Source organism: Salvelinus sp. IW2-2015, linkage group LG11 (genome assembly GCF_002910315.2).
Source record: "Salvelinus sp. IW2-2015 linkage group LG11, ASM291031v2, whole genome shotgun sequence".
NCBI classification, from domain to species: Eukaryota; Metazoa; Chordata; class Actinopteri; order Salmoniformes; family Salmonidae; genus Salvelinus; species Salvelinus sp. IW2-2015.
Window position 1 is genome coordinate 9663948 of NC_036851.1, and position 257337 is coordinate 9921284.

General features: G+C 42.7%; 3 protein-coding genes across 4 annotated transcripts; all 3 read left to right on the forward strand.

Annotated features, from left to right (window-relative positions):
- Window positions 1–13515: 13515 nt before the first annotated feature.
- Window positions 13516–73771, forward strand: slc38a3b (solute carrier family 38 member 3b). 2 transcript variants are annotated; one of them, XM_023996008.2, is made up of 17 exons: window positions 13540–13726; window positions 38490–38700; window positions 39470–39490; window positions 39697–39778; window positions 42142–42257; window positions 59212–59285; window positions 59757–59849; window positions 61263–61344; window positions 67570–67652; window positions 69659–69717; window positions 70729–70911; window positions 71172–71251; window positions 71544–71644; window positions 72321–72445; window positions 72758–72902; window positions 72991–73094; window positions 73233–73771. In XM_023996008.2, exons 2-17 carry the CDS (start codon window positions 38585–38587, stop codon window positions 73335–73337), a joined length of 1569 nt encoding a protein of 522 aa, XP_023851776.1. In that variant the 5' UTR covers window positions 13540–13726; window positions 38490–38584; the 3' UTR covers window positions 73338–73771. The 2 variants fall into 2 exon arrangements, with proteins under 2 accessions (XP_023851777.1, XP_023851776.1); XM_023996009.2 differs by lacking the exon at window positions 39470–39490 and having other exon boundaries at window positions 13516–13726.
- A 4193-nt stretch (window positions 73772–77964) lies between these two features.
- Window positions 77965–230742, forward strand: LOC111969763 (guanine nucleotide-binding protein G(i) subunit alpha-2). The gene is made up of 9 exons (XM_023996010.2): window positions 77965–78271; window positions 184875–184917; window positions 196815–196956; window positions 207767–207927; window positions 219621–219749; window positions 224695–224824; window positions 227509–227662; window positions 228066–228295; window positions 230148–230742. Exons 1-8 carry the CDS (start codon window positions 78154–78156, stop codon window positions 228254–228256), a joined length of 1068 nt encoding a protein of 355 aa, XP_023851778.1. The 5' UTR covers window positions 77965–78153; the 3' UTR covers window positions 228257–228295; window positions 230148–230742.
- Window positions 230743–232110: 1368 nt separating this feature from the next.
- On the forward strand, window positions 232111–237328 carry LOC111969765 (PAK4-inhibitor inka2-like). The gene is made up of 3 exons (XM_023996011.2): window positions 232111–232525; window positions 232620–232670; window positions 236283–237328. Exons 2-3 carry the CDS (start codon window positions 232668–232670, stop codon window positions 237228–237230), a joined length of 951 nt encoding a protein of 316 aa, XP_023851779.1. The 5' UTR covers window positions 232111–232525; window positions 232620–232667; the 3' UTR covers window positions 237231–237328.
- The last annotated feature ends 20009 nt before the right edge of the window (window positions 237329–257337 follow it).

Here is a 257337-nt window from a genome sequence, read left to right on the forward strand (position 1 = left end):
GACATCAATAAGAGATCATAGCTTTCACCTGGATTCACCTGGTCAGTCTATGTCACATGTACTTGATTGATGAATTAAGGTCACTAATTAGTAAGGAACTCCCCTCACCTGGTTGTCTAGGTCTTAATTGAAAGGAAAAAACTAAAACCTGCAGACACTCAGCCCTCCGTGGAATGAGTTTGACAACTCTGGGCTATGTCATGGAAAGAGCGGGTGTTCCTAATGTTTTGTACACTCAGTGTACATCAAAGTACTGTAAAAGAAGAACAAAACATCTGCATTCCATGTTCTCATAGAATATAAATACATGTCTCTATTTGTCGCAACCCGAAATTAACATCTGGATTTTAATTTTCTTTGCTGACCGTATTGGTGTGGTGTATCCAGAAGAAGGGCCTCTCATGGGGCATACAAGGGCCCTTGCTGTTCAGACATGTTGACTTTGGTGCGTTTCTGCGGTCTTTGGCAGGACAACCAGTCTCTCACAGTACAAGATGAAGCACTACTCCTGTGCCAATGAACAAGATCCAAGTGGAAGTGGTTCAAATAGATGTTCAGGATCATTGACCTCCACAGCTCCTTACCTTCCCATTTTGATTGATATTTCAGGGGTTTGTTAGCCCATAACCTATAACAAATACCACAGACACGTCTTCCATTCCTATTTTCATTGACACTTGTGTATCATTTGATCTGTCTTTCAGACATGTCAGTTAATATGGGTAAGACATCTTCCGTCTGACTGCTTGTCAATGTCCAAACCAGTGAAAAGTATCTGATTCAATGGATAGCTGTAGTTGATTTTGTCCTGTACAATCTCAATCCGTTACACTAACACACCAATGGCAATGATCGATAAACCGGGAATGGAAAACTGGATCCCACTGAAGGATGGAGACAGAGGCCAAACTCAGTGAGGAGGGAAGACAATGTTTTGGGAAAAACCCATCGTTTTTTAATGTACCAAACCCTCATACTGGATGATTATTTACTCCTTTCAAGCAGACAAAGTATTCATGGAATAAAGTGACAATAATGTGACTTTTTTTCCATTTCCTCATAATAGGAAGCGCTATCACATCAAGTATAATACTTTCCCCATAGTAAAATAGAGCTCAACAAGACAAACCATTCCAATCAAGAATTCTGAAACAAATACTCAGCGGTCATTATTTCATCTAATTAGAAAATCACACATTAAAACCACATCAACAGCACAGCAATGTCTAAGCTCTTTGTCTGGAGAGCTTTTGGCTCTGGGGTCTAAGTAGCCCCCCTACCAGACATTCTCAGCACACACACGCACGCACCACGCACGCACGCACGCACGCACGCACGCACGCACGCACGCACGCAACACACACACACACACACACACACACACACCACACACACACACCACACACAACACACACACACACACACACACTAGTATGTTTTAGTTTGTTAACCAAAAAACCTACAAGTGCAAGTTGGCAGCATAATCCAACCAAGCTGCTGCGGAACCAATCAATTAAATCCATTCATTAGTGAAGTGTCACAAGCCAGACATTCATCTGTCAGCCAAACGGTGACCTCTCCACCTCTGGCTCTCTAGCCTTATTGTTCTCTTCATATCTCACCATGAGGCATCTGCTCCACTTCCTGTTCAGAGACAACAGCATCCTCACATCAGAGACCTTGGTGTCAAAATCTCTCTATGGGTACTGTACGGGAACCAATTAGGCTGCTGATGTACTGGCAAAATATGGGAGTAGTCGGCGTGCTTCAGGTCCAAGTCCATGTGCCTTGCATGAAGAGTAAGAATAAAGTTTTGAAAGATATTGCTTCCACCCTATGGACCCTTTCCCGCCACCCCAACATTTTTCAAATGTTGATACTATTCTCAAAATGTCTAGATAACTATCTAAACATTTTGACATACTAAGTCAAATTGTTTGGGGGTTATGTCATGTTACTAACTCTACATTTTGAGATAGTAGACCATACTTATAAAATATTAAGCCAAATATATTTACTCAGTTTTTTACAATTCCTGACATTTAATCCAAGTAAAAATTCCACTGTCTTAGGTCAGTTAGGATCACCACTTTATTTTAAGAATGTGAAATGTCAGAATAATAGTAGAAGAGAATTATTTATTTCAGCTTTATTTTTTTCATCACATTCCCAGTGGGTCAGAAGTTACATACACTCAATTAGATTTGGATAGCATTACTTTAAACTGTTAACATGGTCAAACGTTTCGGGTAGCCTTCCACAAGCTTCCCACAATAAGTTGGGTGAATTTTGGCCCATTCCTCCTGACAGAGCTGGTGTAACTGAGTCAGGTTTGTAGGCCTCCTTGCTTGCACACACTTTTTCAGTTCTGCCACACAATGTTCCATAGGATGGAGGTAAGGGCTTTGTGATGGCCACTCCAATACCTTGACTTCGTTGTCCTTAAGCCATATTTGCCACATTTGAAGTATCGCTTGGTCATTGTCCATTTGGAAGACCCATTTGCGACCAAGCTTTAACTTCCTGACTGATGTCTTGAGATGTTGCTTCAATATATACACATAATTTTGCTTCCTCATGATGCCATCTATTTTGTGAAGTGCACCAGTCCCTCCTGTAGCAAACACCCCCACAACATGATGCTGCCACCCCYGTGCTTCACGGTTGGGATGGTGTTCTTCGGCTTGCAAGCCTCCCCCTTTTTCMTCCAAACATAACAATGATCATTTTGGCCAAACAGTTTTGTTTCATCAGATTAGAGGACATTTCTCCAAAAAGTGTGCAGTTGCAAACCGTTGTCTGGCTTTTTTATGGCGGTTTTGGAGCAATGGGCTGAGCGGCCTTTCAGGTTACGTCGATACAGGACTTGTTTTACTGTAGATATAGGGACTTTTTTACCTGGATGGATAGCTGGAAATAAATGGCCATATAACACTACAAATTAAGAAACATATCCTATATGCAGGGGTTAAAGCAAAAAGAAATCCCATGACTAAAACTTAAGTCGATCTCAGATTGAATGTCTGTGGCCAAGKTARCCTCCCCTTTTATGTAAGAAAGTCATGGCCATCATGATTTTAGGGAAAGAAGATCATTTTGTACATGTATTAGTTTGACCAATTCCAGTCCTCTTGCTTAGRGGTTCTGGATCTTCCCCGGGATACGTTTTATGTAGAAGGACTGAGAAGCTCAGTTCTGGTTACTTTTTAAAATGACATTATACTCCAAAATGAATGAAAATAAAATGATGCTGACACCATCTAAAATATTATTTCCACCTCCAGAAATGAATCCAATAACATACTGGTAAAAATGATGTTTTTAACATATCGGACCATGCTTATWGCCTATGCATGGTCTATACGATCAGATGTTCTATTAGCAATAAGCATTATCACCTGATGAACTGATGTAGCATAGTGGCTATAACATGTACATAGGCTGAAGCATTGGGTTTGTCCATCTGCATTTACCCAATTGTCGTCACATTTTGCGATTGGTTTGCGAGGCTACGTCAGCCGATGTAGGCTACGTCAGCCGATGTTCGGCTACTTCAATTGCAGCGGTGTATTTGATCTGTGCACGTGCCAGCACCAGCAGCGCAAGCCTCCCTTTACGCTTATGCTTGAGCAAAGTGAGTTTGGAAAAWCTGAAAGTATGCATCTTAATAGATTTCACATACAAACTTTGCATGTCTGAACTCAGAATCAAAAATGCTTCCCAAACATAACATGGCAGAATGTTGCCTGATTTCAAATGTGTCATGTAATGATTATTAGCCCTCTACTGCACACATTTAGTTTTTTCATAAAATAAATATTGGCACTGGCAGAACTTTGTCGGGACCTATGACCGGAAATAGTGGTACTTAATTGGCAGACCTAGACCTGTCACTCTGAATGAGCCAAGACATCTGACAATTGTTTACGCCCCAAGAACATTTTGTCTGGGATGGCAAAATCTTGGCATAAGTCGGCTAAAACCGGACAGTCTGTGCGGGCCTCAAATTCAAATTCAAAATCAAATGATGCGGGATGCAGAGTCTAAAAAATATAATAAAAATACAAATAGGGTAACACTTACCTTTAAGGGGTCCTAATTAAAGTGTAATTACACTGTAACACTTATTGTAGTTAACTGTAACAACTGATAACTACAGTGTAAAAATATGTAACTGGTAGTAATTGCGTCCTGTAATCCTGTGTAACAATGAATGCTTGTTACCATGCTTGTTACAAATGGGCGGAGTCACTGGCTGACTAGTGCTCTTCCATGCCGTCCCTAAGAGGGGTGCGTCACGTCGTGCCAGGATTTTTTTTACTATACTCGATTTGAGTGGGTTGAGTCACTGGCGTGATCTTCCTGTCCGGTTTTGCACCCCCTCGGACTTGTGTGATGGAGGAGATCTTTTGTGGGATATACTGAGCCTTGTCCCAGGGTAGTAAGTTGATAGTCTGTTGATATCCCTCTAGTGGTGTGGGGGCTGTGCTTTGGCAAAGTGGGTGGTGTTATATCCTGCCTGTTTGGCCAGAGTGTCCCCTGACCCTCCCTTCTCAGCCTCCAGTATATATGCTGCAATAGTCTAGGTGCCGGGGGTTAGGGTCAGTCTGTACTCTCTGGTGAAATTCTCCCAGACCTGCTGTTTTCGACCCTCCCTCTCCCTTCCTCTCCCTTCCTCTCCCTCTCTCTCTCACTCTCTCTACCGCACCCCCTGTCTTGACCTCTGAATGCTCGGTTATGAAAAGCCAACTGACATATACTCGTTAGGTGCTGACCTGTTGCACCCTCTACAACCACTGTGATTAATATTTGACCCTACCGGTCATCTATGAACGTTTGAACATCTTGAAGAACGATCTGGCCTTAATGGCCATGTACTCTTATAGTCTCCACCAGGCACAGCCAGAAGAGGACTGGCTACCCCTCAGAGCCTGGATCCTCTCTAGRGTTTTTCCTAGCCACCGTGCTTCTACATCTGTATTGATTGCTATTTGGGGTTTTAGGCTGGGTTTCTGTATAAGCACTTTGTGACATCGGCTGATGTAAAAAGGGCTTAATAAATCAATTAAATTTGATTTGTCAGGTTTCCACTACATTCTCCAACTTATTGTTTCGCTTCTTCTCAGCTGCATCCGATTCATTAACAACTGTGACAAAGGTTGGGTTCYCTTGTGGATGCATGTCTGAGAGATTATAGCCAATGGTCAATAGGCTCCAATTACTTAACCATGAATGTGCACTGCTCAAAATATATCTCCAGTCAACGTTGTTGCTAGCACTTGCTAGCAAAATATAGCGTATCGTCTGGGTTAACATGGTTGACTTTGCGAAAACAAATTTAATACGAGTGTAGTCCCAAATGAGGAATACGACACTATTTSAAAGCATAGTACATGTAATGTTTTCTTAAGTAGAATGTAATTACTAGTTGTTACACAGGAGTTAGCTAGTTAAACTGGAGTGTATCTTGAGTGGTACTTGTAATGAATGTGTAATTTGTTCTTAACTGACTTACCTAGTTAAATAAAGGTTATATAAAACATATTAATTAATACTTATGCAGTACATTACCCATCCTGACAACCTGGCCCTCATTTTTTAAGTCTCTGGAAATGCCATCCAAGTGGAAGAATACACACACAAGTACACAGTAGAGTACATGTAATATTTGCATAAGTATAATGTAATTACTATGTGTTACACAGGATTTAGCTAGTTAAAATAAAGTATATCTTGAGGGRTACTTACTTGTAATTCTAGTGTACATACAAAGTATGTTACCCCACCTGACAATCTAATCGTCAGCTTCTGAAAGCGAAATCCATGTGATAAATAAACACACTAGTACACCACAGAGTACATGCAATATCTGCATAAATACAATGTAGTTACTAGGTGTTACACAGGATTGATCAATTTCTATATAATTAGTTACAGTAGGCCTAGAAAACATTACAAAGTGAAAATGCCAACAAACAATAGATGAGCTTCTACTTTAGTAAACTTTATTGCAACATGTAAAAATACCTTACATTTCTTACAAAATATATTGTTAGATTAATAATGTGATTAATCAGATCAATAACACAAAAAATAACTATTCTAGTGGTGACTCAAATCTGTCGCCTATAGAATGGTGAGTAGCCTAGATAGCTAATTTAGAAACAAGGGATTGTCTTTTTCTCCCAATTTTAACATTACAAGTTACAATGGAAATCAACAACTCTGTCTTCATATGTTTCTTTCTTGTAAGCAATTTCCCATCCTGGAGTCTGAGACCTGGTGGAAATCTGTGGTAAAGAAGAAGAATGCTTGGCAATTTAGCATGAGACACTAAGTTACTCTATACTTGTTATCATCATCATGCTTTCTATAGTTTAGGCCTATAGCTAGCTCGGCCTAGCTAGTTACCTAGCTAGTTCTTGTGTTATTCAGYTAGCTATAAAAGTGCATGCTAACACCAAAGATTTTTTATAACTAAGTCAAGGTAAACCACACCCTTTTGTTTCCAATGGGAAGCTAGTGAGTCAAATGGGCAGAACAATCAAGGAGGTGGTCAGAGCCAAGCATGAGCTAGCAAGATCCTATTGACACATTCTAGCATGTATTTGCATATTTCCATTAGGGAATACCCAGTCTGTGAAGTGCACGTGTGCAATAACTAAATTTGCCCTTGCACTCCTTCTAAACATCGCAATTTTTAAAACTTTGGCAAAGGGAGTCCACTCTGTTCGTAAAATATTATCAGTTTGGGGACAGATAACTGTATTGAGATCAAATGTTTCATTGATGAGAAAATCATCAGAATGTCAGCCCAGTTTCATCTTGCTCCATACTCTCCCTATGCTTCTGAGCTTCCTCTCCTCACCATATTTGGCAGGAAAAGGAAACTCCAACCTATTGCTTCACATTTATATTTCCAGTGAAACATCTTGGCCATTGTTCTATCTGTGCTAACACTAATACATTATCTAGTGTTTAGCTACATTGAATAGGAACACGTAGATGTAACGTTAACATGCTAGGTGTGCTCCGTCTGAGTGACTTTCAATTAGAGGTCGATCGATTAACCGGAATGGCGATTAATTAGGGCCGATTTCAAGTTTCGGAAATCGGTATTTTTGGACACAGATTTGGCAAWTTTTTTTTTTACACCTTTATTTAATCTTTATTTAACTAGGCAAGTCAGTTAAGAACACATTCTTATTTTCAATGACGGCCTAGGAACGGTGGGTTAACTGCCTCGTTCAGGGGCAGAACGACAGATTTTTACCTTGTCAGCTCGGGGGATTCAATCTTGCAACCTTACAGTTAACTAGTCCAACGCTCTAACCACCTGAATACATTGCACTTCCACGAGGAGCCTGCAGTTACGCGAATGCAATAGAAGCCAAGGTAAGTTGCTAGCTAGCATTAAACTTATCTTATAAAAACAATCAATCAATCAATCATAATCACTAGTTAACTACACATGTTGATGATATTACTAGTTTATCTAGCGTGTCCTGCGTTGCATATAATCGATGCGGTGCGTATCGTTGCTCCAATGTGTACCTAACCATAAACATCAATGCCTTTCTTAAAATCAATACACAGAAGTATATATTTTTAAACCTACAGGCAATATTAACCAGGTGAAATTGTGTCACTTCTCTTGTGTTCATTGCACGCAGAGTAAGTGTATATGCAACAGTTTGGCCGCCTAATTTGCCAGAATTTTAGGTAATTATTACATAATATTGAAGGCTGTGCAATGTAACAGAAATATTTAGACTTATGGATGCCACCCGTTAGATAAAATAAAGAACGGTTCCGTATTTCACTGAAAGAGTAAACGTCTTGTTTTCGAGATGATAGTTTCCGGATTCGACCATATTAATGACCTAAGGTCGTATTTCTGTGTGTTATTATGTTATAACTAAGTCTATGATTTGATAGAGCAGTCTGACTGAGCGGTGGTAGGCAGCAGCAGGCTCGTAAGCATTCATTCAGACAGCACTTTTCTGCATTTTGCCAGAAGCTCTTCGCTGTGCTTCAAGCCTATCAACTCCCGAGATTAGGCTGGTGTAACCGATGTGAAATGGCTAGCTAGTTAGCGGGGTGCACGCTAATAGCGTTTCAAACGTCACTCGCTCTGAGACTTGGAGTAGTTATTCCCTTGCTCTGCATAGGTAACGCTGCTTCGGGTGGCTGTTGTCGTTGTGTTCCTGGTTCGAGCCCAGGTAGGAACGAGGAGAGGGATGGAAGCTATACTGTTACACTGGCAATACTAAAGTGCCTATAAGAACATCCAATAGTCAAAGGTTAATGAATACAAATGGTATAGAGAGAAATAGTCCTATAATTCCTATAATAACTACACCTAAACTTCTTAACTGGGAATATTGAAGACTCATGTTAAAAGGAACCACCAGCTTTCATATGTACTCATGTTCTGAGCAAAGAACTTAAAAGTTAGCTTTCTTACATGGCACATATTGCACTTTTACTGTCTTCTCCAACACTTTGTTTTTGCATTATTTAAACCAAATTGAACATGTTTCATTATTTATTTGAGGCTAAATTGATTTTATTGATGTATTATATTAAGTTAAAATAAGTGTTCATTCAGTATTGTTGTAATTGTCATTATTACAAAAAAAATAAAAAAAATTGGCCGATTAATCGGTATCGGCTTTTTTTGGTCCTCCAATAATCGGTATCGGTATCGGCGTTGAAAAATCATAATCGGTCAACCTCTACTTTCAATGGGGGACTTGGCTAGGTAGCTGGCAAATGCTAGCTAGATAGCTAACGTTTTATGCAAAATTGTCCAGCAGAAATCATGTTTTCCCCCCAAAAACTAAATAAATTGCATGTGGAAAACTTACTTTCTCTCTCCTGTCTTGACGTTTTTTGTTTCTTTCGCACCAATCTATCATGTCTGGATTTTACACACTGATGTTTTTCTCGACCCCGTTCTTTTACAAGGGGACACGTTTAAGGTAATTCCTTTTTTTCGAGCGTGTTGAGCAGATGGGCAGACATTAAGCATTAATTCCTTGAAATGCCTTAATTCCTGGGATAAATAAATAATAGCACCAATGCATCACATCCAAAAGTAAGAATGCTCTTCAACAGTACAATGTTACATAATGGAATAAGAGTTTGTTTTCTGACCATTTTAAGTGCATTTATAAACCATTATTCACCCAAGCTTACATTTTGGCAAACACAAATGACTATCTCACAATTTTAACTTTAACTGTTTACTAATGTGTCTAAAAATGTTTAACTGATTTTTAAGCAATTGACCCATTGTCAAATACACCATTCAATGATTCAATAATTGTAACTATTTTTTGATGTGAACCATTTGTGACCCCATTTTTGCCATTGCGCTCATAAGATTCCATGAATTTGAAACAAAAGCTTGACCTGGGCCTGGAAATCAGACTCCAGAGCCCTTTATAAGCTCTAAGCAGTCACCACTATTTCCGGCGGAGCCAGAAGTCGGCGCTCAGTGCTTGAAAATGGTTTTCTCTCAGTGCCTTCAGGAGTTGCCAAAGTTGATCGTAAACTATGTCCACAGAATTGCTTGCACTAGCACTATATCAGTGCTGAAAAGCAAATAGGAGGGCTTTAAATTCAATGTATCATCTATTTAACAGATTACAAAGGTATGTATACTTAACATTATTAACCAACTAGCTAGCGAGCTAGGCTAGGCTAGCTCAGTACTTGCTAGCAGCGACAGCATTGGCCAGCTAGTAAACAAAAGCCAGCTAGTCAACAAAACTACCAAACTAGTCAACAAAACTACCAAAGTTAACTTACAACCTGGAGGCTGGAGACTAGCATGAGGAAATTAAGGTAGCTGTTGTACGGCACACGGCACAGGCCGCGGCACAGGCCGCAGGGGCTAGCAGTCACAGAATCATAGCTCTCTGTGTGAGAGCGGGAGAGAGAGAGAGTGATCTAAGCAGAGGAGATCAGCTCTCAGTTGGCTAACACATATCACAGGGTTTGTGCAGGCTGAAATATGGTGTGTTGGGATGCTATCGGCAGTGGTGTAAACAAAAGTACTGAAACTTAAAGATGCACTCCAGGAACTTAAGCACAACAAATTTGTGACATATAGAACAGATTGGATTCGTAACTTATCTTACGAATTGCACACACAATTTTTTTTTTGCAGGATGTAACATATCATACAAAATGGATGACGTAGTACTTAATTTGACGACGTAGTAAGCAAAGAATGGGGAACACTTTTGGCTCATGAGCACCACTTCAAAACTACTGGCTGAAATAAAATAACAAATTGAGAGTGCATCTTCAACTAAAACAACTTAAGTTGTTTTTTTGAGTATCTGTACTTTACTACTTTAACATTTCCTCCACTACATTTCTAAAGAAAATAAATAACTTTTTACTCTCAATACATTTTCCCTGACACTCAAAAGTAGTCATTACATTTTGAATGCTTAGCAGGACAGGAAAATGGTCCAATTCTCTCACTTATCAAGAGAACATCCCTAGTCATCCCTACTGCCTCTGACCTGGCGGACTCAGTATATATTATAGTAGTATATATATATTATATTTGTTTATTGTTTTATTGTTCCGTCTGGTTTGCTTAATATAAGGAATGTGAAATTATTTCTAGTTTTACTTTTGATATTTAAGTACTGTATATTTCAAACAAAATACTTTTAGACTTTTACTCAGAGTTTTTTACTGGGTGACTCACTTTTACTTCAGGGATTTTCTATTAAGATATCTTTATTTTTACTCAAGTATGACAATTGGGTACTTTTTCCACTACTGGCTATCAGTACACTATAATTACAAGTAAGTACTCTTCAAGATAAACTTAATTAAAATTAGCTAAAACCTTTGTAACAACTAGTAATTGCATTGTACTTATGCAAATATTACATGTACTCTATGGTGTACTAGTGTGCTTTCCTTCCCCCCCTTGGATCGTACTTCCAGAAGCTTTAAAATGAGGGCCAGGTTGTCAGGATGGGTAATGTACTGCATAAGTATTCATATTTTTTTTTTAAATTGAACCTTTATTTAACTAGGTAAGTCAGTTAAGAACAAATTCTTATTTTACCTTTGATGGCCTACCCCGGCCAAACCCTGCCCTAACCCGGACGACACTGTGCCAATTGTGCGCCGCCGTATGGGACTATCGATCATGGCCGGTTGTGATACAGCCTTGGATCAAACCAGGGTCTGCAGTGATGCCTCTAGCACTGAGATGCAGTGCCTTAGACCGCTGCACCACTCGAGAGCCTAAGTGCACATTAGTTACAAGTAAGTACCCCTCAAGATGCACATCATTAACAAGCTAAATCCTGTGTAACAACTAGTAATTACATTGTACTTAGGCAAACATTACATGTGCTTTGAAATTGTGTTTTATTCCTCATCTGGGATTACATTCGTAATAAATCTGTGTTCGTAAACTCAACCAAATTTTATACAATGGGTGGGTCTAACCCTGAACGCTGCTTGGTTAAAACCGCATTCCAGCCGGTGTCTATTCCACAAGTTTCCACCAGCTAAATCTATAATGTTAAAAAGCCTATTTACTCTGTTCAATCTGACTGCGCAATCCACTGTCTCAGCCCAGCCAGGCAATTTATAAACTTGAACTCCACTATAAAAAGCATCTAGACATTATCTCACATTTATTTTAAACTAACATTTCTGAGATTTGTATAAACCTTGCTGTCTGTCTCTCTGACATTTGCAACATTGTTTCAATATTCAAATTTGATCTCCTGCTGTCCAAATAGTAATGAACGTGTCAGGAGTCGGGACGAGATAGATAGGCAGGCAGCATTTCTCCGCCAGTCGAAATCATGAATCAGCTGGAATTATTTTTATGGGTATATACAAATAAATATAAATTGAAAATCAATCAAATGTATTTATAAAGCCCTTCTTACATCAGCTGATGTCACAAAGTGCTGTACAGAAACTCAGCCTAAAACCCCAAACAGCAAGCAATGCAGGTGTAGAAGCACGGTGGCTAGGAAAAACTCCCTAGAAAGGCCAGAACCTAGGAAGAAACCTAGAGAGGAACCAGGCTATGAGGGGTGGCCAGTCCTCTTCTGGCTGTGCCGGGTGGACATTATAACAGAACATGGCCAAGATGTTCAAATGTTTATAGATGACCAGCAGGGTCAAATAATAATAATCACAGTGGTTGACGAGGGTGCAACAGGTCAGCACCTCAGGAGTAAATGTCAGTTGGCTTTTCATAGCCGATCATTCAGAGTATCTCTACCGCTCCTGCTGTCTCTAGAGAGTTAAAAACAGCAGGTCTGGGACAGGTAGCACGTCCGGTGAACAGGTCAGGGTTCCATAGCCGCAGGCAGAACAGTTGAAACTGGAGCAGCAGCACGGCCAGGTGGACTGGGGACAGCAAGGAGTCATCAGGCCAGGTAGTCCTGAGACATGGTCCTTGGGCTCTGGTCCTCCAAGAGAGAGAAAGAAAGAGAGAAAGAAAGAGAGAAAGAAAGAAAAAAAGAGAGAGAGAATTAGAGAGAGCATACTTAAATTCACACAGGACACCGGATAAGACAGGAGAAGTACTCCAGATATAACAGACTGACCCTAGCCCCCCGACACATAAACTACTGCAGCATTAATACTGGTGGCTGAGASAGGAGGAGTCGGGAGCAGCTTAAGAGGTCGAAAACAGCTTAAACAAATGCAAATGCAGCTACTTTGCTGTTATTTTTGGGTTTTGACGTGACTGTAAGTTAGCCGTAGTTGGCTAGCTAGCAAGCAAGGGATAAGAACATTGCCAGTCATAGATACAGAACAAAACGACTGAACGACTGGGTTGTGTCTCTAGCAACCCTAGATTTGTGTTGGGACTATATCTTGTGGAAGGATGAAATAGTATGAATAAATTAATCAAAATAAAGTTTTTWATTAAAATATGTCAATCATTATTTGAATATGTTGGTAACCCCTTGTTATTGTCTAACAACACCTGTGCCAATATATCCTCCAAACACCGGCTTCCCTGGCATTATCACTTAAGTATCTATGAGTTGTTACTGTTAACTACAATACTCGCTACCGTGTAATTATTACACATGTTACACATGTATTACACATGTAATTACACTGTAATAAGGATCCCTTAAAAGGAAGATCAATGTGCAGGGGTACGAGGTAATTGAGATATGTGGCCTACATGAAAGCAGGGTAAAGTGACTAGGCATGGGGATAGATAATAATAAGAGTACAATAAAGAACAGAGTAGCAGAAGCATACGGTGAGTGTAAAATTGTGTGTATGTTTTGTGTGCACGTGTGTGTATGTGTGTTCGTGTTACAGGCAGAACATGAAAGTGAAGTGATGAGCGAAATGAGAGCCAATTTTCCGTAGTCCACCGCCGGTATCATTTTCTCACCGCGCGCAGAGAGTGGGAAGCATGAACGAACAGGATCTAGGGAAGGAGGCGGAACTTAAACGAGGCCCACAGCTCAGCTATACAGTAGATCATGTACAAATGCCGTTAATATCTCAATAGACAATTTTCTGTTAGGCTACTACGAGAGATAATTGAGTGCGCGCGATTACCGGAGAGCTTATACAGAGAAGAGACCTAGGAGTCAAGAAACAGAAGAGGAAAGTATCGAGATAAGGTAGATGTGTAAAATGTCTCATTAATCGCGGAATTCATTCGAAACCAGCGTGGCACTCGACTCARCTGGTAAGATTTTAGCATATTCCAGTGTTTCATATTCCTGTGATTTGTGAAATGTTCGAAAGTTTTGATCGATTGTTCCACAATTTACTAGCCAACATAATTAATACAAACTTTTTTTTTTACATCTTCAAAACTATAGCGCGAGAATTGCATTCATGAAATAAACCCAAGTGAGCGTCAACACATTGTTAAAGACAGTAAAACATTTTTTAATAACCATTCCTTATTCACATGAATGAACAATGCCTTGATATCATATGTACGATTTAATTTGTCTATTTATCCTTATTGTATTTATTTTGATCATCTTCATTTGCCGTGACGCGTAAATTTCACCACCATCTGCTTTCTTCGAAGGAGTCAATTGTAAGTTCATTTCATTGTTTGTAATTGGAAGACTACATAACACTCCCATTTTCATTTGATATAGCCACCTTTCACAATATCTTTTGTGCACTCCGTGTGTGATGACTCAAGTTTAATTGTCGGATAGCAAATGCTATGGTCCCTGATATTAACAAAATAGCACACTGTGAAAATAGAAAGACCCAAAACACCATGATTGTGTAATGGAACCATGAACAGTAGTGCACCTCTCCTGATATTTGGTGTTTGGAGGGGTGTTTGAATCTAAACCCAATGTATGTGTTGTGATACACAGAAAGTAAAAAAAAAACTGAATAGAAGTACTCTGAAACATCCAAAATGGTTCTTCAATCTGAATATTGTTGTTTTTAAGCCTTGTGAAAGTGAGTGTAAAAGGCAGGATCAAAACACAATATATGTTKTTTTTTTTATGTCAGACTGTGTCGCTCCTACAATCAAATGATTAAGAGATGCAAATGGTTTTTCGTCTAAATATTGATTGGCGATATGGAGAATGGAGAATTCTCTATTCTCTATGAAATCTCTATTCTCTATGGAGAATATTTTTGGGTGGAATTCCACCTTTTTCTATGCTTTATAGATTACAGTGGTGTAAAGTACTTAAGTAAAAATACTTTCAAGTACTAATTAAGGAGTTTTTTTGGTATCTGTACTTTACTTTACTATTTTTTATTTTTGMCAACTTTTACTTTTACTTCACTACATTCCTAAATAACATAATGAACTTTATACTCCATACATTTTCCCTGACACCTAAAAGTACTCGTTACATTTTGAATGCTTAGCAGGACAAGAAAATGGTCCAATTCACGCACTTATAAAGTCATCCCTACTGCCTCTGATCTGGCGGTCATCCATACTGCATCTAATCTGGAGGACTCACTAAACACAAATGCTTTGTTTGTAAATTATGCCTGAGTGTTGGAGTGTGCCCCTGGCTATCCGTAAATAAATCAAAAACTAGAAAATGGGGCAGTCCGGTTTGCTTAATATAAGGAATTTGAAATGATTTATATTTTTACTTTTGATACTTAAGTACATTTTATCAATTACATTTACTTTTGATACTTAAGTATATTTATAACCAAATACTTTTGACTTTTACTCAAGTAGTATTTTACTGAGTAACTTTCACTTTTACTCAAGTATAACAATTTTCCAACTTTTTCCACCACTGATAGATTAGGAACAGGAGGAGATGGAGAAGGAGCAGTGGCGTGTATTCATGGATGCCAAAAACATATAAAATAATTTACAGTGGCTTCGGAAAGTATTCAGACCCCTTGACTTTTTCCACATTTTGTTATCTTACAACCTTATTCTAAAATGTATGATTTTTTTTCTCCTCATCAATCAAGAAATCTTTGCAAATTTAAATAAAAAATGGAAATATCACATTTACATAAGTATTCAGACTCTTTACTCAGTACTTTGTTGAAATACCTTTGGCAGTGATTACAACCTTGAGTCTTCTTGGGTATGACGCTACAAGCTTGGCACACTTGTATTTGGGGAGTTTCTCCCATTCTTCTCTGCAGATCCTCTCAAGCTCTGTCAGGTTGGATGGGGAGCATTGGTGCACAGCTATTTTCAGGCCTCTCTCGAGATGTTCGATCGGGTTCAAGTCCGGGCTCTGACTGGACCACTCAAGGACATTCAGAGACTTGTCCCGAAGCCATTCCTGTGTTGTCTTGGCTATGTGCTTAGCACACGTTGTCCTGTTGGAAGGTGAACCTTCGCCTGGGTCTGAGGTCTTGAGAGGACTGGAGCAGATTTTCATCAAGGATCTCTCTGTACTTTTCTCCGTTCATCTTTCCCTCGATCTTGACTAGTCTCCCAGTCTTGCCGTTGAAAAACATCCCCGACACCATGATGCTGCCACCACCATACTTCACCATAGGGATAGTTCCAGGTTTCCTCCTGACATGACGCTTGACATTTAGGCCAAAGAGTTGAATCTTGGTTTCATCAGACCAGAGAATCTTGTTTCTCATGGTCTGAGAGTTTTTAGGTGCCTTTTGGCAAACTCTGAATGTATCTCACTAGAGAAAGCATCCGAGCCAGCGAAACAGCGCCCCTCTGTCTCTATGTGTAGACCATCTGTCTAATTCTGTCTGGTCAAAAACAGTATGACATTGTTGCTGCCGGTAGCATTTGGCCTTCCTTGATACACYSCCCCCCCCCCCCCCCCAACATTAATATCCAATCAGCGTTGAGCTAAACTGAGTGTGCTCAGTGGCAATGGAAACAAGTTTGAATTTGGCTTCAAACCAATCCCAGTACATCAAGCCAAACGTCATTGACAGAAAAAAACTTGAATTGTTGCATCTCGTTGTGTTGTTGTCCTCTGGTGGCTAGCTAGCTAAAATGGACCCTTTCCCAAATTGGCCATGGATGGATTTGGACTTGTGGTTTTAATGAATTATCCATACTGGCCAATGATTATAACAGCAGTTGTGATCCAACCACAAATTCCTACATTGTGCCTCTGGCCTGAGAGGATGGAAGTAGCTAGATGTAGACTAATGTCAACCAGCTGGCCAATTGTTGCACATGAAAGGAAGTTAGGGTAGTGAGCAAGCATTTTAGCCAGGTAGCCCAGGACAACAAAAACCTAAAGCGTGTACTGTATGACAGTCATAGACTTTTTCGGCAACATGAAAGAGAGGGGAGGGCATTGGAGTTCCTCTACAAGTAGGGTGAGTCAACATGTTTTCTACGCATACACACACACACACACACACACACAGAAATCAGTACCATGGGAAGCCACATCATATTTACCTTACATTGATTGGACTAAATTGTTTTTGGAATCTTTTAGTTGTCACTGTATTAGGCTAAGCATAGGTGATGTAATGATGTTCAAATGTTGACGTTGAAATGGTGCTAGTGGTGACAGCTCCTGATTTCTTTGCGAGTTGCGGTAATTCTCCGCTGTTCCAAATCAATAGTTGTTTAGTAGTCCGAATATGTCGGAAACATTAACTTGATTGACCATGCACCTTAAAGACCTGCATAGGACACAGAGAGAAAGAACCAATAGTTACTGACTGGACATTTTGTCCTGCTTTGGTGGAATTCTCGCCTCTGTTGCCTACATTCCTCTCTTGCGTTCTGTTTCACATATTTATTGACATGGGCTATAGCAAATAGGAACAGGCAAATTACTCGGAATGTCATTTGTGTGCTGCCCTGCAGTGCGCTGCGATACTCCGTTCTTTACTGCGTAGCACCAGTCAATTTCAAATAGGCTAAACCATCGTCTGTCACATAATAATGTCGTTACCACGATCACTGTCAATCATCGTCAATGGACGATGCCATCATAATATTGCCCTACCCTAGCATCCCGTGGTATTGTCATGAAGAAGGCAACAAGTAACCTAGAGACCATAAAACAGTGCATGCTGGACATCAAGCACATATCCCGAAATGAATGTGGTAATTGACACTAATGGTACACTAATGCTCGCGCCACTTAGGTTAGTTTGAGCACAGTCTGCCACGTGTCAAGTCTTCCTAATTACTGCCACTGAGATGACCATTGAAAGGTATTTTTTTTTACATAATCTGTTGATATGACATTTCAGTACATCTCAGTTTGGACCAGTAGATTTCCGTTGAAACTGACAAGTGTTTCTGGCCAGCTGGGGCACATATTTCCTTTGGTGGAGTTTGACTCTAGACCTGCATGATTTCCYGGGATAGGAGCTGGGGTGTGATGCTTTCGACTTTGGCCTTTATCTAAACACTACTAACCAACACGAGGGGCAGGGCCAGGGTTCATGAGGCTGGAGAACAGGGCAGATAAGCAGGGCCACGGTCAATGATCCCCCAGCTAGGGCATGACGGATTGGATTAGATCAGTGGTCGCCAACCTTTTCTGAGTCAAGATCATTTTCTGAGTCCAAAAGCAGGCCGCTCAGATTACATTTTTTTAACAGATTAAATTCAAAGAACATAAGCCTATGCAACATTAACCTATTAAAAACAGTTCTGTAGCAATGAGGTTTGTGCAGTAGGCTCAACCAGGTCACCCATTATACAAGTCAGTATTAGAAGTCCATCCAATTCTGAGGATATCGGGAAATGACTTGGAAATTGGCCACTAGGGGCAACACTGTTACATTGTTACATGTTACATTCAAGTAGGTTTTGGTTTTGCTAGAGTGTTGTGGATGTGGATGGGTGTAAGCATCTGCCTCTGGTGCAAAAGGTTGCATGTGTTTGAATCCAGCAATAGAAAGTTGTTTTTGAGATTTTTGTTTTAGCCTATCCCAAACGTTAACCCTTGCCTTAAAACTTCTTATGGCTGTGATCCCGTTAACAGGATCGATATGACAACAGCCAGTGAAAGTGCAGGGCGCCAAATTCAAACAACAGAAATCTCATAATTACAAATATTCAAACATACAAGTATCTTATACCATTTTAAAGGTAATCTTGTTGTTAATCCCACCACAGTGTCCGATTTCAAAAAGGCTTTACAGCGAAAGCACCACAAACGATTATGTTAGGTCACCGCCAAATCACAGAAAAACACAGCCATTTTTCCAGCCAAAGACAGGAGTCACAAAAAGCAGAAATAGAGATAAAATGAATCACTAACCTTTGTTGATCTTCATCAGATGACACTGATAGGACTTCATGTTACACAATACATGTATGTTTTGTTCGTTAAAGTTCATATTTATATAACAAAAATCTCAGTATACATTGGCGCGTTATGTTCAGTAGTTCCAAAACATCCGGTGATTTTGCAGAGAGCCACATCAATTTACAGAAATACTCATAATAAATGTTGATGAAAATACAAGTGTTATGCATGGAACTTTASATRMACTTCTCCTTAATGCAACCGCTGTGTCAGATTTCAAAAAAGCTTTACGGAAAAAGCAAACCATGCAATAATCTGAGGTCGGCGCTCAGAGCCCAAWCAAGACAAAAAGATATCCGCCATATTGTGCAGTCAACAGAAGTCAGAAATAACATTATAAATAWTCACTTACCTTTGATGATCTTCATCAGAATGCACTCCCAGGGATCCCAGTTCCACAATACATGTTTGATTTGTTCGATAATGTCCATCATTCATGTCCAAATAGCAACTTTTGTTAGCGCGTTTGGTAAACAAATCAAAACTCACGAAGCGCGTTCACTAGTTGCAGACGAAATGTCAAAAAGTTCCGTTACAGTCCGTAGAAACATGTCAAACGATGTATAGAATCAATCTTTAGGATGTTTTTGACATAAATCTTCAATAATGTTCCAACCGGAGAATTAATTGGCTTCAGAAAAAGCAAATGGAACGGGAGCTACCTCTCATGTGAATGCGCGTGACTAGCTCCTGGCACTCTGCCAGACCTCTGACTCAATCCCCTCTCATTCAGCCCCCCTTTACAGTAGAAGCATCAAACAAGTTTCTAAAGACGGTAGACATCTAGTGGAAGCCTTAGGAAGTGCAACATGACCAATATCCCATTGTATCTTCAATAGGGGCTGAGTTGAAAATTGACCAACCTCAGATTTCTCACTTACTGGTTGGATTTTTTCTCAGGTTTTTGACTGCCATATGAGTTCTGTTATACTCACAGATATCATTCAAACAGTTTTAGAAACTTCAGAGTGTTTTCTATCCAAATATACTAATAATATGCATATATTAGCAACTGGGATTGAGGAGCAGGCAGTTTACTCTGGGCACCTCTGGGCACCTTATTCATCCAAGCTACTCAATACTGCCCCCAGCCATAAGAAGTAACCATTTAGAGTTAATGCCTAACCTTAAGATTTTGGAGTTAATGCCTAAACTCCCCTTAAACACTTCAAAATTTGACGTTTGGAACAACTTCAAAATGTGACGTTTAAGAAACATGGATGAACATCTAATTCTGACCTGAGACTGTGAGAGCTTGTTGGTAGGCTATAGGCCCAATTCATTATCACACCATTTTGGCTATGCTTGAATTGCCCTGCCAATGTTGTTCTTCTCAGATAATGTAGAAATTATTTCCAAATTCTAGGTATATGATCACAGTGGTAATAGATCATTTGTTGTATTACTTGTGAGGCACAACTGAGTGAGCGTTATAATTAGCTTTTATTTTATTTTACTGGACTGATGGCCTGCATCTGATGGTCAGTCTGAGGGGAGGGAGGAAGGGAGAGAGCAGCATTGAGTCTGCATCGGTGAGGCTGTCTAACCTTCCCTCCGCTGTCCCTCCCTCCGCTGTGGAAAGGGGACACAGTCTTCCAGCTGATGGCGAAACTCAAGTCGCACTGCATTATTTCTGCCTCATGCACCAATTCATGTTGTTATTCATATGACCAGAGAAAGTGAAATATTCCTTGATATTAATAACAACGCAAGCTTATCGGAACACTTTGCTGTACTCATTCAGTGCTGGTTGTAGTGTGAGTGGAAGTAGGGAGAACAAGCATTTTATGGCTTATAAAATTGTTGAACAAAGTGTTGACAGTGTTTAATAACAACTTAAACATGAACTTACTTATAAAAACAGCAGCTCTTTGTTGTATTCATTGAGTCTCTGTCAAGTCAAGGTTTTAAATGTTTTGAAATCTCACAGTATCAATTTTGCTGTGCGCTCAAGGCTTCTTTTTACAGCCTATGGCTCGGGAAAACTGTGCAGACACGGTGGTCTGAGCTATCTGATTGCCCAGCGGTAGGCCTATAGGTKCACTTGATTTGCTCTCTGGGCCTGCCGGGTTTGCAGAGTTATACCTTCAGACACATGAAATGGTTAAAAATGGAAACACTTTGTCATCCCGGTGCTAGGGTAGCTGAATCAAGTGCACCTACCGCCAACAGCACTAAAAGGAAAAAATAATAATACAGAATTGTTTGATGATCGACTAGGAATGCCTCGCGATCGACCGGTTGGTGACCACTGGAGTAGATGATTGGTTGACCTGGCTCAGTATTCAAGATGTGATTGGTGGGTGGCTGGGGACCAGACTGGATGGGAAAGGGGCCCAGCTGTGCTCTCCTGTCAGTCTTGAAGTGAAAAGCCCTGTGAATAGTTCTGTTTGAGCCAAGCATCCGGCTCCGTTAAAGTGGAGTTTATTCTTATCCCAATCCTTTCTCTATCTGGGCCAGACAGGCCCCCTTCAGATCTGACCTTGTCACATTCTGTATTAACATACACTTCCGTTCAAAAGTTTGGGGTCACTTAGAAATGTCCTTGTTTTTGAAAGAAAAGCACATGTTTTGTCCATTAAAATAACATCAAATTGATCAKAAATACAGTGTAGACATTGTTAATGTTGTAAATGACTATTGTAGCTGGAAACGGCTGATTTTTAATGGAATATCTACATAAGCGTACAGAGGCCCATTATCAGCAACCATCACTCCTGTGTTCCAATGGTACGTTGTGTTAGCTAATCCAAGTTTATAATTTTAAAAGGCTAATTGACCATTAGAAAACCCTTTTGCAATTAAGTTAGCATAGCTGAAAACTGTTGTTCTGGTTAAAGAAGCAATAAAACTGGCCTTCTTTAGACTAGTTGAGTATCTGGAACATCAGCATTTGTGGGTTCGATTACAGGCTCAAAATGGCTAGAAATAAAGAACTTTCTTCTGAAACTCGTCAGTCTATTCTTGTTCTGAGAAATTAAGGCTATTCCATGCGAGAAATTGCCAAGAAACTGAAGATCTTGTACAACGCTGTGTACTACTCCCTTCACAGAACAGCACAAACTGGCACTAACCAGAATAGAAAGAGGAGTGGGAGGCCCCGGTGCACAACTGAGCAAGAGGACAAGTACATTAGAGTGTCTAGTTTGAGAAACAGATGCCTAACAAGTCTTCAACTGGCAGCTTCATTAAAAGGTACCCGCAAAACACTAGTCTCAACGTCAACAGTGAAGAGGCGACTCCGGGATGCTGGCCTTCTAGGCAAAGTTGCAAAGAAAAAGCCATATCTCAGACTGGCCAATAAAAATAAAAGATTAAGATGGGTAAAAGAATACAGACACTGAACAGAGGAACATTGGAAAAAAGTGTTATGGACAGRCGAATCTAAGTTTGAGGTGTTCGGATCACAAAGAAGAACATTCGTGAGACGCAGAAAAAATGAAAAGATGCTGGAGGAGTGCTTGACGCCATCTGTCAAGCAWGGTGGAKGCAWTGTGATGGTCTGGGGGTGCTTTGGTGGTGGTAAAGTGGGAGCTTTGTACAGGGTAAAAGGGATCTTGAAGAAGGAAGGCTATCACTCCATTTTGCAACGCCATGCCATACCCTGTGAACGGCACTTAATTGAAGCCAATTTCTTCCTACAACAGGACAATGACCCAAAGCACAGCTCCGAACTATGCAATAACTATCTAGGGAAGAAGCTGTCAGCTGGTATTCTGTCTATAATGGAGTGGCCAGCACGGTCACTGGATCTCAACCCTATTGAGCTGTTGTGGGAGCAGCTTGACCGTATAATACTTAKAAGGGCCCATCAAGCCAATCCAACTTGTGGGAGGTGCTTCAGGAAGCATGGGGGAAATCTCTTCAGATTACCTCAACAAGTTGACAATTAAAATACCAAAGGTCAGCAAGGCTGTCATTGCTGCAAATGGAGGATTCTTTGACGAAGCAAAGTTTGAAGGACACAATTATTATAAAATTGTTATTTATAACCTTGTCAACGTCTTGACTATATTTCCTATTCATTTTGCAACTCATTTCATGTATGTTTTTGTGGAAAACAAGGACATTTCTAAGTGACCCCAAACTTTGAACGGTAATGTAGTTCAACTCACAGGACAGTCTTTGTTGATGTTTTTAATGTATTGTTCCAGCCACTTATAGGGTCACTATACAGTATTTTTTCTAGGTAGGCTAGATGAGAACAAGTTCTCATTTACAACTGCGACCTGGCCAAGATAAAGCAAAGCAGTGCGACACAAACAACAACACAGAGTTACACATGGAATAAACAAACATACAGTCAATAACAAAATAGAAAAAGTCTATATACAGTGTGTGCAAATGAGGTAAGATAAGGGAGGTAAGGAAATAAATAGGCCATAGTGGCGAAATAATTACAATATAGCTGTCACGTTCCTGACCTGTTTTCTCTTGTTTTGTATGTGTTTATTGGTCAGGGCGTGAGCGGGGTGGGCATTTCTATGTGTTGTGTTTCTATGTTGGGTTAAAGGGTTGCCTGGTATGGCTCTCAATTAGAGGCAGGTGTTTGGCATTTCCTCTGATTGAGAGTCATATTAAGGTAGGTTGTTCTCACTGTTTGTTGGTGGGTGATTGTCTCCTGTGTCTTTCGTGTCTGTGTACCACACGGGACTGTCTTGGCTGTTCGTTCGTTTGATGTAGTCTGTTCCTGTTCGTGAGTTCTGCGTGTAGTTATGTAAGTTCCATGTTCAGGTCTGTCTACGTCGTGTTTGTTATTTTGTAATTTCCAAGTGTTTTCGTATTTCGTCTTCGTGTTTCAATAAATATCATTTATGTCTAATTACCTCGCTGCGTATTGGTCCACCGATCCTTCTCTCCTCTCCTCGTCCGAGGAAGAGGAGGAAGACGACAGCCGTAACAATAACAATATTGAAATGGCTGCTGGTGTTTGACTGGAGTTGTACTGTAATGACCTGTTGAGGTTTCCATCCCAGAATATCACAAACGATACCATGGAATGCCATAGCCAAAGGAATGCCAAAGGAAGAAATGCTGATAGTTATGACTGTATAATTCTCGTTACAGGACTGTAGTACTGCTATTTTGCTATTTTGCTAAGATCATCATGATCTTCCATGGTGAAAAACKAACAAGATAACTGCTGATGTATCAAGCAGCTCTAAAGATCCTTACTGGAGACTCACAGAGACACTCACTTTCTTTTCCTGGCTGCTGCTGTACAATAAATTCTGATGTACAGGTAACTGCCAGAATAAAGAAAACACTTGAGTAAATGAGGTATACAAAGTATATTGAAAGCAGGTGCTTCCATACCGGTGTTGTTCCTGAGTTAATTAAGCAATTTAMACAGTGGCATGTATTCATTGATGCCAAGGGAAGCCAGGCTTCCCAAAATATTCCGTCAATTCTCAAGTGTCTGAATCTGACCGGAGAAATCATCCAAGCGAGGGAAACAGCGCCCCTCTCTCTCAGTATGTGTAGCCCATGTATCGGATTCTGTCTGGACCAATAGATTATAACATGTTGCCGCCGTAGCATTTGATTGATGCCAGCAAGCATTTGGTCTCCCTTGATAAAAAAATATATAAAAGAATTAGGCAACTGGGTTGCCCTGCTGTAGCAAATGCCTCCAAGGGAGGCCAGTTTGGATTTGGCTTCACACCAATCAAATAAATTCTTACGCAAAAAGTCATTTTCAGAGAAACGTGTCTGTTTCTGGTCTGCTTGTGTTGATGTCCTGCAGTAGCTAGCTTGCTAAATCTGCCCTTTTTTAAGCCATGGATGGAGATGGGGATTTGTACTTGTGGTTTTGACTTAATTCTCTTTACAGGCCAATGATTATGACGTCAATTAAGATCTAACCATAAATTAATGTATTGTGCCACTGGCCTGAGACGATTGAAGTTTAGTATGTAGCCTAGATGTAGCCTAGTACTCTCACGTTAACTAGCTAGCTAACTTAGCGGGTTCATTGTTACCCATGCAAGGAAGTTAGGCTAGCAAGCATTTTAGCTAGGTAGCCTATAATTTAACACAAAAAAAGTGTACTGAATGAGCCATTGACCGTTTTGCCAACATGAAAGAGAGGAGCATGGCATTGGCATTCAACTAGTCTACAAGTAGCGTGAGTTAATAAAAATATTTACTTGCGCATGCACACACATACAGACAGAAATCCTTGCCATGGACAGACACATAATATTTAGCGCAATTGATTGGACACATTTTTTGTATCTTTAAATTTGTTTTCAATATATTAAACAAAGCATATAGCCTTGTTTATTTGATGTTTAAAGGTTTAAGTTGAAATGTTGCTGGAATTGCTGGAATTGTTGTCTTTGTGTTGACTTGCGGTACCTCTGTGGTTCTAAATCAGCAGTTGTTTAGTAAACTGTCAAACGGTAACTTGCTTGACCATACTGCAGGTGATATAACTGTTTGTTACGTGCAATATTTGCTTTGTGGGCTTCACCGGACAGATGTTGCTCTCCGGTTTTGTGATGAAACAAACGTATGTGTAGTTGACTTTATCCCGCCACTGTGTCACTGTTGTCTTTTTGTTGTCACGGCCTTATTGTATATCACGGTGGCGTATGAACCAATGGGCTATAGAGCAAACAAATATCACAACATACTGTAGGTTGTAATATGGCTTTTTTACTGGCTTGGCTTCCTCAGTGATTTTACCCACACACCGCTACTGAATTTACATCCCATTAACATGCTTAGGGTAATGTATAAAAATGCTGGCCAGGCCATTGTTTTGTCTACCATGGCTCAAATCAAATGTTATTTGTCACATGCTTCATTATCAACAGGTGTAGACTAACAGTGAAGTGATTACTTACGGGTCCTTTTCCAACAATGCAGAGTAAAAGAAAATATACAAAAATGCAAATATAAAATAGAAATAGTGACACGGGGAATAAATAACAATAACAAATAAAAATACCATGGCTATATACAGAGAGTTCCAGTACCGAGTAACAGCTTCTACCCCAGTACCGGGGGTAGAAGCTGTTCAGGGTCCTGTTGGTTCAAGGTTTGGTGCACTGGTACCGCTTGCCGTGCGGTAGCAGAGAGAACAGTCTATGGCTTGGGTGGCTGAAGTGTGTCAATTCTTTGGATGACAATGCCCCGAGTGGTCACTGAATTGTTTGCTGAGCATGAAAACGATGTAAACCATCTGCCATGGCCGTCTCAGTCATCAGATCTTAACCCAATTGAACGCTTATGGGAGATTCTGGAGCGGCTGCCTGAGGCAGCGTTTTCCACCACCATCAACAAAACACCAAATGATGGAATTTCTCATTGAAGAATGGTGTTGCATCCTTCCAATAGAGTTCCAAACACTTGTAGAATCTATGCCAAGGTGCATTGAAGCTGTTCTGGCCCGTGGTGGCCCAATGCAATATTAAGACACTTTATGTTGGTGTTTCCCTTATTTTGTCAGTTACCGGTATCTGTTCATTAAAACACAACAACCACTGTAATGGATGCAGGTGTTTATTCTGACAGGGGCTTTGAATAAGGGGAGTAAATCAGAGTGTTGCGCAGTGAAAAGTCAATGTGAAATGTGAATTATTATGTGGGTTGATACATTTTTCGTAAGGGAAAAACAAGTCCAACATTTCAAATTACAAACTTCGGAAGCCATTTTAAATATACTACAAGTTTTAGATTTCCTGCAACAGGGTGATCAAATTAAGATCCTACATCTGTAGTTTGTAGTGATGGGAACTTCAGTTAAAATAAATAATATTTTGACTAATTTCATTCATTAGAGTCAGTAATGCCCAGAGCACTCAGGACCCCCCTACCGGTGAACGATGAACTAGCCTCTCGTTCACATGTCGTTCACCATATGGGACTTATTTAAGCTGTCATTTGTGATAGACTCGTAAACGTGTGCTTTAAACAATGTACAAGTGTTCATTGCTAGGCATACAAATACGATTATTTCTTAATAGATTTCAAACGACAGACCCTGGTTCGACCCCGGGCTGTATCACAACCGGCCGTGATCAGTCCGTAGGGTGGCGTACAATTGGCCCAGCGTCGTCCTGGTTAGGGTTTGGCTGGTGTAGGCCGTCATTGTAAATAAGAATTTGTTCTTAACTGATTTGTCTAGTTAAATAAAGGTTAAATAAAGAATGACAAAATAAACAAGGTCTAGTTGTGGCCACAATTGAACTAAATTGTGAGCGACTGTTGACGGAATACATTGCTTGACTGCCGCGAGGCTGATAAGCAAAGTTGTTCGCGAACTACAGCCCCCAAAACGATTTGTTCTCGACTTTGTTGAGCAGAGGCTGTGTATGTTTTGATTCTACAAAGCTGTGTCCATCATAACATTCAATTGGCAATTCATTTGATTTATTCTTGCAACATGTGATCAATTATCAGTTCTAAACATGTATTTTTCTTCTTTATGCTCATGATCTATTTCCCTGCACGCATATTACAGACAGTTGGCACTTGGTGGTTGGATCATGTCTCTGGATCCGCTGAGCCTGGAGGAGCATGATTAATCCTGCTGTAGGACTCATTGCGGCCAGCACTAGCAGGTCAAATGAACGACTAAATTCAACGAGTCCGTCAGAAAAATAAATCATAACTCTCCAGTCAGTAAGGAGTCTTTCATAAAGAATGAATCGTTCGCAAACTGCACATCACTAGTAGCTTGTGAAGTCACAAGTGTAAGCAGAGCCAATGGAGCCATCCTGACCTGGGCTCAGACCCAAAGTTGTGCCTCAAGTGTCAGGAGAAGCGAAGTAGCGCCTGGAGCCTAATTGCAAAGTGGCTCTGTGGCTAACACTCTGTTACCAGGCTGTTACCAGGCTGTTACTTAGAGCAATGTTCCCTCTATGTAACCTCTATAATGAAGTCAGCTCGGGAGGTTTATTTCCTTCATAAGAATTCTCAGCTGGGTATGTGTTTATTTCAGTGCCACTGACATTTTATTTTGCGTACCTGTCCTTTCATGTAGGTTGATTACTCACTTTGCAGTAAGTTGACATTTCGCCCCTGTTGCTTCCAAGAACAATGTTTCAATGTTTTCCTCACGACTCCCTCGGGCTGAGGGATTTTCTTGTGCCTGCGAAATTGGTTTTGGCTCTATGTCCAAACCAGACCATTGAGGAGAGGGGGAGTTTGCATCACTAAATGTTTTGCGTTGGCTTTGCTTCACCAGGTTTGGAAAGAAAGGGGTTAATTTGCGTAAAACCATTTTCACGTGTTTTGTTTTTACCGTGTTTGAAAATGCTTTGGTTGCTCTGTGTCTGCTTGGTTTCTGAGGTTGAATAAATTCAGTTGTGCAACTGACTAGGCATCCCTATTCTAGGGATAGTCTAGTCTTATGACGCTCTGCCTTTTCTAAACCTACTGCGGGTAGACTTCACGTTCTATACAGTGTGCTGTCACAGAGCTTTAGCCATTAGGGGGTGTGTCATTACACCATTCTATCTAATGGTCTATGGAAAGTATCATGGTTTTCCATTACAGTGGGACCACTGTGTTACATATCAAATATCACCGCGGCTTCAGTGCATTTCAATGGTTTCCAGCAAGCTATAACGATTGTCGCCTGACGTGGCTGAATTTGATGAGATGTGGTGTAACTGAGTGGAACAGCTGCACTTGAGATTATCAGCTCTATATCTCAACGTGGACTGACTGCTCATGGCACAGAGGCACCCCGTTCCCGCCGGCTCTGTCGCTAGATTCAGTCCACTTTGCCGTGCTCTCTGTGTATGTATCCCCATGCACACTTCTTTGGGTTCTCTCAGCCCCTGGTACTGTGAGAACGGGATGGAGGATCAAAGATGAAATGGTGGTCAAAACGTCCACGGCACTTTTATTTTGTGGGAAAACATTTCTGTTCCACTCTTTCTTAATTACAAGGTAACAAACTAGTGAACAACTATGAACAACAAGATTATATTGTGGCCAATAGTAATGAATGGTAACTAATGTATTGTCATTTTGGGGTCATTTTTAATATAATATGTAAACACTTTTACAAGCATATTCTATTCTTATTTACAATAAAAATGATTGAACATGTATTTCAATATGATTGAAATAGGCTTATAGCCTACTGCCCTTAAACTCAACACTGGACCTTGAAGCCAGTTCCACTGCATTTTTTCATTGTTCCCCTCTAATCAGAGACTGATTTAGACCTGGGACACCAGGTGTGCAATTAATTATCAGATAGAACAGAAAACCAGCAGGCTCTGGACCTCATAGGGTAAGAGTTGAGTACCCCTGGCCTACTGTTTATATTTTAATGCAGTCATCTCGGTTTTTATTTGAAGCATATTGTTATATGTCACTTGTTTCTATCAAGTGCAAAGACATTGGAAACTTATTTTGTACTGAAGTTATCGGCGGTCACAGAGAGATTCTATGTATAGCGGAGATCTTCTATTTTTGTTCAGTGTACATACAGTACCAGTTAAAAGTTTGGACACACCTACTCATTCAAGGGTTTTTCTTTATTTTTACTATTTTCTACATTGTAGGATAATAGTGAAGACATCAAAATTACGAAATAACACAAATGGAATCATGTAGTAACCAAAAAAAATCTTCAAAGTAGCCACCCGTTGCCTTGATGACAGCTTTGCACACTCTTGGCATTCTCTCAACCAGCTTCGTGAGGTAGTTACCTGGAATGCATTTCCATTAACAGGTGTGTACCTTGTTAAAAGTTAATGCATTTGAGCCAATCAGTTGTGTTGTGACAAGCGAGCACTTCCAGGCTGTCTGTGCTGGTATCTTGTGGTGGCAGCTCCTGACGTACCGACACACGGACTGGGCAGTGGGCATCTCTCCACGTGTGCCCACTGCCTGCTCCGGCTCTGTGCCCGCCCTGTTTCCCCCCCCCCCCCTGGCCAACAGATGGAGACTCTGAGTTCAAGAGAATGGAACTAAATTGGCAGCATGCTACACTGATGGGTTAAGATTAAGACATCAACCAAGTCATAGAATAAAGAATGTAAAAAGCTAACACGCTGAAGTGTTTTCCAGACAGATGTGGCTAGGGGACAAGGTGTTTATAGTAAGGTTAGTCACATTGAGGATGGCTATAGGATCCGCTGTACACTAATAGAGCTGACGGACAGTGAAAAATAGGTTGGCGAAAATGCTTCCTTCCACTCGGCCTGTTTTTACTCACCTCACACCTGGCAACACTTTTCAAGGGGGTTTATTTTGAGTCAGATTGAGACGGCAACAAGGAGCTCTCAGGTGTTTGTGTGGCTAATGGGTTACATAACAGCACCATGGAACCGTAGGTTAAAGGATGACCCTGCTGTGTAGCATGGTGTGACACGTGTGGTCATACCCTCTGTAGCTGGAGATACATACTGGGGTGAGGGCAGGCGTGTGTTATAGGAAAACACCCCACCCCCCCAACTGCCCTCCAACCACCCCCCAACGGGCCCCAACGGGCCCCAACCGTCCCCTGCCTGTAGAAGTGGATGAGGAGCATGGTGTGGAATGCACACCCCTCCTGAAGCGGATGTGGTACATGGTATAGTATGTCAGAAGGTATTGCTGGCTATTTAAGACATCTGGGACAGGAGCTTCAAAAACCTGAACACATGCAGTAATGCAGAGACAGCAGTTGATGCCTCTATCAATATAGTTAGGGTATCCTGAGTGGCGCAGCGGTCTAAGTCACTGCATCACAGGGTGTCACTATAGACCCGGGTTCGATATTGCGCTGTATCACAACCAGCCGTGATCGGGAGTAACATAGGGTGGCGCACAATTGGCCCAGCGTCGCCCGGGTTAGGAGAGTGTTTGGCCGGGGTAGGCCGTCATTGTAAAYAAGAATTTGTTCTTAACTGACTTGACTTCCCCCGGGCAAGTCTTACACTAAAGTATAATTCTAAACCTGCCTCATATGAAGATTACAGGCCGTTGATGGTGTGTCTTTGCTGCTTGACAGGACTAAGTCACCTAAACTTGGGCTTTCTATGGTTGTAGGCCTCAGCGGCCTGGCCCTGTCTTACTAATATGGCCTCCTCCTCTCACTCTGTTCCTCTCCCAGGGTCAGCAGCAGCTGTATGGCAGGGTGCTGCTGATGTTTGTTTGTTATGCCATGTGGCTCTGTGTGTCACCAGAGCCGGTGAAAGTGTTTTACAAGTCACCAGAGCAGGTCAATACTGTCTGATTAACTATGTTGACTTTGGTGTAAAAACAGAAGCTACCCACGGCCACTAATGGTCCCCACTCACCTTCATTCCCCCCTGCTTAACAGGAGTAAACTCAGGGATGCCATTGTAGAATACTAGTAAAACATCTTCCAACAGAAAACGTTTTGCAACTAAAACAAGCATGTCTGGGGCCTCCCAAGTGGCGCAGTGGTCTAAGGCACTGCTACGTAGTGCTAGAGGCATCACTACAGACTCGAGTTCGATCCCAGACTGTGTTGCAGCCGGCCGTGACCGGGAGACCCATAAGGCGACGCACAATTGGCCCAGCGTCGTCCGGGTTAGGGGAGGGTTTGGCCGGCCGGGATGTCCTTGTGCCACCGTGCTCTAGCAACTGACCGGCCGAGTGCATGCACGCTGACTCGTGTCGCCAGTTGTACGCTGTTTCCTCTGAAACTTTGGTGCGGCTGGCTTCCGGGTTAAGCGAGCAGTGTGTCAAGAAGCAGTGTGGCTTGGCAGGGTTGTGTTTCGGAGGATGCATGGCTCTCGACCTTCGCCTCTCCCGAGTCCGTATTGGAGTTGCAGCGATGGGACAAGACTGCAACTACCAATTGGATATCACGAAATTGGGGAGAAAAAGGGGTAAAAAGTACAACAACAAAAAATGGCTTATTAGACAAGTTTAAGTTAGTCCCTTCACGTTTCAGCTGTTTGCTTCGGTTTGGTTCCTAGTAAATACACTCCTGGTCTGTGTGTTGGATTGGGTTGGGTAGGGCGGGCACAGTGACACATACAGTACAGAGTAAATAAGGGGTTATAACAACCCAAGATAAATACACRAACATTGAAAGATGTGTGTGTGTCTGACTGTGTAAAGATGGAAGTGGACTCTTCTAACAAGTGGATTCTGTGAGACGTCTTACCGTTGGACCCATCTCAGTAACAAGAGGACTACAAGTAAAGGACATAGACAGGTTGTACAGCCAGCTGCTCTATAAATACACACACATAATGATTCCATGTGCGTTCATATTCTCCAGAGTGCAGAGCTTTCTGGGAACAATTCACCAAATCCAATGGGACAACGTGATTGAAATTGATTCAGAAAAGCCTATGGCAAACGTTTGTATGATTCAGAAAATCAATTACGATGTACTTACTAACAATGAGTCACAGAGAAAGGAACGTGTTGCTTTTATAAGCCATAGTCAATGATTACGGTTGTAAAGAGTGGACGCTACTCCATTAGTGCAACGGTAATAAATGCATGTACTGGGATCTTCCTGACGTAACACCCCTATCCAATCATATAATTTTCATTTAATACAGTGTTTACGTTGGGAAATAAACTCCATACGTATTCAAATATTTACATTGGGCCTGACAATGAGAACCGCATCTGTAGCCAGAGAGCATCGAGGAAGTGAATGAGAAGAGAAAATGAGCCAAATAAAGTATAGAGACAGGAAATGCACACAGTGGCCATACAGAGACTGGGGGCTAAAGGTGCAGAGCAAGAGAGACAGCAGTATGAGAGAGTCTACAGAAGCCTGAGATACCGTGAAACGTTCTGGAACAAATTCAGACAGTGACAGGTCGGATAATAAACATTGCTTTAATATTCCCATGCTCAAAATGAAAGATGAGGATACTTTGGTAATTAGAGTGTATTTGATGTAGTGGGATAATATATCTTGAACTTGAACTCAACTATAATGTTATTTCTGTCCCCAGGGACACTAAAGTGGCCTAGCAACTCAGCAGAAGCAATATGCTATTATTGAGGGAGATCTTAGCACTACACATTCCATAGACTACTTCTCACCCACAAGGGGATAGGTACAGTCCATGTGTATTCTCTGTGTGTCTCGCTCTTTGTCTGTGTTTATCTGTCTAGTGGAAATTGGGTGTCGTCTTTTCTTTGACCCTGAACTGACCATGTCACGTCTTCCAAAAAGTGTGGTCTGCCAGTGTCCTAGATCATCAGCCAAGGCCATGGATATAAAACGGGGCCTAAATAGACACAGGTATAACATATACAGCTGGCCTTCTGCTGACTCATCTGATCTTTAATAACCTTTGATAGAATAAATCCTGGATCTATCTCCTCACTGCTTGATCCAGCTCCTGCCAGGCAGCACTGCACCCCACCAAGGCAGAGAGGAAAGTTGAAAGATTGATCTTTTGCAACCTTTCAGATTCGAATTAATGAGTGATGTTACATTTGAACCTTTACTCGCATGTCCCTCATTTCGAAGCCGCTGAGAGACATTCAAGGTCTCCAATGAACCTCACTGTGGCTMGGTTTCCTTATGTTAATCACATATTGTAATGTTCACTTTAAAACTGGAGTGGTGGTGGGTGATCCATTACCAGCTGTGTGGAGAGCTGCGGCTAAAGATGCTCTGCCRGGCAGGGTGACACTTGTTGTGGTGACACAATGGGGCTGCTGTCTTCTCCCAGGAAGCAGCTAGATAACGACAACAGCCCATTGTCTGTGGAACGGACTCCTCCGGGGCCTCTGATCTCACAGAGGAAATTGGAAATGGGGTTAAATCGGTGTCACTGAGGTCATGCAACCCAGTGGGGAGTAACTACACCATCATCGTAGAAAAGTKAACTCCCGCACATAATTAAATAATTGTTATTGGTCACATGCGCCGAATACAACAGGTGCAGACATTACCATGAAATGCTTACTTAAGAGCCCATTCCCAACAATGCAGAGTTAAGTAAGACAAATATTTGCTGAATAAAAAAGGAAATAGTAGCACAATAAAATAACAATAACAAGGCTATATACAGGGAGTACTAGTACCGAGTCAATGTGCAGGGGTACGAGGTAGTTGAGGTGTAGGTAGGGGTAAAAGTGACTAAGCAATYAGGATATATACCACTGATCAAAAATATACACGCAACATGCAACCATTTGAAMGATTTTACTGAGTTACAGTTCATATTAGGAAATCAATCAATTGAAATAAATWAATTAGGCCCGAATCTATGGATTTCACATAACTGGGAATACAGATATGCATCTGTTGGTCACAGATAACTTTTTAAAAAGGTAGGGGTGTGGATCAGAAAACCAGTCAGTATCTGGTGTGATCACCATTTGCCTCATGGAGCGCGACACATCTCCTTCGCATCTAGTTGATCAGGCTGTTGATTGTGGCCTTTGGAATGTTGTCCCACTCTTCTTCAATGGCTGTGCAAAGTTGCTGGATATTGGAGGGACCTGGTACACGCTGTCGTACACGTCGATCCAGAATATCCCAAACATGCTCAATGGGTGACATGTCTGGTGATTGTGCAGGCCATAGAAAAACTGGGACATCTTCAGCTTCCAGGAATTGTGTACAGATCCTTGCAACATTGGGCCTTGCATTATCATGCTGAAACATGAGGTGATGGCGGCGGATGAATGGCACGACAATGGGCCTAAGGATCTCGTCACGGTATCTCTGTGCATTCAAATGGCCATCGATAAAATTCAGTGGTGTTCGTTGTCCGTAGCTTATGCCTGCCCATACCATAACCCCACCGCCACCATGGGGCTCTCTGTTCACAACATTGATATCAGCAAACCGCTCACCCACAGAACGGCATACACACTGTCTGCCATCTGCCTGGTACAGTTGAAACTGGGATTCATCTGTGAAGAGCACACTTCTCCAGCGTGCCAGTGGCCATCGAAGGTGAGGATTTGCCCACTGAAGTTGGTTACGACGCCAAACTGCAATCAGGTCAAGACCCTGGTGAGGACGACGAGCACGCAGATAAGCTTCCTTGAGATGGTTTGTGACAGTTTGTGCAGAAATACTTTGGWTGTGCAAACCCACAATTACATCAGCTGTCCGGGTGGCTCATCTCAGACCATCCCGCWGGTGAAGAAGCTGGATGTGGAGGTCCTGGGCTGGAGTGTTACATGTGACCTGCGGTTGTAAAGCCGGTTGGACATAATGCCAAATTCTCTAAAAAGAYGTTGGAGGTGGCTTATGGTAGAGAAATTAACATTAAATTATCTGGCAACAGCTCTGGTGGACATTCTTGCGGTCAGCATGCCAATTGCACACTTGCTCAAAACCCGAGACGTCTATGGCATTGTGTTATGTGACAAAACTGCACATTTTAGWGTGACCTTTTATTGTCTCCAGCGCAACGTGCACATGTATAATGATCATGCTGTTTAATCAGCTTCTTGATATGCCACACCTGCCAGGTGGATGGATTATCTTGGCAAAGGAGAAATGCTCACTAACAGAGATGTAAACAATTTTGTGCACAAAATGATTTGAGAGTAATAAGCTTTTTGTGCGTATGGAACATTTCTGGGGTCTTTTATTTCAGCTCATGAAACATGGGACCAACACTTTACATTCATATTTTTGTTCAGTATAATAAACATAGTAGCAGCAGTATATGTGAAGAGTGTGAAAGCGTTTATATGTGTGTGTGCATCAATAGCATCAATATGCATGTGTGTGTGTGTGTGTGTGTGTGTGTGTGTGTGTGTGTGTGTGTGTGTGTGTGTGTGTGTGTTGGAGTGTGCAGACAGTCAAACAATAAAGTAAAATAAATACATAAATAATAAAAGGGGTCAATGTAAATAGCCCGGGTTGTCATTTGATTAACTGTTCAACAGATGGTTTGGTTTGAACCTCGTGATCACCCTTACAAAAATGTACCTTGATAGTACAATGAAAAAAATACCATGGTTTTGTACTAGCAGCATGTAGTGAAACATGAAAGCATGGTAGGTGTTTCCAATGTATTATCATGATTGTCTGTGTCTCACAATTTTTCAGGTAAAGTGACCAAAAACATAGTATATGGTACTCACATAATGCAACATTGACTTCTCGCTCTGCAATGGCAAAGCGTAGGCAGTGGTGGGAAAAGTACACAATTGTCATACTTGAGTAAAAGTAAAGATACCTTAATAGAAAATGATTCAAGTAAAAGTGAAAGTCATCCAGTAAAATACTACTTGAGTAAAAGTCTAAAAGTATTTGGGTTTAAATATACTCAAATATCAAAAGTAAACAAATTGCTAAAATATACTTAAGTATCAAAAGTAATAGTAAAAGTATAAACCATTTCAAAGTCTTTATATTAAGCAAACCAGATGGCACCATATTTTTTTAATATATTTTTTTTCGGATAGCCAGGGTCATACTCCAACACTCATTTACAAACAAAGCATTTGTGTTGAGTGAAAGCATTTGTGTTGAGTAACGGACTCTTATAAATTAATTAAACTATCAAAACATCATTAAAAAAATTACAATAATATATTATCACTCTGCTTAACTTGGTGTTTCATATCCTATGCTTTATAACTCGCTCACTGTGAAGAAAAGGTTTAAAATAATCGTTTTATCTGGTGCTTCTCTCTTCAGTTTTCAGTTGTCTCTCTCGTTCAAATGACTCCTTAGGNGGTGCTTCTCTCTTCAGTTTTCAGTTGTCTCTCTCGTTCAAATGACTCCTTAGGTGTGTTCACACTGCACATTAGTCCAGGGCTAAGAGCCTCCTAAACGAGTGTGTCACGCCCTGGCCTTAATATTCTTTGTTTTCTTTATTATTTTAGTTAGGTCAGGGTGTGACATGGGGAATGTTTGTGTTTTATCGGTTTTGGGTGGTTATATGGTAAAGGGGGTGTTGGGTGTAGTGTATGGGTTTGTGTTGAGTGTATGTGTCTAGCTGTGTCTATGTTGGGTGTAAGTTGTCTAGGAGAGTCTATGGTTGCCTGAATGGGTTCCCAATTAGAGACAGCTGATTTCTGTTGTCTCTGATTGGGAGCCCTATTTAAGGTAGCCATAGGCTTTCGTTTGATGTGGGTAATTGTCTATGTTATACGTTTGTAGCCTGTATGTGCACTACGTTCATAGCTTCACGGTCGTTCATTGTTTTGGTTAGTTTGTAAGTGTGCTTTGTTTCATTTTTCCTTCTTCAAAATAAAAGGAAGATGGCTTATTTTCCAAATGCTGCGTTTTGGTCCGTCAATCCCCCACACGATCGTGACAGAGTGTTCATACTTACACATTCTAAAGTAAGCTAGCACCATCCTTAGCCCAGGGCTAGCTGGCTCTGCTCCAGAGCAGGGTTAGCACTGACTTTTCAGGGTTAGTCCCATAAACACAGTGCCAAAATAGCCAGTGTGAAACGGGGTCAAGAACGATTATGTAATGTCTGTAATGTGTTCTGCACATTATTTTGATAAGAAAATTCATACTATTTATTCCTTCCATCTGAGGACAAAAACCAAAATACTTTAATCTGTGGAAAAGCATAGGCTTGCAAAGGTTAGGCTACCATACTGTATATTTCACATTCTCACACACTTCTGGTTGGCAATTCAGGGAACCCAAACATGAGCAAAATACAATACTATTAATACAGTATTACCCCTTTTTTGACAGCTTTTTCATTGATGTTACAGACAAACTAGTGGTAGCCTAATGCCTCTTATCAGAAACGTGCCTATACTGGTATATAAATGCATCAGTATAATACCAACCAACCTCTTTTGACCTTGGTGGGTTTATTTATTTAATGCATTATACTGCCATTGTACCATAGTAAACCACAATTAATAAAGATGGTACCATATAATATTTTTTGGTACCATTTATCATAGTTGCGCGTTACCATGGGCTACCGAGTGGCCCAGCGGTCTAAGGCACTGCATCTCAGTGCTAGAGGTGTCACTACAGACCCTGGTTTGATTCCAGGCTGTATCACAACCGGCCGTGATTGGGAGTCCCATAGGGCGGTGCACAATTAGCCCAGCGTCGTCCGGGTTAGGGTTTGGCTGGGGCAGGCCGYCATTGTAAATAATAATTTGTTCTGAACTGACTTGCCTAGTTAAATAAAGGTTAAATTAAAAATAAATTAAAAAAGAATGTAGAATGCAGGTTAAAGCCATGGTATTTCCAYGATCCACATCTATACCATGGTATAAATGATGCAATACCATGGTATTATATAGGTTCATGGAAGTACCATCATACTTTAAAGCTAAAAACATGGTACATTTCCATGATTCAGATCTTTGCCTGGTATAAATGCAATACCATGGTAATACTTAGGTACAATGGCAGTACCATGGTAGTACCATCATACTTCAAGACTAAAACCATGGTACATGTCCATGATTCAGACTATACCATGGTATATGTGAAAGTACCATAATTGTACCATGGTATAAATAAAAGTACCATAGCAAATATTTGTAAGGGCAGCTCAGAAATGGGCTTCCTGTGTAAACACAGCCAATGTATGCAGGAAGTGTTTGAAACAGGTCATATCTTGGGTGTTGAAGTGAAAGGTTTACTGTGTAAATAAGAGTAGCCAGATAGTCATTAGCAGAGAGAGAGAGACTCGCTGTTCAGGTGTATTGTGGAATTCAGTTGGATGTATTTACAGAAATGCAGTATTAACACACTCAAGTGTCCCCAAATGGTCGTATCCAGTAGAAACACAAGAAGATAAACAGAAGAGTAGCTATGGGATCTGTGTCAATGAAATACGTTCTGTCTCTCTCCTCTAGATACAGTATCTGAGGGAGCTGACTGAGAGGACCACACCCAGTGTACACACACCACACGAGCCAAACAGACTTCTGGGATAACTGCTGACTAGAGTATGGAGCCGGCCCAATCAGAGATGAGCATCTTGGGATGCTCGCCCAATGGGAAAGGTCACAACCTAGGAGATGACAAGTATGTGCCTATGAAGACCATGCCAGAGGAATTAGACACGTGAGATTCTTTTTGCTGTACCTATACATTATTATCACATAATTGTATTGTTCAACAACCACAACTAATCAGAATCAAGGCTGTGCATATCTGTCCGATAAGCATCTGAAAAGTTCTATACACTCACCTGATTGTCTTTGTGCCTCTAAACCACAGAAACAATACAATACAATACAATGAATTTCATTCCAATTGTTTTTGAACTGATGCTTTGATATTATTATTGCATAAGGGCGGTGACATTTAGCCCGCTGTTGTGCCCAGCCCAATAGACTGGAGAGAGTAATGGGTTTTGTGCTGTGTTGTGTTAAACTGTGAACGTGTCATGTGTTGTCATCATTTACCTGCCAGTATGGAAACCAAAGCCCATTTAACAGTCTGTAAATGTCATCTGTGTTTTTCTAAAATACAGGAGCCTGTATTCATCAGGGTTTGGGGTCAATTCCTTTTCAATTCAATCAATTCTGGAAATAAACTGAAATTCTAATTTCAACCCTGATATTCATCCACATGATTCTATCCAAAAGCGGGTAACTTACCCTCTAATACAGACACCATTTTACAGACAAAACCCGGTTTCTATTTCCGCCATGCAAATTGTGTTTCGCTCGCCCAGTCCTCCTTGCTAAGTGTATGACATCAGCAATGAGGATGAAGTGTGTATACGCCGTGAATGACGTCTGAACAGACAATATAACTGATATCCTAAGTGCATGTTTGCCCTGTTTTTGTCCCATCGTCGCCCTTGGATCCTTTGTTTGCCACACAGAAATGGTACTCAAAATGCCAGGTATGTTTATACTTCAGATATACAGTCACACAGACACAATCTCTATCTAGTAGGCTCACTGACTATGTAGCATCATTACCACACAAACAATCCTTTAAGTGAAGCACGTTGCCACTGTTTTGACATGAAACTCCCTTCCATCTGTGTAGCTTGAGTCCCTCGTTTTAGTGACTATCGATTGTAATGTCCTTTTCTGTTTCGTCCAGGTTTGATGATCCTGATGGCATCCTGGAGAGTGAGGAGTTTTTGCCCAACGAAGATGGGAAGAAGCCCATGCGCTTCACAGATGTTAGTGTGACTGACTTCACTATCGCCACAACTGAAACATTACTCACCGGGCTGTTTCCCAAATGGCACCCTATTCCCTATGTCGAGCCCGTATGACAAGTTGACATGGCCACAATTGTCATCTATTTCTTGTTATGATGGATGCCGCTCATAGCCTACATGTCTTTTTGTCTTTGTTAAAGCACATAGATGTGCATGAAACTGGAAGCAAAAAAACATATGCAGAAATGTGCCTTTCTGCCTTTTTAATTTAGTTTAACGTCAGTGGTCAAGTCAAGGAAGAATCATGTACAGTATATTGGCCACACTCCACTTACCAAGGCCATTGCCAAATGAGGAGMACTGTCACCGGCTTTTATAGTAAGCCCTGAGGTGGTGTAATGAGCCTACAGTGGTACCGCCCAGCATATCTAGAAGGGAGTGTATTTCATACCGAATTCCTCCCTTGGGATGATGTAGAGGCACCTTCTCAAGGTGATTTCAATGGTAGAGTTGAACCGCTAGGGCCCTCAAACTCAACTCAGGACCTCAAAGGCAGTTGCACTGCTTTTTTTCATTGTTTCCCTCTAATCAGGGACTGATTTAGACCTGGGACACCAGGTGGGTGCAATTAATTATCAGGTAGAACAGAAAACCAGCAGACTCCGGACCTCTTGGGGCAAGAGTTGAATACCAATGCGCTAGGGCCAAAAAAGAGCTAGATTAACTACTAAAATACCAAATATATCACTTTTGCAACAAACTGTCAAAATGAAGACTAGAATTGACGTGTTTCACTAAAACTAAGCCTAAAACATCTGGTTTTCGATTATTATTATTTATTTTTTTACATGACAATTACTCTTTAAATTCRTCTGTGCCCATAGGATAACCCTTTGAAGAACCCTTTTTGGTTCCATGTAGTACCCTTTCTACAGAGGGTTGTACATGGAAACCAAAAGGGTTCTACCTGAACCCAAAAGGGTTCTCCAATGGGGACAGACGAAGAACCCTTTTGGAACCCTTTTTTCTAAGAGTGTACCCAGCTAGCACATTTGGTTCCTTGGAAGTTGTGGGAACATAACTTTTTGGTTTCCCTTTGGTTCTGGGAACGAAGCAATACGTTTCCTGACCAGTAAAACAGAAAATGATTTCAACATTCTTGAACTCCAAACACAGATAGGACACATGGAAATTAATCATTAGTCATGCAATCACAATTTTTTTTCTTGTGGCACGGCATCAGTAAGATTCAAACCTATATTCTGTTATCTATCCATGGAATTAGTCCACTGTACCACCAGGATGGAACTAGCATACCATATTTTTTTTATCACTTGTACAAAACTGTTCATTTTAGTCTATTCAAACAGACCCCATGTCAAAGGAAACAAGCATTAATTAACATTAGGTGTGGCCAATTAGTGGGCGAGGCTAACATACCTGAACTCACAAGATCAAGGATAGATAGTTTTGTTGAAGCTGAGAACAGAATATATATTTTTTTCAATAACATTCTTAGAACGTTATTTGTACATTACTAATGTTTTCTTGTTTTTTTATTTTTATTTAACCTTTATTTAACTAGGCACGTCAGTTAAGAACAAATTCTTATTTTCAATGACGGCCTAGGAACASTGGKTTAACTGCCTTGTTCAGGGGCAGAACACCAGATTTCTACCTTGTCAGCTCGGGGATTCGATCTAGTAACCTTTCAGTTACGAGTCCAACACTCTAACCACKAGGCTACCTGCCACCCCGCCCCATGGAAAGGGTTCTTAATGTTCTGAGAACATAACTTTAGATAGAGCCATGAGTAAACCTGCAGAAAACGTTATGCTGATGTACTGAAATTCCCACAAGGAGAATGTTGTTTCTTAACGTTCTCTGAACTATTAGAGAATATTCCCAATGTCAAACCAGTTGGAGAACGTTCCTAGAACATTACCCAAATGTAATTAAATCTAACCATGTTTGAACGTTTAGTAATAGTTCTGTTAAAGTAATGAAATACCAAGATCAATAACGTTATTTTTGTAAAGTTCCTTAAATGTGCTGAGAATTTTACAAAGCCAAGCAACTATCCTGTACCATTCCCAGAACGTTCTTGAAAGGTTGTATGTAAAATAACCATAGGACAACCACACTCACACCAAGCTCTAAGAAACATATGGTTATCAGAAAACTATGTGCTAGCTGGGTAGAGAATAGGGTGTCAATGGGGTGCCATTTGGGAAGCAGACACTATGCTAATGACACATTCGGCTTGTCACATTGCACTTGATAAGAACATGAGTTTTGAAATGTAAGGAAATCTGAACTTTTCAGCTATACATTATTATTGAATGAACTGAATCTGAGATTGTTCTATTTGTTTTGATCAGTTTGAGGGAAAGACGTCTTTCGGCATGTCTGTGTTCAACCTGGGGAATGCTATCATGGGCAGTGGAATCCTGGGACTGGCTTATGCCATGGCCAACACTGGCATCCTCCTCTTCCTGTAAGTCAAACTGTCAGCTTTCTACATGTCTCTACATGTCTGTAATAATGACTGTAAGTCGCTCCGGATAAGAGCGTCTGTTTAAAATACCAAAATGTCAAATCCTGCCCATGCTTCCTAACGGTCTCCTAGTCTTTCCGTTCCCCACTTGGCTTAGTGTTTTTGTCCTTCCTCTTCTCATAAAACCCGGGAAACTGCAATAAGACACACTGACTTTCAAATCACTGACACACTGAGCACAGACACAGTAGGAGTCACACATTAGCTATTGGTTGGTCTCTGTTGATAGTAGCGCTACAAGCTTGTTGTGATATGATATCCCTTTGCTTAACAAGAGAGCCTGTAGAGAACGTGCTCCCCAGTCCCAGTTATAGCCTTTCGGTTGCACATAGAGTCCACACAGTGGAAAGGGCCAGGGTGGGGGTTGAAAATAGCCACGACCTTCGCTTGTAGGAGGGAGCTGGGACAGCCAGGAATGCTATTTGCCCAGAGCCCCAGCCTGCCTGCCTGCCTCAAGAAGGGTCCTGTGCCTGGGTGGGGTGATAAGGGGCCAGGGTGGGGCTGGAGGCAGGGTAAGGGTCTGTGGTGACGTGACACTTCTCATGGCATGATCCACACTATCCCCTCCCTCCCATCCTCCAGTATTCTCCAACCCTTGTCCCCGCCCCTGTGGACACATACAGGCCCCAGAAAGGCCACAGCCCAGAATAGCCCCGCCTGCCAGTCCCCACGCCACTGGCCCCCTCTGTAGCGTTGGACATGTCCTCCCCTCTCCTTGCTCTGTCCCTCCTCCCTCTGCCCCCCTGTCCATCTCATGGAAACATACAGCTTCTCATGGAAACATACAGCTTCTCATGGAAACATACAGCTTCTCATGGAAACATACAGCTTCTCATGGAAACATACAGCTTCTCATGGAAACATACAGCTTCTCATGGAAACATACAGCTTCTCATGGAAACATACAGCTTCTCATGGAAACATACAGCTTCTCATGGAAACATACAGCTCCTGTTTATCGCTTTTGTGACTCCAAGTTATAGTACAGGAGAGCTTAGGTTCAAAAGGTTTAGACAGATATATTTGTTTGGACTTTGAGAAGCGGGAATCAATTCACATGGATTTGTTTTACTGTGTATTCTGCCCCATGGATGTTTCTTTCCATCCAAGTACAGTATTATCGACTTTGGACTCAAAGTATTGTCTTCTGGTAAAAGTAAGCTGATAAGTCTAGATTCCTGTAGCAAGCTAAATGTGATCAAATTTCCAAGTCCTAGTTCTTTTCCGATGGAAAAACAGACCATGTTATATTAGCAACTATATTGGATATTGGTTGCATTGTGGGTGTGACCGACACACAGCCTTCTTTGTCTCTCAAGGGTAACATACGGTAAAAAATACAGGGTTTCTCAAGGGAGACCTAAATAGATGTTCTCTGCCTCCCTCAGCATATTATCACACCCTAGCAGTTCCAATGGGATGTGGGGAGAGCTCTGAAAACGTCATTTAAACACGAGACCTGAGAACTCAGATTCCACGCTCACAACGTGACATTTCCTGGACAATGAACCAAACCAACCATTAAGCAACTCATAATGGCTCTCGTGACTCCTGCACTCTAAAGAATGCTGGTTTAAAAAGCAACCCAGCACTGGGTAAATAGTGGGCGGAACACATGTCAGGTTATTTTTGACCCAGCACTTGGGTCACTTAGTTGGGTTATTGAGCTATGCTCAGATGGGCAGTATTTCTGTTACATTTATTTCAAATTCATATTTGAATTACGTCTGAGTATTTTGTATTACACTGGGCTGAACTACACTCCAATGTATTTTGTGACAAGATAGTTTTGAAAGCTGTAATTTGTATTTTCAAAATTCTATACCATTTCGCTATAGTGGTTCACAATTTTGTGGCCCCTTTTCACCCTAAATTGGTATTAGGAGTCTGATCGGACTATGGTGTTGATAAGAGTGTCTGCTAAATTAACTAAATATAAATGTATATGTAAAAATAAACAATTGCAAAGCATGCCAATGTAAAATCCGAATGAGTTCCGCTCCGAAACAAGGCTAATGACAATACCCAGTGTGCTTTGCATTTGCTCATTTTCACATATATATTTTGGCCATTTAGCACAGGGTTTCCCAAATTCGGTCCTGGGGTCCTCACCTGGGTGCACATTTTGGTTTTTGCCCTACCACTACACAGCTGATTCAAATAATCAAAGCTTGATGATGAGTTGGTTATTTGAATCAGCTGTGTAGTGCTAGGGCAAAAAACAAAACATGCACCCAGGGGGGCCCCAGGATTTAGCAGAAACCCTGATATAGCAAATGCTCTTATCCAGAGTGACAGTGCATTCAAGGTAGATAAACAACATATCACAGTCATAGCAAGTAAGATGTTTCTGTAACCGTTATCTTCTTTTTATTTTGATACATTGTCTTTAGGGTAATTTATAGTTGTAATTTGTAATTTAAACCCATCCCTGGCTATTACCCACCGGGTCAGATCAGAAGACTGGAGGCATGGCTTAGTAGGCGTGTGGCATTCAGATTGTTATTTTCGTCGACCCGTGAGAATAAATGTCATTCAGTATTGTCAACACAATTGAGTACTGACGCTTTTGTAGCTTTAATGAGGCTTACACAAGCGTATGAGTTCCTCAAGTGTCTATGCATATCCCAATGTTGGGATAGGTACCACTGTTATAATGTTTAAATAATAATGTTATTAAAAAAATCAAAAAAACAAATGCATTCAATAAAAAAACAGGTAGCAATAATCAGTCCATCAATTAGTTAATCAGTCAGTCAGTCTGTGGGAGTGGATGACGGTGTGTTAGTACGGTGTGTTAGTGTCTTTGTGCTGTGGGAGGGGAAGTGGTGGGGACTGGGCTGGCAGTTGCTGGATGGATGTAGTAGTTGTGGTTGGTCGGTGCTGTGTCCAGGGTTGTTGCTGGTGTTAGGGCTGTGACTGGGACCGGGAAAACCTGGGTTGGTGTTTGGGCTGGGTTGGATATAAGGGGGTGGTGCTGGGACTGGGGAAAACAGGACCGGTAACCAGGAACTGGGGCTGGTGCTGGGTCRGGATCTGTAGAGGGGAAGAAGGAAAATCTGAGGAGCGAGTAGACACACAATGGAGCCTTAGACCCAGAGGTCAATGGTGGTACTTCCCTGTGGGCTGCTCGGCTGAAGATATTTTGTCCCTCCTCCATGCCTCGTTTGGTGCTGGGACTGGATCTGCAGAGGGGAGGAAGGACAACCTGGGGAGCAAGCAGACACCCAAGGGAGTCCTAGACTATTGTGGCACTCCCATGTGGTCTGCTCGCTTGGTCCCTCTTCCGTGTCTCTGCCGGTGTCCTGTTGCTGTGACTGGGTCTGGTGATGGATCTGTAGAGGGGAGGAAGGACAACCTGAGGAGCGAGCAGACACAACTGGAAGTGATGGTACCCCCACTGTGGCTTTCTCACATAAGTCTAGATCTTTGGTCCTTCCTCTGGTGTGGTGATGACTGGTTCCTGATTCTGGTGAGAGGGATAAGTGTAATCGGAGAAAGGGGGAAATTAATGGAGAGGGATCAGAGGGTGGGGGTGATGGAGGGTATGTTCATCAGTCTGGGCCGGTGTTGGAGGAGGAGCGGTGTGGCGATAAGGCTGGACGCTGGAAGACAGAGGGAGCAAAAAGGGCCCACACCCACCTGTCCACGGAGCACTCCCAAACAGCTGGTGGGTGTCTTCAGTGCGAGCGCCAACGTAGGGGCAGTTCTCTGTACGTAGCTTGTGCCGTCTGTAGATGGATTCCCTAGTGGGGAGGCAACCATGAACAGCCGTCTGAGGAAAGTACTTCTGTTCGGAGTGTGTTGTGAGGGTCATGATGATGGGTTATTGGGGGGTCCAGGTCTGATAATTTAATTACAGATTAGGACGAGGGCTTCTGTTCGGAGTGTGTTGTGAGGGTCATGATGATGGGTTATTGGGGGGTCCAGGTCTGATAATTTAATTACAGATTAGGACGAGGGCTTCTAGCGGGTCGTTTGTGTTGTTAAGTAGGTTCTTGGTTGTTCACAGGTCTTGCCGTGCCTCCCCACTGACTACCTGGTGGCCCTGGTGGTTCTTGGAGGGGTGAAGGCGGTTTGGAGGGTCCGGTTCGGAGGGTCTGTGGGGTCTGGACTGAGGCTGGCTGGCTTGCTGCTGTGCAGGATCAGGGGTGGGGAGGGCTAAGGGAGGTGGATCTGGGTCACTAAGTAGTGGACGGAGCATAGCCTCTGTTGTTTCCTAGCGTGATGGTACTGGGGAGGTTTTGGATTCCGCCCACTCCGGTTGGGTCCGGTCTTAACAGGACCAGCCATTTTCATGCCCCAGTCCAGACGTGGTCTTTGTCCAGGACCCTCCTAGCTACTGACTTGAGGGTGGCTAACCTGCTTAGCCAAACTTCTATTTCCTAGTTCTGGATGCATTCCTTGTTAAACTATACTGTAACTATTTTTATTTTTTATTTCACCTTTATTTAACCAGGTAGGCTAGTTGAGAACAAGTTCTCATTTACAACTGTGACCTGGCCAAGATAGAGCATAGCAGTGTGAACAGACAACAACACAGAGTTACACATGGAGTAAACAATAAACAAGTCAATAACATAGTAGGGGGAAAAAAAGAGAATCTATATACAATGTGTGCAAAAGGCATGAGGAGGTAGGCAATAAATAGGCCATAGGAGCGAATAATTACAATTTAGCAGATTAACACTGGAGTGATAAATCATCAGATGATCATGTGCAAGTAGAGATACTGGTGTGCAAAAGAGCAGAAAAGTAAATAAAATAAAACAGTATGGGGATGAGGTAGGTAAATTGGGTGGGCTATATACCGATGGACTATGTACAGCTGCAGCGATCGGTTAGCTGCTCAGATAGCAGATGTTTAGTTGTTGAGGGAGATAAGGTCTCCAACTTCAGAGATTTTTGCAATTCGTTCCAGTCGCAGGCAGCAGAGAACTGGAAGGAAAGGCGGCAAATGAGGTTTTGGCTTTAGGGATGATCAGTGAGATACACCTGCTGGAGCGCGTGCTACGGGTGGGTGTTGCCATCGTGACCAGTGAACTGAGATAAGGCGGCGCTTTACCTAGCATAGCCTTGTAGATGACCTGGAGCCAGTGGGTCTGACGACGAACATGTAGCGAGGGCCAGCCGACTGAGCATATAGGTCGCAGTGGTGGGTGGTATAAGGTGCTTTAGTAACAAAACGGATGGCACTGTGATAAACTGCACCCAATTTGCTGAGTAGAGTATTGGAAGCTATTTTGTAGATGACATCGCCGAGTCGAGGATCGGTAGGATAGTCAGTTTTACTAGGGTAAGTTTGGCGGCGTGAGTGAAGGAGGCTTTGTTGCGAAATAGAAAGCCGACTCTAGATTTGATTTTTTGATTGGAGATGTTTGATATGAGTCTGGAAGGAGAGTTTGGCAGTCTAGCCAGACACCTAGGTACTTATAGATGTCCACATATTCTAGGTCGGAACCATCCAGGGTGGTGATGCTAGTCGGGCGTGCGGGTGCAGGCAGCGACCGGTTGAAAAGCATGCATTGGTTTTACTAGCGTTTAAGAGCAGTTGGAGGCCACGGAAGGAGTGTTGTATGGCATTGAAGCTCGTTTGGAGGTTAGATGGCACAGTGTCAAGGAAGGGCCAGAAGTATACAGAATGGTGTCATCTGCGTAAGAGGTGGATCAGGGAATCGCCCGCAGCAAGAGCAACATCATTGATATATACAGAGAAAAGAGTCGGCCCGAGAATTGAACCCTGTGGTACCCCCATAGAGACTGCCAGAGGACCGGACAACATGCCCTCCGATTTGTGGAGGTGGAGCTGTGGCCAAGGTTGGAGTAGCCAGGAGGAAGGCATGGCCAGCCGTTGAGAAATGCTTGTTGAAGTCTTCGATTATCACAGATTTATCGGTGGTGACCGCATTACCTAGCCTCAGTGCAGTGGGCAGCTGGGAGGAGGTGCTCTTGTTCTCCATGGACTTTACAGTATCCCAGAACTTTTTGGAGTTAGAGCTACAGGATGCAAATTTCTGCTTGAAAAAGCTGGCCTTTGCTTTCCTGACTGACTGCGTGTATTGGTTCCTGACTTCCCTGAACAGTTGCATATCGCGGGGGCTTTTCGATGCTATTGCAGTTCGCCACAGGATGTTTTTGTGCTGGTCGAGGGCAGTCAGGTCTGGAGTGAACCAAGGGCTATATCTGTTCTTAGTTCTGCATTTTTTGAACRGAGCATGCTTGTCTAAGATGGTGAGGAAGTTACTTTTAAAGAATGACCAGGCATCCTCAACTGACGGGATGAGGTCAATATCCTTCCAGGATACCCGGGCCAGGTCGATTAGAAATGCCTGCTCGCAGAAGTGTTTTAGGGAGCGTTYGACAGTGATGAGGGGTGGTCGTTTGACCGCGGACCCGTAGCGGATACAGGCAATGAGGCAGTGATCGCTGAGATCCTGATTGAAGACAGCAGAGGTGTATTTGGAGGGCAAGTTGGTCAGGATAATGTCTATTAGGGTGCCCATGTTTACGGGTTTAGGGTTGTACCTGGTGGGTTCCTTGATGATTTGTGTGAGATTGAGGGCATCTAGCTTAGATTGTAGGACTGCCGGGGTGTTAAGCATATCCCAGTTTAGGTCACCTAACAGAACAAATTCTGAAGCTAGATGGGGGGCGATCAATTCACACATGGTGTCCAGGGCACAGCTGGGAGCTGAGGGGGGTCGGTAGCAGGCGGCAACAGTGAGAGACTTATTTCTGGAGAGATTAATTTTTAAAATTAGAAGTTCGAACTGTTTGGGCATAGACCTGGAGAGCATGACAGAACTTTGCAGGCTATCTCTGCAGTAGATTGCAACTCCTCCCCCTTTGGCAGTTCTATCTTGACGGAAAGTGTTATAGTTGGGTATGGAAATCTCAGGATTTTTGGTGGCCTTCCTTAGCCAGGATTCAGACACGGCAAGGACATCAGGGTTGGCAGAGTGTGCTAAAGCAGTGAGTAAAACAAACTTAGGGAGGAGGCTTCTGATATTGACATGCATGAAACCAAGGCTTTTTCGATCACAGAAGTCAACAAATGAGGGTGCCTGGGGACATGCAGGGCCTGGGTTTACCTCCACATCACCCGAGGAACAGAGGAGTAGTAGGATGAGAGGGCGGCTAAAGGCTATCAAAACTGGTCGCCTAGAGCGTTGAGGACAAGGAATAAAAGGAGCAGATTTATGGGCGTGGTAGAATATATTCAGGGCATAATGTGCAGACAGGGGTATGGTGGGGTGCGGGTACAGCGGAGGTAAGCCCAGGCACTGGGTGATGATAAGAGAGGTTGTATCTCTGGACATGCTGGTCTCAATGGGTGAGGTCACCGCATGTGTGGGAGCTGGGACAAAGGAGGTATCAGAGGTATTAGGAGTGGAACTACGGGCTCCATTGTAAACTGAAACAATGATAACTAACCCGAACAACAGTATACAAGGCATATTGATATTTGAGAGAGACATATAGTAAGGCATAAAGTAATCGCAGGTCTTGATTGGGAGAGCTAGCTAAAACAAMAGGTGAGACAATAGCAGCTAGTCAGCTAACACAACAACAGCAGGTAAAATGGCGGTGACTAGGCAGAGAGAGTCGGATTAACTACACACAGAGCCTGAGTTCGCGGCTGGGGCCGACAGATAAACACAAATAAACAGAATGGAGTACCGTGATTAATGGACAGTCCAGCAGGCATCAGCTATGTAGCCAAGTGATCATAGTGTCCAGGGGGGAGCAGTAGATGGAACAGGGAAGCCGTCACCACGCTAGCATGCAGCGTTTAAAGTTAGTAGCCCGGGGGTGGTCTGCTCAGCCGTGTCGACAGAGAAACCAAGCCAGATGGCGAAGAGGTATTGAGTTTTGTTTGCTAACTGGTGCTAGCTTCGTGGCAGTGGCGTTAGCCACTATAGCCAATCGGTATCAGTGGTGATCCGGTGTCAAGGTCCAGAGTTAACAGCAAGGATCCGGTGGAGTATTGGGCTCTAGTCGTGTATGAGTGGGGTTCGGGTAAACAGCTGAGTAGGCCGGGGTCGGCCTCAGGGATAGCTTCGGTACTGGGTGCCACGGAGGGTGCAAGCCAGCCAGCTGTGAGCTAGCTAGCTGTGAGGATCAGAAGTACTGGCTCAGGGATTACGGCAGGAATCCGGCGTTGTTGTGGAGAGACAGTCCGATGCTGGTAGATTGGCGAGTAATATCCAGGCTAAGAACAGGGCTGGTGTCTGTGCATAAGGTAAAAGCCGCTAGCAGTGGCTAAAAATGACTAAATAGCTTGTAGCTGATTAGCTGGTTAGCTACTGGAGGTTCTTGAATGCATTCCAAAGTTAAAAATAACTATCTTCGATTCTGTGGCAGAAAGTGGGTATGCTCAGAGTGTAATGTTCTGTATTTATTTTCTAAGTCAACCTTGTGTTCGGTTTCGTTGTGTTCTTGAACGTAGCCCTGTATCTTTGTGTTCTTGAACGTAGTCCTGTGTTTCATTTTTGTTCATTGATTTCACCTGTGTCAGTTAGTTCACCTGGTCACTCAGCTCATTTAGTTCAGTTCACTCTGTTTGTGTCTTTGTGAGGTATTGTTTGTTTTGTCTCTACCAAGCCTTTTCCTAGCTCGTTTGTGAGAACCAGTTATAGCCTTCAGTTTTAGTTTTGATTAACCTGCCTGTTTGCCTACCTGTGTATAACCATTGTCTGCCTGTGACCACGATTCCTGCCTTCTGCGAAGGTGAAATAAACACCTGCCGCGCTCTGCGCGTGAATCTACACCTTTTTCTCCCTGAGTATTCATTACAGAATACCTCGCTTAAAAACGGAATGGATTCAGCGGAGCTACAGCGGCGCCTAACCCAGCAAGAGGAGCGTATGGAGGAAATCTTCCATCTTATCCGCCAGCCTATCCCTACATTTACATTTTACATTTAAGTCATTTAGCAGACGCTCTTATCCAGAGCGACTTACAAATTGGCTTGCATTCACCTTATGAATCCAGTGGAACAACCACTTTACAATAGTGCATCTAACTCTTTTAAGGGGGGGGGGGGGGTTAGAGGATTACTTTATCCTATCCTAGGTATCCTTAAAGAGGTGGGGTTTCAGGTGTCTCCGGAAGGTGGTGATTGACTCCGCTGACCTGGCGTCGTGAGGGAGTTTGTTCCACCATTGGGTGCCAGAGCAGCGAACAGTTTTGACTGGGCTGAGCGGGAACTGTACTTCCTCAGAGTAGGGAGCGAGCAGGCCAGAGGTGGATGAACGCAGTGCCCTTGTTTGGGTGTAGGGCCTGATCAGAGCCTGAAGGTACGGAGGTGCCGTTCCCTCACAGCTCCGTCGGCAAGCACCATGGTCTTGTAGCGGTGCGAGCTTCAACTGGAAGCCAGTGGAGAGAGCGGAGGAGCGGGGTGACGTGAGAGAACTTGGGAAAGTTGACACCCAGACGGGCTGCGGCGTTCTGGATGAGTTGTAGGGGTTTTAATGGCACAGGCAGGGAGCCCAGCCAACAGCGAGTTGCAGTAATCCAGACGGGAGATGACAAGTGCCTGGATAGGACCTGCCCGCTTCCGCGTGAGGCAGGGTCGTACTCGCGAATGTTGTAGAGCATGAACCTACAGGAACGGGTCACCGCCTTGATGTTAGTTGAGAACGACAGGGTGTTGTCCAGGATCACGCAAGGTTCTTAGCACTCTGGAGGGGACACAATGGAGTTGTCAACCGTGATGGCGAGATCATGGAACGGGCAGTCCTTCCCTGGGAGGAAGAGCAGCTCCGTCTTGCCGAGGTTCAGCTTGAGGTGGTGGATCCGTCATCCACACTGATATGCTGCCCAGACATGCAGAGATGCGATTCACCACCTGGTTATCAGAGGGGGGAAAGGAGAAGATTAATTGTGTGTCGTCTGCATAGCAATGATAGGAGAGACCATGTGAGGATATGACAGAGCCAAGTGACTTGGTGTATAGCGAGAATAGGAGAGGGCCTAGAACGAGCCCTGGGGGACACAGTGGTGAGAGCACGTGGTGCGGAGACAGATTCTCGCCACGCCCACCTGGTAGGAGCGAACGTCAGGTAGGACGCAATCCAAGCGTGGGCCGCGCCGGAGATGCCCAAGCTCGGAGAGCGGTGGAGAGAGGATCTGATGGTTCACAGTACAAAGGCAGCGATAGGTCTAGAAGGATGAGAGCAGAGAAGAGAGTTAGCTTTAGCAGTGGCGGAGCGCCCCTCCGGACACGAGAAGAGCAGTCTCAGTTGAATGACTAGTCTTGAAACCTGACTGATTTGGATCAAGAAGGTCATTCTGAGAGAGATAGCAGTTATCCCTACTCCTCCGATGCCAGGTATCGTAACCCATAGCCCTCCTTCATTCATACCCATGCCTGGAAAATATGACGGTTCACCTGGGATTGTCTGGGATATCTGATGCAATGCAGCAAATACATTGAGCACAACCCCACTATCTTCGCCACCGACAAGAGCAGGGTGGATTTTGTTGTGTCTCTACTCACAGGCAAAGCCCTGGATTGGGCCACCGCCATATGGACTGCCAACAGCACAGAACTCAGATCCGAGACCCATTTCCACACCCTCTTCAAAGAGGTATTCGATCACTCTCCTTCCGGTCGTCCTATAGAAGACCTCCTCATAGAACTTCAACAAATACGCAATTCAGCTGCCGAGTATGCCCTCGAGTTCCGCACCATGGCTGCAGGGAGTGGATGGAATGAGGCTGCTTTACTTACCGTCTACTGAAGAGGGCTCAACAGGGAACTTCAGGCGGAGCTGGCCTGTAGAGGTGACCTTCAGGATTTAAATCAATATATTCTTATGTCCATCTCCATCGACCACCTCATCGCCGATGAACTCTGCCACCCAGGAACCCGAAACCTTGTCTTTCCATGATTTCGTCATCCCATCCGAGTCTTCCAGAGCCCATGCAGTTGGGCCATGCTCCTCTCCCGTGTATCGAACGTCAAAGGCGGATCCAAGAAGGGCTCTGCCTATACTGTGAAGGGAAAGATCATCTACTCAGCCATTGCCCTGTTCGCCCCCCACGGAGAGATGAGAAGGGTCCCTCCACTGCCATGCAGGTAGGAGTGTCCTTATGTCTAAATATCTACCAGAAGCAATTCTCCATCCCAGTATTGCTAACCATTGGGCCTCATTCCGCACCTGACACAGAGCGTCACCCTCCTAATTGGAGTCTTCCACACCGAAACCATTCAACTCATGGAACTCTCATCCCCCAAACAGCCACTCATCCTCACACACCCCTGGCTTTGTTGTCACAACACTGCCATCTCGTGGCGACAAGGTGAACTACTGTCCTGGTCTTCTACCTGCTTCACCAGTTGTCACCAGTTGTCTCAGCCTACCCTGCAGAGCCACCACCATTGAGGACTCTGCCTCTGCAGTGCCACCTACCATACCATCTGAATACTCCCAGTACAGCAATGTCTTCAGCAAAATCAAAGCCTCCACTCTGCCACCACATTTCCCAGGGGACTGTGCTATTGACTTATTCCCTGGAGTGTCCCTACTGAAGGGCCGTGTTTACCCCCTATCTATGCCGGAAAATGAGGCAATGGAGAACTACATTGATGAATCACTCAAACGGTTTCATTCATTCTTCTTCACCGGCTGCCTCCAGCTTCTTCTTCGTTGGAAAAAGGATGGTGGTCTCCGTCCATGTATTGATTATCGTTCCCTGAATGACGTCACGGTCAAGAATCGTTTCCCTCTTCCTCTGATCCCAGCAACCCTTGAACAAGTGGGCCGCGCCAACATCTATACAACTCGACCTGCGAAGTGCATATAACCTTGTCTGTATACGTGAAGGCGACGAATTGAAGACGGCTTTTATTACCGCACTAGGGCACTACGAATACCTGGTCATGCCCTACGTCCTTACTAACGCCCCCGCTGTCTTCCAATCCTTTATGGCCAAGGTTTTCCAGGATATGATCAACCGCTTTCTCATCGTCTACATTGATGACATCCTGATTTACTCCCACTCCCTGAAGGAACACATACAGCATGTGTAAAAGGTTCTTCAACGGCTCCTTGACCATAACCTTTATGTGAAGACTGAAAAGAGCACCTTCCGTGTAACCTCGGTGAACTTCCTCGGTTTTGTACTGACACCTGGAGGGGTCAGCATGGATGAGAACAAAGTCTCCGAAGTAGGAGCCATGCTGTCTGTGGGTGGGAACACCTCCAAAATCACATCCCTGTGCCGCCTTCTCCAGGAAGTTATCTTCCGCTGAGAAGAATTACGATGTGGGAAACAGAACTCCTCGCCATCAACCTGGCCCTCGGAGTGGCACCACTGGTTGGAGGGCGCACAACATCCCTATCTCATCCTAACAGACCATCATAATCTGGAATATATCAGAGGGGCCAAGAGGTTAAACACCAGACAAGCCTGCTGGGATCTCTTCACACGCTTCCATTTTCATGTTACTTACATCCCTGGGAAGAAAAACGTAAAAGCTGATGCTCTCTCCCGCCAGTTTGACCTTCCGTCCAGTAACTCAGACCYTACACCCATTCTTCCTTCCTCTTACATTATGGGACCGGTACAGTGGGAGGTTCACTCGGCCATACAAGAAGCCCTAACCTCAGACCCAGCTCCTCCTGAGACACCAGCTGGGAAGAGTTATGTACCAGCAGCTGTTAGACCCCAACTGATGCAATGGTATCACACGTCCTTGGGGTCAGGACATCCGTGCATTACACAAACCACTGAACTTCTAGCCCGTAAGTTCTGGTGGTCCTCACTGGCATCCGGCGTAAGGGATTACGTACTCTCCTGTCCAGTCTGCGCCCAAACAAAAAGCCCCCGTCATCTCCCTTCTGGTAAGCTTCAACCTTTKCCAATCCCTCAGACCCTGGTCCCACATAGCTGTTGTCTTCATCACAGACATTCCTGAATCCTCTGGTAACACCACCATCCTTGTCATAGACCATTTTTCAAAAATGTGTCTGATTCCTCTTCCTCATTTACTTAACGCCATGGAATTGGCTGAGTTTATGTTCCATCTGTATGGGATTCCGGTAGACATCGTCTCTGACCGTGGGCCCCAGTTTGTCTCCCGGGTGTGGCGAGACTTCTGTGACCGACTGGGGGTCGCCTTCAGCCTCTCCTCCGGGTACCATCCACAGACCAACAGGCAGACAGAACGCCTGAACCAAGAAATAGGGAAGTACCTCCGCCAACAATGTTCTGCCTCTCCGCACAACTGGAGTCGGTATATGGCCTGGGCCGAATACGCTCAGAACTCACCCATGCATTCGTCGCTCCGCCTTACATCGTTTCAGTGTGTACTTGGTTACCAACCCCCCATGTTTCCCTGGGAGCCGGAGCCTGGTACTGTCCCAGCTGTCGACAACTGGTTTCGGCGTAGTGAGCGGGTATGGGAGACCACTCACCGGCGTCTGCAGGAAGCCTCTAATACCCAGAAACTCTTTGCCGACAGACGCCGCTGACATATGCCACTCTTTCACCCCGGACAGTGTGTGTGGCTCTCTACCAGAGACATCCTGCTCCGCCTCCCTTGCAAAAAGTTCTGTCCTCGCTTCATTGGTCCATTCAAGAGGGACCAATGAGGGTAGGTACTGTAAGGTTCTGTATTTATTTTCTTAGTCAACCTTGTGTTCTGTTTCTTTGTGTTCTTGAACGTAGCCCTGTCTTTCATTTTTGTTAATTGCTTTCAACTGTGTTAGTTACTCACCTAGTCTCTCAGCTCCTTATTTAGTTCAGTTCATTCTGTTTGTGCCTTTGTGATGTATTGTTCGTTTTGACTCTACTAAGCCTTTTCCCAGCTTGTTTGTGAGAACCAGTTATAGCCTTCAGTCCTAGTTTTGATTCACCTGTCTGTTTGCCTACCTGTGTATAACCATTGTCTGCCCGTGACCACGATTCCTTCTGTGAAGGCGAAATAAACACCTGCCKCGCCCTGTGCGTGAATCTACCAGTTTTTCTCATTGAGTAATCATTACACAGAGTTTGTTACACAGGGCTGAATCTTTGCACTTTCTAAATTATGACCCAACTTCAAACCTTGGGGCCTTGAAACTAACTTAATTAAAATTATTCCTGTGGCCTTCACCAGGCAGTTCAGGTTAGACGGCACAACGCCCATACGGCTCTGGATAACTGCCCTACTCTTGTGTAAGCCTTATTAAAGCTACAAAAGTGTCAGTGCTTAACCTTAACGTTRTTGACAATACAACAGAAAAGATTAACAGAATATTACATTTACTCACAGGTGGCCAAAAATAACTACCTAAATGCCATACCCCTACTAATCCACACCTCCAGTGTTCTGCTATGACCCGGTGGATCATAGCTCATTAACCCAGCGTCAACAACCCAACTTAAAGAAAACAATGGGTTGTTTGTGACCCAACTGGCTGGGTCAAAATAACTCAATGTGTGTTTGGTCCAAAATTTACCCAAATTGGGTTGTTTTCAACACAGCATTTTTTTGAGTGCTGGAATGTCAGGGCTCAACCTATGTGCCCACACTGTGGCCAGATGCTAGGATCCTTACCTCTACTGTGGTCAGTAGTCTAGGGGCCTCCATCTGGCTGCAGAGGCCGGACTCTGAGGTCTGGGAAAGGTACCGGTACTGGGAGCGCCCTCTGACCATCTAGGAATGCTGACTGGGGAATGCTCAGCTCCCTTCCTCAGGGGTCAGTGCTTCTGTAGGCAGACTGCGGCTCCTCTCTGGTCTCCCTTTCGGCACAGGGGTCTAAGAGGGAGGTGGGTTGTGGGGAAACGCTCTTTCCCAGATTACACTGGGCCAGGATTGCTGGAAGGAGAGTTAAGTCCTTTGTTATAGCCCCTCCACACACACACACCTCGCTATTGAGTTCTTACTCCAACATGATCTTCTCAGACTGTTGGCAACATCAAACATTATTAGCATTTTCATAACATTTAGAGTCTGCTGAGAAAGCACTTGCCTTTATTAACTCTCTATGCTTGAGCCCTGAGATCACATGGCTACAGTTGGTAGTTAGCCAGCCAGTCGGCTTTGTTCTAGCTAGTGTACTTCACTTTCCCTTCATGATACAATTAATGCCTTTTCRGTGAAACCTTAACATGTTTCTTTTTGGAATTATACTGAGGCAGTAATCTCAAACTGTAATTTATTTTGGTTTTATTGGCTCAAAGTCAAGCCACTAAGTGCAAGGGTTTGTCATAAAAATGTGTGTGCGCTATTCTTACATATTGATAGAGAGGAGCTGAGGCCTTCACTACTASAGTTAGTTCTGAGCTTGTTAGTTGCTATGCTCAACTAACCTCCTTTTATTGCATTGAAATGAGGCAATTACATGTCTTATTATGTACAGTTGAAGTTGGAAGTTTACATACACCTTAGCCAAATACATTTAAACTCAGTTTTTAAAGTACAATTCCCTGTTTTAGGTCAGTTAGGATTACCACTTTATTTTAAGAATGTGAAATGTCAGAATAATAGTATAGAGAATAATTTATTTCAGCTTTTATTTATTTAATCACATTCCCAGTGGGTCAGAAGTTTACATACACTCAATTAGTATTTGGTAGAATTGCCTTTAAATTGTTTAACTTGGATCAAATGTTTCGGGTAGCCTTTCACAAGCTTTCCACAATAGGTTGGGTGAATTTTGGCCCATTCCTCCTGACAGAGCTTGTGTAACTGAGTTAGGTTTGTAGGCCTCGTTGCTGACACACACTTTTTCAGTTCTGCCCACACATTTCTATAGGATTGAGGTCCGGGCATTGTGATGGCCACTCCAATACCTTGACTTTGTTGTCCTTAAGCCATTTTGCCACAACTTTGGAAGTATGCTTGGGGTCATTGTCCATTTGGAAGACCCAGTTGTGACCAAGCTTTAACTTCCTGACTGATGTATTGACATGTTGCTTCAATATATCCACATAATGTTGCTTCCTCATGATGCCATCTATTTTGTGAAGTGCACCAGTCCCTCCAGCCCCTGCCGTGCTTCACGGTTGGGATGGTGTTCTTCAGCTTGCAAGCCTKCCCATTTTTCCTCAACATAATGATGGTCATTATGGCCAAACAGTTATATTTTTGTTTCATCAGACCAGAGGACATTTCTCCAAAAAGTACGATCTTTATCCCCATGTGCAGTTGCAAACCAAAGTTTTTTATGGCAGTTTTGGAGCAGTGGCTTCTTCCTTGCTGAGCAGCCTTTCAGGTTACGTTGTTATAGGACTCGTTTTACTGTGGATATAGATACTTTTGTACCTGTTCCTCCAGCATCTTCACAAGGTAGTTTGCTGTTGTTCTGGGATTGATTTGCACTTTTCGCACCAAAGTACATTAATCTCTAGGAGACAGAACGCATCTCCTTCCTGGGCATATGACGGCTGCGTGGTCTCATGGTGTTTATACTTGCATACTATTGTTTGTACAGATGAATGTGGTAACTTCAGGCATTTGAAAATTGCTCCCACGGATGAACCAGACTTSTGGAAGTCTACAATTCTTTTTTCTGAGGTCTTGGTTGATTTATTTAGATTTTCTGATGATTTCAAGCAAAGAGGCACTGCGTTTGAAGGTAGGTCTTGAAATACATCCACAGGTACACCTCCAATTGAATCAAATTATGTCAATTAGCTTATCAGAAGCTTCTAAAGCCATGACATAATTTTCTGGAATTTTCCAAGCTGTTTAAAGGCACAGTCAACTTAGTGTATGTAAACTTCTGACCCACCGGAATTGTGATACAGTGAAATAATCTGTCTGTAAACAATTGTTGGAAAAATTACTTGTCATGCACAAAGTAGATGTCATAACCGACTTGCCAAAACTATAGTTTGTTTACAAGAAAGTGTATGTAAACTTCCGACTTCAATTGTTCTCTTTCCCTCCTTCCTCCAGGTTTCTTCTGACTGCTGTGGCGGTCCTCTCCTGCTATTCCATTCACCTGCTGCTCAAATCCTCTGGCATTGTGGGTAAGCTGGCCCTCGTCTTCAATTGACCTCATGCTTCAATAGTGCATGTGTAACAACACTGTAACCCGTAGAGATGGGTCACACTTGCTGAACCATTGAGGAGATAATGGTATTACATATTGAGGGCTGCTGCAGTGTCAAGTCACAGGGATTGGGCCAGATGGAGAAAGATATTATGGCTTGCATATTTGCCGCATTAGCATGTCTTGATTATTTTGGTATTTCCCTGTAATTCTGTGAATAGTTCCCCAATGGCCCAGCATTAAGAAAGTTTACTAAACCTTATATATTGTCCTTCATATTCAGCTATAGGGGCCTAGCATGGAGATAGAGGCCCGGCATGAAAAACCTGTAAATGAACCAGGAGATTCTACACTGACTATCTAACTAAGTGTTGTTTAACTTACTACCTGGGTGTCCCCCTGTAAAGCTGTGTAATGATGATGTTGCGCATCCCACTTCCTGTCCCAGGAATCCGAGCCTATGAACAGCTTGGCTACAGGGCCTTTGGCACCCCGGGCAAGATGGCCGCTGGTATCGCCATCACACTGCAGAACATCGGAGGTGAGAAGTCACTGTGGTCACTGGTCTAGTGTCCCGCAACACAAATCTCTGTGTGTTTGTAGAGGCTTTGGTGTTATTATAAATCACAAAGCTCAGCAGCAGACAGGCAGACTGTCTCGTCTTCCTGGCCGTTCGAGTCACCTAAAACTGTTCACTTGGAGTGCAGCCCTTCACATTACCCACCTATACTCCAGTCCATATTTACATAGCGCTAATACAGCCCTAACTTAACCCTTATGGTTTCAATATGCTGGTCAGGGAAACATGACAGTAGACATTTGTGGAAAATATCTCTGTCTGTCTCCCTTTCTCTCCCCATTTCTAGTCTCTCTGTATGATATAGGGGAGTATTAGGACCTAAGGCCAGCCGTCTAGTATATATTATATATATTTTTTATTTAACTAGGCAAGTCAAACAGTCAAACAGCTGCTGCCGTGGATGTGGTGGTGTGTTTGGCATTGGTTAGACTTCCCTCCCACTGCTAACAACCACTGAACAGTGCAGTGGCTGCCTGCCTGGCTGGCTGCGTGTGTGCGTACTTGGGCAAATCCCTAGCTGTGACAGACAGTCAGCAGTAGTCAGAAGCCATGTTACCAATCTTTGATTTGTTTTGGGACCTGATAAATAGCTTTAAATTGTTCAAAATCTATTTACAACTAATGCCTTTTGAAACCCCCTTTCCACACCGTATTATTTTCTGTAAGTATTTCTTTCTCGCTCGCTAGATAAGGTGGGATCTTTTTGTGTCTGTAAAATTAAGAATGCAAGAAATGGATATGGAAATGCCTTTAYGTGCAAATATTGGTATAATAACCATCATATCATGAGATGACATGTTGTGTGGTCCTCCCACCACGACTCGGGAAAGCATACAGTTTATTAGGCTACAGATGAAATAAGTTATGATTAACTTTACAAGGTTGTGAAAGTGAACGCGGTGATTGATGCTCCTTTCCAATAAATGTCGAGGGTCTTATTCTGGAGACATGACGATCGATGCTTTGCTGGCGTTTGACCAATAAAAATATTATCGCTCGTTTGTCCATAATAGTCTCATCATGTAGGCTATCCTACCCACACTGTATCTGCCAGCTGTTGGGTCGAGCGCACGCGTCAAGACCWGAGTGGGCAATGTAACGCAACCATTTTTTTGGACCAAACCATCAGTAGAGTTGGTTTGCAATGGAAAGCCATTTCAATTGTATTATATAAGTTATTTTAATGTGCAATATGTCACAACGCACAGCCTTTTATCCCCAACAAGTCAATTTGTTGGGGAAAAAATTCAGGRGGGAAAATTTGCATATTTCATGCGGATTGTAGGATTCACATGAAAATCTGTTGCCAGTTGAATGGAAACCTAGCTACTAACTGTGTCACTCATAGTTCTGTCTGTCTCTATTCCCTCACAGCCATGTCCAGCTACCTGTACATCGTCAAGTCTGAGTTCCCATTGGTCATCCAGTCCTTCAGTAGAGCGGACCCCACGGCTGAGTGAGTACTCATTGGTCTATCCACTAGATCTACCTGAACATTTCTCTACATTCCAGTGCCACGTTTAGTAGGCAAATGTTTGCAGATAGAAAATGCATGAGTAGAGTCAATGTGATTCCTTATTCTACATGTCAGAGGCATGTTTGTTCTATAAAGTATATTTATATCTGAATGTTCCACACCGTTGTGCTCTGCTGAACATTCAGATTTAGGCCACTGCCTAGAGACTGCCCTTTCTGCCTTGTGTAGCTTTAGCTGGTAGCTGAGCTTGTACCATTACCCAGGCTCACCTGGCATGGGCTGTGGGGTGGCGTCCTCAGAGGTTGATGCAGTGTACAGTGGCCTGGTGGCCTTGACCTAGTATTACAGGGGAGGGGAGGGGTGGGGCAGGGGCGTGAGTCTGCTATTGGCTAGACAGAACAAAGGGGATTGTCAGGAATGGCTAGCACACACCTCTTCTCCCGGTCCAACCCCCAGGTTGAGGTGACAACTGCTCCAAACAGCACTATTGTGGTGATGGGGGTGGTGTGTTGGGGCGCAACTGCGGTCTCTGGCGGTAAGAAGGGGATTCCTGCTCTGCTACTCCCGCTGGCCGGATCTGTCAGGCATGGTTGTGTCACGCCCTGACCTTAGAGAGCCTTTTTATGTCTCTATTTGGTTTGGTCAGGGTGTGATTTGGGGTGGGCATTCTATGTTTTGTTTTCTATGATTTTGTGTTTCTATGTTTTGGCCGGGTATGGTTCTCAATCAGGGACAGCTGTCTATCGTTGTCTCTGATTGGGAACCATACTTAGGTAGTCCTTTTTCCCTCCTTTCAGTGGGTGGCAGGGCCTTGTGTTTTGTGTGCATGTGAGATTCACGCTTGGTTTGGTGTGTCTAGAGGTCTACCAACCAGCCTGCTAGTTGCAGTGCATCAGCTAGTTGCATTACCTGGTATCATCTGACAGAACTACCCACCACCAAGGGACCAAGCAGCGTGCACCAACCTGGAGGACGAGCTGGACCGGGGAGGAGAGAATGGCAGGGGACAAGACCCGGTCACGAAGCCCGAGAGGCAGCTCCAAAAATGTTTTGGGGAGGGGCACACGGGGAGATTGGCGGAGTCGGAGTTTAGACCTGAGCCAACTCCCCGTGCTTACCGTGGTCAGGCACCGTGTTATGGGGTGATGCGCACGGTGTCTCGAGTGAGCATTCACAGGCTGGTGTGCTCTGTGCCAGCGTCCCGCATTTGCCGGGTGGAAGTGGGCATCAAGCCAGAATGGGTAGTGCCAGCTCTGCGCTCGAGACCTCCAGTGCGCCTCCACGGCCCACTGTATCCGGTGCCAGCACCAAGAACCAAGCCTCCAGTATGTCTCTCCAGCCTGGTGAGTCCTGTGCCTGCTGCCAGAACCAAGCCTCCAGTATGTCTACCCAGCCTGGTGAGTCCTGTGGCAGCTCCACGTACCAGACTGCCCATACGTCTCCTCGCTCCAGTGATGACCCATGGCAAGAAGCCTCCAGTGATGATCCATGGCACGAAGCCTCCAGTGATGATCCATGGCACGAAGCCTCCAGTGATGATCCAAGGCACGAAGCCTCCAGTGATGATCCATGGCACGAAGCCTCCAGTGAGGAGTCATGGCACGAAGCCTCCAGTGAGGAGTCATGGCACGAAGCCTCCAGCGACGGCCTCCAGTCCGGAGCCTCCAGCGACAGCCTCCAGCGACGGCCTCCATTCCGGAGCCTCCAGCGACGGCCTCCAGTCCGGAACCTCCAGCGACGGCCTCCAGTCCGGAGCCTCCAGCGACGGCCTCCAGTTCGGAGCCTCCAGCGACGGCCCCCAGCCCGGAGCCTCCAGCGACGGTCCCCAGTCCGGAGCCTCCAGCGACGCCCGAGGCCCGAGGCCATAAACAAACCCCTACCAACCTTTGTAGGAAAACTGGTGCATGCAAGGTTTAGTCTTTTCTGTGCGCACGCACCAGTTTTCCCGCAAAGGTTGGTAGGGGTTTGTTTATGGCCTCGGGCTCTTTAAATAGAGTTGGGTTTACAGTGATTCATACAGTGTGTCTGACGGCTGGATTAGGGCCTGTCACGCGCACACGCGCACACACACAGACACACACTTGTTTTACTATCCTCGTGTGGACCAAGCAATTTATTCCCATTCAAAATCCTATTTTCCTTAACCTCAAAACCCTAAACCTAACCTTAATTCTAAGCCTAATTCTAACCCCTCAGCCTTTTAGGTACCGGTGAAATGTTCCCACTTGTCCAAATTGTCCTTGTTTTACTATCCTTGTGAGGACCMCTCACTGTGCCACCTAGCCACTGTGCTTCTGCCTCTGCATTGCTTGCTCTTTGGGGTTCTAGGCTGGGTATCTGTAAAACACTTGGTGACAACTGCTGGCTTTATAAAATACATTTGATTTGATTTAGAAGCATGCACAACACAGCCAATAGGAGTTTCAGGAGTTGAATGGGTAGAGGGCTRCATATTAAGGAAGAGCAGTACAATAGGTAATAGGCAGCTGGATAGAACAGGAGAGGGTTTGAATACAGGGAATAGAATGCTGTATGTAGAAGATGAATATCACTGTTGAACGGTTTTGGTGAAATGAAGTGTTGAGAATCTGAAACACTCAGAGTGAGACAGAGAGGGAGATGGACAGGTGGCTCACACTATGGGACTGACAGAGGGTCCAGGACACCCTAGACCCTGATCTTTAACGAACTGGACTCACTCAGTCACGGTCTGTGCTTCCTGCTTTCTAGGGACTCTCTAAAGTCCGCCCCCCCAACCCTCCTCCCCACCCACGCACACACCCACGCACACACCCACGCACAGACAAAGGACAGTGCATTAAGCCCACTGTAGGCCATGGACCAGACAGCCCTGTCTGTTGTATGGTCTTGCTTGCAGAGAGGGTTAAGAATAACAGCCTTAGCAGCTTAACCAGGAGCCTATATGTCTGAAAGAGCCTCTCATACCCAGGTTGTAGGATACAATGTGCTGTAACAAGGGCTCAAAGACCCTCTCGCTGAAAAGCGTGTCAGGCTGTGATTGTATTTTGGTGTACCATTAAGCCGTCCAGCTACTGATTTCACCTTGGTGTTAATGTAACTACAGTAGCTTGTTCACAGCAAAGTGGCAGCAGCACTTGTTGCACTGATTGATGGCCAATCAGGCCTGAGGTGTTTCACATTAAAAGACAATTCGATTTCAKGAATGGTTCTCTCAGACTGAGCCCAGGGTATACAGTAAGTGGCACTCAACCTGTCCCAAGCCACCATGTGATCCGACCATGGGGTAAACCCTGTATCCAACATTCTCAACACTGAGCATGCAACATGTAACACATCTCAATGCCTGGTGACGTGCACAAATGCATGAAGTGCACATGTGAACACGTGCAGACCATTATAGGTACAGTATGTACTGTTTATGGCTATTTAGGACCCTCGAATCCAATTTTTTATGAGAGGCAAATCACAGTTTTGATGGGAGGAGGTGTGTTTCCCATATACTGTATGGGAGATGCATGTAGAGGGGCCTGGCCAGTGTTTGGCTGAAGGGAGGAAAAGGGATGGAGGTGGAGTCAGGCTAAGAATAGGATCTCCCAGCCCAGACCTGCTCCTCACTCGTACTGGAGCATTGTTCAGGCCAAGGCCCTGTGGAAGGAAAGTATGTTTGGGTCAGGGGAGGGGGTGGGTGTGTGGGACTGGGGGGTTGAAGTGAAGTGTGTTTGGGTTGGAGGGGTAGTTAGTACTTGAGGGTATTTTGGTTGGGGGGGGGGTGATATGAGGAGAGAGATAGCTGCCAAAAAGCAAGCGGGATGGCGTGGGAACACGGCGATTCTCACTCATTGAGAAGTTCAACCTCCGTGCTGTTTAGGTCCCAATATGCCACCCTTATTGGAACTGTAAACTTCAACATAAATCAGTAGCCTTACATAAGAGAGTGGCTTAGACCCGCGTGCCAGATGAAAAGAGCAACGTCTCGCAGCAACAACGGTTAGAAATGGACATATTTTCCCAATAAGCGCTACAGGCATTCTACTGTAAATCAAGGCTGTTTCTATGGCTCTCACAGAACAGACCAGAGCAGACTATTATTCAGACTGGCAGTGACTCAGTCGACCAGTCAGCACATGCCGTCATCAGATGAATGACAATGGAAAGTAAAGGAATCAACATTTTAAAATGAATAGATTTGGTTTACAGTTTCATTATTATGACCTCCCCCACAGTGCATTGGAAAAGGAAGTATAAACTCTAACATCTATTTGCTAGAAAGATATCTTGGCAGCATAGATAAAATGTTTCAATTTTGAAGCTCATTTCCAGTAATTCTACACAGTTTGGCATGGTGATAAGAGACAATTTTGCAGTTGGTTAATGGGCATGTCCTTTGAATGCCCGATTTCTCCCTGACTGTCTAGTTTTGATTTGATTGATAGTTGTCAAAGATGGTATTGTTTAAATATATATATATATATATTAGTTCAAAATCTTTTGTATGCTTTCAATCTGGTTTTGGTCGTTGACACTGAAATTGTGTTTCTATTCCGAGAATGACCACTTAGATGGCCTGCAGAACAATTTTCTATACAGAAAAAAAACTTTMATTAACCCTATTTCTCTACTTCCCCAGAGTCGGATGAACAGGAACAGCTAGCATGCTAACTGTTCAAGTAGACCAGGGATCATCATCTAGATTCAGCCGCGCACCGTTTTGTTTCCTGAAGTCAGGGGGCCGGAACATAATTGAAAATAATTTGTAGACTGCAAATTTGAAAAATCATATTTACATAAGTATTCAGACCATTGTCTCATTACTTTGTTGAAGCACCTTTGGCAGCGATTACAGCCTTGAGTATTCTTGGGTATGACACTACAAGCTTAACACACCTGTATTTGGGGAGATCAGGTCTCTCAGTTTATTTTTATTTTTATACATTAGCAAAAAATTCTAAACCTGTTTTTGCTTTGCCATTATGGGGGTATTGTGTGTAGATTGAGGGAAAAATAAATGGAATCAGTTTTAGAATACGGCTGTAATGTAACAAAATGTGGAAAAGTCAAGGGGTCTGAGTACTTTCCTTCTGTATATATACAATGCCTTCGGAAAGAATTCAGACCCCTTGACTTTTTCCACATTTTGTTACGTTACAGTCTTATTCTAAAATTGATTATCCCAGATGGGATAGGGTAGTGTGCAGTGCGATGGCAATTGCGTCATCCTTGGATCTATTGGGGCAGTTTGCAAATTGCAGTGGGTCTAAGGTGTCGGGTAAGGTGGAGGTGATATGATCCTTAACTAGCCTCTCAAAGCATTTCTTGATGACAGTCTCATTTAGTACAGTTACCTTTGCTTTCTTGGGTGCAGGAATAATGGTGGCAATCTTGAAGCAAGTTGGGACAACAGACTGGGATAGGGAGAGATTTGGCCGCATTGTGAGGGWTAACATGCTTAAATGTCTTACTCACGTCGGCCACGGAGAACGAGAGCTCACAGTCCACGGGAGCTGTGGTGGCCCAGGTCGGCGGCACTGTTTCCCTAGGAAGCAGGCGAAGAAGGTGTTTAGCTTGTCCGGGAGCAAGACGTCAGTGTCCGCGACATGGCTGGTTTTCATTTCATAATCCGTGATTGTCTGGAGTCGTGTCTGARCCGTTGAATTGCGACTTCACTCTGTCTCTGTACTGACGTTTTGTGGTGGTATGCACTTTCAGTTTTTGCGAATGCTGCCATCTACCCATGTTTTTTGGTTTGGATAGGTTTTAATGACTAAAACATAGTAACTTCAAACCTTGCTTACATTTGTATATGATCACATATATCTCTCTATGCGTGGGAATACTTTGGAACAGATTTCCAAAATTAAAATCACTTGGAGCTGATTTGCTGGTGTTTTTAGTCTTATGTCCAAAAATAAAAAGAGAACTGGGGTGCAAATAAAATCAACTGTGGGCCGCAAGTTGGGGAACCCTGCTGTAAACTGTCATTACGCTAATTCTAGCTATCATTGGCTCGTGAAACTACCTCTAACTTCCTTCATACTGGACCCGGAGACATAAAAACAGTATCCAGAGTGGTATTTTGTTGCAGCTAGCGATATTAATAATAAAAAATATATTCCCCCCCCAAAATAAATACATAAAGTAATTTGTGGACCCCAGTTTGAAAACCCCTGCTGTAAGTAACCTCTCTCCTCTGTCTTATTTTCCCTYCCTCTGCTCTCTCACTAGTTTGTGGTACTTGAATGGGAACTACTTGGTGGTCATGGTCTCTATTGGCATCATCCTACCATTGGCCCTGATGAAGCAGCTCGGTAAGTTGCACCTCTTCTCCTCTAACCTCTTTGTTTTCCCTCAAAATAACATCAACCTTGTATGTGTCACCAACCAGGTAACAAACCTGTGTTTACACAACTCAATACTGTTTTACTTAACAGAGCTAAAGCCAAGCCGTTATGCTCTGGGAGATAAGGTCTTAAGGTCTCCAGCAAGGTTACTAATCAAGTTCCCCCGAATCACCACTACAAAAGTACACACACGGCTGTCCAAAAGTTCATTAGAGTTACCAGCCTCAGAAATTGCAGCCCAAATAAATGCTTCACAGAGTTCAAGTAGCAGACACATCTCAACATCAATTGTTCAGAGGACACTGTGTGAATCAGGCCTTCATGGTCGAATTGCTGCAAAGAAACCACTACTAAAGGACACTAATAAGAAGAAGAGACTTTGCTGGTGACACTGTCTCTGATTTATTCACAAATCAAGGCACACTTAACCAGCATGGCTACCACAGAATTCTGCAGCGATACGGCATCCCGTCTGGTTTGCGCTTAGTGGGACTATCATTTGTTTTTCAACAGGACACAGCTCCAGTCTGTGTAAAGGCTATTTGACCAAGAAGGAGAGTGATGGAGTGCTGCATCAGATGACCTGGCCTCCAGTCACCCGACCTCAACCCAATTGAGATGGTTTGGGATGAGTTGGATCGCAGAGTAAAGGAAAAGCAGCCAACAAGTGCTCAGCATATGTGGGAACTCCTTCAAGACTATTGGAAAAGCATTCCAGGTGAAGTCAGTTGAGAGAATGCCAAGAGTCTGCAAAGCTGTCAAAGGCAAATGATGGCTACTATCTGAAATATAAAATATATTTTGATTTGTTGAACACTTTTTTTTGGTTACTACATGATTCCAGATGTGTTATTTCATAGTTTTTATGTCTTCACTATTATTCTACAATGTAGAACATATTCAGAATAAAGAAAAACCCTTGTATGAGAAGTTGTGTCCAAACATTTGACTGGTACTGTATTTATGTACACTACCGTTCACAAGTTTGGGGTCACTTAGAAATGTCCTTGTTTTTGAAAGAAAAGCACGTTTTTTTTGTCAAATATCAAAATTGTTCAGAAATACAGTGTAGTCATTGTTAATGTTGTAAATGACTATTGTACGCCTACGTCTTCCAGCTACAGAGGCCCATTATCAGCAACCATCACTCCTGTGTTCCAATGGCACGTTGAGTTGTGTTTATCATTTAATGATAAACTTAGATTAGCTAACACAAYGTGCCATTGGAACACAGGAGTGATGGTTGCTGATAATGGGCCTCTGTACGCCTACGCCTACCAGCTACAATAGTCATTTACAACGTTAACAATGTCTACACTGTATTTCTGAACAATTTGATGTTATTTCAATGGACAAAAAATGTGCTTTTCTTTCAAAAACAAGGACATTTCTAAGTGACCCCAAACTTCTGAACKGTAGTGTATGTGATTTAAATGATGAGGTGGAGGAATAGAGGGGTGTGATAAGGTTCCCATTGACATGTGGAGGTCCTGACAACATTGACAACACTCATGGGTCGTGTAACAAGGCAGCCTATCAGACCCTCACACCGCTCCCTCTCTCCTGTCCTGGTATTGGTGCTGCCATGGAAACGTGTCTCCATGGAGCTCAGAGACATGGAGTAGACAAGCAAAAGACAACACTAACACAGAGAAGACCTTGCATCACACACACATTGCATGCACTGGCAATTATGGTGGCTCCATGCACCTGCAGCACACTGATTTCAAGAAATGAAGCGCATCAATCCCCTCCTTTCACTCTACACTGGTATTCATGTCCATGTTAAAGACATGTAATCAGAGGTGGCCTTTCTCCAATTCTAGTGTAATCACCCAACTCCATATAACACTGTAGAAAACCTCCCTGTAAATTACAGCTCCAGGAGTCAGATGTGGGTTGAACGGCAATGAACTCACAATTCTATTCCATTGTTTCTTATATAACACTTGTCGTTGTTTTGTGCTCTTCAGGCTACCTGGGCTACACCAGTGGTTTCTCCCTTAGCTGCATGGTCTTCTTCCTCAGTGCGGTAGGTTTGCTTCTTCTCCATCCTCTCTCTCCATTCATTCAGTTCATCTTATTAAGTGTCATTTTTTTATGTCACGTGCACAAGTCCAGTGAAATGCCATTCTTGCTAACTCAAAACCCAACAGTACAATAATCAACAACAATGTATTACTAGAAAAAAAGCACACGAGAACTAAGAGCAAGAAATATGAAATACACAAAGTATGCATACTAAACTCAGCAAAAATAGAAACGTCCACTCAGTCAACTGCGTTTATTTTCAGCAAACTTAACATGTGTAAAGATTTGTATGAACATAACAAGATTCAACAACTGAGACATAAACTGAACAAGTTCCACAGACATGTGGACTAACCGAAATTGATTAATGTGTCCCTGAACAAAGGGGGGGGTCAAAATCAAAAGGAAGGCAGTATCTGGTGTGACCACCAGCATGGGAAACAGTGTTTAAACCCTTTAACAATGAAGATCTGTGAAGTTTTTTGGATTTTTACGAATTATCTTTGAAAGACAGGGTCCTGAAAAATAGATGTTTCTTTTTTTGCTGAGTTTATATACAGGAACTATTTAAAAAGTCAGTTCACATCATCTGAGTGGATGAAGGTTTATGTGATTTGTCACTCATAACTTGGCAGATCTCCTTATCGGTTCCACTCTCTCCCTGTATCTATTTTCATAGTTATTTCATATATGGGAATGGTTTGTGTTGATGGCAGTAAACACATCAAAGGGAAAGAGCTCAACCAAAGTCCTTAGACTGACTCATTCTAATCTACTGTGAAATGGCTTTTCTGGGCTCTGTGATACTCCCTCTCCTTCCCTCCTCATCCCTYCTTCATCTCTCCTTCCCTCCTTCTTTCCCCATCTTTCTCATCCCAGTCTTCCTGTTTCTTCATATGACACTGATCTCTGAGACCTGTTGTGGCATTGCTTGACGTGTATCCCACCTCTCTCGTTCTCCCTCTCTCATCATCCTCCTCTCTCGCCTTCCCCTTCCTCGCTCTCCCTGCAGGTGATCTATAAGAAGTTTCAGATCCCCTGTCCCTTCGAGGAGTTCTCGGCAGCCAATCACACAGTGTCTCACCTCGACATTCACCTAAACATCACTGACAACCACGCTACCCATGATAATGGTCTGGTACATGAGATGGATGACTCCCACTGCGGTGCCCGTATGTTCACCATGAACTCTCAGGTACAGCACACCAGACTCGAGGCCCAATGTTTCACCATTACCCTCGTTCACTTTGTCTGTGTCCCAAATGGCACCCCATTCCCTGTGTTGTAAAGTACTTTTGACCATAGCTGGTACTACTTGAAMCGCGGCCTTTGCTCACCTATGTACTGCAAAGGTGCAGRCCATGTAAGTCTAGTAGATGAGTAAATGAGCGGTCCCTCTGAGGTAAGTCAGTGGTCTATGGTAACACTGGGCGTTTGTGTGCGTTTCCTTTACAGACAGCGTACACCATCCCCATCCTGGCCTTTGCCTTTGTGTGTCATCCTGAGGTTCTGCCTATCTACACTGAGCTCCGCAAGTGAGTATGCCTGCCCTTTCCTGCCCTGCTCTGTCTCCACASAGTGCCTCCCTAGTGTCAGCACGAAACCTCTGTTCATAGGCTCCCGCATGTATCACAGGAGGCTGCTGAGGGGAGGACGGCTCGTAACAACGTCTGGAATGGAGCGAATGGAATGGCATGACACGTATATAGTATATGCGGCTCATGTGGGATTCAAACCCGCAAAGACCTTGTTGCGAGCACCAACTGAGCCGTTGGATTGTCAGTGCTGGCTGTGACGTTAACCAGTGTGTGTGTGTGTGTTATCCAGCCCTACTCAGAAGAGGATGCAGCACGTCTCCAACCTCTCGATCCTTGTGATGTACACCATGTACTTCCTGGCTGCTCTCTTTGGCTACCTGACCTTTTACGGTGAGCACTTTCACTTCACCACCCATGAACTTTCCTCTGCCTGAAATATCCCGTACTCATGACTATGTGTGCTAGAGCCTCGGAGGCCCAGGCTTCTCACGTTACGTTCGAAAGCCCGGGGAGGTTCTCCTCAGAAGGTATTCTAACGTGGGTCGAATATCTAGATGGAAACCTATCAAGTATTTTGCATGGGTGGAGTTCCAAAGAGACATTGTGTTTTGAAAAATAAAATCTGACTTGCAACAAGCTAGCATGCATAAGATACAAAACAAATGCCACACTGTGTGTGCAGTAACGTATAATTGAACAGAAACATTTKATCCTTTTGGGATACTCCCCTGTGCCCTCATGAACATATTGAATGTTATTGAACAGTTGCAATGTCACTTTTGTTGAATGGAAATTACAATAATAAATTATTGTTACCCAAACACTTGTTTGCAGCGAGTGGCCTCAGTCTATTGGAAATAGGAGCATAACTCTCCCTTGGGGTCATTATGTAGTACTGCACACTACACTGTACTATTATGTTATACCTTGTGACACGTTGGATTATGTGTTTCAATGAGGAACAGCAGTCATCGATGTCTCAGTCAACACAAGTACGGCTTAGTTTGGGGGGTTTTAGTGTATAATACTGTACCTCTTGACGTTCCCTCTGATGTTACCTTTACAGGTAAGACTGAGACAGAGCTGCTGCACACATACAGCAGGATCGACCCTTATGACACGCTGATCCTGTGCGTGCGATTGGCTGTCCTCACCGCTGTCACACTGACCGTCCCCATTGTGCTCTTCCCAGTAAGTTACACCCCCCCCCTCCACTATACACTCTTCCCTCCTCTAAAAGACAGGGAACTGATATTGTATACTAGCCGTTGGGGTGGGATTGGCGTGGGGTCTGAGGGGGGTTAGTAGGTGGCTTTTGACCAATCATTTGGATTCCTCATGTCTTAATCTGAAATGATGGGTGTCGTGGCTTGCTGAACTGAGGTGCTCATTTGAAGTGGAATGGCCCCTGTTGTTTCTGAGAGTAGCTCACGGATTCCTTTACTAGCTTTCCCCCTCCTTCGCTCTCTGCCCCTCTCCATCTCTCACTCTCTATCCCCTCAGGTGCGGAGGGCTCTGGATCAGATGTTCTTCGCCAGTAAGTCGTTTAACTGGCTTCGCCACGTGGCCATCGCCGTCATCCTACTCTCCTTCATCAACATGTTGGTCATCTTCGCCCCCAACATCCTGGGAATCTTCGGCATTATCGGTTAGTTGCACAGATTAAACCTAGAAGTGTTAACTGTAGCCCTGCTCTTCAYCCCCCCCCCTCTTCCTCCGTCCTCTTCCTCCTCCAGGTGCCACATCTGCCCCCTGTCTGATCTTCATCTTCCCTGCTATCTTCTACATCCGCATTGTGCCTAAGGAGCAGGAACCCATGCACTCCATCCCCAAGATACTGGTGRGCACATATCTCATCCTCTCCCCTGTCTCACCCTATTGATCTTTATGATTAGTATTGTGTCCTTATGGTTACTGTATGGTTATGGTTACCCCATTAAAATACATTCTAATGATGGTGTTTCCTCTGTCCTCCCAGGCCGCCTGTTTCGCTGGTCTGGGGGTCGCCTTCATGATCATGAGTTTGAGCTTCATCATCATTGATTGGACAACGGGGAGCAGCAACTCTGGCGGTGGCCACTAGAGGCCGCCCTCCGCACTGTGCAGGCCGGGGTCGGRAAAGGGCTGGCAGGGGCTTTGAGGGGATGCCTGTGTGTGTTTTTAGAACTGTTTCATGTAATTGATGCACTATCCCCTCTGTGGTAGCGTAAGGGTTAAAGGTTAAGGGACAAAGATGACTGGGGTAGGGAGGGGGAGACAGAATCAACCTGCTGGGCAAAACCATGCTGAGCATTTCAGTCTTCTTGAGACTCCGACAAAACAGTCTGTACTACTGTAACGCAGTATGTAGCCCCGCACAGAGGAGTGCTTTTATATGAATCATCAGCACTAGACATGGTCTTTTTAAAATCATGATAACATGTATTATTTATGAGTGGGATAGTGCATCCAAGTCAATCCATAATGGAGAATCSTGAAGAAACTCACGATGGCTTCCCTTCCTTTCCCCCCTCCCTTCATCCATCCATCCTCCCATCCTTATTTATCTCTTTTCCATCCGCCCGTTTCTTTCCCTCCGACGCCTTAATTCATGTCAACTGCAGCTAGTACTGTACAGAAGAAGCACAGATGGAGATATGGTTGAATCGCTATGTAAAGGAAGGGAAGGAAAGCACATGACTGTACATTATATGTAATTTGGCATCTTTGTATGAGATAATCTGACATTTTGTCAATAGAAGAAATAGCTACATCTATAGATTAGGTGAGTGCTGTAAAACAGAGTCTGTGGCTGTCTTGGTATCCTGTCTATCACTTTGTGCCAGTAGCACTCAACTTAACCATCGAAGGGTAGTAGGCTTTTCCAAATATTCTATTGGCACGAGCACACAAAGATACAGTATATTTTCCCATGTTTTCGCACAAGAGTGCATTTAGCCTGAGCTGTTCTATGTGCCAAAGCTAAGGTTGAATGTGGTTTGTGGTTGTTGGGCTTATTAGTGCAGGCTGATGTCCCATGATGCATTATGGTGTTTAACTCTTGCTGTATCCCTGGTACATACAGTACACTCAGATAATGGAGGAGTGGCGTTCAACCAACCACACACATAGTCTTTTCGTTGAAACAGTAATGTATATTTATTTAACTAGCTATATCCATGTTTTTTAATTTCACAAGTGAGCTAATGGACCTCAGAACAAAGTATTTAACTATATGATCAGGTATCTTGATAGACCTTATAGATGGTATGCGCAGTCTATATTCTGTGATTTTGCATATTGGAGGGTTTAGGTGACAGTTGAATGTGTAGGAGGTGAGCTATAGGGCACTGAGCTGATTAAGAGAAAAAAACACATAGAGCCTTTTACATTCATGTTAGTTAGATGATCAACTGACATCCTAGATACAGAATTGACTGATTTTATGATCAATTGTGTTTTAACTTAAGATCAACAACTTAAACTTGCCTCTTTAACACGAATAGCTCATATTTCACTCGTACTTATATTTCTACAATTAATTTGTAAACCCTTGTTTAAATTCAGTACAGTTCAAGTGAACCCTTTCAGTTACTACGAATGGTTAAGCTTACTGTTTTTGGCACGACAAAATATGGAGGAAACGTGTTTTAGTTATGTGTTGGTTGTGACATACGGTCCGTCCATGTTGTTGAACTACTCTTTATTGTATTTTAATATCTATTTTCCACTTGTTTTGTGATTGATCTTGTGGTTGAACTTTTAGTGAAGGAAAGCTGATGTGTCACCTGTCCAGTCTGTCTGGTGATTGGCTGATTAATTCATTAATTTACCATAAGTACTGTGATATTCAGTCCATAATACGTTGATGTTTGAGCTCTATTTCCAAAACGTATCTGGTCTCTAACAGTGAGGTCTTGTGATCAAGTACAGTTTGACAATTAAGTGAATTGTGATTGTTAGATTTAGTCTGATTCGATAGCCCGATGCCCCTTAAGGCTTCTCAATTGTGTAGTGGAACATTCAACACTGTGACATCGTATCTCTCAAAAAAACCTAAATAGCATTGTAATAACATTGTTACTAATATATTTTGGCAAGTCCTACGTATGTATGTAAGACAATTGTTCCTTTTTTATTTTATTCTAAAACACTGCAGCCGGTGTTGCTTTCTCTTGTGTACATTAATTGATTTTTAATTAATAATCAATAGAATGTTGTTGAGCTGTTTCTTTTACTCATCAACAGCTAAAAGGTTATTGCATGTATCTGACTCAACCCTATATTTCTCCTGGTCTTGCTGAGGCAGAAGTTGTGGTAAAAAGGAATGACTGGTCAAGACCAGTCAAGGAGGCAACAGCTTGCCATAGACTGAGATTAGGCCTCTTCTGTCTGGGATTGTGTCTATATATCTAGCTACTACCTAAATGTTTCTCTCAGAGGCCTTGCTCTTCAACTTTAGAGCTTTGCTACCACTATTATAATGTCAGAGGCAACATTCTCAACATTTTKCCTCTTTCTCTTGTACCCAAACCAAACTATGCCAGCCAGTTAACCTGTTGTTATAGCTCTTGTTTTACCTTTGCAATTTATTTCTAAGGAAATTAAAGGACTATGAGTGAATAACAAGTTATATATGAATTTTGGGCTTATAAAGTGGCTTATATAAATAATGTATATAAATGTAAACCCTTTATATTCTTGATGCATATCTAGCTTGTATAGTGTAAATAGCTGGGACAGTTTTAGTCTGACAATTAAAAAACAAATGTAGAAGTTTTTACACCTGTGTCACTTCTGTCCTTAGTTTGTTTGTCGTCGTCCCCCCCGTCTACTATAGCTACCCTAAGTGTTCTTGCTCCATGATCCATGGACCTGTACAGGTTAGGCAAGGACAGGGGCATAATAATCTAGTGGAAGTTCAGCATTGCCTTGACCAGCATGGCAGACAAGAGGAACATGCACTACTGCACAGCTGAACTTGGCCTAGATCATTACTGATAATCCTTGCTTAACCTGTACAGGTAGTATCAACTCAAATGTTTATGGGACAACTAGGGGACATTTTCTRGGCAGCTTCCAGTTAGGTCAGGTTTTCCCTTCATGTTAAGAGAATTATTACTAATTTCCAACACTTGAGGGCACTACAAACCACTCCATAATGTAGTCTTGTGCACTGTGTTATGAGAATGTGTCTTCTCGGATGCTTCAGTAGAGCAAGTACAGAAAACAACATGCTCCCTTTCATGTTCCAATGTATAGTGCCATGTTCAGTGTAAATCTAATACATTTTCAATCCTGCTACTATTCTCAGATGAATGGGCAATTGAAGGTCATACGCTGTATTCAGCTCAAGTAAATCCCCCCCCCCCCCCCCCCCACACCATCCAAACATTTCAGACACTGTAGTCATTCATATGAAACAAATCTTCTTTAATCACTATTAAAAACAACAGCATTTTGTAGAGGACTAACTGTTCCCTGTAGGCCCACATGAAACACTAAAATCAGCTTGAGGGTCCCTTCAGCAGAGCATTTCTTAGCTGATGGCAGTATGAAAGTGTGTTTTCTTGTTAAGTAGTTAGTGATGTTATAAAATGTGTGTTCATGAATAGGCTTTTGAATATGAAATCATATGTGAATAGTTTGTATACCAAAGAAACCAAGAAGAATACATCCATCTGTTTAATATGTTTGTGTTATTACACTTGTGTTAAAATCCATCAATGTACCCATTAGCCCATTTATTAGCCTGCACTGTGTCACACTCTATAACGCCTATGTAACTAGCCTACATCACTTAATGTAAAGTAAGACAGATCCATGTCTATTTTTAGTGCAGTCTATAGCTAGTGCACATGTTTTATTGTCATCACATCCCATGTTCATTTACATATATGCACACATTTCTTAGTTATCTGGAGAGAGAAAAACATGGATTCCTAGATCATCTGACCTATTAAACAGTCATTTAGTTCATAAATTAGTTCATAGACCAAAAATAACGTGTTCTAAACCTCTCCGCCAATAACAGCTATTTTTCAGTTCGCCCTTCCCCACTCAGACCACACCCAGACAGTCCTAGCTAAATTCTTGCTTGATAAATTGCCTTTCTAAGAAGCTATTTTGGTTTCTTTTTGACAATTTTCATTGAAAACAACCCAGAAATGATTTGATATTGAGATAAAAACGGATGCGTTGGACATTTAAATACAGTAGGCCTATTGCATTTCTGCAGAAAACTTCACAACGGGTGGTTAGACAATAAGAATTGTGAAAGATCTACGACGTCACATATCAACTGGGAGCAGAAAGGGAGCCAACAAATCTCCGTAGAAAGCAGGCGGCAGGTTGGCAGCTGAAGTGCACCAGCAGTTTCTCCAGATTTCCACTGGATAGCTATGTTTACTTGACTGCGCCGTTGAGTCTGGGAGCGCAGTCGCTCGTCCATGTGATTGGATTCCACCTTACCTTCACTTGGTCGGAAGAAACGTAGGAACGAGGAATAAGATTGATTGTATCGGTGCGGCTGTCAGAATTGATCATATTGTTTCTAAACGGTCAACACCACATAACCAATTCGCTTAGCCACTCGAGATTTGACTGCAACTTTCTGCGGCATTCTTTGACCTCCAAGAAGATTGCTCTGCGACCGACAGGATATATTGATGGAACGTTAGTTTACATCACTCAGAATAACGCAGCCGAGGACAGACTTTTTTTTCTGGACATTTTATGCGTGCCATAAAACGAGACATCCTCTATTTAGTATAGCAAATTCGCACAATCACGTCTCTTGAACGGGCCGGCAAGTATTTTGGATAACCGTTTCTCTTGTGTAGGCATATCAAACAGAAGTCAAGACGAAATCGTTCAAGAATCCTTGCGCCGGCCGTCAGTGCGCGCGTGCTTTTGGAAACATGGGCTGTACATTAAGTGCCGAAGATAAAGCTGCCGTGGAGAGATCAAAGATGATTGATAAAAATCTCCGCGAGGATGGAGAGAAGGCAGCAAGGGAGGTAAAACTGCTCTTACTAGGTAAGGGTTGCCGTTTATTCTTAATCCTTTGTTTGTCCGGGTGGACGGATAGCCAATGTACGTTCCTTGATGAGCTCTGTTTCTAGGCTGAGTGCTTCAAACTCTTTCTATTAGAATTTCCCGCAGTTTTGATGTGGTAGCGTAATGGGTTGAATTGTCATACACCAAACAAGCATCGCAAATCCATCACCACCTGGTCTCTTGCCACGGGTAGGGTGTTAATCAGCAGCGCGCACATTTGTTTTATTTACGTAAACTGCTGTGTGGTCGACTCTTCTGATGCTGAGCTTTCTCTGCCAACGCTGCAGAAATAACATAATTCGTGTAGCAGGGAACCAAAAGCAATTATCCTCGCGCAATAGAGCTTTCGATCAAGCAGATATTTCAATCAAGTCCATACATTCATCAATGTGGTTCTGAATTCTACCATGCATCTGCTTAGGTAAAAATGAACATGGATGAGTCATCAAGTCAGTCAATATTTTGTTCAGAACAGGTAGCGACATTCCTATTATTACACAGCTTTATTACACAACCCGTATTGAACAGGCATGCTAATGTATGCTGGAGAGTGATTTTGACAGGGATTTGTCAGGAATTTTACAGATTGACAGCAGGGTAGTTGCTAGGATTTTAAGACATTGAGGGCTTAACCCAAAGCCAGTAGGGGGCTCCGGGGGCATCCTCCCCTGGCAAAAAAAGAAGGAATTTCAATAGCTAAATGCATGAATTTGGTGCACTTTGTGAATAACATTGAGAGATTAAAACATTGAGAGATGAGATATTTTTCAGGTAACTTGCAAACTTGCACCTTCCCACCTTCACACCTACCACAGCATACGCTGCCACTAATAAATTACAGTAGCTATTGTGGGTCTCTATACTCTGGAACACTCTACTCTGGAACACATTCAGTGCATCTAAAATGTATTGCCAAAAACCTACATACCACTCAACAACTTAAAACAGACTCTGACCTGTCTAATGAGCCAAACTGATTAAAGAATCCCACAGAATGTCCTCACCCTCTCTCTCACACACGAACACAACAACACACACCATGCAATAATTAGAGTCCATAGAGTGGCGTTAAGTGATACAGTCTACTCTGTGCTCACCCCTCTGTCTCTCTCCATCACTTTCTCTGTGTCATCTGTTGCTGTCTTTCTTGTCTGCCCTCTTCTGTTGCTGTCTCTTAGTCTTCTATGTTGCTGTCTCATTTGTCTAACCTCCTCTCTCATCCTGTCCTGGTTGTAAAAAATGTAAACGTATAAAAAAAATGATAGTAATTTCAGTCTTTTTCACCTCACCTGCAAATTTGTTGTCAACCTAAAAATGCAGTGACTGCCATTAAGAAATCAAGGTACTCCCGCCTCTCCTGAATCTCAGTTTGCAGTTGCTCTACAATGTCTCCAAGACCCTACACTACTACTAAAACTCTTCCAAGACACCCTAGTAGCTTAGCGCATAGCGTTTTTCTCATGGTCACGGAATGAGTTCAGAGCTCTCTTCTAATTTGTGTACCTGGTGCTGATCAATGTATCCTTACTGTTTCTTCTGTGCTGTCTTCCATACAGTCTACAGGACAGGCAGAAGGCTGCATTTCTAACCAATCAAGTATTCTAATCAATCAAAGGTTTCAAAACATTTGTGTTGAAAGGCCCTCTTTTTCAAAGCAAAGTGGTTAAGGGGATACTGGGGTAGCTTAATGAAAAATGTTTCTTTTTTACAGCCAAATCTCTATTKATGTATTGATGTAAATGGCATGTTATAGAAAGGTCCAGACACTTMTTTTTTCGGATTTCACTTGTTTTTGAGAAACTTACCCCAAACGAAATAGTTTTTCCCCCTCATCAATCTCATGTTTTTAGAAAGTTTTATTCTAAATAAAAACAGAAATACCTCATTTACATAAGTATTCATACACTTTGCTATGAGACTGGAAATTGAGCTCAGGTGCATCCTGTTTCCATTTATAATCCTTGAGATACTTCTACAACTTGATTGGAGTCCACCTGTGGTACATTCAATTGATTGGACATGATTTGGAAAGGCACACACCTGTCTATATAAGGTCTCACAGTTGACAGTGTATGTCAGAGCAAAAACCAAGCCATGAGGTCGAAGGAATTGTCCATAGAACTCCGAGACAGGACTGTGTCAATGCACAAATCTGGGGAAGGGTACCAAAACATTTCTGCAGCATTGAAGGTCCCCAAGAACACAGTGGCATCCACCATTCTTAAATGGAAGAAGTTTGGAACCACCAAGACTCTTCCTAGAGCTGGCCACCCGGCCAAACTGAGCAATCGGGGGGAAATGGCATTGGTCAGGTGACCAACAACCCGATGGTCACTCTGACAGAGCTCTAGTGATAGGAGAACCTTCCAGAAGAACCTGTGGAGATAGGAGAACCTTCCAGAAGGACAACCATCTCTGCAGCACTCCACCAATCAGGCTTTTATGGTAGAGTGGCCAGACGGAAGCAACTCCTCAGTAAAAGGCACATGACAGCACACTTGAAGTTTGCCAAAAGGCACCTAAAGACTCTTAGACTAGAGGTCGACCGATTAATCGGAATGGCCGATTAATTAGGGCCTATTTCAAGTTTTCATAACAATCGGAAATCGGTATTTTTGGACACCGATTTGTCCGATTATTATTATTATTTTACACCATTATTTATCCTTTATTTAACTAGACAAGTCAGTTAAGAACACATTCTTATTTTCAATGACAGCCTAGGAACGGTGGGTTAACTGCCTTGTTCAGGGGCAGAATGACWGATTTTTACCTTGTCAGCTCGGGGATTCAATCTTGCGACCTTTCAGTTACTAGTCCAACGCTCTAACCACCTGATTACATTGCAGTCCACGAGTGTAACGTTCCTGACCTGTTTTCTGTTGTTTTTGTATGTGTATATGGTCAGGGCGTGAGTTTTGGGTGGGCAGTCTATGTTTTCTGTTTCTATGTTGGTTTTGGGTTGCCTGGTATGGCTCTTAATTAGAGGCAGGTGTTTTGCGTTTTCCTCTAATTAAGAGTCATATTTAGGTAGGGTGTTCTCACTGTTTGTTTGTGGGTGATTGTCTCCTGTGTCGTCTATGTATGTACCATACGGGACTGTTTGGCTGTTCGTTCGTTTTGATGTAGTCTGTTCCTGTCCGTGAGTTCTACGTTTAGTTAGTTTAATTCATGTTCAGGTTTCGTCTACGTCGTTTTCTTGTTTTGTAATTTTGTAAGTGTTTGTTTCGTGTTGCCATCGTTTCAAATAAAGAGATGGCTTATTTCCCTAATGCTGCGTATTGGTCCACTGATCCTTCTCTCCTCTCCTCATCTGAGGAGGAGGAGGACAACAGTCCATTACAGAATCACCCACCAACCTAGGACCAAGCGGCAAGGGAATGCTCAACAGAGCAACCAGGACTTCTGGACTTGGGAGAGGATCCTGGACGGTAAGAGGACCCTGGGCTCAGCCAGGGGAATATCGCCGTCCCAAGGCGGAGTTGGAAGCTGCGAAGGCTGAGAGGCGCTGGTATGAGGAGGCAGCGCGGCGACGCGGTTGGGAGCCCGTGAGTCAACCCAAACATTTCTTGGGGGGAGCACACGAGGAGTGTGGCAAAGCCGGGTAGCGATACCTGAGCCAACTCCCCGTGCTTACCGTGGAGGTAGAAGCGTCGTACTGGTAAGACAACCGTGTTATGCGGTAAAGCGCACGGTGTCCCCAGTACGCGTGCTTAGCCCAGTGCGGCTATTCCACCTTGCCGCACTGGGAGGGCTAAGTTGGGCATCGAGCTGGATGTCATGAAGCCGGCCCAACGCATCTGGCCACCAGTGCGTCTCCTGGGCCGGCATACATGGCACCAGCCTTACGAATGGTGTCCCCGGTTCGCCAGCATAGGCCAGTGCGGGCTATTCCACCTTCGCCGCACTGGGCAGGGCTACGGGCACCATTCAACCTGGTAAGGTTGGGCAGGCTCGGTGCTCAAGAGCACGTGTCCTCCTTCACGGTCCGGTATACCCGGTGCCACCTCCATGTACCAGTCCTCCGGTGGCAGCCCCCCGTACCAGGCTGTCTCTCCGGGTTCTCTCTCCAGCTGTTCCTCCTCTCCAGCGCAGCCAGTGCCTATACCACGCACCAGGCCTACTGTGCGCCTCAGCAGGGCAGAGTCGGCCGTCTGCCAACGCCTGCTGCACTGCCTGTCTGCCCAGCGCCGTCTGAGCCACGTCTGCCCAGCGGCGCTGAACTGCCCGTCTGCCCAGCGGCGCCTGAACTGCCCGTCTGCCCAGGCGGCCTGAACTGCCCGTCTCGCCACGGCGCCTGAACTGCCCGTCTGCCCAGCGGCGCCTGAACTGGCCCGTCTGCCCAGCGGCCCTGAAACTGCCCGTCTGCCCAGCGGCGCCTAACTGCCCGTCTGCCCAGCGGCGCCTGAACTGCCCGTCTGCCCACGGCGCCTGAACGCCCGTCTTGCACTGCCCGTCTGCCCCAACGGCGCCTGAACTGCCCGTCTGCCATGAGCCTGCAAAGCTGCCCGTCTGCCATGAGCCTGCAAAAGCCGCCCGCTGCCAAGAGCCTACAAGCCTTCCGCCAGACCGGATCAGCCAGAGCCTTCCGCCAGCCGGATCAGCCAGAGCCTTCCGCCAGACCGGACCAAGTTCCCCAGCGATCAGCCAGAGCCTTCCGCAGACCGGATCAGCCAGAGCCTTCCGCCAGACCGGATCAGCCCAGAGCCTTCGCCAGACCGGATCAACCAGAGCCTTCCGCCAGACCGGATCAGCAAGAGCCGTCCAGCCAGGACCTTGCCAGAGCCGTCCAGCCAGGACCTGCCAGAGCCGTCCAGCCAGGGACCTGCCAGAGCCGTCCAGCCAGGACCTGCCAGACCGGTCCAGCCAGACCTGCAGAGCCGTTCCAGCCAGGACCTCCAGAGTCCCTCAGCCAGGACCTGCCAGAGTCCCTCAGCCAGGACCTGCCAGAGTCCCTCAGCCAGGACCTGCCAGAGTTCCTCAGCCAGGATCTGCCAGAGTATCTCAGCCGGGACCTGCCCTTTCCCGTGCTGCCCCTTATCCGGTGCTGCCCCTTGTCCCGGTGCTGCCCCTTGTCCGGTGCTGCCCCTATCCCGTGCTGCCCCTGTGTCCCGTGCTACCCCTTGTCCCGGTGCTCCCTTGTCCCGGTGCTGCCCCTTCTCCCGGTGCTGCCGTTCATTTAGGGATGTTAGTTTGAGGGTTGTCATGGGAGGGAAGACAGAAGCGGGGAGTGACTATTGGTTGTGTGGGACAGCGTCCGGAGCCTGAGCCACCACCGTGGTCAACTGCCCCACCCAGACCCTCCCCTGGACTTTGTGCTGGTGCGCCCGGCGTTCGCACCTTGAGGGGGGGTCATGTACGTTCCTGACCTGTTTTCTGTTGTTTTTGTATGTATATGGTCAGGGCGTGAGTTTTGGTGGCAGTCTATGTTTTCTGTTTCTATGGTTGGTTTGGTTGCCTGTATGGCTCTTAATTAGAGGCAGGGTTTTGCGTTTTCCTCTAATTAAGAGTCATATTTAGTAGGGTGTCTCACTGTTTGTTTGTGGGTGATTTCTCCTTGTGTCTCTATGTATGTACCATACGGGACTGTTTGGCTGTCGTTCGTTTTGATGTAGTCTGTTCCTGTCCCGTGAGTTCTACGTTTAGTTAGTTTAATTCATGTTCAGTTTCGTCTACGTCGTTTTCTTGTTTTTGTAATTTTGTAAAGTGGGGGGGTTTTTTTTGGGTTTTTTTTTTTTTTTTTTCGTGGGTGCCCAAAATCGGGTTTTCAAAAATTTAAAAAAAGGAGGGGGGGGGAATTGGGGGGGGGGGGCTTTTATTTTTTTCCCCCTTTTTTAATGCTGCGTATTGGTCCACTGATCCTTCTCTCCTCTCCTCATCTGAGGAGGAGGAGGACAACAGTCCTTACAACGAGGAGCCTGCCTGTTACGCGAATGCAGTAAGAAGCCAAGGGAAGTTGCTAGCTAGCATTAAACTTATCTTATAAAAAACAATCAATCAATCATAATCACTAGTTAACTACACATGGTTGATGATATTACTAGTTTATCTAGCGTGACCTGCGTTGCATATAATCGATGCGGTGCGTATTCACGAAAAAGGACTGTCTTGCTCCAATGTGTACCTAACCATAAACATCAATGCCTTTCTTAAAATCAATACACAGAAGTATATATTTTTAAACCTGCATATTTTGCTAAAAGAAATCCAGGTTAGCAGGCAATATTAACCAGATGAAATTGTGTCACTTCTCTTGCTTTCATTGCACGCAGAGTTAGTGTATATGCAACAGTTTGGGCCGCCTAATTTGCCAGAATTTTAAGTAATTATGACATAACATTGAAGGTTGTGCAATGTAACAGGAATATTTAGACTTATGGATGCCACCCGTTAGATAAAATACGGAACGGTTCCGTATTTCACTGAAAACGTCTTGTTTTCGAGATGATAGTTTCCGGATTCGACCATATTAATGACCTAAGGCTCTTATTTCTGTGTGTTATTATGTTATAATTAAGTCTATGATTTGATATTTGATAGAGCAGTCTGACTGAGCGATGGTAGGCACCAGCAGGCTCGTAAGCATTCATTCAAACAGCACTTTCGTGCGTTTTGCCAGCAGCTCGTTGCTGTGCTTCAAGCATTGCGCTCTTTATGACTTCAAGCCTATTAACTCCCGAGATTAGGCTGGTGTAACCGATGTGAAATGGCTAGCTAGTTAGCGGGGTGCGCGCTAATAGCATTTCAAACGTCACTCGCTCTGAGACTTGGAGTGGTTGTTCCCTTGCTCTGCTTTGTGGAGCGATGGGTAACGCTGCTTCGAGGGTGGCTGTTGTCGATGTGTTCCTGGTTCGAGCCCAGGTAGGGGCGAGGAGAGGGACGGAAGCTATACTGTTATACTGGCAATACTAAAGTTCCTATAAGAACATCCAATAGTCAAAGGTATATGAAATACAAATCGTATAGAGAGAAATTGTCCTATAAATCCTATAATAACTACAACCTAAAACTTCTTACCTGGGAATATTGAAGACTCATGTTAAAAGCAACCACCAGCTTTCATATGTTCTCATGTTCTGAGCAAGGACCTTAAACGTTAGCTTTTTTACATAGCACATATTGCACTTTTACTTTCTTCTCCAACACTTTGTTTTTGCATTATTTAAACCAAATTGAACATGTTTCATTATTTATTTGAGGCGAAATTGATTTTATTGATGTATTATATTAAGTTAAAATAAGTGTTCATTCAGTATTGTTGTAATTGTCATTATTACAAAACAATGTAAAAAAATCGGCCGATTAATCGGTATCGGCCTTTTTTGGTCCTCCAATAATCGGTATCGGCGTTGAAAAAATCATAAGCGGTCGACCTCTATCTCAGACCATGAGAAACAAGATTATTTGGTCTGATGAAACCAAGATTGAACTCTTTGGCCTGAATGCCAAGTGTCATGTCTGGAGAAAACCTGGCACCATCCCTACGGTGAAGCAAGGGGTGGTAGCAGTATCATGCTGTGGGGATGTTTTTCAGCAACAGGGACTGGGAGACTAGTCGGGACCGAGGCAAAGATGAATGGAGCAAAGTACAGAGAGATCCTTGATGAAAACCTGCTCCAGAGCAATCAGGACCTCAGCCTGGGGTGAAGTTTCACCTTCCAAAAGGACAACGACCTAAGCACACAGCCAAGACAACACAGGAGTGGCTTCGGGACAAGTCTCTGAATGTCCTTGAGTGGCCCAGCCAGAGCAGGGACTTGAACCCGATCGAACATCTCTGGAGAGAACTGAAAATAGCTGTGCAGCAACGCTCCCTATCCAACCTGACAGAGCTTGAGAGGATCTGCAGAGAAAAATGGGAGAAACTACCCAAATACAGGTGTGCCAAGCTTGTAGCATCATATCCAAGAAGAGTCAATGCTGTAATAGCTGCCAAAAGTGATTCAACAAAGTACTGAGTAAAAGGTCTGAATACTAATGTAAATGTGATATTTCAGTTTATTTTTTATAAATTAGCAAAAATGTATAAAAAACGTTTTTTTGCTATGTCATTATGGGGTATTGCGTGTAGACTGATGAGTAAAAAAATCAATTTAATACATTTTAGAATAAGGCTGTAACGTAACAAAATGTGGAAAAAGTCAAGGGGTCTGAATACTTTCCATAGGTACTGTATATATTGTATATGTAAAGAAAATATTAAATCAAGAACAATCTGATGGGTGACAATATTAGCCTATCACTATCACTGAATGATGCCCAGCATGTGTGCAGTAAGGCAAGAAACTGTGCATCCCTTTTTTGCGACCTTTTTCAAATCATAGTCGCACACCTCATGTACAGTCGAAGTCGGAAGTTTACATACACCTTAGCCAAATACATTTAAACACCATTTTTCACAATTCCTGACATTTAATCTGAGTAAAAATTCCCTGTTTTAGGTGAGTTAGGATCACCACTTTATTTTAAGAATGTGAAATGTCAGAATAATAGTAGAGAGAATGATTTATTTCAGCTTTTATTTCTTTCATCACATTCCCAGTGGGTCAGAAGTTTACATACTCTCAATTAATATTTGGTAGCATTGCCTTTAAAATGTATAACTTGGGTCAAATGTTTCGGGTAGCCTTCCACAAACTTCCCACAATAAGGTGGTTGAATTTTGGCCCATTCCTCCTGACAGAGCTGGTGTAACTGAGTCAGGTTTGTAGGCCTCCTTAATCGCACACGCTTTTTCAGTTTTGCCCACAAATTTTCTATAGGATTGAGGTTAGGGCTTTGTGATGGCCACTCCTATACCTTGACTTTGTTGTCCTTAAGCCATTTTGCCACAACTTTGGAAGTATGCTTGGGGTCATCGTCCATTTGTAAGACCCATTTGCGACCAAGCTTTAACTTCCTGACTGATGTCTTGAGATGTTGCTTCAATATATCCACATAATTTTGCTTCTCATGATGCCATCTATTTTGTGAAGTGCACCAGTCCCTCCTGCAGCAAAGCACCCCCACAACATGATGCTGCCACCCCCGTGCTTCACGGTTGGGATGGTGTTCTTCAGCTTGCAAGACCCCCCCTTTTTCCTCCAGACATAACGATGGTCCTTATGGCCAAACAGTTCTATTTTTGTCTCATCAGACCACAGGACATTTCTCCAAAAAGTACGATCTTTGTCCCCATGTGCAGTTGCAAACCACAGTCTGGCTTTTTTATGGAGGTTTTGGAGCAGTGGCTTCTTCCTTGCTGAGCGGCCTTTCAGGGTATGTCGATATAGGACTCGTTTTACTGTGGATATAGATACKTTTGTACCTGTTTCCTCCAGCATCTTCACAAGGTCCTTTGCTGTTTTTCTGGGATTGATTTGCACTTTTCGCACCAAAGTACGTTCATCTCTAGGAGACAAATAAGCTGTCTGTAAACAATTGTTGGAAAAAGGATTTATGTCATGCACAAAGTAGATGTCCTAACCGACTTGCCAAAACTATAGTTTGTTAAAAATAAATTTGTGGAGTGGTTGAAAAACAAGTTTTAATGACTCTAACCTAAGTGTATGTGAACTTCCGACTTCAACTGTAGCCTAGCCCACAGGCCTATATGTTTTGATAAGGTTTGTGTCACAACTAAAGTGGCCAAATAACTTCTTATAATTAATTACATTAATACGCTTTACAACTGGTGTCGAGCCTAACTGGCATACATACGCAGCGCGTGAGTTTCAAGTTTGGGGAAGATCATTTTCTTCATAAAAATGCAAATTTATAATTAAGGCATTACATGCAAAATCACATTTGCGGTCACTTTTTCCTGCTAATTGATTGCATTTTGGAACATTCGCGCTTGTAACCTACTGCCGTGTGCGCTTTGCTGTGATTATGTGAAGAAATAGACTAATAGTTTATCAAGATTGTTAAGCTAAACGTTCTAATCTGTGTCGTCAGCCTCATTGCATCATTTTTTTTTTTTATGTTAGTGGTGTTAATTTGGAATTTATCACATCCCACAACTGTCTCAAACTATGTTTGGAATAGTTATTTCTCGCACAGATTAGAATAGGTCAACTTTTGTGCTATGGGGGATAGTAGATTGACATAGGCATCCTATGTCAATCTACTATCCCCCATAGTACAAAAGTTGATATGCTAGTGCTTATGCTGTTCATTAGGCCTACTCAACTTGTTGGCTGACGAAAAGCAGATGTGGACAGTTCTTCCAATATCTTCAATATGCGCCTCGGAATTGGATAAGGACGTGTGCTCTTGCGTCCCCGATGTGTGTGTTTTCACTTGTAGCCTGTGAGAAGGACCCGATCGTGTGACGGGCATTGGCTAGTAAGAATTGAGCTATCTGAGAGAGCCATATGTGTGAGAGGTGGTTCGGAGCACGCAGCAGGGAGCAGGGAATAATAAGTATTATATTCAGCCCAAGGGCACAACGGCCACTGGCATTGTGGCCACACAACGGGATGCCGCCGGGAAATTTGAAGCATTATCAAGTGCCTGTGAAATTGTGAATGAGAGACTGATGAAGTGGGTACAGCCTGCGCAAGAAACAAAGCAGAGCTCATGCCTTTTATGCAACTTTTTTCAAATCATCATTAGAGTCGCATCATGCAGCCTTAGAATGTATTAAAAATACAAACGTTGGGCTATATAACTCTAATTTAAGCATATAGGAAGACCTGTTTCTTTGTTAACCGCTCAACACAGAATAGAAGTATGTGCACACTCCCTCAGAAATATTTTGGTGAAAAGATCCTTTCTGTTTTATATAGCTATGTTCAATTGTATTCTTCATACTATAAAATAATATAAAATAATGCCACTGAATTCTAAGCAAATCTTGTCTGCTAAATGAACTAGTGTAGCCCTCAGCCATATGGCATAGCCAGATCAGGGCCTAACATAAGAACAAGGAGTATGCTATTCTGTTCTTCTGAACTAGACTACATTTTCTTCATATCATGTTTCTTAAGACTTGTCTAAATTTCATAATGGATTTATTTTGATGGTGTAGGCTATGGATTTATTAGACTTTTTAAAATGTAGCTGTTCCAAAGGTCTGCATCAGTGGCTTGAAGGCTGTGCGTGTATGCCAGGAGATGCTAAATGTGTTTATGTTAATTAACGGTCAATTACCATGAGACGGGGCAGTTATTTGCTTAACAATCACCGCCTGACAAAATGTCATGACCGCCACAGCCCTAGCCTGGACCATGAAAAACACCCCCAGACCATTATTCCTCCTCCAACAAACTTTACATTTGGCACTATGCATTGGGGCAGGTAGCGTTCTCCTGGCATCCGCCAAACCTAGATTCGTCCGTCTGACTGCCAGATGGTGAAGCGTGATGCATCACTCCAGAAAACGCGTTTTCACTGCTCCAGAGTCAAATGGCGGTGAGCTTTACACCTCTCCAGCCGACGCTTGGCATTGTGCATGGTGATCTTAGGCTTGTGTGCAGCTGTTTGGCCATGGAAACCCATTTCATGAAGCTCCCTACGAACAGATCTTAGAGATTTATGGAGATTGCATAGCTGTGTGCTCGCTTGTATACACCTGTTAGCAATGGGTGTGGCTGAAATAGCCGAATCAACTAATTTGAAGGGGAGTCCACATACTTTTGTATATATAGTGTATGTTTGGCTTCATTGTCTTAGTAGTGACATTAAATTGTTATCCAGTAGGCTAACCCAACATGCACAGTTACTCTCTGAATCCCATGTTATCTGTGTCATATCACAATTAGCTTGTACTTTTCTCACGTCTGATCTCAATACCACCCTCCTGTTAGCACTCAAACCCCCAAATTTAACCATCAGTAAAGTATTCTGGTCTCATGGCTGAATAATAGAATCAATGCATTGAGGAGTACGTTGTGAACAATAACAGTAGCCTACCCTGGGTAACCTTCTTGTTATTGCTGATTTTTTTATTTAAAAAAAGTTTTTTACCCCCAATTTCATGGTATACAATTGGTAGTTACAGTCTTGTCTCATCGCTGAAACTCCCATACGGCCTCAGGAGAGGCGAAGGTCGAGAGCCGTGCATCCTCCGAAACACAACCCGCACTGCTTCTTGAAACAATGCCCGCTTAACCCGGAAGCCAACCGCACCCATGTGTCGGAGGAAATGCCATGATCGTGTCAGCATGCATTGCGCCCTGCCCGCCACAGGAGTTGCTAGAGCGCAATGGGACAAGAACATCCCTGCCGGCCAAACCCTCCCCTAACCTGGACGACGCTGGGCCAGTTGTGTGCCGCCTCATGGGGCTCCCGGTCGCGGCCGGCTGCAACAGAACCTGGACTCGAACCAGGATCTCTAGTGGCACAACTAGCACTGCGATGCAGTGCCTTAGACCACTGCACCACTCAGGAGGTCCGCTATTGCTGATTCTTATCCCAACCTCAAATTTGTTGGTAAACTACAAAATGACTCACTCCTTTCAATTGCAGTGCTGGAAGGACAACAGCACTTTAACTTGTAGAGATTGAGTATTTTGCAGGAGACTCAACAAAACAAAGTACTGTATCTACGATACCACACATTCCTACCAATCACAGTGCTGTAAACAAAAACACCCAATGTTTTCACTTCTGCTGAACATGCCTATTTGTATGATGATCTATATTGGAACCCTTCAAGGTGCTCAAAACAAAGCCAAAGAAAATATGGAAATATGGAGTAAATTACTGCCCAGGGTCCTGAGTCGCATAGGTTCCCGGTTTGCAGAGGGAACCACAATGGAGTCGTATGTCCTGTGATGTCCCACACTGGAGTCTTACGTCCTGTGATGTCCCACAATGGAGTCTTACGTCCTGTGATGTCCCACAATGGAGTCGTATGTCCTGTGATATCCCACACTGGAGTCTTACGTCCTGTGATGTCCCACACTGGAGTCTTACGTCCTGTGAATATCCCCAAACTTGGAGTCTTCGTCCTGTGAATTCCCACAGCGGATCTCTAACGTCCCTGTGATGTCCCCACACTGGAGTCTTACGTCCTGTGATGTCCACCACTGGAGTCTTACGTCCTGTGATATCCCACAGCGGAGTCTTACGTCCTGTGATGTCCCACACTGGAGTTTACGTCTGTGGATATCCCACCTGGAGTCTTACGTCCTGTGATATCCCACACTGGAGTCTTACGTCCTGTGATTCCCACACTGGAGTCTTACGTCTGTGATATCCCACACTGGAGTTTACGTCCTGTGATATCCCAAACTGGAGTCTTACGTCCTGTGATATCCCACAGCTGGAGTCTTACGTCCTGTGATGTCCGCTGGAGTTTTCGTCCTGTGATGTCCCCACACTGGAGTCTTACGTCCTGTGATATCCCACACTGGAGTCTTACGTCCTGTGATATCCCACAGCGGAGTCTTACGTCCTGTGATATCTCACAGCGGAGTCTTACGTCCTGTGATGTCCCACACTGGAGTCTTATGTCCTGTGATCCCACAGCGGAGTCGTATGTCCTGTGATGTCCCACACTGGAGTCATATGTCCTGTGATGTCCCACACTGGAGTCATATGTCCTGTGATATCTCACAGCGGAGTCTTATGTCCTGTGATGTCCCACAGCGGAGTCTTACGTCCTGTGATGTCCCACACTGGAGTCTTATGTCCTGTGATATCCCACAGCGGAGTCTTACGTCCTGTGATGGGCGTAAAGATGTTACTGTAACATCTGCTGACAAAGCTTGGCTGTACAGTACCTCTTTCGTCATCTTGGCCAATGTTCTGATAGAAATACTGTGTGCCTGAATACAGAAATCCTCAATTTGCACACCATCTCGCCCCCTGAAAAAGGGCCAAAGTTGAAAGAACTACATTTTGGGGAGCTGCCGGGAAACTAAAACTCTGAACCAACTATATTAAGAGCAGTASCATTAATCTCACCATCGCTGTTTTTATCATGAGAAAGTGACCAAAAACCATGTTCCATTTTGAATGGAAGGATTTGTATGGAAAGCCAAGTTGAAGCCAGCATTAGATGTTGTCGTCATAATAAGCACATGTGGTTTTACCGCAACATCCTTCAATTGTAGTGGCGGGAAACAAATGAGTGGCCACATCTTTCACAAAAACGGATTAACATTTTTATCACGGACAATTATAAGGGAGCCGGCAAACTTATAAATTGGCTACAATAAGTAGCCAAATAAGGACTTTTCACGCACCAAATTGTGAAAATGTAGATTTTCCAGTACTTGAATTTCTGAGCTCAAAATTGAAGTTCAAGTAAGCTACTTCAAGCCTCTTGTATTGTTTAAAAATGTATTTATCATGTTATTTCATTACCAGATCATATTGTGAATAAGCCCACTAGGCTGTCATTTTTTTTGTCATTATATCCAGAATAATTCATAGGAATAGAGTTTTTCCCAGCACTTGGGCTGTTCACAACAGCTGTTCGTCACTTGACTGTCATTCGGAAAATTCCTTCCTGGATCAGATGATGATGTGTGAAAGTATCACGCCGTAATTAAACAGCTGGAACCCAAATGCGCATCCAGTATTATGCATAACAATTGAAGAACCAAGTTAAGTAATTCATGCTTAATATTTTATAAAACGACAACTTACACTGCAATAAATGCACGGACAGAAATGTAACGTTTTATGTCACAAGATTTTGTACAAATCCATCAAGAAGTCAAACATGATAAAGGGCTAAACATACTGTAGGTTTTTAGAAGTCGTGAATTTGATTGAATATAGCTATGATTCCGACCTTATATCTTAATGTAATAACATGATAAAAATTGGCAGATTATTATCAATGACTTATCAACAGATGTAACAAGTTGTCCAGTGTAGGAAACACTGACTGGTACCCTAGTTTATGGAAAGACCCATAACCAATGCTTTATTCAAATATCATGACTAGCAAAACAGTCAGACATTTCCGTTTTTTCTCTCGGTCTTTCAACTTTGGCCCATTTTCAGTGAGCGAGATGGTGTGCAAATGGAAGGTTTCTGTATTCAGGCACACAGTATTTCTGTCAGAACATAGGCTATAGCATTATATCTTGGCCAATGTTTAACAATGTATTTCAATATTGACGCAAAGCAAATTAGAACAATGTGTACTGCAAATCCGTTCAACATATTTAGCAAATATGGGGCAGGCTATTTAATGAACTAGGCTATAATGGACTAACATTGGAATTGGAGTTGATGACAAAGCAATACATAAAATACAATAAATACTCAACTTGAAGCAACTACATATTTAGCCATGAAGCACGTTCTGATTGGCCAGTGATGGGGCCAAGCTTCGACACACCCACAACTTGTTTAATTCATCAAAACCCAGCCCTTTCGAGCCACGACCAGCTACTGCACCCATAATTTCAGTTGTGAACAATTCTGGTTCATCAAAATCCCCCCCCCCCCCTAACCTATAACGCTACTGCCATCACTAAGATATACCATTCTGTTGTTTGTTAAAATAGAGCCTAGAGAGAGAGACAAGTCATATATCAGCACCAGGCTGAACACCTTCAGATTACAGGGGGACATGATAGGAAACAAAGATAGCTAGTGTGGATTAGAACTGAATAAGCTCTCTGCAGATGGAATTCTGCCCATTGTGTCTTGTGCAGCAGTAATTGTCTGTGCTACAGGGACACAGTCAGATAAGAGGCAAAAAATTGATTACCCAGACAAACAACCCACTCTCAGCGCAGGACAAGGAGTACATGGAATCTGAACAGCTTGACATTGGTCTAATCAAAGTCAACAGGCAAGGCTATGTGTAATATAAATCCTCAGTGGAAGTCAAATAGCTTCTGCTAGGGTGTCCAATCAAAAACGCATCTTGTAGATAATTCTCTAAGAAAAGTAAAGGTCCAAACCTCATGTCTCATGTTTAAGTTTTTGACCCAATTTTTATCCCTTCAAAAATCAGGAAAATTGGATTTGCATCACCTTAGCTGGATTCTGTGAAAGAATGAAGGCTACTGGCTACCTGACAGGCTCACTTTCCCGTTGAACTAGTCATCTTTATTCTCGAACAGCTTGATGATCGCATGGCATTGCACATGGTGGCCTTGAGCTTGTGTGTGGCTGCTCGGCCATGGAAATCCATTTAATTTAGCTTCTGACAAACAGTTATTGTGCTGACGTTGCTTCCAGAGGCTGTTTGGAACTCGGTAGTCAGTGTTGCAACCGAGGACAGGCAATTTTTTACACGCTACACACTTCAGCACTCAGAAGTCCCGTTATGTGAGCTTGTGTGGCCTACCACTTCGCGGCCGAGCCGTTGTTGCTCCTAGACGTTTCCACTTCACAGTAACAGCACTTACAGTTGACCAGGGCAGCTCTAGCAGGGCAGACATTTTACCAACTGACTTGTTGGAAAGGTAGCATCCTATGACGGTACCACGTTGAAAGTCACTGAGCTCTTCAGTAAGACCATTCTACTGCCAATATTTGTATATGGAGATTGCATGGATGTGGCAGAACCAGCCGAATCCACCAATTTGAAGGGGTGTCCACATACTTTTGTAAATATAATGTATCAGAATACCTCTCTGTGATTAGTAACACATTGTGGCTATGTAATATATGGGCAGTAAGCACATTTATTTTGGTTTCCTGGTGTTGGTAGCTGTGACAAACACTAACCGGATATGTTGCACCTAATGGCAAAGAAAGCTGATGTATGACAATGTTTTTAAAACGCTGTGCCTGCTCAGGTATCTGGAGGTAGGGAAAGGTGTTTAAGGAGATTAAATATAATACTTTGACCAAGTGTCAATGTCACTCTTCTTTTGTCCTCACTGCCAAGCTCCACGAAAGTGAGTAAGGTGAATTGCCCTGTGTAAGTGTTGCCTAGTCTAGTGTAAAAGGATTTTCCGATTACAGAACAGTGTAGAGGCATGCTTCTTCTCTTGGACACTGTAGACCAGGGTACCGCAATTATATTGAGCCGTGGGACGATTTTTCCTTGAGCGGATGGTCGGGGGACTTATAAATATAAGTAATTATAAATTATAAATAATTACTACACTGCAAATTGACCGCAAGAATCCCAAACAGATACAGTATTTGAGAAAAACAGAACCATTTCAAACCTTGATTACATAGGGATGCAATCCCATATGCTTATTTTCTATGCGTGGGAATACTTGGGAACAGATTTCCTGAATTCAAATCACTTTGAGCTCAATTCCTGGTGATTTTACTTCCAAAAAAACTTGGGGAACCGTGCTGTAGACATATAAGGGAATCTCTGAGTAGGCTATACTGTATGTACAGTGCATTCGGAAAGTATTCAGACCCCTTGATTTTTYCCCACATGTTACGTTACAGCCTTCTAAAATTGATTAAGTCATTTTTTCCCCTCATCTATCTACACACAATACCCCATAATGACAAAGCGAAAAGAGCTTTTTAGAAAGTTTTGCACATTTATCAAACATAAAAAACTGAAATACCTTATTTATATAACACCAGTCTCTCGCATGCCCTGCATTCTGTAGTACAGACATGGCCTGCTCTCCCTTATGTAAGGAATTAGGCACTTTCCCATGTTTACTACAGTATGTATTGCAGACTGCACAGTAGCCTAATAAACAAATAAACACATTTTGTTCATAAAATAGTGATAAAAAATACTCTTTCAAAATGAAGATTTAGTTATGGATCCATAACGAATTACTATGGGAATAAATATCACTGATTTACAGAAATATTGGAACAAAGTTGTCTAATGAAGGCAAACAATGTAGAATCATCCGATCCTGTAGTCTACTCCCGACGTCACGTACGGCGCCATAGAAACCCTGAGGGTTTTGTTTTTCTCTGAATAGAAACACCATAATATTAATCAAATGAATTAATCCACATTTCTTAAAATCAATCCCAAATACTATGTTATTACAAAAAAGGTTTTAAATTCTCTGGTAATGCCAATACGGAATACTATCAAATACTTCTCAAAGATGTCCTCTGGTGGTAAAACTAGCAATAACTTGCAGTAACAGAAAAAATGCCTGAGAATTAAATGACGTGCTGCGGCAGGACGCAAGTTGTGCCGCAGTATGACACAACTTTTAAAGGAGGGACTACTGTATTCAGACCCTTTGCTATGAGACTCAAAATTGAGCTCGCATGCATCCTGTTTCCTTTGATTATCCTTGAGATGTTTCTACAACTTGATTGGAGTCCACCTGTGGTGAATTCAATTGATTGGACATGATTTTGAAAAGCACACACCTGTCTATCTATATAAGTTACCCACAGTTGACAGTGCATGTTAGAGCAAAACCCAAGCCATGAGGTCGAAGGAATTGTCCATAGAGCTCCGAGAGAGGATTATGTCGAGGCATAGAGCTGGGAAAGGGTACCAAAAAATGTCTGCAGTATTGAAGGTCCCCAAGAACACAGTGGCCTCCATCATTCTTAACTGGAAGAAGTTTGGAACCACCAAGGCTCTTCCTAGAGCTGGCCGCCTAGCTGAACTGAGCAATCGGGGGAGAAGGGCCTTGCTCAGGGAGGTGACCAAGAACCCGATGGTCACTCTGACAGAGCTCTAGAGTTTCTCTGTGGAGATGGGCAGTCCACCAATCAGGCCTTTATGGTAGAGTGGCCAGACGGAAGCCATTCCTCAGTAAAAGACACATGACAGCCCGCTTGGAGTTTGCCAAAAGGGACCTAAAGGACTCTCAGACCATGAGAAACAAGACTCTCTGGTCTGATGAAACCAAGATTGAAGTCTTTGGCCTGAATGCCAAGCGTCATGTCTGGAGGAAACCTGGCACCATCCCTGCGGTGAAGCATGGTAGTGGCAGCGTCATGCTGCTGGGATGTTTTTCAGTGGCAGGGACTGGGAGACCAGTCAGGATCAAGGGAAAGATGAACGGAGCAAACCTGCTCTAGAGGGCTCAGGACCTCAGACTGAGGGCGAAGATTCACCTTCCAACAGGACAACGACCCTAAGCACACAGCCAAGACAATGCAGTAGTGGCTTCGGGACAAGTCTCTGAATGTCCTTGAGTGGGCCAGCCAGAGCCCGGACTTGACCCGATCGAACATCTCTGGAGAGACCTGAAAATAGCTGTGCGGCGACACTCCCCATTCAACCTGACAGAGCTTGAGAGGATCTGCAGAGAAGAATGGGAGAAACTCTCAAATACAGGTGTGCCAAGGCTTGTAGCGTCATACCCAAGAAGACTCGAGGCTGTAATCATTGCCAAAGGTGCTTCAACAAAGTACTGAGTAAAAGGTCTGAATACTTATGTAACTGGGATATTTCAGTATTATATATTTTTTTAATCAAACATTTCTGAAAACCTGTTTTTGCTTTGTAATTATGGGGATTATGTGTAGATTGAGGGAAAAATTATTTAATTCTAGAATAAGGCTGTAGCGTAGCAAAATGTGGTCTGAATACTTTTCGAATGCACTGTATGATGGATAAGTCTGCCGATTTGATAGATGACTGCTTATACATTGTGTGTTAGTACACATTGTAGATAGCATGTAAAATATCCCCTCCCATCTATGGCACCTCGCCGTCATGCAGTAACTCAGGAGAAATATGTGTTTCATGGCCCTTATAGAGCTTTAAAAGGAGAGATGGGATCGATCACGTGCACATCAATCCATCAGTTATATAACAAAACAGTGTAACCTGTCCCCATACATACTTTCTCTGTCATACCAAACTGTGGAGGATGGAAATTATTGCTCCGTTGGTGAAATTGGTAATCTCTCGGTCCTGGCCTTTTGTTTAACAACATGTTTTCTTATTCAGACCTTGACCTATAGGTAATCCTTTCATAAATCGTTTTCACAGCAAGTTTTCTCCAGCTGTTCTTACCTATTCGATTCCACTTTTACACAATTTCTGTAAAGCCTCTTGCGTTTCAGCAGCTGAGTGGATGTCTTCTAAGCGCTCCCCATTATTGGTGTGTGTGTGTGTGTGTGTTGTGTGTTGGTGTGTGTGTGTGTGTGTTGTGTGTGTGTGTGTGGTGTGTGTGTGTGTGTGTGTGTGTGTGTGTTGTGTGTGTGTGTGTGTTGTGTGTGTGAAAGAGAGGAGGTACCGTATGTAAGAGAGAGAGAGAGATCGAAAGAGAAGAAACATGAGAAATCTCTAGTGCTGAGCGAATACCCGAATTGTAGTTTTTTTCCTCCCGGTTATTAAACAACTAAATGACCTGTGTTCGTTCAATTACTTGAATTCCATTATTTATTTATTTTTGTGAGTCCAACGTGCCGTTTTCCTAGAGAGAAATCAAATGATTCACAAGAAATCAAGTCAAGAACAATGTGGGACGCTGTGCTGAAGGGAGTAGTTTTCATGAAGCAAATATTCAACGTAGTTCAGTGCAGAAACGTGGTAATTAACTATAATGACCATAATCTAGGAGAGTAGAAGATAGTATGGGGAGTGCATATATCACTTGGGCTGGCTGCTACTGTCTGAGCAGAGATGAGGTGATGACTTTAAGGAATGGAAAAACTATATTAAAAGTCCTCAAATAAAAACTTTGAAGTAATAAAATATTTCAGTTGTGTATATTACTTAGTCATTTCTTATTTTTCTATTGGTGTCTACCCAATGTGGACCCGACCGAGACAATGGAATATTTTCAATGTTTTAGCAACTTAATGTTCACTATTTTGGGGTTTGGAATTTCCATTCTAAAGCTCTAAAATCATTTTAATATCATTATTTCATAATGCATTTAATGTATTTATTATGGATCCCCATTACTCTTCCTGGGTTCTGGCAAAATTAAGGCAGTTGTACAATTTTAAAAACATTCCAACACATTCACAACACACTGTGTGCCCTCAGGCCCCTACTCCACCACTACCACATATCTTCAATACAAAATCCATGTTTACGTGTGTGTATACCCTATGAAAATCAATGTCAGAATTTAAAAAAAGTTATTGCTCACGTGTACCCTTTAATCATTTATCATTGGAAAGCCTAGTTTCACAGCTATCCATAAGGCACATTTTCAGAAATTTCAGGTCAACAGTACTTTGACATCTATGGTACATATCAGAATTACCTGTACAAATTGCTTTAAAGAGGAAACCCTGATACATTTTAAACTTTGTTTGACAAGTAGTTCTGAAATGTCACCTTTCAAATTATATATAATATAATTAACTTTGAAAGCACGACATACAACTTTTGTTAAAAAAAATGTAGACCCATATTTTTTTTAACCTTTATTTAACTAGGCAGGTCAGTTAAGAACAAATTCTTATTTTCAATGACGGCCTGGGAACAGTGGGTTAACTGCCTTGTTCAGGGGCAGAACGACAGATTTTTACCTTGTCAGCTCAGGGATTCGATCTTGCAACCTTTCGGTTACCAGTCCAACACTCTAACCACTAGGCGACCTGCCGCCCCATTCTATTTTAATAGAATCCACAGATTGCGAGTTGAAGATAAATACTTTCACTAAGAGTGTTCGTATATTAGTAATTGACCCGGTCTATCCAGATCTCCCAACGGTACCATTTCTAGGGTCAATTTTAGATCAATGTTCTGCATTTTCAGCCATTCCTGAACCTGAGACCAGAAACGGGCTACCTGAAGGCAAAACAAAAATAAATGAATGGTCTCTTGATTCTGTATCCTCACAACAAAATCTGCAGAGCTTTGATGATTGTATGCCCCAAATATTCAACATTTTGTTGTTGGCAAGAATTCTATATATTATAATTTTATCGGAAAAGCACGAAGTCTTGAATCTTGCGTCATTTTATACATCAACTCATGGAATCGGTACATCAAATTTCTTCCCAACTATTTTGCATGGCACAGCTGTCAACATCCTGGTCCTCAAATTAAACTGGTAAACTTTCCTATTTATGCTATTTTTATTCCTCCACCAGTTTCAATCTTTATATTGGGCAGACAGACCAGTTCCCTACCTCCTCCCTTTGCCACCTGTCTCCTCCATTTTTGGGGTAATGCTGTAATCAATTGATTGTAAACCTGTATTGAGCAGACCTTCCCGTACAATTCTGATAACTCCATGAAAGACATAACTCTACCATTGCAATTTACAATATAATTTAAAACAAATTACCCTTTTCAAACATCATTCTCATAAATACAGGTATTTTATTAACAAGCACATTTGAGTTCAGCCATATTATCTGTTGTAATATTTGTTGTATCTTTTCAGGGGATGAAATTGAAATTGTAACCAGCTCTACAATGCCTGTTTGAAAAAGAGAGATACTTTGAAAATGTTCAATTAATTGAAAATGAGACATGGCAATCTGCACAAAGGCAAAAATGTGTACTCTACTTGAGAACCATTTAGGGTTCAAATAAAACTTTTGAATAAAGTACATTTGGGCGAGTTTTTCTCTCTCGCCTAAGTAGCCTCGTTTCACTGACAAAAATTAAACAATCTAGTGTTCAGCGAAATAACAATGTCAAATACAGGTAGCCTCGTCAAATAATTAATATCAACCGTTACTCTCTTGCGGGAATTCCACTAACGGTCCGTCCGTATGTTGCCAAACATAGCAGCTGCTCATGTTGGTATCTGTACTGATGGCGCAAAAGCCATGACAGGGAGACATAGTGGAGTGGTAACGCACGTGCAAGCAGTTGCCCYCGACGCCACTTGGGTACACTGCAGCATTCACCGAGAGGCTCTTGCTGCCAAGGGAATGCCTGAGAGCTTGAAAGACGTTTTTGACACTACAGTGAAAATGGTTAACTTTGTTAAAGCAAGGCCCCTGAACTCTCGTGTATTTTCTGCACTATGCAACGATATGGGCAGAGACTGTGTAACGCTTTTACAACATACAGACGTGCGCTTCTTATCAAGCGGCAAAGTATTGACACTTTTTTTTTTAAATTGAGAGACGAGCTTAAAGTTCTTTACTGACCATAATTTTCACTTGTCTTACTGCTTGCATGATGATGAGTTTCTCACACGACTGGCCTATCTGGGTGATGTTTTTTCTTGCCTGAATGATCTGAATCTAGGATTACAGGGACTCTCCGCAACTATATTCAATGTGTGGGATAAAATTGAGGCTATGATTAAGAAGTTGGAGCTCTTCTCTGTCTGTATTAACAAGGACAACTCACAGGTCTTTCCATCATTGTATGATTTTTTGTGTGCAAATGATCTCAAGCTTACGGACAATGTCAAATGTGATATAGCGAAGTACCTGAGTGAGTTGGGTACGCAATTACTTTCCCAAAATGGATGACTCAAACAACTGGATTCGTTATCCCTTTCATGCCCTGCCTCCAGTCCACTTACTGATATCTGAACAAGAGAGCCTCATCGAAATTGCCAGAAGTGGTTCTGTGACAATTGACGTTAAATCAGAAGCCACTGCCAGATTTCAGGATTGGGCTGCGCTCAGAGTATCCTGCCCTGGCAAATCGCGCTGTTAAGACACTGATGCACTTTGCAACCACGTACCTATGTGAGAGTGGATTCTCGGCCCACACTAGCATGAAAACTAAATGCAGGTACAGACTGTGTGTAGAAAATGATTTAAGATAGACTCTCCAATACAACCCAACATTTCAGAGTTATGTGCATCCTTTCAAGCACAACCTTCTCATTAACCTGTTGTGAGTTATTCACAATTTTCGATGAAGAAATAAGGTTTTATATGTAAGATGGTTAAATAAAGAGCAAAATTACTTATTATAATAATAATATTATTATTTGTCCCCTGGTCCTGTAAGAGCTCTTTGTCACTTCCCACGACTGGGTTGTGACAAAWACTCACTCATTCTTATGTTTAATCAATCAAATGTATTTATAAAGCCCTTTTTACATCAGCCGATGTCACAAAGTGCTATACATAAACTAGAGGTCGACCGATTATGATTTTTCAATGCCAATACCGATACCGATTATTGGAGGACCAAAAAAGCGTATACCGATTAAATCGACCGATTTTTATATATATATTTGTAATAAGGACAATTACAACAATACTGAATGAACAATGAACACTTTTATTTTAACTTAATACAATACATCAATAAAATCAATTTAGTCTCAAATAAATAATGAAACATGTTCAATTTGGTTTAAATAATGCAAAAACAAAGTTTTGGAGAAGAAAGTAAAAGCGCAATATGTGCCATGTAAAAAAGCTAACGTTTAAGTTCCTTGCTCAGAACATGAGAACATATGAAAGCTGGTGGTTCCTTTTAACATGAGTCTTCAATATTCCCAGGTAAGAAGTTTTAGGTTGTAGTTATTATAGGACTATTTCTCTCTATACCATTTGTATTTCATATACCTTTGACTATTGGATGTTCTAATAGGTACTTTAGTATTGCCAGCCTAATCTCGGGAGTTGATAGGCTTGAAATCATAAACAGCGCAATGTTTGAAGCATTGCGAAGAGCTGCTGGCAAACGCAGTAAAGTGCTGTTTGAATGAATGCTTACAAGCCTGCTGCTGCCTACCACCGCTCAGTCAGACTGCTCTATCAAATCATAGACTTAATTATAATATAATAACACACAGAAATATGAGCCTTAGGTCATTAATATGGTCAAATCCAGAAACTATCATTTCGAAAACAAAACGTTTATTCTTTCAATGAAATACGGAACCGTTCCGTATTTTATCTAACGGGGGGCATCCATAAGTCTAAATATTGCTGTTACATTGCACAACCTTCAATGTTATGTCATAATTACGTAAAATTCTGGCAAATTAGTTCGCAACGAGCCAGGCGGCCCAAACTGTTGCATATACCCTGACTCTGCATGCAATGGACACAAGAGAAGTGACACAATTTCCTAGTTTAATATTACCTGCTAACATGAATTTTTTAAAACTAAATATGCAGGTTTAAAAATATATACTTCTGTGTATTGATTTTAAGAAAGGCATTGATGTTTATGGTTAGGTACATTCGTGGAACGATTGTGCTTTTTTTGCAAATGCGCTTTTGTTAAATCATCCCCCGTTTGGCGAAGTTGGCTGTCTTTGTTAGGAAGAAATGGTCTTCACACAGTTCGCATCGAGCCAGGCGGCCCAAACTGGTGCGTATACCCTGACTCTGTTGCACAGAACGCAAGAGAAGTGACACAATTTCCCTAGTTAAAATAAATTAATGTTAGCAGGCAATATTAACTAAATATGCAGGTTTAAAAATATATACTTGTGTATTGACTTTAAGAAAGGTGTTGATGTTTATGGTTAGGTACACATTGGTGCAACGACAGTGCTTTTTTCGCGAATGCACTTGATAAATCACCCGTTTGGCGAAGTAGGCTGTGATTCAATGATAAATTAACAGGCACTGCATCGATTATATGCAACGCAGGACAAGCTAGATAAACTAGTAATATCATCAACCATGTGTAGTTAACTAGTGATTATGTTATGATTGATTGTTTTTTATAAAGATATGTTTAATGCTAGCTAGCACCTTACCTTGGCTCCTTGCTGCACTCGCATAACAGGTAGTCAGCCTGCCACGCAGTCTCCTCGTGGAGTGCAATGTAATCGGCCATGATCGGTGTCGAAAAATGCCGGTTCCCGATTGTTATGAAAACTTGAAGTCGGCCCCAATTCATCGGCCATTCCGATTAATCGGTCGACCTCTAACATAAACCCAGCCTAAAACCTCAAATAGCAAGCAATCCAGATGTAGAAGCACAGTGGCTAGGAAAAACTCCCTAGAAAGGCAGGAACCTAGGAAGAAACCTAGACAGGAACCCGGCTCTGAGGGCTGGCCAGTCCTCTTCTGTTTAATAAATGTATCATATAGTGTGTGTAGGCTTACAATGATGGCAAAAAACAACATTTGAGAGTGCGCTGACCCCGGTGCTAGAGGGGGTACGCAGCTGGAGGTTGAATGTTTGAAGGGGTACAGGACTATAAAAAGTTTGGGAACCACTGACCTAGATCTTCAATGAGACACTGCAGGGATCTAGCTTGCGGACTTAATATAAAACTAGACAACCATTTKCAGGTCTTTCCATAGATTTTCAAGTAAATTTAAGTCAAATTTAAGCCACTCAGGAACATTCACTGTCTTCTTGGTAAGCAACGCTAGTGTAGATTTGGCCTTGTGTTTCAGGCTATTGTCTTGCTGAAAGGTCTATTCATCTCCCAGTGTCTGGTGGAAAGCAGACGGAATTGTATTTTTATTTTAACTTTATTTAACTAGTCAGTTAAGAACAAATTCTTATATACAATGATGGCCTACCAAAAGGCAAAATGCCTCCTGCGGGAATGGGGGCTGGGATAAATATTTTTAAAAAGGACAAAACACACATCACGACAAGAGAGACACCACAACACTACATAAAGAGAGACCTAAGACAACATAGCATGGCAGCAACACAACATGACAACAACATGGTAGCAACACATGGCAGCAGCACAAAACACGGTACAAACATTATTGGGCACATACAACAGCACAAAGGCAAGAAGGTTGCATCATGCAAAGCATTACATCACGCAAAGCAGCCACAACTGTCAGTAAGAGTGTCCATGACTCAGCATCTTTGGGGACCTCCATTGGGACATAGTGTAGTTATGATGGCCAGGCTGTTTAGATAGCTAGGTAGGTTAGTTACTCCAACCAGCTTACATGGGCTAGTTCAGGGCTGTCAAACTCCTTTTCCCCGCAGGTTGCATCTGGCCTATACTGGACTATCTTGTATTCCACCAGCTGTTTTCTGAAGTGCCTGCTGTGTAAAACGTTATTGTGTCACGACCATAGGTGGTGGCAATACATCAAGCTCAGTGACAGCAGCTGGAGTCCTGGCTGTCAAAGCTGCTTTTTGTGACAGTACAGTCATGCTCGGAGAGCCCCTGTGAGGGGACAGGTGTTACAGCCACACACTGAACCAGCAGAGCCAAAGACAGAGACTTAATTCATCAAAATATAACTTCCTTTGTTTGTCATCTTCAGGAAATTACAGAAAAAGACAGAGTGGGAAGGAAACTAGTGTGTGGAGTGTGGGAGTTAGGAAACAGTAATAGAGAGATTATAGAAATCAGGCTTTGTAATGTTTCCTTGGCTTGAGGTTCTTATGACTAAACAGAACCGGGAAATTCCAGAGCAGGGTTTTTCCAAGCCTCAAATTAAGACAAGCCTATTCTACTCAGCTTTTGTAGCCAGGATCAGAACAATCCCCACCAATCATTTTTTGGGGAGAATCGGTACAGCTCGCATTATAAAGATCCCTTGCCCCTATTCGGGTACCTCTTGGGATGCAGGAGGATAAACTTTATTATAGCCTGAGAGAACCTAGACCTTTGAATGAATGAGTTTCAAGTAAATGTTTCAACTGTTCCATTACCACATGCTCTTAAAGAAAGGTTGTCATAACATGGAGGTCAAGGTTGTCTCATTCTCTGTGAACAAAGGTAGAGAAAGGAAAAGCCATCAGAGTGGATTAAGAAAACAATTCACTCTCAGCCCTGACGGTCCCTCCAGGTTAATGGCGCAAGATTAATTGAATGTGACTAATCTATTCTTTCATGTCAACAAATGCTCTACTCTCTTTCATAGACACACACCAAAGGGCATGTATCTAGCTCTCCCCTAAAGTGTTTCAAGGTAAACCATTTGTTTTGGGACTTGGTGACAGGTTAGCCCCTAGCAAGGTCTCTGTGACTGTAAAACATGTGGGCCTCTGGACCTGGGTTCAGATACTATTTAGGGTATTACAATTACTTTCAAAGACATTTGGAATGAAGTATTTAGATGTATTCCTTGAATTAGATTTTTATTTGAAAAGACAAGTAGTGGAATATTGGAATGTGTTGACTACAGTAACTCAAATAAACTCCCATGCATTTAACCCATGCATTCGAAATGAGTATTTGAAATAAGTATTTGAAAATACTTTCAAATATTAGGCTATTTATAGGAAATGATTTGAAAATATTTTGAAATACTTTGGCCACATTATTTGAAAATACTCAAATACACAGAAAATAAATATTTAAGTAAATAATCCAATACACTTGTATTTGAACTGAGGTCTAGTTCCGTCCCATGCCAGTGACAGAGATACCACTGCAGCTATGACAAAGTGTCTGTCATTTCATATGTTTTATTGGCTAGGGTTTTTCAGTGAAATCCAGCATGCAATCCTGATGTGAGAGATGATGAATAGACTATAGTGTTAAATCAATGATACGTCTAACCCATATCATGAACATTAATCTGTTTCATATTAATTGAAACACTAATCTAATGGTCCCAGTGCAAATACGAACAATGTTATTTACCCAGAGGGATTTGGGTGTATGTGAAATGTGAATAACACCCTCTGTGAAGTCAGTAGGCTCTCAGAAAACAACATTAAAGAGCTAGATTACAGGCCTGTAATCCAGAAATCATATTATAATCTATAATCTTGTGATTACACCCTGAGCTCAGCTTCACACCACATATTATTTTCCTGCCCTAACTCCACCTCAATACCTACTCCACTGCCATAACATTTTTCAATTAATCAATATATAAAAATCGAGGCAAACAGACACAATACAATTTCTGGATCACTCAACTTTGCTGCAGAAATGTTCTGCTAACACATATTATTGAGTAAAAGTTGAGTAAACTAGAAAAAGTATTGCAGCTGGTTGCTTTGATTTTTTAAAATGGACAACTCTCTACTTAACGATGTAAGGATATCATCATCATCTGAACGATTTAAAAGAGCAACTGAAGGCAATAAACAAATTGTCTGGTTTTAAACGGCCTGTGGCATCGATATTTGTCAGAAATGTTTATTCTAGTGTCAAAATTGACTAAAAAGTAGAAAGAKGATCATTTTGGTCATAAAGTCAGTCTCGTCCAGTCTCGTCCATTACGCAGCGCCTCTGACTTGTTTACATAAGACAACACGTCACCAATGTTATGTTGAAAGAACACTTGGCCCTAAGCCCTTTATGGAGTGATCACTTGTGTTTCATAGTGATCGCTCGAGTACGACTGTTTTGGGCAAAATGAGAATTGAGATGATCGGAGTGCACTTGAATCCCAACTGCCACTTGTCAATATTCAAAAATTCAAAACCCATTCGCGAGCATCTTGTGTCCTCCCGTGACCTGTTTAGTGACATGATTCACTGTGAAATACTGTCATACAGATGCACACTCTGGTAATAGATAGTGAGAAAGTTGTAAAATAAATAAACAGCACACACACACGTTGCCACTCACCAGTGACTTGATAAGCTGATTGTGGCCTGGCTTCTCAATGTGCGTGCTATCTACTACTTGCTAGTTTCACTTCCAACTCTGCGATTGTCAATGAAACTAGCAAGTAGTARATAGCACGCACATTTTGGGCACTGTGTTTTTTATTTACGATAACTTGACAGATGAAGTTAATACATTTTTGTTCTCAGAAATCAGTCCTGAGCSCATAGCCAGACTTTCCCGACTAGATACAGTGCATTATTTGTATTTGTTATGGAACCCCATTGCTACTGCCAAGGCAGAAGCTACTCTTCCTAGGGTCCAGCAAAATGAAGGCTGATATACAATTTTAAAACATTACAATACATTTCACAACACTTAAGTGTATGCCGTCAGGCCACTACTCTACCACCACATATCTACAACACAAAATTAGTATGTACGTTTGTATAGTGTGTATGCATGTGTTTATGCCTGTGTGTGTGTGTGTGTGTGTGTGTGTGTGTGTGTGTGTGTGTGTGTGTGTGTGTGTGTGTGTGTAGGTGTGTGTGTGTGGTGTGTGTGTGTGTGTGTGTGTGTGTGTGTGTGTTTCGTGTGTGTCTACAGTCCCGGGTGTCTCCCGGGTGGCGCAGTGGTCTAGGGCACTGCATCGCAGTGCTAGCTGCGCCATCAGAGTCTCTGGGTTCTCGCCCAGGCTGGGCTGGGTTCGCGCCCAGGCTCTGTCGCAGCCGGCCGCAACCCGGGAGATCCGTGGGGCGACGCACATTGGCATAGCGTTGTCCGGGTTAGGGAGGGTTTGGCCGGTAGGGATATCCTTGTCTCAGTATGTAAAAAAAAAAATGTAATAAAATGTATGCACTCTACTGTAAGTTGCCTGGATAAGAGCGCCTGCTCTTGGCCGGTAGGGATATCCTTGTCTCAGTTGTAAAAATGTATAAAATGTATGCATCTCTACTGTAAGTCGCTCTGGATAAGAGCTCTGCTAAATGACTAAAATGTAAATGTCCCCGTGTTTCATAAGGTGTATTTTTCTGTTTTTCTTTCATCAGATTTACTGCTTGCATGAGTTACTGATGTGGAATAGAGTTCTGTGTATGCAGTGCTGACTAGTTTTTCATGAAGGAAGGGTACATACTACAACCGAGAGCGATACACCCAGAGGTATTGATCGGCCCCTGAACCCTCTCTGTGTCTAGGCTGGCTGAAGCGGTGATGTATCGACTGACCAGAGACTAAGTACCCACAGTGACTAAGAACTGACTGGTTGGACAGCTACTAAAAAACAACAAGTTCAGAGAAGTGGAGGAGGAAGGTGCCATCTTGTTTAAGAACATTTGCAACTCATTTCAGCGTAGTACCAATATTTAAACTGATTGATATTGTTGCGTTCTCTCTGAATAGGTTGAGCTTTTAAGAAATATATTGACATCAGTTTCTGACTAGAACTAGTTAGTCTGTGTTACCAACAGCAAAACATCGTCTGGAAACCTTGCTTGATCAAGCCACCCACCAGAGCTGTGGCTTAGAAGTTGGAGCCAGCTAGATGAGAATTACAGGAAATTAGCTTTAAAAATCTCAAATTCTCTCAGCCTCTTTGCAAAATGTGTAGAATATCATGAGATTAGCTATAAAACTGCACATTTTTCCTCTGCCCATGGAATATGTGTAGAATTGTAGGAAGTTAGCTGTCCCCCCCCCCCCCCCCCCCCAAAAAAATAAATCATAAGGCTTGCTCAGACCTGGCTGTACGCCACTGTTTAGGATTGTGGTGTGCCATTTTTATTTTGCATCAGTAATCAGTCTGGCCCAATTCTGTTGACATGAAAGGACAAGTCTGAGACTTAAATAGCTGTGTTGATTTTCGCACCCAGCCACGCACGAGTGCAAACGCGCACACACACACACACAATTACCTCGAGAGTAAAGCGTTGTGTGGTGGCACATCACTGTAAACCCCAAGCTAGTCACACAGTCACTGCAAAGACAGAACAGTAAATGACACATGCTGAAATCAAATCTAACATGGCACAACACAACTTCCTCTAACTCCATTGATCCCTCAACCAACCACTAGTTTGGTTGCTGACTATGAAATATTCAGTGTCTGTTTGAGACCTTGAGACCTGGCTGCCACAAGCACTAAGCTGACATGTCACTGACAGTTGAGAGACAAATGTCATGGTGCTTGATGTAATTTCCTCTGAGAGAAGACCTCACACTCACAGATACTTCAACAAAGAACACAAACATGCACTCACATTCAATACTGTAGAAAATAGGCTCAAATGCATACACTTTAATCAAGAATACCCTTCGTTGACCACATACAGTATACAGTAGACTCAGATAGAAGGATAACAAAAGTGGAATAAGGTACTCAGGGGAATGTAACTGAGCCTGTGGTGAGCCAGCCATGTCAAGTATGCACTGAAAATTGGGCAGTGTTACCTATTGTTGATTTTGTGTAACATTTCTAGTGTTGATTCAGGAGTTAAATTAACTCCTCAGCGGTGTAAAATTAACACTCAGCGGTGTAAAATAACCCAGTGTTCATGCTACTAACCAGAGTTGAGTGGGATTGTGCCAGTTTTACTCAGTGCAGAGTAAAACATTCCCATCAAAACCACACATCATGATCATATTTCCCAGCATGCTCTACTGCAGGTAGAGGTATCTGGGTTTGTTTTTAACCCTTTGATGTGTACGATCACATATTTGTAATCATTGTTGAGTGGTCCCTGTACCGTACCGTTGCAAATATGTGATTGGAACAGAAGCAACAGAACGTATGATGCAGCAAATGTGTCTAAACAGCATTGTTGCCTGAAAAGCATCTCAACAATGTATTGTACTGATGGGAAATAAAAGGTCTTCACAACTTTATTCCTCAATTTCACCTTTTATTGTAAAAGATAAATGTAAACTTCATCATCCAAGCATCACAGCCACACTCAGTCCATAAACCAGTCTAAATAACAGGTTGCGCTGACAAAAAAAACAGTTAGTGACTTAACAGCTAGACTTGTTTACAATATACCACATCTCTGGTAAGCACAAGGGAGAAATGTAATATTGTTTAGAAAAGAGATGCGTGTCAGCTAAGCTAACTGCAGTTCAATTCTTTATGATGGCAGCCATGTTTGTTTATGTTTGACTCCCTAACTCCCTAATCCCAGAATGCCATTCACTATAAAACGCAAAGAAACAAAGAAGGCTGTGCCCTTTGCCCGAAAAATATTAACTTAGTTTGGCCACTTTTCAGYATATTACAAATCTTCGATGTACTTTTACAGTGTATAAAAGAATCGGAGCACATGACTTGACAAATGTTTTACAGTTTTTGATAAATCACAAAGAAATAAAATTCTCTCACAGATCATCGCCCCAAACACACGCCAACTGCTTAGCCTAACCGTAGCACAAAAGCTACACAGGGTTGCCAGATTTGGATGCAACCATTTTAGAGTTTTTTTGGGGGGGTTCATTTAATTTGTGGGGGATTTCATTTGTGACAGGTTAGTCCCTAGCCAGGTCTCTGTTGTAAACATGTGGCACATTGTCCCATTCTGCGGACCTGGGTTCGATAACCATTGTAGGGATATCTCAATGACTTTTCCAAAGACACTTGTAATTAAGTATTTTTATTTTTATTTTTTATCCCCTTTTCTACCCAATCCGTGGTATACACTCGCTAGTAATTACTATCTGTCTCATCGCACTACAACTCCCGTACGGGCTCGGGAGAGACGAAGGTCGAAAGCCATGCCGTGCCTCGAAGCACAACCCAACCAAGCCGCACCTGCCTTCTTAAACAACAGCGTGCCTCCAACCCCGGAAGTCAGCCGCACCAACACATGTGTCGGAGCGGAAACACCGGTGCACCTGGCCCCTTGGTTAGCGCGCACTGCGCCCGGCCGCCAAGAGGAGTCGCTGGAGCGCGGATGAGAACAAGGATATCCCAGCCGGCCAAACCCTCCCTAACCGGACGACGCTAGCCAATTGCGTCGCCCCAACGGACTCCCGGTCGGCGGCCGGTTGCGACAGAGCCTGGGCGCGAACCAGAGACTCTGGTGGCGCAGCTAGCACTGCGATGCAGTGCCCTAGACCACTGCGCCACCCGGGAGGCCCTTGTAATTAAGTATTTTGATGAATTCTTTGAATTAGATTTTTATTTGAAAAGACAAAGCAGTTGAATATGGGAATGTTGAAACTACACTTGGAAACTATTGTAAATACTCAAACAACTGACTCAAAGCATTACAGGGAGACAAGACGGACAGCTTGATCGTCCTTACAGTGGCAGACCACGTGTAACAACACCTACACAGGATCGGTACATCCGAACATCGGCAGGTCCTCACCCAGACATCACTGGGCACAACGATCGCTGGACCAGACAGGACTGGCAAAAAAGTGCTCTTCAATGAGAGTCGCGGTTTTGTTCCACCAGGGGTGATGTCGGATTCGCGTTTATTCGTTCGAAGGAATGAGCGTTGCACGAGGCCTGTATCTGGAGAGGGATCGGATTTGGAGGTGGAGGGTCCATCATGGTCGGGGCGAGTGTGTTCACAAGCATCATCGGACTGAGCTTGTCATTACAGGCAATCTCAACGCTGTGCGTTACAGGGAAGACATCCTCCTCGTCATGTGGTACCCTTCCTGCAGGCTCATCCTTACATGACCCTCAGAATGACAATGCCACCAGCCATACTGCTCGTTGTGTGCATGATTTCCTGCAAGACAGGAATGTCAGGTGTTCTGCCATGGCCAGCGAAGAGCCGGACGGATCTCAATCCCATTGACGCGCCTGGGACCTTTGGCTCGGAGGGTGAGGGCTAGGGCCATTCCCCCAGAAATGTCTGGGAACTTGCAGGTGGAAGACGTGGGGTAACATCTCACAGCAAGAACTGCAAATCTGGTGCACGTCATGAGGAGGAGATTGCACTTGCAATACTTAATGAGCTGGTGGCCAAATCAGACTGGTTACTACTTTTTGATCCCCCTTTGTTCAGGGTCACATTATTCAATTTATCTTAGTCACATGTCGTGAACTTGTTCAGTTTATGTCCTCAGTTGCTTGAATGCTGTTTATGTTCATACAAATATTTACAACCTTGAATTTGCTTAAAATAAATGCAAGTTGACCGTGAGAGGACGTTCTTTTTTTTGCTGAGTTTAATATTTGAAATACAGTTATTTTGAGAAACTCTTCTTCAAACAGTAGGCTATTTATAGGGAATTAATTTGAGGGGAGTAGAATGGGGGAAGGTATCGTGGGGGCCATATGATGCTCAGGAATCTTACTATGATGCGGGAATTGTATCAATAAATGGGATGCAACACCACAGGAGTTTATAAGCCTAAAAATAAATAAATGTAGCTGCAACCTGAGTAATTGCATAGTTTACAATCTAAGTCAGTCGACGTGAAACCCATCCTTTCACTCTTTTTGCTTATAACATCTTTGGTATGAACAGGCGTTTATGGTTGACAAACGCAGAATGCATTGTATGTCGTCAACAAACATCGGTTGCCACACATACTTGGCATTTATCTTAGCATTGCTCATTCATAGATCAGTACAACCTTTCCAAAAGTATTTTACACACATCATATGTGTCCATTACGGTCTATGCAAGAATCTCGGAATGCATGATTTGTCCCCAGTACTTGAAAATGTTAATAAAACAGTAACTTCATTATGCTCGATACATACATACGGTGTGCTACTGTAGAAACAACACAACATACAGAAACTATAATGATGACGTAATAAACACTTCCTTTGATAGGAATGCACACATGTTCAAAGTTATTATTAGTAAGGAAAACRGCAAAGAAGTCAATGCGGGTGCCAGCCGGAAAATGTGCCAGGGGGAAACATTTTGTGCAAGTTATTTTCTGACTGGAGATGCTTAAATGTCTGCATACTTAATCTGGGTAAACACTGGGGAAGTGCTTGGTCTTTCGTCGAAGAGAGAAGTTTGTCCGGCTCAGTAAAGCCTCAAACATAAATTGCCCACAACAGTGAAATGGGCTCCTTCTATGTGAATTAGTGAAGAGGCTGAGCTCACCTCAATTCAAACTTTTGTTTGAAAATAATTATTTGAAATTGACAACTTGAAATATAGCCTATACATGCAATRCATTTGGAAAGTATTCAGACCCCTTGACTTTTTTCACATTTTGTTACGTTACAGATTTATTCTAAAATGGATTAAATAAATCAGAAATCCTCATCTATCCATAATGACGAAGCGAAAACAGGTTATGTTATGTATTACCCCTTTTTTCTCCATAATGACATCTAAATTGGTAGTTACAGTCTTGTCCCATCGTTGCAACTCCCATTAGGACTCTGGAGAGGCGAAGATCGAGAGCCGTGCGTCCTCAGAAACTCGACCCCACCAAGCCGCACTGCTTCCTGACACAATGCTCGCTTAACCCGGAAGCCAGCCGCACCAATGTGTCGGAAAAAACAGTATACACCTGGGGAAAGGGGGATACCTAGTCAGTTGTACAACTGAATGCATTCAACTGAAATGTGTCTTCCGCATTTAACCCAAATAATTAACCATCCAATGTTATACCTAGGAGTTTAGCTTCCTCAACTTTCTCAATGGTCACTCCCTTTAACTATAACTCCAGCTAAGGTTTAGGTCTTAAATGTTTTAAACCAAATACAATGCTTTTAGTTTTAGATGTATTTAATACCAGTTTATTATGAATCATTCATTCTGATACTAATTAACACCTTATTTAGAATTTGGGTGCTGACAGAGTGTGGAATCATCTGCATACATAGTCATTCTAGCTTTGTGTGAGACCAGTGGCAAATAATTTGTAAAAATGGAGAGTAACAGCCTAAGGTAACTGCCCTGAGGGACAACGCACTGTACACATGAGGTTAGAAAAGCTTCCATTGAAGAACACTCTCTGGGTTCAATTGGATACTTTTTTTTTTTTTTTTACTCTCCAACCATGTGATTGCAGGTGATGTAAAGTCATAGCAAGTGAGTTTCTTCAAAAACAATTTATGATCAATAACATTAAGGGCTGCACTGAAATCTAACAATACTGCTCCAACTATCTTATTATCCATTTGTACATTCATTGATTGATTAATATTTTGCTACACAATCACAAATAGCATTTTTCTAAACAAATCAGTTAGATATATTGCTCCCAGTATTGAAATGGTTGTTCCAGTTTAAATGGTTTATATAGAGTCAGGAATATTGAGAAAGAAGACTGTCATTCTGCATGCAGGTGAATGAACATTCCAACTGTTGGATGTTGGATATCCTAACTCTGGATGGATTCCAATAAGAATTACATCACTTTGCAAAACAGCATAATGTGACWTGCAGGCCAGATGCAGCCTGTAAACCAGTAGCTTCAGTATACAGTATTAGGATAAAACTAAGAATAATGAGATATGTCAAACAGTTTAATAATAMCATTTACCTAGAMACTCACTAGGTGAAGGCTAAAGGATTGAAAATGAACACATTCAACCACCATGTCTGTCACTAATAAATACAGTCATGGGTGGCAACTCTGCAATTCACTTGAAAAGGCAAGGAACACTGGGAAATTATAATGGAGGCATGGCTTAGTGGGGGCGTTGTTTTCAGTTAGTAATTTTTGGCCAACCGTGAGTGGAAGTGTTGTACCAGTTTAAGTGGTCTATGGTCATGTAAATAATTTTTTTGCATGATTGTGGTCAGTTCTGAAGTCTGTAAATGCTTACATAAGAGCATGTGACAAAGTTCAAAAKAATATTATAATCTCACAATGCTGAGTGACCTTGTCAAGAGATACAGACCTGTTGGCCAGGGTTCTCTCAAATCTTATTGGTCACATACACTTGATTAACAGATGTTATTGCGGGTGTAGTGAAATGCCCACCTGGGTGCACRTTTTGGTTTTTGCMCAAGCACTAAATAMCATGTGAGGTGTTATTGCATGTAACCTATATACACRTCCTATTGTTAAAAATTACATGAGGTGTTATTGCTTAACACTAAAAGTGTTAATTCCCTAACWTTGAGACAGCGTCAGCACTAAGCAAAGTGATAATTTAACACTGAAAAGTGTGGACCTGTATTGACACTGGACCAGTGTTCAAATTTATCACTGTCAGTGTTGATTCAACACTGGAGGATTTGCTGTGTGTCTGTCGACTTGAGAGGTCCTGTGGCAGGTCCTGTGGCTCGAATGCTGGGTGGCTTACAAGGAGAGCATGCTGGTCTGTCCACCGTGAACAGGTCACTGCACAGTTTATCTTCCTAGTTTTAATGTAACTGCATTTACCTAATTGCTTTTATGAACTTGAACCTAATTGCTTTTATGAACTTGCCTCCCAGATATGGATCTGACTAACATTACACAGACTGCTATTCCATACTCATAGAAATGTTGTGAAGTGTACTATTCCATACTAAAATGTGTACAGAGCACATTAAAAGGCATAAGGATTGGTTTATTAATGTCAAGATATATTGTGGGGCTGGGAACTCCCCAGTGTTACAAGCCATTTATTAACATCTAATGCTTTTGGCCTGGAGGTAAGAGGCCAGGCCTAGCCACCCAGTGTGTGTGTGGAGGCAACTCAGTGGAGGCAACTCAGAGGAAGGAAGGGGAGGACCATCCTCCGCAGTAAAAAATGAAATAAATAAGCGAAACAAAAAAAAGCTATCCGTTTTTGGTAAAACTATACTAAATATATTCATGTCACCAAATAATTGATTAAAACACTGTTTTGCAATGAAGGTCTACATTAGCCTCAACATCACTCTATAGGTTAGCACAATGGTCAATCAAATTTAAATCAAATGTATTTATAAAGCCTTTTTTACATCAGCTTTTTTCAGAAACCCAGTCTAAAACCCCAAACAGCAAGCAATGCAGGTGTAGAAGCACATGGTTTAGCCGGAGGACAGTTTGTTTCCGTCCTCCACTGGGTACATTGACTTCAATACAAAACCTAGGAGTCTCATGGTGTTCACCCTCTTCCATAGACTCATACAGTAATTATGACAACTTCCGTAGGACGTCCTCCAACCCATCAGAGCTCTTGCAGCATGAATTGACATTTTGTCCACCCAATCAAAGGATCAGAGAATGAATCTAGTACTGAAAGCATAGGCTACAGCTAGCTAGCACTGGAGTGCATAAAATGTGGTGAGTAGTTGACTCAAAGAGAGAGATAGACAACAGTTKAACAGTTTTCCACAAATAACTGTATTCAAAAATGAAGGATGCAAGAAAGAGGGAGAGAGAGACCTAGCTATATTTCATAGTATTTTTTGACTTTCACTTGCTTAGCTGGTTTAGCCTACACAAAACACCTAGCTCAATCCAAGAGGGATGCTTTTTTAGCTAGCTGGCAATGGCTATCCAACGCTGGAACTTTTCCAAGTCAAGGTAAGCTTTTGGATTTATTAATTTATTGCCACCGGGGACTGCCGGTATAACCGCTAAAGTGCTTGCTGACTGTACACTGTACTGCCTGATTGTAGCGGGTTTACTAACACATTAGTTCTATTAGCTATGTTGACTATGACGTTAGATAATATGGTGACCATCTCAATTGGGTTTAGATCGATGATGTGGAAAGGCCAGGTCATCTGACGCAGCACTCCATCACTCTCCTTGGTCAAATAGCCGTTACACAGCCTGGAGTGTGTTGGGTCAATGTCCTGTTGAAAAACAAAGGATTAGTGGGACATGCGCAAACCAGATGGGATGCCGTATTGCTATAGAATGCTGTGGTAGCCATGCTGGTTAGTGTGCCTTGAATTCGAATATATCACTGACAGTGTCACCAGCAAGCAGCCCCACACCATCACACCTTCTCCTCCATGCTTCACGTGGGAACTACACATGCAGAGGTCATCTGTTCACTTACTCTGCATCTCACAAAGACATGGCGGTTATAACAAAGACATGGCGGACCAAAGGCGATTTCCACCAGTCTAATGTCCATTGCTCGTGTGTCTTGGCCCAAGCAAGTCTCTTCTGCTTATTTGGGTCCTTTAGTAGTGGTTTCGTTGCAGCAAATTTGACCATGAATGACGCGGAGTCTCCTATGAACAGTTGATGTTTCTGTTACTTCAACTCTGTGAAGCATTTATTTGGCCTGCAATTTCTGAGGGTAGGTAAATCTAAATGAACTTATCCCCTCTGCCAGCAGAGGTATACTCTGGGTCTTCCTTTCCTGTGGTGGTCCCTCTGTGTAGGACCAGTTTTCCATAACGCCGCTTGATCTTTTTTGTGACTGCACTTGAAGAAACTTTCAAAGTTCTTGAAATGTACCGGACTTACTGACCTTCATGTCTTAAARTAATAATGAACTGTCGTTTTTCTCTGCTTATTTGAGCTGTTCTTAACAAGGCACACCTGTTATTTGAAATGCATTCCAGGTGACTACCTCATGAAGCATGTTGAGAGAATGCTTAGAGTGTGCAAAGCTGTCATCAAGGCAAAGGGTGGCAACTTTGAAGAATCTCAAATAAATGTAGATTTGTTTAACACTTTTTGCTTACTAAATGATTCCATATGTGTTATGTCATAGTTTTGAGGTCTTCACTATTATTCTACAATGTAGAAAGTAGTACAAATAAAAACCCTGGAATGAGTAGGTGTGTCAACTTTTGACTGGTACTGTACATATTTCAAATATTTTGAACAGAAACACTGCCCATCTCGGTCTGGGATGAAGGCGTTTATGTGAGCCATGACCAGCCTTTCAAAGCTTTTCATGGCAACAGATATGAGTGCTATGGGGTGATAGCCATTTAGACAGGTTACCTTGGCATTCTTGGGCAAAGGGACTATGGTGGTCTGCTTGAAACATGTAGGTATTACAGACTGGGTCAGGGAGAAAATGTTAGTGAAGACACATGCCAGCTMGTCAGCACATGCTCCGCGTACACACCCTGGTAGTCTGTGCCCAGCGGCCTTGTGAATGTTAACCTGTTTAAAAGGTCTTACTCACATTGGCTACAGAGAGCATAATCACACAGTCGTCCAGAACAGCTGATGCTCTCACGCGTGGTTCAGTGTTGTTTGCCTCGAAGCGAGCATAGAAGGCATTTAGCTTGTCTGGTAGGCTTATGTCACTGGCCAGCTTGTGGATGGGTTTCCCTTTGTAATCCGTGATAGTTTGYAAGCCTTGCCATATCCAAAGAGCGTCAGACTATGTAATCTTAGTCCTGTATTGATGCTTTGCCTGTTTGATGGTTCGTCACAGAGCGTAGCAGAATCTCTTACAAGTGTCCTGGTTAGTGTTCCGCTCCTTGAAAGTGGCAGCTGTACCCTTTAGCTCAGTGCGGATGTTGCCTGTAATCCACGGCTTCTAGTTGGGATATGTACATACATGCTCTTGTGGCTGAATGGAAGCAAGTTGTAAACACACGCACACTGTAAAAAAACTTAACCAATCAGCATTATTCTGTGAGTTGAGTGACTTCAAAAGAACAATCATTTTAGCTAATGTGTTATAGTTTTTTTACTCAACTGTTCGAAGTGAGCTGAATTTGAACAGGCTTATTGAGTAAAATTACAAATTCATGTTTACTCAAAAACACACCCATCATTATCATATTTCCCAGAATGCTCTATTACAGGTTGATTTTCAGAATTGTTTGTGTCACTACATTCGTTTTTGCAAGTACATTGATTGGTTGATTATTCTTATGCTACACAAACAAATACATACATTTTTTCTAAACTAGTCCCACATGCACAATGCTTCAGGAAGATTTTATATCCATCTCTTGGAATTACATGTGGTGATGGGGAAATTAAGCTTCCTGAAGCGTTGAGGTTTTCAAGTCAATTGTGTTGAAAATACACATGACCAAAARTATTGATACCTGGTCGTCGAACATCTCATTCAAAAGTCATGGKCATTAATATGGAGTTGGACCCCCCTTTGCTGCTTTAACAGCCTCCACTCTTCTGGGAAGGCTTTTCACTAGATGTTGGAACATTGCTGCTGGAACTTGCTTCCATTCAGCCACAAGAGCATTAGTGAGGTCAGGCGATTAGGCCTGGCTCGCAGTCGGCGTTCCAATTAGGTTTGCAAAGGGTCGGAAACTTTCTGGTAAATTTTCACAATTCTCGGTCTTGTGGCATATTTTGGTTAAACTATCCCCAGTTCAAAGTAATTGCAACCCTCTGCATGCACAGTGCACTCTTCCATCACATGTGCAGCTGATTCTCAAGATCGTGCACACTACTACACTGTCTGAGCCAAGGACTACATGCTTTCTGGTAAGTTTTGATTACAATACTGGGTGGGGTGAATATATTTTCTATGACATACACAATTTTTTGTTAACTAGTAAATAGTTTCTGCTAGTTAGTTTTTGATACCATGTGGGTTTTAGCTTGCTTGAGCCTGCTAACTGAGTAATGTTAATAATAATGTTTCCTTACAGGTTTAATTTTAAAACATTTATCTTACAAAGGAGTTGTTTAATCTAACTGCTTCACTATTTATCTGTACATGGAATTTTATTTGTTAAAAAAAATATATTAAAAAAATAAAATCTAATCTTTACAGGAAAATGCCACGGGCACTATCTGATGTGTGGAGACATTTCACTGCAGCTGATGTAGAAGGAAAAGCTGTGTACCTTTGCAAATACTGTGCCAAATGATATTATCACCTCCTCTTCAGGTAATAGAAGTTTAGCTGGGACATTTGCTCACTTTCTCAAGGTACAAAACAATCTGCAGTCGCCAGAGAAAATGTGCTATGTGTCCTGCACACGCATAATGTACAATACAAACACACACACACACACACACACACACACACACACACACACACACACACACACTCCTTTTCTCAGACAGATAGTCTCTCCACCTCAGCCAGGCAGTCACATCAAATCAAATGTTATTTGTCACATACACATGGTTAGCAGATGTTAATGCGAGTGTAGCGAAATGCTTGTGCTTCTAGTTCCGACCATGCAGTAATATCTAACAAGTATTCTAACAATTTCACAACTACCTTATACACACACAAGTGTAAAGGAATGAATAAGAATATGTACATAAAAATATATGGATGAGCGATTGCCGAACGGCATAGGCAAGATGCAGTAGATGGAATAGAGTACAGTATATACATATGAGATGAGTAATGTAGGGTATGTAAACATATAAAGTGGCATTGTTTAAAGTGGCTAGTGATACATTTATAACATCCAATTTTTTATTATTAAAGTGGCTAGAGATTGAGTCAGTATGTTGGCAGCAGCCACTCAATGTTAGTGATGGCTGTTTAACAGTCTGATGGCCTAGAGATAAACAGCTTCTTTCAGTCTCTCGGTCCCAGCTTTGATGCACCTGTACTGACCTCGCCTTCTGGATGATAGCGGGGTGAACAGGCAGTGGCTCGGGTGGTTGTTGTCCATGATGATCTTTGGCCTTCCTGTGACATCGGGTGGTGTAGGTGTCCTGGAGGGCAGGTAGTTTGCCCCCGGTGATGCGTTGTGCAGACCTCACTACCCTCTGGAGAGCCTTGCGGTTGTGGGTGGAGCAGTTGCCGTACCAGGCGGTGATACAGCCCGACAGGATGCTTTCGATTGTGTATCTATAAAAGTTTGAGTGTTTTTGGTGACAAGCCGAATTTCTTCAGCCTCCTGAGGTTGAAGAGGCACTGATGCGCCTTCTTCACCACGCTGTCTGTGTGGGTGGACCATTTGTTTGTCCGCGATGTGTACGCCGAGGAACTTAAAACTTTCCACCTTCTCCACTACTATCCCRTCGATGTGGATAGGGGGGTGCTCCCTCTGCTGTTTCCTGAAGTCCACGATCATCTCCTTTCTTTTGTTGACGTTGAGTGTGAGGTTATTTTCCTGACACCACACTCCGAGGGCTCTCTTCTCCTCCCTGTACGTCGTCTCGTCGTTATTGGTAATCAAGCCTACCACTGTAGTGTCGTCTGCAAACTTGATGATTGAGTTGGAGGCGTGCATGGCCACGCAGTCATGGGTGAACAGGGAGTACAGGAGGGCTGAGAACACACCCTTGTGGGGCCCCAGTGTTGAGGATCAGCGGGGTGGAGATGTTTCCTACCCTCACTACCTGGGAGCGGCCCGTCAGGAAGTCCAGAACCCAGTTGCACAGGGCGGGTCACATTGTGCTCTGGTTGTAGTGTCATCTCATGCCCATATGTGAAGAATGCAATAAAGATGCAGAATCATCTGGCCAAGTGCATAAAGTTCCCTCAGCGCTCACAACAAGCAACCTCTGACAAAAAATTTAGGTAAAAATGATGAATCAGACACCATATCGATAGCAACAGCTCATGGTCCTCCTGTAATCAGAAGTTGTTTTGACTCAATGGAGGAACGTAGTCAGAGAAATGTCTTGCTCGAGCTGTGTATGCAACTGGTTCACCTCTGATGCTCACAGGCAATGTGTATTGAAAGTTATTTCTGAATGTTCTTCGCCCAGCATACACCCCTCCAACCATACATGCTTTATCTATTCATTTGCAGGATGCAGAGTTCAGAGTTCAAGTGATGGTGAAGCAAATCATAGAGAAAGCAGACTGTATTGCAATCATCTCTGATGGGTGGTCGAATGTTCGTGGGCAAGAAATAATTAACTATATAATCTCCACCCCTCACTGAAAAACAATGGATACACTCTACAAGAGAGCCAAGGAAATGGTTAGGTACGTGAAGGGTCATCAAGTTATAGCAGCAAAGTGAGAAGAGTAAGAGCACCACATTRATGCTGCGCAGCAACACCCATTGGGGTGGTGTTGTCATCATGTTTGACAGTCTCCTGGAGGGGAAGGAGTCTCTCCAAGAAATGCCATATCACAGTCTGCCGCTATGGACAGCCCCAACAAGAGTATCCTCCTGGATGATGTATTTTGGGAGAGAGTGGTAAGCAGCCAGAAACTCCTGAAACCTATAGCAGTAGCCTTTGCACGGATTGAGGGAGACAATGCCATCCTGTCTGATGTTCAGACTCTGCTTGCAGATGTAAGAGAAGAAATCCATACTGCCCTGCCCACTTCACTGTTACTCCAAGCAGAGGAAACTGCAGTTCTAAAATACATCAAAAAGCGTGAAGACTTTTGCCTGAAGCCCATACACGCCACAGCGTACATGTTGGACCCCAAGTATGCTGGCAAGAGCATCCTGTGTGGTGCAGAGATCAACAAGGCCTATGGTGTCATCACTACCGTGTCTCACCACCTTGGCCTGGATGAGGGCAAGGTTCCTGGCAGTCTGGCTAAGTACACTTCCAATCAAGGGCTTTGAAATGGAGATGCAATATGGCAGTCGTGCCAACATATCTCATCAGCCACCTGGTGGAAGGGACTTTGTGGATCTGAGGCTCCTTCCTCTGTGCCTCCACCATCCTCCAAATCCCACCAACTTAGAGCGAACTGGTCCTTGTTTGGGAACACACACACACACACACACACACACACACACACACACACACACACACACACACACACACACACACACACACACACACACACACACACACACACACACACACACACACACACACACACACAACAAGCTGACCAATACACGGGTTGAAAAATTGGTGGCCATCTAGGCAAATTTGAGGCTTTTTTGAGCCTGACAAGCCATTCTCAACAAGGTTGGAAAATGACAGTGAAGATGAGGCCTCAAAGTCTGATGTTCAAGAGGTGGACATTGAGGAGGACCTGGGAGAAGACATGTAAGCCTGAGAAGAAGACAACCAAAGCTTTAGTTTACACTATCATTTTACAGATGTGTTGAAAACGTTTTTGGGAGATGTAATGGATCATTGGGGATCATTCAATATTCCCTTTCTTTTGTTCAGTGAAATCATCCCATGTGAAGAGTCAACTCATTTAATTAAAGTTCAATTCGTAACTAACATTTTTATTGGAAGGATTTAATCATTTGCAATTATGTCTACTTATAAGGTAAAAGGTTTATGTTTGTCTCCATATGATATGGTAAATATATCCAATGCAAAAAACATCTACATTTAAATTGGTATAAATATGAATTAGCATATATTCCTGTTAATTCCCACAGAAAAAGTTTCCACCTCTGAATATTCCCCAAAATGTGCAACCCTAGTTCCAATTCATCCCAAATGTGTTCAATGGTGTTGAGGTCAGGGCACTGTGCAGGCCAGTCTTCTTCTACACTGATCTCGCCAAACCATTTCTGTATGGACCTCGCTTTGTGCACGGGGACATTGTCATGCTGAAACAGGAAAGGTCCTTCCCTAAACTGTTGCCACAAAGTTGGAAGCACAGAATCGTCTAGAACAGGCCTGGGCAAAGGCCGGCCCGGGGGACGTATGTGGTCCGCCACCTGATTCAATATGGCCTGCGGAATCATGCTCAGATCAAAGAATTTGTGATAGTAAAGTTTTGAAAAACTTATTTGTTATTCAAATTAAAAGCCCAATGAATGTCTTTGAGTAATGATTTAAAATCCACCACTTGTGGGAAATTTATTTTGAAGGCACTTATAAATAACAACTGCACAAGGACAGACAGTGACTGACAGGCTGACACACGTCACAGTTACAAATAGTAGCTAGCTAGAAATTGCGCAAAAAAATCATTTTTCAAAGAAAAGAAGTAGACAATGAATGTAGGGTGTTTTTAGGCCTTTTTGCACATCAGATGAAGGCTTTGACAAGGCTGTACAAGGGAAAATTACTCCTCCTGACCCGCCTAGTAGAAGCWAACAATCTTCCGACACTAATAGTCTGTTCCCTATCAGATGACCAGTGGGAGAAGTATATATCGCTGCTGCGTGCTTTGAACGCTGAGATTTCGCATCGTTTTGAGGATTTCAAAGTGCTGGAAAATGACATGCTGTTGGTTTCCTCTCCTTTCACCTTCAATGTGGATAACGCTCCCACTGACCTGCAACTTGAGCTTATCGATCTTCAGTCTGATGCAGTGATTGGAGAACTATTCAAAACAATGTCACTGACGAGGTTCTATGCATCTCTCGAATAAAACAGTCCAAAGATTAGGAGTCATGCTCAGAAGATGTTTGTACTGTTTGGGTCAACCTATGTATGTGAACAGACATTTTCAGTGATGAAATATAACAAGTCAAGGCACAGATAATCTCTTACTGACTCTCACCTTTCAGCAATCCTGCACATAGCGACGTCAGAAACTATACCTGACTTCACTGCTCTAGTCAATGCCCATCAGAGACTTCACTGATTGAGTAGTTTAAATGTAATGTTGAGCTTTTGTGTTTTTGTGCATCCCCATTAACAAGAGTTCTGTCCGTGGTGCTGAATGCACAGTGTGCTTTTCCCTCTGTGTAGTAGGTCTTTTAATGTTTAATAATGAAAATGCCTACCAAAAGGAGAACATGGATGTGGCTAATTTCTGTTCATGTTAAAAAAGTAGCATATCTGGACGTGATTTACAGTAAATATATCTGTCAACACAGTCATACACATGATGTATAATCCTGTAATATGATTCTGGCCCGCAATGGCAAAAATATATTCTAATGTGGCCCTCCATGGAAAATAATTTTCCAGGCCTGGTCTAGAATGTCATTGTATGCTGTAGCGTTAGGATTTCCCATGAAAAAACAGCCCCAGACCATTATTCCTTACTCCAAACATTACAGTTGGCACTATGCATTGGGGCAGATAGCATTCTCCTGGCATCCGCCCAACCCAGATGTGGAAGCATGATTCATCACGCCAGAGAACATGCTTCCACTGCTCCAGAGTCCAATGGTGGCTACTCGGGCCATGGRAACCCATTGTATGAAGCTCCTGACGAACAGTTATTGTGCTGACATTGCTTCCAGAAGCAATTTGGAACTATGTAGTGAGTGTTGCAACCTTGGACAGACGATTTTTTACAAGCTACCCATTTCAGCACTCGCGGTCCCGTTCTGTGAGCTTGTGTGGCCTACCACTTTGCAGGTGACCCATTGTTGCTCCTAGAYGTTGCCACTTYACAATAACAGCACTTACAGTTGACCGGGGCAGCTCTAGCTGGGCAGAAATTTGAAGAACTGACTTGTTGGAAACGTGGCATCCTATGACGGTGCCACATTGGTAGTAGAATGGCCAATGTGACTTTCAATGTTTGTTTATGGAGATTCCATGGCTATGTGCTCGATTTTATACACCTGTCAGCAAYGGGTGTGGCAGTCTGATTATTGTACTTGACGGGTGGCCAATGTTCATAGGGATGTTGGAGTGGGCCTCAGGTCAACTATTTCTGTGTTATCATTTTAGGCACTTCACCAACCCACTCATGACTGCTGTAACAGTGAATCCCAATTGAGTCATAGAAAGTTTGGATGAAACTTCTAAACATAATGTTGCTACCTCTCAGCATTTTGTCCTGTCATTCTATTGAGTGACATGCTAAGCTTGGTGTAAAATTGTGTTGGTCAATATTGCCCTGAAGGCACTAACATGACTGCCATGGAATCGTTTAATGCCGTCTGAGAACACCATAGGCTATTCCACTGATTTTTGCTTGTGACCAAATTGTTTGTGTGGCCATACATTGACCCAATGCAGATTTGATGAAAGATTTGACAAAGTTTCTCTGTATGACTAATGTGTGTTTTGCTATCTTCTGTGGTGTCATCGCAGGTCGGTGGTTAATTCCACTCATCCTTGCAAAATACCACTCAGTGGTTTCAACTGTGTTTGTCATTTCTTGTCCCCATCTCTTCTTGCATGTACATGTACAGTGCCTTCAGAAAGTATTCATRCCCCTTGACTTACACCACATTTTCTTGTTACAGCCCAAATTCAAATTTGATTAAATATATTTTATTTCTCACCCATCTACACAAAATACCTCATAATAACAAAGTCCAAAAAAAAAATGGTTGAAATTTTAGCACATTTATTGAAAAATGAAATCTCATTTACAGAAGTATTCACACACCCGAGTCAATATCCTTTAGAAATCAACTTTGGCAGCAATTAAAGCTGTGAGTCTTTCTGCGTAAGTGTAAGAGTGCTGCACACCTGCATTGTACAATATTTGCACATTTTTCTTTAATTTTTTTTTCAAACTCTGTCAAGTTGATTGTTGATCATTGCTAGACAGCCATTTCAGGTCTTGCCATACATAGATCTTTAAGCTGATTTATGTCAAAACTGTAACTAGGCCACTCACGAACATTCAATGTTGTCTTGGTAAGCAACTCCAGTGTATATTTGGCCTTGTGTTTTAGGTTATTTTTCTGCTGAAAGGTGAATGTGTCTCCCAGTGTCTGTTGGAATGCAGACTGAACCAGGTTTCCTCTAGGATTTATTTGGATTCTAAAAAATATTTTTTATTTTGTATTTTTTTACCTCTCTGGGATATGTGGGACGGTAGCGTCCCACCTGGCCAACATCCAGTGAAAATGCAGATTCCCAATGAAAACCCTTTGAAAAGAATGACATAAAAAAAAAAATCTGAATGGTTTGTCCTCTGGGTTTTGCCTGCCAAATAAGTTCTGTTATAGCCACAGACATGATTCAAACAGTTTTAGAAACTTCAGCGGTTGTTCTATCCAATACTAATAATAATATGCATATATTAGCATCTGGGACTGAGTAGGAGGCAGTTTACTCTGGGCACGCATTTCATCCAAACGTGAAAATGCTGCCCCCTATCCATTACTTTGCCAGTGACAAGCATAGCCATAACTATGCAGCCACCATATTGAAAATATGAAGAGTGGTACTGTTGTGTTGAATTTGCCCCAAACAATGCTCTGTTCAGGCCAAAGTTTAAAAAAATAAAAAATAAAATAAAAAGTGCCTTATTGCAAACGGGATGGATGTTTTGAAATATTTGTATTCTGTACAGTCATGGCCAAAAGTTTTGAGAATGACACAAATATTGATTCTCACAAAGTCTGCTGCCTCAGTTTGTATGATGGCAATTTGCATATACTCCAGAATGTTATGAAGAGTGATTAGATGAATTGCAATTAATTGCAAAGTCCCTCTTTGCCATGCAAATGAACTGAATCCCCCCAAAAACATTTCCACTGCATTTCAGCACTGCCACAAAAGGACCAGCTAACATCATGTCAGTGATTCTCTCATTAACACAGGTGTGAGTGTTGACGAGGACAAGGCTGGAGATCACTCTGTCATGCTGATTGAGTTCGAATAACAGACTGGAAGCTTCAAAAGGAGGGTGGTGCTTGGAATCATTGTTCTTCCTCTGTCAACCATGGTTACCTGCAAGGAAACACGTGCTGTCATCATTGCTTTGCACAAAAAGGGCTTCACAAGCAAGGATATTGCTGCCAGTAAGATTGCACCTAAATCAACCATTTATCAGATCATGAAGAACTTCAAGGAGAGTGGTTCAATTATTGTGAAGACGGCTTCAGGGCGCCCAAGAAAGTCCAGCAAGCGCCAGGACCGTCTCYTGAAGTTGATTCAGCTGCGGGATCGGGGGACCACCAGTACAGAGCTTGCTCAGGAATGGCAGCAGGCCGGTGTGAGTGCATCTGCACGCACAGTGAGGCGAAGACTTTGAGGATGGCCTAGTGTCAAGAATGGCAGCATAGAAGCCACCTCTCTCCAGGAAAAACAGCAGGAACAGACTGATATTCTGCAAAAGGTAGAGGGATTGGACTGCTGAGGACTGAGGTAAAGTCATTTWCTCTGATGAATCCCCTTTCCGATTGTTTGGGGCATCCGGAAAAAAAGCTTGTCTGGAGAAGACAAGAAGCGCTACCATCAGTCCTGTGTCATGCCAACAGTAAAGCATCCTGAGACCATTCATGTGTGGGGTTGCTTCTCAGCCAAGGGAGTGGGCTCACTCACAATTTTGCCTAAGAACACAGCCATGAATAAAGAATGGTACCAACTCATCCCCCCGAGAGCAACTTCTCCCAACCATCCAGGAACAGTTTGGTGACGAACAATGCCTTTTCCAGCATGTTGGAGCAMCTTGCCATAAGGCAAAAGTGATAACTAAGTGGCTCGGGGAACAAAACATCGATTTTTGGGTCCATGGCCAGGAAACTCCCCAGGCCTTAATCCCATTGAGAACTTGTGGTCAATCCTCAAGAGGCAGGTGGACAAACAAAACCCCACAAATTCTGACAAACTGCAAGCATTGATTATGCAAGAATGGGCTGCCATCAGTCAGGATGTGGCCCAGAAGTTAAATTGACAGCATGCCAGGGSGGATTGCAAAGGTCTTGAAAAAGAAGGGTCAACATAGCAAATATTGACTCTTTGCATCAACTTCATGTAATTGTCAATAAAAGCCTTTGACACTTATGAAATGCTTGTAATTATACTTCAGTATTCCATAGTAACATCTGACAAAAATGTCTAAAGACACTGAAGTAGCAAACTTTGTGGAAATTAATATTTGTGTCATTCTCAAAACTTTTGGCCACGGCTGTACAGCCTTCTTTTYACTCTGTCATTTAGGTTACCATTGTGGAGTAACTACAATGTTGATCCATCCTCAGTTTGAGTTCTCTAATTGTTTGTCACCATTGGCCTCATGGTGAAATTCCTAAACGGTTTCCTTCCACTCCGGCAACTGAGTTAGGAAGGACGCCTGGATCTTTGGAGTGACTGGGTCTATTGATACACCATCCAACGTGTAATGAATAACTTTACTATGCTCAAAGGAACATTCAATGTCTGCTTTTTAGTTTTTACCCATCTACCAATAGGTGCCCTTCTTTGCAAGGCATTGGAAAAACTCCCTSGTCTTTGTGGTTAAGTCTGTGTTTGAAATTYTCTGCTCAACTGAGGGACCTTACAGATAATTGTATGTGTGGGGTACAGAGATGAGGTATTAGTTCAAAAAGCATGTTAAAAACTCTATTTTTGAAACTTAATGTGACTTGTTAAACAAATCTTTACTCCTGAATTTGTTTAGGCTTGCCATAACAAAGGGGTTGAATACTTACTCAAAACATGTCATCTTTTTGAACACCCCCCACCCCTACCCCTTTTAACCATTTGATTACATCAGAATGATAATGACGTAGAATTTCTTCACTCCACATTTGTCTCTGCCTTAAAACTGGAAAGTACCGGTTCAGAGAGAGTGATTACCATCATCAGCCAGTGTGAGACGTCAGTAGTCAGTCAGTCCCTGTCATTATGCTCTCATCATAACCTCTGAAGCTCACCGTCAGGCTTAGGCCACTCTGGTATTGTTCAGTGTCTTTGACCTGAAGTGACACAGAGGAACACACACACAAACTCCACTGTGAAGTAATTATGTGGCTGAGTGGAATCTGAAATAATATTGAATTAAATCTGATGATAGACGCACTGATGGCTGGGCTCACTGTGGGAGCCAGCCTATCTGTATATGATACCATTAACTAGGCTTCACCTCCACATAATTGACTTAAAGAAGCCGCTTGATTGAAATATTAAATCACTACTGTAATTATGAAACAGAAGATTTGTTGGAGGCACAAGCATGGGTTTCTTATCAGACGTGTTTAAAGTGGCTTAATGTGGGTTGAATCACAGCCCTGTGAATGGTGGTGTTGTTGGACACAGCACATCCATARCAGACTTTTTAGATGGTCTCCAAAAAGGGCTCATAAGTAAGCATTTCATGGTGAAGTCCACACCAGTTGCATTCGGCACGTGACAAATAAAATGTGATTTGACACCCACATAACGTTAACCCAACCTCTACCCCCTGACACATATCTCCTGACCTCCAACCCCCTAACCCCTGACTGTCTGTGATTGTAGAATAAAGGTAACCAATTTACTACAAATACTGTAACTGTTGTTTTTAGCTCCTTCGGCCTTCTTGTTGTCCTCTTCGTCTTACCTTCCTTATTGTCCTCCCATCTGTTGTATTACCTTTCTTGTCCTCAAATCCAAATCAAATTTAATTTGTCACATGTGCCGAACAGGTGTAGGTAGACCTTACCGTGAAATGCTTAATTAYAAGCCCTTAATCAACAATACAGTTAAGAAGAGTTAAGATTTACTAAAACTAAAGTAAAATAATAAAGTAACAATACCGAGGCTATATACAGGGTGTACCGGTACTGAGTCAATGTGCGGGGGTACAGGTTAGTCAAGGTAATGTGTACATGTAGATAGGGGTAAAGTGACTATGCATGGATAATAAACAACGAGTAGCAGCAGCGTAAAAATGCAAATTGTTCGGGTAGCCATTTGATTAACTGTTCAGCAGTCTTATGGCTTGGGGGTAGAAGCTGTTCAGGAGCCTTTTGGACCTATACTTGGCGCTCCGGTACCGCTTGCTGTGCGGTAGCAGAGAGTTATGACTAGGGTGGCTGGTGTCTGACAATTTTTAGGGCCTTCCTCGTACACCGCCTGGTGTAGAGGTCCTGGATTGCAGGAAGCTTGGCCCCAGTGATATTACCCACTCGCCATCAGATATCTCCGTCTCTTTCTCATGCGAATGACGGGGATTTGGGCCTTGTCAGGTATCTGAAGTAAATCCTTTGTGTCCGACTCGTTAAAGAAAAAAAAATCTTTGTCCAGTACRAGGTGAGTAATCGCTGTCCTGATATCCAGAAGCTCTTTTCGGTCATAAGAGACAGTGGCAAAAACATTATGTACAAAATAAGTTACAAATAACGCGAAAACAACACAATAGCACAAGTTAAATAAAGGTTAAATAAAATGAATTGGTTAGGAGCCCGTAAAACGGTAGCTATCTCCTCCAGTGCCATTGTGTGTAAATTGATGAGGGGGGAAAAAAACAATTGAATCAATTTTAGAATAAGGCTGTGATGTGACAAAATGTGGGAAAAGTCAAGGGGTCTGAATACACACACGTAAACACGGATCATCAGCTAGATTCAGCCGCGGGACAATTTTCTTGAGCGGATGATCAGGGGGCCGAAACATAATTACAAATCATTTGTAATTTGGGGTGGCAGGTGGTCTAGTGGTTAGAGCGCTGCGCCAATAACTAAAAAGATCGAATCCCCGAGCTGACAAGGTCAAAATCTGTCGTTCTGCCCCTGAAAAAGGCAGTTAACCCACTGTTCCTAGGCTGTCATTGTAAATAAGAACTTGTTCTTAACCGACTTGCCTAGTTAAATATATATTTTTTTTTTATAGACTGCAAATTGACCGCAAGAAGCCCAAACAATAATTTGACTCAAACAATTTCAAACCTTGCTTACATTTGTATACAATCACATATCTCTATTATGAGTGGGAATACTTTGGAACACATTTCCCAAATTAAAAATGACTTGGAGCTGATTTCCTGGGTTTTTCCCAGTGTTATGTCCACAAATTGAAAATAAATACATTCTCAGAAAACTTGGGGGGAGGCCAAAAAATATATAAAAAATCACCCAGTTGGGAACCCAACTGTAAATGAAGGGAGAACAGAGACAGAACGACAACATGTGTGTCTCAGCTTCAGTTCAGCCCCTCAAGCCAATACCTAAACCAGTCTATTGATTGTACTCACCATGTACCTCAGACTCGATGAAGTGGACCTCTTATTTAGTTTAATGATAAGATCAATTGGCTGGTGTTTTCCGGACGTTATCAATACAATACTGTCAGTACACACAGTACTATGGTTCAGAAGAGACATGGTTATAGCAGAGTACCGGAGGCAGGGATAGGGAGAGGCTATATCTGGCCTGGTGAGGTCTGATCTGCTTTTCCCTTTCATCTCTGTAGCGCTGCCCTTTCTAACAAGCTCCTGATGAGTGAGGAATCCTGGGTAATTGTCACTGATGGCCCAAGCCTGTGGTTCTTGTCAGTTTTCACTTTAGATTATTTGCAGAGGCTTGATTCAGAGGCGTGGTGCTGAATACGGGCAAACAAAGCTGACAGACACAGTGGCCAGAGAACCAATTCTAAGAAATGTGGAGAGTACTGAGACCAGGAGGGACAAGCTGACTGTTTGAAAGGATTTACTCTGATGATCCTAGACAGTGTCCAAGTATTGCTCCTCACACCACTTCACACCCCCATTCTGCAGGGAACAGAATGGCCTTCCTACAAGACCGTATGTAAGCATTTATGGTCAGTGTGTGTTTGTTTGTCATGTAGGCACTCTTATTCATTTGGTCTTCACGTGGTAGTAGCACCCTATCAGATGTTATTCCACACCATCATAAAGAGCAAACCACTGGGGCAGAGAGACGGAAAGGAGAAAACTCTCAATCGAGTCAATACTTTTGCTTTCAGGTAATGTCTAGGCAAATAGGGAGGGAGTCTGAAGGACGGGGTTTGTTGTGGAGCTGAAATTGATTGGCGAAACACTTGAGCTGTTAGCATAGAGCCATATCATTTCTCCCCTCCAGCGTGGGTGTTTGCATGTTTGTACATGAGTGTGTCCCAAAGTGTGCTTGAGTGGAAAGTAGAACAGTAATCATCATTATGTGCATTTGTGTTTTGAGTGATTAGAGCGATTAGTGTGAGACAGTGGCGAATTGTGGCTATTGGACCTAGGCCTTCRGCGGGGGGAAAGTGTCTTCCAATATGTTTTACCAAATAAATAACAGAAACATYGCTTAATGCACTAACTAACTCAAAACGGGGCTGAGGCTGAGCCACACTTCGGGCTGCCACACAYAGAGACAGCACCTGCACAGATAATACTACCAGCAACAACAACCACAGTGCGTACACAACCCATGGTAGCCGTACGCCATCACTATCACACTTTTACCAAAAGTGACAACASTGACATAAAGGATGTAAGTCTGTCAGGCTTGTGATGCTGGGGCGGCAGGGTAGCCTAGTGGTTAGAGCGTTGGGCTACTAACTGAAAGGTTGCAAGTTCAAATCCCTGAGCTGACAAGGTACAAATCTGTTGTTCTGCCCCTGAACAAGGCAGTTAACCCACTGTTCCTAGGCCGTCATTGAAAATAAGAATGTGTTCTTAACTGACTTGCCTACTTAAATAAATGTAAAAAATGCTGAAGTGACAGAAACTGTAATACCAGCACACTCAATGTAGGAAATGTGCACTTAGTAAAACAAATAGGGCCAATAAAAAATGAAATCACTTCCCATTACCAAMAACTTTCACATTCAACACACAGTTTAAATGTTTCACCAATATACTTTTTTTTCAAAGAGAGCTGCAAGAGAGCTGCAATAATAATAATTTAAAAAAAGTTCCACTCATTAGATGCTGATCATTTGAAACTGAACCTCTTGTTGAAAGTTAATCTTGAAAAGGGTGAAGCTAACAAATTAACATCCTCTTCCATAACACACATTGCAGCCGCTACACACTTAACCAGCCAACAAACTCTAGCTAATTAGACCATGGGAAAATAGACCGCTACGAAAAATACACTACTGCTTGCTATTGCGACCTGTCGGCCTTCCATACGTTTTTGTAAAAATGGTCCCACCAATCACATTGCACGTCAAATTGTGATTTGTTGATTCCACTGTCACTCCGRAATTCTGCCCTAATACAGTTGAATGGTAGATGCCTTCTATCTAGCTTCTGAGTTCCTAGCCAATGGCTGATTTAGCTAGCTTGATTTATCTCCCCAGAGACCGCCAAAGGAAATCCTCCTTTGGATATTTCTCTTTAGTGTTAACCCTTTCCTTTCCAACACAAATTGAGGAGATTAAATCAGAATACCATTGAAAATATAATTTGAATACTATTTACAATGCCTTCAGAAAGTATTCCTAMCCTTTGAATTATTCCACATGTTGTGTTATAGCCAGAATTCAAAGGGATTAAATTGTTTTTCTTAATTAACTCATCAATACCCCATAATGACAAAGTGAAAACATTTTTACACATTTATTGTAAATGAAAAACAAAAATCTCATACTGTACATAAGTATTCACACCCCTGAGTCAATGCATGKTATAATCACCTTTGGCAACGATTACAGCTGTGAGTCTTTCTGGGTAAGTCTAAGAGCTTTGCACACCTAKATTGTACAATATTTTTTAAATTCTTCAAGCTCTGTCAAGTTGGTGTTGATYATTGGTAGATGGCAAGACTTGAAAATGGCTATAGATTTAAGCTGATTTAAATAAAAACTAACTAGGACACTCAGGAACATTCAATGTAATCTTGGTAAGCARCTCCAGTTTATATTTGGCCTGTTTTAGGTTATTTTATGGCTGAAAAGTGAATGTCTCCCAGTGTCTGTTGGAAAGCAAACTGGACCAGGTTTTCCTCTAGGATTTTGCCTGTGCTTAGCTCTATTCCATTTATTTTTATCCAACAAAACTCTAGTCCTTGCAGATGACAAGCATACTAATAACATGATGCAGCCACCACCATGCTTGAAAATATGAAGAGTGGTACTCCCTAATATGTTGTGTTGRATTTGCCCAAAACATAAYGCTTTGTATTCAGGACATAAAGTTAATTTCTTTCCAACATTTTGCTGTTTTACTTTAGTGCCTTATTTAATGTTTTGGAATATTTATATTCTGTACAGGCTTTTCACTGTCATTTAGGTTAGCATTGTGGAGTAACTAATGTTGTTTATACATTCGTTTTTAAACTCTAACCATTGGCCTCATGGTGAAATCCTTGAGCGGTTTCCTTCCTCTCCGGCAACTGAGTTAGGAAGGACGCCTGTGTCTTTGTAGTGACTGGGTGTATTTATACACCATCCAAAGCCTCATTCCTAACTTCACCTTGCTCCAAGTGATATTCAATGTCTGCGTTTCTTTTTTTAACATACCCATCTACCATCCAATTCTTTGCGAGGCATTGGAAAACCTCCATGGTTTTTGTGGTTGAATCTGTGTTTAAAAATTCACTGCTCAACTGAGGGACTTTACGGATAATTGTACAGTATGTGTGGGTTACAGAGATGAGGTATCCATTCAAAAATCATGTTAAATACTATTGCACACAGAATGAGTCTATGCAACTTATTATGTGACTTGCTAAGCACATCTTTACTCCTGAACTTATTTAGGCTTGCCACAACAAAGGTGTTGAATATATATTGACTCAAGACATTTCAGCATCTAATTTTAAATATTTTTTTATTACACCTTTATTTAACCAGGTATGCTAGTTGAGAACAAGTTCTCATTTGCAACTGCGACCTGGTCAAGATAAAGCACAGCAATTCGACACATACAACAACAGAGGAATAAACATGGAATAAACAAAACATACAGTCAATAATACAGTAGAAAAAAAGAAAACAAAAAGTCTACATACAGTGAGTGCAAATGAGGTAAGATAAGGGAGTTAAGGCAATAAATAGGCCATGGTGGCGAAGTAATTACAATATAGCAATTAAACACTGGAATGGTAGATGTGCAGGAGATGAATGTGCAAGTAGAGATACTGGGGTGCAAAGGAGCAAGATAAATAAATAAATACAGTATGGGGATGAGGTAGATAGATGGGCTGTTTACAGATGGGCTATGTACAGGTGCAGTGATCTGTGAGCTGCTCTGACAGCTGGTGCTTACAGCTAGTGAGGGAGATATGAGTCTCCAGCTTTAGTGATTTTTGCAGTTCGTTCCAGTCATTGGCAGCAGAGAACTGGAAGGAAAGGCGACCAAAGGAGGAATTGGCTTTGGAGGTGACCAGTGAGATATACCTGCTGCAGCACGTGCTACGAGTGGGTGCTGCTATGGTGACCAGTGAGCTGAGATAAGGCGGGGCTTTACCTAGCAGAGACTTGTAGATAACCTGTAGCCAGTGGGTTTCGCGGTGAGTATGAAGCGAGGGCCAACCAACGAGAGCGTACAGGTCGCAGTGGTGGGTAGTGTATGGGGTTTTGGTGACAAAACGGATAATACATTTGAAAACATAATTCTACTTTSACATTATGGGGTATTGTGTGTAGTCCAGTGTGACAATCTCAATTTAAATCCATTTTAAATTCAGCCTGTAACACAACAAAATGTAGAAAAAGGTCAAGTGATATTAAGTTTCAATATTTACAATGTCTTCAGAAATTACACTTATACTTTAAAACTGCAACAATTGTTTAATAAATCCTTACTCTGAAGGTGTAGAAAGCCCCCGTGGTAGAGGGCTGCATTCCCGCGGGATGCCTTCGGAACTTGCGGGTCCTGACAGAGATCATTGCAGTGTGGTCTGCATTTTTCATGCTGCGGGTGGGAGCAGGCAGCCAGAAAGACGACTTTGGGCTGAAAATATTTTTTGGATCCTGCAGAATATTTGGAAAATGGTCATCTTTCTGCTTTTTATGTGTTAGCTTACCTATTGTATTGTTGAGGACAAACTTGTTCCAAGGATCAGGCAGAGCTCATTTTCCAGTTTAAAATAGTTTATTCAAGCAATTGCAAGGAAGTTCCCCCTCAGGATAAAGCCAGAGAGTAACTTGATTATTTACAAGTCACAGTCTTTATATACTTAATCTACACAGAGCTGTTTAGACTTCCTAGGGAGGTAAGCTTAAAAAAGAGATAAGGGGTAATTAGCTATACTCCCATAAAGCATTAAAACAAATAAAAGCAGGTTTTAACCAGTTCTCACAGCCCATGTGTCTAAGATACGGCCCAGTACATCACTGGGGCCAAGCTTCCTGCCATCCAGATCCTCTATACTAGGTGGTGTCAGAGGAAGGCCCCCCAAAAATTGTCAAAGACTCTGGTCACCAAAATCGTAGACTGCTCTCTGCTACCGCACGGAAAGCAGTACCAGAGCTCCAAGTCTAGGTCCAAAAGGCTCTTTAACAGCTTCTTCCCCCAAGCCATAAGACTGCTGAACAATTATTCAAATGGACACTGCTGCTACTTGCCGTTTAGAGCCTAAACAGACAGAACAAGAATTCAGCCTGGTTGCTAAGGAACCAATAACAAAACCACTCATTTGTGCAGTGTATGAAGAGGTTAATGGACAGCAGAGAAAGTTACCAGTGAATAGCACTATTCCACTCAAGCAATTTAGACTAAGAAAACCATTTTGTCCCCACAGTATTAAAAGCATATCTTTGTCGCATTATTCACACACACTTTGAATTCACTGCTTCAACTTCATAGAATACCTCTTCTACACTCTTAGGGGRAAAAAGTGCTAAGTAGAACCATTAGTTTTTCCCCATAGGGGAACCCTTTTTCAGGTTCTTTAAAGAACCTTCTTTAAAGAACCCCCTGTATATTGTTCTGCCTAGAACCCTCCATTTAATCATCTAAAAAGGTTTTTCCTAGAACCGTCTATAAAAGGGTTATACTGAGAACTCTTTTATCTTTGGAGGATTCTTCCCACAACCTTTTACGAACGGGTTGAACCCAGCAGCCTTATTAGCCACCAGCCAGAGTTAGGAAATCCAACAAGTGGAATTGTTAATCACTCGCAACCTGCATTCACAAAAACTGCCAGGGTAGGGGAGCTTGAATACTAAGACTACCTCAATCATCTAAACTGGAATAACCATCTCAGTACCGGGTGCAATAAATCCAATTACTAACAGATTGGATTAGTTTAGAAAACTGTTGTTTATCTTTGTGTAGCATAAAATGAATCGACCAATCAATGCACATGCAAAAATAGATTACAGTAAGACAAACAATTCAGAAAATCTCCCGGCAATAGAGCATTCTGGGAAATATTGAATATTGTTTTATGTAGAACCTTTCTTGCCTTACAAAAATGGTTCTTTGGATGTTAAAGGTTCTAGGTAGAACCCTATCCCTCCGCAAATAACTATTTTGAAACCCTTTTTTCTAAGAGTGTTGTTCAGCGTGCGAGATTAAGTGCGCCTAGTACATACATCAAATTTGATCGGCTCTTCATCTAAGTCACAACAATAGATATATTTGTCTATATTGAATACGTAATTTAAACATTCACAGTCTAGGTTGGAAATTTGAGTTTGCTATTCACAAGAAGCGTTGCCTGATGTGAACCATGCCTCGAACAAAAGATCTCAGAAGAATTATTGACTTGCATAAAGCTGGAAAGGGTTACAAAAGGTATCTCTTACACGGAACCCAAACCGACTGCGCGAGTGCGCCATCGTGCATACATTTATTTTGTACCCCCACACCAAACGCGATCACGACACGCAGGTTAAAATATCAAAACAAACTCAACCAATTACATTAATTTGGGGACAGTTCGAAAAGCATTAAAACATGTGTGGCAATTTAGCTAGCTAGCTAGCACTTGCTAGCTAATTTGTCCTGGGATATAAACATTGAGTTGTTATTTTACCTGAAATGCCCAAGGTTCTCTACTCCGACAATTAATCCACACATAAAACGGTCAACCGAATCGTTTCTAGTCATCTCTTCCTTCCAGGCTTTTTCTTCTCTTGACTTTATATTGCGATGGGCAACTTTTCATAAATTAGGTGCATTACCGCCACTGACCTCGTTCGTCTTCAGTCACCCTTGTCGGTATAACCAATGAGGAGATGGCACGTGGGTACCTGCTTCTACAAACCAATGAGGAGATGGGAGAGGCAGGACTTGCAGCGCGATCTGCGTCAGAAATAGAACGGATTTCTATTTTAGCCCTTGGCAATGCAGACGCTCGTTGGCCCGCGAGAGCAGTGTGGGTGCAATAATTGAATAACATGGATTTCTCCATTTATTTTGCAACGCTCGCAAACGGGACACGAGTGGTGTGGTCAGCCTATAAAAGCCTTGATGTTCATCAGACCACAGTAAGACAAATTGTCTATAAATGGAGAAAGTTCAGCACTATTGCTACTCTCCCTAGGAGTGGCCGTCCTGCAAAGATGACTGCAAGAGCACAGTGCAGAACGCTCAATGGGGTTAAGAATCCTAGAGTGTCAACTAAAGACTTACAGAAATCTCTGTAATCTTTAACGAGTGTACGATAAGTAAAACAATGGTGCTCATGGGGAGGACACCACGGAAGAAGCCACTGCTGTCCCCTCAAAAAACATTGCTGCATCTCTGAAGTTTGCATAAGTGCACCTGGATGTTCCACAGTGCGACCGGAAAAATATTCTGTGGACAGATGAAACTAAAGTTAAGTTGTTTGAAAGGAACACACAGACAAACACTATGTGTGGAGAAAAAAAAGGCACAGCACACCAACATCAAAACCTCATCTCAACTGTAAAGTATGGTGGAGGGAGCATCACGGTTTGGGGCTGCTTTGCTGCCTCAGGGCCTGGACAGCTTGCTATCAGACGGAAAAATGAATTTCCAAGTTTATCAAGACATTTTGCAGGATAACGTAAGGCTATCTGTCTGCCAATTGAAGCTCAAGATAAGTTGGGTGACTCAACAGGACAACGACCCAAAACGCAGAAGTAAATCAACAACAGAATGGTTTAAACAGAAAAAAATCCGTCTTCTGGAGTTGCCAAGTCAGAGTACTGACCTCAACCGAATTAAGATGCTGTGGCATGACCTCAAGAGCCCAGAAATCAAGAATATTGCTGAACTGAAACAGTTTGTAAAGAGGAATGGACCAAAATTTAGACCGTTGTGCAGGTCTGATCCGCAACTACAGAAAACGTTTGGTTGAGGTTATTGATGCCAGAGGGTCAACCAGTTATTAAATCCAAGGGTTCACATACTTTTCCCACCCTGCACTGTGAATGTTTACACGGTGTGTTCAATAAAGACATGAAAACGTATAATTGTTTGTGTTTTATTAGCTTAAGCAGACTGTCTATTGTTGTGACCTAGATGAAGATCAGATCAAATTTTATGACCACTTTATGCAGAAATCCAGGTATTTCCAAAGGGTTCACATACTTTTTCTTGCCAATGTATTCGGTCTCATTGAAATAGAGTAGGCTGCCTATGCGTGGGCGGATAATCACGTGGCAGTTATCTTTCCAAGGAAATTAACTTAAAAATGATTAGACTATAGTGGAGGGAGCGCAACAAATGTGAGTCAAGGCGCAATAAAAAAAAAAAAACTGATAATCATTGAAAAGGGAAAACCACAACTCGTGCACAGGCTACCGTGGTGAGTGAGCATTGCACCCTTGCAGTTTCTCTTGAGCTACATATTGAATATTAAAGTCTTTCCCCAACTCTCTTCAAACTACGTCTAGCATATTGGCTGATATAATGGCCACTTCTGAATCTCTGGTAATTTAACCTATTTCTTAGGATGAATCAGTCCTGTGCAAACCTCTACCTCATGGTTCCCCACTGGTGTGAGATTCGTTTCAATGATAGGTGTTTGTTAATATCCCCTGCTGCTTGGCATGAGTAGAAAGGATAGAGAGGTGTGGTGGTAGCCATGGCTACCTGCTGATGCATGCTGCTGTGTATCTGAGCTGGTGGTGCTGTTGTGAGCAGCAGGGTCAGCTGATGGGAAGCGCAGGCCCCAACCTGGGCCCCATACATCCCTGGCCTTCCCTTCCTGGCCTGAGCAATACTAGTTCTTATCTGTGGGTTAGTAGCCAGCAGCACAGCTGGATAGCGGAAGGTAGGATTCTAAATGAGAAAATTAGCCTTAGCTCATTTCTTTTGCTGACTACAGCACCAGGTGTGAACTGAGGGAGGTGGGTGACATGCTGTGTTAGAGAGATGATACTTTGTTGCTCCTTGCTGAAACAAGCAAGGTGTTGTAGCAAGCAAGGCAACACTCTCCTTCCTGCAGCAGCAGCACATGCTGTCAGGAGCGGAGGAAAGGAGAAAACATCTTAAAAACACACTGAATTCTCCTATTCAAATCGGTGACCGTGGTCATTTGGCTGACCAATAACCGTCATCCACGCATCTCCGCGGACTGATGTAAATGCCTTTTAGATGCTYATCTTTCCCCTGCATCTGTAAATGTCACTTTGAAATGGCTTCTTGGTTGTGACCTTTAAATTGAACAAAAGCTTCCACAGAGATCTGAGGTCATCTATATTCCCTTTTATCAGCCTGGTTGTACACAGACAGACACCACACAATATTCACTAGTGGCTAACGAGTCTCACTCATTCCCGCCATCTCCCATCACCCTGTGTCAGTTTCCATTGAGGCTAAAGCAGACGAGTGCGCGAGCGAGCGAGATCAAGCTGCTAGGTCTGTCCCCGGTTAGTCTACTTTAGCAGGGCTTCATAAAACAGAGCCTGCCTTTGAGTGGAAGGCACTTAACAAGCAACCAGTCCCACCACCATGCATTTACAAGAATAATCCATTATTAAGGGTCGTTGTATTCCTGTTCCGTCTTTGTCTGCCGTTTCATGTCTTTCCTAATTGTCTGGGTTCAGCTTGGCAGAGTAGTGTAATTAGAGCGCCATACAACAACTGGCCATCCCACTGCCAATGACTGACTACTACAGCTTCCTCAGTCTCACAAACAACTTCCAAAATAACATCATTCATATGGTCTCTCTTTGTAGGAACCATTCAACGTTCTACTGCAGCTCTCATGCGGTATCAAACGTTTGGCTGACATATCTGGGGTGTGTAACTGTATGTACTTTGTGATGTTCTCAAGGCAACACACAGAGACCTAGGGTAAGGACAGAGGACCACTGGGAGAGGGACTCTGGGTGTAACAGGCTGCAGGGACAGGAAGTATCAAGTCTCACATAGCCATACCTCCAAATCACGTTGTTGGAAAATGTTGTATCAGCTGAAACGGCTAGAATGGTCTGCTGGATTCCTGCAGCTACATTTTGATTGGATGTTACATTTCAAGAACCCTCCCCCATATGCCTGTAGAAGGGGTTTCTGAGTTGAAGACATTACAACTCCTCTGTTTGAAAAAATAAAATAAAAAATACGTATTGACGTGTCTACCTCCAGGCTATAGTAACATTAGTGTATCAAGTGTGGCCGACAGTCTGCTATTTATTTCAATTGAAAGTCACCACAAACACGGCATAATTAATGTATTTTGATGGGGTTTTAATCTGCGATTTCCCGGCCATCCTCGCACGCTGTWGCTCCTACGGCACTAGTGGCCACCTTTTGAGCTCCGCCCAAGCAAGGCATTTGATTGGTTTGATGTGTTGTGAGGCGTCACTGGTTTCCACCCTTTTGTAGCCATTTTCTGCAATACACTTTACCAGACTTTCCAGTTAGGGAAGCCTGGTTCTCAACAAGGCGAGGAAGTATCCATTCAAACGAGGTCACACTACGCTGGTGCAAGTTTGTTCAGCTGATTGAGCATGGTTTGCGTAGTAGCCACTAACCAATGTGTCAGCGATGGAGAGCGGAGTGACTTTCAGAATAACCAACTCGTGTTAGGTGGATGAGCAAAATCTAGATTTTTTTTTTTAGACGAGTTCCACGTCCTACAAGACAGAYCGGTTSAAGGACGGACGTGGCGTAGGAGTGACGCCATCTAAAGTAAGACAATGTCTATACGATCGCCATCTCTGAATTGTGCAGATCTGAAATCAGTGGCTGTAATGATGTTCAGAACACTTGGGCCTGAGGTCTTGTAGAATCATTGGAGGTGTAAATTGTTTCACCAGCTCAATGTCCACTTAACTTAAAAGAGAAACAATAAGTGGACCTAAAGCTGAACTTGCTCTAGTCCTCCGGTTTGTATCATACATTTCTCAGTTCACTGTACTACCCACTGCAGGCAACTAGAGCAGAGACGAGGGAATCAGGTTAGAGACAGATAGTCCACACAGAGAATGAAAGAGATGTAATCCTCTTTCACCATCATCATAGAATCGCCCAATAGTTGTGTCCAAGAGCCTAGCTATTACAATCCTCTCGTATTGAATTGTCACACAACACAAGGGATTGTTATCTTTCCTTCCAACTCATGTCTGGAGWCAGGAATCTCATCACATACCAACATGATCCACATCTACAGCCTTTGAGATCCATCAGGTATTACAGCAGGGATGGGCACCCCTTTTGATGGCCCTCCGAACAATTTCCCCAAAAGTTACTCAAGCGAGTTAGAATAAACAAGGTGCAATTTCGAGATGTGRTTCTACATCAGCAGTTCTCTTATGTAAATCACTGATCGCTGACATGGGCTTATTGACTTACAAACATTTTTGATAGCTGGCCGTAAAACAAATTTAGCAATATAAACTTACCTGCCGGGGGCCCCCCATTGATTTTGTTAGTCAGTCTCACTCAAATATAATATTAGACGTTGCAAACATTTTTCTCCACCATATGGCAAAATGAGTAGAAAGAATTGCACAAAATTAGATGTGGGTACGCAGACCCGCAAGCAACCGTGGCCCTTCATGATGAGTTCAGATTTGTTTGTGGCTCCCACCGCCTTCAAAGTTGCCCATCTCTTTATTACATCTATCAAGACTACCGTCGCTGCTGTGTATCTGGACACAGCAGTAGGATTTTGCATTGTCAGTAGGCAGTGACATCACAGTGATGCTGTGCGTTACACAGAGAACATTTCTGACTGTTTACCCTTGATATCAAAGGTTGTCCTGCCCCCTCAAAACAAAGCTATTTCCACCACTGCTGCTACAGCCATGCCCAGATAAAGTTACTTCCTCCCACTCACCCAGCGTTGTCCTTGCTTAGTGCATCTTCGCTAAACAATCCACTTTGTTTCAGTTCCACAGTACATGGACACATAAGACACAGACCGGGAAGTTTACTGAACATACACATTCTTACGAGAAGGACACAGGCATGTATATTATTGCACACCAACACAATATGTAAGTGGTCATCAGTTCATTTGCACTTCACTTTTAGTTAAATGTTAAAGGGTCACGAGATGTTCGCAATTAATGGGTTGTACAAAAAAATAAATAAAAAGCCATACAATTGGAACATGCTGCTCCAAACCACTGCAGAACTTGATATGGGGCCGCTATTTATTATGGTGCTCATAACAGTAGAACATAAAGTACTGTATCAGAAAAGCTACAGATACGACCTGCCGATATGGTGGAAAGAGCGGCTCGCTCTGTCTACCGTCTCCCTCTCTGAAATGTCACTACCCTGCCAAGCTAAACCCAGCAATTTGGAAAGAAAGACATGAATTGGCTCTGCGACGACAAACGGCAGATAAAGACTGAACAGGAATACAACGATCCTTAATTAAGAGCGATGGGCCAGTAACAGAAAGGTAGAATCCCCATCTGACTAGGTTAAAAATCTGTCGATCTGCCCTTGAGCGAGACACTTACCCCTAATTGCTCTTGTAGGTCGATCTGGACAAGAGCATCTGCTAAATGACTAAAAATGTAAGGTCAGCTTCATGATTACAGTAAGAGCCATTCAAAGAGAATTTGAAATAAAAAAGGAAGATCAAGGTGTACTGTAACAGTTTGACATCTTCATCAGGCTTCACTCTCCACATATACAGGGGCTCTCTTTTTGTGGTAACATGTGCAACATCTGTGTCAGTTGGCTGTAAAAAAGGTGGGATCATCTTTATATCATTGTCGCCATAGTAACAAAAATCTAATGTGGTGAGCACAAGGCTGTTAGCCATGCATACGTCCTGCAACTGCTATTTCCAAAATACAAAATCTCACACTCCGCATCCTACATATGAAGTTTATTTCCAAAACGCTGTATTCACAAATGTTTCATATTTGGTGTTCACCATGGTGTTTTTCCACCAGAAGTGATTGCTTATGGGTACCTTCGTGTGTGTAAAATGTTACGTTCTGATTTTATTACGTGTTAGGTGTGTATTAAAGTGTACAACACTCTATTGTTTAGCCTTAATGGAATGTTTGAATACTGTTTATTTGACTGTATATTTGACTGTGATAGGTGATTGTCTCACCGAGCCATCTTAAGATGAATGCACTTACTGTAAGTCGCTCTGGATAACAGCATCTGCTAAATGACAAAAATGTCAAATATAAATATTTTATCAGATCTCATATTACTGTATTGATTCATTTAATATATATGTCACAAATGTATAATGTGTACAGTTCTTTAACATTTGACTGTAAAACCTAGCACTGCTACTTATTTCTCTGAGGCAGAAATATAGCATTTTGCAAAAAAAAGAAAAGATTTGTCTCTGAAATGAACCATCAGATTATAGATTTCAAACAAGTACATGTCTCATTGAACAAACCTAAGCCATGATTAGATAGTGAAAAAGCACAAAAACAGTAAAAGCTCATATGCCAACATTTCTGAAAATGGATATAATGTGTTTTGGAAAGAAACTCTTCATATGTGTGACGCTGCGCTGGAGTATGACATGACAGAGAATGTGTCCTAAATCACACCCTATTCCATATATAGTGCACTACTTTTTACCAGGGACCATAGAGCTCTGGTCCAAAGTAGTGCACTATAAAAGAGAATCTGTTGCTATTTGGGATGATGACAGAGTGTTTGTTTCTCTGAGATGAGGATGCTAATGTCCCTCTAACATCACAGCAACCGCTACTCTACTTTACACACTGATTGCAGCTGAATCCTGTGGATAATTTATGACTACCAGGGGAGCTGTAGGGAGAGATGAAGATGTATTGTTGCTGATAGTGTGTGTGTGGTGGTACATGAGAGCTAGTCTACAATGTGCTTGCTCTTACATATTCAATGTGAATGGTACAGACCATACATGTTTAGGAAAGTCAGGGTGAAGGAATGGTTTCATAAGTTAAAACCACTTCTCTGGAACCTGGCATAGTACTTCAGCTAAACCTCTGCATCCCTGGCACGGGCCATGTAGAGCAAACAGACGCTATGAGGACTGCAGCTAATCTAATGAAATGTGTCCAGATCTTTTATTTCCAAGGCCTTTAAAGGGTAATTATTGAACAGATGGCTTTTCCTGGGGCCACACACAACTAGCTGACATAAGTACATACAAATGGCACATTTGGGGCAGTGACAGTCCATTGTGAATAGCTGTGTAGTAAAATAAGTCGGGATACATTGAAGATATAAAACCCCAGGTCTGCTTTGGAAAAGCCTTTCTTGTATTACAACACCCATGAGTTGCATCTCTGACTGTCATGTTGAGGTCTCTTAGGCTGCTACAGTATATCACGGCCCTGAAAGCAAAACTTGATGCAGAACACTGTAGGAATAGACCTGGTCTTCCTTGTTTCTTCTAGTGCAATTGGTTCTCTGAATCAGTCCAAGACCTCATTCGGTCCTCCTACCTTATATTCACTCAGTGTTTAGAGCAGATTGGGAGAGAGGTTTAACGTGGCAATAGAAGGAGAAATAAAACAGTTCTCATTTACTCTCCTTCCCCCTCTGACACTGGAGGTCATCTCATGCTTCCTACCAGTCTTTGGTGCTTTGTACACCTGTGGTGCATTTATTACACACTGCTCCCTCCATGTGGTGGTGTCCTAAGCAGAGGTTCAATTGGGAATTCAGAGGTGGGGGAGAACTATTTGGAGGGGTTAGTGTAAGTGGGGAGCTGGGATTGAACATAAGGCTAGGGTTAGAGTTGTAATGTTATTTGTCACATACACGTGTTTAGCAGATGTAATTGCAGGTGTAGCGAAATGCTTGTGTTTCTAGCTCCAACAGTGCAGTAATAGCTAACAACGTCAAGATTAGGATTATGGCTAGGGTTGAAACAGAGTGTGGACATGAAGCTAGGGTTAGGAATCGATTTACTGCTTTAGGCAATGTATTACCATTTTAGGGTTAGTACTTTTATCCTGGAGCTCGGCTCCGGGTAGCTCCTGCTCAATTTAACCACTTGTCCTAACGCTGTTTAAGCCCCCTGTTAAATGGATAATATAAATATCCCAGAGAAAAATATGTATGGTTGAGAAAAACCTGCTCATGTGACTGGCAAGGCATTGACTTACTGTACTTCCTCATCCTCACTGGATGCTAATATTGTACGTGTACACTACCCCCTTAAGCACAGAGCTGGCCCCGTCATGCACAGACCCAAGTAATGCGTTATCGTCTGTGTGCATCTACTGTATGAAATAGTATTAGCCACGCTTTACCTAGACGACAAGCCTGTCTCTGAGTTGTCAGATATATTTATTACAGAAATCTGAGTGATGTTGGGATAGAGGATTCAGAGTGAATGGTCCCTTCACATCATATTGCCTAGCCATACCACTGTGTAGTGCAGAGCAGTGGAATCGGCTACTGCACTATCAGGCCCTGGGAGGCTGTTGACCTACACTGTAAAGTGTTACCGAAGATTTGACAGTAGCTTACAGGCAGCTCGTGGCGAGTCAAATTCTGTATTTCATATTACAGTACACCTACTATAATATACTCTATCAAAGCAAGTACTGTGTAATGACAGTACAATACCATAACATTTACTGTAAGATAAAAAAAAATGCTACCATAATCGGAATGAATATATTAATAAATGGATGAATTAATAACAGTCGTTGAGGGACGGGGTTTGTATTTCACAGTATTTTACTGTAATTACAAGGTGGGGATTGGTGAAAGCTGTTTGGCTGCTAGGTAAAGTGTTCACAAACATTACAGCATATTCATTTGGATTTTGTGTTTAATAAAACAGGCTTCCAAACTGGCAGCAACTACAGGGGCAAAACAGACCAAAAGGACATGGCAAAGTGCTCAATCATTTAAGGTTTAAAAAGTCCCGAATAGTCATTCTTATGTAAAATAGCCTCTTTTTTTATACATCTCCTATTTGGCATGTCTTTTGTAATGCGGTTCACAGCAGTACTGATGGATGTGTTGATATGACAACTGTGTCAGAGTTTTGAACGTCCCTTCCTCCCTTTTGTTCCATGCTGGCTGAAGCCCTAGCTAGCCAGCACCTAGGTAACACCAGACACCGATGAAAGGGGAGACATAAGTATCTTTGCCATAGATTAAGTGTAAACTTTATTATCTGACACCCTGCAGTCAAATTATGGCACTAATAGAGTAGCTATCCAGTATATAAACCACGCCCCTCCGCAAACACACCTTCTCCGATGTTGGTTACAAGGCGATACTTGTTAAAATTTGGTAAGAATAGATCAAGTTACCATTAGTGAATTAAAAATGAGTTCGGGTGATGTCATCCTATCCCGGGGTGAGGGCTGTTTCTAGGACGTCTTGGGTGGTGCGTTGGGCAGTGCCTGTGGAAAGGTTGGGGTCTTCGTTATTGTCTGGTGGAGGGGGTAGGTGGGTTTACAGATCTTGCAGATGGCTGTGCAGGCTGCGGCCAGATGGCCCAGTTGGCCGCAGTTCCTGCCTGCCATAGTAGTGGACGAAGCCTCTGTTGTTTCCTAATGTGAGGGTGTTGGACTCCGCCCACTCCAGTTGGGTCCAGTCTTATCAGGATCAGCCATTTTAGTGCCCCAGTCCAGACGTTGTCTTCTTCCAGGACTCGGGCTGTGGCGGTCGCTAAATTTTGTCAGCTGGTCAAAGACTGCTGGTCTAACGGTAATTTACCATTAATTAACATAAACACGTTTCGCATCTCCAGGCCTCCACACATACAAGTAAAAATGATATTTTTTTCAATTTGGCAGCCATTGCGCATATGAAGGGGCTATGTTAAGCATAAAAGAGAATTTGAAACAGGTCCTATATGCTAGATTTAGAGTTATTTGGCAACTTTAGTTGTGAATGACACAAACCTTAGAATGTCTTAGGAATCAAAACATATGGGCTGCATGGTGCAGCTATAGGCTATTGATTTGAAAAAGTTGCAAAAAAAGCTTGCGTTCTGTTCCTTGCCTCAGGCTGCACAGCTGTTCTCTCATCAAGTGATCATATTTCCCTCCATTAGACTATTCTCAATTGAATCTCGTATTTATTAATATGTCAAATTAGAATGATGCATTATCAATTGGGCAGAAACAGGGGGGGGGGGGAAACATGGCATCTGTATGTACGAATAGTGAATGGAGGCCGCACGCTTTCCCACTGCTCCATTTTGTAGGCTACTTCGGTTTTATAGCTGAGCATGTGCTTAATATGAGCAGCTGATAAATAAGACTTATTTCACTCCACACATCAACCCCTGTTTTAGGAGCATGGTCTCGCTGCCCCAACAGATGATATTCTGCCAAACTCTGTATGCCATGGGCTCTCCAACCTTGTTCCTGCACCTACCCAGTGCTTCATTTGGGAACCAAGTGAAATCTGTTCGGTAACGTCGATACTAACATGTTTTCTCAACTAAACATAGTTCACTAAACTGTTGACAGCCCGTCTGCGCACTCGAGAATGGATTAAAGGATAGAGGATATGGAAACGCATGGTGATGAGATTCTGTATAGCTGTCACCCAATTATGAAAATATAAATATGCCCTATTACTAGGGTATTCAAAATCAAATTGTACGCTAACTGTAAGCTGAACTGCACAATCAATGAACCAACAGCGTCTCCTAGGACTTGCTATATGTTCTCTCCCACACTCATTGATAGCAATTTTGGAGTGTAGCATAAAGTAACCAGTCCATCCAGTATGCATAATACAGTCCACACTCGAAGGTGATTACTCAAACGTGTTTAATTTGAATATAGGCTAGACCAATTATGTACCAAAGACATCTTAAATCAGTTTTGTTTTATCTTTTTCTGCCATGCATAATATGCAATATTATGTATTGTATAATAGCACAATCATAACCTTAAGTGCTGTCCATTTTGTTCTGTTAGGCTTTGAAACATCCACAACCACCATGTTTTACACTCAGAATCTCAAAAGCAGGTTGAAACTTTCTTCACATTGATCATCACAGTGAGGTGAGTTTTAAAAGTACAATAGGCCTTCCGTTTTGATGATCAGTGTTTGATGTGATTTTCTGTTGCATTTGCATTGATGTCAGAGTGGTTAGAGGGACAATAGAGTGGTGAGTACCAGGCCATTAGGACCTGCTGGTCATTAGCAAGTTGTGTACCAACAAAGTATGCCTAGAGTGCATAAAAGGAGTTTACCATGGCTTACGTGGAATTTTACTGCGGTCATGACTGCCGGTGTGCCTCGTAAGAATATCAACAACTGCGCCGTGTCACGTGCATCACTGCTCTCATCCAGGGCCAAGGAGAAATAGATATTTCTTTACCTTGTCTTTCAACTGTTCCATTTTCTCTGCGATGTCGTCAACATGCCAGGGAAACATTTTCAAACAGCTCTTTCTTGTGGGGGCAAAGTATTGCTTCAGAGTCAATTAAACATTCTTTAATGAATTCGCCCTCAGCGAATGGCTTGCTATGTTTAGCAATTTTGCGGGACAGTACATAGCTAGCTCTCGCAATTCCGTTGTTTACTGAATGCAGTTTTGTGAAAAGTCCTTGCTGCTTTTGCAACTGAGAAAGCAACTCTTTCGATGCACTTTGTCCTCTGCTCAGAAGACATATTCCTATATTCTCTGCATGCTTCGTCTGGGAGTGTCGGGACAAGTTGTAGTCTTTCAAGACAGCGATGCTCTCTTTGCACACTAAGTGCACAGCTTTCCCTGATGCCTCAATAAAGAAATATTTCGATGTCCACTCTTACTGGAACACCCTACATTCATTGTCTACTTGACTTTTCTTTGAAATCTTGGAAAAACGAATTGCTCAATTTCTAGCTAGCTACTATTTGTAACTGTGACGTGTGTGTCATCCTGTCAGTCACCGTCTGTCCTCGTGCAGTTATTTATACGTGCCTTCAAAATAAATGTCCCACAAGCTGTGCGAGTTAAATCGTTACACAATGCCGAGTATTCAATGGGCTTTTCATTTGAATAACAAATACGTTTTTCAAAACTTTGATCTGAGCATGATTCCGCGGGCCGTATTCAACCTGTTGATTAAATCTTTTCCACACACATAGCTACGTGTAGCCTATTTAGACACCAGGTCCCCACAATTTCCCAATCTTCGTGTTCCACACCAAATAGCCTGAAGCCACTGGGCTCTTCTCTATTTCTCTACGTGGGAGCATTGCGAACATAAGGTCAATTTTTTTTTACCTAGTTACAATAACACAGCAGCTTTTCGGCATGTTTTGTCATTTCTGTATAACAAAAAAATCAACTCTGAAGTTGGCTCTTTTACAACGGGGGTCAATGGGAAAGAATGTTTGTTTACCCCAATGTTGGGGCGTGGTCGAGGGGAATTCCTTCTGATGACATGAACACAGACTCGCAGTATCAACTCCTAGCTGAACTCTCCGTCACTGCTACTGACAAATCACATGCCATCAGTCATCTAAAAGTAATCTAAAATAATGAATTACAGTTTTTTACAATCGCTAGGACCCATTTCTCAATACTTAGGTCACTTTTTCAAAACTTTTCACACAGTTCTCTTAACCAACTTTCAGCTTGGCACAGCAGTTTCACATTTCACATCCAAAATGCACTAAAACTACCAAAACACTTCATACATGTCTCAAATCAACTCACTCTTCCATAACACTAGCAAAGGTTGTCACCCAACAAGCACACTGTCACTCATAAAACAATGACCTAAAAAACACTAACAACAGGTAGCATTACACAATGTTTTCTTTTGTAAAATGTCTTTACAAAACAAGAATGACACCTCTCTGTTGTTTAGAATTCACTGCAGTGTATGTTACAGGAATGAATCAGACATGATGCAATATGCTTCAATATGTTTTGTCATTTGTTGGCATTGAGTGATTACAAAAATACAAGAATTTGTATAAACACCATCTACCGATACAGATACAGTAGCAATGCTAGTCAACCTTGTCTTCTGCATTTGGGCACAGGTTCTCATCCACATCACATCTTATGTCATCTTGGGCAATACACAGTTGATCATGTGGATGGTGGTCATAAACCTTTCACCTCCATGTGGAAAATAATTCCTCTATGGGGTTGAGGAATGAGAGTAAGGTGGGAGGAAAAGCGACACCATCCTGGGATGGGCTGCATACCGCTCTGTGACTGCACGGGAGTGGTGAAATGCCACATTGTCCCATACAATTACAAACGTTGGCTGATTTCACCTCACTTCAACCCTTTCCTCACCTGGCACAACTCTTCCATAGAGGTCATCCATGAATGAAATTAGGCCCAATTATCGGTTTGTGTAACAGCAATCCATCAGAAGATATTTCTGCACACGTGATGTTGGCACCCCTCTGGCCCGGGACATCCACTGTGGCTCTTTTCCCAATCACATTTCTTCCTCGCCGTAAAGATGAATATGTGGGATGTTTGCCTGGCTTCAATCTCCATTTACATTTTACATTTAAGTCATTTAGCAGACGCTCTTATCCAGAGCGACTTACAAATTGGTGCATTCACACCTTACTGAATACTCCAGTGGAAGAAACCACTTTACAATAGTGTCTTAACTCTTTTAAGGGGGGGGGGGGGGGTAGAAGGATCCATGACTCTCTAAAATAAAATCAACAAGGCAACATAAGAGTTAGGCTATTACGGTAGTTTACATTATACCTGTTAACATGCCATTGTGTGCTCTCTCTTCTGTTTTTTGGTTTTGTGTTCAAAACCAGTTGTGTTTTTATAGTCATCTACTGGGGCATATTGGTTCTGAGTTGCTTGACTCGTTCAGAGTCTCTCTAAGGGGACAGTGTACAACTGCTTCAGCCTGACTTGATGTTGTTTCAAGACTCTAGAATAGTTGCCATGCTTACATTGTGAATATTTCAAATGTAATGTTGTCTGCTAACACTCGTCCGAATCTCTGTGAGTTTTATGCATTGTTTTTGATTACCATATCAAGTTGCAGTTTCCTGCACAGCAGTGAAATCCTATCTCTCCCGCCTGTGGGAGGTAACTGTTTGGTCCTATGCAGAAATACAAAAACAATTACACACAAATGGGTTTGGAGGTTTACTCAATTTTACTTCTGTAATGTGCAGTTCAGTCAGATGCCCTTGCAGAATGCACATCTTACTGTGTTTTTGCCGGAAATTTCTCACAATAGATGCCACTGTTGAGCGTTGCAGATTTGGCTGCACTCTCAGACCAGCCTCTCTCATTGATCGACCATGATTTATTACATGATCAATTATAGCAGCCCTAATCTCATCTGAGACTACAGCTCTTGATCTTCCTCAGTCTTCTTCCACCACGCATACGTACTCCTCTCCCTCTCCCAGCCACTCTTCTTTCTTTATCAGCCACTTCTCTATATCTGGCTGGGTCCATGTTTACATTACAGTACAGCATTATTCCTAAAATGTCCCCTTCTGTATAGATGGTAATGAAATTGAAAGACTAGCACCGGGGTAGGTGTTCAGCTACAATGGGAATCAGCTGTGGTTGGTCTAATTGTTTTGATAGTATTTAATCTTTTAGATTTGGAATATATTTCAATACGGTATTACTGTCTTTTTTAATTTTGTTTTATGTTAGGTTTTGAACTTAAGTTGCACAGTTTTGAAAAGAGTATGTAAACATGTGCAAATTGGCCTGTAGGTACATAGAGTTTTGGTGGTGGTTGTGTCTGAGTGAGAAAATAATTCATAAAATTTTTAAGATGTAGTCATTGAATGCATTTTGTGCCAAAGCAATGGAAAATGATCCACAGTTTAGCCCACATAGACTGCTGTTGTACTCACTGTGTGATGAGTTTTGAAAAAGTGACCTAAGTATTGAGAAATGGGTCCTAGCGATTGTAAAAAAAACTGTAATAGAGTTCTGTTTGCCATAGATGGCCAAGATGAATATGAGATGAAAGGCGAGTTCCTACCATGTTCAGGAAGCCAAGCTAGAGGTCTGTGTGACGTGGGGGTAGACATTTTGATCAGGAGAGACCTTTATAAAATATGCACATAAAAATATGTATTTCACAGTTATAAGGAAGGTGAAATCTTATAGTTAGTTATTGTTTAGTTTCATTATACTATATTTGGAAAGAATATAAGTCATTTCAAGCCTTATTCAAACAGTTTTGTTGAATATGAAGAAATACATCGTATCAAATATTTAATATTTGTAACGTCTCTCGTCGGAAGGCATGGACCAAAGCGCAGCAAGTGTTCATGATATTTTATTTCTCAAACCACCGAAACAGTTCTGTCAGGTGCAGACACTAAACAGAAACTAACTACCCACAAAACCCAACGGAAAAGGACAACTTATATATGATCCCCAATCAGAGACAACGATAGACAGCTGCCTCTGATTGGTAACCACACAAACATAGAAATAAAGAAACTAGAATGCCCACCCTAGTCACAATATTTTTTATATTGTTATCATATTTGTACTGTGCACTTGAGCTTGTGTCCTCAAAAGTGACTACACCTCAGCAGTTTATAACAGTTTTTACCAGAAAGGTGAGATTTTAACCTTTCTTGGAGTATGCAGCATTACTAGTTATTGTTTATGGCCCTCTCATGAATAATAAATAATCACTTTTGGGGATTACGTAGATTACATTCCTCGCTGTTACAAAGGCATAGGTGTGCCTGTGTCAGTTAATGCAGCCCGGCTTGGAACGATGCTCATCCAATCAGCATCCAGGATCCAAACAACCTGTTTTATAATAAAAACAATTATTGGCTAATCACACCCGTTTAGTATGTCATACATTTTTGGATTCCATTGATAATTCAGAGTGTCTATATCCAGTGTCACTTGGTGTTACTCATTTTAATTTGCACATTGTGAGCAAAATTATGAATCAATACACAGTAAATAATTGTTAAGGGGTTTATTAATGACCTTAGATTTGAGAATCTGTGGCCTCCGTTCAAGAAAGTTCTCAATAACCTAAAATACAATATCTCATTGGTGTTACTACTGCTACTGGTGACACAATGCTATCCTAATGGTAAAAAAAGTAAGTTATTAAGCTGCCATAGTAGTTGATATAGAATGGGAAGATATACCCAAATACATACTAGAAAAAAGAAGTTCATTTTTCCCCAAAATTCCATGCCCAAATGCCTTCGCAATTCAAGAACGACCCTTATGTTAGCTAGTGTGGTTATGAATCTGGTGCAGCTGAAAGGGAATTGTAAATTCGAGGGTGTGTGTGTGTGTGCGCGTGCGTGCGTGTGTGTGTGTGCGTGCATGCGTGTGTGTGTGTGTGTTTGACAGATGGACACAGAGGAATTTTCCTCATGTTTAGTCTGTGCCAAAGCGAGGTCCTGTGAAAATGTGGAGAAAAAGTGGTATGAGAGGAATGTCAGACATAGAATTGAACAATTCACAGATTTATTAGAGGCCAAATGATTCATCTGGAGAGCCGAGTATACAGTATTTTCTCTTACTATCATCAGGCACATTTTATTTCAGCAGTAGTAGGCTAGTTAGATTATGATCTGTGAGCATCAATAAGTATTGCATCATGTTGCTATGTAAAAACCAAAATGTGAAGTAGTCTAATAATATATATTTCTCCACCTCACTAAAAACTATTTCTATTCGTCAGGGATACTCACCTCAATACAGGGAAAAACAACTATGCTTACAACTCTAACTGCTGTAAATGATGTCACGACTACTTGTGTTAGTCTCTCCTCCGTGCAGTGAGCACAGAGCCTGGAGCAGCAAATAGCCATGGCATCATCGTTGTTGTGTGTCTTGTTCAATGTCACAAACCCCTGGGGGTGGTTAACCTTTAATAGCAATAACAGCCAGGCTGGATGTGAGCAGTCGTGAAACACTGCACTGCTGGGAGATGGGTAGGGAGGGATGGGATGGGACTGGGGGACTAGGAAGACAGCAGACTATGATAGGCTATGAATCACTGGAGGTTGGTGGCACCTTAATTGGGGAGGACGGGCTGGGGGTAATGGCTGGAGCGGAATGGTATCAACTACATCAAACACATGGTTTCCATGTGTTCAATGCCATTTAATTAGCTTCGTTCCAGCAATTATTATGAGCTGTCCTATGGCTGTGGCGGTCATGAAATTCTGTCAGCCGGTGATTGTCAAGCAAATAACTGCCGGTGTCACGGTAATTTCTCCCTAATTATCATAAACACACTGAGCATGTCTAATAAATCCATTTCAATAGCCTACACCATCATAATAAATCCATGATTTATTAGGTCTAAAGGTCTAAAGAAACATGATAGTTCAGAAGGACATAAGAGCATAAGTTGTCTTTATATTTGTCCCTGATCTGGCTATGCCATATGTCTGTGGGCTACACTAGTTCATTTAGCAGACAAGATTCGCTTAGAACACCATGCCATTATTTTATATTATTTTATAGTATGAAGAATACAATTGAACAAAGCTGAATGATATAGAAAGGATATTTTCTCAAAACGATTTGAGGGAGTGCGCACACCCTATTCTGTGTTGAGTGGTTAACGAAGAAACAGGTCCTCCTGTATGCTTAATTTAGAATTATTTATGCAACTTTAGTTGTGATAAAAATCAAAACATACAGCCCAACGTTTGCAATACATTCTAAGGCTCCATGATGCGACTCTAATGATGATTTGAAAAAAGTTGCATGAAAGGCATAAGCTAGCGATCCAGCCAGCTAACGTTAGCTAGCTAACAGTACACTAACTTGAAATGAAACCACTTTCTGTCTAAATTAGAAACATGTAATATCTGAAAATATAGCTAGCTAGACTATTTCACCCGCATACATCATAGATGGACACGTCTCCTGTCAGATGCCATGGTTGCCCTTAGTTTGAAGATGTAATCCGGAGACAAGTGTTTTCTCCATCTCCTTAGCTATCATACTCGAATTCCACTGATTTCAAAACTTGGTCCCCCAGAAAGTGGAGAGCAACACTTATGCAGTTTTACTACATGATACATTTAAAAAAAGCTTTACCTAGACATACTAACCATCTTAAATAGACAGAAGCATGCTATATGGCAGACCAATCCAAACTCTTCTCTCGGTATGTCCAGTCCACTCATAATCTCAGCCAGTCATGTTTAGGGTGAAGGTTGATGGCTTTTTCTGTGGCTAAACCAACTAGGCTCATAATTGAACACTTTTATTCATATTTACAGATGGCATACACGTTTGTTATTAAGGCACATGAAAGTTCACATGTTCAAGAAGGCATTTCAGCCAAAAAAAAACACATTTTGATTTAAAAAAAAGTTATTCTGTGAAGTAGTGACCCACGGGATACGTCTAGTCTCCTGAAACGTGTCACATATGCTGGGATGTGTGACTGTGGAGTGAGGCCACAGCTGAGAGGGTAAGGGGAGGAACAGAGTGGTTGTGATTAGGACTGTCCCCAACAAAATCGACCGAGAGTTGTCTGTTCTTTCGACCAATCGATTGGTCTAAATCAGGGGTGTCAAAGTCAAATGGACGGAGGGCCAAATAAAAAATTTAGCTACAAGCCGAGGGCCGGACTGTTCGAATGTTCATTGAAAAAWTTTTWAATGACGCATATAGTCTAGTGAACCTAATTGAACCTACTGAAAACCTAACAAATATATTCCAATATGATCAGATAAATAAAGCAATATTTTCTTATGGCTCTGTCAGTAATCTTTAATTTTCAACAGACACAAAAGACAAATTTCCTTTATATAAAAATCCCCATAACATGAACATTAAATGAAAGAAACCGGTATTCAAGGCACCATCAGTAGCCTATATTTTCTATTTTAGCAAAAGGGCTAAATACTTCAAAGAAAAAAACAATAATAGCAATTTTCTATCATCCACTCAACTGAAATATTTTTAAAATATAATTGGATTGAAATCAATAAATAAAGTGCAAAAATCTATTAATCAAAAACAACACTTTGTTTAAGGAGAAGTAACATGCAGTGAAAACAAATATTAAACTTTAACTTTTAAACTTGAACTGAGTAAAAACTCTAAATATGTGATTGCACAGTAATGTTCACTTGTTTGAGGTTGAGGTGATACTTGGTGGTGTCCCATCTTTTCCACAAGTTCATCAATGTTCGGGTAAGGCTCTGAGCTGAGGAAATCCTCAGAATTGAGTGGAGGTGTTCAGCAGTAAGTCGACTTCTGTGTGATGTTTTGTTCAGGTATCAAAGAAAACAGTTGTTCACACAGGTATGTGCTGCCAAACATAGACAACGTTTGAGCAGCCTGGATGCGCAGCTGGGGCATTGTGTCGGGGAGGAAACGGGCGAACTCCGCAGCACCCACTGCCGCATATTTGCCCTCAGTGCATCATTGCATTGGAGGTCAATCAACTCCATTTGGAGGTTTGGTGGTGAGCTTTCCACGTCAACAGCAAATGGGTTACCGAGCAGTTCCAACCTGCTTTTTTGTGCTTCAAAAGCAAAATCGGCGTCGAAAGTCAGCGCAAGCATACCTATTTTATCAGCCAACTGTGCCGCTGGAAGCACTGGTAGAGAGCTTCTCTTTCATGGTCTGGCAGCTGGGAAAGTGGCTCAAATTTTCTTTCCGCATCTGCGTCTCCCACAGAGTCAGTTTGTTTTAAATGCCTTCACTGTACTGTACATATCAGAGATGACATATCCCGACCCTGCAGCTGCAATTCATTGCATTCAGATGACTCGTAATGTCACACAGAAAAGCCATTTCACACAGAAAACATTTCGTCTCGGAGTTGTGTTGTGTCTTTCCCTTTGCTGTCCAAGAACAGACAAATCTCCTCACGAAGCTCGAAACATCTTTGAAGCACCTTTCCCTGGCTTAGCATCGCACCTCTGTGTGATAAGGCAAATCACCATGCTCGTTTCTAACTCCGTCAGAAATGCCTTGAACTGGCGGTGATTCAAACCTTTGGCTCTGATAAAGTTAACTGTGCGCGTGATGTGCTCAACATGCTCCATTTTCAAGGCTTTACCGCACAACGCTTCCTGGTGTATGATACAATGATAAGCTGTCAGCTCACCTGTCGCGTTTTCCTCTTGCATCTTTTCCCGTATCTTCGCCACCAGTCCGCTCCTGTGTCCACACATCGAGTGCCCGCGTTGTCAAACCACGAGTTTTTCCCAAGGCAGCTCCATCTCATTTACACATCTTGACACCTCTTCATACAAATCATGCCCCGTAGTTGTCCATGCATAGGACGTAAAGCCAAAAACTCCTCTGTCACGCTTAGGCTGGAGTCCACTCCGCGGATGAAAATTGACAACTGGGCAATGTCAGAAATGTCGGTGCTCTCATCCACACCAAGGAATATGCAATAAATCTTTTCCCTTTTCACAAGCTGCTCTTTAGATTGATGGACAACTGGTCTACTCTCTCGCAATGGTGTTTCTGCTCAGACTCACATTTAAAAAGAGTTGCCTTTTTCTGGGCAAACTTCGTCACAAACTTTAATCATGCAGTTTTTGATGAAATCCCCCCGTAAATGGCCGGGCTGATTTAGCGATCTCTTCTGCCAAATAAAACTGCCTTGACAGCACCTGGCCTTGTGATTTGGCTTTTTTGAACAGAGCCTGTCGAGATTTGAGGCCTCGTTTAATTCCTCTCCTTTTGTAGCCTTTGTTCCATGTCCATATTCTTGTTTTTGTCCGCGTGTTTCGTTTCATAATGTCGTCTCAGATTATACTCTTTCAGTACCGCCACACTTTCTCCACACAGAAGACACACAGGTTTTCCAGCTACCTCCGTGAACATATACTCCGACTCCCACCTTGTTTGAAACCCCCGGTTCTCAGTGTCCACCTTCCGTTTTGCCATTTTTGATGGGTATCTGAAAGTTAATTTTACTGTGATGCTGACGACTGCTGTGCCAATAAATATTGAAATGAAGCAGCCTACTGCTCGGTGCGTCACCGTTGCATTGTGGAAATGTAGTATTGGTGCGTGAAAAGATCTGCGGCTGCCGGCTTGCTGCGGTCTGCGGCCGGTTCTAATAATAAATCAAGATCATCCCAGGGGCCGTAAAAAACCTTCTCGCGGGCCAGAAGTGCCGCGGCCTTGACTCTGACATATGTGGTCTAAATGTTCTTACGTGTTTTTATTCCATATACAGACACACCCTATGTTTTAATAAAATCAACATATACTGTATGTAGGCTACTGAGTTTTTTTCTGATCCTTCCCCCCCCCCCCCTCCTCCCGCTGCTGCCAGCCTTCCATTTTTCTCCTGAAGTTGCTGGTAATGGGCTACACCAGCGGTCGGCAACCTTTTCCATTTGGAGTGCCAATTTATCGTACCATTTTTACTGCGTGCCAGTTATGATTTTCGTAATCACATTTTCGCGAGACAGTTTCAATGAATTTATAATAAAGTCTTCATATCTCAAAATCAATATCATGTGGTTCTTCAAAATTCGAAATGAAAATAATACAAATCTAAAAGTAACTTCTATTTCCATTGCCAATATGTACAATTTGCCCACATAAAGCCAACATAAAAACTTTGCACCCTGCAGGTAGACAATATCCTGATAAAAATAAATATTCTATAAATCATATTGGCTGTGCATGGCCTGTCTGCAAGGAACTTGAAACATTGTATCAGCTATCAACTTGGTCCAGCTAGAAGATGGTGCTAGCAAACTTACAACATGATATAAAATATATTGAGCCCTCAGTTTCCCGCGCCATTAAGCTCCTGACAGACACAGCTGTAGACTATTTGCGCAAGGGATAAGAAGTAATTAGGTAGGCCTATTTTATAACGTTTACACTGGATCAGAGCATGACATTTTTTCCCCCCTTTCATGCTAAGCGGTTAGCGAAAGGGAGAGAGCTGGAAATAATTTTTAAATAGGCTACATTGAGGAACTATTGTCATTCTCAATGGATGTAAAAACAAGACTTTGCTTACTTGATGTTTGAGGTGAAGAAAAAATTACTTTGAGAATCTCTACAGTGGTGGGCACATTCATAGGCCTACATTTGCTCGCAGGCCAAGTAGCCTAGGCCTACTTCTATATGTAATCAGGTGTGTTTCTTTTCTGAAGATTGACAGGAGAGCTCCAAACCAAAGACAATGAATAAATTGACAACTCGTAAATGGAATGAAATTAACAAAAACCTGTTTCTCACAAGTGTAGCCTAGGCTGTGTGCTCTGCAAACAACGTGTCCACTCCAACAATGCGAATGTTAAGACTGTCATAATAATATATTGAATGCATTAATAGAAATGACTGTCACTTAACAAACATTGTAGATTAGAAATTATGGGAATGAACTGGTCTACTACTGGTGTGCCATCTCCGCAGTCTCTGCAATGGATTAGTCCACTCAGACAGGCGTGAATCAGACAGGTGTATTGTGTGCCATAAAAAAGGATTTATATTTGTGACTGATCGCCCAACAGCCTATCGACCAAATAAATGGCCAGTCGACTAAATGGGGTCAGCCCTAGTTGTGATGCTCCGATTGCTTTTAACCAGAGGAAAGACAGGGCTCCTAGTGTACAATGAGAGGACAGTTAAAGTTCTGGGACACAGACGTTGTACAAGTCTTTTTTGAAGATGAGGGGAGAGGTGGGTGAAGGTGCTGAGAGTGATGTGATTGTCCTGTCTGCTCTGAGACAGAAAATGTGAAATTCAGAGCAGGAGTGAAGTAAACTGTGTTAAGAAGATACATTTAACAGTAGGAAACTGTTCATGTATATGAGAGAGCCCATACGGAAAAAATTACATTTAAAATATGTTTTTAGATACAAAATGTAGGATATACAGTATGTGACATTTTTTTTATTGGCAAAATAATGGTATTTCCAACATATATTAAGGAATGTATTTCAAATATATATCACATTATAAGTTAAATGCATCGGAAAATGTATTTAATATATTTCAAAATTAATTCTGAAATACATTAAAGAATGTATTTAATAATATATTTTCACATGTAGTAAAAAAATCCAAACTTCCTGTCCCTATCATTTAAAAGTATTTTGTAAGAAAAATATATTTTTGTTAAAATATATGGCAAATATAAAACATTTGCCAAATCATATTGTAACAGTTAAACTTTAGTAGGCTCTTTGGTATCACATGCATGTATCATGCTCATTAAGACTGCAGAACTGGCAGTGTACAAGCGTAACCTTTAATCTTCTTCTTCTGTTTTGGTATCATGGCGTTCACACATTTGTTTGTGCATCACGCTACCTACTATGTGTGTAGTCGATCACGGTACATTTTGTGATACAAAAATAAAAAGGGGGAAAGGAAGAAATTGCACCACCGACTAACCCTACACCTAATATATAACACTACTAATATATAGATATACACGCATGCACACACTACCGGTCAAAAGTTTTAGAACACCTACTCATTCAAGGGTTTTTCTTTATTTTTACAATTTTAGAATAATAGCGAAGTGTACAAACCTGTCATCAAGGGAAAGGGTGGCTACTTTGAATAATGTGAAATATAAAATATATTTTGATTTGTTTAATTTTTTTTTGGTTACTACATGATTCCATATGTGTTATTTCATAGTTCTGATGTCTTCACTAGTATTCTGCAAAGTAGAAAATAATACAAATAATACAAGTAGAGTATTCGTACAGTACCAGTGTTTAAATCAGTAAAATAAATCGGAAAAAATACATTGTTGTCATTATTTAATTCAGCTGAAGAGAGGTTTTTACTATTGTAAATGTTTTAACCTCTAGAGTAGGAAAACATGTTTTTTACAAAGTTGAACATGTGTTAATTATGACAAATGTTCCATTTCTTTTTAATTCACCATGTTTAGGCTTGTTGGGCCCAAATATGATCTCTATTGATCAATACGTAAAGAGTAATTTAAGAAGCCGAATTAGGAACCACTTTGGCCAACCTGTAGACTAGATGTCATAGCCATGCATTTCTGGAATATTGTCAGGCGTCACATGCGTTTGAGCAAAGATGCAAAATGTATCTAGATGTATTTGAAATACATTTTAGAGGGGAGAATATCATAAAATGGAGAGAGTAAGGAAAAATGGTGCTTGGAGGGGAAAAGCCTCAATGCTCTTGCCAAACAACCGTTTGTAACGATATAGAACTTGGTGCCCAGCTCTATGACTCCGTCCAAGCAGAGATAAGTCAGTTCAGTAGTAATAGCAGTTTGACCACACACCAGTCCCTTTTCAGGCCTGGCCAGAATGCAGCAGCCACTAATGAGATTTCAGACTCACAAATTATGTTGTGCCTACAGCTGGTCCAGGCCCTCACTAAGTCATCCAATATGTCCAATCTTCTGGGACGCACCTTTTGAGGCTGTGAGGCAACTGCTTTAAAAGAGCGAACTGCGTCATCTTAGTTTTTGCAGGCCTTTGATGAAGTTGGATGTGGAGTTTTTTTGTTGCAGACTGCACAGTGCAAGCTGTCTCTTTGCTTCAACCCAGGGGCCCTGGAGGGCCAGCATCTCTCTCTCTCTCTCTCTCTCTCTCTCTCTCTCTCTCTCTCTGAGCCAGCTCCTGAAACACAACCCAAACCAAGACACACTGCTGACTCTGACCTGAATGTATCAACCCCCCCCTCCTTCTACTATCTACACAGGAGCAGCTGCATTTGTGTTGGACAGGAGTCAGCAGGGAGACAGTCTTCATAACATCTTTGATATTGATACTGTGTGTTGGAAAAAGTCAGGTTGTATCCATTGTTTAGGTTTTAGGGAGTCATTGCTCTGCAGTAATGGAAAAACATTTGGATGACCTGAAGTAGCACTTTTGGTTTTCATGTCTATATTTATTGCTCTCTGCCTTGATAAGAGAAGTTGTTTTTGTTTCCGCCAAGTTCCATTACTGGTGGGCAGAACGAGCAGAATCGTTAAAAAGGGCTGCAGTGCACGCCTTGCTCTCATTCGAAAAGGATAAATGTAGCCCGGCGAAAGTCAACCCAGCACAGGACACAACTAATTTGAGGTTGTTTATTCGGGCAAAGCTTTAAAGTAAAAATAATAAGATAATATGAATCGCAGCAAAGTGAAACCCACTAAGGTAAATGACAATAGTGAAGTAAGGTCTGCGTGAAATGAATAACTAATCACAATAAACTTAGTAGACGTCAGAGTAAAGTACATAAACAACTATGGTCAAGTACAATATGTACAAAGTGAATTGCATAAACGGCAGTGGCTCTGTTTTCTATGGAAAAACAAGAAAACCTAAAACCACAGTTCGAAATATAAATCTAACATTTCCAATGTCTAAGTACAAAATGTACAAATGACAATACACCAAATTAAAATACATGTATTTTGTATATTAAAATACAAAAATACATTTGCAAGTAGCCGGCCAAACAGCAACAAAATTCTCAGTAACAGTTACAAAAAGGTTTTACCTGCAATGACTATGATATGTTGTCGTTTATCTACATAATGTATATGTGAAGATGAACATACCAAAATGAACTGCAAAGCACACTGGGTATTATTATTGGCCTGGTTTCGGGGCGGAACTCATTAAAATAATACTCAGCGTGCTTTGCAATTGTTAATTTTGACATATACAGTACATTTATATTTAGTTCATTTAGCAGATGCTCTTATCACACCATAGTGCTATCAGACTTAGGATACCGAGGAAATGTAAACCACTATAGAAATGTTTTTATAAATTATTTTGTACTTTGAAAATACAAATTACAGTATTTTGAAAATACAATATACATTGGACTGTATTTCAGCCCAGTGTAATTCAAATGTCAAAATACTCAGAAGTAATTAAAATACGTATTTCAAATAAATGTCATAGAAATACTGACTATCTCTGGTCCACTTGATACCCTAACCCCACATTGAACAGCAGTTCGACCATAGATAATGATAGAGAACTCGAGTGACCAAAAGCTACTTTTAGCATGGGCAGCATCATTAAGGAGTTTCACCATTTTGAAGAAGTCAACTGGGTGGGACATCCTATGGGTTAAATGGATCCGCCATTTCCTGGATGCTGGAATTCTAATAGTTCGCCTAATTTCAGAAAGAAAGTATAGTGTAGAGAATCATTGTACAATCTAAACCGCTGTGAAATATATTTTCCATAACCAAAAATATTGTATTTTCAGCTAGTGTACAAAACTGAAAGTAAAAGACGCAAAGACAAAACCTATGAACATATAACAGATCTACCACTTCTTAGACTTGCTTTTATTGACAATGACAGATCTATAACTCACATTTAAATGTGAATTTGGTCGGGCCGTCCAAAAAGTTACCAATTCCAGCTTTAAGGAAGGATCACATAATTCCATGAAGGTCATCAGGAGGGATCAGCCAATGAATTATACTCGTGAGCAAACATTCCATAACTGCAGGTGGCAGTAAATCGCCAACCTTGGCCTTTTACCTGTTCACTCAACAAACTTCATTTGGCAGAATGCACCCTTTCAGTTTTTTTTACCAACTCATAGAAGTAGTAGAAGAAGAAAATGGACAACTTCAAAGTGGAGATGGCCTCAATGTACCCCAATACTAGACCTCTGATTAATTATTTAATGCATTAATAAGACGAGGTTTAAGGGCATTTCATAGCGACAGCGTTGGAGATGACTCATGGTCCAATGACTGGTCCTGCTAGCAGCATGTGTCCTGCGTCCGAAGCTATATCCATAATTGGTAGACGGTTCTGATTAGAGAATCGCTGTTTGCATCGCCAAGCAGTGAACAAGAAACTATTCAAATAAGCTTTTAGATGTTACCCCCCCAAAAAAATTAAAATATGGATACCAATGTTTTGTTTTCGCTTGGCTGGAAATGTGTCTGAGCTGATCACTTTTGTCAAGTCGATGACCATTGTTGGTCACGGCCTTTCAAAGTTCGTTGCATTATGGTGGGAAAAATTGTCAGACTTGCGCCTAGATGTCAACTGCCTTAACATTATAAAAATCGTGATCCAAGGTCATGAAGTTTTGACTGCTGTCGCCTGCAAGTTTCTGTAGTTGCTCATTACCAACAGCATCCTGCAGCCATCACATGCATTGTGGGAGGATCTATTGTCAACCAATCATTAGGGTGTTTTTGTTTGACCCATGCGAACATGACCAAAGACATGACTGAAACAGGAACCAACTTGGCCACAATTCATGTATATTTACTGTTCTCTTAAAGGGACAGTGCCATCTAGTGGGTAAAAACAAATATAGCTATGTGCTTTTACTTATTTATTTTAATTTTATAATCTTTATTTTTAAAAATCTCACATTTTACAAACCTAATAGATTAATTCATATAAATACAAATATGTTTTCACATCAATACATGGGTTCATTATTAGTCTACTTAACATGATTTTCATATGTAATAGTGTCCATGGAAGTTTTTAGTAGGTCAACGAGTCCAGCTTTCTTGTTTTTTTTAAATTCCCTTTTGATTTGTTAAAAAATTATGTTCGATGGGACAAAAAGTTGTTTTATAGTCATCATACATCTTGTCTTCCAAATCTTATTGTTCACAATGCATATTATTGTCCACCATAGATCTTTAGTATCGTCATCCATGTGAGTATCAAAAACACTGTGAATGACTGTCTTGGGATCTATACATACATTGAAATCAATACTTATTTGGCATAGGACAAAATGTTATTTTAACTAAACAGCTCCACTTTACTACAGCACGCACTGGTAAATGTCTTACAGAAAACAACCATGCAGTATCTCTGGCATTTTCTGAGTACACTTTTTGTAAATTCTTTATTTTCTGCTTTTACCACTTGGCTACATAAAATATGCCGCTTTTTCAAGATTTGACCATGAAATGAAGAGTTTATTTTCCACATTTGTGTTTTTTCATCAGAAATTATTGCTTGTGTGTGTAAAATATTACTGTTCTCAGATTTTTTTTATTCATCAATTTTAGATGTGTATGAAAATGTGTTTTTCTGCAAAACGCTATATATCCATTGTTTAGCTGGAATGGAATGTTCATATCCTGTATATTTGACTGTGATACGTGGTTCTCACCTAGCTATTTTAAGATGAATGCACTCATGGGGTCTGTCAACCCCATGCCATGATGATATAGTGAAAAACACCAATCTCTAATAATTTCTTTAAAACAATAAAAGCTCATTTACAAACATTTTTGAAAAGGATATATAATGTTTTGGAATGAATCTCTTCAAATATCCATCATTTGAGTTTATTCTTTTTACTGTCCTCTCCCTTTACTTTCCTTATTTATGCTTTATACCTCTGTATGGTTTAGCCTAGTAGTCTCTACCCGACAGACCTGTTAAAGAGCTCTTTAACTGACAAGAGAGTCTATAGATTGAGCATAAACCAGCCACTGCCCATTAGCTATTGAGTGGACAGGAGGGGGATTGGCCCTGGCATAGTCTGGCTTTTACACAGCCATTGATACCCTAACAGCCTTTATTTGCTCGTGTGACTGTGCAGTGCTTTCCAATAACACTTGCAAATAGGGATTTGGATTTCAATCTATGTATGGGTAGCTCAGTATTTATTCATAACGGGTCATCAAACATGTCTCATAGTGCATCCAGAGGAGGAGACAAACACCAGCTTCTCCTTAACAAAGGCTCCCCCTTTAGTATCTAAATTGGATGGCTCATATTGGTATGGAAAGCTAGCTTCACAGATCCCGGCTGTCTAGAAGAAATCTCCCTCCATTGTTTGATTGTATTTTCTCTCTCTCTCTTTTTCTCTCTCACTCTCTGTTTTCATCTGATAAGACATACACTTCCCGTTCAAAAGTTTGGGGTCATGTAGAAATGTCCTTGTTTTTGAAAGAAAAGCTAATTTTTTGTCCATTTAAAATGACATCAAATTGATTAGAAATACAGTGTAGACATTGTTAATGTTGTAAATGACAATAGTAGCTGGAAACTGAGCCTGTAATCGAACCCACAAATGCTGATGCTCCAGATACTCAACTAAAGAAGGCCAGTTTTATTGCTTCTTTAATCAGAACAACAGTTTTCGGCTGTGCTAACATAATTGCAAAAGGGTTTTCTAATGATCAATTAGCCTTTTAAAATGATAAACTTGGATTAGCTAACACAACGTGCCATTGGAACACAGGAGTGATGGTTGCTGATAATGGGCCTCTGTATGCCTATGTAGATATTCCATTTTTTTATTTTATTATTATTTTATTTTTTATCTGCCGTTTCCAGCTACAATAGTCATTTACAACAATGTCTACACTGTATTTCTGATCAATTTGATGTTATTTTAATGGACAAAAAAACAAGGACATTTCTAAGTGACCCCAAACCTTTGAACGGTAGTGTACATGTTTGATATGGTGCCTCTGGGGCCAGCACTGGGGATTTAAAGAGGAGAAATAAACCCAGATTGGCATCATTGTATTGTTGCAGTCTTATTACATTTACAGTCTGACTGATGTCATAGGGCATCAGATTTTTGTCTTAACGTCAAGTCCATCAGAGTGCTGAAGGATCTGATAGAATGGTTGTTTTTATTTGAGATTTTATTAATGAATTATTTTCCATAGTTTACCAAAAAAAATTAAATGGGGGGGGATATGTCTGTTTTGAGTATCTGTTGTCAACTCTATCACTGATGGCTTAAATTGTAATCACTGTACTGCAACATATGCTTAAACAATTGAGGTATTTGCTATGCTAGACCTAAGGCATAATGTTTGCTTTATAAATGTTTTTTTATGTTCTGCCGCGAAACTGTGCTACACCACTGGGCGGACTCATTTAACCTGGGTAGCTAGGCTTTGAGTCTGACTATAAACTTAATTGGTCCCTAACTGATTCTTAAGTAAGATGTTTGTTATACTTGTTCTAAATCAAAGACAAGTTATGAACTTCCATGAACTTCCCTTCAATGCCTGACATTCCAATCCCTAAGCCTTGTCTTGGTGATGACACACACAGATTGGTGATAGGAATTAGAGATCAGTTTGGGGACCACGAGAAAGCAGCTTGTGGGTCGGATTTGATCCCCGGGCCAGGAGGTTGAGACCCCTGAGCTAGTCTCCCCATCTTAAAACCCCATCTTAAAGCTGCAATACTGTATGTAACTTTTTGGGCAACCCGATCAAATTCATATACTGTAGATACTGTATGTAAGTTATAGGTCTGTCATTCTCAAAGAAAGCAAGTCTAAGAAGCAGTAGATCTGTTCTATGTGCGCTATTTCTATGCTTCCCGTTCTGAAGTTTTGTTTTTGCGTCTTTTACTTTCGGTTTTGTACACCAGCTTCAAACAGCTGAAAATACACCATTTTTGGTTATGGAAAGCATATTTCACAGAAATGTAGATGGTACAATGATTCTCTACACAATGACTGCTTGTTTTGTCACATAAACTGAAACTAGGCAAACTATTAGCATTTTAGCATAGAGATTTCTGCATATTGCTATTTAAGGGGTCACCCAATGTGCTGTTGATACTAAAGATGATTTGCCTTCCTCCATTACAAGGTTTTCAGCTTCCAGAAATTGTGTACAGATCCTTTGTCATGCTGAAAGTTGAGGTGATGGCGTCGGACGAATGGCACGACAACGGGCCTCAGGATCTCGTCACGGTATCTCTGCGCATTCAAATTGCCATCGATAAAATGTAATTGTGTTCATTGTCCGTAGCTTACGCCTGCCCATACCATAGCCCCACCGCCACCATGGGGCACTCTGTTCACAACGTTGACATCAGCAAACCGCTCACCCACACGACGCCATAAACGCTGTCTGCCATCTGCCCGGTACAGTTAAAACCAGGATTCATCTGTAAAGAGCACACTTCTCCAGCATGCCAATGGCCATCGAAGGTGAGCATTTGACCACGGAAGTCGGTTACAATGCTCAACTGCAGTCCAGTCAAGACCCTGGTGAGGACGACGGGCACGCAGTTGAGCTTCGCTGAGACGGTTTCTGACAGTTTGTGCAGAAATTCCATCGGTTGTGCAAACCCACAGTTTCTGGTATCAGATGGCTGGTATCAGACGATCCTGCAGGTGAAGAAGCCAGATGTGGAGGTCCTGGGATGGCCTGGATACACGTGGTCTGCAGTTGTGAGGCTGGTTGAACGTACTGTCAAATTCTCTAAAACTACGTTGGAGGCAGCTTATGATAGAATTTGAGACATCTGTGGCATTATGTTGTGTGAAAAAACTGCGTGACCTTTTATTGTCCCCAGCACAAGGTGCAACTGATCATGCTTTTTAAAATCAGCTTCTTTATATGCCACACCTGTCAGGTGGATGGATTATCTTGTCTAAGGAGACATTTTTGCACAACATTTGAGATAAATAAGATTTATGTGCATATACTGTAGAACATTTCTGGGATCTTTTACTTCAGCTCATTAAACATGGGACCAACACTTTACATGTTGCATTTGTATTTTTGTTCAGTATAGGTTAATACAACCAGTTACATTTACTGTATTTCCCTTGCTGGCCTGTTCCCTCTAATAGCCCATTTTAGGTGTCTCACACAAACCATCTCTTGTCTTTCTGCCTCTCCTTCCTTCTCTCACAAATCTCTCTCCTTCTTTCTAAATCTCCCTACACCCTCCCCCTTTCCAGACACACCACATCACACACACACACACACACACACACACAACACACACACACACACACACTCCACACACACACATTCACACACACACACACACACACACACACACACACACACACACACACACACACACACACACACACTTCGTCTCATTTCCCGTGTTGTAAGTAGAGGAGTACTTGTGAGGTAATTGCATTAACTGGTTCATTTAGCGGTGCATCAGGTGAAAGAGAGAGGTCCTCTGGAGGCTGGAACCAGTGTTTGGGAAGTTACTTTGTAAGCGTGTTTAACTGGCGGCAGAGAAGTCAGACACAGGAGAGAAATAACTGTGTTTCCAACGGCGCAGTTTATTTACAAAAAACCCACTGGAAAACATAATAATAAAAATCAAAGGGTAACATAACCCGATGCACACCAGTACAGACGTACACATACACTTACAATAAACAATCACTGACAAGGACATGAGGGGGAACAGAGGGTTAAATACACAACATGTAATTGATGGGATTGGAACCAGGTGTGAAGGAAGACAAGACAAAACCAATGGAAAATGAAAAATGGATCAGCGATGGCTAGAAGGTCGGTGACGTCGAACACCGGCCGAACAAGGAGAGGGACCGACTTCGGCGGAAGTTGTGACATACTTTGTAATCATAGTTTGCCAAACTACCAATTACTTCACACTTAAAGAAAAAAAGCAAAGCACAGATGATTAATTAAATTGACCAGATACTCTAGTGGCTGCTCTATCAATGGAAATAAATGTAGGAAGGAGTAGTAGGGAGGAGGAAAGATCAGGTGGGACCCTTCTAGCCAATGAGAGGGCAGATATACGTGTGAACAACAGGCACAACAGTTTCTGCTAGTTACAGTACCACAACCACATAGTAAAAATGGGCTTAATTTAAGGTTAGGTTTAAGCATAAAGTTAGCAGTGTGATTAAGATTAGGGTTAGGTTAAAGATTTAGGTTAAAGACATTTTAATAAGAGAAATTGTAGAAATAGGCGGGGTTAATGACTTTGTGGCTGTGGTAACTAGGGAAGACAGACAACTGATATAGTGTACTACATTTCATGGTTTCATTACACAATCATGGTGTTTTGAGTCTTTCTATTTTTACAGTATGGGTCCCTAAATGGGGGACCATTTGGGGGGTGTCCCCAAAATGCAGACCATTATCTAAGAGCATCTCTCTCCCCCGCAGTGTGAGTGCTAACAGGCTTTGTCCTGAGTGTGTTAGGGTTGTCCAGACACATTGTTGTGCTGTGAGATGCTCATGTCTGCCTTCACAGGTAATGAAGCTGGCAGAAGAGTGAAGTGACAGGCTTCCCCTCTTATTCCTTTCATCTTTCTTTTCCACTTTCTTTTTCAACCTTCTTCCCCTTAACCCCCCCTTTTCTCTTATCTAATCACACACTCTACCTTGGCACGCCACCTCCATCCCACCATTCCAATATTTATCTCATGGACTGGATGTCCCCAAGTAGAGGTGGTGTTAGGTAGAGGCAATTCTGAGCTCATCTACAGAGGGTGTACTCTCTGTTCTGTCTTGGTGTAGTAGCCTCTTAAAGCTGACCAGAAATTTCTTCAAAGGGAATCTGCCTTGTCTGAATTAGACCAGTGCTCTCATGTTCTAACACACAGAGTCTTCCAGTGTGACTGGTACTGACACGGTGGCGCTACTGCAATTAAAGTTAAATTAAAGGGGGGAGGGGGGGGGTCGTGAATAACAGTGAAACTACTCTATCCATCATCATTATGACCACACGAGTCTCTCTCATGGCACGCCCCCGCCGACAGCCACAAGATGCATCACCACCACTTAATCATACCCCGTCATCAGCCATGGAGCCAGCATGACCGAGTGGGCCAGCTATGTCATTTATTTAAACAAATGGCTGACTGTTGCCTTTACTGGTGCAAAAAACAGTGGGGTCTTTGTGAAATACACTGGGAAAAAATGGTTCCTTGGAGAACTCTTGCTCGATCAAGAACCAGTGGGATTCTTGACGTGGCATCTACGATTCTTCAGAAGGCTAAAAGGTTCTTAAAATGTATGGAAGCCTGCAGATGTGTCCCTTTCATAGCACACAGCAAATTGGCCAGTGTTAGCTTGTGGGGAGCTTTTCAGTGTAAAATGTATATGGTTGATTCAAAAGTTAAATGAACACTGTAAATAGTTATATTAACACTCAGTGGTGTAAAATAAAAATATTGTGTACTTTTCATATTAAAATATGTAATGTGCAAAAACAGTGAAGGAAACTGAGTTTGGATATTTGCCGTATCCAAACTTAACAGGAATAACATTTATTCTCACGGGTGGCCCAAAATGTTATATATGAAAGCATCTGATTACCCAAACCATCCGCATTTTTTCCACTTTCATGCTGACTCAGCAGCTGGACTTTTATGATGTAAACTGTAAGTTATTTTCAAGAAGCGTGGCCTATTGGAGGCGTGTCTTTTTCACCTCTTGTAAATGTAATTCCTGTTCATTATGTTAAGTTTGTACACAGCATATTTTTTCCTATCAATATTTTATCCCTTTACATATTTAAATACAATTTTAAAAAAATAAAGTATTTTAACAAAGTGGTAACTATCCCAACATTGGGATATGTATAGACACTTGAGCAATGCCCCCAGTAAGCTACGCCTCCAGTCTTCTTATCTGACCTGGTGGGGTCAACAACCCAACTAAATCACCCAACAGGCTGGGACAAGATATTTATGCTGCGTTCAGTAAACTTCTGGAAAAAAACGTGTTTGACCAGATACAATGCTACTGTATTTCACAGTAACCAAATTGACAACAGACTTTCAGCACGCTTATAGGGAAGGGCACGCAAGAAGCACTAACACAAATAAATGACTGATGATTGGCTGAGAGAAATTGATGATAAAATTATTGTAGGGGCTGTCTTGTTAGATTTCAGTGCAGCTTTTGACATTATCAATCATAGTCTGCTGCTGGAAAAACGTATGTGTTATGGCTTTACACCCCCTGCTATAATGTGGATAAAGAGTTACTTGTCTAACAGAACACAGAGGGTGTTCTTCAATGGAAGCCTCTCAAATATAATCCAGGTAGAATCAGGAATTCCCCAGGGTAGCTGTTTAGGCCCCTTGCTTTTTTAAATTTTTACTAATGACATGCCACTGGCTTTGAGTAAAGCCAGAGTGTCTATGTATGCGGATGACTCAACACTATACATGTCAGCTACTACAGCGACTGGAATGACTGCAACACTTAACAAAGAGTTGCAGTTAGTTTCAGAGTGGGTGGCAAGGAATAAGTTAGCCCTAAATATTTCTATAACTAAAAGCATTTCATCTGGGACAAAACATTCACTAAACCCTAAACCTCAACTAAATCTTGTAATAAATAATGTGGAAATTGAGCAAGTTGAGATAACTAAACTGCTTGGAGTAACCCTAGATTGTAAACTGTCATGGTCAAAACCTATTGATACAATAGTAGATAAGATGGGGAGAAGTCTGTCCATAATAAAGTGCTTGTCACGTTCCTGACCTATTTCGGTTAGTTTGTTGTATGTGTTAGTTGGTCAGGACGTGAGTTTGGGTGGGCATTCTATGTTGTGTGTTTCTATGTTGGTTTAGGGTTGCCTGGTATGGCTCTTAATTAGAGGCAGGTGTTTTGCGTTCCTCTAATTAAGAGTCATATTTAGGTAGGTTGTTTCACTGTGTTCGTTGTGGGTGGTTGTCTCCTGTGTCAGTGTTTGTCGCACCATACGGGACTGTTCGGTTTGTGTTGTACATCGTCATTTTTATGTGTAGGCTACTTTCCCTGTTCGTGCGTTCTCGTGTTTAATGTAAGTTCGTCGTTCAGGTCTGTCTACTCCGTTTGTTGTTTTGTTAGTTTATAGTGAAGTTCGTGTTTTCGTCTTGTCTTTAATAAATATTATGTGTTCACAACCCGCTGCGCCTTGGTTCCCTCAATACTCCTCCTTTTCGGTTGAAGAGGAGGAGGACCACCGTTACAGTGCTGCTCTGCCTTCTTAACAACACTATCAACAAGGCAGGTCCTAGAGGCCCTAGTTTTGTCGCACCTTGACTACTGTTCAGTCGTGTGGTCAGGTGCCACAAAAAAGGACTTAGGAAAATTGCAATTGGCTCAGAACAGGGCAGCACAGCTGGCCCTTGGATGTACACAGAGAGCTAATATTAATAATATGCATGTCAATCTCTCCTGGCTCAAAGTGGAGGAGAGATTGACTTCATCCCTACTTGTATTTATGAGAGGTATTGACATGTTGAATGTACCAAGCTGTCTGTATAAACTACTGGCACACCCATGCAGACCCCGCAAGGCATGCCGCAAGAGGTCTCTTCACAGTCCCTAAATCCAGAACAGACTATGGGAGACGCACAGTACTACATAGAGCCATGACTACATGGAACTCTATTCCACATCAAGTAACTGATGCAAGTAGTATAATTACATTTAAAAAACAGATTAAAAAACAGATTGGCACACACACACACACACACACACACACACACACACACACACACACACCACACACCACACCACACACACACACACACACACACATAACATATGCACTATACACACACATACACATGGAATTAGTATTGTAGATATTTTGTAGTGGTGGAGTAGGGGCCTGAGGGCACACAGTGTGTGTGAAATCTGTGAATGTATTGTAAGTTTTTTAAAATTGTATAAACTGCCTTAATTTTTGCTGGACCCCAGGAAGAGTGCTGCTGCCTTGGCAAATATAAATACAAAACAACTGGCAAATCAAAAAAATTGCGCACACCTGAAAATTTGAGTACACACACACACACACACACACACACACACACACACCACAACACACACACACACACACACACACACACACACACACACACACACACACACACACACACACCCACACACACACCACACACACACACACACACACCCTCATGCCCCTGTGCAACTGGCTAATAAAGGATGAGGTAACCTCAGCCAGAGGGACAGATTCAATTAGCATCCTTCCTCCACTCCATCATCCAGCCATGTATCGGCTCCATCCCACCATCCTGGGGTGTTACCATTGAGATGACCATAGTTACAACTTCAAACATACAGTATCAAACAAAACACTCATCTAATATATCTGAAGAGTTTTGCTCCCTTTAGTGATGATACACTGAATGGTTGTAGTAGCCTATAAATTACATTTCAATCAGCAGTTGCTTCTTTTCTCCTGGGAATAGCCACTCAACTCTTCAATCCTAATTGGATATAGAACTTTTTGTACATATGTCTTGTCTATGCTAATAAATTTGGTTTCCTTCATTTGGTTTGGCTCATGGCTGACAGAGACTGCTCCAGATACACTCGTTTTGGGGACTTGTCTAATTGTCTAGAACTCGGGAACACTTTTGTGAATGAAGACAGAACACTACAAAGTAAACTTAGTAAACCATGTAATTGTTTACACCTGTGTACGGTTAATAATAATTCTTACATTGTTACGATGGATTTTTCTGCTCTCAGTTACTGCATGTGATTCCCTTAATGAGCTGAATGGCAGCCGATAGTGTGTGTAATATGACACAGCCTTCAATACACTCCTTCTCTCACCTGTGTTCAATTTAAGCACCTTGTTATTGGCTCATACATCTTTGATGATAACCTACTAAGTTTTTAATTGATTTATCTTGTGTCCACCATAGCAAGGACAACCTCTTGTCCTCTTGGTGATTGAGCTTTGTTTCTGAGCTAAGGTGAACTGCACACCTGAATGAATAACGGGATTGTTATTCTGTGGTGACCCTCAGGGATCAATTACGGGATCGCTATGGTATGCCATTAGGATGTATTATGAGACTAAACCTGGCCATCAGAGAGGAACTGTTACTCTCATGCTGGTGTTAGTTATCCACACTGCAACTGTGCACACTTGTTGGTAAATTTTATCTTGAGTTGCCCAAAGTCAATGCTTGTTTTCCATGGGCCAGGTATTCCTCTCTGTGTCATGTTGTGTTTCTCTTCATGCTATCCATACAGTCCAAATGCATTGATCTGTTCTATAGTCTTATCAATACCATGATTTTGTGTGTATATTTTTTGCTGGCTCATCTCATTTATGTTGGTAGCGTTTTAGAGCAATCATGAGGCTGAGCAAGTGGAATCCGGCTTGCTGGTCACAGAGATAAGCAGAACCTAATATAATCATCCCTGTTTCCCGTAGGGAGTTTACTGTATACTGTCACGTAGCGCAAGGCCAATCACCAATATCTCCCTCACATCTGCTCTGCGTTCCAGTAACACAGCTCATTAGCCCAAGCTAATTCATGATCAGAGAAAGAGTAACTTGTTCATATTGTTTACACTCTGTGTTCAGCCAGTTCTCCCCTTGGTCTTGAAATATTAACTTGAATTCTAGGCAGGAAGGTGACCTCCGTGGAATGTGGACAAAGATTCTCGTCTCAGACGTCGCCCCCTCATTTTTCCTATCAAATTATATTTTGTACTCAGGTCACCTACAGTGTTATACCTTATTCATCGTTCCACTTTGCATTTCTCACAGCGGAGCCAACCAAAAGCAACGGGGTGAGGGTTGACAGACTACTCAGACTCCACAGTAGACTTTATTCTTGCAAAGGTAGAGAGGGGAAGGAGAGATGAGAACAGTCTGACGTTGAGAAGCTGATATAGCTCTGTGGATGAGAATGTTGTGGATATCATCGCCAATCAGTTGTGTTGTGACAAGGTAGGGGTTGGTATACAGAAGATAATCCTATTTGGTAAAAGACCAAGTCCATATTATGGCAAGAACAGCTCAAGTAAACAAAGAGAAATGACAGTCCATCACTACTTTAAGACATGAAGGTCAGTCAATGCAGAACATTTCAAGAACATTTACAAGTGCAGTCACAAAAACCATCAAGCGCTATGATGAAATTGGCTCTCATGAGGACCGCCACAGGCAAGGAAGAGCCAGAGTTACCTCTGCTGCAGAGGATAAGTTCATTAGAGTTACCAGCCTCAGATTGCAGCCCAAATAAATGCTTCACAGAGTTCAAGTAACAGACACATCTCAACATCAACTGTTCAGAGGCGACTACGTGAATCACGTGAATCATGGTCAAATTTCTGCAAAAAAAACACTACTAAAGTACAGCAATAATAAGAAGAGACTTGCTTGAGCCAAGAAACACGAGCAATGGACATTAGACTGGTCGAAATCTGTCCTTTGATGAGTCCAAATTTGAGATTTTTGGTTACAACCACCGTGTCTTTGTGAGACGCAGAGTAGGTGGACGGATGGTCTCCGCATGTGTGGTTCCCACTGTGAATCATGGAGGAGGAGGTGTGATGGTGTGGAGGTGCTTTGCTGGTGACACTGTCTATGATTTATTTAGAATTGAAGGCACACTTAACCAGCATGGCTACCACAGTATTCTGCAGCGATACGCCATCCCATCTGGTTTGCACTTAGTGGGACTATCATTTGTTTTTCAACAGGATAATGACCCAACACACCTCCAGGCTGTGTACGGGCTATTTGACCAAGAAGGATGATGGAGTGCTGCATCAGCTGACCTGGCCTCCACAATCACCTGACCTAAACCCAATTGAGATGGTTTGGGATGAGATGGACTGCAGAGTGAAGGAAAAGCAGCCAACAAGTGCTCAGCATATGTGGGAACTCCTTCAAGACTGTTGGGGAAAGCATTCCAGGTGAATCTGGTTGAGAGAATGCCAAGAGTGTGCAAAGCTGTCATCAAGGCAAAGGGTGGCTACTGTGAAGAATCTCAAATAGATTTAGATTTGTTTAACACTTTTTGGGTTACTACATGATTCCATATGTGTTATTTTACAATGTAGAAAATAGTAAAAAATAAAGAAAAACCTTTGATTGTGTAGGTGTGTCCAAACTTTTGACTGGTACAGTATATCCATTTTCTGTCAGCTGATACGTTTTGACACATAATTCATTTTGCACTAAATATGGACCCAATTCAGTAAAACTTGTAAGTTTACCACATTTAAGTCATGGAAACAACATGCCTTATAATTTATAAAGGGAAAGGAGGTAGTAAATTATTCACCAGATGTCACGACTTCCGCCGAAGTTGGTGCCTCTCCTTGTTCGGGCGGCGTTCGGCGGTCGTCGTCACCGGCTTTCTAGCTGCCACCGATCCACGTTTCTGTTTCCATTTGTTTTGTCTTGATTGTACACACCTGGTTCCCATTACGTTATTATTATTTCCCTATTTAACCCTCTGGTTCTCATTATGTTTTGTGTGTGATTGTTCCTGGTTTTGTGTTAGTCTTTTGTGTTAGAGTTTGTTATCCCTGCGTGGATTTATTGGCTGTTTAATTTTCTGAGTAAAGTATGTTATTTTACTCAGTTCTGTGTCCTGCGCCTGACTCCGTCCTCACTTCTGCACAACTGACACTTGACACCAGATCGGTCTATTGTTTTTGCTCAATGGAGAATAAAAGAGATTTTGCCCTGTGGCTCACTAGAAATTCCTGTCATCAAGTAGAAAATCCATCATTGTTTTTTTTTTTTTTTTTTATCTTTCTCAAAACAGACTCCAAGAGTTGTCATTTGATTGCTGCTCTCTCTGTGTTTTTATCTGAGAAAGGTAGAATTTTCTAGGTTCACCGCAACGTCCTCATGTTTGACCTACTGTACTCTGTCAGCAGATGGTCTGTCCCTTCAGATAAATAAACCATTCTCCATGTCAATCGCTCCACCCCCTGCCCAAATACCCATACAGACTCAGTGTATGCTACGTTAACACCAACCCACTCAGCAGGATTAGGGCCAAGACTCTCCAGTCTGAGAGAACCCTTGGCAGTGAGAGTCAAGAGATGTGAGTGCATCTTTAGGGTTGAGAGCTTGTTCAAATGAAAGATGAACAGTAGGCCACCTGGCTTTGTTAATGTTTTCTGTCTCTTGCTACTCGGTATTCTAATTGTGAGGACTGGCCACGTTTATCAAATGATCAAATGATCAGATCTGCTGTGCAAGAACAGGGAGATTGTTCAAGATTGACGTCAAAATTGGATGTCTATCCATGTCCTGAGGAAGTCTGGGAAATACCTTCAAAGGGGCAACATATGTTCCATAACACATATGGAATCATGTAGTAACCAGGGGCAACAAACTATTACCATCAAGTAGACTTGGGTTTCCCTCTGGCGTTGTGGATGGGTGTAATCCCATGACTCTGGATCAGAAGGTTGTGTGTTCGATCCCAGTCGTGGACGCTGTTTTTAGTCTATCCCAAACCTTAACCCTTAACTTAACCACTTGGAATGAGTGCCTAAATGGAATGTTTTGAACCTATCCCAAATCTTAATCCTTACTTTAACCATTCGGAATGCAGGCCTAAACTTAAAAAAGAGGGATGGAGTTAGACACCAAGGCATTCCTGAATGGACTAGGCCTCAGGGATGGGAAAGAGGTCATCCACATGGATGAGCAGAACATCTCTGTGCTGGGCTCGCCTTTAAAGCCACGACTCTCAACCAACTGAGTCCTACCCACATTTCAGCTTGCATTAGATGCTGCCCTCCCTCTGTGTCTGTCAGCAAACACACACAAACAGAACGGAACGGAACGGACTGATGGAGGAGGAATTAGCTTTTCATTAGTGATTGAGGACATGCACTCTCTTACTCTCCCTTCACCCCCCCCCCCTCTCTCTGTCACTACCACCTTCTCTGGAAGGTGTGTTTATGTGCGCGAGTGCAGTGCGAGTGCCTGCGTGATGAGGTGTGAGTGGTGGTGACAGGCAAGGCCAGGGCTAGAATAGTGCTGTTGGCCCCTCTGGGCTGTCATGGCAGGGCTGGATGCACCGTGACAGGGCCAGGCCAGGTGGAGCACAGGAACACAACAGTGGCATAGCTAGCGCTGGCAGCATAGGAGCTGGGAAAGAGCCCGGGACTGGGACCTGCACTCCAAACAGTAGCACACCAGTGAGAATCAGCTGAATCACTACAGCACTAACAGTTCATATAGCTTAATATAACTTGCGTCAGAGTAAATAAAAACCACAGCAGTGAGATTTATGAGGTTTGAGGCCTCGAGGACATTGTCTTGCCTCGTCACAAAAGCTCTGAGATCATTTCTCCCCAGAGCACACAGCAAAATCAATGGTGTACATTTAACTTGGGAAGTGTCAAATGTACAGTGCCTTCAGAAAGTATTCACACCCCTGGACTTTTTCCACATTATGTTGTATGACAGAGATTTCCTGTCACTGGCCTACACACAATACCCCATAATGTCAAAGTGGAATTATGTTTTCAAATTGTTTACAAATTCATTTAAAATGAAAACCTGAAATGTCTTGAGTCAATAAGTATTCAACCCCTTTGTTATGGCAAGCTTAAATGAGTTCATGGACTCTGTGTGCAATAATAGTGTACCCCACTGTCACGATCGTTAGAATGATTGGACCAAGGCGCAGCGTGCGTAGAGTTCCACATGTTTTAATCAATGGAACTCACCAATGCAAATACAGAAAACAAACGAACCGTGACGTAATTGCAGTGAAAACAGGCTCTACACAAAAACAAGATCCCACAAACAACAGGTGGGAACAGGCTGCCTAAATATGATCCCCAATCAGAGACAACGATAGACAGCTGCCTCTGATTGGGAACCATACCAGGCTAACAAAGAAATATAAAACATAGATTGCCCACCCTAGTCACACCCTGACCTAACCAAATAGAGAATTCAAAGGATCTCTAAGGTTAGGGCGTGACACCCACACATACACGCTTAGTAAAAAAGTGCTAAGTAAACCATACAAGGTTCTTCGGTTTGTTCCCCTAGGGGAATCCTTTGCAGAGGGTTCTATCTAGAACTCTTTGTAGGGTTCTTCAAATAACCCCTTGTATGTGGTTCTACCTAGAACCCTCTATGAAGGGTTATACCAATAACCTTTTTATAATTTAAAGGTTCTTCCTAGAACCATCTATGAACCATCTGAAAACTCATTTAACTTTGGAGGGTTCTTCTTGGAATTTTTATTCACCAACAACCTACACTCAGAATGACTTCCACAGTTACTAACATTTATAAGAAGACTAACACAACTTTTTAAACTGGAACAACCATTTCTGTAACGGGTGCAATAAATCTGATCGGATTAGTTTAGAAAAATGATATTTATCTTTGTGTAGCACAAGTTTAACCAATGTACATGCAAAAACACATATATATTTAAAAACAATCCTACAAAATCTAGTTGCCAGTAGAGCATGCTGGGAAATATAATAATGATGGGGGTGGTTTTGATGGGACTGTTTTACTCTCCACAGTGTAAAACAATAACTCTGGTTATTAACACCAACACTGTTATGTCATTCTGCCCTTGTGCAAGCCAGTTATCCCACTGTTCCCCGGGTGCCGATGACATGGATGTCGATTGAGGCAGCCCCCGCACCTCTCTGATTCAGAGGGGTTGGATTAAATGCGGCAGACACATTTCAGTTGAATGTATTCAGTTGTACAACTGACTAGGTATCACCCTTTCCCTTTATTTTACACTACTGAGTGTTGATTTCACTCTTACAGAGTGAATTTAACTCCTGAATCAACACTAGAAATGTTACACACAGAAATCAAAACTGGCCAATTTGCTTTGCAGGAATCACTTCGGGGTTTAATTATTATCTCCTCACATGGGCTTTAGCAGAGTCTTTACAATACTTCCTACAGAGAAACAATGAGTAAAGATCTATTGCTATCCAGTGTGTTAATTGCCCATGAAATGGAATGCACTCCACAATTTTTTATTTAACCTTTATTTAAGCAGGAAGTCATGCTGAGAACACGGTCTCTGCCGCAGATGAGCCCTGCATGAACACATCAACAAAAAAACAATTCACTATACATATCTATACACATCAATTACACAATACATGAAAAGAAAACACAAAGAAACACGAAAAGCGAAACACAGTCATATGAAACAAACACATTCTTCGGTAAAAAGGCTCTCTGACATCTGCCTTAATTGTCATAAAGGCACCAACGCCAACTAAGGACTAGCCACAGACGGATCCTTTATTAAAGTGAAAAATAAACCTCTGAGTGAATATAAACTCAGCAAAAAAAGAAACGTCCTCTCACTGTCAACTGCGTTTATTTTCAGCAAACTTAACATGTCTAAATATTTGTATGAACATAACAAGATTCAACAACTGAGACATAAACTGAACAAGTTCCACAGACATGTGACTGACAGAAATGGAATAACGTGTCCCTGAACAAAGGGGGGCGAGGTCAAAATCAAAAGTAACAGTCAGTATCTGGTGTGGCCACCAGCTGCATTAAGTACTGCAGTGCATCTCCTCATGGACTGCACCAGATTTGCCAGTTCTTGCTGTGAGATGTTACCCCACTCTTCCATCATGGCACCTGCAAGTTCCCAGACATTTCTAGCGGGAACAGCCCTCACCCTCCAATCCAACAGATCCCAGACGTGCTCAATGGGATTGAGATCCGGGCTCTTCGCTGGTCATGGCAGAACACTGACATTCCTGTCTTGCAGGAAATCATGCACATAACGAACAGTATGGCTGGTGGCATTGTCATGCTGGAGGGTCATATCAGGATGAGCCTGCAGGAAGGGTACCACATGAGGGAGGAGGATGTCTTCCCTGTAGCTCACAGCATTGAGATTGCCTGCAATGACAACAAGCTCAGTCCAATGATGCTGTGACACACCGCCCCAGACCATGACGGACCTTCCACCTCCAAATCGATCCTGCTCCAGAGTACAGGCCTCGGTGTAACGTTCATTCCTTCAACCATAAACATGAATCCGACCATCACCGCTGGTGAGACAAAACCAGAACAGAGCACTTTTTGCCAGTCCTGTCTGGTGCAGCGACAGTGGGTTTGTGCCCATAGGCGACGTTGTTGCTGGTGATGTCTGGTGAGGACCTGCCTTACAACAGGCCTACAAGCCCTCAGTCCAGCCTCTCTCAGCGCACTGTGGACAGTCTGAGCACTGATGGAGGGATTGTGCGTTCCTAGTGTAACTCGGGCAGTTGTTGTTGCCATCCTGTACCTGTCCCACATGTGTGATGTTCAGATGTTCCGATGCTGTGCAGGTGTTGTTACACGTAGTCTGCCACGGCGAGGACGATCAGCTGTCCGTCCTGTCTCCCTGTAGCGCTGTCTTAGGCGTCTCACAGTATGGACATTGTGATTTATTGCCCTGGACACATCTGCAGTCCTTATGCCTCCTTGCAGCATGCCTAAGGCATGTTCATGCAGATGAGCAGGGACCCTGGGCATCTTTCTTTTGGTGTTTTTCAGAGTCAGTAGAAAGGCCTCTCTAGTGTCCTAAGTTTTCATAACTGTGACCTTAATTGCCTACCGTCTGTAAGCTGTTAGTGTCTTAACGACCGTTCCACAAGTGCATGTTCATGAATTGATTATGGTTCAATGAACAAGAGTGGGAAACAGTGTTTAAACCCTTTACAATGAAGATCTGTGAAATTATTTGGATTTTTACGAATTATCTTTGAAAGATAGGGTCCTGAAAAAGGGACATTTTTTGTTGTTGTTGCTGAGTTTAGAATGCAATATCCCCCATAACTCTATATATCATGTCCTTTCACTAGACCCGCAATAACATCTGCTAAATATGTGTATTTGACCAATAAGATTTGATTTAATAAACAACCCTGTGTACAGTGTAGCGAGAGAAAGGTGAGGTAGACTGTCTGAGGTTGTCAGAGGGTCACAAGAGTTTTTGCTAGAGGAATGGTCATGGCTAGAGTTCAGTTATGATTCAGCGGATGCACGCAAGCCTAGGGCTGTTGCGGTGACCATATAACCGCCACACCGGCGATCACGAGTCATGAAGGCATTCAAATTCCACGTGACCGTTTAATCACGGTAATTAGGTTTCTCCCAACTCTGATGCTGATGGTCATTAGTATCCTACCAAACTTGCTAACTGTCTGGTACTCAGCACTCTATTGTTCATCTAATCACTCTGACATGAATGTAATCGAAAATCGAATCAAACACTTCGTGAGAGCCCATGAGCTCATGTTTGCACAACATTTCTATAGGCTATGCAATTGGGCGAGAAAACAGAGTGATGGCATCTACTAAAAAGAGGGGAATCCCACTAATGTTAATTAACGGTCAATTACCGTGAGACCGACAGTTATTTGCTTGACAATCGCCGGCTGCCGAAATTCTGTGACCGCCACGGCCCTATACAAGACCACACACACAAACGCACGCACACACACACAGTCTGCATAGAGATAATAGTGCGATGCAGATGCAACTGTAACCTGTGTGTTTCCTGTTCCTCCTACAGGTGCAGGGGAGTCGGGGAAGAGCACCATTGTCAAGCAGATGAAGTGAGTTACAGACATCTTTAATCAACAGTTTCTCTAACTGATAAGGACACATCATGACCTCCTTAATATTAATAGATTATGCACTCTATCCTCCTTTGGTTTCATCCGTCCTAGTGAGCCAGTCGTCCTCACTCCTTGTGGGATTGATCTACAGTACTACTGATACATTGCTGATGCAGTCCTGGCAGACAATCAGGCATGTTGAACATAGGCATATTCATTTGTTTTTAAGGTAGATACATGGAGGGCAAATCCTCTTGTCTTCCTGGCTGTGGTTGTTGGGCTGGCTTCCTCACATCTTCCTGCCCATAATTGTCTTTGGCTACTGAAAGCATGAGTCTCAGTGCACCGAATGTTCTAGCTAGAGGTCGACCGATTATGATTTTTCAACGCCGATACCGATTATTGGAGGACCAAAAAAAGCCGATACCGATTAAATCAGATGATTTTTATATATATATATATATATATATTTGACAATATAATGACCGTTACAACAATACTGAATGAACAATGAACACTTATTTTAACTTAATATAATCCATCAATAAAATCAATTTAGCCTCAAATAAATAATGAAATATGTTCAATTTGGTTTAAATAATGCAAAAACAGTGTTGGAGAAGAAAGTAAAAGTGCAATATGTGTCATGTAAAAAAGCTAACGTTTAAGTTCCTTGATCAGAACATGAGAACATATGAAAGCTGGGGGTTCAAAATTCCCAGTTAAGAAGTTTTAGGTTGTAGTTATTATATGAATTATGATGCGTCGACCATCTCTCTATACCATTTGTATTTCATAACCTTTGACTATTGGATGTTCTTATAGTCACTTTAGTATTGCCAGCCTAATCTCGGGAGTTGATAGGCTTGAAGTCATAAACAGCGCTGTGCTTCAAGCATTGCTAAGAGCTGCTGGCAAACGCAGGAAAGTGCTGTTTGAATGAATGCTTACGAGTCTGCTGCTGCCTACCACCGCTCAGTCAGACTTCTCTATCAAGTATCATATCATAGACTTAATTATAACATAATAAGCACAGAAATACGAGCCTTAGGTCATTAATATGGTCAAATCAGGAAACTATCATTTCGAAAACAAAACATTTATTCTTTCAGTGAAATACGGAACCGTTTCGTATTTAATCAAACGGGTGGCAACCCTAAGTCTAAATATTGCTGTTACATTGCACAACCTTCAATGTTACGTCATAATTATGTAAAATTCCGGTCTTTGTCAGGAAGAAATGGTCTTCACACAGTTCGCAACAAGCCAGGCGGCCCAAACTGTTGCATATACCCCGACTCTGCTTGCACTGAACGCAAGAGAAGTGACACAATTTCCATAGTTAATATTGCCTGCTAACATTAATTTATTTTAACTAAATATGGAGGTTTAAAAATATATACTTCTGTGTATTGATTTTAAGAAAGGCGTTGATGTTTATGGTTAGGTACATTTGCGCAGCGATTGGGCTTTTTTCGCGAATGCGCTTTTGTTAAATCATCACCCGTTTGGCGAAGTTGAAGTAGGCTGTGATTCAATGATAAATTCCTAGGCACCGCATTGATTATATGCAACGCAGGACAAGCTTAGATAACCTCGTAATATCATCAACCATGTGTAGTTAACTAGTGATTATGTGAAGATTGATTGTTTTTTTATAAGATAAATTTAATGCTAGCTTGCAACTAACCTTGGCTCCTTGTAGCCACAAGGTCCTTTTGTTGCTGCACTCGCGTAACAGGTGGTCAGCCTGCCACGCAGTTTCCTCGTGGATTGCAATGTAATCGGCCATAATCGGCGTCCAAAAAGGCCGATTACCGATTGTTTTCAAAACTTGAAATCGGCCCTAATTCCCATGCCGATTAATCGGTCGACCTCTAGTTCTAGCCCTGTGGTTACTGTAATGACTGATCAAGCCGACACTCAATTACAGGGACACGTTCACCAATGACGGATACAAAACATGTGTATGTCTTTGCCTGACACAACACACACACACACACACACACACACACACACACACACACCACACACACACACACACACACACACACACACACACACACACACACACACACACACACACACACACACACACACAACACACACACACACACACACACACACACACACACACACACCACAGACACCCCCCCCCCAAAATGGTTTAATTATTCACATTCCTGTGTGCTAGCCAGGCAATGACTACATTTTTCATGAGTGTAGAGTAGAGTACAGACTGTAGCTCTAAGCCCAGGTTATTACTGTAACACGGCCACATAGGAAAATCATACCTGGGAGACAGACACACACTCATAACACACAAGCCGTCTCAGCTTTAAGCATTAGCTCCGTCTCTTACCACAGAGATCATGTGTCAACATAAAAGGAGGCCAGGGAGACCAGTAAAATGCTGTAAAAATGGTTGCTTTATTCAACACCTTCAGATAGAATTACAATATTTCATAGGTAACTAACTGGGTTAAATCCCTACTTTTCCTATGAGGTGATATATGCGTTGGGATTCATGTGGCGTTGTCCTGGTGCTCCTGTGCTCTCTCTGCATTGCCTCCTGCATTCTGATGAAGTCTGGGCGCTAGCATCACACACACACACACACACACACACACACACACACACACACACACACACACACACACACACACACACACACACACACACACACACACACACACACACACCACACACACCACACACACAACACACACACACACACACACACACACACATACTTAACATGCAGAGCGTTCCCTTGTGCATGACAAGCTGAGAAGTGGATCAGATACCAACACACAGGGGAGACAAGATGTATTACACAGAGGACGTTTGCACAGGACTGCAGAGTAAAAGAGCTAATATGCTACTAAACATTACGGTCATTGATTGAATATCCAAACTCTTAGCAACTAAACGTAGCACCTTGCACTCCAACATTTTTTTGAAACTACCCAGCACTGGGTGAATATTGGACAGAACACACATGGGGTTATTTTGACCCAGCCAGTTGGGTCACTTAGTTGGGTTATTGAGCTATGTCCCGACTAGGACAGATTAGAAGACTGGAGGCGTGGCTTAGTAGGGATGTGGCTTTCAGATAATTATTTTTGGCCACTGGTGATAGTAAATGTCATCTGTTCAGGGTATTATTAACATAATGAACAGGAATTAGATTTACTCTCACAGGTGGCCAAAAATAACTACCTGAAAGAGACCCCCATACTATTTTTTAAAAATCAGCTACTGCATCAACCCAGCATGAAAGTGGATACAAATCCAACTGATGGTTAAATTAACATGTTTGGTGTGGCCTATTGGGGGCATGGCTTTCAGATAGTTATTTTTGTCCACCCATGAGAGTAAATGCCATTCCTGTTCAAGTTTGTACACTGCAAATTTCAGTTCTGTCAATATTTTTGCCTATTAGATATTTGTATAGAAAATGTATAACATTATTATTTAAATATAAGAAAGTGGTGACTATCCTTAGTCATGTTACGTTTGATACTGGCTCTGAGGCATGCTTCAAAATCATTAAGCAGTTTACGTCGAAGCAGTGTGCCGACAGTGTGTATCACTTCATCAGAAGCACGTGACTAATGACATCCAAAGCTTTGTTTTGTCCACCAACCACCTGTATTGGTTTTGATGGAAGACAAAAAGGTTACCCTGCGCACATGCAACGGCGTGTGTGACGTCATCTATAATAATTTTGCTGTTCAAAGGGACAGAGTGTAATTTAATGGAGGATAGGGGTGATCCAAATTATAAATTTTTTCTCTCTGGGGAGGGTTGTGTGTTTTTTTTATTGGGCACCGGGGACGGTAGTACGTTTTACCCTGGTTTACGTTCGCTATTTGCAGGTTTTACTATCTACTAGTCAAATTTCCCCATCTGCTTGCATGCGCCTCCCCTTTATCAAGGTGTTTTGGTACTTCCCTTATGCACTACGCTTCTCTGTGTGCTAACTTTTACTATACCACTCTTAGAAAGAAAAGGTGCCATGTGGAACCATGTACTGTAGGGTTCTTCGGTTTGTCACCATATGGAACCCTTTGCAGAGGGTTCTACCTAAAACCCTGTATGTAGACTTCTTCATAGAACCCCTGTATATAGTTCTACCTAGAACCCTCTATGAAGGGTTCCACCAGCCTTATTAACCTTTACAATTCAATTATTTATGACAATACATTATCTATCTATCTAGATATATCCATATATATATATATATATATATATCTTATATATATATATAACGCTGGTGGATATACAGTGCATTCGGAAAGTATTCAGACCCCTTGATTTTTCCCACATTTTGACTTATTCTAAAATGGATTAAATTAAACATTTTGCGCATCAATCTACACAGAATAACCAATAATGACAAAGTGACAACAGGTTTTTATAAATGTTGGCAAATTTATAAAAAAAAAAAACTGACATACCTTATTTACATACGTATTCAGACCCTTTACTATGAGACTCGAAGTTGAGCTCAGGTGAATCACATTTCCATTGATCATCCTTGAGATGTTTCTACAACTTGATTGGAGTCAACCTGTGGTAAATTCAATTGATTGGACATGATTTGGAAAGGCACACACCTGTCTATATAAGGTCCCACAGTTGATAGTGCATGTCAGAGCAAAAACAAGCCATGAGGTCGAAGGAATTGTCCATAGAGCTCTGAGACAGAAATGTGCCGCGGCACAGATCTGGGGAAGGGTACCAAAACATTTCTACGGCACTGAAGGTCCCCAAGAACACAATGGCCTCCATCATTCCTAAATGGAAGAAGTTTTGAACCACCAAGACTCTTCCTAGAGCTGGCTGCCCGGCCAAACTGAGCAATCGGGGGAGAAGGGCCTTGGTCAAGGAGGTGACCAAGAACTCGAGTGTCACTCTGACAGAGCTCCAGAGTTCCTCTGTGGAGATGGGAGAACCTTCCAGGAGGACAACCATCTCTGCAGCACTCTACCAACCAGCCCTTTATGGTAGAGCGGCCAGACGGAAGCCATTCCTCAGTTAAAGACACGACAGCTCGCTGGAGTTTGCCAAAAGGCACCTAAAGGACTCTCAGAACATGAGAAACAAGATTCTCTGGAAACCAAGATTGAAATCTTTGGCCTGAATGCCAAGCGCCACATCTGGAGGAAACCTGGCATCATCCCTACAGTGAACCGTGGTGGTGGCAGCATCTTGCTGTGGAAATGTTTTTCAGTGACAGGGACTGGGAGACTAGTCAGGATTGAGTGAAAGAATAACGGAGAAAAGTACAGAGAGATCCTTGATTAAAACCTGTTCCAGAGCACTCAGGATTTCAGACTGGGGCGAAGGCTCACCTTCCAACAAGACAACGACCCTAAGCACACAGCCAAGACAACGCAGGAGTGGCTTCGGGACAAGTCTCAGAATGTCCTTGAGTGGCCCATCCAGAGCCCAGACTTGAACCCGATCAAACATCTCTAGAGAGACCTGAAAATAGCTGTGCAGCAACGCTCCCCATCCAACCTGACAGAGCTTGGGAGGATCTGCAGAGAAGAATGCGAGAAACTCCCCAAATCCAGTTGTGCCAAGCTTGTAGCGTCATACCCAAGAAGACTCAAGGCTGGAATCGCTACCAAAGGTGCTTCAACAAAGTACTGAGTAAAGGGTCTGAATACTTATGTAAATGTGATATTTCAGTTTCTTATTTTTAAATCATTTGCTAAAATCTGTACAAACCTGTTTTTGCTTTATTATGGGGTATTGTGTGTAGATTTATGAGGGGGGAAAAAACTATTTAATCCATTTTAGAATAAGGCTGTAACGTAACAAAATGTGGGAGTCAAGGGAACTGAATACTTTCAGAATAGACTGTATATATACACACACTGAACAAAAATATAAACGCAACGTGCAACAATTTCATTGATTTTACTGAGCTGAAGTTCATAATGAGGAAATCAGAAATGAGGAAATCAGAAATTTAGGCGCTAATAATATTGATTTCACATGACTGGGAATACAGATATGCAATACAGATATGTATCTGTTGGTCACAGATACATTAAATAAAATGCCATCAATAAAATGCAATCGTGTTCGTTGTCCGTAGCTTTTGCCTGCCCATACCATAACGCCACTGCCACCATGGGGCACTCACTTCACAATGTTGACATCAGCAAACCGCTCACCCATACGATACCATACACGTGGTCGAAGGCCGGTTAAACGTACTGCTAAATTCTCTAAAACAACGTTGGAGGTGGTTTATGGTAGAGAAATTAACAATTCTGTGGCAACAGCTTTGGTAGACATTCCTGCAGTCAGCGTGCCAATTGCACACTCCCTCAAAACTTGAGCCATCTGTGGCATTGTGTTGTGTGACAAAACTGCACATTTTAGAGTGGCTTTTTATGTCCCCAGCACAAGGTGCACCTGTTTAATGATCATGCTGTTTTATCAGCTTCTTGATATGCCACACTTGTCAGGTGGATGGATTATCTTGGCTAAGGAGAATTGCTCACTAACATGGATGTGAACACAGTTCTGGACCATTTCCGGAGACCTTCTCCCTTACCTCACCTCCCTTACCTCACCTCGCTCATCAACTCATCCCTGACCGCTGGCTACGTCCCTTCCGTCTTCAAGAGAGCGAGAGTTGCACCCCTTCTGAAAAAACCTACACTCGATCCTTCCGATGTCAACAACTACAGACCAGTATCCCTTCTTTCTTTTCTCTCCAAAACTCTTGAACGTGCCGTCCTTGGCCAGCTCTCCCGCTATCTCTCTCAGAATGACCTTCTTGATCCAAATCAGTCAGGTTTCAAGACTAGTCATTCAACTGAGACTGCTCTTCTCTGTRTCACGGAGGCGCTCCGCACTGCTAAAGCTAACTCTCTCTCCTCTGCTCTCATCCTTCTAGACCCGGGGTGTCAAACTCATTTCGCATCGTGGGCCACATACGGCCTAGGGAGATGTCAGTGGGCCGGACCAATTAAAATTATACCATACTCTGCTATAAATAACCAAAATATCATGTTTTCCTTGTTTTTGGTGTAAAGAAGCACAAGAACATTAGGAAAATATTGAAATTTAATGAACTGTCCTTTTACAAAACATTTCATGAAACACCTCATATTTCTTAGACAAATGTGCAATTTACTTTTATCATTCACAAATATGCATTGCACTGATCCACTGATTGTACAAAGGCACAAAACTTTAATTGGTACTGAAAAATATAGTAATGCCTTTAAGATTAAATGAGACTTTTAAAGAAAGGATTTTTAAACCACTTACACATCGCATATAAAATCTAAATGTCACCTGCGTACACCTTACAAACTAAGGAGAGTGATTTTAAATGTGTAATGAAGAAAGTGTTCGCCTGTCCTGTAAATCTGTAAACTTCATACATGAAACATACATACACATACAATACATACTGAAAATTTATGGAGTTGTATGAACAGTAGAATTCCATCACACAACTTTGTTTGAAGCTGCTGACTAACATTAAAGTGCACATTTTTTTTAAATCACCACAGTAAGGATTCATCTTCACGAGCTGTATTCTTTCAATGCAAACAGTATCTAAGGCAGCATTTTAAAGGTGTTAGTCTAGTCTGGACTTGTATTTGTTCTGAAACTTGGCATCTTTTGGCCTGTACAAGTGCATCAACACCAGGTGTCATGTCCTGACTAGCTGTCACTTTCAGAATGTCATTTAAGTGCTTGTTTGTGAGCCTTGAACGCATTTTTGAACGCATGAAAGTTGACTGCTGTTTCCTCAGACCCGCCAGCAATTCGTTAATCTTATTTCTTCTCAGTTGTCCTTGCAAGCCGTCATATTTTTCGCTGTGATGAGTCTCGTAGTGGCGTCGAATATTATATTCCTTCAATACCGAAACTTGTTGCAAACAACCAAGCACGAAGGTTTTCCGTGCATCTCTGTAAATAAATAGGACGTGGTCCATTTTTCTTTGAAAATTCTACACTCCTTATCTACTTTTCTCCGTTTGGATAACGACATTTTGGCTAATGAGGGTGTAGCGGGAGGTAGAGACCAAGGTATTAACAACGTCGTAACAAGCAGCAGATGGCGCATTGATACCGTCTGCTGTTTTCAGTCTGTCTCAGTGATGCAGCTTGTCTTCTACTCTGATGGAAGAGTGCGCCCAGCGGATAATCCATGAATTGCAGCGAATTAAAAAATATTAATTCCATGTCTTTTATGCATTTTTTCCACTTTCAAATTATCCTGCGGGCCTGATCGGACCTCCTTGGGGGCCGGTTCCGGCGCGGGCCGTATGTTTGACACCCCTGTTCTAGACCTATCGGCTGCCTTTGATACTGTGAACCATCAGATCCTCCTCTCCACCCTCTCCGAGTTGGGCATCTCCGGCGGCGGCCCACGCTTGGATTGCGTCCTACCTGACAGGTCGCTCCTACCAGGTGGCGTGGCGAGAATCTGTCTCCGCACCACGTGCTCTCCACCATTGGTGTCCCCCAGGGCTCTGTTCTAGGCCTCTCCTATTCTCGCTATACACCAAGTCACTTGGCTCTGTCATATCCTCACATGGCCTCTCCTATCATTGCTATGCAGACGACACACAATTAATCTTCTCCTTTCCCCCCTCTGATAACCAGGTGGCGAATCGCATCTCTGCATGTCTGGCAGACATATCAGTGTGGATGACGGATCACCACCTCAAGCTGAACTCGGCAAGACGGAGCTGCTCTTCCTCCGGGGAAGGACTGCCCGTTCCATGATCTCGCCATCACGGTTGACAACTCCATTGTGTCCTCCTCCCAGAGCGCTAAGAACCTTGGCGTGATCCTGGACAACACCCTGTCGTTCTCAACTCACATCAAGGCGGTGACCCGTTCCTGTAGGTTCATGCTCTACAACATTCGCAGAGTACGACCCTGCCTCACACAGGAAGCGGCGCAGGTCCTAATCCAGGACTTGTCATCTCCCGTCTGGATTACTGCAACTCGCTGTTGGCTGGGCTCCCTGCCTGTGCCATTAAACCCCTACAACTCATCCAGAACGCGCAGCCCGTCTGGTGTTCAACTTCCCAAGTTCTCACGTCACCCCGCTCCTCCGCTCTCTCCACTGGCTTCCAGTTGAAGCTCGCATCTGCTCAAGACCATGGGCTTGCCTACGGGCTGTGAGGGGAACGGCACCTCCGTACCTTCAGGCTCTGATCAGGCCCTACACCCAAACAAGGGCACTGCGTTCATCCACCTCTGGCCTGCTCGCCTCCCTACCTCTGAGGAAGTACAGTTCCCGCTCAGCCCAGTCAAAACTGTTCGCTGCTCTGGCACCCAATGGTGGAACAAACTCCCTCAGACGCCAGGTCAGCGGAGTCAATCACCACCTTCCGGAGACACCCTGAAACCCCACCTCTTTAAGGAATACCTAGGATAGGATAAAGTAATCCTCCTAACCCCCCCCCTCCCCCTTAAATGAGTTAGATGCACTATTGTAAAGTGGTTGTTCCACTGGATATCATAAGGTAATGCACCAATTTGTAAGTCGCTCTGGATAAGAGCGTCTGCTAAATGACTTAAATGTAAATGTAACACATTCGTGCACAACATTTGAGAGAAATACGCTTTTTGTGCGTATGGAAACTTTCTTTGTTCTTTTATTTCAGCTCATGAAACAAGAGACAAATACTTTACATGTTGCATTTATGTTTTTGTTATATATATATTTATATTATATACTGTATATACAGTTGAAGTCAGAAGTTTACGTACACCTTAGCCAAGTACATTTAAACTCAGTTTTTACAATTCCTGACATTTAATCCTAGTAAAAATTCCCTGTCTTAGGTCAGTTAAGATCACCACTTTATTTTAAGAATGTGAAATGTCAGAATAATAGAAGAGAGAATGATTTATTTCAGCTTTTATTTATTTCATCACATTCCCAGTGGGTCAGAAGTTTACATACACTCAATTAGTATTTGGTAGCATTGCCTTTAATGTGTTTAACTTGGGTCAAATGTTTCGGGTAGCCTTCCACAAACTTCCCACAATAAGTCGGGTGCATTTTGGCCCATTCCACCTGACAGAGCTGGTGTAACTGAGTCAGGTTTGTAGGCCTCCTTGCTCGCACATGCTTTTTCAGTTCTGTAAACAATTGTTGGAAAAATGACTTGTGTCATGCACAAAGTAGATGTCCTAACCGACTTTCCAAAACTATAGTTTGTTAACAAGAAATTTGTGGAGTGGTTGAAAAACGAGTTTTAATGACTCCAACCTAAGTGTATGTAAACTTTCGACTTCAAGTGTATATGTAAAACAAATTGTGACAAAACCATCAGTAGGCCTAGAGTTGAAAATGCGATGCAAACCCATTTAACTTGTATTTTTTATTCGGTTCATGGGAACCAAGATGGAATAAGGAGGATATCCGGAATCCTCCAACCAGCATTTTTGTCTATTATTGCGGTGTTGAACATGATAATGAAGTGCCTACGTCAGTATGCTTTGTTAATTGGTTATGTGGTGCATTGGCAGAGAAACCTGTTGGTGGAAAATGTGTTGCATATATTCTATATAATTAGAAATATGGCATCAAAATGTAGAATATCAGATTTCCCACTAGCTGATCATTGGTGGTAGTGTAATGAAACAGGCAGGATGAGTGAGTTTGTCTATGGTGGTCGGCGAACCATCAAACTTCTGGCCCGTAGCCCTGCGTGGGATCGACTGTGCCACAAAAGCATACTGAAGTGACAAAGTCAATATCAACATTTATAAACACAGGGTTGCTAAAGTTATTATTATTTGTCCTCGTAAACATTATTTTGAGTTAATTCTATGAGGGGAGAGGGTGTTAAATACGTTTTACAGTACAGGGGGAGGGTCATGGGAAACTATTGTTAATGTTGGGGGGGTGCATTATAAAAAAAAATGTTTTATGACACCTTGAGTTGGACCGGCTACAAAAGCATCAGTGCTCACCCTTAACATGTGCTGACGACACAACAGAACAGATGAACATGAACGTTCCTGTTAGCACCTAAAGAGTTGTCAATACGCCACACTGTCAGCATCACTGATGTCATTGTCATCGTAACACATTATCCCCAACACTGTTCCTGACTTGAGTGACATCAAATCAAATCCAAATCAAATTTTATTTGTCACATACACATGGTTAGCAGATGTTAATGCGAGTGTAGCGATGCTTGTGCTTCTAGTTCCGACAATGCAGTAATAACCAACAAGTAATCTAACCTAACAATTCCACAACTACTACCTTATACACACAAGTGTAAGGGATAAGAATATTACATAAAGATATATGAATGAGGGATGGTACAGAACGGCATAGGCAAGATGCAGTAGATGTAGTAGAGTACATACATATGAGATGAGTAATGTAGGGTATGTAAACATAAAGTGGCATAGTTTAAAGTGGCTAGTGATACATGTATTACATAAAGATGGCAAGATGCAGTAGATGATATAGAGTACAGTATATACATATACATATGAGATGAGTAATGTAGGGTATGTAAACATTATATTAAGTGGAATTGTTTAAAGTGGCTGGTGATACATTTTTACATAATTTCCATCAATTCCCATTATTAAAGTGGCTGGAGTTGAGTCAGTATGTTGGCAGCGCCACTAAATGTTAGTGGTGGCTGTTTAACAGTCTGATGGCCTTGAGATAGAAGCTGTTTTTCAGTCTCTCGGTCCCTGCTTTGATGCACCTATACTGACCTCGCCTTCTGGATGATAGCGGGGTGAACAGGCAGTGGCTCGGGTGGTTGTTGTCCTTGATGATCTTTATGGCCTTCCTGTGACATCGGGTGGTGTAGGTGTCCATCAGAAGAATGCTCAGGTTTGTTTTCCTTCCCGATCAGGATCATCCATGAGGATGGCTACTCAGAAGATGAGTGTAAGCAGTACATAGCTGTGGTCTACAGCAACACCATCCAGTCCATCATGGCTATCATCAAGGCCATGGGCAATCTCAAGATTGACTACACAGAAGCCGCCAGAGAGGTAAGACCCACACACAAACACACATTTGGGCATGTTTTTTATGCTCCTCTGTTTCTGCAGTCAGATAATTAGAGAAGACGTCCAGCTTTGCCTCTACACATCCACTAGAGCTCTTGAGTTACCATGTCCTGGGCCTTAAAGACAAGGTTAGTCACTGTCATCCATAATCCCATGCTCGATCCAAGGAGCCATTTCATGTACTAAGATAGTTTGAAAAGAACAGCCAATAGGAAATTGTGTGTACCATCATGCAACCATTGACATACCCCACCCTTCAGTCTGGCCCCCCATTAATGAGCACACGAAGGTCTTGCAACTTTCCATGAGAACATTTCCCCAGGTGACTGAGTTGATTCCACAGGAGCTGGATCCTGTATAGATCCCATATATATAAAGATATAGATAGATAAATAAGTGTGTTATTTGAAAAAAATATATATATTTTTTTTACCAAATGCAGCTAGTTTGCAGTCTTTCCAGCTTCAGTTTGAAGTGATTATTTTAGCTGTGTTGTTGGCTAGTTCCTCTGAACAACATTGTCCTGACGAGAGAGCACATTGTCTATGTCAGGCCAAATTGTACATCATTAGCTCATTTTTATGGATGTATCTAAATAAATGTCACTAGAAAACATCTTAAACAAACGCAAACGCAGCTTCTTTACTGTTATTCTGGCTGCACTGTTTGACGTGCCTGAAAGGTTAGCCGTAGTTGGCTAGCTACAGTAGCAAGCAAGGAATAAGAAGGTTGCCAGCCAGTATGGCAATTGAACATTTAGAACGAACGTCCATTGATACAGAACAAAAAAAGTTAGCAACTGTTTGTGTCGGGACTATATCATGTGGAAGGATGAAATAGTATGAATAAATTCACAAAATAAAGTTTTTATGCAAATATGTCAATCATTATTTGAAAATGTTGCTAAACCGTTGTATAAAAGTGATAATTCCGTCAAAGCCGGTGTTTGGAGGATATATTGGCACGGTTTTCCGGCCCTCAACTTTACTTAAGTAAAGTTACTCTTTTCAATTGTGATATCATCATATTCAAATGTACAGTACCAGTCAAAAGTTTGAACACACCTACTCATTCAAGGGTTTTTCTCAATTTTTACTACATTGTTGAATAATAATACAAAACTATGAAATAACACATATGGAATCACCAAGAAAGTGTTAAACAAATCAACATTTATTTTATATTTGAGATTCTTCAAAGTAGCCAACCTTTGCCTGGATGACAGCTAAGCAAAGAGAAACGACAGTCCATCATTACTTTAAGACATGAAGGTCAGTCAATCCGGAAGCTTTCATGAACTTCTTCAAGTGCAGTCGCAAAAAGCATCAAGCGCTATGATGAAACTGTTTCTCATGAGGTACGCCAAAGGAAAGTCAGACCCAGAGTTACCTCTGCTGCAGAGGATAACTTCATTAGAGTTAACTGCACCTCAGATTGCAGCCCAAATAAATGCTTCACAGAGTTCAAGTAACAGACACATCTCAACATAAACTGTTCAGAGGAGACTGTGAATCAGGCCTTCATGGTTGAATTGCTGCAAAGAAACCACTACTAAAAGACACCAATAATAAGAAGAGACTTGCTTGGGCCAATAAACATGAGCAATGGATGTTAGACCGGTGGAAATATGTCCTTTGGTCTGATGAGTCCAAATGTGAGATTTTTGGTTCCAACCGCCGTGTCTTTGTGAGACGCAGAGTAGGTGAATGGATGATCTCAGCATGTGTGGTTCCCACCGTGAAGCATGGAGGAGGAGGTGTGATGTGTGGGGGTGCTTTTCTGGTGACACTGTCTGTGATTTATTTAGAATTCAAGGCACACTCAACCAACATGGCTACCACAGCATTCTTCAGCGATGCGCATCTCATCTGGTTTGCGCATAGTGGGAATATCATTTGTTTTTCAACAGGACAATGACCCAACACACCTCCAGGCTTTGTAAGGGCTATTTGACCAAGTAGGAGAGTGATGGAGTGCTGGATCAGATGACCTGGCCTCCACAATCACCCGACCTCAACCTAATTGAAGTGGTTTAGGATGAGTTGGACCGCAGAGTGAAGGAAAAGCAGCCAACAAGTGCTCAGCATATGTGGGAACTCCTTGTTGGAAACGCATTCCAGGTGAAGTTGGTTGAGAGAATGCCAAGAGTGTGCAAAGCTGTCATCAAGGCAAAGGGTGGCTACTTTGAAGAATCTAAAATATATTTTGATTTGCTTAACACTTTTTTGGTTACTACATGATTACATATGTGTTATTTCATAGTTTTTATGTCTTCACTATTATTCTGCAATGTAGAAAATAGTAAAAATAAAGAAAATTGAACGAGTAAGTGTGCCCAAACTTTTGACTGGTACTGTAAGTATATTGAATTGAATCGCCATAGCAAAGAAATAGAATGGGTTTCAAATCAACGCTGCTGCTCTTATCAACCAAATATTCTAAATTCCAACATTCAACATTGCTTTGGTTGATTTAGCATTTTATTAGTTAGAATTGCCTTGACAATGGACAACTATTAATGGATGTCTTGTGCACGGTTGCAAACACACACAACACACACACACACACACACACCACACACACACACACACACACACACACACACACACACACACACACACACACACACACACACACACACACACACACACACCAACCACAGTGCTCAGGGAGATGGAGAGAGAGAATGAGGAGGTTTAGAGAGTGAGTGGGAGAGAGGAGTTTGAGGCTGTGAGTGGATTTTCCTGCCTCCATGGGGGCCATGCAGGCTTGATAATGAAGAAACATGAAGTGTGCTGAAAAAGGAAAAGGTGGCACTCGGACTGAGCTGTTTATTGGAAGGGGTTTATTTAAAACTGCTGGCAGGACACATTTCACGAGCAGATTTCCTTAGCAGTGTGTAAACACTGTGCACCTCAAAAAACAATGCTGCTGCTGTAACGGCAGCCTTCCTCCTCTTCACGAGAAGAGAGGGTGTAACAGGGATCGGACCAACACGCAGAGTAGCCAGTGCTCAACATGTTTAATAAAACAAAACAGTGAACACTTACAACGATACAAAATAACAAAATGTGGCAAACCGATACAGCCCTATCTGGTGCAGCGAAAACACAAAGACAGGAAACAACCACCCACAAACCCCAACACAAAACAAGCCACCTATATATGATTCCCCCCAATCAGAGACGACACAAAACATCTGCCTCTGATTGAGAACCATATTAGGCCAAACATAGAAACGGACAAACAAGACACACAACATAGAATGCCCACCCAGCTCACGTCCTGACCAACACTAAAACAAGCACAACACACAAGAACTATGGTCAGAACGTGACAGCTGCTGGGTTGTTCCACCAATTAGTTGCCTTTTGAATCGTGTAAGAAAAAAAAAATCTCAAGAGGTTAAATAAATAAAAATACTATAATGCCTATTAAGTGCCAAATAAAGTAACAGGGTTGACTGTAACAGGGTTGATGACTTCATCTTAAATCATCTATAAATCCCCTTGTAACAGGGGGAACGGAAGTTTGTTTTGTGCAAAAATGGTTTATTTGTTAAAACATTTCTAGCCTTTCTATCAATGGGTAACAGTGTTATGCTCGACTCGCTCAGTTTTCCACCACAAAACAGCAGACAATTGCCTATAAGAGTAGAACCAGTTCACCTGCTTTTACATTTTAGGATTTGACTATTAGATGTTCATCTTTCTTTTGAAAAAAATATTTAAAAAGGAACAGTTTCACCGTATTAAAACTAGAGTTCAGTTCACGTAACAGGGTTGACCTAAAAAATTCGGGACATGTTGTTCTTTCTACTTTAATGAAATGAATCACTAATCACATTAAATAAATAATAATCTTTAGAAATGACTTTGTCAAAGCAACAAAATAACTAGGGCTTTACAATGATGGTGAAAATGTTGGGATTAAGTGGGTTAAAATCTTCCCAGAAGTCACAGAGGTTGCACAGAGGGACGAGGTCAAAATGCTGAAATTTGTCTTTATTTTTTATTTTTTTATTTTTTTTAACCTTTATTTAACCAGGTAGGCAAGTTGAGAACAAGTTCTCATTTAAAATTGCGACCTGGCCAAGATAAAGCAAAGCAGTTCGACACATACAACAACACAGAGTTACACATGGAGTAAAACAAACATACAGTCAATAATACAGTACACAAATAAGTCTATATACAATGTGAGCAAATGAGATGAGATAAGGGAGGTAAAGGCAAAAAATGCCATTGTGGCGAAGTAAATACAATATAGCAAGTAAAACACTGGAATGGTAGATTTGCAGTGGAAGAATGTGCAAAGTAGAAATAGAAATAATGGGGTGCAAAGGAGCAAAATGAATAAATAAATAAATACAGTAGGGGAAGAGGTAGTTGTTTGGGCTAAATTATAGATGGGCTATGTACAGGTGCAGTAATCTGTGAGCTGCTCTGACAGCTGGTGCTTAAAAGCTAGTGAGGGAGATAAGTGTTTCCAGTTTCAGAGATTTTTGTAGTTCGTTCCAGTCATTGGCAGCAGAGAACTGTAAGGAGAGGCGGCCAAAGGATGAATTGGTTATACACTACATGGCCAAAAGTATGTGGCCACCAATTCATGTTAGTGGATTTGGCTATTTCAGCCACACCTGTTGCTGACAAGTGTATACAATTGAGCACACAACCATGCAATCTCCATAGACAGACATTGAAAGTAGAATGGCCCGTACTGAAGAGCTCAGTGACTTTCAACAAGCCACTATCATAGGATGCCACCTTTCCAACAAGTAAGTTTGTCAAATTTCTGCCCTGCTGCCCCGGGCAACTGTAAGTGCTGTTATTGTGAAGTGGAAACGTCTAGGAGTAACACTCATTACCGAGTTCCAAACTGCTTCTGGAAGCAACGTCAGCACAAAAACTGTTAATCTGGAGCTTCATGAAATGGGTTTCCATGGCCGAGCAGCCACGCACAAGCCTAAGATCACCATGCGCAATGCCAAGGGTCGGCTGGCATAAAGCTCGCTGCCATTGGACTCTGGAGTGATGAGTCACTCTTTACCATCTGGCAGTCCGACGAACTAATCTGGGTTTGGCAGATGCCAGGAGAATGCTACTTTATGCAATTCATAGTGCCAACTGTAAAGTTTGGTGGAGGAGGAATAATGGTCTGGGGCTATTTTTTATGGTTTGGGCTCAGCCCCTTAGTTCCAGTGAAGGGAAATCTTAACATTACAGCATACAATGACATTCTAGATGATTTTGTGCTTCCAACTAAAGTGGCAACAGTTTGGGGAAGGCCTTTTTTTGTTTCAGCATAACAATGCCCCCGTGCACAAAGTGAGGTCCATACAGAAATGTTTTGTCGAGATCGGTGTGTAAGAACTTGACTGGCCTGCACAGAGCTCTGACCTCAACCCCATCAAACACTTTTTGGATGAATTGGAACGCCGACTTCAAGCCAGGCGTAATTTCCCAACATCAGTGCCCGACCTCACTAATGCTTTTGTGGATGAATGGAAGCAAGTCCCCGCAGCAATGTTCCAATATCGAGTGGAAAGCCTTCCCAGAAGAGTGGAGGCTGTTATAGCAGCAAATGGGGACCAACTCCATATTAATACCCATGATTTTGAAATTAGATGTTCGACAAGCAGGTATCCACATACTTTTGACCATGTAGTGTATATAGAGTTTTCCATGTGGTCTATATTAAAGGGCAATTCATTTACTATAACAGGCTTTTCAAATTAAATATTTGTGCACAATGTCAACTTAAAATATCAAAGGGATGCAGAAGAACCTCATTTCGTGGAATGACCCTGATGCTGCTACCTGCAAATGCATCATGCAGCCCAGACAATGCTGGATAGAAGTAGTTTGCTTCAGTTTGATCTTTTTTACTTCATCGATGTATCTGGAAACTTGGGGAGTTTGCTGTTCATCAACATCAAACAATGACTACCTCAGGCTGATAAGGAAGGCTTAATTCCCAACCCATCTTCAAGTCTTTCTTCTTATTTACAGACCCATACACACACACACTCACACACAGCTTCGGAGGTCTCACCTGTCACACCCAATGAGTCAGCAGTAAGAGCAAATCCAGTCCAGTGCTACCATGCAGAGGGCTCAGCCTGTGAACAAACTGTCAGTGTGTTTCTCAAAGAGAGCAAGCTCCAGTGTATGACCGTATATATTAGAGGGCTTCAGTCTTGAGTCTGTAGCTGTAGGATGCGTGGACGTGCTTTATAACTGTACTCTAGTCTTCACATGGCCTGAGGGGAGGGTCTAACAGGGATGACTAGAGAGTCTGCCTTGGTTTTTAAGGGAGGATGGATGGGTACGCTCCTCTGTGTTTTCAGACCATCCTTCATACAGTGTGTCGTTGGACCTAATGATACTTACTCTGTCTCCTATGCAGGCAATTAGTGCACCGGCTGCCACAAACATGCTCTCATACAGTACATTCAGACAACATTTACGTATAGACAGTGATGCACAAGAACACACAGAGAACAGTGCATGGACACACACACACTTGTGTGCATACACACACACACACACATACTTGTGCCCAGAATTGGCTCAGTGAGTCATCCTAAGCCCAGTGCCCAGAGAGGAAATCTTGCCTCCATATGCTGTGTTATTTCATTTCATTTGCTTTGCCATTTCATATCAGAGAAAGATGCCCAAAACACAGGCCAAAAATCCTCTGTGAACTGCACTCCGAGGCTATTAAACTGTAGTTTTGTGTTTTTATATTCATTTTTATTTCTATTCGTTTTAAGATTTGATTTGAAATTCAGTTTAGTTTCAGTTTGTTTTCAGATCGACTTTACTAGTTTAATTTAGGTTTTATTAAAACATTTCTAATACGTTTTTATATGATTTATTTTCAGTTTTAGTGTTAGTGTTAGGGACATAAAGTAGCCTATGCGTGGGAGGGTAGTAGCCATGAATGTGTTGTATAGTTTTGGTGTTTTTGAGGATGTCACTTCTTGCCACTTTCGGGTGTCACAGATGCACCTCTCCCGACTTCACTCCTCGACTTTAGTCTACTGTCGGCTGCTTTAGCCTTACCACTCAAACGCTCCCAATATCTGTGGTGCTGCTCGTGGCAACGTCATCTCGCTGAGTCTACCTTTAAAGTATAAAGTCAATCTCAATGTGACGTGCTAGATTCAGAAGCTTGAACAGCCCATTAGAAAAAAAGCTGGAAAACCCCATTCGATTTTTCCCCCCCCAACAACAAAAAAACTAAAAAGTGAACATATAGTAATTCATGATAGTTTATTTTATTCCATGGCATGTTGAATATTTGTTTTTGTTTGGATTGAAGGGCATTCTATAGCGTCAATTATTTAAACAGTAAGACACAAGAGGCAGTGCTGCATCGTGAATACAGTCTGTGTAACGGCAGATGTCCTCCTCTTCGTCTGAAGAGGAGGTGTAGCAGGGATCGGACCAAAGCGCAGCGTGGTTAGTGTTTATCATGTTTTAATAATGACAAAAACGTGAACACTACAAACTACAAAACAATAAATGTGAAAAACCGAAACAGTCCTATCTGGTGCATAGACACAAAGACAGAAGACAACCACCCACAAAACACAACACAAAACAGGCTACCTAAATATGGCTCCCAATCAGAGACAAATGACTAACACCTGCCTCTGATTGGGAACCATATCAGGCCAAACACAGAAACAGGAAAACTAGACACACAACATAGAATGCCCACTCAGCTCACGTCCTGACCAACACTAAAACAACGAAAACACAAAAGAACTATGGTCAGAACGTGACAGTCTGAAGTAAATGCCGTTGTTCGGCCTCACGCATTTTACCTGTGACTGTATTCATGATACTTTTATTTATTAAAATTTTATTTAACCTTTATTTAACTAGGCAAGTCGGTTAAGAACAAATTCTTATTTACAATGAGGGCCTACCCTGGCCAAACCCTAACCCGGACGATGCTGGGACAATTGTGCACCACCCTATGGGACTCCCAATCACGGCAGGTTGTGATACAGCCTCAAATCGAATCTGGGTCTGTAGTGACGCCTCTAGCACTGAGACCGCTGCGACACTCGGGAGCCCCAGCACTGCCTTGCATGCCTTATTGCTTTTATAAAACTGTTACCAACATATTAAAATAACAATGATTTACGATACATATTTTCATTAGTGTTATTTTGATAAGAAAATTTATACAATGTCATTCTTCCACCAAAAGATATAGTCCGGACAAAAATCTGGTTGTTAGTTATTTTAGTCATGTTGCTACAGACCCAGTCGTTAATTATTTTTGCATAGTTGCATAGCTATGCAAAAGGAGTGGTCAACCGTTCCCAACAAAATGGTTGCTTTGCAGGCTCGATAACGTTCTTCACATTTGCTAGCTAGCTAAAAAACGTCAGTTAATTCAGTCATTGAACCTGGAATGGCAGTACGCTATAGCTGCAATGTTGTTTGGTGAGCTTTTTTCATTTGGCATTTACTTGGATATGTCCATGATAATGACGGTGTGATTTCGCCTAGCTCAGAAAAAGTTGTCTCGTCTCGTCTGGGCACTGTTCACCCTCTATGTATAGACCCCTTTCCAGTACACGACACACTGACGTAATGCACAGATGCGTGCAACTCTTTTGCAGCAGTAAGAAAGCCATCGCCATCTGCCCATTCAACATTGCCTAGATTTACGTTTTATTACAAAATAACTTTTTGGGGTTCTCATATGCTTACAATGACGTTTTGATTCTTGCCTGAATATTCGCTAAGATTATATTTGGATGTGATCTTTGCAAAATAACTATTTGGGATGCAGCAGTTGTTAGCTATAATGCTAACGCTCATTGATATAGGCTGTAACAAAAGCTAGCCAAAGAGCCATTTTACTGGTTGAAGTGTTTTTTAAGAATAATGCAGTTGATTTGTGATGATAACACAAACTTTCAATTGTAATCCAAAAGTAGTGTGAAATGCACTCATAAGAAACATGTAAATAGAGGCTTTTTTTTTGCTGGTGTTCCATATTTGAACCCCCCTTTTTCTGCCACCAATTTGCACGCATCGCCCTCTTGCGACAATGTTTGTAAACACAGAAAGGCGTCTATGATACAGAGATCAGGCAGACAGTGATGCTTATATTAACACCCGCTGTACCAAACGAAATGCTAGACTGGAAGCAAAGGGAAATAATGTGCGAGTTTAGATAAATACAAGAGATGATTCGGACATGAACATGATATTGTTATGGGGGCGCAGTGATAATTTTCAGATGGAACTGTTAGCAGGCATATGTGTGTCTGTGAAGGCCAATACAGCACGGCTTGGAACGCTGCTTGTCCAATCAGCATCCAGGATCCAAACAACCAGTTTTATGATTCCCTATAATGTACAGTATTATTCAATGACTATGAAGTTCATTCTTACATGTTCTATGTTTGAGCTGCTTTTGAAAGCCAAAGTCGAATTGAAAACATTATTGGCATTGTTCAATTTGGTTCAATTTGGTTAATTTGGTAAACTTGCTAGCTACTTCAGTGGATGTTGAACACATTTCTACATTTCTTGCGGAAATGTTTTCAATTATAGCCTTGGTATAAAAGGGATAATCAACTCGGGACTCTCTGGAAAATAATGTAACTCCGTGTAAAACTAGTTCCACGCCGCTGAGTTTCAGTATAGTTTTAGTTTTTCAAACAAGTCTGTTCATTATTTTATTTCAGTTAACTAATCATGAAAAAACTATTCAGTTTTCAGTTTAGTTTCAGTTTTAGTTTACTGTAATAACATTGCTTCACTCCCAGTCTTAAATTGAACTGTATATTTATGGCAATTTTGGTCCACTTCACCAAATTGATTGATTATCCACTTTGAGTTTAGCTAATTTGCTAGTATGGAAACACAGGTGACACAGCAGATCTGCATACTGTATGTGTATGTGGTTGGAGAGATGTACAGTGTACAGTATGTGGAGGTGTTCATCAGTCTGTTCTGCTGAGTCTATGGTTATGGAGGTGGCTGGCTCTCTGAGCCTAGACAGGTGTTCATCTCACTATAGAGAGATGAATGCCTGACTAGGTAGGGATTCCACGGTAGCTGGGTGGGTACAGAGCTTACTGACTTGCTAGCCCTCTCACTCATTAGCTGGACAATAGGAGAGATATGTGTGGCCATAACTCTGAACTATTTAATGTCGTGACTTTGACCCCTTCACATTGGCGACAGACTTCTGTTGTCATCATCACCATCATCCCATTAATTCCTGTCTATTTACAGGACAGAAGGTAGTGGGAGAAACACCCAGAGGAAATATATCTATCTCCTGCCTGCCACTAGCTGCCACTGTCACACTTTATTACAACAGTGGATTATTTATCAGCCAGACACTAATATATCTCCCAAATTAGCCATACACACAGTGGAGATTGCCTGGCCTCTGGTTATGACAGGTCCCCAGTGATGACATAACAATATATAAAGCTACGTATTTAAACTGTGGCACAATTGACCTTGGGCCATTGGCCACCTGTCAAAACACACCAATATTTATTAGCTTAATCTGAGTCACTCAATCATTGTGTCTTGTTAACTATTTATGATCAGATCTTGCCTCATCCCAGCAGATGTGTTTGCTTGTTGATAATGTGGGTTCTCCCTCCTGAGATCTAAACATAAGCCCTCACTCTCTGTGATGTCTGTGGCAATGACTGTTCTGTAGTCCTGTGGTATGTCTGACCTGCAGCCTCCTAGCTCTGGCCATAATGGCCCTCTCCTGTCCGCTCCCACCCCTGCAGGATGACGCCCGCCAGCTCTTTGCCCTGTCGGCTGCTGCTGAGGAGCAGGGCATCCTGCCCGATGACCTGTCCAAAGTGATCCGTCGCCTGTGGTCCGACAGCGGGGTGCAGAGCTGCTTCACACGCTCCAGAGAATACCAGCTCAATGACTCAGCCGCATAGTGAGTAGGCATAGTGTGTGTGTGTGTTTGGCTGTTTGTGTGTTTTTTGTTTGTTTGTTTGTTTGCTGCAGCTAAGAGCGGTATGGGAGGGCCGTCTTATTTGGGCTATGGTTAGTAATACAGTAAAATACGCTCTATAACTTTAGACTACATCCCTTCATGAGGATATAAAACACTCTGTGGTTCCGTTTCAGTCAGTCAACTCGTTACAACACAGCTATGGGGAGTTTGCGCTAGCGTTCTCTACTGAAGAACATTAGAATCACATCTGACAAGGCCAGAGCACTCATTCCTTCAATGTTCTTCACCTTGAGCGGAACAATTTCACGCATTAAAAAACAATTTACACTAAATCTATCAGGCTTTGCTCCAACTTAACTATCCCACTTAAGGAGTGCATGCTCATCCTTCTGGATGTTGTGTGTTAAAGCTCGATAACCGGTTTCGTGAGTTTGAATTTGGTCGGATCAAGTGTCTTGTCGGGCTGAGGCATACAAATGTTGCCCTGGCTCAACCTGGTTGCTGTGCACTCTGTCACTGGCTAAGGGAGGCGACTTGACGGGAGAGGTTGGCCAGGTCGGTGGGCATGCCCTGTGCCCTGCCGTCTGTGCCCTGCCGCCTGTGCCCTGCCGTCTGTGCCCTGCCGCCTGTGCCCTGCCGTCTGTGCCCTGCCGCCTGTCCCCTGCCGTCTGTGCCCTGCCGTCTGTGCCCTGCCGCCTGTGCCCTGCCGTCTGTGCCCTGCCGCCTGTCCCCTGCCGTCTGTGCCCTGTGGCGCGACTCGCTTCCCCCTGCGTGTCTGTGCCTGCCGGCCTGTGCCCTTGCGGCGTCTGTGCCCTGCCGGTCTGTGGCCCCTGCCGGCCTGGTTGCCTGGGCCCTGGCCGTCTGTGCCCTGCCGCCTGTGCCCTGCCGTCTGTGCCCTGCCGCCTGTGACCTGCCGTCTGTGCCCTGCCGCCTGTGCCCTGCCGTCTGTGCCCTGCCGTCTGTGCCCTGCCTCAGTCAAGCGCCGTTTACCTCTCTTCCCAGACTTGGTCGACGATTGTCTCTTATGTGGACGGGATCAGGCTAGTTAAACAGCGCTGTATAGCTAACTCATTAAGGCCAGTTAGCTAGCGTACTGCCACTGATAATTTCATGGGTTTGTGTAGCTCTCTCATTTAGCATATGAAGCGTTCAGTCAATTGGTTATTCTAGTTGACTGTACTGCGGCTAGTGCTAGCCTGCGGGGATAATGCCAGGTAGCAAGACTGATAAGCTGCATGTTGGACGTCGGCTAGCATACTGTGACAACAGTGCCTCTGTCTGTGCTTATAAAAGGGCCAGGCTATGGTGGGCTATACAGTATCACGGAAGCACAACGTGCTCCCCAGGTGCTCGCTAACCACAAGGGGGTACCCCTTTCCATAGGTGTCTTATTACTGGGATTCATTGCTGGGTCCTCCCTCTGGTCCCTATGAGGTACTTAGTGATATAGGTTATGGACTCGGTAGGTGATTGGCAATCATGCTTTTATCCCACACACAGTCTCTGTGGTTCATATGAACTCCAAGATGAGATGTCTGTCTCCTGCTCAACGCGTTTTGTTCCTGGGAATTAGATTTAATTACGAATGGCCCTGTCTGTTATCACAGATGGGGTCTGTTTTTCAGAGCTGTTTGTCCCTTTTCTAGCTGGGTTACAAGGTGCGGTGTCACCGGTACCTATGACTGGTGGGCATGATCACCTCCATGATAACGTTTTTTCCCTGGGTTTATTCTTAATGTGTGCAACCCCCGCGCACATAGCGCAGTGAAAGGGGAGGTGGCACCGGCTGGGGTCTCCCCTTGCCCCCCTCCCCAGATGTTTGCTGTGACAACTACCTCCAAGTGGCACTGCAAATTGGGGTATGTCACTGCTAGCCCCAATTCTGACTTGTGCCCTGATATCTGCTTCACTTCACTCTCGTAAAAGCCTGGGTTTTCTGCTTATTACCTAAAATTGATCAATTGAAAGTGTAGCTTCACAGCTCCAATCCAGATGTGTTGGTCATTACTGAAACATGGTTAAGAAAGAGTCTTTTGAACACTGATGTTAACCTTTCTGGTTATAACCTTTTTCGGCAAGACAGATCTTCCAAAGGTGGTGGAGTGGTAATCGTTACCAAGGAACACCTTCAGTTGTCTCGACCAAGTCTGTCCCCAAACAATTAAATTTGCTGGTTTTACACATTAAACTTTCAAATAACTCTTTGTTGACTGTTGCTGGGTGCTATCGGCCACCATCAGCACCGGCCTGTACCCTAAATGCCCTAAGCTCTCTCCTGGCCCCTTACACTAAGTCTGAATTTGTCCTGCTAGGTGACCTAAACTGGGACATGCTTAAACCACCTGACAAAGTCTTAAAGCAATGGGACTCCCTAAATCTTTCTGCTACCATGTTGTGCTGCTGCCATGTTGTGTTGCTACCATGTTGTCATGTTGTTTTGCTACCATGCTATGTTTTCATATGTTGCTGCCATGCTATGTTGTTGTTTTAGGTCTCTCTTTATGTAGTGTTGTGGTGTCTCTCTTATCGTGATGTGTATTTTGTCCTATATTTTTATTTTAAAAAATATTTTTAATCCCAGATAGGCCGTCATTTTAAATAAGAATTTGTTCTTAACTGACTCGACTAGTTAAAAAAATACCTAATAAAGGCCACAAACCCAGAGTGGACAGGGCAAACATCAGCTCTTATATTAAAACATTGTTAAACACATACTTTCTTGTGGCCATATATTCCATTCACAGGAAGTTCCTGAAGTTCCATTTCAAGGCTGTGGTCTACAAGTTGATGGACCTCCCTTTCAGGCTTTCACTCTTGCCTCACACTTTCACCAAAGTTGTGGAGGCGGGTTTGGCACCTCTGTGGTGTCTGGGGCTCAGGATATTGGACTACCTGCATGATTGGCTGGTGGTAGCGGAGTCGAGGGAGCAGGTGGTGTAACACACACCCATGCTGGTTTCCCATGTTCAGTCTCTGGGTTTCATAGTGAATCAAGAGAAGAGCTATTTGACTCCATCTCAGCACATTCCTTTTAGACTCAGTCGAGAATCGTGCATTCTTGTCCCTGCAGAGGGAGGCCAGTTTCTGGCTTTGCTTGGTCCAATTTCAGATAGGTTTTCGCCAGTGCCTGCGCCTATAAGAGATGATGGCTTCTATGATGGCTGTGTTTCCCCCCAGGCTGTTGCTCATGCGACCTTTCCAGTAGTGAGCGAAAGACTCACACATGGACGCATCGCGCCACCTAAACCGGTCACTCTGGGTGTCCCTGTCATGCCTATGTGCTTTAGCTCGGTGGAGGGACCTGTGGCTGTTGTTGCTGCGGACCCCCATGGGTTGAGTTATATCCCCTCTTGCCCCCTCTTATCCTTGAATCGCTCTCTACTCCTGTGGAGTGGTGCACACTTTCACTCGCTCCGGGCGCCTCACCACGGGAGCGGTTCTGCTATCCAGGGTGGGGCCCTCGTTCTCAGGTCATTGACTTCCCACCAGTCATTGCTCTTGACATGCGTGATTCTAATGTTATTCAGTAGAGGGCGCTGATGAGCAAACTCCCCATAGCTGTCTTGTACCTCGTTTCCCTCCTTCAGGGAACAGTATCACGACTCAGGATATGACCCAGATGCAGACATAGGAGGCGATAGTACAAAAGACAAAGTACAGTGAGACACAGGTTTTATCTTGGACACATGAAACATAGGATGGATACCGAGGGTGTGGGGCAACAGAAGATGAAAAGCAAAGGGGCTAAGGATTTTAGAGATGGGGAAAGGGAATCTCCACTGATGATGAAACAGGGGTAAAGTTTACGGGACTCCACCAAGAGGAGCAGGTCCCGAGTGGACAGCCATACCCTCTGCCCATGCCGATAGCGGGAAGCAGGGATCTGGTGGCAATCCGCTTGTCACGATACCTGGATGTGGTCTTCAAAAATAGCAGCACATCTGGGCAGAGGGTATGCTGACTTCTTGCTCAGGGAAGAGTGGGGGATGATATCCCAAGGAACACTCGAAGGGCGAGAGACCAGTGGCCGAGCAGGGAAGGGTGTTATGGGCGTTTTCCACCCACATGAGTTGCTGGCTCCAGGTGGTGGGGTTGGCGGAGACGAGGCAACAAAGGGCCGTCTCCAGGTCCTGATTGGCTTGCTCCGATTGGCTGTTAGATTAGGGGTGGAGACCAGAGGACAGGCTGGCTGACGACCCAATGATGGTGCAGAACGCCTTCCAGAACCAGGACAAGAACTGGGGACCACGATCAGAGACAATGTCAACCGGAAGTCCATGGATCCAGAAGACGTGCTACACCATGAACTGAGCCGTCTCCTAGGCTGAGGTTAACTTTGGAAGGGGAATAAAATGGGCGGCTTTAGAAAACCTATCCACCACCGTCATGATAGTAGTGTTGCCGGGAAGCCCAGTAACAAAGTCCAGGGATATATGGGACCAAGGGCGGTGAGGAACAGGGAGTGGTTGAAGAAGACGAAAGCCAGAGGCCTATGGGAGCCTGGATGGCAGGTCAATATTGAGAAATGTGTCCATTCCAGGACTGGTTAGCCCCCTCCGATTCCATCTGGGAATGCTGCACCTTACAGACCAGGCTCTCTATACCCCAGACGACTGCAGCCGGTAGACAGGAGGTAGGGAGGATGGTCTTGGGGTCAGATGGAGTAGCTGCGGGGAAATACAACCGTGAAAGTGCATCAGGCTTCATGTTCTTGGACCCCGAGCGGTAGGAGAGAGTGAAATTGAGTGAATACCAGGGCCCAACGAACCTGCCTAGATTTGAGGAACTTGCGTGTGCGGAGATATAGTCAGTCCACACTAAGAATGGTGGTTCCATCCCCTCCAACCAGTGCCTCCACTCCTCCAACCCCATCTTGACGGCGAGGAGTTCTCTATTTCCAACGTCATAGTTCCTCTCAGCAGGGGTAAGACGATGGGAGAGGAAAGCGCAGGGGTGCAGCTTTTGGTCCTGGGCAGAACGCTGGGACAGGACAGCCCCACTCCGACATCCGAGGCTACGACCTACAACACAAACTGACAGGGCATGACCGGATGGATTAAGATGGGGGCTGTAGTGAATCGATGTTTGAGGTCCAAGAACGCCTGGTAAGCTGCTGGAGACCACGTGAACGGAACCTTGGGAGAGGTGAGTGCTGAGAGGGGGGATGCCAGGATGCTGTAGCCCCGGATGAAGCGGCGGTAGAAATGAGAAAACCCCAGGAAACGTTGCAGCTGCATTCTGGATGTGGGTTGAGGCCAATCCAACACCGCTCTCACCTTGTCGGGATCCATCTGTATATACCCTGCAGCGATGACGTATCCTAGGAAGGAGATGGTGGAGCGATGGAATTCACACTTCTTCGCTTTAACGAAAAGCTGGTTCTCCAGGAGACACTGAAGGACTTGTCGGACGTCGAGGACGTGTTCTTGAGCTGAACAGGAAAGACAAGGATGTCGTTGAGGTAGACAAACACGAACTGGTCCAGCATGTACCGGAGCACATCGTTGACCAGGGCCTGGAACACCGGGTGGGTGTTGGTCAGTCCGAATGGTATAACTAAGTACTCATAGTATCCACTAGCCGTGTTAAAGGCTGTTTTCTACTCAAAGAAGAACCCTGCGCCGGCCAATGGATGAATACTCCCTGCAGTGAGAGAGTTCTCAATGTACTCCATAGCCTTGGTCTCTGGACCCGACAGGGAGTAAAGCCCCCCGGGATAAGGTCAATGGCGCAGTCATAGTGTCGATGCGGAGGAAGAGACGTAGCGTGGGCCTTGTTGAAGAGTTCCCGGAGGTCCAGGTACTCCGCGGGAATGGTGGAGAGATCCGAGGCTTCTCTCAAGCCTACAGGTAGACATCCTGGGGCAGGCTGGACCGACTTAAGACAATGAGCATGGCAGAACGGGCTCCAACCCACGATAGAACCAGTAGCCAGGTCAATCAGGGGATTGTGCTTCTGGAGCCATGAATATCCCAAAACCATGGGTACATGGGGAGATTCTATGAGCACGAACTCTATGCACTGTGTGATTTCCTGATAGTCATATGTTGTTCAGAATCATAGTGCGGGTGACTCTGCCAATAGAGCGCCCATCCAGCCCTCTGACGAGTTGACGGGAGAGGTTGGCCAGGTCGGTGGGCTGGCGCCTGTGCCCTGCCGCCTGTGCCCTGCCGCCTGTGCTCTGCCGCCTGTGCCCTGCCGCCTGTGCCCTGGTCGAGTGGAGATGCCCAGGTCCGACACCAAGGTAGCGTCAATAAAGCTTTCATCGGCCCCAGAGTCAATGAGCACCTGGAGTGATTTGGCCCGGTCACCCCACAACAGGGTGGCATGGAGATGGGTGCGAGTAATGGGAGATTGGAAAATCCCCGTACGGCTCACCAGAGTACTCGTACTTACTGATGAGCCTGGTCTTTTTAATGGACAGGTGGAAATATAATTTCCTGTAGTCCCGCAATACAGACAGCTCCTGGTGTTCAGTCTGCGTAAACGTTCATCTGGAGACAATCGAGCCCTTCCCAGTAGCCGCCCTCGGCGATTCCTGTGAGCACTCAGGTGACATTGGATTCTCTCGTAAATTACTTTGGGTGTTTCCAGGATTCCTCTGAGGCGTTGTGGGAATCGAGGGTGAGCGAGGGCGACAGGGAACAGATTCTCTCTCCCTCCTACGTTCTCGTAGCCGCCTATCAATCCAGATAGTCAAGGCTATGAGGGAGTCGAGGTCCATGGGCAGCTCCTGGGCTGTGAACTCATCTTTGATCACCTCCGATAATCCGTGAAGGAACATGTTGAATAATGCTTCCGGGTTCCAGGCCCTGTCAGCTGCCACTGTCAGCCGCCAACGAAACTCCACTGCGTAGTCTGCCACACTACGGGAGTCTTGATGTAGCTGGAGCAGTTTACGAGCACCCTCTCTCCCGAACAACGGAGAATCGAACACCTTCTGTACTTCCGCCACAAACTCCTCCAGACTGAGGCAGACGGCGGACTGTTGCTCCCACACCGCCCGTAGCCCAGGCGAGTGCCCTCCCGAACATCAGCGTTATGAGGAACCCTATCCTCGAGCTGTCCGAGAGGAACGACGAAGGCTGTAGCTCGAAGATGAGGGAGAACTGGGAGAGAAAGGCCCAGCAGGTTCCAGAATCTCCAGCGTAGCACTCCGGGGGAGGTAGGCGCGGTTCTCGGGACACTGTGGTACGCTGGGAAGAAGTGCCGCTGGTGGTGGGGTTGCTGAGAGTTTGGGGAATTACTGGTGTGGCTTGCTGCCTTGTAGGGAATCGGCGGAATTGCTCCAGCAATGTATCGAACGCAGGTCATGGCGTTCTGCCAGGGTATGGAGTCCAATGGTGGCTCCTTGCTGGGAGACAGCATTGTGGAGCTGGTCTGAGTCTGCTGGGTCAGTTATGGCCAGTTCGTACTATCACGACTCGTACGATATGACCCAGATGCAGACACAGGAGGCGGAAAGTGCAGTTCTCAATAATTTATTTTAAAGGGCAGGTGGAGGACAGGGCAGGTCGAGGACAGGCAGAGGTTCGTAATCAGGTTAGAGTCAGGCAGGTACAGGACGGCAGGCAGGCTCGGGATCAGGGCAGGCAGAATGGTCAGAACCGGGAAAACTAGGAAACAAACACTTCAGAAACGGGAAAACGGGAAAGCACGCTGGTAAGACCTGACAAGACAAGACAAACTGGCAACAGACAGAGAACACAGGTATACATGCTCAGGGGAAGATGGGCGACACCTGGAGGGGGGTGGAGACAAGCACAAAGACAGGTAAAACCGATCAGGGTGTGACAAACAGCATTTTTGTGGATTTTCAATAACACCTTCTGACTGTCAGTAACACTCCCCCATGCCAGGGGGAATCAACTCCAAGACTTTCAATAACAACTCCTCCCTCCATCCCCTCCCTTCCTCTACTACAATCAGTATGCAATCTGCACACACACCAGGAGGCCAACATTTACCACCAGTTAGATCTCGCTATCCCCTCCTGCTGCGATTTTATTTTTTATTCAAACTGGAAAACGAGCCCCCGTCTACTTTGCATACAGCTTAACAACTCGGCTTTGTCTGCCAATTTCCTCTTTAATAGCATCACAGAAACATAGAGATCATTCATTTCTTCCTAGAGAAGAAGGCTGGGTATTTACCTTGATGGTATAACAATGGCAGCTGGATTGATCGGCTGCTTGTTTGTATCATATCAGGTTTACTCAGGGCTGTGTAATACCTCTGGCCAGCCTCCCATTAGACTGATGTATGGTGGTAATGTGTTCCTCTCCTCTCCTTTCCTCTCATGCTCTCATCTCCTCTCCCATCTGCTGCTGTGTGAAACCTGTCACATTACTCCACAGGGGGAAGCATCAGCAGACAAATCTCTGAAACTTTCTCTAAATCATGATCCTCCTTATGCTCTGACTCTCTCATATGGCTCTATCTTGCTGGTTGGCAGTCCAGACAACATTAGAATGATAACGTGTTGATTAGTTATCTGAGATTCCATCCTGGCAGGCCCCAGGATTAGGACTCTCTTGCAGGGCAGGGTCAAGCTGCAGGGGTCAGCCTTAAGGTCAAGGATGAGCTCTAGGATGACTTCCAAGGAGAGTCAGATTCCCTTAGGTTTTACATTGGTTTTCATATGCTGTTTTTCTCCATACACTCCATACACATACACTCTTACACTAATGATAATGTATCAAGGTTGATGAATGTCATAGCATGCATCCTTCACTACAAGAGAACAGAGTGAATTAATTATTATATCGTTTTTTTATTGGATCACAAAGGCAATACTATCAATAAAACACAATACAATTCCCCCCTTTTTGAACAACCCCACATTCCCCCCCAGTCACCCATCCCAAACATAACCCTGGTACCCCATCCCCAACCCCAGTCAACACATCATATAAAAAAAAAACATAAACATACCAAAAAACGAAACAACAGACAAACACTACAATAAAATAAAAATGACATACAGTACAATTGTTTACCCATATAACATCACAAAGAGATTATTGAGGCAGCTACTTTCCAAATGTCTATAGTAGTATGTTTAGCTTTATTCATGCGGGCGGTGGATAACTCCAATATAACTACGTCCTGAAAGTATGCCAACCATTTCCTTATATGAAGGTCATGAGGTGGCAACCAGCACTGAACAACGTATGTTTTACTTCACTTTACACTGTTTCTCCTTCAGCTGCATACCTGAATCGTCATTAAGTGAAAGAGGAACTGGTTCAAAGGGTACAGTTTTATCAATCATGTCAGAGAGAATAGACAACACTTTCCAACAAAACTCATAAACCTCAGGACAACCCCATATCGTATGTTTGTATGTGCCAAGTGTATTGAGGGAACATAGGTCACAGTTTGGGCTTAGATCCCGTTTTGCATGAAATCTTACAAGTGGTGTCCAGTACGACCTACGACAGAGCTTAAAATTAATTCACTGATGGTTTGGGGTTCTTTGATGAGTGAAATATATTCTCCCAGACATTTTCCCAATCAATAGCATCATCATCTAGCAAAATCCTTTACATACACTTTAACCATTAAAAGATCTTTCTGCTTTAGTAATTGAAGATGAGAGCAAATAACTGATATAAAACCTCTGGAAGAGAATGTCAAAATTCACTGGGTGCCTTTCCAAACGTGTACCCCATGGGACCCATAAGGGCACGAAGCGCTGACTGCAGTCTAAGATAAAGAAAGAGTGACGACCCTGGCAAATCGAAAAAGGAGAAATTCCTGAAAACTAAGGACACCCTCTGAGTTAAATATATACCCTACATCAGGGGTAACAAACACGCGAGGGGGTCCAATCCGTAAAAAATATATTTTTAGGGGGGAAACAAATTCGATACTTAAAATGACTGACACCAAATCGAAACTGTGTAGAAATGACAATGGACCTACGATCAATAGAGGACTATGTTTTTGATCATTTTAACGGCATTGAAAAATTAACAATTTTCAGTGCAGCCATCAGTGCTTCGTTGGTTAATTAGCTGAATAATTATAGAGATAGCAGCTCCAGTTAACCTACACATTGCTCAACCCTCCTAAAATGATCTATTGTATTAGGACCATAATATAACATGCATTTCTTATTAGTTATACCAGAAAATAACAACTAGTATGTGACCTTCTCTAAAGACGACAGAAGCACCATCAATCCAGAATCAATTGGAACCTTGTCAGTTTTCTTCATACGTCGATTGAGCTCCTCTACTCAAAAGTTGATAGTCAACAAGACACCTTTTCTTAATGAACTCATTTGTGACAATGATCTGGAGGATCTACGATTGTCTCAAGGCACAGGAGCACAGGCCTATAGCTGAAACCCGTATTGACAGAGGTTGCATTGACTGATTTAGGGAAATGAGCAATCTATGGTCATGAGGATGAACACCATGGAATGGATCCCTGCTGCTTTACAAGGCTATAGTGCACATGAGTTAGTTTACATACAGTGCGTTTTATGGTCACTGTCTGTCTGTCTGTCTGTAACGTCAGAGCAGAAGGGTTTCTATGATCAATACTCTATTTCTGATCATAAAGAATAGAGCTCTGCTTGGAATGCTAGTAGAAGGGATTTGGTTTGCTCCACCATACCATGTAGTAGTTTATACCCCTTTATCAATGTGATCTTGGTAAAGCGTGGATACTGTATATCTATAGACGTTGCCAGGATCACATTGATTATTAAGGAGTATAGCGGAAACCTACATCATCCAGTGGAGAAAACCAAATCCATTCTACTGATGTTGTGAGCATGTCAGTCAGTATCCCTGTCGGTGCTGTGTTCATGGACTATTGGCTGGGGTACCAGCTAGCTCTGGCCCTGGCTGATGATTAAATCCGTAGAGCAGACAGGCTGTGTCCAGTATGGAACAGAATTACAGACAGAGTGCTACGGCCCTTCCACATCACAAAGGGAAGCAGAGTGAGAGAGGGACTAGCGAGGGAGGGAAGCAGAGCGAGAGAGGAAGAGTGAGAGAGTGAGATGTTCTTCCCAGTAAAATTATCCCTACCTCCATTGACTTTTCAATCTTTGAAAAAACGTTTCCATATATGTGTCGCATCCTGATCTATGGCTCTGTGTCACAGATCTGATTTTAGCCCTGATATCCCTGACACATATTGATCTGAATGACAACATGGAATGTGAAGCGTCTTATCTGATGTCACCTCACATACAACTTAATAGCATGTGGAGTGGCCGATCTCATCTTAACTCCCAGTGACAGCTCTGGGATTTCTACGCATCATGGATTACAGCTCAAATTACCAATTTTGCTTTCCAAAATGCTTAAAATATCATGCGTAAAAACCCATTGAAGTGAAGCGGGGGGAAAAAGTGCCGTTGCCATAGAAATGTTCCCTTTGAGAAAGCAGAGGGAGTGAGAGAGAGAGGTGATCTAACATGACTATTTATGGCCTAGAACAAATGTAGAAAAACACAGCATGCACACAGACTCTGTGGCCGTGGCAAGTTAACAGAACCAATCCAGAATCACTGCTGTGCTAAAACAGAACAGCAGAGAACATCTGTGGTTGGTGTCTCTGCTTGGATGTGTGTGTGTGTGTGTGTGTGTTATTGTCTTGCCAGTGTGTGTGAGTGTCTCCCCTCATCATAATTATGTGTGTGTGTGCCGCAGCTACCTGAATGAAATGGAGAGGATAGCCAAATCAGACTACATCCCCACACAGCAGGACGTGCTGCGGACCAGAGTCAAGACCACTGGCATCGTGGAGACACACTTCACCTTCAAAGACTTGCACTTCAAGTAAGGGCTCTCAGAACAAACTTGGCAACCTGACTAGTGTTTATTTGTATGGCTTTTGTGTATTGAGACAGGGGGAAACTGAGCATTACATTATTATTATTATTATAATATATATATATATATATGTTTTTACTCTTCACCCCTTTTTCTCCCCAATTTCGTGATATCCAATTGGTAGTTACATTCTTGTCCCATTGCTGCATTTCTCGCATGGACTCGGTAGAGGCGAAGGTCAAGAGCCATGCGTCCTCCGAAACACGACCCTGCCAAGCCATACTGCTCGCTTAACCCAGAAGCCAGCCGTACCAAGGTGTCAGAGGAAACACCTTACAATTGGCAACCATGTCAGTGTGCATTGCGCCCAGCCTGCCACAGGAGTTGCTAGAGCGAGATGGGACAAGGACATCCCGGCCTGCCAAACCCTCCCCTAAACTCAGACGATTCTCGGCCAATTGTGTGCTGCCTCCGAGGCGCAGCCGGCTGCGACACAGCCCGGGATCGAACCCGGGTTTGTAGATACTCCACAAGCTCTGCGATGCAGTGCCTTAGACCGCTGCGCCACTCGGGAGGTCTAGCATTACATTATTACATTAATGTGAAAACCAAATGTATTCATTGCACAAATATTAACATACCAGCCCATGGTCTATCTTTCTGCCCCCCTTGTCTTTCACTTTCTTTAGATGTGTGCTGCTTCCTTATCATGTGTAGTTCTGCCAATCACAACATTTTAAAATGTCTCTCCGTAACACCAGTCACTCGGGACTTGAAGCCAAAAGAGGGTAGAACACATTTCAAACGTTGCTTTTTAGATATGTCTAAGGTGTATGTGGTTGTGTGTGTACTACATGTATGTGTTGCAGCTGAATGAGTGTGTGACCTCTGGCTGACCAGGAAGTGTTGTGAGACCCCCTGTACCTTCCTGGCTCTGAACAGCCTGAGGGGGACGCAACACTTTTTTTTATCAAGCTCTATTTGTATCACCGTTCATTTGACTTCAGAGTGAAATCTGAACTCATCTGTAATTTACACAATGTTGATAGCAGAGCCGAGATGCTACTGGAAAGCACTGGGACATGAACATAGAGAGAGCTGCTAGTTGGTCTAGTATGAGGTGCACGTCTTGGTGTCAAGGTTCAGAGATGACAGTAACCCAGGCACATCTCTTTAAGACATCTAATACTTCCATCAGACAGTTCGGTTGTCAATGTGCTGCTGACAACTGTAGCATCAACGAATAACATCATCACACCTGATACAATGGGAGATCCATTCAAGTTTCAGTGGCAAGGCTCACATGTGCTTTATAAACAGCCAGATAGACGATGAGAAACATGGTGATAATCAGGCCATTCCTGTCTGTCTGTGTAAGAGGTCTGACATGAGTCCACAGTGACCTGGTTCCAGCTAAACTCAGAGCACAGGGCTGGCTGACATTTGCCTTCTGTCACAGACATGATGTCAGCGATGAATAAAACATGGGGACAATCGATAAGAAAAAAGACGCTTCTTTTTATCTCCATCCCGTTGACTGTAGCTATGGAAACTAATCTCCAGGAAAATACCAACAGAATGAATGGCATAAAAATGACAACGGCAACAGAAAAGGAAAAGAGATGTGGTACATTAGAGAAAATGAAAGAAGAAAGAATCCTTCTTTTTTTTTACTAGCTATGTCTGTTTGTTTTGTGTTGCTATCTCTGATTCCATATACAGAAATAATTTAAGCTCAGAGAACCCCATGCCTACCGATATATCAGTTTGGGTGGTTACAGGAACATGGCAGCCTAAGTGACAGCCGGTGAGAGCCAAGTAGAGGAGCTGAAGAAAGAGGTGATGGATCAGAGAATGGAGCTGAGCTTCAACACTGGACTGCATTTCTACAAGAACAAAGTAGAAGGACTGGAGAGCAAGGATTCAGCCCAAACAGCAGAACTATTCACCATGGGCCTGATTCAGACTTATGAAATGTATGCCTTTCCTATGCACACCTTTCTACACACTTCTCAGTAGTTGGTATTCAGACTTACCTTATTGAGATGAGTAACAAGGTTTGTGGCTCCCTTGCGCACCCTGAATGCATTTAATTCAACCCCAGAAAACACACCCACTGGGTGACCTACTAATTTGATCAGGGAGTTGTTCAATTTCTGTTAATTTATCTAAAGCAATCCTTTTTAAATACTTTGTACCTTTGATTTGTATTTTATCAGCACAAGACTAGAATGTAGCAACCTGTCGGTTCCAAGTGGAACAACATCTACAATTTTTTCCTGATAGAAATAACACCAATCCCCATGCACTGTAATTTATAAATTGATAAAAGCTATGTAAATGAGTAATCCGTTTGGATAAGGGGTTTGTAAATATAGGCTAATTGACAATTGTTTACAACTATTTTACCTAATGATCTCTGGAGACAAATGTGAAACCACTCATATTTCAGCAAAAGTAAAAGCTTGTCAACAAGACTGGTATTTCAGCCTCTTTTCCACAGTGAGCCTTGTGGTTTTTCATAATTCTAATTGTACTGTAGGCCTCTGGCTTCATAATTTGCAGGGCCGAGATTTGGAGACCAAAGCCTATGGAAATCCATGCGCACTGACAGCGAAATTCTGTAATTTTTGGTTTTTTAAACAGCTAATTGACCAAGTCGGTTTAATTATTTGAATTCCATTTTGTTCTGTGAGCTCAATGTGCACATTGCACAGCTTCTGTAAGAGTTGTAGTTTCCAACAGGCCAATATTCTACATAGTTAAGTGCAGAAAATGTGGTAATTAACTACAATGACCATAGTCCACTGCGCACCTACTTGTCCGGTCTGTGTGTTTCTTTTATGCGATTGTGGGGGGGATATAGAGACCAGCTGTTGCTTCGCGTGGTATCTGTACCTGAAAATACATATTCTAAGTGATTGATAGGTGGTATTCAGCGGTCATAGAATTATGCCTTATTTACTTTGAAGAACTACAAAATAGTGATTTTGTCAGACCGCATAGGCAGCAGCTCTATAGAGAGTAGATGATGACTTGGAATAAAATAACAAAGTTGTCAAATAAAACAAATGTAATATACACAACAACTGAAATATTTTATTGTAATGTGAATAAATGATCGCTGCAAGCACTACCATCACCACTTTGTATTAACTTTGTTGTGAAGTTATCAGCAGTCACAGAGAGCCAGATCAACTTCTTGATTTTATGTTTCGCAGAGATCTTCTGTGTTTAAAGTGACACGGTAGGGGAAAAATGCAACTAAGGACGCACTTAGCTGTTCTATGAGTGGTCTGAGGCAGTCGGTAAATAACAAGCGATTTCAAGTGCAACTTTAGTAACGATAGTTTTGAGAAACAGCTCGGCCTTAAGATGCTTTTGGTAAACCGGGCCCTGAACCATTCTCTCCATACATTCTAGTGAGTCTGTCTAGAAAATTCAGGTACACCAAATTTTAAGGGGTGGCTTTAGATAAATGAAAACCTCACAAGAAAATCTGTTGGCCAGGAAGTGGGAGGGTTATCAGCTGTTGAATTAAATATATTCAGTGCGCGCAAGGGAACCACGTCTGAATACCAACTACTGAGAAGTGCATAGGAAAGTTGTGCAAAAGAAAGGCGTACGTTTCCTAAGTCTGAATCGGGCCCATGGTGAATAGTTCTGCTGTTTGGACTGTGTCTTTGCTCTTCAGTTTCTCTACTTTGTTCTTGTAGAAATGCAGTTCACTCTTAGTCACACTCACTTCACTCTGATCCTTTACCTCTTTCTTCAGCTCCTCTACTTGGCTGTCACTTTGGCTGCCATGTTCCTCAGCTCCACTCTCTGCTCTACCACCATGCCTCTCAGCAGTCTCAGCAGCCTTGTTCTCTCCCCATTCCTGTGACCCTGTTGAGTGATGTCATTCTCTCCAACCTCTCCACTCTCTCCCTGTGCCCATGCCCCAGAGAGGCAGAACAGCAACAACAGCAGCATTGCAGTACAACCCATTCTTAAATGAATACCTCAAACTAATGAAGCATACTGGACTCAGTCCCTTTATATACACACTGGTCTTTGTGGACCAGTACACGGGAAATGAACACTTGTTCACGGTGGAAATGTCAAGCTCATTGTCAAGGACTGTGGATGATAACATAATACGGGTACAGCGTATTCCATGCCAAGTCATTCACATTTTGGTTGTTGACAGAGCCACGGGACAGTCAGACCTGTTACTTAGTTCTAAACTAGGTCATCTTCTAAGCTTGTAAAAACCCATGTGTGCAGGTTGATGCTCTCTGTGATATAGTGGGTCATTAATGTGTGATCGAGAGGCTGTGTTGTTAGCGGGAATAACAGCTCGAGCAGGTGTATAACCTCAGCGTCCCCTGATAACCGGTGTATTCACACCTGTGTGGCGTAACCGTGTGTATGTGACAAATAAAATTTGATTTTGATTTGATTTGTTCACCTGGTAGAGCCTCGGTTACAGTGTAATGTGTCTACAGTGTTTAGGCGTCAAGCGTCTGACCACTCGGAGAAAAATTCAAGCGTTTGCCTCTGTGCCTTTTAAATTACGATGAATGTAATTATATGGACAGGGGGGACCTGATTCTAGATCACAACTCCAATTGTGAGATGCTTGATATATATGGCCCCCGAGGGCTTCCTGTGTTGGCCCTGCGGTCTTTTATCACGGCCCAGCATCTCTAATGGATCTCTCGCTGTCTCTCTCCCGAGCAGCCTTTGTTCTCAGAACAACCTCATGAAATGTTAATGCATGGCCTGGGATGGAATGTCACCCTCACTTTCTCCCTCTCTTTCTTCCCCCCCCCATTCCCAATCCCTTTTTCTTCTCTACTTCTCTCCTCTATCAACTTCACCCCCTTTTTCTTCTTTTCCAATCTACCTATTTTGGTGTTACAACCTTCATCTCTCTCCCCCCCCTTCCCCCTCCTCTCTCCTGCAGGATGTTTGACGTGGGCGGCCAGCGCTCAGAGAGGAAGAAGTGGATCCATTGTTTTGAAGGAGTCACATCCATTATCTTCTGTGTTGCGCTGAGTGCTTATGACCTGGTGCTGGCTGAGGATGAGGAGATGGTGAGGAGGAAGAGTCACCTATCCTATCCTATTATATTTCTAGGATCCACACATTTTCAACTGGTCACATGTTACATGTCATTATGATGTGGGTTACACAGAACATCCATATACTGTACATATTATAAAGCATATGTTACTAATCTACATAATATACTGTATGTGCACTGGAGTAGGCTATTTGATTAGATAGATTAGATTAGTTATTTTATAAGGGTATGAATGTAAATGGTGTCATTTATTGATTTTATAGGGGTGTAAATGTAATTGATAATCAAATCAAATATTATTTGTCACACGCTTCATAGACAATAGGTGTAGACTAACTAATATATATATATATACTGTATACACTACATGACCAAAAGTATGTGGACACCTGCTCGTTGAACATCTCATTCCAAAATTATGGGCATTAACATGGAATTGGTCACCCCTTTGCTAATATAACAGTCTCCACTCTTCTGGGAAGGCTTTCCACTAGATGTTGGAACATTGCTACGGGGACTTGCTTCCATTCAGACACAAGAGCATTAGTGAGGTCGTTGGGCGATTAGGCTTGGCTCGCAGTCGGTGTTCCAATTCATTTTGATGGGGTTGAGGTCAGGGCTCTGTGCAGGCCAGTCAAGTTCTCCCACACCGATCTCAACAAACCATTCTGTATGGACCTCACTTTGTGCATTGTCATGCTGAAACAGGAAAGGGCCTTCCCCAAACTGTTGGAAGCACAGCATCGTCTAGAATGTCATTGTATGTTGAATGTAGCGTTAAGATTTCCCTTCACTGAAACTAAGGGGCCTAGCCCGAACCATGAAAAACAGCCCCAGACCATTATTCCTCCTCCACCAAACTTTGCAGTTGGCACTATGCATTCGGGCAGGTAGCGTTCTCCTGGCATCTATAAAATCTAGATTAGTCCGTTGGACTGCCAGATGGTGAAGTGTGATTCATCACTCCAGAGAACGTGTTTCCACTGCTCTAGAGTCCAATGGTAGCGAGCTTTACACCACTCTAGCCAACGCTTGGCATTGTGAATGGTGATCTTAGGCTTGTGTGCGGCTGCTCGGCCATGGAAACGAATTTTATGAAGCTCCCGACAAACAGATATTGTGCTGACATTACTTCCAGAGGCAGTTTCGAACTCGATAGTGAAGGACAGCTGATATTTGCGCACTGCGCGTTTTAGCACTTGGCGGTCCCGTTCTGTGAGATTGTGTGGCCTACCACTTCGCGGCTGAGCCGTTCGCGGCTGAGCACTTACAGTTGACCGGGGCAGCTCTAGCAGGGCAGAAATTTGACAAACTGACTTGTTGGAAAGGTGGTATCCTACGACGGTGCCACGTTGAAAGTCACTGAGCTCTTCAGTAAGGTCTTTCTACTGGCAGTGTTTGTCTATGGAGATTGCATGTAAGAGAGTTAGTGCAAAAAAAGGGTCAATTCAGGTGGTCTGGGTATCCATTTGATTAACTACTTAGAAGTCTTGCTTAGGCTTGGGGGTAGAAGCTGTTCAGGGTCCTGTTATTTCCAGACTTGGCAAATTGGTACCGCTTGTCGTGCGGTAGCAGAGAGAATAGTCTGTTGCTTAGGTGGCTGGAGTCTTTGACAATTATTTGGGCCTTCCTCTGATACCACCTGGTATAGAAGTCCTGGATGGCAGGGAGCTCAGCCCCAGTGATGTAGTGGGCCATATGCACTAACCTCTGTAGCACCTTGCGGTCAAAGCAGTTGGCATACCAGGCGGTGATGCAGCCAGTCAAGATGCTCTCGATGGTGCAGCTGTAGAACGTTTTGAGGATCTGAGGGCCCATGACAAGTCTTTTCAAGCTCCTGAGTGGGAAGAGGCATGGTCGTGCCTTCTATACGACGGTGTTGGTGTGTTTGGACCCTGATAGGTCTTTAGTGATGTGGACACTGACGAACTTGAAGCTCTCAACCCGCTCCATTACAGCCCTGTCGATGTGAATGGGGGGAGTGCTTGCCCCTCCGTTTCCTGTAGTCCATGATCAGCTCCGTTGTCTTACTGACGTTGAGGGAGAGGTTGTTGTCCTGGCACCACACTGATATACCGCTCACACAACATTTAGAGTAAGTTTGGGCTGAGGACTTAATAACCTGAAGAGCAGTTAAAGCTGCTGAGATATCATCAAATTGCTGTGCAATGAGCCATTTGTTTCCCTCACTGTGGTGTGAAGCACCCAATCAATACACCACTTAAGTCCAGGAAAAAATAAGATGGGAGGAGCCATCCTACTTCACAGACACTGCATTTTGTTAGAGTGTAACATCTTACGTTAATTCAATAGTCTTGTTAAGCAGTTATATCTCACCAATTCTTAAGACCAAATAGACCATTGCTATATTTCTATGGATGTTATGTAGACTTTCACCTGTTTTACTTCTTATTAGTCCTTTTTTCTATGGCACATTAATCAATTTTTAACAGTCTGCTTGAACAATATACCTCCTATAACCATCCCCCCAACACAAAGACACACTCTCAGCTTCTCTATCGCTACTACTGCAGTGAGAGAGGAGAAAGCATAGACACATTCACAAAATACATACTGTACCACTACCCTATACAGCTAGATTTGAAATGTGAGGAGTTACTGCCCCCTGGTGGTAGATTTTATGTTTTATCCTTGGATGCGATGGGACCCAGTATTTGTCTGTCTGTCTACCAGAACCGTATGCATGAGAGCATGAAGCTGTTTGACTCCATCTGCAACAACAAGTGGTTCACAGAGACCTCCATCATCCTCTTCCTCAACAAGAAGGATCTGTTTGAGGAGAAGATTACAGGCAGCCCCCTGGCGATCTGCTACCCCGAGTACACAGGTAGAGAATCCTACCAATGTCCACCCCGCTGGGCACAGACATCAATTCAACGTCTATTCCACGTTGGTTCAACGTCATTTCATTGAAATGCCGTGGAAACAATGTTGATTCAACCAGTGTGTGCCCAGTGGGTCTGTAGCACTGCGACATACATCGGATTGCACTGCGCTCTGACAGAGAAATCATATAGTTGTGATTGTTGAGGCTGTAGCTATTTCAGCAGCAGTAGTAGCTCTAGCAGAATATTGGGGGATATTGAGCACGCCAGTGATGGTTTCCAAGAGATGTCAAGTTATAGTTCATCAATAGTGTTTTATCTTGGAATCAATCAGTAATGTCTGGCATCTCATCACATGCTATAATGCTTCATTTATGTTGACTATGTTCACCCCTTGCTACTCAGGAGCCAACAAATACGACGAGGCAGCGAGTTACATCCAGACTAAGTTTGAGGACCTGAACAAGAAGAAGGACACGAAGGAGATCTACACCCACTTCACCTGTGCCACCGACACCAAGAACGTCCAGTTTGTCTTTGACGCCGTCACCGACGTCATTATCAAGAACAACCTGAAGGACTGTGGTCTCTTCTAAAGGCGGGGCCAGGGGAGGCAGGCCAGAAGAGGAGCTAAGGTGAGGACAAAGATTAGGGGAAAACCAAACAGCAAATCCAATGCTGATGATATAGCCCATTATCTCTTTTGGGGACTAGATGACCATGTTAAAATGGACTAAATAGTCAGTATGGTGATAACTAGGGCCCTGTGTTTTGCGCAATCATGTGTCATAGCAAAATCTTATCCTGTATTTTAAGCCTTATCCGTACATTAGCATTACACCAAAAATGAACGCAATTTTCTAAGGATGGTGCTGGACTGTTTGCTGAAAAATCTTTAAATAAAGGTTACAATCCAGGCATGTCACATGACTGCACAAAACACAGGCCCCAAGTCATAACTGAGAACATACAGTTGAAGTCGGAAGTTTACATACCCTTAGGTTGCAGTCATTAAAACTCGTTCTTCAACCGCTCCACAAATTTCTTGATAACAAACTATAGTTTTGGCAAGTCGGTTAGGACATCTACTTTGTGCATGACACAAGTAATATTTCCAACAATTGTTTACAGACAGATTATTTCACTTATAATTCACTGTATCACAATTCCAGTGGGTCAGAAGTTTACATACAGTAAGTTGACTGTGCCTTTAAACAGCTTGGACAATTCCAGAAAATTATGTCATGGCTTTAGAAGCTTCTGATAGGCTAATTGACATAATTTGAGTCAATTGGAGGTGTACCTGTGGATGTATTTCAAGGCCGACCTTCAAACTCAGTGCCTCTTTGCTTGACATCATGGGAAAATCAAAAGAAATCAGCCAAGACCCAAAAAAGCCAGACTACGGTTTGCAACTGTACATGGGGACAAAGATCGTACTTTTTGGAGAAATGTTCTCTGGTCTGATGAAACAAAAATAGAACTGTTTGGCCATAATGACCATTGTTTTGTTTGGAGGAAAAAGGGGGATGCTTGCAAGCCGAAGAACACCATCCCAACCGTGAAGCCCGGAGGTGGCAGCATCATGTTGTGGGGGTGCTTTGCTGCAGGAGGGACTGGTGCACTTCACAAAATAGATGGCATCATGAGGAAGCAAAATTATGTGGATATATTGAAGCAATATCTTAAGACATCAGTCAGGAAGTTAAAGCTTGGTAGCAAATGGGTCTTCCAAATGGACAATGACCCCAAGCATACTTCCAAAGTTGTGGCAAAATGGCTCAAAGGACAACAAAGTCAAGGTATTGGAGTGGCCATCACAAAGCCCTGACCTCAATCCTATAGGAAATGTGTGGACAGAACTAAAAAAGCGTGTGCGAGCAAGGAGGCCTTCAAACTTGACTTAGTTACACCAGCTCTGTCAGGTGGAATGGGCCAAAATGCACCCAACTTATTGTGGGAAGCTTGTGGAAGGCTACCTGAAATGTTTGACCCAAGTTAAACAATTTAAAGGCAATGCTACCAAATATTAATTGAGTGTATGTAAACTTCTGACCCACTGGGAATGTGATGAAAGAAATAAAAGCTGAAATAAATAATTCTCTCTACTATTATTCTGACATTTCACATTCATCAAATAAAGTGTTGATCCTAACTGACCTAAGACAGGGAATATTTACTAGGATTAAATGTCAGGAATTGTGAAGAACTGAGTTTAAATGTATTTGGCTAAGGTGTATGTAAACTTCCGACTTCAACTGTACATGATGTATGATTTGTTTTTTGATGGTTAAATTGACTCTGCAGTACATCATAGATAGACCCCCTGCATGTCTTACATGTAAAAAGTTTCCCTTTCTCATTACCATACATACACAAACTTCACATCTCATATTTAATACACATTTGCTCAGCCATGTCTGGGCTAGCTGACTCTTTGCTCAGCCATGTCTGGGCTAGCTGACTCTTCATGCCTCTCTTCGCCAGGAGTGCTTGTACATTGAGTCTGCTGCCTGGGGGATAGAGTGGACAGACACACCACCGTCACAGATAGACTGTACCCGCCCTGACAACTTCTGCTTTTCTATATGGAAACAAACATAACAAACTGAGAAGTTGGGAGAAAAAGCCTTGCAGATTTATTCCAATGATCACTTATTGTCAACTGTCATGTCCTCCTCTCCCTCTTGTGTGTGTTTGTTTATTTTCGTTGTATGTTAGATATTTAATTTGATAGGGGTCTCTTTTTTTCCTGCCAAATCTGAATTTGATCTCAGATGTATTCTTTTTTTGCTTCTTTCTTTGTTGTTTTATAAGTATTATCCGATGTTAGAAAAATTAGAGAACAACTTTTACGTACTTTACATTCACTTTACTTTAACAGATGTCGGCATTTTATGACACTTTCAATTGCATAAAGCTTTTTTTAAGGGAAACAAGTATGGAGAGAGAACATGAATTGAGAGGAACACGTTTTTGCTAATATTTACATAACATACCAACGTTGTATGCTGTATCATATCACTTCTCATTACACATGACTGTCCGTAGATGATCATAGCTGTACTTATTTAATCGTCACAATGTAACATTCCTTCGAAAATAATTACAAAAAATAAAGAAAAAAGTATCAATTTTAAGATTAAAACCTGCAAGATTTTTTGAAACAATGTTGAATACTTATGTTCCTAACATTAGCATAATTTGTTTTCATCCCATGTCTTTTGCAGTATGTTTGTGCCTTGATGTATGTTTACACCTGTGACATCTAGAGACTTGCTTTCTCCATAGTGTGAATTAGGGCTATTTCTACTCCCATACTATTCACACGACTGATAAAGAGGTAACATAATATATCACAATGATGAGAAAGAAATGAACAATGATAGTGTTTTGGCAAATATTTAAAATGCTTTAAAAGTCCTACTATTGTTTAATTTAAATAAAGTTTGGATCACCTCACTTACCATTCTCCTGGTGTGTCTCTAGAATAATTTGACCTATCTACAGATTCCACTGTAAGAATGCCATTTTGAACATGGCATAGCAATGCTAATCACATTTAATTAGGGTCTTAAAGGTAAGTAGAACATCCCCATAAGGTAAACATTGCACATCCATCCTAATGTACACAAATGTAAATGACAATGTATCAACAGTGCCAACAATGCTTCATCGCCCAATTACATGGAGTATTCATATACATGAGGAACAGACAATGGAGGGTGATGGGGGGCTTGTACATTCAAATGTCCAGCTATGTAAATGATCTGCCTAAGGCTATACAGACTGTGATGTGCAGTCTTGCTCATTCCAATAAATTGATTAGGGACAATGTAACAGTCCAGCTCCAGTATTTGCACTGTAAAACGTCCATTAAGTAAAGAATGCAGCGAATGGTGTAGGCATTGGGACAACAATGGACTCCGAGAGTACCAGCCCAGAGTACCAGGTGCTCAGGTAAATCAGGGAGTAAAATAGGATGGGGGTATTTTGAGTGTTCAAGCTGTGTGCCGTTCCATGGTTCCAGAACAATCCGTCAGGTGGTGCTACACGCCTCTATGTGCTTCAAATCAAATGTAGCCTAACTGCATCCACACGAGAAGAGCACTTTATTCACTGTGTTGGAAATAAAGGTTTTTCTTATTATTTCTCTATAGTGAAATGCAACTGATTACATAAACTAGGTAGGTCTATACCTTTTTCAACAAAGCATCATGCGCGTTTTGCGGCAACTTTGAACTAAACGTTGACAATGGTGAAGAAGCCTAAATCCAAAAACGGTCTGTTGGCCTACGTAGGCTAACAGCCTATGATAATAGAGAAAACATCAAACAACATAGTTAGGTAAACTGTGATAGTTAGTCTATGTTGTAGGCTAAACCTTGTCCCTAATTGTGTCTTTCGGTTGCAGTGCGTCTGTGTGCGCCTGAGTGTGCTGATGTGTGCCAGGGTCAGAAAGAAGATTGATGGGCTATGTGTCTCCTTGCCCAGTCTGAGACAAATAATTTAAAAAAACATCGTCTCGTCCATGATTGACACATGACTGAAATCCCACCAGTGTAGTCCTGGCAATTGTTTTAATTCCGCGCATAATACAGCAAAACTTCTCAGGTGAGGGAGATGTTTTGACGCGGTGTTTAGGTGTTGGGTCGTATTTCAGGCGCGTTGCTATTGGCGCATTCTGTGATGCGCGCCGTTGACTGGCTGCGTGGAAAGAGACTGCGCTCACAAAGTACACAGCCGGCCCTACAACCACATGCACTCTTCTGTCTGAGGGGCGTTGAGTGGACATCGGACCTACTGAGAAAGTTGCAACCGCTTTGGATTAATTGTTCTATCAGAGGAGTCAATTATTCACCGATGTAAGTAGCCTGATTTAATGCATCCTATAGGCTAGGCAACTTTTGAGCTAGAGAACATCATTTTGTATGCTGAATAATTCTTGTCTTTTTGCAGGATAAAGTAATCCATTTGGAATTCATACAATCAGACACGACAAGAGCAATGGTAAGTTTATTTTGTAACATTTCCAGATTGTTATTTGTAGATGATTGTATGTGTTATTTTGTGTGAAGTGCCTATACATTTCTTCCTAACAGTTGTACTACGACCCAACACCTATTATTATAGTGAGCGGCTGAATGTTGTGGTAAATTAAACCAAATGGTCGGCGCTTATAACTTTACGACCCTCCCGTGACAGTTAGACAATAGAGAGCAGCTGAGAATAATTGTAGGGTATAGACTACAATTTGTTGGAAAGATTACAAATCCAATCAAATCAAGTTTATTTTATATAGCCCTTCGTACATCAGCTAATATCTCTGTGCTGTACAGAAACCCAGCCTAAAACCCCAAACAGCAAGCAATGCAGGTGTAGAAAACTCTTGTAATTATTCAATTTGAACTTTAAGGCCTAAATCCATTTTCTTAACAAACTTTTCTTGAGAAATACTGTCTTGTTTATTGCTTACTTTTTCCATAGGCTACTTAGTCATTTCTGGCAGATGCAGTTGCAAATGTCTGGAAATAAGAATATATTTTCGCTGGTTACTTACAATAGACATATTCATTGGTGCGTTATATGTGTGTTATTGATGATTAATCAAGGATCAATAATGTCATAAACATGTCATTATCGTTTCTGTACATGCCTCCCTCCATCATATGTGTGGAGTCCTTCCTTCTGAGTCTTTCCTGTAGCACAGATATGGCCTTTTTTAAATGTATTTTTTATTTATTTCACCTTTCTAGTTGAGAACAAGTTCTCATTTGCAATGCGACCTGGCCTAGATAAAGCAAAGCAGTTCGACACATACAACAACACAGAGTTACACATGGAATAAACAAACAAACATACAGTCAATAATACAGTAGAAAAAGTCTATATACAGTGTGTGCAAATGAGGTAAGATAAGGGAGGTATGGCAATAAATAGGCCATGGTGGCGAAGTAATTACAATATAGCAATTAAACACTGGAGTGATAGATTTGCAAAATATTAATTTCCAAGTAGAGATACTGGGGTGCAAAGGAGCAAGATAAATAAATAAATACAGTGTGGGGATGAGGTAGTTGGATGGGCTATGTACAGGTGCAGTGATCTGTAAGCTGCTCTGACAGCTGGTGCTTAAAGTTAGTGAGGGAGATATGAGCTGAGATAAGGTGGGGCTTTACCTAGCAGAAACTTGTAGATGACCTGGAGCCAGTGGGTTTGGCGATGAGTATGAAGCGAGGGCCAGCCAACAAGAGCGTATAGGTCGCAGTGGTGGGTAGTATATGGGGCTTGGCGACAAAACGGATGGTACTGTGATAGACTGCATCCAGTTGTTGAGTAGAGTGTCGGAGGCTGTTTTGTAAATGACATCGCCGTAATCGAGGATCGGTAGGATGGTCCGTTTTACGAGGGTATGTTTGGCAGCATGAGTGAAGAATGCTTTGTTGCGAAATAGGAAGCCGATTCTAGATTTAATTTTGAATTGGAGATGCTTAATGTGAGTCTGGAAGGAGAGTTTACAGTAACCAGACACTTCGGTATTTGTAGTTGTCCACATATTCTAAATCAGAGCCGTCCAGAGTAGTGATGCTGAACGGGCAGGCAGGTGCGGGCAGCGATCGGTTGAAGAGCATGCATTTAGTTTTACTTGCATTTAAGAGCAGTTGGAGGCCACGGAAGAAGAGTTGTATGGCATTGAAGCTCGTCTGGAGGTTAGTTAACACAGTGTCCAAAGAAGGGCCAGAAGTATACAGAATGGTGTCGTCTGCGTAGAGGTGGATCAGAGAATCACCAGCAGCAAGAGCGACATCATTGATGTATACAGAGAAGAGAGTCGGCCCGAGAATTGAACCCTGTGGCACACCCATAGAGACTGCCAGAGGTCCGGACAACAGGCACTCCGATTTGGCCTTGGAGCATTATCTCTTACCTTAACCAATGACTAACTGGTGCTCTCTACCGGCGTTTAATTACACCACAGTAATGGAAAACTGCTTTTCGACTATAAACACGTGTGTTACACTATACACTCTAATGTTATGCTAGGGAAATTGGGTTTCCATATCTAGGGCTGACAGTGGGGACTTGTGAAGAGCAGAATCAACAACCTCTGCATCATCAAAACAGTTGCTTTGTGAGAAGGTGTTGAAGTTCATAGTGAACCATTGTTAGGTAAATGAAAGCTTTAAAGTACCGGTGGCCTGGCTTTGGTCCCAAGTTAGAGCGGGTCCACCAGAGCCATGAGACACGTGTAGATGGAAACAGAAAAGTCTCAGCCTTTTGGGTAAAAAAACGAGGTAAATCCTGTATGGAAATGTGCAACATATTTATGTGCCTCTTTCAGATCCTCTCCGAGATTCGATTTAGGGCACAATTTCTATCACCCGAGCCTTTCGGGGGATTCTATTGAGCTGGATGAGTCAGACCTCCACACTACTGTGAAGGACAATGCACATGGTAGACCTTTCAGTGTTTAATGCGCCTCCAAGGACCTGTCTCACTCTGTCAAACAGAGCTCTCTTCTACAGCCAAATGGTTAAGTTCCCACAGCTGTGATAACATCAGGGCATCGTCTCTGCTGATTTGGTCTCCTCACTGTGCCTCCAAACAGCACTCTGGCCTAAGACGGATGAGGGTTGGGAGGTAGCCTACACAAGCATGCTACAAAACATGGAAAAACCTTGGAGGATTATTACAAATGAAAGTTTAACAAATGACATCATTCTAAAGCTGTTATTTTTGGTGTTTTGTAGTACAGGGGGAAATGTTTTTTTAAACGAGAAATGCCCTGTGCATACAGTAGCCTGTGTTCTGTTCGAGTGAATGGGATTGATCTTGAAGTGTTGCCTTGTCACCTTTTAACCTTGATGTGATAAGATGGATTCAGTGGTGGTTCCCAAACCATCTGGTTGTTAAGACATCCTGAGAATATTGTTGTAATGTAACTGAATGCTATGGGAATTTGTGTCATTCAGACTGTGCCATTCAGACTTCTATATTTCAGATGATTCGGTGATGCCTTTGATGTGATTCATACATGGGGTTTCTCACTCCCATTGTGTAATTCCAGAACGGTGATGTCATTTCCTGCGGGACAATATGGGCTAATCCCGAAGGCATCCTGTGATTCTTGTGTGTAGTAAAGGATGTGTAATACTGAGCGCCTCTAAAATGTATCAGTTTCTAGTTTGTCCAACCGAAAGAGGCAGCGAGTGTTTCCCTGTACATCCTGTTCCCACAAGCCATATTCTAATAAACTCAGAGCATGCCGCTGAGAAGCTTCTCCATAAAGCTGCTCTGAGGTTTGGGTGGAATGTCTGACTTGATATGTGGTGGTGGTACGGCTGCAGAGTGTGATCTCAGCTGATTAGAATCTTGGTGCAGTGCTGGGTAGAAGCACAGGAAACTACTTAAGCTTTTGGACCTGTATGGCATAGTTCTAATAAGAACTTGGATGGGGGGTGGACTAACCTTGACATTCAGTTAAAGTGAACTGTAAATTCGTTTCTGTAAAAGTGCTCTGTTACACATTTTGTTCTGAAATGTTCTTAAACCATGTATGGAGGAGTCAGTGTTCAGTCTGTCAGTAACCAACCTGTTATATCTCTCTCCCTGTCTTTCTAGCTGTGTCTGCGGGACTCTGGAGACTGTCTGGTGGACCAGATGCAGTACATGATGAGGTCCTTGCAGGATCTGAAACACATGAAAAGGCCGCTCAGCGAGCCCTCCGGCCGTTCCTACGCCATGACGCGCGTTTGCCAGCAGGGAACGCAGCAGCGGGAGCGCCTGACATGCCTCCGTAGACCCATCTCTGAGGCCAGCGAGGCCAGCACCTATGACTCAGCTTGCTGCCTGGCCAGCCCCGTGGAGGAGGAAGAAGAGGTGGAGGAGGAAGTGCAGGAGCGGCTAATGCAGAGCTCCCCTAGCAGTGAGAAGAGTCTGGAGTTTGACTCAGGCTACTCAGAGGCGTCCTGGCACGATGAGGGCGTGGTGCTCAGGAGGACCAGGAACGTACGGGTGTCTAACTCTGCCTGCCTCCGAACCAACCGGGGAGTGGGCTCTGCCGACCGGATCCGGCCCAAGTCCACGTCGGACGCTTGTCTGGAGCGCTGGACGTCATTTGAGGCAAGCAGCGACCCGGAGGACTGGACCACGTCACTGCTGAGCCGCAGCAGGAACAGACAGCCCTTGGTGCTGGGGGACAACAGCTTCGCTGACCTCATTAAGAACTGGATGGATCTGCCAGAGTGTCCTGAGCCAGCAGAACTCAAGCCCCATGCAGGCCGGCGCCTGGCCAAGGACCTCCTGGTCAACATGAGGAGGAAGCTGGCGGGGATGTCAAAAAGCGTGGAGATGAGGGCCAGACCAGCAGACTCCACCAGGGTCAGTAGGGCCGCGGCGGCCCCCAAACGCATGTCCTGCCCTGTGGGCTTCCAGCCACGCAAACCCTTCTTTCACCAATCCCACACAGGCCTGCATGAACTGGGGACGGACTTGTACCAGTTCAACGCTCTCATGAAGACAGGCAGCCGACAACCTATCATATGTAATGACATTATCGGGTACATCTGATCTGAGTGATGTTACAGCTACGGACTCCTACCACAGATTAATGTTATTTTATTTTTATATGCGCTTTATGTGGAAATAATGTTGAAATTGTTACAATAATAAAGTTTTTGTATTGAAAAGGGAAAAAGTGTTGACTGCAATAATTATTAACTTACACGTTTTATTCTTAAATGACTAATGAAATAATTATGCATGCTTAGGTTTAGGTTCAGCTCTAAAAAAAAGGTAGTGACATTCTCGATTACATCTTGGTATAAGCACTCTAGCACATTCTTTAAATCACCTGTCAACTGACCAACATGATGGCAGTCAGAAATCTTGCCTTTGAATACCTGCTTATTTGAATACAAATAGCAGGATGGGTGTTACTGTATTGTGTTTCTACTACTGTCAGATGGGAAGTTGAAAATTATATTTCCAGTTGTGGGTTGTTAAGCCCCGTTTATACCTGGTGCTAACATGCTCCCTTTGTCCGGATATTGTCCACATTCTGATTGTGCCCACATTTTTAGACAGATGTAGGCGATTAAAATACACATAGTGATCTGATCTTCCTGACCACCTCTGGAGGTAGTCGGGCACACATTGTCTCCGGATATCAATTACGCGAAAACAGATCTGGATCACGAATCACGAAACTTCCATGTTAGCGCAAGGTGTAAAGAAGGCTTAGATGTGTCATATGATGCTTAGATCTAAAGGGAGTAGCCTTGTAAATGTGCAGCCTTCTAAAGACAAGTTGTCAAAACAGTCATATACATGTACGGTGTTTAATGTAGCCACACACTTAGGGTTATTCAATCTGTATCGCTGAGGCACGCTAGAAATGTAAAGGTCATTTCCTATTAAACCGACATCTGCAGCGTTTACTGTGAATGCAATCTCCTCTAATGCGTGAACATTGCCTTTAAATTTAAATCACTATGTATCGCAGAATTTCCGCGATACGGATTGAATAGAGCCCTTAAATAGCTTAAAAAGATTTGATTACATTTACAACATGAACACATCAATTAATTTATTGGAATCTAGAAACAAAAGGAAAGAAGCAGAGAAGCACATTTTCTTTCTCAATCAGTCACCTAATGAACAAAATCTAATCAAATCCCTAAACATAGGCCTATGTAGCAAAGTAGTGTATTTCAGAATAGACCTACAGATCTATCCTTCTATCCATCTGGGGGCTTAATTTGAAAGAGATTACTCAATGTGCATGTGAGACCTAGTGCTGGGTAGGTCTCCACAGAGAGAGACTGATCTTAGATCCCAGAGGGAGCGAGACCAGGAATAAGATGCTTACCTCAGAGGACAGAGAGGAAGGCCTGCTCACAGCCTCCTGCCGCATTGGTTGATGAGCTCATGGCCTGGGTCCCCCTGGGGTTTCTGTGTGTGTGTGTGTGTGTGTGTGTGTGTGTTTGTGTGTGTGTGTTGTGTGTTGTGTGTGTGTGTGTGTGTGTGTGTGTGTGTGTGTGTGTGTGTGTGTGTGTGTGTGTGTGTGTGTGTGTGTGTGTTGTGTGTGTGTGAGGGGGGGGAGGTTGGTTGTTGGACTGGGCAGCTGTGTCCAGATGGTGACAGATTCAGTGAGCCTCTACTCACCCGACCCTCAATATTCCAGCACAAAGCTGACCAGGGGGCCGAGGCTCTGACTAGTCCGGGGAACCAGTCCAGCAGACCCCAGCCCAACCCAGCAGGCCTGGGCCAACTCATCTAATCCATATGCCCTGGCATATCCTCACAGCACAACTTCCCAAACACAGTCAAGACCTGCACGCAAATCTGATGATGTTTGCAAACATTGCCTCAGCATCTGTCACTTGGCATTACCCAAGGCCCAAGTTGATAAGAACAGATAATGAAGTAATCAAGGCTTGCCAGGCAAAGGCCAGAAGGAGATGCGTCTCTCTAAATCACGGTCCAGTGGAGAGATTCCCTACAACCGCTTCAATCACTGCAAGGGGACTGGGTTTAGTTTTGGACAGTTTAGGGAAGTAATGTGTTACTTCATCTCTCCGTGCTTCTCTATTTCCAGATGTTCTATGTGGGTCAATTTCAATGAGTTACGACTCGCACTGGTCAAATCAAATCAAAGTTTATTGGTCGCGTACACAGTTCAGCAGGTGTTATAGCGGGTGCAGCCAAATAATTATGTTACTAGATCCTAACAACGCAGTAAAATATCATTATTTAAAAATTTTTGATAAGAAATCAAGAATGGCGGGATGAATTTGATTAACAACCCAAATAGCACTTTAGCAGTAATCAAATGCAATCTATACGTATGTACACTGGGAGAATTTACACAACATCAGCTGGGAATGATATGTATGGATGATTTGAAAACCCATAGTCAATCGATCAATAATATAATAATTATTTTAGCAAAAATGTTTATCTTTAATTTAAAATCCGTAGAAGCTATGAGAATAGAAAGGTTCAGTACTTTTGTGAAGCATCACAGTACAGTTGAAAAATATATGGAAAATAGAAATCCAAAATGGATGGTGTTAAGAGATAGATGGGAGGGGTTGAATGGAGCTGAAGGGTGGGACTAATAACAACAAGATAACAAATATAAAACATTTAAAACAAATGTTAAATGTATATAGGTTCAGAAATGTTGTCAAATAGCACAGTTACAAATATAAATCAGAAATAGAGGAAGGCCAGGACAAAAAACAAACAAAATATAACTAATGTGAAATAGATTGTGTCTGTAAAATGTGTATAGTATGTATAAACTGAAGGTAGAAGCCTAAGTGTTATTGTTTATTAGTTTACTCCAATTGGGGGAGGGGTGGTAGGGTTGTGGGGGAAAATAAAGGTATATTCTAAAAAAGTGTGTATATGTATGTACAGTTGAAGTCGGAAGTTTACATACAATTAGGTTGGAGTCATTAAAACTCGTTGTTCAACCACTCCACAAATTTCTTGTTAACAAACTATAGTTGACCATCGTTATGTTTGGAGGAAAAAGGGGGAGGCTTGCAAACTGAAGAACACCATCCCAACCATGAAGCACGGGGGTGGCAGCATCATGTTGTGGGGGGTGCTTTGCTGCAGGAGGGACTGGTGCACTTCACAAAATAGATGGCATCATGAAGAAGCAAAATTATGTGGATATATTGAAGCAACATCTCAAGACATCAGTCAGGAAGTTAAAGCTTGGTCACAAATGGGTCTTCCAAATGGACAATGACCCCAAGCATACTTCCAAAGTTGTGGCAAAATGGCTCAAAGAACAACAAAGTCAAGGTATTGGAGTGGCCATCACAAAGCCCTGACCTCAATCCTACAGAAAATGTGTGGACAGAACTTAAAAAGCGTGTGCGAGCAAGGAGGCCTACAAACCTGACTCAGTTACACCAGCTCTGTCAGGAGGAATGGGCCAAAATTCACCCAACTTACTGTGGGAAGCTTGTGGAAGGCTACCCGAAATGGTTGACCCAAGTTAAACAATTTAAAGGCAATGCTACCAAATACTAATTGAGTGTATGTAAACTTCTGACCCACTGGGAATGTGATGAAAGAAATAAAAGCTGAAATAAATCATTCTCTCTACTATTATTTTGACATTTCACATTCTTAAAATAAAGTGGTGATCCTAACTGACCTAAGACAGGGAATTTTTACTAGGATTAAATGTCAGGAATTGTGAAAAACTGAGTTGAAATGTATTTGGCTAAGGTGTATGTGAACTTCCGACTTCAACTGTATGTATATGGGTATGTGTATGTATGTATATACTGTAGATACATATATTTACCCCAAAAATATACGGGGGATTGGAAGTGATGCAGACAATTACATTGATGGAAGCAACAATCTATCCGCAATATTAAAGCTGACCCACCCCTAGAAAAAATATATAAATGATAAGTAAAATAAGAATGATATGTACGTACAGCAGCAGATATATTGGAGTAAGCCATGTCAAGAATGCAGTGTATAATAAACATATGGTGTGTAACTAAAATACAATGTACATTAGTATAAATATTATGATATGCTATGTTGGGGATACAGTATTTAAATACACAGTGTGAAACGGGAAGTGACCACTGGTTCATTGTCTCTATAGCATGGGACAGCAGCATTGGCTGTGTGTGTTTATTTGAGTGTGTGTGATTGCTTGTGTGTGTGTTTTGTGTCAGTGAGAGTGAATCACCTGGTAGACGGCTAGTGATGGCTGTTCAACAGTCTGATGAAATGGTAATAAAAGCTGTTCAATAGTCTGATGGCCTGGTAATAGAAGCTGTTCTTTAGTCTCTCTGTCTTAGCTCTGATGGACCTGTACTGTCTCTGTCTGGTCGGTCTGTGCCAAGTGAAGAGTCCATGATTCGGGTGGCTAAGGTCTTTAATTATGTTTTTGGCCTTCCTTTGACACCGGGTGCTGTAGATCTCCTGGAGGGCAGGCAGCATGCCGTCACCACCCTCTGGATAACCTTGTGGTTGAGGGCGGAGCAGTTGCTGTACCAGGTGGTGATGCAGCCTGACAAAATGCTCTCAATGGTGCATCTTTAGAATGGGGCCATGCCAAATTTCTTCAGCCGCCTGAGGTTTTTCAACACGATATCAGTGTGGCGAGACCATTTCAGGTCCTCAGTGATCTGCAAGCCGAGGAACTTTACGTTTTTGACCATATCCACTTTGGCACGATCCCTGATAAGCTCCTTTGTTTTGTTGATGTTGAAAGAGAGGTTATTTTCCTGCCATCACTCCGCCATGGCTCTAACCTCCTCCCTGTTGGCTGTCTCGTCGTTCTTAGTAATCAGGCCTAAAACTGTCGTGTCGTCAGCAAACTTGATGATTCAGTTGGATGGACACGCAGTCGTGGGTGAACAGGGACTACAGGAGGGGCTGAGCACACACCTCTGGGGTGTTGAGGATCAGCGTGGCAGAGGTGTTGTTGCACCATCTGGCGTCAGCCCGTCAGGAAATCTAGGATCTCGTTGCACAGGGAGGAGTTCAGACCCAAAGCCCAGGGCTTAATGACGAGTTTGGCGGGCACTATGGTATTAAAAGCTAAACTGTAGTCGATAAACAGAATTCTTACATAGGTATTCCTCTTGCCCAGGTGGGATAGGGAAGTGTGCAGTGCACTGGCGATCACATTTTTTACATTTTTTACATTTTAGTCATTTAGCAGACGCTCTTATCCAGAGCGACTTACAGTAGAGTGCATACATTTTATTACATATTTTTTTTATATATATATTTTAAATATACTGAGACAAGGATATCCCTACCGGCCAAACCCTCCCTACCGGCCAAACCCTCCCTAACCCGGACGACGCTATGCCAATTGTGCGTCGCCCCACGGATCTCCCGGTTGCGGCCGGCTGCGACAGAGCCTGGGCGCGAACCCAGCCCAGCCTGGGCGCGAACCCAGAGACTCTGGTGGCGCAGCTAGCACTGCGATGCAGTGCCCTAGACCACTGCGCCACCCGGGCGCAGTGATCACGTTGTCTGTGTATCTGTTGGGGTGGTATGCAAATTGTAGTGGATCAAGGGTGTCTGGTATGTTGGCGGTGATATAGTCCTTGACTTTAAAAGCACTTCATGATGATGGGGCGATAATCTTTTAGTTCAGTTTCCTTGGCTTATTTGGATACAGGAACAATGGTGGCCAACTGGTCTGTGCATCCTCTGAGGACACGGCTTGGTATGCCATCTGGGCTGGCAGCCTTGTGAGGGTTAACATGCTTGAAGATCCTACTCACATCGGCTACAGAGAACGGGAGCCTGCAGTCCTTGTGAGCGGTGGGGGCCCACGTCAGTGGCTCTGTGTTGTTTTCCTCAAAGCAGGCGAATAAGGTGTTTAGCTTTTCTGGCATTGAGGCATCTGTGTCCGCGACGTGGCTGGTTTTCCCTTTATAATCCGTGATTGTCTGAAGTCCCTACCACATGTGTTTTATATCTGATCCATTGAATTGCAACTCCATTTGTCCCTGTACAGTTTTTATGCCTCTTTGATTGTTTCGTGGAGGTCATAGGGGGTCTGTTTCTAATTGTCCAGGTTTCCAGACACTTTACCGGGGTTAAATGCGGTGGTTCGGCGGGCGAAGGAGGGCTTTGTATTAATATTGGAATGGAGAATAACAATGATCTAAAGTATTTCTCCTGCGAATGAGGCAAGAGATGTGTTGGTGGAATTTTGGGAGAATCTTCCTTGCATTTATTTTGTTAGGAATGCGGCCTCGGGATATGATGTTTCCAGAGTTTTTGAAATAAAATGCACATTTTTCCACAATGCACAAACAATAATTTATAATTAATAAACTGGATTCCATAATCAATCAAATGCATTTATAAAGCCCTTTTTACATCAGCAGATGTAACAAAGTGCCGTACAGAAACCCAGCCTAAAACCCTAACAGCAAGCAATGCAGATGTATGGGGGCTAGGAAGCGCAGGGGCTAGGAAAAAGCACGGGGGCTAGGAAAAACTCCCAAGAAAGGCAGGAACCTAGGAAGAAACCTAGAGAGGAACCATGCTCTGAGGGGTGGCCAGTGCTATTCTGGCTGTGGAGATTATAAGAGTACATGGATATTAAGGCCAGATTGTTCTTCAAGGTGTTCAAACATTCATAGTAATCACAGTGGTTGTAGAGGGTGCAACAGGTCAGCACCACAGGAGTAAATGTCAGTTGGCTTTTCATAGCCGAGCATTCAGAGGTCGAGATATCAAGTGCAGTAGAGAGGGAGAGAAAGCGAGGGAGAGTCAAAAACAGCAGGTCCCGGATAAGGTAGCATGTCTGGTGAACAAGTCAGTGTTCTATAGCAGGCAGAACAGTTGAAACTGGAGCAGCAGCATGACCAAGTGGACTGGGGACAGCCAGGAGTCATCAGGCCAGGTAGTTCTGAGGCATGGTCCTAGGGCTCAGGTCCCCCAGGATGGGAGGGAGAGAGGGAGAAAGAGAGAAAAATAATTGGAGGGAGTAGTTAAATTCACACAGGACACCAGATAAGACAGGAAAATGACACCCGATATAACAGTGAACATTCTAGTGAACATTCTAGCAGAAGTATTTAGCACTAACTGAAGTTTATTTAGTGCTTGTCAGATCAAACAGCAGATATCTTTGTTTCTTGGGACCTAGAACTAGCATCTCTGTTTTGTCTGAGTTTAAAAGTAAAACATTTACCGCCATTCACTTCCTTATGTCTGAAAAACAGGCTTCCAGAGTAGGCCATTTTGGGGCTTCAGCATGTTTCATCGAAATGTACTGCTGTGTGTCGTTCGCATAGCAGTAAAAGTTGACATTGTGTTTCCGAATGACATCACCAAGCAGTAGAGTATATTGTGAAAACAATAGTGGTCCTAAAATGGAACCTTGAGGAACACCAAAACTTACAATTGATTTGTCAGTGGACAAACCATCCACAGAGACAAACTGATATCTTTCCRACAGATAAGATCTAAACCAGGCCAGAACTTGTCCGTGTAGACCAATAGGGTTTCCAATCTCTCTAAAAGAATGTGGTGATCGATGGCATCAAAAGCAGCACTAAGGTCTAGGAGCACGAGGACAGATGCAGAGCCTTGGTCTGACACCATTAAAAGGGAATTTACCACCTTCACGAGTGCAGTCTCAGTACTAAGATGGGGTCTAAAACCAGACTGAAGCATTTCGGATACAATATTTCTCATCAGAAAGGCAGTGAGTTGCTGCGCAACAGCTTTTTCTAAAATGTTTGAGAGGAATAGGAGATTTGATATAGTCCGATAGTTTTTAAAAACATTTTCCAGGTCAAGATTTGGCTTTTCAAGAGAGGGTTTATTACTGCCACTTTTAGTGAGTTTGGTACACATCCGGAGGATAGTGAGCCATTTATTGTGTTCAACATAGGAGGACCAAGCACGGGAAGTAGCTCCTTCAGTAGTTTAGTTGGAATAGGGTCCAGTATGCAGCTGGAAGGTTTAGAGGCCATGACTATTTGTGAATGTGTCATGAGATCCTCACTCTGCTATTGCATGTGGAAACTAACATTGCAGTGCATGGCTAATGGGACATGGCTGGAGGCTGGGGGGCTGAACTGGTTATGTATGAGGGGACAGACAGGACAAGGGTGTGAGGTGTGGAGATCATTAGTCACCTGCTCTGTGCTCCATTTCCTTCAGAGCCCCTGTATTTTACATGGTGATGGATGCTGATGGGCAGATAAAGCACGGGTTGATCTCTGTGAATCACAAAGACAGGCTGGCGGGAACCAGGGTGGTACCCAACACACACAGGGGCTGATCACCAATCACAGGTGATTACAACAGGTCATTACAGAGGTCAATAATTCAATAAAATAAAATAATAGGCCATTCTTTCTGCTTATTTAAATAACAGGAGTATGATAATAGAAGTGGAAAGCTATTGTTTATTTATCACAGCAATGCAGCTTTTAGAAATCCACCCCATTTGCAAAAATATTACATTTCAACATCCAAATGCAGCTTGTTTGAATTCACCAATATAATTTATTGGATGTACCTTCTGCACTTGATCCAAGCAGATAAATATGAAGTGACAGGAGTGTGTGGTTGGAATAGGAGGGTTGATACAGTGTCTCTCTGTACGGCTCTACTGTTGGGGCCTCTCAGGTCTGTCTCCTCTTGATGACATCATCTGAACAGGTACCTGATGGGAGGAAACATCCCACAGTCCTCGTCCTTGGCGAAGGAAGGGAACATCTCCAGAATGTGCAGGTGTTGGGGGATCTGTGTATTGGTCACCTGACTGACAACATCAGACACACTGCCAAGACAATCCATTATACACATATCAACACAAGCCTTGTGACTTAAAACAATGCTCTCCATTCTTACTTCTAAGAATTGTTTTAACAATGAGTAGTGATGATTTTATCTCTAGTAGGAAATATGTACATTATAGCAATTCAGAAAGATCAGAAGTCCTATAGATGTATGATCTTAATTGAGACAGTTTGCTAGAGAATTAAAATAATCATGCAGCAACAGGAAATGTGAATTTTTATGTGGATTATAATTAATACATTTTTTGTAGGGGCTGATACATTTTTCATAATGGCAAATCAAGTCTGACATTTTAAAGTGGAAATTACCAACTTTAGAAGCCTTTTTAAACCTTGAATACACTACACGTTTGCATTTCCTGTAGTGCAGGATAATTCTCAGCAACAGAAGAGATCCTACATCTGTATAAAGTGGTAAAGAACAGCTCCTGACTAGTCACAGCCATTACACTGACTGTGTCCTATAGCTAAATGGCCATCAGACAGAATACATAAGGAAGGTTCTTCATATCATCTGGATCTCAGTCCTCCATACATACAACCCATCAGGCCTGTAAACACAGGAAGCTGAGTTGGTGCCGAGGCCTGATATCCCAGGATGTGACTCCTGGAGAGGGCATTTGTCAAGTGAGGCCTGCTGTCCACACTAACAACCCTCTACCCTGTCTTCTCTTAGCCTTCCTCAGGCCAGGCGCTGGGCTGAACACTGGGCTTTCCGGGGACTGAGGTGTTAACACAAAGCCCCAAAAGACATATGCTGTGTGTCTGGAGGAACAGAGGGAAGGGGGAGGAGGGTCAGGTTCAGAGAGGTAGAGGGGGCGAGTGTCAGGAAGAACAAAGCATAGACATGGGGGAGAGGGGGAGAGCCAAGAAATTGGCTGTCGTTTTACAAAGCTAAGCAGCATCTCCTGGTGTATACTAGAAGTCCTGTTTCAGAGCTCTGAAACACTAACTGTGTTTATGAACACATGGGTGGGGTAAGGACCTGAGGATACATATTCTTCTCTGTGTGCCAATGACTTTGAGTGAGTGAGAGAAAGAGCGTCACTTCATAATTTATTGCCAGCCTTCGGCTTGCTTTGCGTTTTGCTTTGAGCGTGCCTCGACAACATAGGTACTGCCATGGCAAGCCAAAAAGGGCATTGCTCACAGTTACTCAATCTTGCTCCTCACCATACAGAGCACAGGAAGCCTAGAAACTAGGAAGAGCCATATCTCAGTCAGCAGTGCCCACTGATGCACGTGACAGTGTGGAGATGAGTCCCTCAGCACTCCCTTTCTTTTGAGGAAACACCTCATCCTGCCATTGTTAACAAACACCGGGGCTGCTGCGTGTGTTGATGCTTGGCTTGGACATAACCCTGTTGCTAAGGTATTCCCACACACGTTACCACATTAGAAGGCAGACTAAGGTATGGTGATGACGTCTCTACTGGCTCAAAAGCTTTGTTTCACCACAGTGGTTCAGGACTTACCTCTTCACAAGCCTGTCCTTGTGATTGGAGTCAGCATGGTACAAGACAGCCTTCCCATAAAACAAGCTGGTGATCTTTGCTGCAACATGAACAGTAATACAACCTTACACTTAGGATCATGGAAAATAGAGCATAATAAAGTTCCTAATCAGTTCATATAGAATAACAAGCAAGATCCAATAGTCTTACAATTGTTCTCAATTGCCAAGACACTTTTAATGAAACTGGGGTCCACTTGATCTCCATCATAACCTAATGAGCACAATACTATTCTTTTTTGCAAAACTGTAAGTCAGTGCTTTCACACACAATGCAATTGCTAAGCCCAATTTTGCAAAACAGTAAACACAACTCTCTACAGGAGACGCAAAACTCAGTTGAGTAAATCATGACAAACAAAACGAAAACATTTGGTCACAGCTGATACAAATTGCTGAATGTGAATATGAACCTCTTCTGCACGTGTGCAAAACTTCTATGCACAATTGTTCAATCAGCTGTCAGTCCTTACTCATACATAGAAGAGGTCACCTCTGAGTCGCTGTTTGCAAGAATGGACCAAGTAAGAGGCCGAGGGCAAGGACAAAGGAGAGGTAGAGGGGCCCATAGAGGAAGATAGTTCAGCTCACAGTTACTGTAAAATGGGAAAAGGTCAAATAAAGCCGTTTGTTGATGGATATTCATGCTCTTGAGTGACTTTCTTTCTGCATTTCTTTCTGCTTTGCTGCCCCAGGGCCTGGACAGTTTGCTATCATCGACGGAAAGTTTATCAAGACACTCATCGAGTTTATCAAGACATTTTGCAGGAGAATGTAAGGCTATCTGTCCGCCAATTGAAGCTCAACAGAAGTTGGATGATGCATCAGGACAATGACCCAAAACAAAGAAGTAAATCAATAACAGAGTGACTTCAACAGAAGAAAATATGCTTTCTGGAGTGGACCAGTCAGAGTCCTTCCCTCAATCTAATTGAGATGCTGTGGCATGACGTCAAGAGAGCGGTTCACACCGGACAGCCCAAGAATATTGCTGAACTGAAACGGTTTTGTAAAAAATTGTAAAAAAGTCCTCCTGACCGTTGTGCAGGTCTGATCTGCAACTACAGAAAATGTTAAGTTGAGGTTATTGCCGCCAAAGGAAGGTCAACCAGTTATTAAAACCAAGGGTTCACATACTTTTCCCACCCTGCACTGTGGATGTTTACACGGTGTGTTCAACAAAGATATGAAAACGTATAATTGTTTGTGTGTTATTAGTTTAAGCCGACTGTGTTTTTCTATTGTTGTGACTTAGATGAAGATCAGATCAAATTTTATGACCAATTTATGTAGAAGTCCAGGTAATTCCAAAGGATTCACATACTTTTTCTTGCCACTGTAGGTCTAGTATCAACAAATGGCACAGACATATAGAAGAGGGTTCACCATGTTTGGGTATATTTAAGCAACGAGAAGTGCCTGGATACAGCCCTTAGCCGTGGTATACTGGCCATATATCACAAACCCCCGAGGTGCCTTATTGCTATTATTACCAATGTTACCAATGTGATTAGGAGAAGGTAAAAATAAATGTTTTGTCATACCCATGGTACACGGTCTGATATACCACGGCTGTCAGCCACTCAGCATTCAGGGCTAGACCCACCCAGTTTATAATGATAGTTATAAACTGGGTGGTTCAAGGACTGAATGCTAATTGGCTGACAGGCGTGGTAATTCCGAACATTTATCTTTACTGTTCTAATTACGTTAATAGCCTGTTAATAAAGCAATAAGGCACCTCGGGGGTTTGTGGCATAGGGCCGCGTCGCGTCGTGACTAAGAACAGCCCTTGGCCATATACCACACCCCCTGGGCCTTATTGCTTAATTATACTCTAGTTAGTATTTATTGGGCCATTGTGTAGCGATTGATTGAATTAACTTTTTATTAGATCAAAGGTTGTATGTTTTGAAGGAAGTAGTTGATTTTGTGTCATGTATTTAATGTTTTGAGAATCTTACTGCTTTTTGCAAAAAAAAATGGGTCATTGTGGCCAACGTGTTTCAATCTGGGGCTATGTGTTCATTGTTTAAAAAAAGTCAATTCTGTTTGGACAAATGTGCACAAGCAACCGAGAAAAACTGATTATAGAGTCTGTAACCTCAATCAACCCCTGAAGCTCAGGAAGTGGTGCAGCACAAATAAACCAGCGGATCTCAGAGTCAGGGTGTCAAAGGTTAAGGGAAAACTGGAGCAAAAGAGAGCAATGTTGTCTTGCCAAATTCTCTGCCTCAAAATAAACAGTTGGAGGAATCAACAAGCCTACGTTTTGTCCAGGGCAGGTAGCTACACGTGTACTCCACAGCCTGTTGTGTTGACAGAGTAGTCATGTAGTTGACCTACGTAACTGCAGATAACTCTCCACACTAGCAACTATAAGGGAGAGGATAAATGGAGGGTGTCTAAATAGAATGAGTCAGGAAAGTATCAGACGCTGACAGTCAAAGAGCAAAATGACTCGGGGCACGTGCAGACAGGATCAGAATGCTTACAGGCATGCAGGCATGCAGGCATGCACACACATGCACACTCACGCCTAAAGAGTCACCGGTAAAGGCGTTGAATAAATCTGGAGTGAAAGAAAGACTGAGAGTTCACATCCCTCATCGACAGCCAGATGAGCCACCCCATCATACCCTCCCCTCAGCCCCCTCCACACTTAACTCCCATTGTGTTTGAAGAGATGAGGGTGACTAGGTCAGAGTAAGCTGTCCCGGAGAAACGCCTGCACGTCAAACTTTTTCAATGACACACAAACATGCCATCACTACGTGAACAATGTAGTATGATTGCCCTGCCTCATGAGTGTGTACAGCATCTGTCAATGTTTGGTGTGAAAAGGCATGCATAGAATGCATAGCTGTTTGCATACAATATTTATACCAGTGTGTGTGTGTGTGTGTGTGTGTGTGTGTGTGTGTGTGTGTGTGTGTGTGTGTGTGTGTGTGTGTGTGCGTGCGTGCGTGCGTGCGTGCGTGCGTGCGTGCGTGCGTGCGTGCGTGCGTGCGTGGCGTGGCGTGCGTGCGTGCGTGCGTGTGTGAGAGAGAGAGAGAGTGTGTGTGAGCATATGGATGTGTAGTTTATCTAGTGATAAAGAGTGTCTTGTCAGTGTAGGGAGGGAGGGAGGCTGTACTATTGTACCTTGATGTGTTGCAGTAGCTCTCCCAAGGTCATTTCACGTCCACGGTCACATATTTTTAAATCACTGAGATACACTACATGACCAACAGTATGTGGACACCTGCTTGTCGAACATCTCATTCCAAAATCATTTGGCATTAATATGGAGTTGGTACCCCTTTGCTGCTATAACAGCCTCCACTTTTCTGGGAAGGCTTTCCACTAGATGTTGGAAGATTGCTGTGGGGTTTTGCCTCCATTCAGTCACATGAGCATTACTGAGGTCGGGCACTGATGTTGGGCAATTAGGCCTGGCTCGCAGTCGGCGTTCCAATTCATCCAAAAGGTGTTCTGGTCAGGGCTCTGTGCAGGCTAGTCAAGTTCTCCCACACCGATCTCGACAAACAATTTCTGTATGGACCTCGCTTTGTGCATCTGGGCATTGCCATGCTGAAACAGGAAAGGGCCTTCCCCAAACTATTGCCACAAAGTTCGAAGCACAGAATTGTCTAGAATGTCATTGTACTAGAACTAAGGGGCCTAGCCAGAACCATGAAAAACAGCCCCAGAACATTATTCCTCTTCCACCAAACTTTACAATTTGCACTATGCATTGGGGCAGGTAGTGTTCTCCTGGCATCCGCCAAACCCAGATTCGTCCGTCGGACTGCCAGCTGGTGAAGCATGATTCATCACTCCAGGGAACACGTTTCCACTGCTCCAGAGTCCAATGGCGGACAGTTTTACACCACTCCAGCTGACGCTTGGCATTGCACATGGTGGTCTTGGGCTTGTGTGTGGCTGCTCGGCCATGGAAACCCATTTCATGAAGCTCCTGACGAACAGTTCTTGTGCTGATATTACTTCCGGAGGCAGTTTGGAACTCGGTAGTGAGTGTTGCAACCAAGGAAAGACGATTTTTACGCGCTACGCACTCTAGTTCTCCGTTTCCACTTCACAATAACAGCACTTACAGTTGACCGGGGCAGTTCTAGCAGGGCAGAAAGTTGACGATCTGACTTGTTAGAAAGGTTGCATCCTATGACGGTGCCACGTGGAAAGTAACTGAGCTATTCAGTAAGTCCATTCTACTGCCAATGTTTGGCTATGGAGATTGCATGGCTGTGTGCTCGAGTTTACTCACCTGTCAGGAACGGGTGTGGCTGAAATTGCCGAATCCACTAATTTGAAGAGGTGTACACATACTTTGTATATATTTGTTTTTCCTTTCCACGGTCACGTCTACCCTGAACCAGGAAGTCATTACACAGGGAGTGGGCCTACTCCTTTCCTGCAACCTGCTAATAGACACAACACACACACACACAGTCAGAACACCTTGTACATCGAATATCAGTCAGGAGAGATATCTTCCCAAAACAAGAACTGCAGCAATGGACAATTTTATTTATTTATTCAACTAGGCAAGTCAGTTAAGAACAAATCCTTATTTACAATGACGGCCTACCCCGGCCAAACCTGGACGACGCTGGGCCAATTGTGCGCCACTCTATGGGACTCCCAATCACAACCAGATGTGATACAGCCTGGATTCTGCACTCTCGGTTAGGGGCTCGTAAGTAAGCATTTCACTGTAAGGTCTACACCTGTTGTATTCTGCGCATGTGACTAATACAATTTGATTTGATTTGATTCGAACCAGGTACTGTAGTGACACCTCTTGCACTGAGATGCAGTGCCTTAGACCTCTGCGCTACTCGGGAGCCCAACCTCAGCTGAGATCAGCTGCCCAATAAAACGAAGCAATGTGAAGTACAATATTCTTTTTAATATCACCAACACTGGATAGGTGCAGTGAAATGTGTTGTTTTACAGGGTCAGCCATAGTAGTACAGCGCTCCTGGAGCCAATGATCCTTGCTCAAGGACACATTGCCAGATTTTTTACCTTGAAGGCTTGGATATTTGAACCAGAAACATTTTTTGTCACTGGCCCAACACTCTAACTGCCAGGCTACCTGCAGCCATATACTGTATACGCAAGTCAAGCATACTTCCTCACTATACTACAAGAACCCTATTTTCAGCTTTACCAGTTTAGATAGAATAGGGTCCCATATCTTTGTTTACACTAGGAGAACAGTTGACTTACTGAAGATCAGCCTCTGACAAACAGACAGGGCTGAGTAGGTGCAAAACACAGACCTCCATGGGGTCCCAGGGTGCTTCCTCGGGGAGAGAGGAATATTATATCTCACATGGGGAGAATAAAGCTGAAGACATAAATTAAAGGGATAGAAAACCTGCAGTTTGCACACGGGGCTTCCCTCCCATTATGTATATTCCTTCCCTTTCTCTTAAAGGGTCATTTCACAATTTCATATTCATCCTCTCCAGCACCACCCAAACACTAACATATGTGAAGATGACACGTTTCTGTGCTTTCTATGACATCAACAACCAATTAGTAGACCAGTAGTAAGTAATTAGAAGGCAATGCCTACTCATAATTGGTCAAAATCACCCGATGCACACTGATGATGTCATTGGAAACATATCTTCCTCTATGTTTTTAACTACAAAACATAGGAACACACCATATTCATATATGTTGATGTCGGGGTGATGGTTGAGATTTTTTTTCTCCCCCCTTTAAGAGCCGAAACTCCAAAATAAAGTTGAAGAATGTGATGAAGTCCACACCTCTGTGAATATGAATCTGCTGCTTCTACTGTGAAATAACAACATAGGAATTTTCCAGAAGCTTGGCCAGACTGCAGATCAAATGTAGTAACAGTGAGGGGCTTTAGTAAAGAGTTTTATGGGCCAATTTCCCTTCAGTATTTCCTGAAGCAGTGTGTAAGTCTGCCAGTTCATAAAGAGACTGTCTCTAAGTCTGGCTGTTGGACTGGAACAGTTTACTCAGACCAAGGGGTACAGGCAGGGTGGAAAATATAGATAGACAGAGATGTGCTTGATCCTGTCCACTCTGGGCTCTAAGCCAACTTCCACTCCCTAAACTCTTATTTTTAACTAGGTCTGCATATTCAAGAAGAAACACAACAGTGCTGCAACACAACAGAAGAGTTACACATAAATGACAGTAGACGTGTCATTATGAATGTTAGGGTGTATGAGTAATTATCGAGTTGTTGGATTCTAGCTTGAAATGTACTTATTCATGTTACCATACCAGAACTTAGTGAGGACTTTACATGTACAAGAAATGTATATGCTGGGGGTCAAGGAAGGGTAAAGAGGAACTTGGTGTGCAGAAAGTTACTGAGGGATATAGAAAGTGACTGAGTGAGAAAAGGGGAAGGGCAGAAAGTTCATTTTCTGTTCTAATATATTATTGTCGAATATGAATGTTGCTAAGGAGGGCGTTAAAGGCAACAGTCTAGTTTCAGTTCTTGATAAGGCAGACTAGCTGCTGCGGAGCCAGGACCATGAGGGATGTAGAACTCAACTCGAGACAAGGTCAACAGTTGAAGAGAGAAGACACTGCTGGGAGGGGGGTCACAGGCCCTCCCCGAAGACCATCTGATTACAGTCCTATCTTACACACACACACACACACACACACACACACACACACACACACACACACACACACACACACACACACACACACACACACACACACACACACACACACACACACACACACACACACACACACACATTTCCACGCTCATGAGGGTCCTGAACTGAGGCAGGGCCATGACAATACGAGTAAGAGGAACCTACTGTGTTTCTGCCTAACACCAAAGAAGGATTGGTTATCTTAAATATGCAAGGAGGTGACTCCGCCTAGTCGTGAGGTATAAATAGGTGCTTGTGTGGCTTGTATGTTGTCTTTGCAGCTGTATGACCAAATGGGGTGAATAAACTTGGTTTGAGCTTTTTCTAGACGTCCTCAAGGTTTTACTCTGTTTGTTCAGTACCAAACAGCATGTCATCAATACACCCAGAATGCAACACTAATGCCAACCAAAGCCTGTCTAATGGGAGTAAGGGGCTTCATGACCCTAAAATGGCCAGAACATAGAGCTTCTGTCAGTATCCTACTGAGCTATATGAAGCTCTTTGTGTGACTCCACCATCACCGTCAAGGTGTGTTGGCTGGGAGACCTCTGGTTTTATGCCATGATTATACCAGGTACTACATCTATCAAACCATTCATTTTCAATGGGGGGAGCAGACATAAGGATACACCCAGCGACTTAATGGTCAGTGACGACGATCTCAGTGACAGGAGTTCAAATTATCAGTGACGCGACTGCACAAAACCAATCGGCGAAGGGAGCTAGCTTTGACACTATGCTAGATGACGTGATGTTATAGATGCTGTTTGGAATATACACTAAGTGCAGTGGCGGCTGGTGGGAGGAGCTATAGGAGGAAGTGCTAAATGCTGCACGGCCAATAAAGACGCCTTTTACCCTACAAGGTCCGGAGCCTGCTGATTTTCTGTTCTACATGATAATTAATTGCACACACCTGGTGTCCCAGGTCTAAATCAGTCCCTGATTAGAGGGGAACAATGAAATATGCAGTGGAACTGGCTTCGAGGTCCAGAGTTTAGTTTGAGGGCCATAGAGGATCAAGCTGCGATGGCCTCTAACCCCAACCACTGTTCCTCTAACACAGGGGTGTCAAAGTCAAATGGACGGAGGGCCAAATAAAAAATTTAGCTACAAGCCGAGGGCCGGACTGTTCGAATGTTCATTGAAAAATGTTTAAATGACGCATATAGTCTAGTGAACCTAATTGAACCTACTGAAAACCTAACAAATATATTCCAATATGATCAGATAAATAAAGCAATATTTTCTTATGGCTCTGTCAGTAATCTTTAATTTTCAACAGACACAAAAGACAAATTTCCTTTATATAAAAATCCCCATAACATGAACATTAAATGAAAGAAACCGGTATTCAAGGCACCATCAGTAGCCTATATTTTCTATTTTAGCAAAAGTGAGAGAGGAATAGATAAAGAAGAACAGGGGTCGTTAATCACATAATTTATTATACAAATCAATTAAGGGGGACAGTTGTTATTATCAAGTTCAGCATGGATTTTCAATATCAGCTTGATCTTGGCTGTGGGTAAACTTCTGGAGAGAGTGATCAATGTACTTTCGACTTAAAAAGCTACGTCCGGGGACATTCTTGACATTGGCCGCTGCTCAAAGTATGGTAACACATTGCTAACAGTAGCTTTATTCCTGTTAGCGAATTGGAATTGTCCCACATTAAGTCATCTGCGCCAGGTAGTCTCGCGCCTACCAGCCTAAGCGTGACAGAGGAGTTTTTGGCTTTACGTCCTATGCATGGCACAACTACGGGGCATGATTTGTATGAAGAGGTGTCAAGATGTGTAAATGAGATGGAGCTGCCTTGGGAAAAACTCGTGGGTTTGACAACCGACGGAGCACCTGCGATGTGTGACACAGGAGCGGACTGGTGGCGAAGATACGGGAAAGATGCAAGAGGAAAACGCGACAGGTGAGCTGACAGCTTATCATTGTATCATACACCAGGAAGCGTTGTGCGGTAAAGCCTTGAAAATGGAGCATGTAATGAGCATCATCACGCGCACAGTTAACTTTATCAGAGCCAAAGGTTTGAATCACCGCCAGTTCAAGGCATTTCTGGACGGAGTTAGAAACGGAGCATGGTGATTTGCCTTATCACACAGAGGTGCGATGGCTAAGCCAGGGAAAGGTGCTTCAAAGATGTTTCGAGCTTCGTGAGGAGATTTGTCTGTTCTTGGACAGCAAAGGGAAAGACACAACACAACTCGAGACGAAATGTTTTCTGTGTGAAATGGCTTTTCTGTGTGACATTACGAGTCATCTGAATGCAATGAACTTGCAGCTGCAGGGTCGGGATCATGTCATCTCTGATATGTACAGTACAGTGAAGGCATTTAAAACCAAACTGACTCTGTGGGACGCAGATGCGGAAAGAAAATTTGAGCCACTTTCCCAGCTGCCAGACATGAAAGAGAAGCTCTCTACCAGTGCGTTCCCGAGCGCCACGTTGGCTGATATAGGTATGCTTGCCGCTGACTTTCGACGCCGATTTGCTGACTTTGAAGCACAAAAAAGCAGGTTGGAACTGCTCGGTAACCCATTTGCTGTTGACGTGGAAAGCTCACCACCAACCTCCAAATGGAGTTGATTGACCTCCAATGCAATGATGCACTGAGGGCAAAATATGCGGCAGTGGGTGCTGCGGAGTTCGCCGTTTCCTCCCCGACACATGCCCCAGCTGCGCATCCAGGCTGCCTCAAACGTTGTCTCTGTTTGGCAGCACATACCTGTGTGAACAACTGTTTTCTTTGATGAACCTGAACAAAACATCACACAGAAGTCGACTTACTGCTGAACACCTCCACTCAATTCTGAGGATTTCCTCAGCTCAGAGCCTTACCCCGAACATTGATGAACTTGTGGAAAAGATGGGACCACCAAGTATCACCTCAACCTCAAACAAGTGAACATTACTGTGCAATCACATATTTAGAGTTTTACTCAGTTCAAGTTTAAAAGTTAAAGTTTAATATTGTTTTCACTGCATGTTACTTCTCCTTAAACAAAGTGTTGTTTTTGATTAATAGATTTTTGCACTTTATTTTATTGTATTTCAATCCAATTATATTTTAAAATATTTTCAGTTGAGTGGATGATAGAAAATTGCTATTATTGTTTTTTTCTTTGAAGTAATTTAGCCC

What these genes read in the sequence shown, in the direction of transcription:
- slc38a3b (XM_023996008.2), top strand. Translation starts at nt 38,585, where the DNA reads ATGGAGCCGGCCCAATCAGAGATGAGCATCTTGGGATGCTCGCCCAAT. An exon ending in AATGGTACTCAAAATGCCAG is followed by an intron (nt 39,491 to 39,696) that starts GTATGTTTATAC and finishes TGTTTCGTCCAG; the next exon opens with GTTTGATGATCCTGATGGCA. An exon ending in GGCCCTGATGAAGCAGCTCG is followed by an intron (nt 67,653 to 69,658) that starts GTAAGTTGCACC and finishes TGTGCTCTTCAG; the next exon opens with GCTACCTGGGCTACACCAGT.
- LOC111969763 (XM_023996010.2), top strand. Translation starts at nt 78,154, where the DNA reads ATGGGCTGTACATTAAGTGCCGAAGATAAAGCTGCCGTGGAGAGATCA. An exon ending in GGTAAAACTGCTCTTACTAG is followed by an intron (nt 78,272 to 184,874) that starts GTAAGGGTTGCC and finishes TTCCTCCTACAG; the next exon opens with GTGCAGGGGAGTCGGGGAAG. An exon ending in TTCAAAGACTTGCACTTCAA is followed by an intron (nt 219,750 to 224,694) that starts GTAAGGGCTCTC and finishes TCTCTCCTGCAG; the next exon opens with GATGTTTGACGTGGGCGGCC.